The following is a 288358-nucleotide window of genomic DNA, read 5'->3' on the forward strand; positions in this document are numbered from 1 at the left end:
AGTATATTGAGATAAGAAAAAAACGAAAAAATGCTCTACTCACAATCCTTGAACATCATGGATGGCACATATGTGAAGGGGTGCAAGGAAATCTCTGACTGTATGGATGAATTGCATGTACGAAAAAACGTAAAAACATCCAGCACACCCGAGTAGTAGAAAATAAAATATAACTTTTACTTCATGTCAATTAAAAATCTACAACATGGATATTTTTATGTTTTTTAGTATATTGACAGTGGCGTAACTACCGCTGTGGCAGCAGAGGCAGCTGCCACAGGGCCCGACATGTTAGGGGGCCCGGGCCCCCGACGTGTCAATTTGAAATTTTTTTTTTTAACTTCTGCAAGAATGGGACTAACTTGAAACTTTTTTTTTTTTTTTTTTTTGGGGGGGGGGGGGGGGGGCAGGACATCTCCTGAGGCCAGGGCATCTCCGCTGTTAACTCTTACAGCGGAGATGCCGAAGCTCGCTGTTACATACCCGGCATCCGGATGAGTTTAAAAAAAAAGTAAAATAAATAAAGGTACTTTTCAGTTATCGGGCCACTAAGGGACATAATACTGAGTGCAGGGGACACTAAGGGACATAATACTGAGTGCAGGGGCCACTAAGGCACATAATACTGTGTGCAGGGGCCACTAAGGGACATAATACTGAGTGCAGCGGCCACAAATGGACATAATACTGAGTTCAGGGGCCACAAATGGACATACAGTCCTATGAAAAAGTTTGGGCACCCCTATTAATCTTAATCATTTTTAGTTCTAAATATTTTGGTATTTGCAGCAGCCATTTCAGTTTGATATATCTAATAACTGATGGACACAGTAATATTTCAGGATTGAAATGAGGTTTATTGTACTAACAGAAAATGTGCAATATGCATTAAACCAAAATTTGACCAGTGCAAAAGTATGGGCACCTCAACAGAAAAGTGACATTAATATTTAGTAGATCCTCCTTTTGCAAAGATAACAGCCTCTAGTCGCTTCCTGTAGCTTTTAATCAGTTCCTGGATCCTGGATGAAGGTATTTTGGACTATTGCTCTTTACAAAACAATTCAAGTTCAGTTAAGTTTGATGGTCGCCAAGCATGGACAACCCGCTCTCAAATGATCTGAAAACAAAGATTGTTCAACATAGTTGTTCAGGGGAAGGATACAAAAAGTTGTCTCAGAGATTTAACCTGTCAGTTTCCACTGTGAGGAACATAGTAAGGAAATGGAAGACCACAGGGACAGTTCTTGTTAAGCCCAGAAGTGGCAGGCCAAGAAAAATATCAGAAAGGCAGAGAAGAAGAATGGTGAGAACAGTCAAGGACAATCCACAGACCACCTCCAAAGAGCTGCAGCATCATCTTGCTGCAGATGGTGTCACTGTGCATCGGTCAACAATACAGCGCACTTTGCACAAGGAGAAGCTGTATGGGAGAGTGATGAGAAAGAAGCCGTTTCTGCAAGCATGCCACAAACAGAGTCGCCTGAGGTATGCAAAAGCACATTTGGATAAGCCAGCTTCATTTTGGAAGAAGGTCCTGTGGACTGATGAAACAAAGATTGAGTTGTTTGGTCATACAAAAATGTATTATGCATGGTGTCCAAAAAAAAGCATTCCAAGAAAAACCCTTGCTACCCACTGTAAAATTTGGTGGAGGTTCCATCATGCTTTGGGGCTGTGTGGCCAATGCCGGCACCGGGAATCTTGTTAAAGTTGAGGGTCGCATGGATTCCACTCAGTATCAGCAGATTCTTGAGAATAATGTTCAAGAATCAGTGACAAAGTTGAAGTTACGCCGGGGATGGATATTTCAGCAAGGCAATGATCCAAAACACCGCTCCAAAACGACTCAGGCATTCATGCAGAGGAACAATTACAATGTTCTGGAATGGCCATCTCAGTCCCCAGACCTGAATATCATTGAACATCTGTGGGATGATTTGAAGCGGGCTGTCCATGCTCGGCGACCATCAAACTTAACTGAACTTGGATTGTTTTGTAAAGAGGAATGATCCAAAATACCTTCATCCAGGATCTAGGAACTGATTTAAAGCTACAGGAAGCGACTAGAGGCTGTTATCTTTGCAAAAGGAAGATCTACTAAATATTAAGGTCACTTTTCTGTTGAGGTGCCCATACTTTTGCACCAGTCAAATTTTGGTTTAATGCATATTGCACATTTTCTGTTAGTACAATAAACCTCATTTCAATCCTGAAATATTACTGTGTCCATCAGTTATTAGATATATCAAACTGAAATGGCTGTTGCAAACACCAAAATATTTAGAACTAAAAATGATTAAGATTAATAGGGGTGCCCAAACTTTTTCATAGGACTGTAATACTGTGTGCAGGAGCCACTAATGGACATAATACTGTGTGCAGGGGCCACTAAGGGACAGCGCGCAGGAATGCGGAGGAGGGGGTCGGTCGAGGTCTTCGGTGTTGGTTGGGGTGGGACCATGTCAACAGTTCGCCACGGGGCCCCACCATTCCTAGTTACACCACTGTATATTGAGATGTTAAAGAGGACTTTTCACCTCCTGGGGCACATGCGGTTTAATACACAGCTAGAAAGCCGATAGTGTGCTGAATTCAGCACACTATCGGCTTTCATGTTCTGTGCCCCCGGTGAAGAGCTATCAGTGCTGGTACCGTAGCTCTTCACCGTCAGAAGGACGTTTCTTACTGTCAGTCAGGAACGCCCTTCCTCACAGTAACGCCTATTGAGCTGTACTGTGAGATCGGGGAGGAACGTCTCCTCCCCTCCTGATAGTGCTCATCCATAGACGACTACTGGGGGGGGTGTTCCTCACCATTCTGCGTCATCGCTGGACAGTATATATAAATGACGTTGTTGTTACATCAGTGTACCAGCATTTCATTCCACAAGGAGCGCGCAACCGGTTCCTCCATTTTGAGGGTATATCCCTCAGAATAAGTTGCATTTATATCGTTCGACCCAAAAGTCGTAAGCCGAAGACGCTGCCCTACAAATTCGGTGACTAATACCTGATTACATATCATAAAGGCGTAAGAAATCTACACGTGAAATCTACAAGGTCTCATATGCCTAATTAGGGCTGCCACGCTTGGATCGTTATATTTCTTTTGGTTCACATCTGTGATGATGCAACAGCCAGGACCTCTGCAGATCAGCCCTTCCAGGACAGCGTGGCTACAGGTAATAGTAACATTTCTAGGAGTCATGCTGATCACTTTCCATACAGTGTGTAGCAGTAGGTTTAGGTAGTGTGTTGTTGCACATCGTATGGCGGGTGAGCAGCATGGCTCCCGACATGTTATTATTACCTTTAGCCGCTCTGTCTCGGTATCGCTGGTCTTCAGGGGTCCTGATGGTGGGCCACTAGAAACAATTCCACTGGTGGGCCCTAGACATCCCAGTCCGACACTGTGTGTGTGTGTGTGTGTGTGTGTGTGTGTGTGTGTGTGTGTGTCTCTCAGTAACCTATGGGCAGAGATGGAAGGGGAACATGAAACTAGGGGCAGATGGAAGGGGGAAGAACATGAAACTGAGGGCAGATGGAGGGGGGAACATGAAACTGAGGGCAGATGGAGGGGGGAACATGAAACTGAGGGCAGATGGAGGGGGGAACATGAAACTGAAGGCAGATGGAGGGGGGGACATGAAATGGGGCAGATGAAGGAGGATATGAAACTGGGGGGGAAATGGAGGGGGGGACTTAAACTGGGGGGAGATTAAACTGGGGACAACTGGAGGGGGCATTAAAGGGATTCTACCACTAAAACACTTTTTTTTCTAGTTACCACGTCGGAATAGCCTTTAAAAAGGCTATTCGTCTCTTACCTTTGGATGGGCTCTCCGCCGCGCCGTTCGTTCAAAATACCGGTTTGTACCGGTATGCTAATTAGTTCTCTCGCAGCGATGGGGGCGTCCCCATCGCAGGAGCAGCGATGGGGGCGTCCCCATTGCAGCTTGAAAACCGACCGCAGCGCCGCCTCTCTGGTCTTCAGTGTCCTCCCCTTGCCTCTTCAGCATCTGTCGGACGCCTGCGCAGTATGCTCTCTGTTCGGCGAAGCTTGCCGAACGTACTGCGCATGCGCGAAAGTGCGGTGCCCGCACTATGGCTGGGACCGCAATTTCGCACATGCGCAGTACGTTCGGCAATCTTCGCCGAACAGAGCGTACTGCGCAGGCGTCCGACAGTACGCTGAAGAAGCAAGGGGAGGACACCGAAGACCAGAGAGGCGGCGCTACGGTCGGTTTTCGAGCTGCAATGGGGACGCCCCCATCGCTGCTCCTGCGATGGGGACGCCCCCATCGCTGCGAGAGAACTAATTAGCATACCGGTACAAACCGGTATTTTGAACGAACGGCGCGGCGGAGAGCACTTCCACAGGTAAGAGACGAATAGCCTTTCTAAAGGCTATTCCGACGTGGTAACTAGAAAAAAAAGTGTTTTAGTGGTAGAATCCCTTTAAACAGTGGAGGTAGTTGGAGGGGGACCTGTCTGCCTCTAGTTGCCCCCTGTTTAATGGCACCCTCCAGCTACCCCTACGGTTTAATGTCCCCCTCTAGTTGCCCCCAGTTTAATGTCCTGCTCTAGCTGCCATTAATTTATTGCCCCCTCCAACTACCCTCACTGTTAATGTCCCCCTCCAGCTGATCCAGTTTCATGTCCCCTCTAGTTTCCACCAGTTTAAACTGGGGCACCAGGAGAGGGATTTAATACTAAGGGGCAGTTGGAGGGGAACATTATAATGTGGGCCATATAATGTATGGGTGACTGTAGGAGGATTATACTGTGTGGGGGTATATGAAAAATGAATGAGAATGGGCGGGGTCAACATAAAAGTGGGCGGAGCTCAATTTGCCGCGGCGCGCTACGCCGTTCTTCAAAAGTTGGGCGGTATGCCATAGGACAAGGGCTGACGGACATGCGCAGTCGCCCATTTTCCTGTGGCCAAATAGGAAAGAAGAGGTGACCAACAAGAAGAAGGCGGCGCTGGATAGTTTTCTTGCAGCACAGGGGATGCCCCCAGTGTTGTTCGAGTGCATATGGATATTAGCATATGGATGAAAACAGGGATATCTAAGGAACGGAGGCGCGGAGAAGACACTCCATTGTAGTATCAACCTAGCTATTTCCCATCCATAGTAAGGACCTGATTCTAATGCAGTATAGTATTTCACCAAATCACTGTGAGCTGGCTACATACTACTTTTGGCCAGGCCGAACCACGAGGGGGCAAAAAGTTCTTTCCAATAAAGAGAAATACAATTGGCTATTTTCTATCACTGATAAGGCGTCTGAGCAGGTAACAAATCCACTAAATTCTGCTCTTCAACAAAATGGCCGCACATCTCACAAACAAGTTTGACAAGTACAGCTAAACCTCTAGTGTCCACACATAACGCATGCGCAGTAGATGCAACGTCTTCCGCATTAGGACTAATCCGCCCGTGACGTTTCCTGTAGTCAGTGGCAGGGCGGGTTTGTTGTGTCCGGCAGCTGGGTATAGCTCTCCTTGGTGCTGGTGACGGTTTGGGGGCAGAAGAGAGACCATCCAATGGCTATGAACTACAAGGAGGAAGATGGGAACCATCACTCCGGTGTGGGGCCCGGGCCGGCGGTGAAGAGTAAGAAGCCCGATAATACTGCCTTCAAGCAGCAGCGGCTTCCGGCTTGGCAGCCGATCCTCACTGCCGGGACCGTGCTGCCCGCATTCTTCGTTATCGGGATCATCTTCATTCCTATAGGGATCGGCATCTTCGTCACCTCTAATAATATCCGAGAGTATGAGGTGAGTGGTGGGTCATGGCTGTGCTCAGGTGAGGGGTGGGGGAGGTAGCTCCTAATAATAGAGCTGTGTGTTGCCCCCATCCCCACCAAGTGTCTTCCCCTGTCACAACCTGTACCATACCTCCCTCCCAGAGCTGTGTGTGTTGCCCCATCCCCACCAAGTATCTTCCTCTGTCCCAACCTGTTCCATACCTCCTTCCTCTCCCAGTAACAGGCAAGGCTCTGAGTGACATTGCAGTCAGGGGGCTCTTGTGAAAGTTGGGCCACTGCTTTTTCTAATTGTTGTGACCAGGAAATTGCTAAGATTTTACCTGATGTCATTCACATGCTGCAGAAAATGTCAGTGCATGGATTGATGTAACACGTGAATTTAGCTGCAGAGTCGCCATGGAGTCTGCAAGAGATTTATTAAAGGACTTTACATTAGATGACCCCACTTTCTGTGCAGGGACAAGTCACAGCTGTGCTAGTTTGTCCTCTATACATTACCGCATGTGACATCTGAGGGCAGTCGGTTGTCTCAGCAGTGGCCAGAAAGGACCCAGTGACATCACTGACATCATCGAGTACTTTCCCTGCAGATAATACATCTGTTTAACCCACAATGTTGTCAAACTACTAGTGGGTTCTTGGCCACATGTTGTTAGCTGCACCCCGACCACTGTATGTGCCCTAACCCTGGCACAACCCAATTATTGGGAATAAGTGGTTCTATTTACTCAAAATCTACTGTATGCAACCTTTTGGAAAGGCGAAACATTGTGCCCATCTGTGGAGGCCAGAGGCCGCACATTGCTAGTAATGCTTTGTTTTGCCACTGTTTGTGTAAGTGTAGTTGTAGCCGAGTGCCGTATTCTTTACCTGCAAGTATTCCTTACAGAGACACTATATCCTGAAGACTAAGACTAACAAAAATATGCATGATATAGTTCATCTCTATTCCTTAGGATTACCGTAAATATCAATGGCACAGTCTGTGCAGTGCCGTTACCTCACAGGAGGTTTGACCTTATAACTCATTCAATCTGAACTAGGTTGGTTGTGGAGCAGAGATCTTACAGGGAATCTCAGTCCTGCACTCATTTGTGGCAGGTCCATGCCCACTTCACTGCTCTTCACCCACAAATCAGGCTAAAGTGCCAAAGCCTCCAGGGACTCCCATCTCTAGGCCTGAATTGCTGCCCCTGGTCTGGCATTTCAAGGAGTGAATCCCGTCCTTCTGAATGGCGTACATCCTGACCAAGAGACTTAATATAGGATTGAAATGTGTCTTCCATTTTAACAATTTATTCCCTGTCCACAAGGGATCAAGAAAATGGAATAGTTTTGTCCCCCATTCTGAGTGGAGTGGTGGTCAGGCTGGCAATTCACTTTAATGGGAGTGCCAGGGATAGCTGTGGTAGTTAGAGGATAATTTAAGATGGGACTACTCCTTCTTTTATATACAAGTCCTCTTACAGCACAGTTGGAACTATTCTTTTCTTCCAATTGCTTTTTTCCATTTTCCCAGAATGCCATTTTAAATTGAGCAGGGTGTCTTATAATACTATGTCTTTTCGAGTTTTAGGCACTGAGCAGAAGCCAGCTAAGTGAAGAACTCCCCAATGGAGGTCTCCTGGTGTGCCAATTACTGCCAAAGCAAAGCATTCTTCACTCGTTTCTCTGACAGTATAAGTTTAAAGGGGTTTTCCGGCTTATAAATTGTTGTACAATCCTTTGGGTTGGTGAACAGTTGAAGATCAGTGGCGGTCCAACATCCAGGACACTTATAGAACACTGTTTTAAGTGATTCTGCTTGATGTCCAATTTATTGCAGCTCAGTCCTATTCAAGTGAATGGGGCTGAGCTGCAATACCAAGCACACTCGCTATACAGAGTACGCCTGTACGGGACTGTGTTTGGTCTTCAGTGAAGATGTGCTGCAGTCTCTTGAGACTTCTGACTGGCAGGGGTCAGATATGTCAGAACAGCGACGATCTTTGGTGACTTGCTCAAAGGATTGGTCCTCAGTTCCCTTTTATAGCTATACATAGCACACACTCCTTCCACCATCACGTTGTTCTATGGTCACCTGATACACGACCAAACGGGAATATCCAGCTATATCGTATAAGTAACCAGAGTGGCATTCAGCTAGTATAGTAATTATTGTGTTGTAGAGCTCATGTTCTGTCACATGGCTGTGCATGTGTTCTTTGTGGAGGATGTGTGCTTCTGGATTATCTATCTATCTATCTATCTATCTATCTATCTACACCAATTAGGTAAAAGGATCTGGTGTGGTGGATTTTAGCATGCTTGCCCTATGTTTCCATTGCAGATAAATAAACTAATACCATAAACCTAATTACAGAACCTTGTAGAAGCGATTCTGCGTTTTCCTAATATGCCTTTGTTATTCAACACCCATTTTTTTGAAATTTAATTCAGATTTTTTTTTCTCCTTGGAGATTATGGTTATGCCACAAGAAATAGAGGTTAAATTAGTGGGGGTCTGACTGGAGAGACCCCTCACTGATCCTGAGAATAGAGAGTGTCTTACCCATTGTGAGAATAGACACACTCCTCACTTTGATGGTAATACTGGAGAAGTGCTGTACTTAAGATATTTCCAGTGCTTCCATTGGCAGCAAAAAGCGGAGGGGGGGGGGGGACTGCCACAATATCTCTCCACTACATGGCAGTCATAGTATTTTTGCATTATGTAGCTGGCACTGGACCATTTGTTTTGTGTGCGTGTTCTTGGGTATTTATTTCTTCTTCAAAGAATAGATATGACCTTGTGTAGAGCCAGGAAATCATTGTTTGGGTAGCTAAAAGGAAGGTTAAAATCAAGTAAGCGAGAAAACTAAAAAAAAAAAAAAAAAAATCAGATAAATAGAAATAAACACCCCCCCCCCCCCATGCTGACCCTAGCCACAAATGGCATCTAGCAGACATCTTCCCTCTATCTATCTTTCCTGATGACAAATAATTAATAATCCATTTTATTTATATAGCTCCAACGCATTCTACAGCACTTGACAAATTGTAGGGTTCAAGTACAGACAAAAAGATACATAACAGAGTAATAAGTCAATTTACGTAATTGGACTGAAGGTGCTTTTTGCTAGAGCTTACAATCTATGAAGTATAGGAGGTGACACAGTATCAGGGATGACACAAGGTAGCATTGCTTATATAGTTGTCCTGCTGGTTTTTTGTGATAGAGGTTATTTTTTAGAGATGAGCGAGTACTATTCGAAATGGTAGTTTCGAATAGCACGCCCCTCATAGGAATGAATGGGAGTGGCCGGCGCACAGGGGGTTAAGTGGCAGGACGCCGGTCCCGGCTGCGTCCGTTCATTCCTATGGGAGCGTGTTATTCGAAACTACCGTTTCCAATAGTACTTGCTCGTCTCTAGTTATTTTCATTACACGTAAATAAAGCTGTATGAGCCGCCGCTAGCCAATGTCCTTTAATGTGCAAATGGTGCCTGGACATATAAAGTTATAGTCCAATACTGCATCATATCCTGTGGGATAATGCGGGAGCATGAAAAGTGGAGGGTTAGTTTTAGGGATTCTAACTGCAGAATGGTTTAGATTAGGAATTTTTATAGGCCTGTCTGAAAATATGTTTCTTTAGGATGCTCTTGAAGCTGTAGAAATTGGGAGTTAATCTAATGGTTCAGTGTAGAGCATTCCAGAGAAGTGGTGCAAATCGAGGGAGGTTCTGATAAAAAGAGGATGTTAGTCTTCCAAAATGCCATGTCATCTATATTCCATGGCTCGGTATGAGCTAAAACCTAATCTGCTTTAAAAAGCGGATATCCGCGGAAACTTGTGAACCCTATAGACCAGAGGTTCTCAAACTTATTTTGTCTACCGCCCACTTCGAGAATTAATTATTTTCTAGCGCCCACCCCCCCCAAATTTTTTTACTTTACTACATCTTAAGAATCACAATCACAGTCATTATGTTAATATTGGAGCTTACCGCCATCTATGGTACAGTTTGACAACTTTTGGACAGGAAATAGTTACTGTCTAGTCCCCTAGATGGCGTTACACGAGGAAACGCGCGTTAAGCGTAAAGGAGCGGTAAAGTTTGTGTTAAAAGCAAAAAAACTATTTTAAAGGGGTAGCCTCATGAAGCTTGATCTGCCTTCTAAGCTGCCTAAAAATCTTCTTTCTTCCTGTTTGCTCGCTTCAATTAGCCCCACCCCCAAATTAGCGTGTAGCTCCGCCCACCACATAGCGTGATCCTATGGGATGGCTGAAGGGCCTGTGATGTCATCAAAAGGTCCTGTAGACTTGGATTTACCTTGTACAGAGTTTCCTAAAGGACCTGGCTCCTCTGCCCACTAGCAGCCTGCTCTATATAATAAAGCTTTATCTTAGTGAACAGAGAGACCAGGTCCTTTAGCCCAGTAGGATTTAGACTGCTTTATATAAGAAAGCAGCACTTATTCCACACCCCCCTCTATCTCACAGCAGGGAGCTAGGTGATGTGTATGTGATGTGTGGTGCAGACACAGGCTGGCTCCGTACACTCAGCCCCCACACAGCAGGGAGCTATGTCATGTGGCCCCCTCAGCAATGAGCAGGGGGCCAGGTGCTAGTGTCCAGAATGAAGTGAATAAAGTAAGATAGTGGTCAAACAAAGCAGTTTTGCTGAAGCAGTGTATTTAGGAAAATATAGATAATAAAGTATAGTATAATATAAATATAAAGTAAAATAAAGTATAGATAGGATCATTGTTATGATACCACCCCTTTAAATTAGCCATCGCCCCCCTAAACCGCTTCAACGCCCCCCCAATCTTCTCTGTGCCCTTTACTGCCCCCCTATAGGCCTCCAGCGCCCACAAGGGGGCGTTATCGCCCACTTTGAGAAAGACTGCTATAGACTATAATGAGGTCCATTTTTTAAATTACGGTATGTATTTTATTAGGTACTTCTAGAACAAAGTTAGGCTGAGTGCACATGGGGTTTTTTAGTCCGGAAACTAGTCTGGAAGAGGGAGTGTCTTCAGGTGGATTCGCTAGGCGACGTGGCCTGAAGAATGAGCATTTGTTCTTTTTTCCGGGAGGCGGAACAAACGAAAACAAAATACCCCGTGTGCACTCAGCCTTAATGTCAGAGCTGTTCTCGTCTGCATGGTCATAGGAAGTATTGGTTTGATGGATGCATTTTCTTTCTTTTTCTTTTTTTTAGATTGACTACACTGGAATAGATTCCAATAGCCCTTGTTACAAGTGCTTGAATGTCTCTTGGAATAGCACTCCATGTCATTGCATCATAAACTTCACCTTGGATAATGCATTTGAGGTAAATTTATTACTGTCCTTTCAATGTCATATTTCTAAATATTTTCCACAATATGGGGCCTTAGCCTTAAACAGATTTTCCCAGTAACAACACTTATCCTTTAGGGTCCATTCACATGGAGTTTTCTGACACAAAATTTGCCTCAGAATCTGTGTAGAAAAAAATTTCGCGCCAGAAAACTTTGTGTGAAGGGACCCTATTCCACAAGATAATGTATAAGCGTCTACTGGAGATGTAAACTATTCAGACAGGGAACTCAGGAGTTCCGCTCTGTTTTAGAAAGGGAGTGTTCTTATTCACACTACACAGTAAAGCATACATATACAATGAAATAATCTGCTACGTGTCTTCAGTTTGTTAACCTGTGTGTATTTCCTTTTAGAGCAATGTGTTCATGTATTATGGGCTGTCTAACTTCTATCAGAACCATCGGCGTTATGTAAAGTCTAGAGATGACAGCCAGCTGAATGGAGACAAGAACTCTCTTACAGTAAGTCATGGCTAGGTTTACCAATACAACGGGGACATGTTATTCTGGGAGCATGTTGGATGCAGATTGTATTTTACTTCAGTATATTAGTCCTGCCCCCATAGCTTACCACCCGGTAAGATCTTATGTTGTTGTGTGGGTTTTTTATTTTATTTTATATTCATGCTTTTGAATTTGCTTTATCTCACAGGATCTTGCTTTGTACCTTTTGTCTGTTGCTGGTGTAAACTTAAATCAATACTATCTGTGGAAAAGCTAGTAAACTGTAAATTGCTATTATTTCCAGAAGAGCCCAGTGAAGGACTAAAGCACGGGTCAATGTGGGCATAATTGGCCCCTACATAATCATCCTGTTTTTGTGTCAGCGCTGAGTATACCTGGGTATATAAAGTAAAACCTGTATTATTCATATTTCATTAACGTTTCTGAAAAGAAGAAATTTCTGTATTTAAATAGCCTATATAAAACAGATGGTCAGACATCGAAATAATGTTAGATGTTCATTTTTTTTCACGGCCCTGGCAACTTGGCTTTTTTACCCATCCTTCGTATATTTGGTAACCAGGTGTTTTTCACCCATTGCATGGTATATTAGATTCCATCTCCTTTGATGTTGAACACAGAAACACAAGTTTTTTCCCCACAAAGCATCAGTCTGCTCAGTTCCTCCTGCTCTATAACACATTGTCTAGAGATTAGGGTGCATTTTCATGTGACAGTATCACTTTAAGGTTAAATGATATGTAGAATATACGATTGTTGTGGCTTGAAGGAATTGTTCAGTTTGTTTTTATCGATAACATATCCTCAGCATAAGTTGTCAGTTAGGGCTCGTTCACATCTGCGCCCGATCTCCGTTATGCAGGTGTTCGTTTTCTGCCCGAACCTGGGCAGGAGATGGAAACCTGTAGTCAGTTTTCAAACCCATTCATTCATTTTTTTTTTTTTAAAACCAGACAAAAAGTCGGACATGCACTGACCTCTTATTGATGAGCTATGCTTTGGATAGGTCACCAGTAAAAAATAAATAAATAAATAATAATAATCTGGACAACACCTTTTAATAGTAGGTTGGGGACATTTTAAGTGCAGCTAGGCAGGTCTAGATTTCGAGGAACTGGTTTGTACTGGTTTTGCTTCTGATGTACAAAACCATCTTGGGTAATGTGAATAATTGCACAGTCTCATCACAGCGACATGTATAGATGTTGGTTACATTTTGAGAATCGTTGAATTATTTAGGTGATTTTGAGATCAATACGCTTCTTCCTCTTTGCATGTACTTGCATACACACTGACCTTGCTGCTGTACACTTCCGTGCTGAGGTTATATGAGTTTCCACTCTACTTCATCAATGCAGAGTCTCTCAGATTTCATCTTTTGTATTTGAACAATAGCTCCCCCATCTGCTAGGGGAGGATGTTATCATATGACCTGCCACATACATGATGATATTTACTTGTGTGGGTTGACTGTTCAAGTATCATATAAATTAATTTCTTTTACTACCCTCAGAATCCCAGCAAAGAGTGTGACCCCTATCGTGTGAATCAGAATAAACCCATTGCTCCCTGTGGCGCCATTGCCAACAGCATGTTCAATGGTAAGCTCATATTTAACTTTCTTGATATTCAGTAAAACATAACAAAGTATGAATTTACATTAAAGGGGATTCAGGACTTGGATATTGAAGACCTATCCTATCGAATGGGAAGGTCTAATACCTGGCATCTGCATCAGCATTTACACAGTCTTATGCACTGTTTAGTGGCCACAGTTCCCACTCGCTTGAGCTGTAGTAACTCAGTTATAACTATGATTTATTAAAAAAAATTTTGAGAGAAGTCCTCAGTAGTTGATACCTTTATTGATGGCTAACTTAAAAAAAAAAAAAAAAAAAAAAAGACATATTGCGAGCTTTCGGGACACTAGAACTATCCCTTCATCAGGCTGGTATAACACAATATCTGAAGGCAGGCATATTTATACAGGAATAGAGTGTTACGCTGGGTTCACACCTGCGTTCAATGTGTCCGTACTATGGTTTCCGTCTTCTGCATGGCAGAAGATGGAAACCATAGATCGGGTCCGGCCGTGCGCGGTGGTGAGCGTTTTAGGCTCTCCGCCGCGAAACCGGATTTTTTTATCCGGACACAGAGTAGTGCATGTCCGACTCTGTGTCCGGATTATAAAACCCGGTTTCGCGGCGGAGAGCGCAAAACGCTCACTGCCGCGCACGGCCGGACAGCTTTCTCACCTATTCAAATGAATGGGTGAGAAAGTCTCCTGCAGGCTTCCGTCTCCTGCATCTGTTTTATGCAGGAAACGGAAACCTGCAATAAGGAAAGAAGAACGCAGATGTGAACGAGCCTTAAGATAGAAAGCAGTACATGTAAATAAACAGTTCAAAAAAACATACATATCAGTTCACAGGGAGATTCTCTGAGTTTATGGTTTGAACTGTCTATTTCCATGTACTGCTTTCCATCTATTTTGCATCTAACACTCTATTCCTGTATAAATATGCCTGCCTTCAGATATTGTGTTGTACCAGCCTGATGAAGGGATAGTTCTAGTATCCCGAAAGCTCGCAATTTGTCGTCTTTTTTTTTTTTTTTTTTCCTTTAGTTAGCCATTAATAAAGGTGTCAACTACTGAGGACTTCTCTCAAAATTTTCTTTTTCATATCCACTGGCTAACATGGTACAAAGACATTTTTCCTTACACAATATGATTTATTAGTATTCTTCCTGTATCTAGCACAGTAGTGGGCTACATGGTACACTTACGTACGCCTCACTTTAGAGTTTTAGGACTAGCCAGGTCTTGGGACTGAATTCCTTTCATCCATGTAACTAGGTGTCTAATGCTTTGTGGATTTTCACTTATCTACGTGTATATCTGTTTAAGTAGTAATAGCTGCTAAAGATATCCTCAGCGTTTGGAGATGTGTATTTCACTGCCTGGAATCCACTCCATTCTAACTGCTTGTGTGGTTTTGGTTTAAGATACTCTCCGCTTATATCAGATCAAAGAAGGAACTGAAGTACCAATATCCTTGACCAAAAAAGGCATTGCATGGTGGACTGATAAGAATGTGAAGTTTAGAAATCCAACTGGAAATACCACTGATCTGAAGGAAATATTCAAAGGTAACCTAACCCAAGAAAACTTTTTTTTTTTTTTTTTTTTAATAAAGTACTTTGGTAAAAAATGTTATTTTTTGATCAGACAGGCCTTGTGATAACAGATATAGATGTTTAGTTATCTTTTTTTGAATGCTCCTTTGTTCCTTTTTCATGTACCTGTATTTTAATGTACCTTCTGTATCGTCGTGGGGTCACCGTTAGCCTACATGACCCATCCATCTCTTGATGGCCACAAAGTTGCCTTGTCGCATGACTTTCTACATGGTTGCAATGATTTATAGAGCTAGTACATTACATGACTGTTTCCTTAAATGGAAAAAGCAGATGAAAACTATTTGTGTACCTGTTAGGCTCTGTTCACAGTAATGTCAGAGGCTCCATGCAACTCTCTATTTTTATAGTGAAAACATGAACCTGGCAGACTCCATTATACGTCATTGATGACTTCACTGTTTACTAAAAGAGCAGAAGTTGCTAAATCAACATGGGGCAACACGGTGGCTCAGTGGTTAGCACTGCAGCCTTGCAGTGCTGGGGTCCTGGGTTTGAATCCCGACAGGAACAACGTCTGCAAGGAGTTTATGTTCTCCCCGTGTTTGAGTGGATTTCCTCCCTTTCTTTAAAGACATACTGATAGGAGAACAATGTACATTGTGATCCCTATATGGGGCTTACAATCTACATTAAAAAATAAATAAATAAATAAAAAGTTGCTAAAACATTCCGCATGCTGTCCCTTGGAGCACCCCTTGATGCCGGTACCTATCTGACTTTTCTCTTTCTGTTTTGTAGATACAACAAAGCCAATTAATTGGCAGAAAGCTGTCTATGAACTGGATCCACAGGACCCTGACAACAATGGTTTCATCAATGAAGATTTTATTGTGTGGATGCGCACTGCGGCACTTCCTACTTTCAGAAAACTTTATGGATTGATAGAAAAGAGCGACTCCTCTTTTGCTGCCTTGGCACCTGGCAATTACTCTCTGCATGTAGAATACAGTATCCTTTTACAATCTCAGGGGAAACATCATGCTTCACTTAAATGATCTTAAAAGATGGGATCACTTTTAATCTGCTATAATCCAAGTTTATTGCTTACCCATATTTTCAGTTCGAGGACCCCTGGTGCACATAGGGAAAGCTTATAAACACTGGACTTGGCACACTCTTCCCTGGCTGTCCTCCGGCTCAGTCCACTTAGTAACATATCCTGTACATTTACCTAGCTATGCATAGGGCACAGTGTATGGTACAGATATGATACCGCAGACATTAGCAGCTGGTTTCAGGTGCAACAGCGAGGACTGGAGAACTTCATTACTGACTGTTGAGTCAATAGTGATCTCTGCATCTAAGTGGTTAGACAGAGGGATAAGGGCTCCCTGCATCGCCTCTTCAGTTTTCCCATGATGCAATTGCAAGCAGCTGAATGGTTGATGTTGCAAAGAGAGGCCAGAAGAAGGCCGCAAGTCCTGCTGTATTTGATAAAAAGATCACATGGTGAAGCGCAGCTTGACCATATAGTCTAAACAAAAAAATATATATATATATATATATTAGTTTCAGCATAGTTTTTTTAGGCAGTTTTGATAACATCTAGTTCAGCTTTCTGGCTAAAGAAGAAGGGAAGGGGAAACAACTTCTTGGAAAAAAAAAAACAAAAAAAAACAGTACATACTTTTCCAGCCTAAATTTGGTATTGATATTTTTGTAATGGTCCACAGATCAAAAAGACATGTCATTTATACTGCATGTTGCAGACATTTTATATGAAATTCTACCGCCCCAAAAAACGAAACGGCTGCGTTTTTTAAAATTTTTTTTACCCTATCCACTTTCCCTCAAAAAATGTGTGGTCTTCAGTTTAATACATGCACCCCAAAATTGTACCTTTACATAACATTTGTCTAACAAAATGTAAGCCCTCACAGCTCCACGTGGTGTAAACGCCGCAGTTTTGGAAATTGCAGCATGTCATTTATGCCTATGGAAATGCCATTAGTTTCCTAATAGGTACAATGGAAGCAGAAAGTCCACAGAGACCACCGTTGTGGACTTTATGTGAAAAGTGCTGCAGGAAAAACACTGATGCATCTCAATCGCAGTTTTTTTTTGCAATCCTTTTTGGCTATGGCCTGCTATGGTGGGGCCTTAGCCTGACTCAAATTAGCCTGGTCTTTGAGGGGTTAACACAAGACCTTTGCAGGATAGCAGAATACTGAAATGCATCATGGTGGGCCTTCATTTCAATACCTCATACAATAGTACTGATCAGTACTATACTCTGGTTACTCATTTTGCTTGTTTTTCTTAGCAATCTGCAATTGGATCAAATAGTGTGATATCTGTCTATCTCTACATGAAGCCATGTGCCTTCTGTTTTCATTTTTCGTCTAGTGGTTTTCCTATACATTTCTCAGATTACCCTGTCCTCAGCTTTGATGGAAGAAAAAGAATGATCCTCAGCACGATCTCCTGGATGGGGGGAAAGAATCCGTTCTTAGGAATTGCATACATTACTGTCGGCTCCATCTGTTTCTTCTTGGGTGTTGTTCTGCTTATTATCCACCATAAATATGGAAACCGCAACAACAGTGCCGATATTCCAAACTAATTGTTTGCATCATGTTTTGCATGTGCACTTACGAAAGTCTGCACGGCTTGTGTGCTAGCTTCCTCCTTTAGTATTCTTAATACTATTTATTTTATGAAGTGGGATTATTTTAGTCTTTGGTGAAATATTCAAGGAAACATTGTTGGGATGTGTTCACATAGTGGAATTTGAGGTGGCCTTTCTGCATGAAAATCCTATTCGGAAAGCAAAATTCAGGCAGTTTCCACAATCATTCAGCAGCGGAAACTGCAGCAATAGCAAGCAGTCCTAAAAACAATGGGAAGCAGATTCAGGCCATTGTCTCAAATTACTCTTCAAATTCTGTTGTGTGAACATGCTCTTACCCTTCAAACCCTTCTTATGAAAGTGAAAGCTAAGTCCTGTGCCCAGTCTTCATGCTTATTCCGGCCTGCACAGTTGTAGGTTACGTTTTCAGCGAGGAAAAAAATATATATATTTAAGTATTGATTATTTCTTCCCATTTTAGTGTGCCTGTCTTTCCAGTGAAAGGCTACAGAGATTAAATAAAATTGGTGAACAGGTTAAAACTATCAGATTTGTTTCCCCACCTTTTTATTTTGATATATTGAAGTGGTAAGGCTCTGTTAACATTAGCATTACGACTTGTGTTCATTAAACAGCAACTTATGAATGCGTAAGGATCCCATTGACTTGTACTGGGATCCGTCAGGGTGCTGTATTTTTTTTATTTTTATAGAAAGAATAGGGCTGAAGACTGTGCTTCTCGCTGCCAAAATTACCAGAACCCCAGGCAGAAAGTGTAAAATGCTCATTTGTATTGTGTAATACTAAAGACTATATTAGACTGGTCGATATTCAGGGCTATTCTCAGCAACAAGTGCTCGTAGAAACGTTTGTTGGCCATGCTAGCCCTGTCTAACAGAGCTGCTGATCAGTTGACACTCGCTGGATGGCTGGTTGCAGAGTTTTGCAGAATAAAAGATATAGATTCCCTGTGACATCAGGACAGCGCCGCTCATAATTCATGTAGCTAGATGGAGGAGAAAAAGATTGCAGTAGGGATTGTCGCTCCCACCATCCGGTCTGCATTGGCCTGTGTAATAAGGCTGATGTAAACGAGTGCCGATAAACGTTATCTTGTTGGTCAGTGCTCTGACTGCCCAATGAAGCCTTTAGTGTGGCCATAAATGACACATTTGCGTTTAGGAGAAGATGAACATCAAGTGATAATTATGCAATGTTCATGCAAACAATAATGTATTATCGCTGTACAAATAGGCCTCCATTAAATAAACTGCAGGTTACAGGTAGCTATTTCAAGTGCTTAAAGCGGATGTCCAACAAAGTAAAAAATTTTAGCAACAGAGCAAAATAAAGTAAATAAAAAATATATATTTGCCCAGCTTAGAGAGATCCCACTATTCCCATTTTAAGACTTGCTGGATACCCGCTGGTCTCTCTTTCCTGGTTTTGCTGTGATACAGCATGAAATCTGTGTCACTTTACTGCTATGTCAAGATTGTACCAGCAGGAATCCAGCAAGTGTTGGAATTGGTGAAGCGAGTACAGATCCTCAAAATAATTCAACTCATTCATCCTTTTTGCTCTAAAATAATATTCCACCTTTGACAAAAGTTTCATTCTAGAACTTTACATGTTAAAAAAAAAAAATCCTATTTACCAATCCTCCAGCTGAAGTTGTAATTTATTTTGCACATTGTTTTTATGATGGTTGTATGTAGAACTGTATATAAAATACTGTTTCCCCAATGTTGGTATACTACAGATGTAATATGATGTCTTTTCTAGTAATGCGCTGTTCTCTGTACATTAGAGGCACTATATACAGTCTTTAGAATGGATCTTTGTGGATCAATGCTGTAGCCTGGACGTTTAGGGGTTAGTGTTTAAGTTTCCACATTGCAGAAAGATAAAGGATGATAGTCACCACTTGTGCTGCAAATCAGATGTATAGATTTTCCATGGAAAAAGTACTTAAGTAAAATATATATATATATATATATATATATATATATATATATATATATATATATGCACTTAAGAGCACTCTCTTAAACCGAGGCTCCTTGTAGCAAAACACAGCTAAAAAAAAAAACACAGCAAAAACGCAGTGTTCTTGCTGTGTTTTTTTTCTGTGCTTTTTCTCCCCCTATTAAATAAATAGGGAAACTGTTTATGACTTCACAGCTAAAATTAACATGATGCAATTTTTAAAATGCAGCTTCCTCCTCCCACCAGGTGTCTCACTTGGATGGGTGGTGCCACCCTTTCACTTCTATGAGACTGTCGCAGATCACCTTGGATGTTCCTTGTGTGCTGCACAAGTCTGCATTGCATGTTACTCTGTTACATTCTCAGTGGCATCTGTCCAGAGATTGTTGAGAGTTCCCAAACAGATCAGAATTCAGCTCAAGATTGAAGCCTCATGTAGTATAAATGCAGCATTTCTTGGTCATTGCAGAAACAGCAGGAAAAAAGCTATTGTTTTACAATCCTAGCAAAGGAGATAAGATTATTTAATTTCCTCTCGCACAATTCAGGAAAAAAATGCTGCAGAAAATGCAGCATGGTTAATTTTACCTATGAAAACGCTACCTTTTCTTCATAGACTCAATTGGAGGAAAATTATAGAGGCGAATCTCAGCAGGAAAGCAGTGAGGCGCTTGTTGTTTTACAGCACTTTTTAGCTGTGTTTCATGACATGTAACCTTTAGCCTAAATGAGTATTCTTCGGCGCAGAGAGAGGCTTTGTTCAATCCATTTTTGTTGTCCAGTTTTAACTGCTGTGAAGATCGAGAATGTTGTAGCTCTACATCCCTCCTAGAGCCTGTACACTATAGGAGCTTTGTACTTCCACACGGCCATATTCCCCATACAGTTGTATTTGTGATTTGGGTATGTATAGGCAGTCACCAGTCATGGTCGCTTCTGGAAATGCTTCACCATCCAAAACATAGGAAAAAATGTACCAAATGATTTCAGATGTGTGTAAAGAGGAATGATTGTGTTCGCTTAAACTATGATGTGCTTGTTCAGGTTTCTGTTACATGTACATGGTAAAGGGTCTATTATAGTTAGATACATGATGTGAATATTCATGCTGAAACTTTGCTAAAATTAATTTAACATTCCTTTTATCTTTTAGTTTGATTTTTTTCCCACTTTTTTCTTTTTCTGTATCTTTATATAGTATCATTTTATTTGTTTGTGTTGTTACATATTTCATGTGTACAGTGTAATTTAAGATATCAATATTTGGTCTTGTATAGTTCTTCTCTATCCAGTCCTTTAAGGATTGCCAACAGCCCTTCAGAAATTCAAGTAGAAAGAACACTTACCCTTGTTCACATCAGCATTTGGATTCTGTCTGGGGGAGTCTGCATGGAGCCCCCCCCCCCCCCCCCATGAGAACGGAATAATAATAATAATACATTTTAAATACCAAACACAAGTGCAAAGCACTGTGCTGTAAAAGTCCATAGACTATAATGGGGTTTGTGTGCTTACTGGCAGATCAGTAAGCGCTTCCAATTGTGCTTGTATTTGGTTCGGGGAGGGGGGGGGATGTCTCCATGTGGACTCTTCCCGGACGGAATACGAAAGCAGATGTGAACCAACCCGTACTTTGATTTAGAGAAACCAATAAACAGGACCTTATGGCATTTCTTAAGGATTGGACTGAGAAGCCTGACATAATACAGGTGAAATCTCCTCCATAGGCTTTATAATTTTTTTAAGCTAATATTTGATTTTCCTAGGAATACATGTATGAGAGGTATCCAGGCATATCCACAATTTTCTATACACCATATTGCATTTGGTAGTTATCATCGGATTTTTTTTTTGTAAATGTCTGTCTGTCCATTGTAGCATGGCTTAATGTGCATGTTCATCTCAATGGGTACAGGAAGACAAGCTGCTGTCTGAATCCATTCACACATTGAAAACTGCATAAAGAAATGCACCATGTGAATAAACCTGACACGTATGGCAGCAAAGAATGGGGCATGTTAAATATCTTACATGCCCAGTACACCAGTCTGTCCTTGTCTGTATTATACAGACTGTGGTTATTAATGTATTTTGGCAGCTTTAGCTTAAGAATACCATTAGGCTGTCATATGACTTTGTTTCCTTTACAACAAAGAGATCTAAACCTCAAGGCTGACAAATAGAAAATCTAGCTGTATAATAGTGGAACTGGTAGGCCTCGATAGAAGAACTGTGAGCCAAAAAAGTAAATCCCAACCTTGGATAAAATATTGTGAGGTGGAGATATAGAGGATGATCTAAACTTTTCCTAGCCATGTCCTGGGCTTCATGGGCTTTAGTGCCCTGTTAGTAAATCCCCCGCAGATCTTCTCTCATTGCAGGCGGTGTCATCGATGGGCTGCCTGACTGCACTGACTCTTTTGTTTCCTTCAGTCTATAAATGTCTGTGTCCACTTTGTGTTGTCTTTAATGGAAAACTTTATGGACAGAAATAAAACTGCATATTTTTAGCTTGTGTTCTCTTTATATTCTTGTAACTGGTGTGCAGTGGCTAAGCAGGTTGGCCATGTTCTGTAGATTATTCTTACTTGCAATTGCAAGTGAGTCTCATTGTTACTAAAGCTCATTATGTGCGGTAAGTCATATTTACCATTTAGGATGTCTCTCCACCTTGTAGTGTTTGAAGCCACTTTGTCTATTGTTACAGAAACCTTGTTGGGAATATTTAGGAAGAAGATGGCATTACAGGAAATTACATTTACAAAATCCAAACTTTCATTCAAGATGTAAAAGGATCATTTGGAATTGTTTATGCTCGAGGATGTATGCAGTTGGACCTGCTGAAAATGGGTGTACAGCTAGGGCCCCACGTTGTGCCAAAATTTATTTTTGTACTTGCAGTAAAATCCTTTTCTATTTGTATTAGTTGGAGGACACAGCACTCTGGCTATAGACATGGCCACTAGGAAGCTAACCGTAAGAATAACAAAAGATGTCGGCGCCTACTCTGGGCTCTCCACAGACACTGTGCTAGCCAGTTTGTGAGCCTCACACATGGAAGTGGGGGTCACTGGCATTCAGGCCACCAATGGCTGCAGTGGGGGCTGGGTGATTGGTGAAGTGCTCTTTGACTTAGTGCTGTTCCTGCAGGGGTGTGTGACTAATGTGGTAGTACACGCGAAAGACAGCCCCTGCATCGGAAATGGGAAGAGAAAATAAAAACCGTGGAAAGAGTATAGCCAAGAGGCAGAGCCGACATCTTTTGTCACTCATAGTGTTGGCCTGCTAGTGGCCAGGTCTATACCCATGGTGCTGTGTCCCCTAATGAAATATATAAGAAAAGCTGTGTTGGGTTTTTTTTGAGTCGGGTGGATTAAACAGAAGGGAAATCTGTTTCTTTTATATTTCTCAATGCTTTCCAAGCCACTATTGGCTTTGCTCCAAAAAACACGTCAAAATCTGCAACATAAAAAACCCCAGGTTTTCTGCAACGTGGAGCCATAGCCTTAGGCCCCTTGCAGACGTGACCAGTGTGCTATCTGTATATGTCATGGATAGCCCACTGATCCATTCATTTCTATGGGCTCAGAAACATGACTGTGAATTACATGGTCACGTGTATGGGCTGCAAAATAAAGAACAGGTCCTGTGTCTGTATGATTTTGCTGCTCTAGTTTCCGCGGTTCCTATTTAATTAATCCGCATGTGCCACCTGTGACTTTAATTCACGGCCGGCCGGAAGCACATGGTAGCAAAAGGCCTTAAAGAGGACCTTTCACCTCCTGGGGCATATGCAGTGTAATACGCTGCTAGAAAGCTGATAGTGTGCTGAATTCACATTATCAGCTTTCATGATCTGTGCTCCTAGTGAAGAGTTATCGGTGCTGGTACCGTAGCTCTTCACTGTCAGAAGGGCGTTTCTGACAGTCATTCACGAACGCTCTTCCTCACAGTAGCGTATATAGTGCTGTACTGTGAGAGGGGGTGTTGCTTACCACCCAGTGATGCTGAGCGGTGAGGAGGGGGTGTTCCTCACAGTACTGTGCATTAGACGCTAATGTGAAGAAGGGCCTTCCTGACTGACTGTTAGAATCCCCCTTCTGACAACTCTTCACCAGGGGCACAGATTGTGAAAGCTGAGAAAACTCCCCTGTTTTCCTGATCATAGTGGGTCTAAGTGGTCAGACCTCCACTGATCTGCAAGTTATCCCCTATCCTATGCTTTGATTGGAAAACTCCTTTAACTATTAATGACCTATCCTTGGAATAGTGTATCATGATTGACTGTAGAAAATGCTAGTGCTAACTGCCCAATACCTGGCAGGCACTGCTCAACACCCCTAATGGGAAACAAACACGCTAAGGTAATAATACAGTATTTAAAAAAAAAAAAAAAATACATGCCAACATACAATCATTTGAACTCTGTTTTCTATTGTGGCGTAGGGGACCTGGAGATAACAAGTGATTATGAAGATAATCTTGTTTCCCTTAGTCCTAACAGCGGCACAATGTGGGGTATTTCTGCCCCTGTGTGCTGGTAGGACAGGCGGATATTTAATTAGCCAATCAAATGCGTGGCAGGCCCTATAAGAGGGCACAAGAACCTCCCCTCTGCGTGTAAATACAAAAGTACCTCCATAACATTTATATACAGTTTTATACATAAGATATGATTCCCAGGGTGGGAAATCTTGTGCCGCTGTTAGGACTAAGGGAAACAAGATTATCTTCATAATCACTTGTTCCCTGTCGTCCGTACCAGCGGCACAATGTGGGGATATAGCAAGCAGGTCCCCAAGATGGGTGGGACTAACCCATGACCGAACTTAAAACGGTCTGGGCAAAGGCAGTGGAATCTGCCACTTGGTCCTTCAGGCGGTAATGCCAAATGAAGGTGGATTCAGATGCCCAAGAGGCAGCTGCACATATTTGGTCCACAGACAAAGCACTTCTTTCTGCCCGTGAAGTGGACCCTGCCCTGGTTGAATGGGCATGAAGGAAAGATGGAGCCGACAGCCCTTGGGCGGTATAGGCGACTCTAATAGTCTCGGTAACCCACCGGGATATTGTAGCTTTGGCACCCTTGTTTTTCCCCGTGTAGCTGACCAACAGGTTTTCAGTCCGCCTAAAGGGGCGAGTGCGCTGCAAGTATATCTGCAGGCATCTGACCACATCCAGCTTGTGCCATCTTTCTTCTTCAGCAGAAGAAGGGAAAGGAAAAAATACTGGAAGGGAAATCAGTTGGTTCCTGTTTACAGCAGATGGCACCTTGGGACAAAACCCAGGGAGGAACCTAAGCTGTACATGGTCAGAGAAAAAGGTGGTATATGGCTCCTCAGCGGACAAAGCTTGTAGTTCACTAACGCGTTTTGCAGTTGTGACTGCCAATAGCAGCGCCATTTTGCCGGTTAGCGACTTGAGGGAGACCTCTTCCAGAGGTTCAAATGGCTGGCCACATAGGGCGTTCAGGACCGGAATAAGGTCCCATTGGTGGACAGGGGTGTTTACCACCGGTCTCAGCCTAGTTGCCCCTTTAATAAAGGTGCTCACTAAGGAATCCTGAGACAAACGCCTCCCCAGATAGGCGGACAGGGCCGCTACGTGTACCTTGAGTGTGGCCGCAGCAAGACCTCTGTCTAGTCCGTCTTGAAGGAAGTCCAGGATCGCCTCCGTAGGGGGATCGGTGGAGTCCACTTGATGCTGCAGACACCAGGCATTAAAGATGTTACCTATTCGACGGTAGTTCCTGTTAGTCGAATCTGCTCTGGCGCTGGATAGGGTCTTCAAGACGGCTTGTGACAGTCCTCTATTCCTCAATAGGGACTAGTCAACCTCCAGGCTGTCAGGTTGAGTCTCCTCAGATCCTGGCATCTCAACTCTCCTTGGGTTACCAGGTCTGTGAGAGGGGGAAGCCTCCATTATATGCCCTGACTCATTTGTATGAGCTGAACAAACCAAGCCCTTTTTGGCCAGAACGGGATTATGGCTATTCCCGAGGCTTGGTCCTGTCTTATTTTTATCAATACCTTCGGTATGATTGGAATTGGAGGGAATATGTAAAACAGCCTGAACCTCCATGGGATGGACAGGGCATCCACCACCAAGGGATTGTCCTCCTGGTACAGAGAGCAGAAGGTCCCCACCTTGGCGTTGAGTCGGGTAGCCATAAGATCGACCTCCGGGAGACCCCATCTCTGGACGATCTGTTGAAATACGTCTGGATTGAGAGACCATTCTCCTGATACGGTAATACCCCGACTCAGCTGATCCGCTACTATGTTCAGGGAGCCCTTTATGTGAACAGCGGATAACTGGACCAGATTCTTCTCCGCCCAGGCAAATATGAGATTAGTCTCTCTCAGCAAGGTTGGTGACCTGGTGCCCCCTTGTTTGTTTATATAGACTACCTCCGTCGTATTGTCTGACCGGATTTTGACAGACTTGCCTTTCAATTCTGGGGCAAAGTGTACTAGGGCCAGGTACACTGCTCTGAGTTCCTTGAGATTGGATGACCCCAGCTCCGGACATCTTCATCGTCCTTGTACAGTTTTGTCTTGACAATGGGCTCCCCATCCCCACTGGGATGCATCTGTTGTCAACAGGGTCCACACTGTCGGGACCGTGGACCTTCCGTCTTTCAGGTGTATCCACCATCTGAGGGAAAGACGGGTAGCGGGAGAAAGGCAGATCTTCTTGTGCAATCCCCGTGGAGACCTGTTCCAGGTTCTCAACACTTCCATCTGCAGGGGACGCAAATGCCCTAAAGCCCAAGGGACCGCCCTGGCCGAGGATGACATCAGGCCCAGGACTCTCATGGCGGTCCGGATGGTTACCTGCCAAGTGCGCAATAGGAATTGTGCACTGGCTTGGATTCTTTCCTTCCTTGGACTGGAGAGGAAGATCTGCATCGCTTCTGAATCCACTATAAATCCGAGGAATTTTCTTCGGGTGGATGGAACTTTTTCGGACTTCTCCCAATTGATAATCCTGACTCCTGTAGGAAGTTGATGGCAAGGTTGAGCTGCTGGAGGAGGGCAGCAGGAGACTGAGCTTTCAGTAGCCAGTCTTCTAGATAAGGGACGATGAAAAAGACCCTGATGTCTGAGGGCCGCGGCGACCGGAGCGATCACCTTGGTGAATACCAGTGGGGCGGATGTGATGCCGAATGGCAGAGCTGTGAATTGATAGTGCTCCCTGTGGCCGGCCATAGAGACGGCAATCCTGAGGAACTTCCTGTGGAAATGAGCAATGGGGACATGTAGATAGGCGTCCTTCAAATCAAGGGTAACCATCACCTCTCCTGGCTGAAGAAACACAGCCACGGAATCCACGGTTTCCATTCGAAATGACCTCTTCCTGATAAACCGATTGAGGTACCTCAGATCTATTATCATCCTCCAGCCCTCGGTGACCTTGGGGACCAGAAAGATGGGGAAGTAGACTCCCAGACCGTGGTCTGAGGCTGGTACATTCTCCAGGGCGCCCTTGGTAACATATTCGGCGACCGAGGCTTCTAGACTGGCCTGCTGAGAAGGTGGAAGAGTTCAGGTGGAAACGAACCGATCTGGAGGTGGAAGATGAAAGTCGATGTGATACCCGTGCTGTATGATCTTCAACACCCATGGGTCTTGGATATGGGTGAACCATGCTCTGGAAAAGGAGGAAAGACATCCTCCCACAGGAAGGGGGGCCACAGGGAGCTGCCCCACGTCAAAACTCAGGCTTCCTCTTGGTGTCCTCCTTGGAAGCGCCATGACCAGCTCCCCTAGGGCGATATCTAGAACGCCGTTGTTGGGAAGGGCATCTATAATTAGAGGAAGAACCTCTGCCTCTAGAGGGAGCACGTCTGCCCCTGGATGCTTGAGGTAGGGACCTTCCCCTACCTTCAGCTAATCCCTCCATAATGGCGTCTAAGCTTTGGCCAAACACCCTTCCCGGCTCAAAGGGGAGAGCACAGAGAGCTGCTTTAGATGCAAAATCTGCCCGCCAAGGCTTTAGCCAAAGGGGTCTACGGGCTGCAGTAGACAATGCCATAGATTTGGCGGAGATTTTTAATTGATGGCGGGAGGATTCCGCCAAGTAATCTGCAGCCCTATAAACTCTTTTCATAGAGGCCAGAATCTCATCTCTGTCTACGCCCGAGTCTATATCCCGCTCCAAGGCGGCTAAGCGGTTGCGCAAAAAGTCACCAAGCATAGAGGAGGCTATAGCCACAGAGGCTTGCGCGGAGGAAGCTGAGTAGACCTTCTTCAGAATGGAGTCCGCCCTATGATCCAGAGGGTCCTGAAGATTTGAACCATCTTCCAAGGGCACCAGGGTTCTGCGGGACAGCTTTGCTACGGCCAAATCCACCTTCGGGGGAGGCCCCCAGGAATCCCACTGGGTAGTGTCAACAGGAAACAAACTCTTGAAGATCCTGGAAAGCAAATGTCCTTTCTCTGGCTGTTTCCACTGCTGCGCCATAAGGTCGGTCAGCGTGGCGTCCGCATGGAAGGCAATATGTCCCCCAGAGGCAGACGTGGAGGCTTCCCCGTCAACATCTCGGCCCACTGTAGACCGGATGGACTTCAGCAGCTTGCCCATTTGTTCATAATGGAACGCAGGTCTGCTGGAAATGACTGAGTCGTCCTCGGAGGAATCATCCTCTGCCACCCGCAGGTGTTCCAAGGGGGAGAGAGACGAGGAACGGTGCTCAGAGCATGGTCTCTTGGTGAGCTGAGACAAGGTGGAATGGATCCCTTTGAGGGAATCATCCTGCAAAACAAAAGGAGAGTACAAGCAAGGGAAAAACTATTTACCCAAGCGATGCCCAAACTCACCATCTCCTTGACCCAGGCCATCATATCTCTGGGAGAGGGCTCCACAGGTGGAGGACCTCTGCACCCGCGACAACGGGCCCACTCATAGCCTGAAAATAGGCAAGTTATAGGACCAGTAGTACCCCACAGGGAACAACCTTTTAAGCCGCTACCTACCATCAGGGAGCGGTGTGTCGCAATCGAAGCAGGAAAGATGTTTCCTCTTGGAAGAGGTTTTCCTCCTACCATCCCCAGGAGGGGTAGTAGAGGATGACATATCCTACAGAGAGAGATAATAGACCATGCAACACTGTCACCATGACATCATACCAGCTTTAAAAAAAAAAGGTAGATCTTACCAGGTCCTGTAGACTGGACAACGAGGTGACGGATCCCAATAAAGTTTGCAAACTGGCAAAGAGTTCAAGATCAATGAACACCACAATCGCACGCCTTCAGCAGATACTGCAGGAAGGTCTCTGACACCAGGCCAGCCAGCCTCTTAATTCTGGCCGGCTGGAAGTGGGCGGAGCCACAATCAAAGCAGGTGAGGCAACCTGCCCAGACAACTACCCCTGTAATCAGGGGTCTGCAAAGATATACATTCCCCCCCCCCCACCAAGAGGCCCTTAACCCGGGCACTTACCCCCACATCTCCCCATCTTTTCCGGCCTTTAATAAGGCCTGAATCTCCCCTGAGCAAGCGGCCACCGGCGCCAGGCCGTTGCCATGGCGCCATGATACTTCCTGCGAAACCGGAAGTGCGCGCTTACAGCGGCCGGCGGGGAACAGGATACACATCAGTGTGGTTCCACCCACCGGCAGTCCGCGTGGCCACCCGAGGCGGCATGCGGAGTCCCCGGACTCTCACCAAAATGTCAGGTAAGTCACAAGGAGCGGGGAAGCGGAGGAGAGGGGGGTAGCCACACATGGCTAACAAGCACCTTCTCCTCGCAGGGCACAGAAGGTGACAAGAAAAAAACAACCGCTCAGGAGGTGAGTAATCCTGCTGAGCTTCTCTAAGAGGACACAAGTCCTCCCACCTGTCCTCTGTCCATACAGGACAGAAAAAAACACGCAGAGGGGAGGTTCTTGTGCCCTCTTATAGGGCCTGCCACGCATTTGATTGGCTAATTAAATATCCGCCTGTCCTACCAGCACACAGGGGCAGAAATACCCCACATTGTGCCGCTGGTACGGACGACAGGGAACAGAATTCTATCTCATCTCAAACGTCCATATGCCAGAATGAGCTAGTGGAGGAAGAATAACCTCTCCCCCCCCACACCCCAAAGCCGCATTTTGAAATACATAAGTGCTTGGCAAGCACTTGTACTACAAATATTTTACACACTGATGCTTGAATGGCTGTGCTACGCTATGGCACATGTGGAATTTGTTGCAGTTAACACCCCAGTACACTGAAGCAGTGAAATCTACTTTTTCACACAAGAATGACACTGCAGATTTCTAAATCTGTAGTCTGTGCTAATTCCATACATCGTTTCTGCACTTCTTTATGATGATGTTTAAATAACTTGCAGCCACCTATATTCTAGTGTAACCTGCTGGGATGCCACATCTTCATGTATCCTGATGTCACAGAGCCACAATAGCAGAGCCTGTGTGGTTTACCCTAATCATATACCAGTGGGAGGCGTGCGGTGACAAGCTGGGCGTGCTGCAATCATAACACTATGATATTAAAGAGGACTAGAGATGAGCGAACACTGTTCGGATCAGCCGATCCGAACAGCACGCACCCATAGAAATGAATGGAAGCACCTGTGACGCTGACTTTGCCGGCGGCTGGCCGGCGTCACAGGTGCTTCCATTCATTTCTATGGGTGCGTGCTATTCGGATCGGCTGATCCGAACAGTGTTCACGCATCTCTAAAGAGGACCTTTCATCACTTGGGGCACATGTGTTTTTTTACCGCCAGTAAGCCAACAGAGTGCTGAATTCAGCGCACTGTCGGCTTTCACGATATGTGCCCCAGATGAAGAGCTGTTGGTGCCGCTACCGTAGTTCTTCACTATCAGAAAGGCATTCCTGACAGTCTGTCAGTAACGCCCTTCCTCACAGTGCTCGCGGAAAAAGGAAATTACTGGCTCCCATTGATTTCAATGGGACATGTTTTTTTGATCCAGAATCTGAGGCGTCTTCCATGTGACATTCTGGACCAAAAAACCCTGTCTGAACCCGGCCTAAGGGGGTTTGTGTGGGTGATACTAAATTTCCTAGAGAGCATTTAGGGCTCTGTAGGAATCTAATTACTGAATAGAGAAGGCTCCTCTGGGACCCCAACCATTATCTGTACAGAGCATAGCCAGCTCTGCTGAGGCAGCAAGGAAGGCAGTGCAGTCTCCCCCCATTGTGCTCTGGAGATATGGAAGCGTCTTTTATACGTTAAGGCTCTATTCAGACAAACTGGATTCTGATCTGTGACAGCCACCTTCCATAGCTGTCACCTGGCTGCCCATCAGATCTTTCTACAAAGCTGCTCCATGAACATCTAGTATAAGTGTGAATTCACATGTCACGTTTGGCAGCGCTACTTATTTCATTAGGGCTTCCACAAATGTAAAGTCACTGTTCACACACAGTTTTCTGCAGGTGGATGTATAAGCGAAATCCGGCTCAAACGCCGCCTCCCATTCATTTCAATGAGAACCAGTAGCAGATTCCTATTGTAGCAGAATGTATAAACCTGCAGAAAACTCCGTGTGAACAATACAAGCCTCTCCTCAGCTCTCCTGTCCCTGCACACTTGTCACTACACTGCGGGGCGCGGACAGTCCCGGTGACATTGCCAATATCTATCCTATACCCTTGTCTCCCAGCCCCCGTAGCCCCGCCTCTCTAAGGGCACGTGCTGCAGTGTCGCACTTCCGGCTGATTCTACTTCCTTTTCCGGCTATCCGGTGTCCTTGTCCTTTTGCAGGAGTCGCATAGGAGCACAGAGTGATCAGGCGGCACCATGTTTCGTAACTTGCAGGTAACTGCGCCGATCTTTGTTATCTGGTCTGCATACAGGGCATGTGTATCTGCAGCGCCTGGAGAGGGCACATGTGGTGGTAGAGGAGGTGTTATAGAGGGCATGTGCTGGTAATGGTGGGAAAGCTTGTGCCTGTATACGTGCACTTTCTGCCCCTGCAGTGCAGAGCTCGGTAACCGTGTCCCCGCTGAGTGTATGGTACAGCCGGGCAGGTCCTGTGTACGTGCGCTCACTACTTCCTGCTCTCCAGGCAATGTCATGCAGTGTCCGTGATCTGTGCACTGTCCTCTGTACACCTTCACTATATATGGAGCAGCTGACTCTTATTCCTGCCACCTCTGCTTCTCATCCATCCTCCTACATTTCTCTACTTCTGTAACGGTTAGAGACTGCACACCCTATCAAGTGTGGAGGACTGCGGGGTAGACAGTGGGCTGAGCCCCCCCATATGCCTCACTGATGGCATATACACATCCTCAAGTGGGGATCCTTATTATAATGTGTTTTATATCCTGTGTGATCACTGAACTAGGTGCTTAGGTGAGATACCATCAAGTCTTCAGTGTGTGGTGTGCTCAGCTCTGCATGTCTTACAAGAAATGCTGGATATGAGCAATCGCACACAGGAGTTTATATAGAGAGTACTTGGAGGCGGATGAGCTCGCTCTTTATTTTACTCCGGTACTGCTTCAATATGATTAAGATGCATACGTTTTTTTTCTTCTTGTCCAATTCTATACAAACCCCACCAAATAAGATTGTGATGTCCTCTTCAGACGTCATATATACAGAGCTGTTCTCTCCTAGTTCTATGCAGGCATCGTGCTTGTATACGTGAGTACTAGGACCTGGTGAATCTGTCATAAGACACATCACACCCACAAGGACATTTAGACGTAATGGCATTCATGTTCCTCCCTATTCTACCTCAGCGCTCTCCTTCTAGCGTTCAGTCTGAGGTACACATTGGAGGGTTTGCCACAGAAGGCCTGATCTATCCCACTTTATGGGGACATAGTGGTATAGGGAGTGCCACTTAGTATGTATGTATTCATTGGCACTTAGTATGTATGTATTCATTGGATCCCTCTGTATAGAATGGTGTAGTTGACTAGTTGTTGTTCTGATGAAGGGCAAAAGGACACTTTTGGCTCCTGTCTATGGATTTGTTTGGAGTTATCTCCAATCATTTTCCAAGCATTTATCTCCAACATATATACATAATGTGATGTGAACTAAGTCTTATTCTTTAAAGAGGTTTTCCAAGACTTGCATATTGTTGACCTATCATGAGGGTAGATCAGCAATATGTAATCGGTGGGAGTCCAATACCTGAGCCCCCTAGTGATCAGCTCTGTTTGGAGAGTCCCGCTGTCTTATCTCTGTGCTTATGACATCACACTCACAAGTTGCCTGGTACAGGAGTAGCTCAGTCCTACTCAAGTGAATGGGGATGAGCTGCAATACCTACACTATGTATAGTCTTCTAATTGATATTTACACTCTGCAGCTGCCTCAACTGTCTGCTTTGTGGGGTCCTGGGTGTCAGCCCCTACCAGCCAGATGATATGGATAGCTCATCAATAGTTAACGCTCAGTAAACTCATTTAAAGTTGATTTTATATACACAGATTTATGACCAGTATATAAGCCCAAGAAAACCCCCTTTCAAGGCTTTTCAGCTAATTGCCATAGCAATAAAATTCTAACTTTCATGAAAATGGAGCTGCGATGCAGAATAAAAAAGGCATCTCTGGTGTGTGTAGAATCAGCCCTACAAGATACGGTCATTAGATTCTTACTGATTTTCATGCTGGCAGACTCCTTTGACAGTATTTGTGTGGAAATGACCTTATCATTTCTTTCATTTAATCGTTGACCCAGGTCCATATTATCCACCTGAGTTCTTGTTACAATAACTTCTTATGCCTGTTATTTCCTCTTTAGAGTATAGTAATATGTTCCAAACCTGCTCCTTCGGTTGTTTCTCTGACTGATCTCTAAAGTGTTTTTACACTTATTGGGAAAACAGTTGGAGTAAATTACATAGAGACTACTGCTCAGGAAAAGAGAGGTCAACTGTATAAGATACAATCCAAGTCTGTGGCAACCCATTGCAGAAAAATGCAGTGGTAGCGCCCTGTGTTTAAGCAGTGCATGTATTTTGAGATGGTGAGCTTATGAGGTGCTCTTACCATTTGGGAGAGAGTTTATATGAAGTGTTTGCTTATAGTGACATTGCTGACTTGCAGTCTCTCGTTTCAGGCCCTCCGTCAGGTATCGCAGAGGACGTTCAGTAGCTCCACCCGGAGGTCACTGGAAAACAAGGTTCCAGAAAAGCAGAAGTTATTTCAGGTAATGACTGCAGTTTAGATTAGTTTTTATATTGAATGTGGATTATTTTCTCACCTCTTTTAGATCAGATGGATACATAACATACTTTTGGCAATATAGTGTGAAATCTGAATAGTAACCTAGATGGACATCCAATTCCTAACCATATGAATTAAAGGAGTTGGCCAGAAATATATTATTTATGGCCTATCCTTAGGATACACCATACATAACTGTGTCTAATTGATACTTCCACTTCAATTTCAAGACAAAACGAGTCACTATCTTTGGGTGGCCATAAGATAATGGCGATTGCCTGATTTTACGGTTCTCCTTGCAAAGGTTGGGTGCGGTAAATATTCGATTCCCCTCCCACCTTCCCTGGCGCTTTTTTTTTACAACATTAACTATGCGGCAGAGGTATTCGATCGAATATACTTGCTCATCTCTATTCAGTATAGTTCTTTGCTAAGTTGTGTTCTAGTGATAAGGGCTGCTTGTGTGGGTTCCAGTGGCTAGAGTCAGCATGATAGTCGGTGGGATTTGCCAAAAGTGGAATTTCTGTAACAGTTCTAGTCTCTGTGAATGTTCTACACTTTAACGTTATTCTATGTTTAAACTGCAATGAGTTATTTGTGTTTTCATGAATAGCAGATAATAGTATGGACTCTGCTTTCTCTTGCAGGAGGATAATGGCATTCCAGTTCACCTAAAGGCAGGAACTGGGGATGTTTTGTTATACCGACTGACCATGGGGCTTACAGTTTTTGGTAAGTTACCGTATTTTTCGGACTATAAGATGCACTGGACTATAAGACGCACCTAGGTTTTAGAGGAGGAAAATAGGGGAAAAAAATTTTGAAGCACAAAATGGTACAATATTTAATATATGGGAGTTGTAGTTTTGCAACAGCTGCAAGGCCATATTGACAGGTGGCCCTGCAGCTGTACGGGGATGCATAGAGCGTTTTTTTGCGGGGTCAGATGTACTTTTTAGTTATACCATTTTAGGGAATGTCTATTACTTAGATCACCTTTTATTTAAATCAGAGGCAAAACCCGGCAGGTTTAGCACTTTTGATTTTGACGTTCACCGTACAGGAAAAATATTAGTAGACCTGGCATTTTTGGACACAGGGATTCCTAATGTGTATGTGTTTCACAGTAATTTCTACTTTAATAAGTATTCTAGGGAAGGGAGGTGAATTAGAAGTTGTTTTTATTTTATTTTTGTAAAGATTTTTTTTTTTTTTTTTAAATTATTTATTAGTTTCTCCTAGGGGACTTGAACCTGCAATGATTTGATTGCAAGTCCCATAGACGGCAATACAAGTGTATTGCCGTCTATTGGAGACTCTCTTCATTACTATTGCGGATGGTCATGGACCAGCCGCAATAGTAATATAGCAGTGACAGACCTGGGAGCCTTCAGTAGGCTCCCGGATGTCACCAGAACAGGTCGGCTCCTATGATATCGCCACGCAGAAGCCAGCCTGCAACTTTACAGGTACGGGGCTGGTGGGGACCGGCCCCGGGGGGGGTATTTTACACTTTGGGGGGAAGGGGGGGATTAAGTTTTTATGCCCGCATAAAATGCATTCTAATTGCGGGCATTAGCTGCGGGCCTCCGCGTATAGCGGAAACCCGGTTGGTATGGCAGCCGCTTTGCAGCAGCACGGCAGCCATTACAGACCCATCAACCGCTGTAATAGAACGACGGATGACGGGGAGAGTTTTAGACACAGGTGCCAGGGCCTGCGGCATCGCTACACTCCTGTCTTACAGGAAGCCAGCAGTGGCGGCAGCGTGGCGATGCTGCATTCCGCTCCTCCCTCCTCCATATTCGGACTATAAGACACACCCTCATTTTCCCCCCAAATTTGGGGGAAAAAAGTGCGTCTGATAGTTTGAAAAATACAGTACATATTTTTTAGCAGCAGTGATCATGGTTGAATTATTTGCCCCCTTACAGACTTTTTTTTTGTTTTTGCACATTTGTCACATTTAAATGTTTTAGATTATCAAGCAAATCTGTATGTCAGAGAAACCGGAGTGAATGCAAAAAGCACTTTTTAAATGATGACTTAATTTATTGAGGGGGAAGAAAGCTGTCCCAAATAACCGTATGTGAAACATAGGGATTATTTGAGGATTATTTTAGGCTAAGTTCACATCTATGTTGGAGTCTTCATAGGAGACTGTGCTACAGATTCTGCCGAAAATCGTCAGAGAAAAAAGTCCTCTCTGTCGTTTTCAGCATAAAAATGAAATTTATTAAAAGCATTCTATCAATAAAACACAGGTTTAAACTAAAAGCATGTAGGAATAGTCATTGTAAAGACTATTCATCTCTTATCTTTGTCTTGAAGGTCTATGCCACTGTTCTTGAATTTTTCTTCATTTTGCTCAGAAAGCACAGAGGGCAATCCCCTTGTGCTCTGAGCACAGCATTGTCATCCATTCCAGCACCACCTTTCTTCTGCTGTCGAGCATTTTTTTCCTTCTCACCGGAGACCACCACAAAATGGCCAACGGAACAGCCGACTGCGTGTGTCCATCGGCCATTTTGTTGTGGAGTGTAACTTCATTACACTATTACTATTACTACGTCCTTTTAGTTTAAAACGTGGTTTGAATGATAGAGTCCCTTTAATGAAAAGTTTATCAGGAATTACAAAGAAGCCTTTTCCTGACATGATATTTTAGTCTATGCTAGTGTTTCCCAACCTTTTCAGGTGCTCCTAAGGAAAAACTTGAAGAACAATTTTCTCAGGGTGACCCTACCAAATAATTTTAACCAAAGAACGTCGTAATGACGCAGACAAGGTTGCATGAAGGCATGCTTTCCTCCCAACCACAGTGTTACAGCCTCCTGGAAGGTTCCTCAGGCACTCCTGTTGGGAATCGCTGGTTATGCTAAACATAAACTTCATGAAAACTGCTCAAAAACAGCAAACATTATAAAGCACATCTCGCCCACAGGATATAGCCAATATGCAATGCCATTTATTATTGTGAGAAGGTTATCACAGTTTGGAATACTAATAAGTTTGGAATACTAATAGTTAATTTTGAAACGCTAAATTAAACTGCTTAAAAGGGAGTGAGCAACATAAATTGGGAGTCCAAAAACTCATCCCTTTCCTGAAACTGTGATCAAAAGCCTAAAATGAAATGTTCTACGTTTTGTAAACGGCCACTTATTGAGCCATCTTGGCCAGTCAGCATAGACAGTCTGCACTTTACACAAGAAGTCAGTCCTTTGGACAAAGAGCACTAGTATGTTCATCCTGTAGTCTCTTCACCACACTTTTACGAGTATATGTGGAAGGTGTATAGTTGGTTGTAGCTATAGATTACTGATTTGTACTTTGTTGTAATATACATATATAATATTAATCTTATTTTATTTTTTCTCTAGGAACTGGTTACTCCTTGTTTGAGATTTTCAAGGCTTCATTTCCTAAAAAGCAGAATTAATTCCATCTTCTTTCATTTCCAAATCTGTCCAATTGTATGTGATGCATCAGGGATTGTTCTGTCCTTGTCATAATGACCTCATTTAATGATGGGAACAATATTTATTAAAATGTACTGTAAAGGCTGCTAAAAATAAAGCGGTTTTGCAATACTATTCTCAGTGTGTCTGACTTTAGATTTCTGAAATCTATAAGCTGGGTCTATACAATGTCTCCTTAGGTATATCCCACCTACCTACCGCTGAAGCAGTTTAATAGCTCTACGAGATGGCTGTGTCAGAGAAGTGTTTCCATCTCTGGCTTGAAAATGATTTTAAATGATACAGTTATTGAAATTTTATAACTAGATACCAAATTGTTGCATATTTACTTTCATAGGAATACAATCACTTATTTCTTTTTTTGTGATTTAGTCCCAGTTCACATCTGCGTTCAGGTTTTTATTTGCGGAGTCCGCTTGGGGATCCCCCAAACGGAAATCTATATGCATTAAAAAGTGGTTACCTAAGGAAACCACACGGACCCCATAGAGAATAATGGAGTCTGTGTGTTTTTTTGCACTATTCATGCGGAGAGAGAAGTGATGGATGCATGACTTTTCTCTCTTAATGTTTCGTGTGGAATCCACATGGACCCCATTATAGTCTATGGGGTCAGTGGGTTTCTTAGGTAAAAGCTTTTCAATGCATTTAGGTTTCCGTTTGGGAAGGGGGGTCCCCAAGTGGACTCCCCGAACAGAAACCTGAATCTCGATGTGAATAGGGCCTTAGAGAAGTTTTGCTGTGTCTCTCTGACCTTGGTTGTCAGCCGTTTATGAAGGTGTCTGAGCAGGAGTTGGGCTGTGGAAAAGTAGAGGAGTCCTCTAGTCCATTGACCACAATATTCTCCCCAAATAAAACTTTCAAAACATGCAGCAAATAATTCCTCAATGTCATACCTCCCTAGATGAAGAAGGAATATCTACACTCAAAGATATCACATGTGAGTCACTGAACTTATAAAGGACTAGCCACTGCCCGCGAATTTGTCTGCGTGTTGTTGATGTCGATGATCCACCTGTATTCAGCAAATTGCTGCCATCAATGGTTCGCCTGCTGCTAAAATTGTTCCTTGTGCCATGCCTTTTTTTTTTTTTTTAATTGCTCGCACATTTTTCATTTCTCTCTGGACCCAATTCTGAAGTCGTGGGCAGAAGTTAGTATTAACGTAAATTAATAGGAGTTGTGAAGCCACGTCATTTACCGTTGCTAAAAAGTATTTTGTGTGTTAATCGAGGTTGCAAACTATGTGCCAAATTTCATCCAAATCCGTTCAGCCGTTTTTGCGTGAAGGAGTAACACACAAACATCCAAACACAAACTTTCACATTTATAATATTAGTAGGACTATTCCACTCTTTTGGTATGTTACACAGTGGCTCAGTGGTTAGCACTGCAGCCTTGCAGCGCTGGAGTCCTGGGCTCAAGTCCTGCCAAAGGCAAAAAACATCTGCAAGGAGATTGTATGTTCTCCCTGTGTTTGTGTGGATTTCCTCCCATACCCCAAAGATATACTGATAGGGGAAAAATGTACATTGGGAGCCCTATATGGGGATCACAATCTACAAAAAAAAAAAAAAAAGGTAGTGTTGGCTTTAGACACCATAGGGCATTGAAGGGGCCCAAGTTTTGAAAACTGCCAATGGTGGCAGACTAATACTGTGAGTTTTTTCCTCAATCATGACAGCTACCTCCGCAAACCACTGAGCAAAACGTCTGATCACGTACGTAAATGTGTTTCCTTTTCTAATTTTATAAATTTGTACAGACTTGTAGAAACCAGATTTTTGTGTTTCCCATTATGGAGTATGCTATGTAGATACAGGAGAAAGAATTTGAGCCCTTTGTACTTTACAATGCTATGACATAATGTGGAAATTGTGATGAGCCTGAAGAATGTTGTAGTCTTGTCCTCTGCACACGTCTATCAAGTTATTCTATCCTCAGTTCTGTGGCTAACTCGGGAAGATTAGCAGCGTTTTTGCGAAGCTCAACCACAAAAACATTTTATACCCACAAGAATGTTATAGACGGACAATTAATGACTGGAAATATTGACATTGCACAAAATGCTTCTTCAGCTTTTTCCAACTGGAGGAAACAGGAAAACTGAAACCATATTTGAAATTTGGTATTTACAAGGATTTTATTATAGACAATGGACTTCCAGGATCTATTAATCCTTCTGCATCTATAATGCATCCAGAATGGCTTCAGACCATTTTACTTCTAATACATTTTGTTATGTAAGAGCCTTGTGCTAATATAAAAAAAAAAAATAAAAAATCTCCAATCATTCTGCACTCAATACCCCATACGGACAAAGTGAAAACCAAATGTTAGAAATCTTTGCAAGTTTATTGAAAAGGAAAAACTAAAATATTTACTCAGTACTTAGCTGAAGTATCTCTGGCAGCGATTACTGGCTCCAGTCGTACATGTGATGCCACAAGGTTTGCAAACCTGGATTTGGACTATTTTTTTCTTTTTTTTTTGCCATTCCTCTTTGTAGAGCCTCTTAAGCTAGATTTCACAACAGTTAAATCTGTCAATGTTACCACACGGCAACATTAATTTCACTGTCAGCGAATAGCAGCTATACTCGTGACCGTTATGGAGGATTCATGAAAATGGCCACCGACGGCAGGGTTCATCTAGCCTTAAGTTTCTTGGCTTTTGTCGGTGAACAATCATTTTCAGGTCTCTTCATAAATGTTCAATTGGATTTAAGTCAAAGCTGTGGGTGGGCCACTCAAGAACATTCACAGAGTTATCCCCATGCCTCTTCTGAGTTGCCTTAGCGGTGTGCTTGTTGTAAGGTGTCTCTTGAGACTAGCGTGAGGTTCAAAGCACTCTGGATTTCAATAAAAAAATCTCTATACTTTACTCCATTCAGCTTTCTATCAACCCTGACTAGTTTCCATGTCCCAGCCAACTTTGAAGCTGTCCACCACCTCGCCTCACTGTTGGGTTGGTATTGGGCAGGTGAGGAGCAGTGCCTGCGTTCCTCCAGACATGACTCTTAGGGAGCCTTCACACGGAGTATACGCTCCGCTCATTCTGAACGGAAAACACGTTCAAAATGAGCGTGTGAAAAATGAGATAAAAAAAATGTAATCTTGGTGTCAACAGACCAATTTCTGTTTCCCACACAGTCCTTTGATTTTTTTTTTTTTTTTTGCTAATTTCAGACAGACGTTCTTGTTTCCCATGGCAGAGATTAAAGAGGAATTCCTCTACGTTTTCTGTAGCTATATCTAGCCACAGGCTACCTGCAAGGCATCGGCATTGTGTTGCGACCTTTTGCTGCTGATTATATCCAGATTAATGGTCCTAATCCGCAGGGAGTCTCGAGCCGCACAATCTATGGCGAGATCGATCAGGGTGCTTATTTTTTCAGCAATCTACTGAGATATTTTCAATTGGAGGCAGATTCTGTTGCAGAATCTGTCCCCAACTCGCAGCAAGTTCCTCTGTTCCTCTGGCATTTTTACTCTAGTCTTAATTCATTCTCTCACTGCCACACAATGTGCCTGAATTATTAAATGGTCTCTAACTTTTCATATAACTTAGTCTCATTGTGTGTGATTCTAGACCAAAATGTAATGTACTGTAATTGAAAATTTTGCTGCTTTCTGTCTGACAGATCTCTCTAAGATTACTGCCACTAGATGTCTCCCTTCTAGCCAATATGCTGTGCACTCTGTAACTAGAGAAGTCCCATACATAGATACATTAACCCCTTCCTGCTGGTGACATTTTTTTTATTTTAAGTTTTGACTCTAAGAAAGCAGCGGTGCTGTTAACACAATATTACTGACATGGTCTACCTATGTGATGTTACTAGATGGCTGTGTCCTACTGGTGCCCATTTGGCCATGTCCATAACAACCTCTTTAAAGACATCATCTACGTGTTTATTGTTGGCCCCCTGTCTATGTCTGCTATGTCACTACCCATTATGGAACCTTAAAATGGACACAGCGAGCCTTTATTTTGTGCTGCTTCTTCACCTTAGTGAATTTATAGGTCCCACTCCATTGGAGTATAACCCATATCCCTACCTGTGAAATACCTTATGATGTTACCACCCATTCCTATATAATAAATCATTGCGAAGCCTTAGGAAGAGAGATGAACCCATGTTACCTTACTGTATAATTTAATACCAGAGGAATGATTGCCTGCCATAAACTATATAGCCAACATTATGTGGACACCCTCCTAAGTATTAAGGTTTTGCAGCCGCACCCATTGTACACTGCCATGCACACTCCACACACAGACATTGGTAGTGGTATATAGCACTGTATAATGAAATTTATTGGAGGAAATGAAATACTATGGGGCTGTGTGTGGGGGTTAGGGCCTTATATTTAGTTAAAGCTAATATTAATGTTACAGTATTCAAAAACATTTTAGTCATCTTTTCCTGATCCAAAATGACTGTTCCAGTGCAGGAAGTGAGGTTCATAAAGACAAGCTTTGAAGGGTGTAAGGTGGAGGAACTTGAGTGTCCTACACAGAGCTCTGACTGCAACTCCAGCAAACAGCTTTGGGATAAGGTAAAAAACCCACCACAATATTCTTGTGTTCTCATGTTTGGTTGGGATTTTAGGTAGGATTCACACTACCGTTGGATTCCATTTAAAAAACAAACAAAAAACGGACAGTAACTGATGGGAGGCTTTTTTTTTTTTTTACCTATTGCTTTCAATTTGTTAACGCGTGTACGCTTAACGCGCGTAACACATTGAAAGCAATAGGTAAAAAAGCCTCCCATTGAGTTCAATGGGCAGCGCGTGTAAGACGGAGCCCATTGAACTCAATGGGATTCAGTTTTACAGCGCTTCTTTTTTACATGAGTTTTGTGGCCAATTCAGTGCTTAAATTGTAAGTTACTGGAAAACCCCTTTAGGTTAAAGAGGACCTTTCATGGTTCGGGGCACAGGCAGTTCTATATACTGCTGGAAAGCTGACAGTGCGCTGAATTCAGTGCACTGTCTGCTTTCCCGATCTGTGCCCCAGGTAAAGAGCTTTCGGCCCCGGTACGGTAGCTCTTTACAGCTCTTTACAGTCAGAAGGTCCTTCTGCCCAGCAGCGCCTATCGCGCTGCACAGTGTGAGCAGGGAGGAACGCCCCCTCTCCTCCTGATAATACTTGTCTATGGACGAGCACTGTGAGCAGAGGGAGGGGGCGTTCCTCCCGCTCACACTGTACAGAGCGATAGGCGCTGCTTTGAAGAAGGACTTTCCTGACTGACTGTCAGGAATGCCCTTCTAGTAAAGCGCTACGGTACCAGGACCGTAAGCTCTTTACCCAGGGCACAGATCGGGAAAGCCGACAGTGTGCTGAATTCAGTGCACTGTCAGCTTTCCAGCAGTATATAGAACTGCCTGTGCCCCGGACCATGAAAGGTCCTCTTTAAGGCCAAATATAACGAGCCACAGCCAAAAACCGCTGCGGAAAAGACTGCGTTAGAAACGCATCACATATTTTTCCACAGCATTTTTTTACAAAAACTTGACAGAGGAAAACTTTTCTTGCCATTTTCTGCCTGTATTATTTGTAATGGAGGTATAGTTGACATGCTGTAATTTACAAAAGCATAAGTGTTTTTGAAATCGCAGAATTTCCGTTGCAGTTTTTATTCTGCATTGTGTGGATGGGATTAACCAGAATCCCATCCACTTTGCAGGCACTATAAAATGCAGCACTTCTTGCGATTTCACGTGAGGCCTTGGCCTTAAAGTATCTTAATTGTAGATTTTCATACCTGTATTGGAATATGATTGGTTGCTATAAATTACTAGTAGAATTGCCTTTATGGGGGATACAATAAATATTTGAACCCACTTTGGGCCTTCATAGTAGCAGATGGGTCATGAAAACATTGTATCTATTAACAGCTTCCATTCTAGTAAAATCCAAGCACATACTTAGCAATCTGCAAATATGAGCTGAATGCTATATAAAAATTGTTTATAATTATTTTCCCAGTGCCTGCTGGTATGCTGTGATAAATGACTGTTAGTAAACTTGTGGCTTTTTAGTTTCTTATGTTGCTTACATAAGTGTGTTATTGGTATTGTCATTAACTCTGCTAATGTTTATGTGACTGTGGCCAGAGATGGAGCAGCCGTTCCAAGTCCTGTATTGAAATTATGATTACCAAAAAGTTTATAAACAGGATTCACATTCACAAGAAAGAAGTTAGATCTTTGTGTAAATAACTGATTGTATGTATGAAAAGGCCAAAAAGCCAGGATTAAAGGAAAATAATACGGAGCAGGAACACTGATTAGATTTTTTAACAAATGCAAATGAGTCCAAATCTCGTTATGGGAACAGTACATTCTTTGACTATTTTTAGAGGTTTTAGGAACATTTCACAATAAGTTAAACCATAGGGCTTATTCTGCGAAAAGAGGGTTATTAACATAATGTTTGTCCACAGTCACCAGGAAGCTTTTTAATAGTTGCCATACACTGATAACAAATAAAGGGGATCTGTCAGGTCCAAATGCCTCCCAAACTGGGGAAGGATCCCCAAACTAGAGTAATCATCATTTTAGAGATAAATCTGCAATGGCATCAAAGGTGGATCTGATATGCTCGGTATAGTAAGTGTTCTGACTTATCTCTGAGATTGCACCATTAGCTGTGATTGTTATTTTCTGCTTCTGTATGACTGTAGGCAAACATGGTCTACCTCCCTTGTATGCACTGCTCTTATTATACTGCTGGGAACGGTGATTGACTGCAGCGCTCGAGTCGATGTCACAACACTGCTGCAGATGCTCGGTTCACAAACAGAGGGCGGAGGTGACAGCCAGCCCATTACAAGAATGGAGGGGAGGAAACATGGAAACATCAGTGCATTTTTATGTTTTAACTCTCCCCTGCTAAATTGGCTATTAAAGGGATTCTACCATTAAAATCACATTTTTTCTCAATAACATGTAGGAATAGCCTTAAGAAAGGCTATTCCTCTCCTACCTTTAGATGTCTTCTCCGCGCCGCCGTTTGGTAGAAATCCTGATTTTTATCTGTATGTAAATGAGTTCTCTCACAGCACTGGTGGCGGGCCCCAGCGCTCAAACAGCACTGGGGGCGTCCCCAATGCTGCAAGAGAAATCTCCAGCGCTGCCTTCATCTTCTTCAGGAACGTCCTCTCTGCGCGTCTTCTTCCGGAGCTGGGCTTCTAGGCCTTACTAATTGAGAATGTGGCTCAGGTGTAAGGATTACTTGTGGCACAGTAACCCTTTCATGACATCTGCCTTACTATTATGGTGGATCACAGGTTTTTGAACATGGCAGCTTTTTAATAGCTGGGTGGCCGTCATATCCAACGGGTCTGTATGACATTGCAATGTCTGCCTGACATAGAGGACTATTTCCTCCACCAATTTCAGATTAAAAATGATAGCGAATGGGGTCTGCTGAGCTTTGTGTGTAACCACCAATATGGCGTTCCGACTCTCCATTGTTCTGCCCACTGTCAGCCCCGGGATTATATAATACCCAAGGAACGCTGAAGCAGGTATTCATTAAACTAAAGACACAGTACCAATTTAACAGCCTATGAAGTGGCAACCTCGGACTCATGGCAGAGGTTCTGCCAAAGGTGATCTACTGACGGGGTCTTACATAGGGCACAGCAATTGCCTTATCACAAGATTGCCAAAGCTTGCTTCAGTCCAGGTCGGGTAAGGAAGGGCTCAGGGTCATAGAGACGTATGATGCAGCTCATTCTGAAGTGATGGAAGTGCTTAGACAGTACTAGAACATTCTGCGGTCTGGCCCAAATGTGGGTCTCCATTTGACGAGATGGTTAATAATCATATACAGGAGGTGTCTTAGGGACAAATTAGTCCATAGCCATTTATAACCCGTGACAACACTTGGCTACAAAGAAGTGCAGATTCTCTGGTAGGGGCATATCGCTATGGGTCGTGTAAGGCCTGCAGCTTCATACAGCAGGGTAGATCCTTTATGAGTAACAATACAAACAGAAGATTTCACATTAAAAATGTCATTAATTGTAAGACCTTGGGTGTTGTGTCTTTGATGACATGCTCCTGCGGAATTCAATATGTGGGAAAGACCATTAAAGAATTCCGCAGGAGGATTAGAGATCACGTCAAGTTAAGCCTTTAGGGTTTAAATAAGGGGATATCATACACCTGGTTTATTGAATAATAGATATGGATCACAGGTTATAGAGGCTATTTACTAGAATTGCATGGATCTGGGCGGTTTATCCTCCAATAGATTATCCCCATGGTTGTGATGCCTTGGAAATGTATCCAATGCGAGTGGGTGTTTGGATTTATGGCCTATATATATGTAGTGAGTCTGCGGCATTTCTTCTCTATTTATCTTAGTCATTTTCCCCTTTGGCTTATGCTACATCTCCTGTGGTAATTTATCTGTTGCAATATGTTGGATGTCCTCAAACTATACGGTTCATGGGAGAATTTCTCAATATTTCTTTTGGTCAACATTATTTACTTTGTCCTTCAATGTAGTACCATTGGGTACTTTTGCGATTTGTGGGATGCCTTATTCAGATTGAACCATTATCCACTATTCGGCCATCCTTCTTTGCTATAGATGATTGGATTGTGATAAACTCCTGCTTATTTACTGTTGTGCAATTGCTGTGGCCGGACTCAAACGCATTCAGCCATGTCCTGCCACCTGATTGGTGAGTGGGAGTTGCAATAGGTATGGCTCCTTCTTTAAGAAGCCGGCTCCTCCAATCCCTCATACGGCCGCATATCAGTGCCAGAGAGGGGAGCAGGAGGTTATACTAGTTATCCTTACCAACCTCTTTAGTATTTGTTAGGCACCTCTGATGACAGAGGGGCTACATGCCTCCATTATTTATGCTATATCTAAGGTGTATTGGGGAGTATGCTTGAAATTTATAAGCAGACTGACATTAGCTGATATTGACTTGGCCAACTCAACCTTGAAAATGAAAAGTATTAAAATTATTAAACAAATAAATAAAATTATACCAATAGGTGTTGATAAAGTATTTTCATAAGAAAGGGCCAGCTTCTTGGATAAATTAGCTTAGTTCCTAATAAGATGTCCCTACCTAGGACAAAGTACTCGATATAGGGGTGAGCAGTGACTCAATTAAACTGATTTTACATACAGAAATGCCCAACCTTATGCATAATATCTAGCCTTTTAAAGATTGTAAATCCCCAAACCTCCCCATTCACATCAATGATTTGCTGCTGTACCATAAACCCCTCACGATTTTAACCGGGAAATAATATATACAGACAGCACATCTATGTGTATCAACATATGGTGAAAGAAATGGCTCACTATCCCTATAGTGGCAAACACATGGCCACTAAAGTCTGATTAACCAGAATAAGAAACCAAATTAGATTGCTCAGCTGTTGGTCTCCATAACTAGCATAGACAGGGAGAGGTATGTATACTAACTACTCAAGTGACACACACCGACCACTGAAAACTAAACTCCCTTCCGCAACCTATAAGGGGTGACTCACTCCTATATTTAAAGTTTTAAATGTCCCTATATTCCAGGAGTGACTATCCTAATTTGAATAAAAGTTACATGTATGGCATTATCTATAGTCCATTCCATGGGATGAATTACTATGGAATAATATGTGGGTATGTTAGAAAAATTACATGACTTCCTATTCTTTAAATAAATGTAAAAAATAATCTAGCAACAAAACCATAAGCAAAGCTGCATGAAGGAGTCTCACACTTGCTCATGCACAGAAACACCTTTATATGACCGAATCAGTATATAAAGTAGATAAGCACTTCTCTGAGTTCCAAGGGTAGGTCACCAATGGATGGGGGGGAACTTGGCACAACTCCCTCTGTAGATAATTAAAGATTTGAATTACGACCCATGCTGCTATAATCATAGGACTTTGTTAGTTTACAAGTTCTCTCAACCCTGTCTGAATAAGATATTTAAAATATAGGCAGTAACTTCTTTTCTACTATTTTAATTGACTGATTGTTAAGCATATTTTTGTGGATTCCCTAGAAATACTGTATATTGTGTTTTAACTTTCCTACTGTACATTTCTGTTTTAGGTAAGCCTTGTAGCATATCCCTACATTCTTTCAAGAATACACGTCATTCTAGGAAGTAAATGTAGGTTATATAACTGAGACATTCCCTTGCCACAAAGACTAAACATTGCTGACAAAATGGGAACATTAAGTGAAAATTATTACTGTTAGAAAAATGTTCTTTAGAATACAAACTGCTATTTATAGCTATTTCCATCTTGTAAAATTGTCTGTAATTCAATGATCGTTTCTCAGCATATCTAGTTTCAACATGTACTGCATTTAACAGAATCTAAAACCACCAAAATCGCTTCTAAACCACTTATATGCTGTTGTGGGGCTGGTTAGTGGCACAGTGAATACACCTTTCTTGTGTCAAATGGCAATCAAGTTTTATTTCATGTGCCACACCTGCTGGACTTTCTGCATTTTCTGTTGTAGTCACCACCCAGTGCCATCCTCGAAACAGGAAGACTGGCATGTCCCATGGACAGCAGTGATCACAAAAGAGAATGGTGCCCCAGCAGCAAAAAGCTCATTACATGAAATACTTGTTCAATATAAAACTATTCCAAGTTGTAGAAGAATTTACTGTTCATGGTGATGTCACACACACAGTGGCCAGTAGCTGTTCCTTTTTTAAATTGTATTCTGAATTATCAAAATGCTCCTAATAATTCAGACACACATCTGTGTGCGTCTGATGACCAGCCTCAATAGCTACAGTATATAGGAAACCTCTCATAGACTATACTTTAGTTGTATTGCAGTGCATGGGACATGCTACCAAAAGATTGCAGGTTCATATCCCCTAAGCTGTTTTTTCACTGATCACCTCCTATAAAAATGTGAATAATAAGAGATGAAAACATAAAACATTTGTCATTGGCTGCTGTTTTAATTTTAACATTACATTACATGACATGACAAAGTTTCCCAAATGATAGAACGCAGCCTCAAAATATTCCTCCCCCCTCTCAACAGCCATTCCTTCAGTTTCTCTACTGTCTTGTTTATAAACCATTCCCCTACTGATTGGTTTATGGAAAACTATTTTACAAAAATAAGCCATCTATCTATCTATCTATCTATCTATCTATCTATCTATCTATCTATCTATTTTCTTTAGTATTTTTTCCCTAGAAATACTGTATATTGTGTTTTAACTTTCCTACATTCTTTCAAGAATACACGTAATCCTAGGAAGTAAAAGTAGGTTATATAACTGAGACATTTCCTTGCCACAAAGAGTAAACTGCTGACAAAATTGGAAAATTAAGTTAAAATTATTACTGTTAGTGGCGAACTTTTGACATGGGCCTCCCCCGACCAATGCCAAAGACCCCAACCGACCGACTTCCCCATCCCCCCATTCCTGCACGAACTATTATGCCGTATAGTGGCTCCTGCACACAGTATTATGCCCCATAGTGGCCCCTGCCACAATATGATTCCCCACAGTGGACCCTGCACACACAGGATGATGTCCTATAGTGGCCCCTGCCACAATATGATTCCCCACAGTGGACCCTGCACACACAGGATGATGTCCCATAGTGGCCCCTGCACACAATATGATGCCCCACAGTGGACCCTGCACACACAGGATGATGTCCTATAGTGGCCCCTGCATACAATATGATTCCCCACAGTAGCCCCTGCACACACAGGATGTCCCATAGTGGCCCCTGCACACAATATGATGCCCCACAGTGGCCCCTACACACACAGTATGATGCCCCATAGTGGCCCCTGCACACAATATGATGTCCCACAGTGGCCCCTACGTACAGTATTATTCCCCTAGCAGCCCCTGAACACGGTATTATTTCCCCTAGTAGCCCTTGCACAGTATTATGCCCCATAGTGGCCCCAGCACACAGTATTATGCCCCATTGTGGACACCCATGAATAATTATTATACTCTGGGGTCTTTTCAGACCCCAGAATATAATAATCAGAGACCCAGGGGAGGGTACAAACATAAAGATCACTGTTACTTATCTCTCCCTGGCATCATTGCACTTCCTGCTGATGTTGGCCATCTTCAATGACGTACGGGACATGACATGATCCGGGGCCTGCGTCACGATGCATAAGGAGTTTCTCCAGTCTGTAATGGCCTATTAAAAGAACAAAACAAAAAAAACCCACTGAGGTAGCAGCTGTCGCCGGGCCCCCTCATGTCCCGGACCATGTGGCGGTCGCTATCGCTGCTACCCCGGTAGTTACGCCCCTGCTGGGAATATAATTACAATTTTTGTACACTTTGTTTATTATATGTATCCTAACAGATTTTTATATGATATACGTATGTATTGATGCACTCTGCACTTTATAGTATTTGCATTTTTTAGCTAATTATATTTGAATGCGATAATTACACTGGTTGTACACCCTATATAATGCTTGTGTCACTAAGTCACTGCTTAAGACAGGTTCCAGTTTGAGGGACCAAAACGTCGCCTATCCTGGAATATAAACACTAATTTGAATTCTTATTCTCTGGAGTGCTGCTGATATTGTCTTTTCTAATTATTATGGGAAGGTGGCTGTTTCCCTCTGGATCTGCACCCATTACTGGCATTAAGCTGTAAGTCTTTATATTCTATCTATCTATCTATCTATCTATCTATCTATCTATCTATCTATCTCTGTTTAAATATAAGGAGATTCTGTAAATCTGTTTTGGTGAACTCTTGAACATGGTATCTCTTTGAGACTGAAATCTATTCCATCTGTCATTAAAACCACCAGTTTCCTGTTTTTTATATTTTTGAAGTCATTCATCTTTTACAGTGTTTCAAGATATACGGTAATATATTGTAGAGTTGAAAAAATCTGCGATGGGATATTGGAAATATAACTTTACCTGGATATTAGCCAAGAATACAATTCCCCTACAGCCTTTTATAACTTGATTCATATTTCTGGTTGATTCTCCAATGTGGAAGGGTGTCCGGACCTGTCATTTGTATAAAAAAAAATATTCCAGATATTGCGGGAACTAGCTAGGGGAATATTTATTTATAATACAGTCCAGGTATTTCACAAGACCACTGTAACTGTGTATGATATAGGAATATAATGCACTAGAGAAAGCAGGAAGTGGTGTCAAAATCTACTCCTAATCAGTCAGATTTTAAAGGGGATATTTAAATAAAATATCTACCTTTTGATTAAATCAAACTTTTTATGTAAAACATATTTTATTTTTATAACTGCCCATGTTATTATGTATATTTAAAGGGATTATATCATTAGAATCCCATATTTTACTATTAACATGTAGGAATAGCCTTAAGAAAGGCTATTGTTCTCCTACCTTTAGAAGTCTTCTCCACGCTGCCATTTAGGTGATACTCCCGGTATTATGTGTATGCAAATTAGACTCCAGACAGCACAGGGAGTGGTCCCCCTGCACTCAAACAGCACAGAGGGCATCCTCTGTGCTGTCTGAAGGCTCTCTAGCGAAGCCCTTTTTCCTCTGCAGCCTGCGTTCTCCTGCGACTTGGAGAAGACTTCTAGTGATAGTGTTGCTAGTATGGACACTAGCGGAAAATATTGTTATTGTTACTCCTTAATTTTTATACTGCTGTGGCATCCACTCCCATAAAGGCATATGTTTCATTCATTCATTCATTCATTTACTTAAAGTCAATTCTTCCGATTTCAAATTGTACACAGTCCAGGCATACTAACAGTCCGTCAAATTTTTTGTTATTAAAATACTGCCATTGCCGCTTGCCACTGCCACACTTTAGACATAATAACAATAAATACTCCCTGCTCCCACATAGGAAACATTTTTGGGGACTTTCAACCAGGTACACTGTCACAAAACCTGTTGCACTTCAAAGTCCTCAAAATGGGCTATTTTTTGTAAAAACAATTTTTTATTTTTTTTAAATTACTGCCTTGTGTCTATGGAAAAACATGGCCAAGCATATTCTCCAAAACAGGCTAATTCTAGGAGTGTTTTTATTATTAAAAAATATAAAGAAAAGTGACAGTGCAGTGTACTGTAGGAATTCCTGAATCAGCTCAAGACAGTCCAGATTCACTTCTGGTTCCCAGGTGTTGTCTTCATCTGAGAATCATTTCCGTATCAGAAGATATTCCACCTTTCCTGTAACCAAGCAGTTTATATTCAGTGCGTACCATGCCTGTTTTCTCATACACTGCTATCTCATACATGTTACTGTCACTTTGACAAAATTATATTTGCATTTGTCTAAGCTAGATAGAGTCTCAGGAGCCCTGACATTGTCATACATTATATTTTAGCCAGTTCATACTGATTTATGATGAACTAAGGCTTTATTCACACATCTGCATTATTTGTAGTATGGCGTCGACATTTTTTTTTACAAAATCATTAATTTCAATACATTTATGTAAAAAACAGACCTACATCACACCAATAAAGGTCTATGGGTCCGTGTAACAAATTGATTTGCTTTTTACACAACTGAAAAGCAGATCAAGCACGGAAGCAGACCACATGCAAATGAGCAGGGTGGAATACTGTCTCTGGAAAGCGGAAAGGAATGCGGACATCTGAATGAGGCCTTATTTGACCCAAAACAATGTCTGGACCAAACTTGCCAAGTCTGAAATTGAACAAATCTTCAGAGGTTTAGTGCTGACCCTACTGATATCCAGGAAAGAGTTTACTTAGCATGCTCTGTGACCTGCAGAGAGGGGCGTAGACAAACTATGATCAGCAATATGCCAATAAGTGAAAAGACTGCTGAGAAACCAAATCACCTACAGAACACGAACTATAAGCACATACAGTAATGTGACTTAGTGGAAAAAAATAACTCACCTATCCATGGTACTCCATTGTTTATTTTTGTCTGTAGTCCTTGCCGTACGTGCCCGCTGAGGCCAATCAGTGGCCTCAGGGGCCTAAGGAAAGGAACACGGGATGTAATAGCTAATGTCCTTTCTAAAAACTGCTGATTGTTCTCAGCGGTCACGTGACTTATAAGACCAGTAAGTGGCCTAAGGAAAGGGACAACGGACATCACAATGTGGCGGGGACTTAAGCTAGAAGAAAACACTGAAGCATCAGGACCAGAACATGCTGGGAAACACTGGACCACTGGGGAAAGCGGAGTATGTTTTTTTAAAAAACATTATTTTACCTTCCTAGGCCATATATTAAAAATGTGGTTATCCTGGACCATATGAGGTTATGCTGGCCTAGAAGTATGGAAGAAATGTAGAGCACCATGAGACCACAAGCACCATATACTCAAGCTTGTTGCACACTGAGCGGGCATTCCAGAAAGACCAGTTGAAAGGGACAGGAGAAGGAGACGGAATACAGTGGATATTAATGAGGTTAGTGGGACTTCTATGTGTTTTGGCAGAGGTGAAACTACTGAAAGAAGATGGGCTAGGGTTGAGAGGGATGACCCCAGCGGCTGGAAGGAGCAGAACATTCAGGCACAGAAGGAGGTTTAGTGATTTATGTAGGTGCTTCTGTTTAGGGACAGGCTGATGTGGATAATGTGCACTGATGGTATAGATGGATTGTAGTTTTACTTATCAACAATAGCTATGATAACAAGTGAGAATGGTGACCTTGGATACCATTTGTAAGAGATGGTTGTTTCGAGTGCAGGTGTATTTGGCATTCTTACATAGCTTACCTATCTTGTGCCCAGTCATTTTAAGTGCAATTGTGATGATGACGCACTTAGTAGTTGCTGATATATTAAATTTTTTGTGTATTTTCTATATTCGTATTCTTTTCTCCAAACAGCAAGGAGGCAGAATAGACTGCTGCTTATCGGTCTTCATTGAAAACTGATCAGAGAACTGTTTACATGGGGCAATGATCAGGAACGTTCATGATTCTGTTTGTTTAACAGGTTAGTAAGCATTATTGCCTCTGCTTTCACCACTATTCTACTTTTGCAAGTTTATATACTACTACTGTGATATAAGGTATTTTTCTTTTTCTTTACTGGAAATCAATAACGAAGATATATGATATGATAGCCCCATCAATATTTGCAAAAAGGTAATACATATATCATTTTAAATATGAAATAAAAAAATTTAGTACCCATTCTCGCCTTAACTAAAACCATGTTTCCCTACATGAACCAAGATGATGTAAGCTTGGACCTTGTCCAATTCTTCCAAGACAATGTCTGTTTTGAAAACAAAAATGTCCTTTCAGAACCATGAAATATATGCTTACACTTATGAGAAAATAGGGATCATCTTGATTTTCTTAGCGTTTCTTAGGATAGAGATCATAAGTAAACATACATGATAAATGGCACAATAACTTTACATCATGGCAATAAACAAAAGATCAAAGAAACAGTACATTCAGACCAGTTAAATGGCTTTTGGTATGGTGGTCACCAGGGGCGTACCTAGAAATCTCAGGGCTTCATAGCAAAACTCTGAATTGGCCCCCAGCCCCCTGCTTGCTGCTGGTTATGATTTGAGCTGAGGTCATTTTCTTCCCTTTATACACAGCAGGGAATAACAGCACAGACTTCAGTTTAACTACCAGAGCACGGTATTGCTACATAGTAGTAGGTAGGTACATGCAGGGGGCCCTCCTATAACAAGGCACAACCATTCAGGTTTGATATAATCAACCAAGTAAATGAGAGGATGGCAGCACATGCACTATAATGCAAGTTATTGGGCAAGTTATCTGGTACTGTAGTGTTCCAGACCCAAAGGGAAGCCCTCTCAGCAATGGTGGGTTTGGTTATTTTTTTTGGATAGTTGGAGTGGGGACATCTGTGGCTAGCACTATAGGAGTTTTCTTATTTCAGTATTCATTTACATTATGTTTATTAAAGATTTTCGCTAAACAATAGAACAGCTGAAAAAGGGTTAAGAGAATTCAGATGCATGAACCTATACAATAAGAACACGAATTGAGAAAGAAATGGAAGAAAGAAAGAATGGAGAAGAGGGGAGTTTTCATGAGACTGTCTCCATAATTGCAATCTTACGATGTTATGATGCTAGTAATGCTGACAGAGTAATGACATTCTGTGACTTTATGCCAATGTCCATATACTTTCTATGAAAGGGTTTTTCCCACTACAATATATGGCTTATCCCCTATAAGCCATAGATTGTAGATTACTGGGTGACTGCCATTGAAACTACCACAAAATTGGGAGTATTTTGCTTCCATCTCCCTGGAACAAAAGAATTAGGGAATGCAGAAGTCAGACTCCATCAATGTCACACTTGTCCACTATCCTATGGAAAGGAGATAAGTGTCTGCAATGGGAACATCTCTTTAAATAATTCAAGTTTTTCTTCTGACATACAATCTGAAAGCATATAGCTTTCCTTTTTATTTTAACATTGCTGACTATGATGATGGATATGAATGGAAAATGTTCCAGTTGCGTCTGTCCTCAGATCAGAAAAGACACTACAATATAATGTTCTGCGGGTCCACTATACAGCTACATGCAAATATTATCTGAAACATTTGCAAATTCATAAAACTACACCGACACACATTTTTTTTTTACAATAGTACCCTGTTGCCTAGTCCTTGCCTGTTTCTGTCCTGGGGCTTCTGTCAGTAGCTTCCACACTTTGTACTATGTGACAGGTATAGGTGCTTACACAGACACAGGCTCAGGCAGTACCTACAGTAAATGCTTTGGTGGTTGGGACTACCCTTTGGGGCAATTTGAACTGGCTGCCACTGAAGTCTATGAGACAGCGCTGCACCTACATTTGTGATTACAGTTTGTAGTGAGCAGAGGGGCTTGTGGTGTGCAGTCTTACCCCTGAGCTGTGTGATCTTGGTACAGGTGATCTGCAGGGGTCACAGGTGTCAGATGCTAAGTATAGGCTATCAATACTAGAAACCAGATAACCCCCTTTAATTCTTCAATACTACGCATAGTAACTTCAATGGGATTCCGGTGGACCAGCAGGTGGCACTGTTCTCCTAACAATGCACTTTTTAATTAAAATTATCTTATCTACCACTTGTAGTTGTGTAAGGATTGAGGAGTGATGACTGTGGTTGTCTTTAAAGGGGCTCTATCAGCAAAATCATGCTGATAGAGCCCCACATATGCGTGAATAGCCTTTAAAAAGGCTATTCAGGCACTTTAAATGTTTATATTAAACTACCCCCCCGTTTTAAAAAATAAAACCCTAAAAAAGAATGTGATGTACTTACGCATCGTGCACGCTGGGCGGGCATTCAGGGTGTGTCTTCTTCTTCATCCACGCCTCTTCTTCCTCCGATGTCCTCCGGTCCCGTCCTCCTCCGGCGCTCGCGAACTGACACTGATATAAAAAAAATGGCCTGGGCACATGCGCAGTAGCATGCGGCTTCTACTACGGCTACTGCACAGGCGCCCAGGCCATTTTTTTTTTATCAGTGTCAGTTCGCGAGCGCCGGAGGAGGACGGGACTGGAGGACGTCGGAGGAAGAAGAGGCGTGGATGAAGAAGACGGCGCACCCTGAATGCCCCGTAAGTAGATCATATTCTTTTTTAGGATTTTATTTTAAAACGGGGGGGGGGGGGGGGGGGGGGGGTAGTTTAATATAACATTTACGGTGCCTGAATAGCCTTTTTAAAGGCTATTCACGCATATGTGGGGCTCTATCAGCATGATTTTAATAAAATTACTAACAGCAAATCCATACAAATGTTTGTTCATTGCTCACTGCTATGTCCACATACCTACAGTTGTGATCCTAGTATTAGTGATATATACCTACAGCCTGGAATACTCAACACATTAGTAATATTCATTCTGACCTGTAAAATGATGATTGTTACAATCACAAAAACATAGTCAAGCTCCTCCAGCTTCCAAAATATCATGGAAACCTTTCTATGTTTGACAGACTGTCTAGAAATGAACAGTTTATCACCCAGGCCAATAGGCTGTGCCTTAGGCTGCCTTCACACGGAGTAATGGCGGGCTCAATTTGAGCTTCTTTTTACAGGCGTAGAACTCCGAGGGTCGCGTTAACGTTGCATTCACGCGGCGTTTTTTCACTATGAGCGCATATGCGGCATTTTTTGCTCATGTACACGCTCCGTTAAAAAACGCGGAGCGTGTACGCGAGCAAAAACGCTGCGTATTCGCTCATCGTAAAAAAACGCTGCGTGAATGCAACATTAATGCGACTCTCGGAGTTCTACGCCTGTAAAAAGAAGCTCAAATTGAGCCCGCCGTTACTCCGTGTGAAGGCAGCCTAAGGTTGCAGTTCAGTATCATTCACTTGAATCAGAGAGCTGCAGTACAGCAATGTGGCTGACAGGTATGCTGTGGGATGATGATGCTATAGGGCCTGTTCACATGTGGCCTTAGCCTTACTTAATTGGGAGTCTTCTGTATAGCTTTGCCAGGGGCAGGGCCCAGTAACAGCCTAGACAATGGTATAACTAATCTAATGATTGCTAGTTGAAGCTCCTACTAGGAGTAAAAAAAGTAAAAAAAAATGTATAAAAATTCAAATACCTACATATAAAATAAACATGATAAATACCACCGCGTCTGAAAATGCCTGATCTGTTATAAGCCCATTTATCCCATATAGAGAGCACTGTAAGGGTGCATTCACACTGAGTAAACGCTAGCTTATTCTGAACGTAAAACACGTTCAGAATAAGCGGCGTCTAAAGCAGCTCCATTCATTTCTATGGGAGCGGGGATACGAGCACTCCCCATAGAAATGAATGGGCTGCTTCTTTCACTCCGTGCAGTCCCATTGAAGTGAATGGGGAGTGCCGGCGTATACGGCAAGCTCTGCTCATGCCGGAGCGTACACGCCGGCACTCCCCATTCACTTCAATGGGACTGCACGGAGTGAAAGAAGCAGCCCATTCATTTCTATGGGGAGCGCTCGTATCCCGGCTCCCATAGAAATGAATGGAGCTGCTTTAGACTCCGCTTATTCTGAACGTGTTTTACGTTCAGAATAAGCTAGCGTTTACTCAGTGTGAATGCACCCTAAGGGTGCATTCACACTGAGTAAACGCTAGCTTATTTTGTAGAGTAAAATTACACTTGTAAATTTTGCTATTCCATTGACTTCAATGACATTTTACAGGCGTATTTTTTACAGGCGTATTTTTTACAGGCGTATTTTTACACTTGTAAAAAAATATCATTGAAGTCAATGGGATAGCAAAATTTACAAGTGTAATTTTACTCTACAAAATAAGCTAGCGTTTACTCAGTGTGAATGCACCCTTATAGGAAAAAGAATCACAATAACCAAATCACTGTATTTTTGCAGTTTTCCCTATGTGAAAAATTGCAATAAAATGTGATCAGAAAATTAGAAATTCCCCAGAATGGTATAAATAAAAACAACAATCTCCCTAATGGAACATGGCTGCCAGAAGTTGGCAAGGCAGAGACATCCTGGTTTTCATCTTCTAAGTTTTAATTTTTTTTTAAAGATATTAAAACTAAAAAACAACTATATAAATTTGAATAATTATAATACATGGCGCCATTGTGATAGATAATTTGTCCTGCAAAAATCAAGCCCTCATATGGCTATGTCAGCAAAAAATAAAAAGTTATGGGCTTCAAAAGGATAAAAACGAATATTGGCTTTGTACTGAAAGGATTAAGATTATTGATCCCAGTGCTTGTCAAGTTCATACCAACATCACTACACAGGGCATATGAACCATGGATCATAAAGATGTATCTGTTACATTAGTTATAAGAGGACCTTTCACCTCCTGGGGTACATGCGGTTTTATATACTGCTAGAAAGCCGACAGTGCACTGAGAATTCAGCGCACTATCGGCTTTATCGTTCTGTGCCCCAGGTGACGAGCTATCGGTGCCAGTACCGTAGCTCTTCACCATCAGAAGGGAGTTTCTGAAAGTCAGTCAGGAATGCCCTTCCTCACAGTAGGCCTATAGCGCTATACTGTGAGAGAAGGGAGGAACGCCCCTTCCTCTCCCGATAGTGCTTGTCCATAGACGAGTACTGGGGGGAAGGGGCGTTCCTCCCCAATCTCACGGTACAGTGCTATAGGCGCTACTGTGAGGAAGGGCGTTCCTGACTGACTGTCAAAAATGCCCTTCTGACAGTGAAGAGCTATGGTACCGGCACCGATAGCTCTTCACCCGAGGCACAGAACATGAAAGCCGATAGTGCGCTGAATTCAGCGCACTGTCGGCTTTCTAGCAGTATATAAAACCGCATGTGCCCCAAGTGGTGAAAGGTCCTCTTTAAAGGGGTTTTCCCATCTCAGGGTTTCAGCAGGCTGCCTGCAGTCTCTTCTTCTCACTTTCAGTTTTTCTCTCCCACTCCTCCCTTTTACTGAACAGCCTGAGAAAGATCACAATACTTATGTAGATCAGATAATATGCAGATGTTTATACACAATGGACTGTGTGTTATTTGTGTGTTTACATAGAGAGATAACAGACTTGGCTTTATCAGCAAAACTGCAATTAGCTGAACTGATTGTCCTGACTACAGACAAGTTACGTCACTTGTCATATCTCACAGGTCCGTGGTTATAGCAACACTGTATAAACAATGGGAGGGATAAGTTCACATAGCAGGCAAACAAAGCAGCATTTCTAAAGAAATATAATTAGGAAAAGTCTTCAATTTACATAAGCTACCAGTATAGATAGGATCCTTGATATGGGACAACTCCTTTAAATAAGAAAATAGTTTTCACATATGAGGAAAATTGATCAAGCCCTGTACTCCAGAATTCTTATGTAAAAAAAAGCTGCAAAGTAAGGATTTGTGACTTCTTGAGTACATTGGCACAAATAATTTCCAATGTCTTGCATTTTCACATCACTCACTCCTCTTCTGAAAAGTGGATGGGAAAATGTGTGTAGTTAGCCTGTCTGGCTTTCTGTACACTAAATTTATCAACGGCAACCTTTTAAAAGGTCATACAAATTGTAGCAATCTCACTACAGTGAGTGGGTGGCATCTTGGGACAGAAGTGACTTATAGATACACTAATATATCAAACATTGTACGACATTTCATAAATCTGCAGCAAATTACACCAATGTTGACTCCAGCAAAGCTGACTTTAAAAATCTCCTTCAAGATAAATCTCCCCGATAAAGTGGATGTATTTGTGCTTCAGACATTACACAGTTACACAAAGGAACATAAATAAAACATTATTCAGAATCCATTAGCTTTTCTCAAACCAGATCTAAGCAAACCTTTAAGAAAGGGAATCTTATGTATCATTAAAATCGTTGTCATCGTCATCATCATCATCATCACTAGCTTGTTACCTAGGCAATGGTATAACGCCTCCAAGATGTTCTAGAAAACGGTCTAATTGTCTATTTCCATGGATACCAAGGGAAATAACCCAGCAGTGAGGGAATTCCTCAGTCAGCATAAGGACATAGGTCACATAACTCTCATGAATAGCAGGTACATTGCAGATGAGTAATGTTTTCACAGTAAATAAGTTCACATCTATAAAGATATTATAAGTGGATGACGTCATCATGAGCTGGAGAAAGAGGAAAATAAAGAACATCAGGGGAAAATTACACATTTCTTTTATGTTTCTAATAAATGGAATTACTAAAGCAAACAGCTACAAATGCTTCTTTTTGTTTGTCTGGGGTACACAGATGGCAAATGTTTAACTATACAGATGCTTCAATAAAGTTGCTGTCTCAATATGATGTATCTTGTGGAGATCTTTATCTCTAGAACTGACCCCCCCATACCCTGTCCTGCTCATACCGTCCTACTGACTGCTAAATCCAGGCTGCTATAGATGGTCGGGCTTATGGAAACAGCCAAGCTCACTCTGCTATGCTGTTTCCATCATTCCCATAGAAGTGGGCGAGAGTTACAGGGACATCATAAAAGTAGTTTCGGTTCTCGTAAGTCCAATTCACTTCTAAGGAGTTCTAGAAACAGCATGTCTCAGTGAGCTTGACTTATTCCATAAACCTGATTACCTCTTTGTTTAGCAGTCAGTAAGTTGAGGCAGCTTTCCAAATCACATACATTTCAAGGATGTTGGTTGAAAAAGGTCCTTTCTGGGTCATAATATTCGTTTGACATGAAAATGACACGACTAACGCTGGATTCACACTCGCACTTGTTGGCCATTCAGAGATTACGTCCATCATTCTGCTTAAAAAATGCAGAGAAAAAAAGGCCTGCAAGCAGGATTTTTCACTCTGAATTTTTTCATATTTTTCAGGCACAAACTGAGCGGAAATGCGGCAGGCCCTATTTTAGTCCATGGAATCCGTGGGTTTCCGCAGGTAACTGCTTTTTTAAGCAGATTACATTTCCCTTTGTGGGGTCCCCAGGATGGAAACCCAAATGCAGTTATGAACTTAGCATCACCTACTAACCCATTAATACATCCACTATACAAAATTTTATATTAAATTTGATATTTTCATACAAAGATTACGAGTGCTGTGGACTCCTCTATTTTTCTGAAATGTTATTTTTCCACACGCACTGATCTAAGAAGTGCAGAACATAATACAGTTTGGATTTTGGTTTTGAATGGGTTGGATGAGGCAGAATGGGGTCTGGGAGAGTCACCAGAAATAGGGACAATATATTTGGTAAATCCTATGGATATACAATAAATGTCTATAATAAGGCAACTCCTTTAAGGCATATTATATGCATTATTAAGACACATGTATCTGGATAGTATTGCCCCTTTAAAAGCCTTTGAAAATGCCAACTCCAGTTCCACTGATACCAGTGACAGAGTATCACACCCACAGCGTACCTCATTATAATGCCAGCTAAAGTATCACCTATAAAAGAGCAAGATGTACCCCCTTATCAACTAGTCATGATAAACCATAAGTATCCCATAACAGTGCCTCTGCTCAACTATAAAAGTTATGTCCAAAATATCACATAATACTGTTAGCCACGCTGCCTCCCTTAAAGACATCTATACTGCACCCTTAACAGCCATCCAGTTATCCACTTTATGAGTCATCCAAAATGTCACCTGATACCCCCATTTGATGTGCGTCTTTAAAGAACTCTGTCATCACAAGACCCCTTTAAAAAGTTATTATATGCGTTATATAATAATTACTCAGCTTGATTGATCAAGTGACATATGAGGTTACAGCATTTTTTCCTTTCAGCACAGGGTTTCCTGATCCCGATCTCTTTACATCGGTGGAGAGCTGGCTGTACATGCAGCATTCTCTCCATTCACCATTCTAGGAGTTCCGAGAATAGCTAAGCCTACTGAGCCACCGCCATTTCCAGCGGTTCGACCTACATCTGACATTTATAGCATTTATGCCATAAATACTTGGGATGGGAATACCCACTAATTCTAATGATCTCAATGGGTCCCCTCTATTAGTCATATGCTGGTGCCATATCTATGATGGGACAATCCCTTTATCTCTGATACATTTACAATAATGTGAGTGTTCCCTAGTCATTGCTTTTTGTTTGTGTAGCTATTCTGTATGCTACAATTGTGCATAAGCTGTTTTTGTGACTGGAATCATTCCTACGTAACTTCTTGCCAATTGCACGCACTGTAAGATCACACACAGGCTTTTTTCATCACTGGATTCCTTCCTGACACCCTCCCACACAGGTTTGAGGAAATGTTGAAATTTTCCATATTCTCAGGTTTATTCAAAATTCCTAATATTCCAAAGTGACCTTGCTCTGCATTTCCTAAACTCCTAGCTTATGTCTATCCACTTTCCTCACGTTGATCCAGACACTAAAATCTAGTATTTCAGTTGTTTGCTTTCTTTTTTGTGAATACTACACTATTATTAATACTATAGTATTACAGTAGCTGTATGGGGAATAATATTTTGGGCCAGTGCACTCACTGCACCGTAGCAGGAAAAAAATAGTATCCCCCCTAGTCCCCTATGGCACTGAGACTTACGCTGGGTTCACACCTGCGTTCATGTCTCCGTTCTATGGTTTCCGTCTTCTGCATGGCAGAAGACGGAAACCATAGACCGGGTCGGCCGTGAGCGGTGGTGAGCGTTTTAGGCTCTCCGCCGCGAAATCAGATTTTTTTATCCGGACACAGAGTGCTGCATGTCCGACTCTGTGTCCGGATTAAAAAACCCGTTTTCGCGGCGGAGAGCGCAAAACGCTCACTGCCGCTCACAGCCGGACAGCTTTCTCACCCATTCAAATGAATGGGTGAGAAAGTCTCCTGCAGGCTTCTGTCTCCTGCATCTGTTTTATGCAGGAAACGGAAACCTGCAATAAGGACAGTGAACGCAGATGTGAACGAGCCCTTACATTTTCACAGCATTGCAAAGGGTCAGAAGTCTTGCCTCTCCAGTTTCATAGAGGCGATAGATAGATAGATAGATAGATAGATAGATAGATAGATAGATAGATAGATACATAGATAGGTAGATAGATAGATGCGAGAAAGATCAATAGATTAAATATATGAATATATGTTCAGTATGTATGTGTATATAACCAGTGTCGGACTGTGGTATCTAGGGCCCACCAGTGGAATTGTTTCTAGGGGCCCACCATCAGGACCCCTGCAGACCAGTGTTACCGAGCCAGGGCAACTAAAGGTAAAATCATGTCGAGAACCATGCTGGGGAGGGGGGGGGGGGCAAAGCCATGATCGAGACAGTCGTGGCAGACGGGCTTTGACCCGAGAGTCGAGAGTTTTGACCCGAGGGTTTTGGCACCGAGAGTGACCCGTGTCACTCTCGGTGCCAAAACCCGCTATACCGCTCCCCCGTGTGAACTAGTGCTTATGTAATGTCCCGGTACTGCTAGTCCAATTCCCTCTAATGCAGACCGAGATAGCATGGACATTTTCATATAAGGTAAATATTTTCCTCCCCCTTCATTCCTTCTATATATTTCTATTCTTCCAGAGCCAGCACACAGGGGGTCTATTAATGCGCCATCTTGTGGATGTTTTTGTGAACTGCACCTGCCTATACTTTGCCATTGTAATTTGAGTTGTAACTGTAAAGGGAGTGTCCATTATGATTAGCTGACCTCCAGGACCAATGAGGCTCCCTTGACTGGCCTGGAGGGAGAGTTGAGTGACCACCCTCTCTAGAGGGGGTTGGGGACGTTTTTGGCTGATGTCTTTTGTGTGGGGCTACAAGTGTAGACACAGCTGTGAGACAGAGCACATGGAGCATGGATAATGGCTTCCGACTTATCAGGGTGCACCAAGCAGAGATGTCTTCTTCCCTATCTTCAAGGCCCTTCTCAGAGAGCGTTTTCCTCTGAAGCTCTAATCTTACAAGTGCTGAAGTTGATGGACCTGGTTATCCATACATCTGGGACCCCCCACGTATATCTCTATCCAAGTAAGTCTTTGGGACAAATCTATATTTAAAGAAGCCCATAGCTAGTCTGGCAGAAATTGAGAATCTCCCGCTGCTAAGAAAAATTGTATTTGTTCTTCTACATACGTGTACCCAGTTTGTTGAGGACTAACCCCCTGGATACAGGCCATCTTTACAAGTATATACAAGTTAACTGCCAAGCAACCACTATCCAAAGCATTCTGCCCCATCCTCCGCTAATTGGACACTACCTGCAAAGATCGCTGTATTGTATGTGAAGAAGTCCTCCATATGTACATGTGTATTACTTTGTCCTGCTAGTAAAAAGAAAAGCAACGATTACCCCCGAAGCCTGGTTGTCTGTTGTCATTGTCAGATATCACGCAGGGGAGGGTAGTCGGGGACATCAAAAAGGGAAATTTTGTGCACATTCGGGACCCAGGGACTCCCTGCAAGCCGGCCACATCTGATATATTACCGTGATACCAGCCCTGGCCCTCCTGAGTGTTGCACTTACCATTGCCTGTAGCCACGCTGTCCTGGAAGAGCTGATCTGCAGAGGTCCTGGCTGTTGTATCATCACAGATGTAATATTGATGGCCTATCCTAAGGACAGGCCATCAATATTAGAAAGATGGATAAATCCTTGAGCGTAAGTTCACACGGGGTTTTTTGGATTGGAACCTGAGGCGGAGGCCGCCTCAGGCTCCGAACCAAAATCCAGGGAGTCGCGACTGAAAGCCGGTGCACTTCACCAGTATCCAGCCCCACACTCTGCTCTGGATTAGGCCCAAATGAATGGGCCTAGTCCGGAGGAGGGTGTGTCTTCAGGCCGAATCGCGAGGCACAAGCCAACTCCCGGAAAGAACTCCTGAGTGGCTTCCATTGATTTCAAAGGGAACCGTCTTTTTGGTCAGGATTTTGAGGCAAATACGGCCTCAAAATCCTGACCAAAAAACTCAGTGCGAACTTACTCTTAGGGTAAGTTCACATGGGGTTTTTTTGGACCGGAACGAAAATATGGGTAGCTGTGACTGCATGCTGGTGCAGTACTCTGGCATCCAGTCGCACACTCCGCTCCAGATTAGGCCCAAATGAATGGGCCTAGTCGGGAGGCAGTGTCTTCAGGCGGATGTCGCGAGGCAAATCTGCTTGAAAGAATGAGCATTTCGCTTCTTTTTCCGGCTCCCGGAAAAAAGAACTGACCGGCTCCCATTGATTTTCATGGGAGCCGTCTATTTGGTCAGCATTTTGAGGAGGATACGGGCTCAAAATCCTGACCAAAAAACCCAGTGTGAACTTACCCTTAAAGATTTGTCCAGGAGCAACCCATGTGCTGTGCGGGAGGTGAAAAATAAAAATAAATAAATAAAAAGGACATTCACCTGTCCCCATTGCTCCGTTGTCTGCCGCCAGTGTCATTCAGTCTCGTGCTGGTGCCTCCTTGCTGGGAGTCCTGCATCTCATGTGATTGCTGAGACCAATTAGATACAGGATTTCCAGAAATAAGGCCATGAGAATGAACAGACACAGGTGGGGACAATGGGGTGCTGGGGACAAAAGCTCAGTGAAAAACACTGTGGAAAAAATACATTGTAATTCAACACATTTTTTTTCCACAGTGTTTTTTAGCTGCATCTCGCTGTTGGATAAGGCCTAACACAGCGTACCACAGCAAAAAAGCGCTGTAGGAAAATCTCCGGCGGCAACGCATCAGTTTTTCCCCCAGTGCTTTTTGCAGAAATTCTGCAGAGGTCTCCTCTGAGGACTTTCTGCTTCCTTTATACCTATAGGGACACTATAGGTGATTCTGTAGATATAAGTGACATTATGCGCTTTCCAAAACCGCAACAGTTTTGGAAATTGCAGTGTGTCTGCTGCGTGTATTTTTCTGCAATGTGTGGATGGGATTGCATACACTATATGCCTACACACTGATAGATATACATTCATACTGTATATACTCACACATATATATAATAACATATATACATTTATATAAATTCATATACCATATATAAGTCAATATATACTTATATGAATGTATGAATACTATATATACTCACATATATACATACACTCACACATACACATTATTATAGCATACTGTATATACTGACACATACCTGTATACAAACATAAAGTACTCACATAGTATACAAGTCACATACTTTAACCCTTAAGTACTATTATGGTGTCTATCATAATGATATGTGTATGGTAGTGGTGTATGATAGACACCATGATAGTACTTAAGGGTTAAACAAATATACACATATATATAATAATTATTACATTTACCAAAAAAAGAAAAGAATATACTCACATTTGTGAAGAAGGAAGTGCAGCATGGCTGTAGACTGCTCCTGTCCCCACACTGTATGATGTAAGGGATAAGCAATGACTCGCTGCTGGGAGGGGGGGGAAGTCCAGGCTGCAGAGAGTTGGATGGTAGCGATAAGGGAAGCTACAGCTTGCTGCACAAGGTGTACTCAGTCCTCCCGATGTATACTTTCCCTATATTAATAGGGAAAGTATACCACTGCCAGGAGGCCCCTGTGTGTGAATCAGGCCCCTGGGCAACTGCCGGCAGCCAGCCATCTTTAATCATTCAAGTGCTGCTGGCAGCCTGGGGCCCCGAGGTTACAGATCCGGCCCCAGACCACTATCAGTCCTCAGTTTTTCAATGCAAATGCATTGGCCAGGGGCCCAATGCATTGGGTAAACGAGGACTGATAGTCAAGGCTTAGGGCCCACCGGGGGATTCACTGGTTCTCCGGTGGGCCAGTCCGACCTTGTATATAACACCTACAGATGTGTCCTTCCTTACCTTTCCTCATGGCTCACCACTATGTGAGTGGTGCAAGATGACGAGCTGTAAAGAAAACACATGATTTCATGATACTCTGCTGGGAGTTGTTTATGCTATCTGTGATTATAAAGGTATGTTCACACGGCGGAAACCTTTTCCGCTGTGTAACTTTTCCACGTGACTAGCCACAGTGCATCAGCATCCCGTCACGGCATCCTGCTCCTGATTAGGCTCGAATGAATGGGTCTAAGTAGGAGTGAATGTTGAGTCGCGGACATCGTGGCTGACTCAGCCTCGGAATCTGCTAGAAGATAGGTCATGTTGCTCCTTTTTCCCGCTAGCTGAAAAAAATTGCTGGTGGGGAAAAAAAAGTGAGGGACTCCCATTAAAATGAATGGGAGACATTTTTTCAGGCAGATTTTGAGGCGGATTCTGTGTCAAAATCCGCCTACAAAAAACTATGTGCGAACATACCCTAAGTAAACCCAGTGGTTGTGATGTGTCATTGCAGCCTAAGGGTCTATTCACACGGAGGAATTTGGCACTGAATTTGGCATGGTATTTTCCGACACTTTAAAAAACTGCCATTTTTTGGCGCGGACCGTTTTTTGGCACATCGTGGTTTTTCCGCCTCCCATTGACTGCATTGGTTTTTACAGGCGGAATCCGCCTGAAGGAAGCTTTTTTTTTTCCGCTAGAGGAAAAATTCCACGAGTGGATAAACAGCTAGCAGAACCCATTGAAGTCAATGAGAGTCTTTTTTTTAAACGCTGATACTGACGTGGATTCTGCACCAAATTCAGCACCAAATTCCTCCATGTGAATGGACTCTTACAAGGGTTTTTCTAGCAAGTCAAAATGATGTATTGAATTTGTATTGCCTGACATTGTAGACTATAACAAAGTTCATCTCGAGCACTACAGAGCACTATCCACTTTCAGGACATACCAGGAGTTATAGTGACTACATCTAAGGGTAAGTCCACATGGGGGTTTTTGGTCAGGATTTTGAGGCCGTCAGTTCTTTTTTTTGTTGTTGTTTGTTCCGGCTCCCGGAAAAAATAAGAGACATGTTCATTCTTTCAGGCGGAGTTGCCTCGCGACATTTGGGCCTCACACCCATTCATTTGGGCTTAATGCGGAGCGGAATGCAGTGCACCGGCATCCAGTCGCAGTTACCCGTATTTTGGACCGGAACTTGAGGCAGCCTCCGCCTGAGGTTCCAAAACAAAAAACCCCGTGTGAACTTACCCTAGAGGTCCAGATCACAGCTTTAGTTGGCCAGGTAATTTGGTATTACTTATGCATTTAGTTCCATCCCCTATTTTATTTTATTTTAATTTAATTAATAAAACAATCTCGCTGGCTGGCAGAAAACCTCCGGAGAAAGCAAAAATATGTCAGGCAGGATATTATTACATAAAGCTCTTGATGTGTGAGGAGCAGGTGCCAACTCTTGGAAATATGTCCAGAACACATTCTTTCCAGTCCACTACTGTCTACAAATTTAATTGTGAGTGTTTATGAAATTGTTCCTTTCCTTAGGGAAATTAAAGTGAATAATGCTGTGGCCTGCCCCAAAATGGTTTGTATAAATAAGGTTGCCCCTATATTACCAGTGTCGCCCTCTAGGCAAATACTTTGAGAACAGCTTTAAAACGTGTCTATGGGGAATTACAACATTAGCACATAGTTCTAAGTTCATTGATAAACTGAACTTCCAACTCAATGGAATCTATTGTATGTATTACACCATGTTCCAAATTATTATGCAATGATTTAATTTTTTTTTTTTTTTTTTTTTTTTATTAATTAAAGCCATGGATAGTATAGTGGCTCAAGGCTCCTTGGATCAATGAAATCAATCACACACAACTGTGATATTTATTTTTCTAGGTGAGTCCAATTAAAGGAAACCTACTTAAGGGTCCATTCACGCGGAGGAATTTGGTGCTGATTCTGGCGCAGAATCCTTGTCAGAATCAGTGCTGAAAAAAAAAAAAGACTCCCATTGATTTCAATGGGTTCCGCGCGAAAAACGGAACCCATTAAAGTCAATGGGAATCTTTTCTTCAGCGCTGATTCTGACGCGGATTCCGCACCAGAATCAGTGCCAAATTCCTCTGTGTGAATGGATCCTAAGGCTAAGGCCCCACATTGCGGAAACGCAGCTTTTTTTGCTGCAGATGTTTTTGGTTTTTTTTGAGTCAAAGCCGAGAATGGCTACAAAAGTAATGGGAAATATATAGAAAGTTCTTATACGTCTACCTTCTGCTCAATCCACTCAAAAAAAAAATGCGTTTTTTCAACGTGGGGCCTTAGCCTAAGACGGACGTTCCACATTATTAATCTGGCCACAGGTTTCAAGCAATATGGGGAAGAAAAAGGATCTCTCTATGGCAGCGGTGAACCTATCCTCTACTGCCTGAGGCGGACTATAGAAAGAACCCCCGCTCCACCAAAAGTTACTAGCTTCACACGCTGCTATTGTCGCAAAATAAACATAAGCAATACACAAACTTATAAAAGAGCTTCTAAGAATTCTTCTTGTTGTATTAATTCAGTATTAGATCACTAACACAACATTAACAATGAAATAACTTCACGCATCTTCTTCTTGGTGGACAGATGAGCCCACATGGCCCCCGTTCTCTATACTAGGAGCGCTGCATATAGCTGAGTACTGGACTGCCTCCATTTTTTGCAACATGCCTATATTCAGGCTGGTTGTGGTCCGACTGAATTCCCAGAGGGGAGAAAAAAAACTATTTTCAGGCCCAGTGGGCATCTCAGCAGACAAACCCCCATCAATCAGGTATTTATCCTTTGTCATTTAGGTAAATACAGAACACTAACAATTTGTGACTTACAGGTGATGTCTCTGACTAATCCTTCACATTTCTTTTCCCTTTGAACCACCATGACCACTTCTTCCAGCTGTGATTTGTCTTTGTAAAGTTTGCAGCACAGACATCTTTGGCTCCTCACTTTTCTAGGCACCCAACCCACATTGTCCTTACCTACACAAAGCCCCCATCATGCTGTTACCCCAATTATAAAATATATAATATGACCTCCATAATGAATACTACCAAGGGCATATTTATACCCTGGTGTTTCCTAATTAAATTTTTTTTTCAGGTTATCAGTAAAATAATCAGTGGGTCTCAAAAACCCTGGACCCCCATTGATGAGTTGTTTGAATGAACCGTAGTACCCGTGTAAGCACTGTGATCGCTTCTCTGTTTACATAGTGTCATTCATCTCATAGCGGCCATGTAATGTAACTACAGCCTCGTCTTCTACACATCTGTGTGACAAGACTGTAAATACATAACGCGGTCACTATAAACAGACAGCATGTGATATACACAGGCACCATGGCCCCTTCATACATTTAGTCAGGGGGGTCCTCTAATCTCTTATTGATAATCTGTCCTAAGTATAAATCATTAATAAAAATAAGTTAGAAAACCACTTTAAAAAAGCCCAATTGTCCAGGATAACCACAAGTTGCTCCGGTGTCTCCTAGTGCGTTCCAATCCTGCAGCTCTGGTGTTTTCTTCCAGTGGAAGTTCCCACAACTTTGTGACGTCCTGCGTCAGCAATCTCATGTGCGGTTGGGACTTCTGAAAGAAGAAAACATTGAAGCAGCAGAACCAGACCATGGGGGAGACGTTGGCATACAAGGGGCAGGGGAGTAGATACTTTACTTTTTCTTTCACCTTTCCCAGTCTCATATTTAAAAAACTGATTATCCTGGACAAGCCGCTTAATTATTTGCCCCCTTATATTATGCCCCTGATTCCTCCTGTCATAAATACTTCTACCCTACTGACCATTTATATATATTAAAGATGCTCCTCCTAATTATAATGTCTCCTAATGAACCCTTATATAAATAACCCCTCTTGTATTTATAATGCCCCTAATGGCTCTTATATAAATAACACCTCTTTATATAAAGTGCTCCTTCATAACGAACCCTTAAAATACCCACAACTCTGCTAAAAAAATTAAAATAAATGAGTTATACTTACCTACCAGTGATCCATTGATGTAGCAGCCATCTCCTCTTCTTCATCCAGGATAACAGCGCACAGGATTCTGAGTCTCAGTTGCGATGACATCATAGCATCGCGCCTCCTATGTCGAGAAGCAGATGTCTTGTGTCTGTCTTCTCGGTGTCTTGTAAACCACAGTGAAGTGGCTTGAAGTGGCTTTCGGTTTACAAGACAGAATCACAGATTTAGTTTTAACTAGATCGGTGTCTTGCAGACACTGATTTAGTTACCAGTGAAGCATTTATTAGTGGCCTGGGGTAGCCTAGGAGTAGAAGACAAATTTTTGCCAGTTAAATTCATTGGACTAAAAGAGTAGCTGCTAAAATATGATTACAAAACAGAAAACTGGTATTTGAAGCTGCTAGTGTATGTGGAGCCCCTCAAACCCAGGGTTGGTTTTAGACAAACGAAGTACATGAAGATTAATTTTGTAACAGTCATGTTTACTGATGGATGTCATACATTCCTGGATGGTCCAGATGGATGGTGTAGTGGATGGCTGGTCAGCAAGGAGTTGGCGGAGCCATGTTTTGGACTGGAATCATGGAGAAAAAAGCTGGTAGGCCCCTTTAGGATCCCTTAAAGTGTGAAAATGACCTCTTCAAAGTATATAGAGTTTCTGACTGACCACTTTCTTCCATGGTGAAAAAAGAAAAAACATTCACATAAAAACAGCAGCTATGAGAGGATATTCTGACACCCTGCAAAGAAACTCAAGCAGAAACTATCCAAAAACTCACAAGTTCAATGGATGCAAGAATTGTGAAGGTGATATCAAAGAAGGAGTCCTACGATAACATGTAACTTGGGTAAGATGTTTTTATTGAAATAGCTTTTGATTTCAGTAAATGTGACCTTTTAATGCTGCAAATTGACAAATGACAATTTTCAGTTCTTTACAACCTATAAAATGTCTAGAAACTGTGTTGTGCATAATAATTTGGAATGGTATTTGTTCATTTTTATTTATTTATTATGCTTACTCATATATCACCATCATATTCCGCAGAGCTTCACAGACATTGTCAGTCATTGTCCCATATAAGGCTCACAATCTACATTCCCTATAAGTATGTCTTTGGAGTACATGAGGAAACCGGAGTACCCAGTGGAAACCCTTACAAACACGGGGAGAACAGTGGATTTTAATTTTTCAAAATGGCATTTTGTGACTTTTTACAACAGGTAAGGGTCTTAAAATAAGTAATACATATACCCCATATATACACAGGCAGGCATTTGTTGTATGTCAAGGCTTATTTTTAGATCTATTGGTTAATGCTCATTGCAGTAGCTTGGGGATACACAGCATTTGGGAAAAGCAATAATAGCAGTGAGTCACATAGTGTGCATGACAAAGACTCATTTATTGCCTGCCATAAAGATTATGTCTAGCCACATAACTGTGGGTCACAAATACACAATGTTCTAGAATGATATCGATCACTAAGTGAACTAAAACATTCCAATTCTTGTAGATCCAAAAGTATTACACACATGCAAACAATCTGCATGCCCTTAATTTGTATAATAGATGTTTGTTATAACATGTATACAGCCAAGGTAGTAGACTACTACTCAATGTCTGGTTCTCCTTCACGCTCAGTCTTCTACATCTTTGTTTTGGAATACCTCCTGAATTTAATATATTAAGTCCACATATATACAGATATTATAATTATTTCTGATAACAGTCTAATCAGATTATTGGACTGCTAAAATTTTAGGATTTCAATTAATGGGATTACCTTACCAATTTACTAATTTTTGTTAGGGCATAGGGACATCATAGACAGTGGCGTAACTAGGAATGGCGGGGCCCCAAGGCCAACATTTGACATGGGCCCCCTCCCCCCCCCCCCTTTCCTGGTATTTTCAGTCCCCAGAGTACAATAATTGGAGAACCAGGGGAGGATTCAAACATAAGAAACACTGTTACTTACCTCTCCTGAGCTCCGGCGCACTCTCTGCTGATGTCAGCCATCTTCAATGAAGGATCTTGAGCTGGCCCTGCGTTGTGACGCATAAGGACACAAGTCTGGTCCCATGTGATGTCACTTGAGCTGGCTCTGCGTCACGATGCATAAGGACACAAGCCTAGCCCCATGTGACGTCTGAGACGTCACCAAGTAGGTCCGAAGCCATCTGTAGTCAAAGAGAGGTAATTCACTGTGTTTTTTATGTTTCCTCACCTCTCCTAGACCTCCGATCATTATACTTGGGGGGTCTGAAAAGACTTACTGATCCTGGGTCTTGTTCATAGCCACCTACGCAGAAGGGGAAGTGCTGCCGGCCGTGAGCACGAGCCGAGCTCATTAAGTAAATAGGGCCTGTTACCTGCTGGAGTTACTCCAGACAGTATTGGTCTATTAAAAAAAAAAAAAAATCTGCAGCAGTAGCAGCTGCTACTGGGCCCCCTAATGTCCCGGGCCCTGTGGCAGCTGCTACCACAGTAGTTACGCCCCTGATCATAGATGTGGGTGAACATGTTATGTGAACATTAAATATCTGAATTCTGAACTGCCTTACTCCTATATTTAAACAAATGTGAGGTTTTTAACCCACTACTTGATCAAATTGTTAGAGCCTGTCCATCGATGACCAGGCAACCTCATTCAGAAAGAAAAAGAAACTGTTTAAAGACATTTTCTGAGCGAAAATTGAGTTTTCATACTGATGAACTATCAGCTATCCTAGCATTTGGGTGATGGAAGCTGTTAGTGGATGGGTGGCACGTGCAGCACCGCTCCTACACAAGTAATCGGAGCAGCCCTTTTCCTGCATAGCAGTGGTTCTGGTAACCTGCAGTGTGAATACATCGCCTGTCCACTAGGCGCTTCCGACTCCCGGAGGCTGCTAGAACAGGTCATATGTCCGGGGTCTGGGTGTGTGACCCACATAGATCACATACTAATGACCTAGCCTGTAGGGTATGAAAATTCGATTTGGGGTTGGACAGAACTGGAAGATGATGGAACAGAAGTAGAATTTTGAGGTTAACTGGAGCTAAACTGAAAGTATTGAAGTAATGCTATTTCATGGTACAGGTAATTAAAAGTATATCAGTCGAATTCTTGCTCAGAGAACATTCTTGCTACATTCTGGTATAGGGATCACGTATCTCAGTGCTTCTGAAAAATGTCAAACATGAGTAGATTATAATACGTGCATCACAGTCATATGGAAAATTCACTAAAAAGATTACATCAGATTTTCCCATTTAAGCAGACATATTTGTGTTGCTCACTAGGAGCAGCTTGAACTTCGCCGAGTGTTTTTCTGTTATTTAAAATATGTTCAAAAGTTTCAGATCATAAACTTGACAGCTGAATGGAATGGAGCCAGACAGCAATGGCCTGAGCTTCCAGGGAACCGAATGTTTAAAGACAAGTCCTTATGATATAAACGGCTTGTTGTAACATTTGCTTATATTGGAAACACTTATGTAATAACAACTTTAAGGATTTCTCCTGTATCTGTAAATTAGGCTAACCCTGACCCGAGATCACAGATGTGTGCACATAGTTGTATTACTTTACGTACTGCAACCGAATACCCAAAAGGATAGGTGCTCACAGTATGTTTGCCAAAAAGGTATAGTAGTATTCTTTGGGAATTATTTGAAAGTCATTTGAAGACAATATACTGTAGTATCTAAAATCTGTGCGGTGATAGTATATTGGCGATAGTTTTTAGGTACATTATATGGTTTACCGTTCACTTTATTCATAGAGGTATGGTGTTTTTATTTGGACATTGTATTGTACTATGGTTTGACATTATGTCACAATTCAGTTTGGGTATTCTGTAGTAGAATTAAGTAGTCTTAAGTAGTCACTATGCCCAGGGATAGTCACTTTGTAGCCACATAGCCATACATATTGTTATTGTTACAAGAACTTAAGAGTTTCAAGTAGTCACTGTGCCCACGGGGTGGAGTAGTATTACGGGTATAATGGATCCTCCCCCTTCCCTGTTCATGCCAAAGATGACAGTACTAAACATACCCACAGGGACCACAGCATTATCCATACTCATTACATCCAGTGATATTTCCTTGGATTGTACACATCCTCTTTCCTTATCTTATTAAATTAGTGCAAACTGCCATAGCGTTGTTACCAGATACAAGTTGTAGAGTTTGCCATACAAGCGTTTTAGGTTCTTTATATTTCCATCATCCCCTGCATATTGCTGCTAACCCTAATACAAGGACTGTGGAGTCAGTGAAGGAAACATTATCAACTCCGACTCCGGCTTAAAAAAAACATGAATTATTTCTAATTATATTATAGAATTTTTGGTATTATGAATTACATGCATAGTTTATTGCATATTTATTCTTATAGGAATTCAATCACTATTTTTTTTGTTATTGAAGTAGAGGTGTTTTGCAGTTTCTGTAATCACTGTCAGTCATTTATGCCCGATTTGCAGATGGGCTGTTAGGAGTTGCGGTCATTTCTTTGGCCTACCGACTCCACAGCACTTCGTAGTACATTGCTTCATATATTGTAGGCTACATGCACATGAATGTGTGCATCTGTAGGGTCCATGGGACAACAACATGGACAGTAACGGATAATATCCGTGTGCCAACTGTGCCACCACAGAACTACTGATTTCTTGCAGTGAGCCTGGGACTCAAAACGGACAGGAATAGAACCTGTCCTAAGTTTTACCCCAGGGCTCATGGCCCTATACATGGACCTGTGATAATATGGTGTTTATGTGGCCATTAGAATATAATGGGTCAGTGTACTACTAATAAAAGAATTTCTGGCAGAATAGAAGCTTCCAATGTGTGAGATTTATTACATCCAATATATACAAATGTTTTGGTCATGTATAGCCCTTCCTCAGTGTATCGGTGTAAGAGGAGAAACAGGTGAAAAGGAAGCCAAAGGGTCAAGTTGATGGTGTCCAGGTACATAGCATGCATACTACTATGTCCAGCCATGTGCGCTTCCTTTTGGTATCACCTGCACGTTATCCTATAGATCTGACAAAGGGGTGCTCTCTCTGTCGCGCGAAACCCCGAAACACGTTATCTCATTGAATAAAGCTTCTTCCTGTTCCACGTCCAAGTTTGTTTCTTGATGTGTGCGCCACCAGGCTTTTTGCCCACTGTCATCAGTGTATACATACCAATATACATATATATATGTATATACTGTATAGACACATATCATAAACACAATATTTATAGTGATTGCTGAATGGCCTAAATAAAAATGACACAATACTTTTCTTTATTTAACCAGTAGCAGCCTGGATTCTGATATTCTAATATGGGGTCTAAATATATTTCGCTGTGTCTTTAGTGAATTAAACTCTGAAGGCCTCTCCCAGTGTCCGCCAGTTATCGTCTGTATCAGCAGATGCCAATGCAGGTTATTATGTGGTCAGATTATAATGGGGGAAATTACTCTTTGCTGTTGGGCCCCCTGGCAGCCTTGGGTCCTGGGCTATAGACCAAACTGCCCATGTCATAATACACCATAGAATGTACCCATGCCTTGGGGGCACACGGTGGCTCAGTGGTTAGCACTGCAGCCTTGCAGCACTGGGCTCTGGTGTTCAAATCCCACCAAGGGCAAAAAAACATCTGCAAGGAGTTTGTATGTTCTCCCCGTGTTTGCATGGATTTCCATCCCATATTCCAAAAAGACATACTGATAGGGAAAAAAAATGTACATTGTGAGCTCTATGTGGGGCTCACAATCTACATAAAAAAAAAAAAAAAAAAAAAGAATGTACCCGTGCCTTTTCAGCAGACTGGAGACTGGCCTTTGATTTTCCCAGTTTCAGAAAATACAAAGAGACACTTTCAGTGGTAATCGATACATACAGTATGAAGACATACAGTATATAATTTATTGTATTTGTATCAAAATGCACATCTGAATTGATAAGGTTGTCATACACAAGCAACATACAGTCTGCAGATGTGTTTGTATCACAGAAAATCACATTTTTATTTTAGTCCTGCAAGTTATATTCAGAAATTCGTGAGAGTATAAGGTCTATTTTCTTACACAAGTTATACTACTGTGCACCTCTGGGTAATGTGGACAAATGGACCACCACTGTTATATGGAGTAAAGGCCCCAAATATATTGGGAGAGATCTGATGTAAATGTCACATTGTCACTAGATGGCACTGTTGCATTGCATATCTGTGATTCACATTGTAGCTTTCTGTATAGCAGGCCAGCCACGACTAGGACGGTGATCACTAGCACTATGCTGCTAGGGCTCTGAATGCAGTCATTTTCAGCAGTGTTTTCTTTCCTCTTTGTAAAGAAAAATGAAATATTCATGCAGAAATAATGTCACCATATTAAAATTAAAATCAGTATTACATAACACTTTAAACAGAAGATACAAAAAGAAAAAACAAATCTGTTTCTGCAGACGTCTCAAAGACAGATCAGTGATATATCTCCGTATAGGCAGATTTCCAGATCAGCAGTCTAGAAAAGCTGGAAGACAGTTCCTGTAGGTTTTGTAAAGGTGTGTTCACACAAAGTAGATTTTTTGCAAAAATTTGGGCCTCTGAAAATCTTTTCTCTATCTCTGCAATTAATTTCTGTCACAGTTTGTCCTCGCATTGATTTTTGGGTGCGGCCTACTACGTGGCTCCATAGCCTAAGCCTGAGGCACCACGTTGTGGAAATGCAGTCTTTTTGTTTCAGATTTCGCTGCGTGTTTTTCAGCCAAACCCAGTAGTGGTTACAAAAGGAATAGCAAATATATAGGAAGGACTTATAGGCCTACTTTCTGCTTAATCCACTCTTGGCTTTGGATCAAAAGCCACAAAAACCACTACATTTTTCTTCCCCTATTAAATATACAAAGAAAATGATGCTCACAATTCTTCAGCTAAAACTAATATGTTACGTTTTTCAAAAACAGATTTTAGAGAATGTAGTTTTCTGCAACTGTATGGATGGGATTTACCAAAATTTCAGTCACTTTGCTGGTACTTTCCTACACAACGTCACCGCGTTTCTCAAGCAGCCAAAAACACTGCGCTTCCCGAATGGGGGGGTCTAAGGGACTTTCATGGGAGGCTACACACATTCCGTTTCTAGATAGCTGTAACTCATCTCATTACACTTTATTCTTCAAGATTTACTGCCACTTTCTAGTGAGTCGCACAAATTGCTGAAGGTAACACAACTCACTGTGTCTTCTTTCCACCATCTGTGACTTATTTAGCTGAAAAGACAAAGTAGTCTGGGGTGAGAAAGCAGCAAGAAACTGATGTCATTACCTGTCTGTAGTCTGCTATCATATTTCCCCACAAACTAATGCAACATGTCATCTCATTTCATTAACTCCTTAAGTCTTTTTTAATAGGTGTGAAGTAAGGAATTGCAGATTGTTCTCCGGCATCTTCTACTACAAACGTTGTAACAAAGAAGGTTAATTGTGGCGTATTGCTTACCAATGGAGCTTTGAGGAGTGGTGCTTTGTGTGCCTGTCCTATATACTGACATTTACAGTGTATTACTGAAGCTAAAGTACTAGTTGTGACTGGTAAACCAAGAGATATGTCCTAGAGGCAGAGCTTTTGAGCACTGGATGAAGCCACATCACCTCCTGTGTGCCATTTATATTAGTCTTCATATGAGTACAAGGGTCCAGACATGGCTTCTACTTCTGCAGATCCTTATAGCTATGCCTAGAGGCGTAACTTGAGGTTCTTGGACCCCAATGCAGAATCTGTTATAGGGCCTATATCTACCTTGTGCCATTTAGAATAGTGGTATATTTTGTATAGCAAAGGATCCTTTAGAGCCACACTTATTTCAGGCTTTGATGCATTAAATGGGGCAAGTTTAAGGTAAAATATAAGCAAAACTCTCAAGAATTCTGTCAAAAACTATAAAAGGAGCTTGGACTGTAAGGAACATTTACTAAGGATGTGTGTTGGTTCTTCATTGTGAAGCTTAGCTTGCATAGGAAGTCTTACAAGAGTAAGTATGCAGAGTAGCTTTCCTCTAAGGCCAGCTTTACATGGTTCACAGCTTCAGTTCATGCAATATGGATCGTACATTGGCTGTATTTCCTGGAACAAACACTGAGCAGGGGCTTGGACGCCAAACATCTTAATGTCCTGTACTGAAAACATGTGGGACCGTTGACCTGTAGGGAGGCAGGGATTCCTAGCTTCACAGCATCATCATACCTTACAGATATCTGGGTCATAATATTGGTATTAATGTATGACCGCTGTGAGATGCCAATGGGGCAGAGTAGAGTCTAAATGCTTAGATACTTACCATGTCGTGTATCCGATTTCAGTACATTTCAAACAATTTTTTGCTGGTTTTGTTAGTTTCAAAATGCACTCACTCCACAATATTACTAATAAATCTCCCCCTGACAAACAAGCAACAAGCTTTCTCCCTAAATCTAATGCAATATCTGACATGCATCATATAATAGAAATATCGAAATTGTATTTAATTTGGTATGAATGATATTCAGGATGAATCTAATGGCAAACATGTATTAACATTAATCCCATACACAAATAAAGATGCTATTCAGCAGTAAGATAGGCAGTTCACGTGTAACATACTGGCATATGACCCGCAGGCACTCTACATAGGAGGTATAGAAGATGTGGCATTTCCTTTAATAATTTGGATGTACTATGTGTCATTATGTGGATGTACAGTCTTTAACCTCTCACCCCCAGCTGTTCTTCTATTGCCCGTGCAAGGTCTCACATTAACACATGGCTGACAAGCTGAAACTAATGGTTTGATTTATGTTAAACCTACCAATCATTCAGGTTGTATATACTAAACTATGTCTAACGTCAATTACAAATATTTAGCAGTAAACGTGTCGGTGACTTTAAGTGTTTAATCCATCATATTTGCCCATTTGTTGTACACTGCCGCCTGAATCACTTTGCCTTATTTAGGATATGCCTTTAGGTTAGACGTATGAAAGTGAGTTGTGTCTGCACCCAGAGGGTGTGATTTATTTACATGCAGAGACAACACACGAGCCTGAGGGTGTCTGCTAACATGTGTTCTTTTCTGGTTGTCACCTGTATTTGGCCGTGTGCTTATATTATACATTGGGTGTGTGTGTCCTCCAGACATGGGCTTGTCTGCATTTCATGATTGATGAATACATTGGATTATAAAATAATGACAAAAAAAAATTACAAAAAAAGTTGATATGGCAACAGCATGTAGAAGGGATTCTTTATCAGTCCCCCAGCATACAGATGCTACATTTTGACACTTGAATTCTTTCTCTTTTTCTAAGATGTATGGCATTGTGTATATGGGGCCATTTGAGTTAATGTTGTGCTGTCTTCTTTTGTTTCTGAACTACAAAACAATACTTCACTGATATATCGTCAAATCTGATCGTATACTTAACGTCAGATTATCTGTTACAAGCAGCAAGTTTTACCTTCTGATTTCAGAGATTTTTCATCACATGGTTTTCCAGGTTTTTACATAATTCCAATCTCAGAAGACATTTTTTCGCCTTTTGTTATAACTAGACACCAGAGATCATTTGGGTGACCAATAGACAGACAACAAGGACTGTCTGGAGCAACAAAATATTAAGAATGACTTTGATGAGCCACCAAACCAATGGACGCTGCATACTATATGTGTGAAGTAAGCTAGTAAGCAGCTGGAGAGCTCAATCACTAGACACAAGGTGGACACCACAAAACATATTTGGATGGTGGAAATACTAAATTGTTAGATACAACGGACGTGACATTTAAGTTGATTGCACATGACCATGTGCTAATCGGTGGATGTGAATGAATGGCACTGGAAGCACGCCTACGACACACGGATGTCATCCATGTGCCACCCTTGCACTGGCCATCCTTCAGCGGCCACCTTGCAATTAAATGAATAGGAGCCGCAGAAGCAGGGCCGTATAATTGGACAGGAATAGGACCTGTTCCATATTTTGTGGCACGGACTGTTGACCCACACACAGTATTGTGTAATTCACAGTCATGTGTGCAGGCTTATAGAAACGAACGGGTCAGTGTGCTATCTGGGTTTTTCCAAGAGCATTCATACAGTCATCAGCAAGGGCACTTAGGCAAATCCAGCAAATCCCATCCACACCTTGCGAAAAAATATTTCTAAAACTGTTGTGGTTTTGGACATCGCAGCCTGTTAGTTATACTTATGGAAACACCAGCGGTTTCCCTATAGTATAATTAAAGTAGAAAGTCCACAGAGGTTTCCTTTCTATGAAAAGCACTGCAGGAGATGACTCAATGCATTACCACCGCAGTCTTTTCTGCAGCGCTTTTTTGCTGTGATCTGCTACATTGGACCTTAGCCTACAACAACTTAAATTTTGTAACTGGGGTATAAAATACTGAACATTAGGGTGTATCTAGAGGTGTAAGACCTTATTCACTTTTAAAACAATGAATGTGTCTATTCATTTGTTGGCTTTTTTGATAGGCCGTTTGTCATGGCCGCCAAAAAAACTAAAATGTTAAATGTTTGTTATGTGTCATGTGAATAAGCTCAGTCAATGAGCTTCAATGGTCATTTTTCACAGATGTGAAAAACGGCACTGTGGTATGCATAAGGCTTAAGGCTTTATTCATTCAGACATGAAACATGGCCGTACGGCGGCCTTTTATGGAAATACTAATCACATTAGTGTTTTTAGAACACATCAATTTCACTGTGTCTATTCACATGTCAATCTTTTGACTGTCCATTTTAACGGACTGTCATAAAATAGAACATGGCCTGTTTTTGTCAGTTTTCACACTTTCCTCAAAAGACTTAAGTCTATGAGGTACGTATGAAAACAGATGCCTGTCCCAGGGATCTCAAATAGTGTTTTTTTCCTTGGTCATGTGAATATAGCCTAAGCGACTGGAAAGTCGGAAGTTATTATTCTTACCACTGGTCATAGAATCCTGTTTGTATCATCATTGACAATAGGTAAAACCTCGTAATGAATCCTGGTAACAATACATACAGAAAGTTTAGTTCAAATCCATATTTTTCTGACTATTAGTATTAAAGCCAATCCTAGAATGAACATGTGAGAAGTGATATGACCTTTCTTTATTATACTTAGATAACTACATCCCATTACATATACTGTTTTGGGTGGAGGCAACCTTCATGTCTGAGGCAAAGGTAAAGTAAGGATAAGTGTATGAGCAGACTAATGTATTGTCAGGGAGTGGCATTCATGATGGTCTGTAGAGAAAACTCTGCTCACTGTCACTTCAGAGCTGAAATAAAACTACTAGGTGTGAAGACAATACGAGTGCTGGAGTCGCAGGTTTCAGCTGGAGATACTTCTTAAGCGCCTTAATAAATCATAAGTGAGCAAAGTAAAATATCATTTATCTTTTAGGCTATTTTGCTGGATGTGTTATACTAAAAGGTCTACCTTATTTTTGTAAATGCTCTTCAGGAAAAGTTTAAGATTTGCATTCCATGACTACCAAGTAGCATGACGTACAAGAATGCTGCTCTAGGAGAGTCCCTAAGGGTTTGTGACCATGATGTTAAAGGGGATGACCTTTAGCACTTGAAAGGATATCTGTCATCAGGTGCCTAACTTTTATTTTCTGTGCCATAAAGTGTAGAGGATCCCCTGGAACTATTGCTTTATCTATGGTCTAACATGCTCTGTATATAAAGGCAAATATAGGGGATAGTGTAACATAGTGACTATGATGAACATGGCAGTCACGGAGAAGACATCTTTAGAAGAAAGGGTTAAAGATTGGGAAGACTCACATATGGTCGGACATCACCTAATCATACAGGCATTTACAATGTCTTAGTATAGACAAGCTTTATGGAGAAAGCTATTTGTGGCTTTGTGTAGGTATTTCCTCAGATATTATGGGAAAGCCATTTCCCATAACTCCTATGACTTGACAACACATATGACTACTGCTGCTTCTCCACTTAATATATATAATATTTAACCATTGACTGATGCATAAGATTTACTGTAGAACCTCAGGTAAGCCCTGATGCATATGAAAGTTTGGTCTTTGAAAAACGGATGTGTTGGTCCATTTATGGTTTTATTAACATGATAGCGAAAACAGTTTTTTTAATGGTAATTGTAAAACCTTTGAAAGTCCCTGTGTGTATTCACATGTCTATTTTTGTATCTGTCAAAACAATAAACATGTGAATGCACCAATTCACTCTCGTTCAGTCGTGTCCTTATTTACACTGTCATGTGAATAAGCCATAAGGGGACCAGCTCTGTCGTCAAGTTCTGCAACCCCTTAGTGATACCATGATGGTGATCTGAGAGCACTTACACAGGATTATAAAGAATTAGAAAAGCTTGGCTCCTTTCTTTCAGAAACAACCTCATAACTGATTATGGGATATATCTGATATTTCATCTTAGCTAAATAGGGATGAACTGCAATACCACAAACAACCTGTGGAGAAGGTGTGGTGCTGTTTTTGGAGATAAGCATCCATGTTTTTCTAATACTGAACAGCCCCTTCTAATAGCTCCGCAGTGTTTATCAGTGTGCATCTCTGTTCCTTATTCTAAGAAATCATTTTATTCTGATCCATACTGATATCAGTCAGCAGCCTGGCATTAAAGCAGTTAAAATTGACCTCCTTAATAGTTATCCAAACACCATACGCAAGAAAAACGTTTTGTGTGGTCAGTCCTTGACTAGAGATGCACATTCCTGTGGGGTATACGTTATCATGGTTTTATCAACAGGCGGTGAAGTCATTTCCTTCTTAACAGTGTCCACCAAAACCAAACTTTTGTGGTCACAGATTTCCCTCCCTTTGTAATCATCATGAAGGACGGGGATATAATGTACCCTGTATAAATGATAAATGTACAGCACAGTGCCTGTCATTTTCAAGTATTTGGCCTATAAGCTGAGCTCACACTTTTCCTTTGTGCTAACATTAAACTACATGTGTAAACTTCTATCAGTTTCAGTAATATTCTCCTTGATTTAACCCATTATGCGTTTCTCATAGAACTACAAGACCAAGCATGAAAAATGCATTTAATAGCTATTAAATATCTGTGTCCAATGTATCTATCAGTTTGCCTGCCTGTGTCTGTCTGTCCTATCTATCTATCTATCTATCTATCTATCTATCTATCTATCTATCTATCTATCTATCTATCTATCACTATCTATCTATCTTTTGCTCTATATAATCCTTCTATATAAATTTGTCAGGCAGCATCTGCCTTTGGAAGAGCCTGCAGATTTCACTACATGGCAATGGACACCTCTTGCACCCATTCCAATAGGAGACCTAACCACATACTAGGGGACTTCTCAAGGTAATATATATATATATATATATATATATATATATATATATATATATATATGGATAATCTAACAGTGTAAGTAAAGTTTTATGGTTATGATCAGAACTGGATTATAGTAGTGATGTCCAAGTACCAGTAACCATGGGAGTCGTTTCCAGTACGTCCTGACTATTAACCCTATGTAATGGCTGATCACAGAGAACATTACATTTCCTTCATGCACACATTTAAGAAGACTTTAGGATTAGTGCCCCTGTGTATTACATGCAGTGACATGAATGCACAGATGAAGTAATGCAGTTGGGATGAAATTCCTGGAAGCATGCTGGGAGTTGTAGTTCCTGTGACCAGGATGGTGTTGCACCAGGGCACTAATCTGGACTGGCTTCTTACTTTACAGCAGAGCTTCCCAATTCCCCGACTTGCCAGAAAACTAGGGGAAGTGAATGTTAGGTTTCTGGGTCGGTGAAAACTCATTGAGAGAACTAGGCTGCGAAAATCATTGCATCTCCAAACAATTTAGGTTTTATTGGTTCTACAAATGTTTTCAGTTCCTGCCAAAGAAACCTACAAGGCACAGAAAATACGCAGAATAGACAGACAGTTACTTCATGGAAACCTGCTGGATGTCTCCAGAGCACCCAGTACTACTGCTCTGCAAACCTCAGAGCTCTCTATTCTCTGCCTGAAACAAACAGCATTTGGAGATTAAAGCTGCTCATTTTCTTCCCTCATTGTTCTTCCAGTTTGAGAAATCCCTTTGTAAATTTGCCAGGGAAACCTAAGAGAGCTTCCAGCTTCCTTCCAAGAGTGGCTGCTCATTTTGGCTCTGAGAAGACACAGAGGACCCCCTGGCACTAGCTCCTGAACAGTAATCATGGAGAAAGAATTCGGAAAAGTATGTGGAACTTTCCAAAAAAGTTAGTCTCCCCCTTTTTTTCCAGCCCTCCCTGCCTCCCTCCTTCCACCTACCTTCCCCCATACAGAAGCATTGCATCTATCACCCGGTGGCAGTGGTCCACCTTCTCCCTGCTGTTTCGTAAGAGCTTTAGAGGAGTTTTGGGAACAGCCCTCTCATAAGGAGCAGATTGGGGAGAGGCGCTTCCCATTTGGAGGAAGACAGTCCTTAAGGAAGGAGCATCTTTGTCAGCCACCAGGAGGAGATCCTGTGCATCACATCCACTGCTGGACCAAGAGAGCAGGAGAGCTGAGTCCTCAGAGCCTCACATAGAGCAGGTTGGACACTGGACAGCTGTATGCTACTGTCTATAACGCTGTGTGTAGACTGTGCTTAGCAATCCTTCTGTCCTCACATAGAGCAGGATGAACACTGGATAGCTGTATGCTACTGTCTATGATACTGTGTGTAAACTTTGCTTAGCAATCCTTCTGCAGCTAGCAGTTCCTTAGTCTTTGTTTAATGCCTGTCTAGCTGCTAGCTGTAATACATCAGGCTGCTAGCTCCCGACCACTCCAGGTTTCTTACTGTAATACATCAGTAGTTTCATAGAAAAGCTGCCATCTCCTTTTTATCTTGCCTTTCTGCCCTATAACATATATTTAACACTTTCACTGCTAGAGGGCTGATTCGTTTGCTAGATAAAGAGTTAAATCTTTTGGGTTAATTTCTAGTATATAATAATGTTTCCTAATAAAGTAACTATATACAGTGAGTAGTTACAATGTATCACAATGAAGAGCAATGATCTCTTATGACAATGGATTGTAGGATGCTGAGATGTGAGTTGCCTCCAGGCACCCATGGCAACAGAGGTGTTAAAGTGCAGGGACATATGTTAGAAGGAAGAAGTTGCCTTGATTTATTGCAGGATCAGCAGTAGTCAGTAGTCTGGAATTCCTGCTGCATAGACTCATAGACATCACTCTGCAGCCAGGGTGCAGCACCTGATTGGATATTAATGTGAATAGCTGCCATGTGTTTTATCTCTCCTCTCGGTTTATAGCAGCTCTTTTATGCTCACTTTTGTTGCTTTTTCTATTGCCACTCCAGGTTTGCAATGTTATGTATGAGTGTATGCTGAGACCTGTAGTGCTGCTGCCTTAGAGGAAGAATAGATTGTGTGTCTAAGGTACCAGGGGTGTAATATGCATTTAGCTTTAGTGAAACAAATGTACTCCATATCAAGAATGTCTGTTCACTGTTACTTTCTATATGCACTTTGTATATTGGTTAAAGGGGATTTGTAGCCAGTGAGAAGCAGATTGTGAATGACTACGTCTCAGAATAGACTTCCTTCTATAAAAAGTGTTAAAACAGGTATAAACCTAAAGGAAAGTGTTAGGCAGAAGGCAAACTCATCATGAGTGAGTTTTTATTTGCTGTAATATTTTTTCCAACCACTAGGTGATGCAGTGGGTAGCAATGTCCTGTGATATCTGATACCTGTTCCAGTTCACGTCCAGACTTTAGAAAGGAACATTAAGCAGTTGAACGTGAAGTAGAGAATGTGGATGTGTCATTGATGCCAAATCTAAGGAAATACTAATTGCTAAGTCTTTGCTGGAAATGCAGACTTTTGTGAGTCAGTTCCTTAAGGGATTCTTCTAGCTATGGGGCTTCTGGTGACTGTTTCCTTGGTGCTCTTGTTTTGACTGTGTTTGACTTCTGCTATTCCAATTACTGTATTAGCTGATATATATGGTTCTGTTTTATTAGGTCAGCTCCTTTCATTCCCTGTTATTTTTGAATGTGTTTCTTATTTTCCTAGATTTAGAGTAAATGGGGATTTCTATTAAGAGACTAGAAGGTGTACTTTACTTTAATTCCTGGAAACACTGGCAGAATTTAGTGAATGGTCAGCAGAAGAGAATTTAACCACAGCTCCCTTCTATCATGTGCCAAGCGGTATAAATGTAGTGTAAAGGAACCTCTGGGACACATGTCTATACTACCCTGTTAATGGGTTTTACACTCACCGCCTTATTGTGTCTGCCTGAATGATTAGAAAAGGAAACCTAAACTGTGACCCTTAATCCCGCTAGCTCTGCTTTTGTGCTGCTTCTAAGGCTACATCTGTCTCAGCAATCATGGTGTTTTACAATCCTTGGATGACTCTCTTGTGGGCATTACATCATGGTTGCACTTTTCTTAGGGTCCAAAGGGTCCTTAACCACATTGCTGGTAGTGGGCTCATATTTCTAAGCCATGCTTAGCTAGTTAGTAGTAGAATGGAATTCATCATAACCACTGGCATACTTTCCATTGTCTCAGAGTCTTTCTTGAGTCTACTTAGTGCTTTGTAACTGTTTCACAAATGTTATTCTGAAATGTTGCTATCTGCATTTCTTGTTTTAAACTGTTGAGTTCATTGCTTGAGCACATCTATCATCTCAAGTATAATTCAGATCTGTCCAAGGATTGTCTGGTTTTGTATTATAAACATATCATAGATTGTGAGATTCCATACATAATGGAATAAAATAAATACATATTCTTCCAGGTCCAACTGGATTGGCTTCTAAACTCATTATTTACAAATGTTATGTTAGTCACTCATAAAGTGGTAACAGATTCCTACTTTGCTATATATACACAGTCTGTCTCTATCCTAAGGGACAACATAGAGGTGAAGGGTCCCATCGAAAACATTCCAATAAGGGCCCCTTCTGATGCTGGTTAACCTTATAACCCCAAGCCAACCACTTGGACGTTATAGGAGGATGTTGTCCTTGTTTGCTACCATATCCTTTCACCAATTCAGATACAGTATCTGTTGGCTGACAACTATCCCACCCAACTTGGCCATATTTATGCAGGTTCCTGCAGAACAAAAGGATCAGACATGTTAAAATTCTACAGTCTTATTTTTATCAGTCGTCTGTAGAGTTGGTAGAGCGCCATAAACATGAGATGGAAGACTAGTCCTGTAGAAATCAGCAGCTTGTGTCAATTTTAGTCTAATGTGTATGACCAGCTTGAGGGATATTGCAAACCTGACCTGTTTCTCCTTTTTCCAATGGCCAATATAAAAACCGCATTTGGCTCTACCATATGTTTAGCACTTCCAGTTCCCAGTGGGGGACGTTATGGCATTTTTGTATTTGAGATGTACACCATCTAGTCTAGAGATAAAGTTATACTAAATGTATTAATCTAATCCTGATGATAAATTGAACTGGTTACTATTATAAAACAATGTAGATAAGACAAGGCATTCAGACAAAGGAGACCCTTGGAGCCTTCTTGAAGAACATTTGAGGTAATGTCTTCCTGCAGTGATAAGTGGTCTATGTGAAGGCTGTAAGGCATAGAGATGGGATGTGCTTAGTCACCACAACTAAAGCGGTTAGCAGTTCTGTACAACTGTATAAGGGCACTGGGTCTCCCTCCTGCAGCCCATCACCTGTATATCATTACTTAGACAGCACACTCAGGAGCTGTAAAATACAAGCTGCCACAGGTCTGCTCCTCCGGAGGGTTGTGCTAGTCTGCTCTTGGCTTCAGCTTAAGCATGTTTTACATTAGCGTTAACACAGTGGGGTTCATGTATCATTCAGTGCAGACAAAGGAATGTAACTCTGAAAATATGGATGCATCATATTTAGTAATTTATTGAAACATTTTTACCAAACGCAGACATCTCTAACATTTTTTCATTTCTATTAAAGAAATTGATCAGGCTACCCTGTCACACTGGGTAACATATATATTATTGAAATGTACATTTGTTTAAAAAAAAATACAGATCTAAAATAGTCTTAAGTGCCAATAGGCTTTCAAATAAAATCGCTGGTAGAAGGCTTCTTATTCCTCCTCATCCTCCAATGCTTTCTGTTACCAGACAACTCTGGTGGTGGCTTTTCCCCCTGAAAACAACTACTTGATCCATCTTTATCCTAAAATGTGCTGTCAGGGAAATGTCCAAACACCCACCATACCCTTAAATGGAATTTAACAGGTTTATCTGACATTCATCTTATGTGTGTAGCCATCAGAAGGCATCATGCACATGCCACCATATGATGGCTTCATACTGGCACCATATTATGGAGTTACTACTATTCTACTGTGAAGCCTGCCATAAGCTTCTTTAAAAAAAAAATCTAAGCACACAGAGGTACATTAGAGCTTTATATACTTGTGCCATATTCCATTTTCATATAAAGCTCATACAAATCTGAATTTGAGCCAAAAATATGGTCACATGCATGAGTCTCATGGATTGATATAGACTTGTCTAGGCAGTTTAAGCAGGATTCCCCCCTTTATCTACACTTATTCCTATCCATTACAGGATCAGAAAAATGGAAAATATGGCACACTGAAATTAATACAAGATGGAAACAAGATATTTGGTTACTATCTGTCTTGTCTTAACTTAAGTGTAAAAAATTGAAAACGCCATTCTTTAAGCAGGCTGTTTTTTGGCTTGTGCTATTTTTCTCACGGATATCTGAAGAGATGAAAACAAGAGGCGATCTAATGGCTAAAAAAGATCCATTAATCAACAGGCTTTGTAATAGACCCTTTCTTTCATTTTAATGGACTCTTCATCACACTAGGTAGCTCCTTAATTATAAAAGCGGTTCCAAGATCGCTAGAGACCCCAAATGAGATCTCATGATTAGTGACCATCTACTTCACAAGTGTTAGATGGGAGAGATAGAAGGACAAAATTTGCATTACGTGCATTGTGGCATATCTACATGTATTACGCCACGCATCTAATCCCACCTATGACTCTTTTGATTAGTACAGTCCCATAGATTTCCTGCAAGTCCTCATACAGTATACTGCTCCTTTGGTGCCCCTAACACACTATATTTTGTCCTCTCACACAGTATGATGGCCAAATAATTTCTTTACACAATATAAAATCCACTTGGTTCCCCCATACAGAGTAATGCCCCCTTAGAGTCCCCACACAGTATAATGCCCTTTAGTGCTCCTATGCATGAAGTACATATGTCGCCTGGGATATGTGGCTTCTGTGTAGAGGATCTTACGTTTTGTGAAAATAAAAAAATAGATATCTATTTTTGGGTGCAGCAAACCCATTTGTTAGCATAGCAGCTGTAGATCTGACCAATAGTGAGAACCAGCACTAGATATACTGATCAAAATGGTTAATATAGCGCTGGGACTGGTTAATATACCTCTGGGACTGCACAACCCCACAATGGTGTTCATCAGAGCCCCAGATAGTGGGGATGGACTTGGTGGCACTGCTGAGTAGAGCAATACAGGTCAGGAAACGCCAAACACAGCGCAGCGCAACTCACAGTAGAATCTGACACTGAGAACTCTTACCAGCAGGTGTCTTGGGTAGTGGTGCAGGTCCAAAGATTCAGAAAGTTGTGGCGGGTGATCAGCAGGTGGCAGCAGAGAGTAAAAACGTAGACGTAAGGTCCGGGTTGTCAACAAGAGAGCAATGTAGTACAGTGGGATATCCAAATGGTATGTCAGGCAGGCTGAGTTGGTAACAGGAGCGGTAGAGCAGTACAAAATGGTGTTAAGGAAGCAGAGGTCAAAAAGCAAGCTTGGGTCATAAACAGGAGCTGGCACAGTACAAAATCAGGAGGCAAAGGCAGGGTTAGAGGTCCAGGCAAGAGGGTCAGAACACAGGCAATCAGGACAGGAGGAACGCTTACTACCAGGACACGAGGTACAACTGAATAGCCAGTGGCAGTCCAGAGCCAGAGCCCTCCTTAAATAAGCTCCGGCCCGCCGCTAGGCCAAAAATTGGAAGTCCTCCATCCGGCTCAGGAGGCCTGCCTCCTGAGACCCGGAAGCTGGCGGCTCGGGAGCACTGGAGAGAGAGACTCAGCAACCTCCATACAACGCTGTGGAGGCTCCGGCCCTGCCTCTAGCACCATTATTTTTTACTGTTGGCCTTTATGTTAGTACCTAACTACTCTATATGGAGTACAGGTCAATATAATACATATATTACTGCATTGTGAGAAGTAATATAACCAGATTTATTCACAAATGATACAGGTGTATGAAATGGCAGCATGAATGTGAATGGCCATGAAATCCAAGATGCATGAGGCACCATGGTATGTTACTCTATTAAGGCAGTGCTCTGGCGGACACGTTGGCATTTCATATATCTGTATTTTGTTTAGTCAATCCAGAGAGATACAGGCAGCAATGCTTTATGAGATAGTTTGTAACAGTTCTTATGTTAGGGAAAAACCTTTTTCCTACTCTAAATATGCTGTAAGAATAAATCCTTTCTTGATGCACATCCTGACATTTCTAGAAGAAACTTGCTGACATCATTATGTCTGTACATATCAGATTGCCAACAAATTCTAACAAAATGGTCCAGACATTTCTATAAATATCTGGTCTGTGGCCACCTTTAGTATTATTTAACATTCTCACAGATATATTGCAATACTAAACCTTTTACAAACAAGTGTTATTATTATTATTATTATTATTATTATTATATCTAATTGAATGAAACAATGTTTCAGCCTCCATGTTATTGCATTATCTTGACTGTATAACCTGGGATCTGGCAATTGATTGTTTGTTGTTATAAGTATATAGTAATAAGCCTCTTCCCCCCTCCCTCCTGTAACTCTACCCCTATGTCCAGTTATAAATATGCAGCCTCTAGAAAGTGTTTTTAGATATATCTGAAGAAGGAGCTCAGAGGAAGCTTCGAAACGTCATATTCTGTCATCATTATGAGTTAGCCATTAAAAAAGGTATCACCTACTGAAGACTTGAAAAGTTTTTTTGTTTTTTTTCATGTTATAGTTGTGAGATATTTCTGGTATAACGTCAAGCTGCTGCATTGCAGTCCAACTTATCAAGCGTTATCTATAGTATTGGTAACTTTTTATGTTGTAGAGAGGTCTTTGGGCTCCTGGAGCTCCAGGGCGCGCCCCTATAGCTAGCCCCCTGTATCTGGTAGTGTTATTTGATGTTTTAATACATATGTTGGATTACTTAAATTTCTGTCTAAAATCCTGGGAACCTCCAAATCATCTTGTTGCTCTGAGTTTACTTCTCTCTATATTTATCTATATATATTTATATAAACACATCACTTGATGCCCTTCCTTATAATTCAGAGGTCCCCTTAATGCGACCCTCAGAATTATGTACTTGCTGGGCATAAAAGAAGTCATACAGAGACTGGGAACACTAATAAAAGTGACCATGACAACTTTTTCAACTGTTATTCATTTTTATTTCAGATCCATTCATGTTGGTGTGAGTCAGAACAGTCAAAGGAATGAAAATTCGGCTTTACTTTGCAGTGACGGCACTATGTGCTGTCCTGCTTTTATCTTCTATAGAGGCAGAAGGTAATACATTCATTTCTCATGTAGTGATTTAGTCATTAAGGTAATATGCTGTCATTTTCATATACTTCTTTTCTTCTACTTATTCCTTTTTCTTCTGTTTGTCTTTCTGTTTGTCCTTTCTTTGTCTTGTGTAAAATAATCCACTTTTCTTCCCAAAACCAAAATCAAGGACCTACTCATTTTAGAGCAATAGAAAAGGACTTGGCATTTGCTATCCCCCCAAATCAAGGCATATGGATTTTGAAGAAAGAGCTTGTGTAAGCATGAAGTTACTATATTACAGCCCTCCGGCACTGGCACACCTCTCCTGCTTGGCACTTGTGCAGTGTGAAACATTCACATATAATAAAATTTTTATACAATGTTTGTACATGTTGTAAATAATTATTATGTATGTATTTATATTTTATTCTAAAGTGTTAATGAACCTTGCCTTCTTACTTCTGTACATTAGACCACCTACAAATGTACTAGGGCTCATCACCCATTGGGCACTATGGGCAGTGTGGCTTAGTACATTACAATAGTGAGCAGTAAACTTAAGCTGGCTTCCCTATCAGTTACGGTAATATTTATTTAGAAATGAATATGATAACATGAACATATTAAATAATACAAAGACACTAAAGTATTACACAGTGAAGATTTATAATGAAGATACAGCAATTCCTACATTTACCTGGTCAATAGCCCAAGTTTGTATTCCTCCTTCAGCTATTTAAAGGGGAGCTGTCATATTGAAAGTGCAGACCGATCTTTATGTAGCAGGAGGAGCTGAGCACATTAATATGGAGCTTTGTGGCAAACAATTCACTACAACTTGTCATTTATTTGTTTAAATCTCTACTCATTCTTGTCTTAGGAGTCCAGTGGGCGGTCCTTGTCAGGGATTTATAGCTCTTTGTGTAAGCACAAAACCACAGAAGGAACAGAGGTTTAAATGAATAACTTACAAGTTGTATTGAAGTGCCTTCTGCCCTGTTACGGATTTCACTGTACTTTCAATGCGATAGGTTTCCTTTATCCCTTTAACTCTAAATTATTTACAGTAATAAGTTGTCCCTACATGGCCACATTTGACAAAAAAAATGTCATCTTGGTTTGCTTCTCTAGATCTGGATCTGAATACCATGGCTATAAAAGCTGGGTAGCATCCCAAGTCAAACCCCCCCCCCCCCTTCCCCACATACATACCCATCACCTAGGTAGAGGTGTAACATGAAACTTTTTGTCCCAGTGCAGTCTGTAACAGCACTCCTATGTATCATGTCCCATTTCTATACTGATTTCTTCTTATATGTCACCAGGCCTTTAGGGCGAGGGCCCAGATAGTATTTGGCACTCCTATAATGACACCTATAGCCCAGGTCACGCACCCCCAGCTATTCCAGATTGTTGGCATTTCAATAATGACTAGAATAACCTTATCTTTTTTTTGTAGTTTATTAGAACGGACTACATATCACGATATATCACAATTTCATTAGAATCCTAATTTACTGTCATACAAGCAGTAGTAATATTTTATCGCCACATTTTCGGTTGCTGACTTTAAACTTTTTATCAAACCTTACAGCCAAAGCCAAACAACTGTCTTCCACAAACTAGCCAAATGCAGCACATTACATTGCTTGCCCTTTATCTATTTCTAAAGTGAAAGAATGAGCTACAACCATTTTTGGCAGTGACTTTCAGGATACTGCTGATCTGTGTGGTTTCTTGGATGTGGTATGCGAATGATAATACATTAACACGACATAGAGCATATGTTTATAGGAAGAATATTCCTGGTATGCTGCATCAGACTGTATTAACAAATGTAGGATATGTGCAATGCATGCCTCCTTGTCTGGATCTGCACGGATTAGCATGCTGGATTTATATCTTATTATTTGTCAGTCAAGGCCATCTATTTACTAAGACTTTTCCTAAGGCCTCCTTCACACACACCATAATCTGTTTCATTATTTTGAACTTAATTTTTCCTTCATTACAAGTGTTTTTAGTGTTTTTTTTTATATTGTAATATATTTTTCTGGCCCTTTTCTAACCCTATAGCGGTATTTGGAAACAGAAGCCAGAAAAAAGTGAGAAAAACATGGCTAAAACACCTAACAAAACAAAATGTGGTATATGTAGACATGGCTTTACTATAGTAGCTAGCTGCGGGATGTTTGACCTAAATAAAATGCATGTATACCCTGTCTTGAAGCTATACGTAAGCGGGTGTGTCAGTTTATTTCCCCCTAAGGCATGTAATATTACTCCATAATAAGTACAGGATTAATCTCCTTTAGGATTAATTAGAGGCTACTACTAATTTTCTTAAGAAAGTGATTGCCAAAGATATAATTGAAAAGACTCTAGGCAAATTTAACTACTTTCTACTTCTAATTTACTTAGAGATCAGCCTATTAATTAATGAAGACTGTAATTACACGATTCTGTTGCTGCATGTATCTCATGTAATGTGATAGACAGTTGTGTCTTCTCAATATTATATAAGGCTATACTCATATATGGGATAGTATGGTAACATTATGCACCGCTTTAATATCACTGTACTCTAATATCCCGGTATCACCTGCTCACATATGTCATATATTCTCTTTTTGTCCTATGTCTTATATAATTCACTGTTTATACATGGCTAGAACCGAATTACATAGTACTACACCATGTTCAGTTCATTTAGAAAAATGGACAACCCAAGTGATTCGCCAGAAAATGTTCTTTTGGTCCTTTTTCCATCACTCACACCACTTTTTAAAGAAATGGCAGGGTGAGGAGAGGCATGGTCTTCACAACCCAACACATTTAACCAGAAAACTGGTAAAAGTTGCACCTAAAATTTCCTACAGCCCCTTGCTGGAGGAGATTTCAGTTTGTGTCACATGGGCATTAATACTTGCGGCACATTTGATGCCAATTTATGACTGGTATATACAACACCAGTCTTAATGAATGTGCCCCATTGTGTTTAATTTGTGTTGGCGATATAGTGACTACCATTGGCCTATTGTTTGCTTTCTTTCTTAGGCCCTGTTCTTATTTTCAGGTCAAGAGATTCTGCCCTATTCGTTTACTAAATGTTGTATTTATTATATGTGTGTATTAGACCTCTTGTTGTCATATATCAATCTTCATATCTCAAGTCTTATATACTGTTGGGTATCATTGTGAGCATTACAATGTGCCAAACGGTAATAACATTAAGGATTTCTATCTTCAAGTTATCTTAGTTGCTTAAGCTTTAAAGAAGCAAATATGAAAGTAAGTATTTACAGGTATTGAATAAAGTGTGTATACATACTTCATTTTCATTTCTTTTTTATAAATTCTGTATGCCATAACTGAGAACTCATGCAATATTGAATACTGTATGACTGTAACCAGTTTTTTTCTCCTTGTAATTCTGTATTTATGACTGCTGAAAATCTTGGGAGTCCTAAGTCTGGAAATGTCACCTAAAAAGGTCAAAACAATGCAGAGTAGTCACAGTTCATAATAATTTTTTACATTTTTTTGCTATGAAATGGACACTTACACATGCAAAGAATTGGGAATTACTGCCAAGTATATGCTATGTGATGGAGTTTTGTTATGACTGTATGAGGAATTGTATGCACAAACAATTCTATATGGGGAGAACTTAAAGCAAATCTTTGATCACAAGATTCAAATGCTGCTGTAAAGGCTGACAGTTTTTCAGATGCTAAGGATTTTTCCCCACAGTCAGCTTTTTCTTGGAATCCGGTCTTTTGGAGTTAACCAAGTTGGGCTGCTACTGTTCTCGGGCAGTTAAAGCCTAAGACATCTGCACAACAGGTCACATTGCTGTCCAGGTTGGTGCCACCTCTTTACCATGTACTGATACGTTTTTGAAGCATGCTCAGGTCAGTTCTGCCTGCCATTGCATTAAATTTGTCCTGAGCCGTTGCTACCGAAATAGTATTTTATAATGATATTCCTTAAATTAGTTTGCAAGCTTGAAATGCATATATATATATATATATATATATATATATATATATATATATATATATATTTAGGACTGATAGAAGCTTTTGCATGACTCCAACATAACAAACGTACAGCACCCCTAGAATTCCATAATACGATACTGCATGTAACTCTAATGAATAACTTCCTATGTTTAGAATGTTCTTAAAATGTAATTTATTAGATAGCAAAGATAAAATTATATGTATAAATATTCCATAGTATAACTGAAACAATTTTATACTTTTATAGTTTAAATGGTCCTCTGAGATTCTAATCCTTAGGATAGGTGATCAGTATCAAATTGGGGAGTCTGACCCCTGACACCCCACAGATCAACTGTTTGAAGAGACTGTATTATTTGGACACAGGCTATCTGTGACGGTCCTGGGTGTTGGACTTTCACTGATCAGATATTAGATAAATGAATTAGCTCCATAATTCATATATATTAATATTGCACAATGTCTTTTTCCATGTTCAAAGGGGTTTTCACTTTATGTAAAGTTAAAAAAACTGTAAAATTTCCAGATCTCTGCTTATTGTTATCAAATGAAAACTTCCTTGCTGAAGGGGTTGTCAATAAGATGATAAGCATCACTGGAAGTCCCATGACCACAACCCTAAGCAATCGCATAAATAGAGGTCCCTTGTTTCCATTTGAGGTCTATAGTCTGAGTTCTGTACTTGGCTATCCCCATAAGTCCCATAGGATTTGAAAGAAGTGACAGGGTACATGTTTGTCATTCCATTCAAATAGGAATTATCTGACTCCAAATATAAAAACTAGGGTCTCTAGTCACCGATAACAAACAGAAATACTGAAAACAGTGAGGAATAGCAATTCCATCCAAGTAGTAGCAGAGGTTTTAATTCTGCAATAAATAGGCTTTTGTACATAGACAACCATTTTAAAACATTCTTCAGCTAGGTGACTAGGGTATAACATTATGATACTACAGTCTCCTCAAATATAATTATGATCCTATACTAAGTAAAAAAAATCTTTTAAAATGTGGACACAAATAGTTCTTAATATGTATGTAAGAAATATATGATAGCTTTTCAAATAGTTATAATCCGTATATAGTAACATGACGTGTCTTTGGTCCAGCATGCAATCCCTATATCCCAATAATCTGTATTTCAGACTTATAAGTGGAAACCCAGAAATCAATTCCATAACAAGATAAAATGAAACACAGCAAAATACAAACAGTTCTCTAGTTATAGACTTCCAGACCTATAATAGACCTATCATAGATGCAACCAGTCACACGACTGTTATAAAGTAACGTAACGCTTCATACTGCAGACCCATTGCTTCTCTGCCTTCTCATTCATTCTCACATTGCACTGACTGTAGCCTTGGTTTATTATATGAGTGAATATCATTATAAAATAGGCACAAAAAGTCTGTATGTAATGCAATCTGTACATGGAGGCTTTTGTTCATTTTGGTGAGCTCAAGCAAATCATGATTTCATGTATATCGCATGATGCCATGAAATGTTCTAAATGCAGAGAACTCCTGTCATTTTTTAATGTCCGATCATACCTGTTATCAGCCATCTGATTTTTTTCCGTGTGCAGTTATGTGTGGGTTACCATGCCCTATCCACTGTGTGCTAAACAATGCTCATTCACATGCTGTGATTCCGTCTTGCCATCATTAACCAGTCTTTTGTGAAAATCCATACTTGCATTTTGATGTCAAAATGCTGTTTCTAGTATGGACCACCTGTCTACCTGTTATAGAAGAACAACACTCATTGCTTTAAATGGATCCTATGTCAGATAAACTCAGATAATTTGGCAAATTTTTTATGAGCAACTTCCCAACTGTTGTCCATAGGGTAGATATTCTTCCTGGAGTTTTTTATTGTCTTCAACTTCCAGGGAAATCACTAGCCGCAATGGAAATTCTGTAACCGGGTTCCCAAATATCAGACTCTATCTATAGCATTGGTCTCCTAGTATGGGGCAGAATTACCTTTTGGCACCCTTATGCATAGGGTCTTGGTACAAGTGCAACCACTGCATCCCCTATAGTTATACCACTGACCTCTTCCTGATAATCATTTAATGGAAGACTATACATTAAATGAATATTATTTGACACCATTTATTGAAATTATTATACAATATCTATGCAATGCATTTCATATACTATCATATAAAACCTTGACTTTAGGTCCATATATTGGATATCCCAATGATATTTGGTAAAGAAATGATGTATCAATATGGAAAAAGACTACAGACGTGTTCATTAAATCTTCCTTATATTGATAAACAAGAAAACTGAACATAGCAGAGATAGAAATTAGAGACATAGCATGGATGTATTAACAGTGCATTGCATCTATATTATGTTAGAGCATTTATGAGGTCATATCATTTATATATATTGTGGCATGATCTACACCAAGCATGTATTAAACAATCCTTGATAATCTTGGATAATGTGCGTTCACTTCTCATTATATTTCCTGCGAGTTTCCATGTTCCTTGGTGTGTTTTCTAATAATCTTGATCATACTTAATCATTCCAGAATGATTAAGCAACTCAAGATGTAAATGTCTGTGTTGTGCCTTGTAAGTTTTATTATCGTTGATGTCAGCTTGAATTGTTTCCGACTAAAGTCTGTTCTGGTGCTTTGTCAGCTTTCCATGTATATTGTAGCCTATCTCCGCCTTGTAATCTTTGGAGTGGCAGATGTTATTGCACCCATTGAGGTTGGCTTTAGTTGAGCAGGAATACTCTGTCTCTTCAAAGCATCAAACAATAAGATGGAAGGAAATTTAGGATTCTTCTTCCTATAATAAGATGGGTGCAATAACATGTGCTTAATGGACTGTTCACTAATATTATCCTATCTACCTTTTCTTACAGTCGGGCCTCCTACTGATCTAAATTTTGAAATAGTAAATGAGAATACTGTCCGAATGTCATGGCAAAGGCCAGAGGAGAGGATAAGAGGGTACAAGATCACCATTGTCCCAACAATCGGTAAGCTACGCGCACCTTACTACTCTGTAGAGTCTTTGATATTCATACAGTGAAGCCTTGGAATGAGTAACCATGGGTTTTAGCAGTTGTATATCATTTATGCAGCTAAGCTTCCCTAAGCTCTTGTTCTGTTAAACATACAGCTCTCCATGCTTTTCTTGCCTTATATGAGCCTGACAACGACTTGCCAAATATTATGTTGCTAGATTACAGAAGAGTGATATAATTCAGTGTCTCTAATATTATGCTGATAAGGAATGGCATGTTTATTTCAAGTGGCAAAGTGGAAGTGTTTATAGGAAACTGTCAGTAGGGCTAATTTTATTAGTGGTCATATATTAAGATCCTGTCCTAGGAGATAATACTTCTGTAAACTGACATTTATAAGTGTAAAAGGTCAATAATGGACATTATATCCCCAAATACTATTACTAGCTAGTAGACAGCAACTAAGTTGCTATAGAGGACATTGACAAGGGAAAGCAATGGATGATACCTAAAACAGATAAATCGGCATATAATTAATGGGACTTTAGTCATGGCTACAGTAATTTTCATAATCCAGTGTATATGTTCAACACAGAGACCCACAGTAGTGCGGGTGATATTGGCCTTTATCTTCTTTCCTAGCTATACTCCTTCTTTTTAGTACACATATCACATAGTAGCATAGTATCATGAAGCTCTAGGGCCACAATGCAACATCTGTAATAGGGATATCTAACCACCTTGTGCAGTTTGTAAGAGAAGATGCAGACAATTTTGAAGTGAGTAGAAAAAAATATCAATAAGTGCTCCTCAAATTCAGTTTATTTGCTACATTTTGCTATAATGGTTGACAAGGTACCACTAACCTGTAATATGTGGGGACCTCTCCATCTGCCCCTCTTCGAACTTTGCTGTGCTTTTATACTTTTGACATTTTTTGATCAGCGACCATTCACATACCAAACACAAAAATATTTCAGAAATGAGCAGCTTATGATAATGAAGTAACATAGTCTCTAATGTTAAACAGAGTTCTGAGTAAGAGGCTCTGGTTTTTTTAAATAAATGTCTTAAATATACTTTCTTTAATGCTTACCAGATGGACCTGCAAAAGAATTGGATCTTCCAGCTTCCGCAACCCAAACTGTACTAACAGAACTTATACCAGATGTTGAGTATGTTGTCACAATACTTTCATATGATGAATCGGAGGAAAGTTTACCTGTGTTTGGCCAACTTACAAGTAAGTACTCAGCTGAGATTCATCATCCAAGTGATTACAAATGTACAACGCGAGCACATTCACAGATGGCACTACACAATCGATATGGAATGTATTGTTTTATGCCATTATTGGAACCACCTTAATAAGCTTTAAATACAGCTTTCTTGCTTTCTGCTGTAATGGAGAAAAGTTGCTGGATCCTACCAGCACAGCGAGGCTTACAGTCATGTGTTTCTGGATGTTAGATCACATGGATTTAAACAGGTTCTTTGAAAGTGTACACCATATATTTCTTGTTAAATAGGGATTTTATAAAAATATATAACTTAAAAATGTGACCTTTTTGCCACCCTGCCTTCATAAAAGTAGCTATTTTTTCCTTAATTTCCTTATTATGAAGTTCAACTGATGTCATTGATACCAAAGTGTTTAAGCCAAAAACTATGTGTAGTTCATAAAGGGAGAGAAAGTATAAGGGTCAATTCACACGGAGGAAAATGGTGAGGAATTTGGTGTGGAATTTCAACACTGAAAAACAAAGCCTCCCATTGATTTCAATGGGTTCCTTTTTCTTTTCTTTATTCTTATGTAGATTGTGAGCCCCACATAGAGCTCACAATGTACATTTTTCCCTATCAGTATGTCTTTTTGGAATATGGGATGGAAATCCATGCAAACACGGGGAGAACATACAAACTCCTTGCAGATGGTTTTTTGCCCTTGGCAGGATTTGAACACCAGGACTCCAGCACTGCAAGGCTGCAGTGCTAACCACTGAGCCACCGTGTGGCCCCCTGGGTTCCTTTTTCTGTTAGCGGAAAAAAAAAGCTAGCAGAATCCATTGAAGTCAATGGGAGGCTTTTTCTTCAGTGCTGAAATTCCACACCAAATTCCTCACCATTTTCCTCCATGTGAAAGAATCCTAAGGTTAAGACCCCAGGTTGACAGAAAGTCCAAAGAGTTTTTTTCTGCAGACTTTTTTGCTTCAATTATAATTAGCAAACCGCCATTGTTCCTATAAGTATGATCGACTTGCTGCGATTCCCAAAAACATGACGGTTTAGGAAATGACAGAATTTCTGCTGTGCATATTTTTCTCTAATGAGTGGATGAGATTTGCTAGAATCCCATCCATTTTGCATGGACTGTAAAACACTGCGTTTTTTGATGCAGCATTTCCACCATGGTCAAACCACAGCATTTATGACTTGTGGAGCCCTGGCCTAAGGCTAAGGGTCAATGCACACAGAGTTTTTGGACACTGATTTTGACGCTGAACCCTCCTTAAAATCAGCCTCCAAAAAAAGCCTCCCAATAGAACTTTAGCGGAAAAAGGAACCCAATGAAGTCAATGGGAGGCTTTTTTTCCACATGGATTCTTATGCAGATTCAGCGTCAAAATCAGCACCAAAAAGTTCTATGTGAATGGACCCTAAGTCCCCATGTAGTGGAAAGGCTGCTTTTTTTGTTTAATTGTTTTGAGCCAAAATCAAGTGGAAAGGAATGGGAAATATACAGGAAACACTTTCATTTCCCTACTGCTCAATTCACTCCTGGCTTTGGCTAAAAAGAAAAAAAAACAACACAGAAAAATCTGCAATAAAAAAGTTGTGTTTCCGCAACATGGGCCTTTTCCTAAGACTGGATCCAGCATATTTCCTTAAAAGCTGTTGTCCCAAAAAACACATGCATTGAGTTGGTTTTTGCTGTGGCATACCTGCAGGAATTGCTGCAGCTTTCGGCCTTTGCATTGAAAATTTTTAAAACCTTCAGTCCAGATAACTTTGTGCTATAAATATTAGCTGCCGCATGTGGAAATCTCATCCTCAGTGCTGCTATTATACATTGCAGTGGGTTTAACACAAGTGATTTTGTGGTAGCAAACCCATTGCGAATATAGCCCATGTACCCATATTAGGGATAAATTCATACATAGCATAATTGTTGAAGAATTGTCTCCAACTGTTCAATATCACTATATGGAAGGAAATTATTATAGCAGGGTACCCATATAGATGTATTTAGCATATACAGATCCATGGGGAAACTCACAATCCAACTATTTGTATGACTGCTAGCAGAAAAAGAAACCCATTGAAGTCAATGGGAGGCTTTTTTTCAGTGCTGAAAATCCACACCAAATTCCTCACCATTTTCCTCTGTGTGAATGGACCCTAAAGGTTTCCTATTCCTTAGTGTATAGATAAAACTTTACTTGCTACTTTCTCTTTAATCATTTTTTTCTTCTGTCTTTAAGTTCAAACAGGAGGCCGTGTATCGACAGATGAAAAGAAAGTTTTAACCACTGATTCACCACGTATGTACTCCATTGAAATGCTATGGAAACATGTGTGTTTAAAAATGGGATAAGGTCAAGGGGCATGTGTATATATCATAGTAATTGCTTCCCTTGTTCCAGTTATTGAAAAGGAGCCAAGCGTTATGTGTTAGTCCTGCATTTATCTTGTGTCTGCGGAAACATTCAAGTAAATGCAATGTACAAGGAAAAGAATAGCCTGTCAGCCTGTGATAACCCTGCTAGTGAATAGGAAATAAATACATTTCTATATACTAATAACTTAATGTGAACATGTACTAAGTGTGCACACCCTTATTCCACATTGTTAAGTTTGCAGTGTGACCAGCTACTGTAACTATGCTTGCCTGTTTCCTATGTGATATCTTTGGCAAAGCTTTTAAACAAGCAAATTTGTTTATTTGTGCTGAGTAAACTGTGAAACCCAATTACATTTTATGAATTACTGAGAGACTATGAAGCCACAAGAGCGAATCCCTATAAAAAACAATTGCCATTTATTCACGTTTAACATGTGAATACAGGAATCAGAAGAAGCGCCCATTCAACTTTAGTGCTTTAACTTTGTGATATGCTATATCCTGAGACATAATCTGCATCATCTTACAGTACCATTAAGTATTATCCAAACACACACACACACACACACACACACACACACACACACACACACTGTATATGATGACTAAAGATTTAGCTAGAATAGGGTTTTTTCTACATGAAAGTCAATTTTGGGTGAAACTGAAACAATCTTATATATATATGGCCATAATTGTTGGCACCCCATTACAAAGCACCATAGAAAATAATACAACTATTGCTCCTGTATACAGCACAAGCCTTGACTTGATCCTTGATGATGCATTTGCTTAAAGTGTCCTGATGTGTTTTTATAATGATTCCTTTATCTTCCTTTAAGGGTGTTCTATCAGTGCAGTTGCTGATGTAGTTTTTCTCGTGGATGGCTCTTGGAGTGTGGGCAGAGCCAACTTTAAATACATCCTTGACTTCATGTCTTCTTTGGTTTCGGCATTTGACATTGGAGAAGATAAGACAAGGGTCGGCGTTGTTCAGTACAGCTCTGATACCAGGACTGAGTTTAATCTGAACAGATATTACAAGAAGAATGATTTATTGGCTGCTATTAAGAGAATACCTTACAAAGGAGGGAACACAATGACAGGTATTGGCTTTACAGTTTCCATCTTTAAATCTATAGTTATATATTGTCTGTATCTGATGTACTGACATTGCAGTCTAAGTAATACACACTGAATACAGTTAGATACAGATATACATAGCATGTGTATTATTAATACAACCTTTTCATTTCAGGTGACGCCATAGATTACTTGATAAGAAATAGCTTTACCTCATCCGCTGGATCCAGAAAAGGATTTCCTAGAATTGCAATTATTATCACCGATGGAAAATCCCAAGATGAGGTAGAAGTTCCTGCAAAGGAGCTTCAGAATTTAGGAGTTGAAGTGTTTACATTGGGTAAGAAAACAAGTATTCATCATAAGGAATTATATATGACCTGCATCTGTTCGATCTGTTTACTGCAACATAATGTTATTAGAGAAATAGTGGAAAGTAACAGTCCATGATGGTTGATGTTACTGGAGACACTGATATGCAGCCAATATTGGAAATAAGCAATGAATCATGTGCTGTTTTCTTTCATGTAGGAATTAAGGCAGCAGACGCAAAAGAACTGAAACAAATGGCCTCCTTACCTTCTTTGAAGCATGTCTACAGTGTTGCCAATTTTGATAATATAGTTGATATTCAGAATGAAATTATTTCTCAAGTTTGCTCTGGAGTCGATGAACAACTAAGTGAACTCATTAGTGGGGAGGAAGGTAAGTTATGGCTCGGTATACATATTACTCTTTGACTTTTATACAGATTTAAAGGAGCTGTCCAGTTGTTAATCTCTAATATTGAATCCATATGGTCTGAAATTCCTTAAAATCACTAGCATCACAGGAGATGTATGAAGAGGCAGATGAACACAACCAGTCATACAACTCTACTGATGGCAGGGAAACAGCACGCCCACTATATTTCTTATATGCTTCTAAAGTTGTGCTGTGACTGACAGAGAATTATGGTAACCTGTTCTAATGATATGTGGAGTTCTAATAGTTAAAGGGGTTGTCTGGGTTTATTTATTTTGTATGGCCTATCTTCAGGATATATGATTGATAGAGGGTCAGCACCTAGAGCTGCTTACGGTGCCCGTCCTGTAAACAATACAAGGTTGAAAGTAGAAAGATCCATCCACTGTATAGCAGCCTGGTCCCTTTACAGTAGCTCAGTTCCCATTAACTTCACTGGGGGCTGAGCTGTAGTGAAGGCGCTGGGCTGCTAGGCAACGTATGGAGCTGTCTACTTCTGGCATGTATTGTGTACTGGATGGGTACCTGAAGTGACTCCATCAAGTTCATTGGACAGGGAAACAGGGTGTCGACCCCCTATCAATCATATACCGGTATTTATGACCTATCCTGAGGACTTAGAAAAATAAGCCTGGATAACTTCTTTAATGGCCGAAATATTCTTTAAAACTTTATACTACCATTTTTACTGTACATATTAAGGTTATTTGCAGCTACACATAAACATGTATGTTACTGTAATAGTTTTGATTTGCAATCATTAGTTATTGGAACTAATGTAATAGCAACAATGTGGTTGCGATTTATCTTTCCTAATAAAGTTCAAAGCCTAGTATATGGAGTCAGTCCATTACATCTGAGAAGTCCTTTTACTCACAGAGAACATGCTTGTAGCAAGCGCAGAACAAATCAGTCCAAAACACGGTCATCTTAACTGGTCGTCATTTATAAATAGTACATAGTTTCATTTTAAATATCCGCAGGCACGAGAACATCTGTGTGGATATTTCCATTAAATCCAAATATTCTTTCATTTTTTTTATTTTTAATTTTAGCTGTAGATCCTCCTTCAGACTTGACGGTCACAGAAATTTCTTCCAAATCCATGAGGATCACCTGGAGGCCTTCACCGAGCCAAATCACAGGCTACAGAGTTCAGCTTATTCCAATGCTGGCAGGAAGCAAACAACAAGCCTTGAATGTTGGCCCTCAAACTACAAGCCTTACTCTGAAGGATCTTTCCCCAGATACCGAGTACCAAATTAATGTATTTGCAATGAAAGAACTCACAGCGAGTGAGCCAATCTCAACACTGGAAAAAACCCAGGCAGTGAAAATAAGAGTTGGTAAGATATTGACTCAAATTGTTTACCTTCCTGTGTAGAAAAGTTTCCCTAAACATAAAATGTAAAAACAATATTTTTCCCTTAAATCCTCTTCTCAATAATGTCCAAAAGCTATAACATATGATGGTATTGTATTTCACAGAATGTTCTGGTGGAGTGGATATAAAAGCTGATGTTGTCCTCCTTGTTGATGGCTCCTATAGTATTGGAGTGGCAAATTTTGCAAAAGTCAGAGCCTTTTTGGAAGTTCTTGTGAAAAGTTTTGACATCTCACCCAACAAAGTCCAGATCAGTCTTGTACAGTACAGCCGAGATCCAGTTACAGAATTTTCTTTGAACAAGTATGACAAGATCGAAGATATTCTTCATGCAGTGAATACATTTCCATACAGAGGGGGCTCGACTAACACTGGTAGGGCCATGACTTTTGTCAGGGAAAAGGTGTTTGTTGAGAACAAAGGAGCAAGAGCAAATGTTCCAAGAGTAATGATACTCATTACCGATGGAAAGTCTTCTGATGCCTTTAAAGACCCGGCTATAAAGTTGAGAAACTCAGATGTGGAGATTTTCGCTGTTGGTGTTAAAGATGCTGTAAGAACTGAGCTGGAAGCAATAGCTTCCCCACCTGCTGATACCCATGTCTACACAGTAGAAGACTTTGATGCCTTCCAAAGAATTTCTTTTGAGCTAACTCAATCGATCTGTCTTCGAATTGAACAAGAACTTGCAACAATAAAGAGGAAATGTAAGTTTTCAGCGTACATATAAGTATGTTGTCCGTTCAGTTTCACTGCAATGCATGCCTCATCATGAAAATACTATGCTCTTTGTAGGCATGGAAATGTAATATACACTGATGTATAAATAGCATATGCAGGATTTTACTGGCTAATGGGGGGAGGGGGAGTGGATTTACCCACATATAAAACAATTTACAATTCTATATTATTGATCCCACACAATATAATGCTTTCCTTAGAGCCAACACACAATTGTCCCCTAAGTGTCCCAACGCATCTCTGTGGGATCCCTCCTCAGTGAACCCCGTATAGTATTATGGTCCCAGTTCTCACACAGTATATTAGCCTCAGCCCGACACATTGTAATGCCCCAGACCCCACACAGTATAATGCTCCCATCACTTATACATTACATGACCTGGGAAGTAAACAGTAAGTATGCTTCTCATTTCCAAACTCTCTTGAGACTCCCCCTTTCTTCTCTGCCTTTGGTGTTGGTACACAGTACACAAGAGCAAAGCCAGCACAGAAAAGGAGTGGGGAATCCTAAGTTTATGAGTACTGACAGTATACTCACTCCCCGGAGTCTGCCGGTAAGCAATGAACACTTCCATCAGTACAGTGGGGCACAGTAACCGATAAGCTTTGGTGGCAGGCCAAGGTCAGAAAGGGGTGGTTTTAACTGAAACTATCCCTTTTGTAAGCCCCTGAAACCAACACCAAATACTCATCTTGTCTGTACTGCTTTAATGGTTATAGATCATAGTTAAAAACAAAATGTTACTAGTAAAAAATAAATGTTTGTGTCATTACAGCTCTGACTCCTGCTCAGAATCTAGCATTTTCTGAAGTTACAGCTAGAAGTTTCAGAGTAAACTGGTCACCAGCTGGTGAAGACGTTGTAAACTACCTTGTCAAGTACAGAGTGGCCGTTGGTGGAGACGAAATCATAGTGTCTGTGCCCGGCACAACTACCACCACTGTTCTTTCCAATCTCCTGCCAGAGACCACTTATGCTGTATCAGTTTCTGCAGATTATGAAGAAGGAGAGAGTCCTCCATTGGAAGGGGAAGAAACAACTTTAGAAGGTAAGAGTAATTAGATATAAAAATAAGAATAAAAAGGGTTTGAGTCAAATATAGTTTTAGAACCTGATCTCAAGGAGAGTCCTTTGGTCTTCAGATGGAGACCCCGAGACCCTGAATACCATCTACTATGCAGTTTGGTGTAGACTGTGAGATAAAAATTAGATTTCTTTTTTAATGTAGATTGTGAGCCCCATATAGGGCTCAGAATGTACATTTTTTTCACCATTAGTATGACTTTAGAGCAGTGGTTCTTAATCAGGGTTCGATCGAACCCTAGGCCATATGCACGGTTTATTTTGTGTACCAGTAAAAAAACATATACCTATGTCTTGAATTTGGAAGTAAATCATATTTGATTTATCACTAAAGAAGGGTTTGGTGAATATGCATATGAAACTGGTGGGTTCGGTACCTCAAACAAGGTTAAGAACCACTGTTTTAGAGTATGGGTGGAAATCCACGCAGACACAGGGAGAACATCAAAACTCTGTGTAGATGTTGTCCTTGCAGGATTCGAATCCAGGACTACCAGTGCTCTAAGGCTGTAGTGGTAACCACTGAGCCACCGTGTTACCGCCATAAAGATTAGGTTTCTTGCGAGTAATTTTATACCCAACACTGAAAAATAAGTTACCATGTACGGAATCTGCTCAAAATAGTTCTTACTTTATATGACCTCTATAACCCCTGTAATGTCTGGACCCAAACTGTCTAGATGTTTTAAGGCACTGTCGCAAATTCTGTATATTTTACAAAATAAAGTAGATAGCTGAGAAACATAACAAAGTAATGATATAATAAGTGTCTCATAAAGTGTTTAATACACCCATGTTTACAAAATGACAGCTGAAAAAAAGTCTAGTGAGTCAGCCAGTGAAAATATTTTATGAAATTCTTGCTGGGAGGTATCTTTGTCTCTGTTATACCAATAACCATCTTCCTTGAAAAAAAAAAACTCATTTTGGCAGTGATCAACATTGTTAACATAAAGTTATTTTGATAGACCTAATAAAGCGAGGGACTCTATTAACTCACATAACTCCTAGTATACCAGGAATAAATCTAGTTTAAGATACAACTATGTATAACAAAGGGTTTTCGCATAGTCACCTTAAGAGATATTTACAGGGATTTCCGGACCACACCCTATGGCATAGTTTAATACTAAGACTGTGGATCTTTTCCATCTCTAACTTGATCATTAGGTTTGCTAGTAAGTTTTTTTTTCTTTTACCTTACCTTTTTTAGTGAAAGGAGCACCACGAAATCTTATAGTAAGTGATGAAACCACCGACAGCTTTAAGGTGGGCTGGACACCAGCCCTTGGGAATGTCTTGCGGTATCGGATTGGATATCGTCCAGTTTCTGGCGGAGAACGAAAAGAAGTAACAGTCCCGGGCAATGAAAGAGCTGTGACACTGTATAATCTTTTGTCTGACACAAAGTACCATGTATCTGTGACACCCGAATATCGCTCCGGTCAAGGAAAGCCTCTTACAGGCCATGGAGCAACTGAGGAAGGTGAAGAATCTGATTTGTCCCATTGTTTTAAACTCTTCAAATTATATATGATTAAAACTGAACCATTCATAAGCTCTTAGAGTTGAGATACATTTTGTGTTTTTTTTGCACATACAGTATTGGGAGAACCAAGAAACCTGAGAGTCTATGATGCTACCACATCTAGCTTGAGGGTATCCTGGGATGCAGCCCCTGGTAAAGTTCAGCAGTACCTTGTAACTTACACCCCAGCCACAGGAGGGGAACCCAAAGAGGTTACACTGAGAGGCACTGTAACTGACACAGTATTAAGAGAACTGGATGCTGGCACCACCTATTCCCTCTCTGTAAATGCTTTATATGGATCAGGAGCTGGATCTGCTCTCTCGGGTGAAGGAACTACTCTTGATGGTAAGAACATTGTTATTTGATAAGTCACTTTTTTCAATATGTCACAGCATTTCATTGCTTAGAAAAGTATTACTGGATTGAAAAGATTACTTATTTGATGCGTCATCTATAGGAATTTTGTTATGAATAAGCTTCTTCCTAGGGAATACTATGAGGATTTTGCCAAATTGTAATTCTCCAAGCATTTGCAGTATTAATGTTTTCACAAACAACTGAAAAAGTCACAAAAAACACAGATCGGTGACCAGTAATATTTATTTCCTCCTCATTCATTTCACTTGGACTCTTATATCTAATAGCACTCATATCCATGTCCAAACAGAAGTCTATAGAGAAGGAAGGTGGATGCCATTGCTAGCTTTAGAATTGCCTCATTCTGTATAGTGGCAGAGCATGCTCTTAGAAGATTACAACCTGCAGCAGAGCTTAGCAGGCGCTTTATGTGTGTAATTTCTAGCAGTATCCCTCCCCTCTCCATAGACTTTTAGACTGTAAAATGGAGAAATAAGTGTTTCTCTTAAGATTTGTTCAAAATATCAATATATCTTATACTATTCAAGTAAGAAACGTTTTTAATTAGAGGCACAACTTAAACAATCAGAGCTGTCACCTAATAGACTAACATTACATATCTGGTGCACTATTATTCTTCTAACTACCTCCGCTGTATATTGTATACTTAATTTTTATCTCCAAACAAATTCCAAAATCTGTCTAAAAACATATCTCCTACACAATAATGGTACCATAAATATGTTAGGCTCTATAAAACTGCTTATCAATACAGTTTGTATAATTTCATAGTGTGATAAAGGTAGGAATATAAACATATTAAAACCATAAAGAAATATTAAAGAGAGTAACATGAAAGGACATGTGGGTGCCTTTTTAAGTAGGATAACCTTCATTGTGTCTATAAAGTTTTACTATGACTATATGTATAAATCTTTGCGGGCAGCCACATGCCTGTTTATGTGCATTGCAGTTTCTACTTTAAACTGAACTTCCTAAGGGAAACTAAAATGGGATGTAGCGTTAAAGCAAACACTTACACTTTGCAGCACCCTAGAGTGCTATATAACCGTCAAACAAGTTTACAGAATATTGACGTTTAATAACTTTTTTTGCAGAATTAGTCTGTTGTGTTTTAGTTATCATAATATAGAATTCTGTTTAAATAGATGTACATTGTATGTCATTTACATATTCCAGAACAAAGAGGAGAATCCTGTAACAAGACAAAACATGACAAAATGCTGCACTTAGCATAATACACTTGACTCATTTCACAGCGTGCTAGAAATATTTGAGGTGTATCTCCAATTATAATCACATTTTCAGAAATAAATAGAAGAGGTGAATATAAGAAATGTTGTAATGTATTTATATGAAGATGAATGTTTACTTCTTTTTTTTAATGAGGCCGAGTTAAGGTATTGTTCACATGGCGAAATTTGCAGTTGATTTTGGGGTGGATTCCCAAATTCAGCGGCAGATTCCACCATGGCTGGATGTTAAAAAAAATAAGTGTCATGTTCTTTCTTGCCACAGGAGTCTGAGGCAGACATTCTACCATGTGAACACACCCTTACCTTTTACATAGAAGTCTATGGAGAGGGAAGGAGGAGGAGGTTGTAGATAAATCTGCTACACTATTAGGAAGCTCTGTTGTATCTTCAAGTCTACTAGTCTACTAGTGCACAGAATGAGGCAATAAATCAATTAACAGACTCCTCCACCCCTCCCCTCTTCATAGACATCTATTTGAGAGGTGAGTACAAAAACGATTCCATGTAAATAAACAGTTTTAGTGATGATAAGGAGAACAGCCTAAGTGAAGAATGAAACAGATTTATTTAATAAATCTTTTATATTCATTTATGAAAAATTATTTTATAAGCGGAGTTATACTTTACAGAGGTTGTCCAGCCAAAAAGTTATAACCCTGCTTATAATGATATACAAAAATAAAAATAGTCACAAACTAATCCACTACCACTCTTATTGTAATGTTTCCCAGTCACTTGCTGTCTACTATCTGCTGTAGCCAGGATAACCTATAGGATTGGCTGCAGTGCACACAATGCAGTATCCGATATTAGCACACCCAGCAATACAAGTCTGGCTCTCATTACCATATGAACAGTTCCATATTAACATTATATTGAGGACTGGCTGGTAACAGTTCTTTAATAAAACCTTTAATACTGTATGTCTCCTACCTAGAGATCCCCTTTCATCCCTTTGAATTAGTGACAAAGTCTGAAATATCTGCTTTACCTCTCTGCAAAGAGAATTCTTAGGCAATTACCCTATGGCACGTCTGGTCTATGCATGAAAGCCATGCACTGAAGGAAATGAAAGAAGACTCTTTGTACAGCAAACACTTACAATGTATACGATGATGATTTAAACAGAGGACTCAGATTTAGCTGACCATGCTTTATTTCCAGGCACTGTGAACTGAGGAAAGGAACCTGATATGTTGGGGGTGGACAATCATTTTCATTTTAATCTTTTGGGCAGAAAGCTTCATATTTTCTATTTTTTGTGGTAGCTGGCATACAATTATCTTTTCAGTGCACAGTGCTAATGAAAATTGCAGGCAGCTTTCCCTGTTTGTCCAACACTTTAATGGCCCTACAATACAAGTTATTACCAAACCTCGTCATAGCCCAAATAGAAACGTAATGGAAAATACAGGCAGAAGAACTGGGAATTCAATAGTCTGTGGCTGATCTAAATGCTACTGTTTTAGCAATCGAGTTTCCCAGGAGTGAGGAGGTGGTTAGAAGATTCTTGGCACCATTTCATTTCTTACAACCTAGGGGCATAAATTTATAAAGCAAACACAGACTACACTTTACTTGTTAGCATATTAAATCAGTCTTGATGTTGATTGTGGAGATGAATTTGGAGGTGAAATGCTTTCTCTTTTTCCATTGCTGTCGGCAGAGTAACCCAGCCCATGCCTCTGTAAAATGTGCCATCTGATTACAAAACCAATGATAATTATCCTCATATTGCAGAAGAGTAGATGAGAGCCAAGACTTGATATAGAAGGAACAATCTCCTTACATAGCCTGGTGGAAACACTGGTGAAAATGAGTCTATGCCAAAAGGCTTTACATTGAAAACTTATGTACTCAACTGTATAATAAAAACAAACTTTACAATGTTCTCCCAGTTGTAAGTTATAAAAAATTAGAAGTCACGCATATGCGAGGTGATTCTACAAATCCTTTTTTGAAACTTATCTACATGTATACCTTTTTCACACCAGCGCCCGATCTCCCTTTTCAGGTTTCCGTCTTCTGCTGACAGAAGACGGAAACCTGGCAGACAGTGTCCGGCCGTGAGTGCCTGTGAGCATTTTGTGCTCTCCGCGGTGAAACAGTTTTTTTTTTCAACTGGACACAAAGTCCTGCATGTCTGATTTTGTGTCCGATTAAAAAAAACTGGTTTATCCCTGGAGAGCACAAAATGCTCACAGGCGCTCACGGCCGGACACTTTCCAAACCCATTCAAATGAATGGGTTTGAAAAGTGACTGCAGGTTTCCGTCTCCTGTCCAGTTTCTCGGGCAGAAAACGGAAACCTGCAAAACAGAGACGGGGCGCTGGTGTGAATCCATCCTAAGAATTACATATTTTTCATTGATCTTCCAGTGTTGTTGAATGACAGAGTCATGTTTTTTCCTGGCTTATGTGTTCAGAGTCTAAATAGTATTAGACTGTAGTAGTTTCTGGTGGATTTAAATGGTTACTTGTAATGGAATTAAAGGGATGGTTTCATGTCACCGGCTTCTCTACTGCCATGGTGATAAGCTGTTCTTATCATTAGAGGCCACTGGTAACCACACAAATGAATGGCTGTCCATAAACTGCAACGATATGCCGTGGTCCCCCATTTGGACGATCATATAATTTGGTATAATGAGGGGAAAGCTTTAGTATATGTGAATGGATTTTTTCCCTTGTATTAAATGTGCGCAGGAATCATGCAAAAACATTGCAAGGGCAGCTAATATCTATCAGAGGTTACTTCAGCAGTGATACTTTTCCTCTATATTCCGACTAACATTTATTAATACAAAGTCAGAAAACTGACTTCTAAAGGCTTTGCATGTGTTGCATTACAGTATTGCCATACAAGGGGAATGATAACTGATACAGTGGTTGGTTTACAGAAGTAATGGGAGACTTGTTGGGATAGACCACTGCAAACCCTTTCGCACATACATATAAAAGTCTAGGTCTGGAACCAAATGAACTTATTCTGTTGAGACAGACATCATTATATTCTGCATAGACTCATGTAATAAATCAGTAGCACTTGAGTAATGTGTTTCTTGTTAGTATCCAATAAAACCTGTTGTAGCATGAGGTTGTGTGCATAGCGTGCATATTGACATTATTGTCACTACAGCTACGCTCGCTGTGTTAAGTGATCTAACAGATGCTGTTTTCCATCCTTATCCAACTACACAGTTCATAATGTATAGCAGTAAAAGAAAGATATATTATCCAGTTAGTGCTATAGTGTCATTCTGTATATTGTCTATCTACCTGTCATCTATTGCAATATATTTTTTAAATAATTTTCTTAAGTCCGCATCTAGTGAAACGCAGCTAAAAATCGCATTGCACTTTTTTTCAGAAGATTTTTTTTTAGCAGCGTTTTATTCTTCCCCTATTAAATCTATAGGGAAAATGCTTATGATTCTATAGCTAAAATTAACATGCAGCATATTTGAGAAAACAGCTTTTACGCAACTTTTTCTTTCCACAACGTGTGGTTGAGATTACCCAAAATCTCATTCCCTACTGTAACATGGGGACTTAGCCTAAAGGGTAGGATATATGATCAATTAAAGATCAGCAGGGGTCTGACACCCGGCACCCGGTAAACCAGCTGTTTTAAGAGGCTGCAGCATTCGTGTGAGTGTTGCAGCCTCTTTACTACTTACCAAGCACAGTTCTGTAAAGTAAAGCAGCTGTGCAAGGTATCTCATCTCAGCTCATTCGCTTGAATAGACCTGCAAAGCAGAAGCAGCATTCAAAGAGAGCCATTGCTGCTTCAAGTAGCTGATTCACAGGGGTCCTAGATCAGACCACCAAGAATTTTTCATTGATGACTTATTCTAAGGATAATTTCCCTGTATGATGGCACCGCGCGCGCACGCACGCACGCACACACACACACACACACACACACACTCCACTGACCTCTTGCATTTCCAGTTCCAGGGGTTGTCCTATGACATAAGGCAATATTATTAATCTTTGAGTGCACACAGGAGGATTATTCATCTCTAGGATATTATATCATGGGGATTAGCAGAAGGATGGGGAGTTTGTGTAGGTGATATAAAGGTTGGATGAAAGCCTGGCAAGGAGCAGCCAATTATGTTTGTATTGTAAACTTTATAGAAACAAGGTCACAACTGAAAGTTATCCTGGTAGTCTAGGCTGAATGGAAAAAAATGAGAAATACGAATGATTAAAATGAGAAATATCACTTGTGAATTGTTTCATTTATATAGTACTGAATAAATATAATTTAGTGGCCCTGTGAGTTGGTTGACCAATGCATTCACTGTATTGTTATAATATTAGTATACCTGAATTTGGGGCCCACTGGATGTATTTGCCCCCCCTGTGCTGAAACCCTAGTTATGCCACTGTTCCCAGCAATTCTGAATACTCTATTTGTAGACAGGTTGCTTTGTCCTTCTGGCTTGTTGCCATCCCTCCTGCTCTTTGAGCCATCATTGTGTGAGTTAGTTGTGGTTTTCACACATCAAATTCAATTAATTGCTAGACTATAACCACACAGTGTGGAAGGCCCTGGGCGGGTTGCAGTGAAGCTTCTCTTATTGCAGTAAGGGCAGAGTAAAGGATTTGAAGTGGAAGTTATGTCACAGTGAAAAGTGACATTATTATACTCTTCTCTGCGCAAGGGTGCCGTGAGAGTGCCCAAAAGACTTAAAGGAAGATGGGTATGAAAGTTTTTTATTTTTTTCACATCCCCTAGGGCCTCAACATGCTATACTATGGGGACTGAAGAGACCCCAGAGTATAATGTAATGGCTATTTTAGTTCATCTGAGAAGAATCTCCATTTGTTCGATTTTGTAAAAAGATTAGCAATTTGGAATATTGAGGTTGAACTCTATTCAGTACAATCCGATTCGCCTATCTCTAATTACAGGGGGTTGAGCGTGCTCCCTTAATTCACTGGGATGTATATTGCTACCCTTACTCTTACCACCTATTACTAGCAACAGATTGAGTTGTTTCTAATGGTCAAACAGCATAGTTGGTAAAAGGCTAAAGCATTACCTTATAGTATGAAAGGTCCTATAAGGATTGTAATAAAGCTTTTCCTGTTACACTTGTTGCAGAAACAGATGATTTAAAGGTTTTTGGCAGTCAATGAAAAAAAAGTTAGAATTTTTACCAATCCTACACTTTTATCACTGCAAGTACCCTATGGCACATACACTAGTGTTTTCCTGTTAATGTCCCAATACTAAATTATGAAAAAGTCATCTAGCATCCATTTTAAGAAAAAAGTACCATAGGCCGGGGCTCCACGGGCCGGATACGCTGCGATTTGCCCGTGGTAGAAACACCGCTGGAAAAATCACGGCATTCTACAGTAAATGCAAAGTGGATGGGATTCATGTGAATCCCATGCCCACTTTGCATTTAAAACCGCAGCGCAGACACGCTGCGATTTCCAAAACCAGTGCAGTTTTGGAAATCGCAGCATGTCAATTATATCTACGGAAACGCTGGCGGGTTTCCCATAGCGATAAATGTAACAGAAAGTCCACGGAGGAAAACTCTGCAAACTTTCTGTTCAAAGTGCTGCGGGAAGAAGCGTGATCCGTTCCCGAAATCTTCCCGCCAAAACTGAGCAGACCAATCAGCTGACAGAAGCTGCTGCTGGGCAGAATATCAGAAGGACCTGCTGATGGATTACCACAGCATGGCCTGTGACTGACCTTCAATCAACTAAATACAGTAAGGGAAGTAATCAAAGTAACCAGAACCATTTTATTAATGAGAGAAAATATCAATTAAGATATAAAATAAAACATAATTTGGTGCTGGTACGGTATCCCCATAGGCCCCCATACGTAATACTCCTGAGGGCTCTTTCATTCTTCAGGTTATATTCACATCCAATGGCGACGGATCCATCATATGTGGCACATAAATGGAACCAGATAGAACCCATTGACTATAATGGGTTCTATGGGGTATCTGTTATGATGTCTATGATGTCTGTCATTTTATCAGGTGAACAAGTCCTGCATTCGGTCATCTTTCCTCTGTGATTTTTGCCAGTATCTGCAAATGAGTCTTCTAATGGAAGCTCCAATGCAGATGTGATAAAGCCTTAACCGTACTGTAACCCGCCTTGTATTTATCAAACAGATGAATGACGTTAGATTTTGTCTTAGTATCACAAGGTACATACTTGTAACATATACGTAGTCCATGTTCCTTGTGTGCACGACAAACAATATGTTACAACATCTGCGCTTCCATGTAATCCTCTACAACTGGAAGCTGCTTTATACTGTACATATGTATGTAATAATCATATAGATTTATAGCAATGTCATTTACCCAAGAGCTATGACATAATACATCAGGAGTAATATAATGTAAGCTTTACTGAAACCATATCTTCAATTATTAAATGATGTCATCATTGTTTTTATGAAAGACATTTGATGAGATGAAATGAACGGCGTTTCATATCCCCCTTAATTTATGCCGTATTATTAATGCTGTTGCTTTGGAAACCCCAAAATGTTTGAGATATCAACTTCCTCCAACAGGAGAATTAAAATGAATTGACATTTCTTGACAATGAAGCTCTTGGCCTCTCGCAGGAAGCATATGTCATGTTTACAGTGCGTTTTACTTTGGCTGAAACGTTTCTTTGTGTATATCTTTATTCCATTCCATTGCTGAGTCATTCTCTTGTGTTAAACTATGTCGCCAAAGCCCATGACATTTCACAGGCACTTCATGGTTAATAGCATTTATTCAGATGTGGTTTTTATCTTTGGTACAACCCACTGATTTGGAGAATAATTGCAAAAGCACAAATCTGTATTTTTTCCCTCTAAATATTATTGACATAATTCAGTTCATTGCTATGGGATTGCCATAGACGCCCATACAATACTTGGTTTATCTTTCATAGGGATGCATTTGTAATGGATTATAATAGACAGTGTTGTCTGTGCAACCTTTCCTCAATTCGAATCAAGTTCATTGGACTTGTGTTCCCATAATAGGTGCAACCCTATAAGACATTCACTCTCTGAGATAAGTTGTGTTAAGGGGAAAACCTATTTTAGGCTTTTTGGCAGTTAAAATGACACATCGAGTTCATACAGTGCAGTATGGTGCTCTTTTCATAGAATCTTTTTCTAGTCAACTGGGATTAGATCCTAGAAACCTTTCCATAAAACATCCTAATTTTAGCTTCTCCCTGCTTTCTGATGTATTGTGGTCATGTAATCTAACAAGTCTTTCAGTTTGCAAGTTTCCAAGATTTTTTGTACAATATACTGTAGGTCCTTAACAATGCAGGAAATAAGAAATACTATTGCTTCTTAATGGGTTCTATATGAGGAGTTTCCAAAATGATTCCCCTTTCTCTGACATCATACAATGCTCTGCAGATGTTGGATGAGACTACACTTCCCAGACTTCCGGCTCTGCCTGTCCATGCACATAATGCTTTTAATATGAAAGTTCTCTTCTCTTTTTTCTCTCTTACCATTAAAATGTGCACAGTATTAGATTATGGGGCTGGATTTGTCTGGGCCATTACATAGCAACAAACCAAAAATACACAGGATGACACATGACACATGCTGTTGTCACCGAATCTTCTCTAGACTGTTTCTGTTTAATGTGGACTGTGTTGGACTCCATCACAGTGTCCGCTGAAAACTGGTGGAGGAAAATGTCCTGCAAAGAGGACTTTTTGCTCCGCTGGTTTCAGTTTAAAAATGACAAACACCTGAAGGACCCCATTAAGGTTAATGGGATATGTCGAATGCTGCATGTTACTGCTGTTTTAGTGGTCCCGATCTCCGTGGCTAGGGTCTCCTGAAGTGTGTACATACTGTAAGGCTAAGGCCCCGTGGAACGGGCAATAGCAAAAAAAATGGTTGTGGGAAAAACCACGGTGGCAACGCATCATGTTTTTTTCCGCAGACGTTTCCTCTGCAGACTTTCTGCTTCCATTATACCTATAGGGAAACTGCCAGCATTTCTGCAGGTATAATTGACATGCTGCGATTTCCAAAACCGCAACAGTTTTAGAAATTGCAGTGTGTCTGATGCGCAATTTGTTTTTACATTTTATGGATGGGATTTGCAATGGTTGTAAAGCGTTGCATTTTTTTTGTTTACGCCACGTTGGCCCCTGCCTAAAGCTCTTTCCAATCAAGCCGTGTCCCTTCCCCTCAGTAGAAATTTGTTAACTGCTTGTAACAAGAATGCTGATGTGTTATAGATGTGACATGGCCACAGCTACGTACTTTATGAAGCCTGGACTACTCATCATATGAAATACTCACTCAACATTGAAATTGTGACACCAAGGAAAACAAGCCTTAAGGTTATACAAATCAGGGAAGCAGCAGATATCATTAAGATCTGCAAATGATCACATTTTCAGGCACTTAGCTCCAATATGTGGCATGTGGGAGGGGCTTAGAAGCCAGATTGAAAGCAAAGTATTTAAATCACTGGAAACCTCAAAAATTTGATCAAGTGGGATGTTTGTGTGATGTTTCCAATTACCACCATTTGTTACATAGTTAGTAAAGATATAAAGAGACATATGTCTATCAAGTTCAACCAGGGGTTTTCTATACATTTCCATAACCAACAATGCTATTTTACTGTAAAAAGCATCTAAGCCTCTTTTGAAGCTGTCAGCTGTGACTGCTATGACCAGCTCCTGGGGTAGGCTTCCAGATTCACAATCCATAGGGTGAAGGAGCTTTGTCGCCCGTGGAGATTATATTTCTCCAGACAGGGGAACTACCACCTTGTCGTTTGAGGGGATTTACATGGAACAACTTTTGTCCATTTTTCTTATAAGGGCCATTTATATATTTATATAGGCTTATCCTATTTCCCCTTGAACACCTTTTCTCAAGACTAAACAAGTTTCACTGTCTCCATATAACTCTCCTCATCACTGAGGTCCTCCATGCCCCTTATCAGTTTTGTGGCTCTTGGACATCCCTTCTATGAATGGATGCCCAGAAATGAACTGCATATTCCAGATGGGACCACATCAATGACTTATAAAGTGGTAATATTACATCCCTGTCCTGTGAGTCCATGCCCCTTTTAATACATGACACAGCGCTGCACCTCCCATGAGGCGACCTGAAGCGACCGCTTGAGGCGGCACTATGCCAGGGCCCCAGGGAGTGCGGCATTTTTGCTTACCTAAGCCAGCCCAGGACAAGCTGTCTTGGACTGGCTTAGCACCAAGCGGTGGATTGGGGAGGCCGCTGGAGCAGCGCTGCTCCAGCGGCCTCCCCTCATGCTCAGGCAGAGAGCAGGTCCTCTCCCTGCCTGCTCTCTGCCTGCGAACGCCGCTAAGCCCCGCCCCCTTCGATTCACCCATCCCTTCGCTCCACCACGCCCCCTCAGCTCCGCCCCCTCCTCCCGGGGGAGGGGGCGGCTTTTTGTCGTCCGCCTCGGGTGGCGAAAAGGGCAGGTTCACCCCAGACATGACAGTATCCTGTTTTCTTGGGAAGCACATGCTGAGAGGAACAGAATTCTTGAGAGACCTTGATATAACACTGTGGCAGATCACTAAATGCCTAGGCTTAGATGTCAGCACTGTTCATCGATGTATATCCTGGTGGTTGAGAGAGCAGTGATGAACTGGAATGACAGCAAGAAGTGCCTGGAGGTGAATCTCTGCATGGATGGATTATCCGATTTAAGAATGGCACATAGTGATCCATTCTGTACTGGACATCACATCCCAAGCCTAGGGCAGCAAATAATGTTGACACAGCTATGAACCAGATGTCCAGCTACAGGTGTTCCATTGACCGCACACTACAGCTCTCAAAAGCTACCATGATACAAAACCAGACAGCAATGGAGGCTTCACTCTAGGTCTATTATGTCCAGTGATGAGTCCCGGTTACATTGATTTGGTTGTGAAACCAGTGGTACAGCCATTTCTTCAAAATGTCTCAGGAGCTGTTTGTCAATAGGACAATCCCTGACTGTATGTTTCCCATACTACTGCGAGCAGCCTGTGTGGCTTAAATGAGTTACCATAGTCTGCCATACTTTCTCCTATCAATGTCATTGGTCCGTGACATCATTTGTGTGCCCAAGTGCATTCAGCATGGCACTACATTCCTCAGATGACCACTAATAACCCCATTGATAGCATACCAAGGTATGTAAGTAAGTGTGTGTATTCTGCAGGTGGCGGTCATACTTGTACTGAATAAATCCAGGTGTTATGAATATTTTGATTTCATTTTTTAATAATTTGCTTATCATCAGCTATCGATCCCCTAAATTCTATAATTCCAAGACTTTTCATTCTTGGTCTTGCAACATTTAAGGAGTGCAGATATGTACATAGTAAATATTTGACTTTAAAACAAAAAATCCTTTTAAATACTTTGCGATAAAAACTTTGTGCCACTTGGAAAGCTTGTGTGGCCTCATCTTAGTATATACAGAATGGCAGTATTACCACTTGTGTCTTTGCTGACATTACACTAGAGACTACGTTGTATGAGGTCAGAGGTATAGTATACATCTGTATTTCAATGACAATAGGTGATTGTTAAGAAGATTGTCAGTTTTATGAGCTAGTGTGCTATTTCTAGAAAAGCAGCATCTGGATTATTTTCTGGTAAAATGATCGTGTGTGAGAGAAGGAAAGATTACGTTTCACTGAGGAAAGACAATGGATCTATTAAGGACTGCCTATGGTGGTTTACAACATACATTTTCAATTACGCTGACTCAGAGTAAAGCAGACATGTAGTTCACTATACAGGGAATGCTGAACCTATTTGTCATCCCCTATGAGAGAAAACTCCTATGCTATTGAAGCAGTACTCATAAACTTCTATGTTATTGAAAACTTCTCAGAAACTTTTTTGGCTCTAGATCTTCCTGTTTTATTATCTTCAAAATCTGTCTAAAGTAATATCCAAAGTAGAGAAAATACTAATAGCATATAAGACATTTGTTATTAAAGGAGTTGTTCAGTTTAAAGGCCTTTTGATATCGATGACTTATCTTTAGGATAGGCTATCAATATCAGATTGCTGTTGGTCCAATACTCAGCACCTCTACAGAACAGCTATTGACAGCAGCCATCACAGATATGAACACAGTTTATATGTTTTTCTTTTTGGTAGTACAAATATATTGGATTGGTGTCAAATCTTGACTTTGTTTAGGTAGTGTGTAATCCAATACTTCTCACTAATGAACATGATTCAATGCTTATGTATATCAATGTTACATACTATTAATAAGTGATGGCATCTTACTAATATATGTACCATCATGAACTGATCTATAAACGATATCTCCACTGGTAAACCAAGGAAATGTTCTTATTATTCATAATACATGTATTTATAGTTGCTTACTAGAGATGAGCGAGTAGTATTCGATCAAGTAGGTACTCGATCGAATACTACGGTATTCGAAATACTCGTACTCGATCGAGTACCACTCGCTATTCGAATGGAAAAGTTCAATGCAGAACCAGCATTGATTGGCCGAATGCTATACAGTCGGCCAATCAACACTGGTTCTTCTCCTACCTTTAGAAGTCTTCTCCGTGCAGCTTCCCCGTGGCGTCTTCTGGCTATGAATTCACTCTGCCAGGCATCGGGCCTGGGCAGAGCTGACTGCGCATGTCCACTTGTAGTGCGGGCATGCGCAGTTGGCTCTGCCCAGGCCCAATGCCTGGCAGAGTGAATTCAGAGCCGGAAGACACCGCGGGGACACTGCAAGGAGAAGACTTCTCAGAGGATCCAGCCCGACCCTCACTCGTGGACTTGGTAAGTGTAATTTGATCGAACGATGTCTACCCCTGAAACGAGCATTTTCCCCCCATAGAGTATAATAGGATTCGAAATTCGATTCGAGTAGTCGAATATTGAGGGGCTATTCGAAACGAATATCGAATCTCGAACATTTTACTGTTCGCCCATCTCTATTGCTTACCATAATTTCCCTGGTACCAGAGTGTTATAATGTAGAGTGATCTAGGGCAGAGACCTTACAAATGCCCAGAAGGTCCTTGCACTTGACTAACAGTTGGACTCTGTACTTCTATGGTTGTAAATATTTGCACGTGTAATCCATTCATTTCAGTGGGTTGTATCTACACTCAACACTTATGTAAAGAGATGTGAGTCATAGAAACCAATGAGTCAATATAGAACAGATCTGACCATTCATTGCCATCATCCATTTATTTGAGTTGAAAATCCATTTGAGGCTAAGACCCAAAACTGCAGAAATTCAGCTTTTTTGTTGTTGTTGCAGATTTTACTTAGTTTTTTGGAGCCAAAGCCAAGAGTGGATTGAGCAGTAGGGAAATGTATTAGAGCTTCCCTTTATATTTCCCATTCCCTTTGTAGCCATTATTGGGTTCAGCTTAAAAAACGCAGCAAAATGTGCAACAAATAAGGAGCTTTTCTGCAACATGGGGCCTTAGCCTGAAACAGATATAAGGCAGTATATTCTTGAATTCAGAATCTTCATAATCAAAGTTAATAAATTGTGATGTCTGAAAGTTTCTACTGAAAAAAAACTTGTCATTTGAGGGGATTTACATGGAACAACAAGGCCACATTAATGTCACCAGTCTAATGTGTATTGAGGCCTGCCTTTCTCCCTTGCCAGCAGATACCAAAGAAAATAAGGCTAGATTATGCTGAATTTGCTGAATTGTATGTTGTACTAGAAGTTAAGCGGGGTCTGTCATAGTATGTACATGTTCCCACAGCTATTTCCTTCATAGTGTCCCATTACTCATTATAAATATCTAAACAACATTGCAAAATCAATTCAGTTTAGAGACGGGAAAAACTGAGTATAATGTAGCACAATACATGTAGCCAAACCTTAACTTATTACGTATGTGTTTCCTGGGACTATATAAATCACTTGCACATTGTTCTATCAACGCAAAAAGGATTGTATCGCTATTACAAGAGACGTTGCTTCATTGCAAAATCCTTTCGAGGTCAGATATCCATGTTCTGCTCAAGTCCAATAATTGAAAGCAATTATCATTATCTATTGTGTTCTTGGTTGTATTGGTGGATTAAGTGCAATGCTCATGTCAAGGAGCTTACATGCACTTAGATGATTACAATACATTTGTTGAAGACTTTCCAAGGAAGATGATGCAAGAGCATGTCAAGTTCAAGAGACTTGTAGATTTCAACACAGGAGTCATACAATTTTAAGGCAACCATCAGATATATTTTAAAGGCTTGCATAGAATGGAGATGGATATATTTATTTTCCTTAAGCTGAGGACACAAATGGTTCTTTCTGCTGAAAAAGTATGTTAAAAGATTTGGGTAAGGAATTACCTTGATAAAAGATAGAGTTTTATGTACTTATGAAGGCAAGATGTGTGACTGGATGAGCAACAGCCACAGTAGGATTATAATACAATGACCCAACCGGTGTTTCTAATACAGTCCTATGAAAAAGTTTGGGCACCCCTATTAATCTTAATCATTTTTAGTTCTAAATATTTTGGTGTTTGCAGCAGCCATTTCAGTTTGATATATCTAATAACTGATGGACACAGTACTATTTCAGGATTGAAATGAGGTTTATTGTACTAACAGAAAATGTGCACTATGCAATAAACCAAAATTTGACCGGTGCAAAAGTATGGGCACCTCAACAGAAAAGTGACATTAATATTTAGTAGATCCTCCTTTTGCAAAGATAACAGCCTCTAGTCGCTTCCTGTAGCTTTTAATCAGTTCCTGGATCCTGGATGAAGGGATTTTGGACCATTCTTCTTTACAAAACAATTCAAGTTTAGTTAAGTTTGATGGTGGCCGAGCATGGACAGCCCGCTTCAAATCATCCGACAGATGTTCAATGATATTCAGGTCTGGGGACTGGGATGGCCATTCCAGAACATTGTAATTGTTCCTCTGCATGAATGCCTGAGTCGATTTGGAGCGTTGTTTTGGATTATTGTCTTGCTGACATATCCATCTCCGGCGTAACTTCAACTTCGTCACTGATTCTTGAACATTATTCTCAAGAATCTGCTGATACTGAGTGGAATCCATGTGACCCTCAACTTTAACAAGATTCCCGGTGCCGGCATTGGCCACACAGCCCCAAAGCATGATGGAAACTCCACCAAATTTTACAGTGGGTAGCAAGTGTTTTTCTTGGAATGCTGTTTCTTTTTGGACGCCATGCATAACGCCTTTTTTATAACCAAACAACTCAATCTTTGTTTCCAAAATGAAGCTGCCTTGTCCAAATGTGCTTTTGCATACCTCAGGCAACTCTATTTGTGGCGTACGTGCAGAAACGGCTTCTTTCTCATCACTCTCCCATACAGCTTATCCTTGTGCAAAGTGCGCTGTATTGCTGACTGATGCACAGTGACACCATCTGCAGCAAGATGATGCTGCAGCTCTTTGGAGGTGGTCTGTGGATTGTCCTTGACTGTTCTCACCATTCTTCTTCTCTGCCTTTCTGATATTTTTCTTGGCCTGCCACTTCTGGGCTTAACAAGAACTGTCCCTGTGGTCTTCCATTTCCTTACTATGTTCCTCACAGTGGAAACTGACAGGTTCAATCTCTGAGACAACTTTTTGTATCCTTCCCCTGAACAACTATGTTGAACAATCTTTGTTTTCAGATCATTTGAGAGTTGTTTTAAGTAGCCCATGATGCCACTCTTCAGAGGAGATTCAAATAGGAGAACAACTTGCAATTGGCCACCTTAAATACCTTTTCTCATGATTGGATACACCTGGCTATGAAGTTCAAAGCTCAGTGAGGTTACAAAAACAATTTTGTGCTTCAGTAAGTCAGTAAAAAGTAGTTAGGAGTATTCAAATCAATAAAATGATAAGGGTGCCCATACTTTTGCACCGGTCAAATTTTGGTTTAATGCATATTGCACATTTTCTGTTAGTACAATAAACCTCATTTCAATCCTGAAATATTACTGTGTCCATCAGTTATTAGATATATCAAACTGAAATGGCTGCTGCAAACACCAAAATATTTAGAACTAAAAATGATTAAGATTAATAGGGGTGCCCAAACTTTTTCATAGGACTGTAAATAGATTTTTGTAAAGTTCTTATTAAAATATGATATTAATATTTCCAATGTATACATCCTTTTTTTAGAGCGTGGATCACCTCGTGATCTAGTGACTAAAGACATTACAGACACTACCATAGGAACCTCATGGACGGCGGCTCCTGGAATGGTTCGAGGTTACAGAATTGCATGGAAATCACTGTTTGATGATGAGTCAGGAGAGAAGAACGTGCCTGGTGATGTAACCAATGCAGTATTGGATAACCTTACGCCAGAAACAAAGTATCACATCTCAGTTTTTGCTAATTATAAAAGTGGTGAAGGAGCTCCCCTTGAAGGAGAAGCTACTACTGAAGGTAATACTTCATACTTTATACAGTTCAAAATTTTTTATATATATTGTCCCACTTGTAGTGCACACCTAGCATACTTCTATTACAATGTAAAGTAGTTGATCAAGTGGCTCTCAGGTCCTCTGTATGTTGCTATTCCAGATTCTCATGTGCACCATAGAAATCAAAGATTTACAAGGTACTAGGATGAAACCACAACACTGGCAATAGGTCATGTTCCTTATAGTTTATTTGGTTTTCATTATAGTTTTATTAGGTTTTCTGAGACTTCGTAGGGGTCCGACATCCGGTACTTCCAGTAACCAGCTGATAGTAGATACACAGTATATGGCGCCATAAACTGTGTAGTGGTTATACCTAGAGATGAGCGAACAGTGTTCTATCGAACACATGTTCGATCGGATATCAGGGTGTTCGCCATGTTCGAATCGAATCGAACACCACGTGGTAAAGTGCGCCAAAATTCGATTCCCCTCCCACCTTCCCTGGCGCCTTTTTTGCACCAATAACAGCGCAGGGGAGGTGGGACAGGAACTACGACACTGGGGGCATTGAAAAAAATTGGAAAAAGTCATTGGCTGCCGAAATCAGGTGACCTCCATTTTAGACGAATAGTGGATTTCAAATCCGGGTCATATGAGAATGTGAACTTTGTGACTATGAGACAGGGATAGCTGTACAGGCAGGGATAGCTAGGGATAACCTTTATTTAGGGGGGAATGTTATTAAAAATAACTTTTTGGGGCTCTATCGGGTGTGTAATTGTGATTTTTGTGAGATAAACTTTTTCCCATAGGGATGCATTGGCCAGCGCTGATTGGCCGAATTCCGTACTCTGGCCAATCAGTGCTGGCCAATGCATTCTATTAGCTTGATGAAGCAGAGTGTGCACAAGGGTTCAAGCGCACCCTCGGCTCTGATGTAGCAGAGCCGAGGCTGCACAAGGGTTCAAGCGCACCCTCGGCTCTGATGTAGGAGAGCCGAGGGTGCACTTGAACCCTTGTGCACCCTCAGCTCTGCTACATCAGAGCCGAGGGTGCGCTTGAACCCTTGTGCACACTCTGCTTCATCAAGCTAATAGAATGCATTGGCCAGCGCTGATTGGCCAATGTATTCTATTAGCCTGATGAAGTAGAGCTGAATGTGTGTGCTAAGCACACACATTCAGCTCTACTTCATCGGGCTAATAGAATGCATTGGCCAGCGCTGATTGGCCAGAGTACGGAACTCGACCAATCAGCGCTGGCTCTGCTGGAGGAGGCGGAGTCTAAGATCGCTCCACACCAGTCTCCATTCAGGTCCGACCTTAGACTCCGCCTCCTCCGGCAGAGCCAGCGCTGATTGGCTGAAGGCTGGCCAATGCATTCCTATGCGAATGCAGAGACTTAGCAGTGCTGAGTCAGTTTTGCTCAACTACACATCTGATGCACACTCGGCACTGCTACATCAGATGTAGCAATCTGATGTAGCAGAGCCGAGGGTGCACTAGAACCCCTGTGCAAACTCAGTTCACGCTAATAGAATGCATTGGCCAGCGCTGATTGGCCAATGCATTCTATTAGCCCGATGAAGTAGAGCTGAATGTGTGTGCTAAGCACACACATTCAGCACTGCTTCATCAAGCCAATACAATGCATTAGCCAGTGCTGATTGGCCAGAGTACGGAATTCGGCCAATCAGCGCTGGCTCTGCTGGAGGAGGCGGAGTCTAAGGTCGCTCCACACCAGTCTCCATTCAGGTCCGACCTTAGACTCCGCCTCCTCCGGCAGAGCCAGCGCTGATTGGCCGAAGGCTGGCCAATGCATTCCTATGCGAATGCATACTTAGCAGTGCTGAGTCAGTTTTGCTCAACTACACATCTGATGCACACTCGGCACTGCTACATCAGATGTAGCAATCTGATGTAGCAGAGCCGAGGGTGCACTAGAACCCCTGTGCAAACTCAGTTCACGCTAATAGAATGCATTGGCCAGCGCTGATTGGCCAATGCATTCTATTAGCCCGATGAAGTAGAGCTGAATGTGTGTGCTAAGCACACACATTCAGCACTGCTTCATCAAGCCAATACAATGCATTAGCCAGTGCTGATTGGCCAGAGTACGGAATTCGGCCAATCAGCGCTGGCTCTGCTGGAGGAGGCGGAGTCTAAGGTCGGACCTGAATGGAGACTGGTGTGGAGCGATCTTAGACTCCGCCTCCTCCAGCAGAGCCAGCGCTGATTGGTCGAGTTCCGTACTCTGGCCAATCAGCGCTGGCCAATGCATTCTATTAGCCCGATGAAGTAGAGCTGAATGTGTGTGCTTAGCACACACATTCAGCTCTACTTCATCAGGCTAATAGAATACATTGGCCAATCAGCGCTGGCCAATGCATTCTATTAGCTTGATGAAGCAGAGTGTGCACAAGGGTTCAAGCGCACCCTCGGCTCTGATGTAGCAGAGCTGAGGGTGCACAAGGGTTCAAGTGCACCCTCGGCTCTCCTACATCAGAGCCGAGGGTGCGCTTGAACCCTTGTGCACACTCTGCTTCATCAAGCTAATAGAATGCATTGGCCAGCACTGATTGGCCAGAGTACGGAATTCGGCCAATCAGCGCTGGCCAATGCATTCTATTAGCCCGATGAAGTAGAGCTGAATGTGTGTGCTAAGCACACACATTCAGCACTGCTTCATCACGCCAATACAATGCATTAGCCAGTGCTGATTGGCCAGAGTACGGAATTCGGCCAATCAGCGCTGGCTCTGCTGGAGGAGGCGGAGTCTAAGATCGCTCCACACCAGTCTCCATTCAGGTCCGACCTTAGACTCCGCCTCCTCCAGCAGAGCCAGCGCTGATTGGTCGAGTTCCGTACTCTGGCCAATCAGCGCTGGCCAATGCATTCTATTAGCCCGATGAAGTAGAGCTGAATGTGTGTGCTTAGCACACACATTCAGCTCTACTTCATCGGGCTAATAGAATGCATTGGCCAGCGCTGATTGGCCGAATTCCGTACTCTGGCCAATCAGCACTGGCTAATGCATTGTATTGGCTTGATGAAGCAGTGCTGAATGTGTGTGCTTAGCACACACATTCAGCTCTACTTCATCGGGCTAATAGAATGCATTGGCCAATCAGCGCTGGCCAATGCATTCTATTAGCGTGAACTGAGTTTGCACAGGGGTTCTAGTGCACCCTCGGCTCTGCTACATCAGATTGCTACATCTGATGTAGCAGTGCCGAGTGTGCATCAGATGTGTAGTTGAGCAAAACTGACTCAGCACTGCTAAGTCTGCATTCGCATAGGAATGCATTGGCCAGCCTTCGGCCAATCAGCGCTGGCTCTGCCGGAGGAGGCGGAGTCTAAGGTCGGACCTGAATGGAGACTGGTGTGGAGCGACCTTAGACTCCGCCTCCTCCAGCAGAGCCAGCGCTGATTGGCCGAATTCCGTACTCTGGCCAATCAGCACTGGCTAATGCATTGTATTGGCTTGATGAAGCAGTGCTGAATGTGTGTGCTTAGCACACACATTCAGCTCTACTTCATCGGGCTAATAGAATGCATTGGCCAGCGCTGATTGGCCGAATTCCGTACTCTGGCCAATCAGCACTGGCTAATGCATTGTATTGGCTTGATGAAGCAGTGCTGAATGTGTGTGCTTAGCACACACATTCAGCTCTACTTCATCGGGCTAATAGAATGCATTGGCCAATCAGCGCTGGCCAATGCATTCTAATAGCGTGAACTGAGTTTGCACAGGGGTTCTAGTGCACCCTCGGCTCTGCTACATCAGATTGCTACATCTGATGTAGCAGTGCCGAGTGTGCATCAGATGTGTAGTTGAGCAAAACTGACTCAGCACTGCTAAGTCTGCATTCGCATAGGAATGCATTGGCCAGCCTTCGGCCAATCAGCGCTGGCTCTGCCGGAGGAGGCGGAGTCTAAGGTCGGACCTGAATGGAGACTGGTGTGGAGCGACCTTAGACTCCGCCTCCTCCAGCAGAGCCAGCGCTGATTGGCCGAATTCCGTACTCTGGCCAATCAGCACTGGCTAATGCATTGTATTGGCTTGATGAAGCAGTGCTGAATGTGTGTGCTTAGCACACACATTCAGCTCTACTTCATCGGGCTAATAGAATGCATTGGCCAGCGCTGATTGGCCGAATTCCGTACTCTGGCCAATCAGCACTGGCTAATGCATTGTATTGGCTTGATGAAGCAGTGCTGAATGTGTGTGCTTAGCACACACATTCAGCTCTACTTCATCGGGCTAATAGAATGCATTGGCCAGCGCTGATTGGCCGAATTCCGTACTCTGGCCAATCAGCACTGGCTAATGCATTGTATTGGCTTGATGAAGCAGTGCTGAATGTGTGTGCTTAGCACACACATTCAGCTCTACTTCATCGGGCTAATAGAATGCATTGGCCAATCAGCGCTGGCCAATGCATTCTATTAGCGTGAACTGAGTTTGCACAGGGGTTCTAGTGCACCCTCGGCTCTGCTACATCAGATTGCTACATCTGATGTAGCAGTGCCGAGTGTGCATCAGATGTGTAGTTGAGCAAAACTGACTCAGCACTGCTAAGTCTGCATTCGCATAGGAATGCATTGGCCAGCCTTCGGCCAATCAGCGCTGGCTCTGCCGGAGGAGGCGGAGTCTAAGGTCGGACCTGAATGGAGACTGGTGTGGAGCGACCTTAGACTCCGCCTCCTCCAGCAGAGCCAGCGCTGATTGGCCGAATTCCGTACTCTGGCCAATCAGCACTGGCTAATGCATTGTATTGGCTTGATGAAGCAGTGCTGAATGTGTGTGCTTAGCACACACATTCAGCTCTACTTCATCGGGCTAATAGAATGCATTGGCCAGCGCTGATTGGCCGAATTCCGTACTCTGGCCAATCAGCACTGGCTAATGCATTGTATTGGCTTGATGAAGCAGTGCTGAATGTGTGTGCTTAGCACACACATTCAGCTCTACTTCATCGGGCTAATAGAATGCATTGGCCAATCAGCGCTGGCCAATGCATTCTATTAGCGTGAACTGAGTTTGCACAGGGGTTCTAGTGCACCCTCGGCTCTGCTACATCAGATTGCTACATCTGATGTAGCAGTGCCGAGTGTGCATCAGATGTGTAGTTGAGCAAAACTGACTCAGCACTGCTAAGTCTGCATTCGCATAGGAATGCATTGGCCAGCCTTCGGCCAATCAGCGCTGGCTCTGCCGGAGGAGGCGGAGTCTAAGGTCGGACCTGAATGGAGACTGGTGTGGAGTGACCTTAGACTCCGCCTCCTCCAGCAGAGCCAGCGCTGATTGGCCGAATTCCGTACTCTGGCCAATCAGCACTGGCTAATGCATTGTATTGGCTTGATGAAGCAGTGCTGAATGTGTGTGCTTAGCACACACATTCAGCTCTACTTCATCGGGCTAATAGAATGCATTGGCCAGCGCTGATTGGCCGAATTCCGTACTCTGGCCAATCAGCACTGGCTAATGCATTGTATTGGCTTGATGAAGCAGTGCTGAATGTGTGTGCTTAGCACACACATTCAGCTCTACTTCATCGGGCTAATAGAATGCATTGGCCAATCAGCGCTGGCCAATGCATTCTATTAGCGTGAACTGAGTTTGCACAGGGGTTCTAGTGCACCCTCGGCTCTGCTACATCAGATTGCTACATCTGATGTAGCAGTGCCGAGTGTGCATCAGATGTGTAGTTGAGCAAAACTGACTCAGCACTGCTAAGTCTGCATTCGCATAGGAATGCATTGGCCAGCCTTCGGCCAATCAGCGCTGGCTCTGCCGGAGGAGGCGGAGTCTAAGGTCGGACCTGAATGGAGACTGGTGTGGAGCGACCTTAGACTCCGCCTCCTCCAGCAGAGCCAGCGCTGATTGGCCGAATTCCGTACTCTGGCCAATCAGCACTGGCTAATGCATTGTATTGGCTTGATGAAGCAGTGCTGAATGTGTGTGCTTAGCACACACATTCAGCTCTACTTCATCGGGCTAATAGAATGCATTGGCCAGCGCTGATTGGCCGAATTCCGTACTCTGGCCAATCAGCACTGGCTAATGCATTGTATTGGCTTGATGAAGCAGTGCTGAATGTGTGTGCTTAGCACACACATTCAGCTCTACTTCATCGGGCTAATAGAATGCATTGGCCAATCAGCGCTGGCCAATGCATTCTATTAGCGTGAACTGAGTTTGCACAGGGGTTCTAGTGCACCCTCGGCTCTGCTACATCAGATTGCTACATCTGATGTAGCAGTGCCGAGTGTGCATCAGATGTGTAGTTGAGCAAAACTGACTCAGCACTGCTAAGTCTGCATTCGCATAGGAATGCATTGGCCAGCCTTCGGCCAATCAGCGCTGGCTCTGCCGGAGGAGGCGGAGTCTAAGGTCGGACCTGAATGGAGACTGGTGTGGAGCTATCTTAGACTCCGCCTCCTCCAGCAGAGCCAGCGCTGATTGGTCGAGTTCCGTACTCTGGCCAATCAGCACTGGCCAATGCATTTCTATGGGGAAAAGTTAGCTTGCGAAAATCGCAAACTGACAGGGATTTCCATGAAATAAAGTGACTTTTATGCCCCCAGACATGCTTCCCCTGCTGTCCCAGTGTCATTCCAGGGTGTTGGTATCATTTCCTGGGGTGTCATAGTGGACTTGGTGACCCTCCAGACACGAATTTGGGTTTCCCCCTTAACGAGTTTATGTTCCCCATAGACTATAATGGGGTTCGAAACCCATTCGAACACTCGAACAGTGAGCGGCTGTTCGAATCGAATTTCGAACCTCGAACATTTTAGTGTTCGCTCATCTCTAGTTATACCAGGTTACTGCGGCTCAGTTATTATTCTGCTCAGCTACACTGTATTATACCATCTGTAGTATTTGAGAAAGGCTTGCAGACTACAAAAGGTTGTGAACGTCTCATGTAATGTATAATCACCAAAACTGTCTCTTTATAAGTGCAAGTACAACATTTATAAAACACAGATATTTGACAGATATCTGACCCCTACAGTAGAAGGACATTCATCGTATGATGACATACTCAAACAGAAGAGACATTATTTCATGGTTACATGTAGCTTATTAATAAAAAAAAAATCTTAGAATTTGTATATCAATTATTAGAGATGAGCGAACAGTATTCTATCGAACACATGTTCGATCGGATATCAGGGTGTTCGCCATGTTCGAATCGAATCGAACACCGCGTGGTAAAGTGCGCCAAAATTCGATTCCCCTTCCACCTTCCCTGGCGCCTTTTTTGCACCAATAACAGCACAGGGGAGGTGGGACAGGAACTACGACACCGGGGGCATTGAAAAAAATTGGAAAAAGTCATTGGCTGCCGAAATCAGGTGACCTCCATTTTAGACGAATAGTGGATTTCAAATCCGGGTCATATGAGAATGTGAACTTTGTGACTATGAGACAGGGATAGCTGTACAGACAGGGATAGCTAGGGATAACCTTTATTTAGGGGGGAATGTTATTAAAAATAACTTTTTGGGGCTCTATCAGGTGTGTAATTGTGATTTTTGTGAGATAAACTTTTTCCCATAGGGATGCATTGGCCAGCGCTGATTGGCCGAATTCCGTACTCTGGCCAATCAGTGCTGGCCAATGCATTCTAATAGCTTGATGAAGCAGAGTGTGCACAAGGGTTCAAGCGCACCCTCGGCTCTGATGTAGCAGAGCCGAGGCTGCACAAGGGTTCAAGCGCACCCTCGGCTCTGATGTAGGAGAGCCGAGGGTGCACTTGAACCCTTGTGCACCCTCGGCTCTGCTACATCAGAGCCGAGGGTGCGCTTGAACCCTTGTGCACACTCTGCTTCATCAAGCTAATAGAATGCATTGGCCAGCGCTGATTGGCCAATGCATTCTATTAGCCTGATGAAGTAGAGCTGAATGTGTGTGCTAAGCACACACATTCAGCTCTACTTCATCGGGCTAATAGAATGCATTGGCCAGCGCTGATTGGCCAGAGTACGGAATTCGGCCAATCAGCGCTGGCTCTGCTGGAGGAGGCGGAGTCTAAGATCGCTCCACACCAGTCTCCATTCAGGTCCGACCTTAGACTCCGCCTCCTCCAGCAGAGCCAGCGCTGATTGGCCGAATTCCGTACTCTGGCCAATCAGCACTGGCTAATGCATTGTATTGGCGTGATGAAGCAGTGCTGAATGTGTGTGCTTAGCACACACATTCAGCTCTACTTCATCGGGCTAATAGAATGCATTGGCCAATCAGCGCTGGCCAATGCATTCTATTAGCGTGAACTGAGTTTGCACAGGGGTTCTAGTGCACCCTCGGCTCTGCTACATCAGATTGCTACATCTGATGTAGCAGTGCTGAGTGTGCATCAGATGTGTAGTTGAGCAAAACTGACTCAGCACTGCTAAGTCTCTGCATTCGCATAGGAATGCATTGGCCAGCCTTCGGCCAATCAGCGCTGGCTCTGCCGGAGGAGGCGGAGTCTAAGGTCGGACCTGAATGGAGACTGGTGTGGAGCGATCTTAGACTCCGCCTCCTCCAGCAGAGCCAGCGCTGATTGGTCGAGTTCCGTACTCTGGCCAATCAGCACTGGCCAATGCATTTCTATGGGGAAAAGTTAGCTTGCGAAAATCGCAAACTGACAGGGATTTCCATGAAATAAAGTGACTTTTATGCCCCCAGACATGCTTCCCCTGCTGTCCCAGTGTCATTCCAGGGTGTTGGTATCATTTCCTGGGGTGTCATAGTGGACTTGGTGACCCTCCAGACACGAATTTGGGTTTCCCCCTTAACGAGTTTATGTTCCCCATAGACTATAATGGGGTTCGAAACCCATTCGAACACTCGAACAGTGAGCGGCTGTTCGAATCGAATTTCGAACCTCGAACATTTTAGTGTTCACTCATCTCTATCAATTATTTATAATAATCTATAAAAAGGTCTGATGTTTTTGGTTTTATGTTTGATGTGGGACACAATTCCAAAATCTAATGAAACAGATCATGATTAAAATGCAGTCCAATGTATAGGCAGTCTGTTTTAGAGCTGAAGCTAAGCAGATTAATATATATACTTCTAGAAATATTTTAGTATAACTAGTAGAGATGAGCAAACACTGTTTGGATCAGCCGATCCGAACAGCACGCACCCATAGAAATGAATGGAAGCACCTGTGACGCTGACTTTGCCGGCGTCCGGCCGGCGTCACAGGTGCTTCCATTCATTTCTATGGGTGCGTGCTGTTCGGATCGGCTGATCCGAACAGTGTTCGCTCATCTCTAATAACTAGTTGTTTACTTATGTAAACTACTGCTGCACTTAGGAGTCCAGTAGGCAGTCCTCATTGATATGTATGTACACTTATACAGGAAATTCTGTAAGTCACTCTGTAGGATCACCCACTGGATTTCTAAGCACAGAATAAGCAGACATATAAATGAATGAAGCTCTACTGATTCTTTTTCTATAAAACTATATATCAATGGATCAACTCCTCTTGCTCTATCACGTACTGCATGTAGTGACAGGTTCACTATTAGTAATGTTATTTTGTCTACCTTATACATGAAAGTTTGATGGTTTACAATACTGTGTCACAGCGGTAATAAAGGATTGTGGGAAAGACAGACTGAATACTGTATTAGTCACTGAAGAACCTTTATTCATTTAATAGGTCTTCCATACTTACTGCATACCATGACCATGTTTAAGCTGTAACACATTTTCCATATCATCTGGACTTTATGACAGGACCAGTGCAGCTGTTCTCATTGCATCACCTTAGACATCACGTTTAAACTTGAGCATGTTCCGCTTATATATTTACTGTACATGTAGATATGCCTATTTTTTATACATAAAATTGCCAAGTAAAATCTTAAGAATTTCAGGAAATTCTCTCATAGACATCTGTTGATAGATTTCTCAAGTGATTTTCCTTCCAGTTTCAAAGGCATATGGAAAACATGTGGATGGTTTATTAAATCCCAAGTATTTATCATATTTAGTTATTGGAGAAAAACGTATTTGGGACTGCTATATAATGGTTACCATTATAATACCATAATCCACTATTAGAGTGAGAACAACAGTATACATTTATTCATCATAGTTTACCATGCTATAAAGCATACCTCCAATTATAAAACTACTCGTCGTAAATGAAGAGTACATCTAAATATAAGAAAATTTGTAACATATCTTATTAAAAAATGTATTTCCCTCTCCACTTATTAGACTGCTGTCCTCCTCCTCCTTATCTCCAAGAAAGTTTGTACTAGTATAGTGGGATTCTATTTCCTGGATAATTGATTTATTTCCTTATTCTGTGCACTAATAGCCTCTTATCTACAAGCCTAGCAGTATTAAAAGTGTACATAGAGGCCCTTTTCATTGACTAATATGTAGAAGGTAGCTCTTTCTGAAAAGTGGAGAAGAAAACATATTTTTTTTAATAAGACATATTACAAAGTTTCATATATTGAGCTGTATTATTTATTTATAAAAAGTTGCTTATAACTGGAAATATGCTCTAAATACAACTGTTTCAATAATAAATGTATATCCACTATATTTGCTAAACTTAATTTTGTATACTAGAAATGAATATAATAAAAATCTTTATCTTGCATTGGATGTTTATACATATGTGGTAGCTAATGTGTCATTGTAATGTCATAGGTTAGTTTAGTTTTTTCAGATATTGGCATGGATTTATTTGTAACATCCCCCAATTATTACAGGTACACAATAGTTATCAATAAATGATCATACTCTTCAAAGTACTCAGACAATTTTACATTGTTTATGTAAAATCATTGGCTATTGTAACAAATTCTTTTTTTGTCATAAACAGTATCACCGGAGGCCAAGAAACTTAGAGTTACTGATGAGACAGAAAATACAATGAAAGTCATATGGCAACCTGCTCCAGGGAATGTGGTGAATTACCGTGTTGTCTATCGCCCACGAGCTGGTGGAAGACAACTGGTTGCCAAATTACCACCTACGGCCACTTCTACTGTATTGAAGAGACTTCAGCCAAAGACCACCTATGATATCACAGTAGTCCCAGTATACAAATCAGGGGATGGAAAAGCAAGGCAAGGAGATGGGACGACAGGTATGATGAAATAAAGCATTTCTTTTCAATCATATATTTTACAATACCTTCTAGCCATCTTACATGGGATAGGAAAGGCCCACCAGAGTATCAGAGGATCCTTTGGTTGCCTCTAAAGGTCCAACAGATGACAAACCCATTCAGAAATGATTGATGATATGTCTTCTATGTGCAATGATAAGAAAGATATCAGTGCATGCATAAGTGGATGTGCACGTCTTCTGCATAGTTTTAAGGTGCTCCGCAGAACCATTGTCTCTGGTGAGCCCTAGGAGTCTCAGTCCAACACTGGTTCATAATGTATATACAGTACACACACACATATATACATATTCTATCCAAATTCAAAGAAAGAGTTAGCTTACCATCTTACCATAATTTAACTAAGTGTTGGCAAAACCAAGAGAGCTTGGTAAAAACAGTTTGAGACACTTTTTAATATTTAACTCCATTGGGTAATAAAATGTGCTATTTACAATCCATGGAAACAGCTCTGGAAATTTTGTTACATTTCAGAATGGAAATGGTGTCTGTAGAAAGTAACTATATACAATGATATATAAAATTAGCTTTTTTAAACATAGACATTTTCATTGCCAATGAGGTGATTGCCAGGAAAGATTATTTTTCCCTATGTAACATAAGTGGCCAATTCTGCAATGGAATATTTTGTTAAGCTTCCTACACACGAATATATACCATACTTTCACAGCCAACGTACATTAGATAGTCTTCAGTCTGACATGAGATCAGCTTAGTCCACTGCTGACCTTTCTCATAATGGTTACCTGCTGCCGAGAATAGGTAATGGACCATCGACTTTCTTGCACCAAGTCCAACATTCAGCCGGTTATGTGTATTAAGAATATAATAAAATACCTGCAGGAAAAGTTATAAAATAATAAACAATAGTCATGACTTAATCATCAAATACACCTCCACTCCAGTGCCAATAAGTTAGTGGTCCCCATATTTGTTTGCCTTTCCTGCCAGCAGGCACATGCCACAGGGACATGCCACACATTCACAAGAACACTGTAACCCATCACAGGCCTCAGTGAAAGCATCACCTCTATCTAGTGGTCAAAGTATTATTAAATGATATGTTTGGATTCAATTTGGTAATATTTGCTCTTCTTACTTTAATTTAGTTTCCCCGTTCAAACCACCAAGAAACTTGAAAACATCAGATCCAACTATGTCAACATTCAGAGTGACATGGGAACCTGCGCCTGGAGAAGTTAGAGGATATAAGATCACCTTTCATCCATTAGGAGATGAAGAGCAAGTGGGGGAAATGGTAGTCGGTCCATATGATAATACAATTGTTTTGGAAGAACTCAGGTAGGGAAGCATAGCCTAATGACTAAAATTATGATGATCCTTTAAAGGCCTTGTCTGGTCAGTACATTTTTTTACAGGATGGTCAGAATGAAGTCCTACTCACTTCGCTGCTTCCCCAACACAGTCTCTACTTTCTGGTCTTTCTTGACACAGAAATGTGATTGATCAGCCAATCACTGACTGAGGTGGGTGACTGTTGCAGCCAGTGATTGGCCAAAAGAAGACATTTTTACGGAGAGAGGGACCAGGAAGTGCAAACCAACATGTGACCCAAAGAGCAACGGAATGGGAGCCACATGATAGTGATGAAACTTATTTTGTAAACCATTTTTATCTGTTTTAACAAAATGTCCTTCTAATATAATTGAATATATGCTGTTTTACCTCTTACTTGATGTCAGGAAAGGGTAGTTTACCTAAATTCCACGAATACCCTCTCCTACCACATTCATATCCATTGTCCTTTATTAATAATGATAAAGAATGACAAACTTACCACGGAAGGGTCTTATACTGGTCTAGCTTGTTAGTAGATGCTCTTTGAATGTGGTGACAATTATTGTAAATGATACGTATTTTGCAGGATGGAGGATTTATGGCAGGGGTGTAACTAAAGTCTCGTGAGCCTCAGTGCAGACTTTGATCAGATTCTCCTCCACCCTCCCTACAGCGCTTTCTTGATAGCTGTGTGTTATGGGCACTGCAATGGTATCTCACATACTTGGAAAGGATACAACTATAGTACCCACAACTGCCGTTATCGAGAATACAGTGAGTGAGCAGTGTAGCGCCCACTGAGTAAACAATGCTGGGAGTTGCATGCTTTTGGAAACAGCTGGTCTGTGGGGTCCTAACAGTATAAGAGATGAGTAAGGGTCCATCACCCATGGCCCCTGGTGATCAGATGTTTGAAGCACCAGTGGTATTTTACACGCGCGCTGACCCCTTTCACTATTTACATCACACGGTATCTGTTTTATAACAACCATGCAATGTAATTACAGCCTGTAATAATAGTCTATTAGACTATCTATACATAAGATGGTGCTCAGCATAATGGCCCTACAATTTGCTGTGACTGGTTTGATATTGAATTTCCCAGTGAGGCTTCTGTTTTTGCACTAGATTGTATTATTTCTCCTCCATGGTATTCTCACAAGTCTCCACTTACAACAAAGTTTGACCAGAATGATACAAATAGTTAAAAGCTGTACTTTTTCAGCTATGAAGTAGAATTTTCCTTTCTTTTAGCCCAATGGGACAAAGTCCTATGTTTGTATCATGTTTGAGTGAGTTTAGTAATGGCTTGCTAGTGGATATGCTTTTAGCACCTTCTTTGGTCTCACTTATGTTTTTTGATAAAATAATTTGGCAAATATGAAACACATTACCTCAGATAAAGCAATTGTATTCCTGTGTAAATGGTAAATAACACAGGCAGACATTTCTAAGAAAATCCTAATAGTTCTTTGTAATTTGAGCTTGTACGTCCAATGGTCCACTTGAAGCTTTCAAGCTCTTTAAAATGTAATTATATTTAGCCCTAAACAAGTATATTCATTCATAAATTCCCGTCCGTCATCACCAATATTGACATTTATTCTAAACACTTCATTACTGGCCTACATTTTCATTTGGAGAATAAGTTACCTCATAAATTAGCAGATTATTAATCAGCATCTATTTCACTTAGTAAACGTACTTAAAGGGGTATTCCTATCTGGGAAATATATTTTATATACCATATGTGTCTATTTCTGGGACATCTATCCCAAGAACAGGAGGCTCTGAACCTGTGTAAAGTGAGTGGAGATTGCAGTGCTTATGTGTGGCCCTTGCTTACCAACTGCAATAGGAGCTGATTCCTCATATTCATGAGAGTCACGTTTTCCCTGCTGTTGCCGATTGACAGCTTTTTCCCTATAGTGTCCATAGGAAGGAAGCTGTCAATCAGCCAAAACAATTAAATCTGAAGGACCTCAGAATGTAACACAATATTGAAAGGACTCCATCTTTTGAAGCTCTCTGCCTCTGATAAACAGTAACATTTAGAAATGTGCTGAAATAAAACCTGTAAGGGGCACAGCACTGGAGCCAGGGTCTCTATCACTACTTGGTGCTGTCCTCAGATAGGACAGCAGAAACTTGTTGACAGACTTTCTTTAAGATCTTTCAGAAAATAAATTATTTAAGAAAGTCATATAAATCTTAAATATTTCTTTGTGCAGGGCTGCAACATCCTACAAAGTAAATGTTTTTGGAATGTTTGACAAAGGAGAGAGTGCCCCTTTGGTTGGAGAAGAAATGACCACTCAGTCAGATGCACCCGAAGCTCCGGTTGATTCTGGTAATTTCCTCTAAGATGAGAGAACTTAGAGATGGGGTGAATGACTTATGTCTTATCATTTGTTTCATACTCGTTATATGAAATATTTTTGGGAGCTTGTTCCTTATACCTCAATTTCATGAGCTTTCTCCAAATTATTACAAAATGGAAAGATTTATTGCTCAGCGAAACGTTAGCAAAAATTCAGCTGATAGATAAGTTATATATAGTAATTCACATACTTTCAGACAGCATATTGTGCGCCATTATAAAATATGTAGTGATCTGGGCTTTTCTTTTCAAGTAAACAAGACAATAAGACAAGTGTAACTCCTGGCAGTCAGCCTTTACTAAAAAATTCTATAAAACTATACATTGTATCCACAGATTACAATGGAGAGCCCTGATGTGGATAGAGGAGTTACTGGAAGCTCTTAGGCCCAGTGCAGAATATGTAATGGAGTCCTTGTCTACCTAGTGCCATATAGAATAGGGGTATATTTTATATGGCACAGGGAGCTTTGGGAAGCTTAGCATGGTTTTTTTTAGCTTCACTGTCATGATTATCTCCTTGTAGGGGGTCCTTGTTTGTAGTAAAGTCCTTTGAACCAGACAGATCCTTTGAATGGGTTTTCCTTGATCAGGATATTGTTCAATGTAGTGAACCATCTCATTCACTATATTGGGACAGACCAAGGCAAGCAATGAAGGCCCCACTGTACTTCGATTTGAGATGTCGTCCTTTTAAACAGCTGCTCAGCATGGGTGCTGATTGTCATACAACCACCGTTTGAAATATAGGTTATTAATATCCTGAATACGGAAAAACTCTTTTTTACAGTGACTAAGCCAAAACTATGGAAGTGACTTTGACTGTTGTGAACACAATTCCAAATAATTCACAAAGATTAAAGTTCAACTACTAAAATGTAAAGTCCTCTTTTCACATCTGTAGTGGAAATTACATAGTAATGTTGAACCTCCTAGGGATAAACAAATCACTTTTAGGTTGAGGCACCACATAGCATAAGCGCTGTGATTATGATATGGTGTAAATACTGCGCCAAAAACTGCTGCGTTTTACAGTAACTGCAAAGTGGATGGGATTCTGGCTAATCCCATCCACTTACTGCAGAAATTTAAAAAAACGTTGTGTTTTCCGCAGGTATAATGGAAGCAGAAAGTACGCAGAGAAAAACTCTGCAGACAGTCTGTGAAAAGCGCTGCGGGAAAAGCTGTGATGTGTTTCCAACATCGCTTTTTGGCTGCGACCCACTATGTGGGGCCTTAGCCTTAGGCAATGGCAACAAAGGAAGGTCATGCTGCTGAATTGCCTTTTGTAGTGAATAGTGTAGAAATAGTGTACTCTGCAGCATCTTGTTTGCAGTTGTTTTCAGAACTTTGATGGATACTTGTTAAAATCCATTCTAAAATAGTTCTGCCATAACTGTTATAACGGTGTTATGAATGGAACCCATAAGGTTAATGTGAACAGAGCCTTAACTGGGGGACCATTAACTGTTACAGCACAATAACGCCAAATGTTAAGTGTTTTTATACATTTAGAAAAAAAAGCTAAATGAATACAATAATATATATATATTTCAAAAGAAAAGTTATAGGATTTGCTTGCTTGTAAATTTTCTAGAATGTTCTTTTTTGTTTAGCTTGTTTCAGCTTGACAGGAGGAATCATTTCCTTGTTAGTTTGTGCCCTTCTGAAACGCATTATTGATTTTGGGACACCTTTCATGTTTAGAAGGCCTCACATTCAGGAAACATAGTCTTACAATGATCTGAACAGAATGTGCACTATGTGGAGTTTTGGCCTCATTGATGTCAACAACCAGTGCTGTTTGTTAATATTATACTGTATCTTCTTAGCTTTATAACATTCCTTATCATTTATTTCTACAACCGGTACCTGAAACTTAATCATAGTGCAGCTCCACCATATATATAGTATATACCATGAATGGAGAACTGTTTACATTATTCTGTGCATCTTTTTAACTCTTGTAACTTTTTTGTTCTGTTGATGAAGTTTAGGTTTTTATATCATGCTGAAGGAAACTTATATTTTTATCCTTTTTTATACTATTTGGACTGGAGCGTGTATGAAATCATACTGTGTCTCGAGCTGTCAGTGTATCAGGAATGTCTTAAATGAATGAATCCTCCACACCCTGCACAAGCTGCCACAGGAACACCAAACACTGTATTCATGATGGACAAAGCATTCTTATTATATTGTTCTATACTTATACCCAGATCTTGTATAGTTCAATATAAGATACCAATGTGCTGTACGACATTGGTATCCTGTGTGTTTAATGTATATGTTATTACTGTGACACTTCCTATCCTTTTTGATGTTTCATTTCCTTCTTTCCTTGAAATGTTTGTATACTTTTATTCTTTCCCTTAATGTGTTGCTTTTTTATCCATATCCCATATTTGGTTGTATGTAGGAATATCTGCTTAATAATGAATATATTAATGTGCTATATGTGTCAATGACCAATGAACGTTATGTTATTTATTTTCTATCTTTCTATGTAATTACTGTAACAGGCCTGGAATGTAAAACGAATGCTGCTGCAGATGTAGTTCTGCTAGTAGATGGCTCTTGGAGTATTGGCCGCCCCAATTTTAGAACTGTCAGGGCCTTCATCTCCCGTTTGGTTGAAGTGTTTGAGATTGGCCCAGACAGAGTACAGATTGGTAAGTAGCATATGTAATAGTTATTTGGGTTGTAATGTTCAAGTATATTTTTCGTTTTGGGGAGATTAAACATATCTCTTAACTTTCCCCTGTGAGAACAAATGATCAAGCATGTTGAAATTGATAATATCTGATCCTTCTTCTCTCCAACATCATTGGTAAGGAAGAGTCAGTATGCTCCGATATATATGATAGTCACTCAGTCATTCTGAAATTCGGCATGTTTGACTGACTTTTTATGTGTATGGATGCCTTTAGAATACCAATAGCATAATAAGGGCAAGGAGACTTATTACTACTCGAAACAAGATTAGTGGATAAGTACATATTACAGTGATCTTCATGCTTTTATCAATATTCTCTACTAATCTAATATAGTCCCATTTATCTTTTTATTTCAGCTCTTGCTCAGTACAGTGGAGATCCCAGAACTGAATGGCAACTAAATGCTCATGCAACTAAGAAGTCTCTAATGGACGCTGTAGCAAATCTCCCTTACAAAGGGGGCAACACTCTGACAGGTGAATAATGTTATTGCTTCATTCCATCTAACACAATAAGTTATTACGTGCATCTATATATTAAGTATGTACAAGTTATAGCATATGGACAAGATAATTATTTTCCTCGACATGTTTCAATTCATTCAGGTTTGGCATTGACTTTCATCTTACAAAACAACTTCAAAGCATCGGCTGGCATGAGACCCACGTCACGTAAAATAGGTGTGCTCATCACTGACGGAAAGTCACAGGATGACATTGCTGCGCCATCCAAGAAGCTGAGAGATGAAGGAATAGAACTGTATGCCATTGGTAAGTTTAAGTTCTAAAGACAAAATGGATAAAACGGGTCCTCATTGAAATAAGTTCTAATACTGCAAACCCAGTCACTGAACTCATTGGTTACATATTTAATACAGTACATTAGAATTTACACTTGGCACAGGAAGATTAAACACCACCTGCAGATTTTGTAGAAATATGGCTTCAACACTCCAATATGAACCTCAGATGCTTTCCTCTGGTATATCAGTATGCGTTCCAGCTAAGTTGTACCACCTTAGTGAGTCACAAAGTTGTGGAGGAAAGCAACGAAGGCGGTCTTATGAGAATCATAGTCTACAGGTGGGAGGTATCAGGGATGTATGGAGTGGACAGCCTTGTAAAGTCATTGTTAATATATTAAAGTATATGAAATGTTGGGGAAATATATTACCAAACATATTGTATTGGATGTGACCTTGCATGAATCACATTTTTAAAGCATTTCTGGTTCTGGAAATAAAACATCTTTTAAATTTGCAGTTAGTAAAAATTCTAAATGGAAAAGAAAGGAATATTTCTATCATAAAAGCTATCCTTTGATAAAAGTCATGTTTGGCCAGATTTCTTTCTGGTACACAACATGTGCTATTAATCATTGAATCTTAACTCCTGTGAAAATGGCAATAATTTTCATACTATAAGTAAAATACTACAAAGGCAATAATGTATGGAGGACAGCATCATATATTATTCTTTTGGCTACAGATTTATATTACTGGCAGAGCATGAATCCTAGGGAATATTTTTATTGCGTGATGTTTTGAATGGCCAGATTTCCTCCAGCCACAAATTATGATTGTAAGACTGGCTTATGGACTTCCCCATCTAGGTAGCATGCCAGTGTCCTGCCATCCAGATGATACTGAACTATGCACATTGGTTTTTAATGAAATTTTTTATCCACATCATGATCATGGTCAGATATTTATTTTAGTTTCGTGGAGCCCATGTACACTGTAGAATTGCATAATTTTATGCTGCATTAAATTTATTCTTGGCACATCCAAGTCATTTTTAATACTTTGAGCCACAATTCTGGAAGTGAATAACATTGACAATAAATAGGCCAGCGTAAGAATGATGGCAATCGCCAAAATGTATTGAATAACAGAGATATTTTAACATATTTTGACCATACTCTGAGCTGAAATATAGTAGGAAATGAGAGGATATAAAAAATATAGGAAAAGCAGGGTTGAATATCTGACAGTAGCTTGGATTCACTGCACTGTGATATGTTGATATATCATGACATTTCATGTGAGATATAGAAGGATATGAGAGGAAGACAGTCATGTTGAGCGCTTGTCTGTACAATATATGAATTGTACGTCATTCGATATTCTAGATCACAATGGAATCGTGAAGCATTTTTCAGCATGGGATCTACAGTTTCTGATCTTGATATAGTAATATGATAGGAAATAGGTACATGAAGCAAATGGAAAATGTTGGAATTGTTTTTCATGCATCATTGCCCCTGTAGTAGGTTGTTGGTCTTATTGAACAATGCAACCTGGCATACCGATATTGAGATCTCCGGATCTCCGCCATGAGACTTACTGAAAGGTTGTGATATAGTATTTAGTTACCTTGATATGTCTTTGATATGTTCACATATGGTATTTATAAAGGTATAGGTAAGACAGGGGTATGATTGGATGGTCACAGAGATAGATAGATAAATAGATAGGATGCGTGTATTATTTTATTGGATTAATCACAATATTATTAACGTTCTAAATTCATTTTTTCAGGTATTAAAAATGCAGATGAGAATGAACTGAAAGAAATAGCAACCGATCCTGATGAGGTGTACGTCTTCAATGTCAATGATTTCAGCCAGCTAACCAACATTGTTGATCCTGTCACAACAAATTTGTGTAATAGTGTTAAGGGTGGAGGTGAGTTACGTTTTCTGTTATATTGGGTACATTATGCCGAATTTTTGTTATTTAGATTTTGCACAGGAAATATATTGAAATATGGCTTCAACACTCCAGTATGAACCTAAGATGCTTTCCTCTGGTATATCAGTAAGCGTTCATAAGAGAATAAGGATTAATTGCTTTTGATCTCACACACCCAATCTTATCCCTGCCAGCAGTATCTTTCTTCTTCTTACAGTTTCTCACACTCATTTGTTATCCCAATTTCTGACCCTGAGGCCATGTATGTTGCTAGACACTCCCTGTTTCCACAACGCTTAAAATACATCTCTTATGTATAGAAACATTTTTCTGAAGATAGGTACATTGTTTCAATGGAATGTATAAATACATATTTATCAGATAAACTTTGCTTTGTTGCAGATTTAGTGGAGCCACCATCAAACCTGGTGACCTCAGAGCCCACCACTCGTTCATTCAGAGTATCATGGGTTCCACCATCTCACAGTGTGGATAGATTTCGAGTGGAGTACTATCCTGTAGCTGGAGGCAGACCCCAAGAGGTGAGGTGCCTTATTAAATTATGCTGCTGTTCCTCCTGCACTAGGTTGTTTTCTATGCGCTGTTTTGCATACAGGAGAAACATATAACATTAATTCTAGTACTATAAAGCCTAGACAAGTTATTATTAGTATGCAGCTTTTATTACATATAGCCATCCAATGAGTGGGTGCCACCATTGTCAGATGCAGATTTCAAAGTATTTGCTATGAGTAAAAGAAGACAATATATGATACATCAAAATTTTCTTGAGATGCAAAAGGGTGAATTGAATAAATTGCTGCACAGTATCTTGCTGTTTAAATACAGTATTTACTTGATATTAATACATAGACCAGTATCTGCTTTATAGTGTTCTTACTTTAGAATATTTACTCCATCATTTTGTCAGTATTTAGCTCTGCTTTTGTCTTTTTGTAGGTTATTGTTAGCAGAAATGAAAGGTCTACAGTATTGGTTGATCTCAAGCCTGAAACTGAATATGAAGTCAAAGTATATTCAGTGGTGGAAGGACAAAGCAGTGAACCATTGGTTGGCCAGGAGACCACCTGTAAGTTTTCACATTTTTCTTAAGACAATGGGAAAAATTATCAAGATTGTCATTTCATATGCCAATCTTCATCCCCTCTATGCAGAATGGAGAGGCACCTCATTTATTTAGCGGTGCATGTCTCCTAATAAATTATGCACATTACTGATGTTGCATTCACTGGAAACTAGGAGCTTGCATAAGTTTGAACTATAATGTACCGCAATTTTTGGCATAAATTATAAATCTGCCAGGCTGTGGGAGACCATGATCCATCCCTCTGAAACAATAAATTCTTCCCAACATGAATACTGAAACTAAATCCCGATTCAGAGAATTGCTTTGTACTCATGATTAGTTTCTGCATTCCTGATTTAATGTACAGTTTTCCCCATGATTCTACTGAAGGGAAATTACTGTGGTACCATATGTACAGTTCAGCAGAACTGCTTGGTACACTGAAAAGCAAAAGGGTTTTCAACTTTTGACTTTCAGGCTCCATATCTCACCATCCACTACAGCTTCAAATATGAGACTACCATAATTTTATAGACAATCATCTCGGCTATGTTATACATAAATTTGACTTGCAACTATTTACCATATGATTAGTTATGCAAAATCTTGTCGTGTAACTGCATTGTTTCTGTGTTGCTCCTAAACCCTAAATTGGTGCCTGATAAAAGGTGAGGAGGCCTGACTTCAATATCATCATAAAAAACCGTCAGCCCAAGTTTGCAGAAAACTATGACAAGCAATGGATATAGATGATTTGTAGTAATTAGACAAAAGGCAATAGACTGAGCTCTGATTGGTGAAAATGGGTTTGGAAGATACAATGGAAAAGGGGGGTAATGGATAGTGAAATTGAAGGAACTATTAAATTTGGTGGAGTAAGCCTGGTGATATGGGGTTGTTTCACAGCCAAAGGCATTGGATACTTGATGAGGATTAATGGTGGTCTCAATGCTGAGCTATATGTGAGTACCCTACAAGACAAGTTATTTTGTACACTTGAGTACTATGGGTAAGAAAAGAACGACATAGTGTTCCAGCAGGACAATGACCCAAATCATACGTTGACATTAGTGAAGAAATGGTTCAATGACAATGAAGAAGAGGTGCTGGATTGTCCTTCTCCCTCCAGACCTCAACCCACTTTTGGGTAGAGATGAAGAAAAAGTTGTATTCATACCCAAGTGAGTCATGTAGTACGCACCAACATTGGGAACGTGTAGAAGAAACCTGAGATCAGACATTCTTGAATTTGATCAAGAGCATGCACAGACGGATTCAGACAGTGTTAAAAGCCAAAGATGGATTTACAATATAATACAAATTAAAATTTAGATTTTTATAAGCAAAACTGTAACAATGCAGTTACATGACAGGAATCTGCATAACTAATCATATACTAAATAGTTGCAAGTAAAATTTATGTATGAGATGATTGTCTATAAAATGATGGTAGTCTCACATTCGAAGCTGGAGTGGTTGGAGAGATATGGAGCCTGAAAGTCAAAAGTTGAAAACATTGTTACCCTTTTGCTCGTGTGTATGAGAGTTTCTAGGTATTCTGAATTGCAACGGTGAAACACTAGGACAATGTATCCATTATAATGAGGGCTAAGTTAACTATACAAACATTTTCTGTAAAATAGTAAGTTATTTTTATAACGGGATATATAAAATTATGAATAAAAATGTAACTATTTTAATTTTGTTCTCTATATCAAAACTCATATGGAAGTATGCCTCAGAATTATTTAGAGTTCTAGCCTCAGGAGCACCTTAGAAAGCTCCATGATCCAGAAATGAAATCTAGGCTAGACTGGTGTAAATTTCTGTTATAACTCTCCACTTTTCTTAAAAATTTGTCTGCCTACTCCCGTAAAACATGTCAAGTGGGGTGTAAAAAGTGGAAAGTGGTACTTGTTTGGTCCCATCATGTGTCATGTACACCCATCTATACTAGTTTTCTGGTGTACACAAAATAGTATATTCACTCCACCGAGTTTAGAATAGTCACTGATAGTGTTCATTGGTAACTCTTGTATAATATGATTTACTACCATCCAGGTCCCAATAATGTTTTATCAATTTAAGGCTATAAACAGAGGAGCACAGAGGAGCTACAATTACACTTTGGCTAATGTTATGGCCCATATAAAAATCTTTTACTTTTATTGTGACTTTCCTGAGTTACCTAATACCTACTAATCACTTGTCTTGTTGGTTCATGACACTTTATGACATATGGTCTTAATTTACCAATGTTTAAAGTGATTAAAAATTTGTACATCAAAAAATGTCAAAACATCTGTTCCCTATAAATGATAGCACATTCATCGCACAGGAATGACCCGTACCATTGACCTGACAACTACAACAAGTCAAAATGTATTACAGTGATCGGAGCAGAGGAAGTAACAGATATTGTGACATTGTTGCCAGCTCTAAGGTTTATAACATTGCTTTCGTAGTAGCAGGGACGCTATTATTCCCTATTAATTAAAATTATTGTTTGTATATCCAAATAATTTTTTACTAAAATAACAGACTTCTTTTGTTGGGAATGAGATTGGGATATCATATGTCCTGTACAACACAAATACAGTGAAATTTATAAAGTGCTAAAATTTTCATGTGGATGATATATTTTATATAGATTATTATGAAATTGTAAGTGTTTTTGCTGTAAACATACCACTATAGTGTACATTGTTGTACAACTTTTACATTCATTTCTTTATAACCTGTTGCCTTATAACTAAATGAATCAAAGATCAATACATCAAAACAAAAAGACTTTTAACAATTTCATATATTCTCCCAAAAGAGAGGGCTATAAACTAAACATGTACAATAATGAATAACACAAATCTACTCATTTCCAAAGTGCCCATCCCTACTATTAGAAATCTGAATGTTTATGACATTGGAACAACGACAATGCGAGTCAGATGGGAAGCAGCTCAAGGGGCTACTGGATATCAGCTGTTATATGAGCCTGTCAATGCTACTGTTCCCTCTACAGAAAAAGAGGTGAGGAATGCGTCTCCGCCAGCCAACCCAAATAAAATATCAGCATTTGTGGCATACGATAATGTGCTTAAGGAAATCTTCTTTCATGAGGCTTCTGTACATCAGCCAGTATTTTTCCACCATGAGTAAAATGTAGATCTGAAGAATAATTTATTGGTTGGACTGAAGTTCATGGCAGAGTTTGATCATCTACATACATGCTTATATGTACTCTTGTAACCAAACACCTTCTATAAGTACACACAGCCATTCTATTCCCTTTATTTACCCTCTGGCCTCTTCCGTAATGTCCACATCACTTATGAACTGAACGTGGACTGAAGGGCTTGATGAATAGTGAAAATATTCCTAGAGTTTGTCACCAGAGGGGTTGGTATTAATTAAGGCTAAGGCTGTATATATATATCTTCAACCAACACATGATACGATTGTTCCAATAACTATTCCTCCTGACTCCTGCATTAGCACACATGCTTGGTTTAGCTATACATGCATGTGTTGTCATTGGGGAGATGGGAGGAAGCCATTGGTAGGTCCTCTGGCTGGTTCAGATGTGTTTGCGGGCCATTAATTGTTTAACCACATTATTAATAGGTATTTTACTTTTTTTTATGTTTTACATTTAATGACTGGAATTGTACTTAGAATGTATTATCTTAACATTGACAGATCCGTGTTGATGCATCAGTCACTGATGTACGGTTGGAGGAATTATTCCCAAATACTGAGTATACATTGACCCTATATGCTCTAGTTGATGAACTCACCAGTGACCCACTCACGGCTCAGGAAGTGACATGTAAGACTTGTTTACTAAACTTTATAATGGCCTCCTATATGGCCACTCAGGAGTTAAGTGTCTACCAAATGCACAGCAATGTAATAAATGAGTCTGGTAAAATTGGAATCATAATTTTTGATGGCATTGGTAATTAAAAAGAAATATTCAAAATATCAAATCAACTTCTTGTTTTCTATCTTGAAATGCATGTTCCTGAATAGGACTTATGTTTGGCATATAGTATGTCTCAGAGAAAATAAAGAGTAGCACTGTAATACTCATCGCAAAAGACAGATGGTTTCTTAGGAGACATCACTGGTTTACTGGTCTGATAATATAATGCTTATTTTGCATGAAATAATAGTAAGGAGGATCCTTGACCATTTGTAATGGAGCATGGGCCTAGAGAACTAGCCTCAAATTTAAGGCTGACCACAGTACTGTTGTAGTCTAGTCCAGTTGGCTCTTTGCTATTCTGTGTCCATCTACTCAACATAACATTGATTTTTCACAGTGCCAATTCAAGGTCCTGGAAATATCAGACTTAGAGACATCACTCATAGCTCAATGGTTGCATTTTGGGATCCTGCCCCTGGAAATGTCAGAAAATATATTGTGAAGTACAAAACTGAGGAAGAGGAAGATTATAAGCAGGTAATGTATTTATGCGTAGATACATATTTGTTATTTTCAAAACATTAGAATATTCCTCCTACTAATGATGAAGATCCACAATAATCCCAGACTGAAGAGATAGCTTTTTGCTTTATGTTTCCAGTTTGTATGACTAATACAAGATCTGATTGGCTCTGTACTGTCAGGTGGGTGGGACTGGGCTGGGAAAGACAAGTAGGGGCCGCCCTCCTGACATAGGACTCTTAATTAACATATTGACTAATGAAACTAACCAAAATGATTGCTCGGGAATGCTAGAGAAAAAATTCCAACTATGCCACAATCAGTGGAGCAGTGGCTATTAAAGAATGCAAAGAGTTAGAGTTGATTGAATGTCTCCTTTAATGTTATGCCCTCCATATTTAAATGAAAGTAAGACATTATATAGAGAAAAACTAGCTAGATATATACTGTATCTTATCACCAATGGCTATGTATTTATAGCGTTACCTTTTTTTTATTCTTTAGGTGGAAGTGGATGGATCAAGAACTACTACCCCTTTAACTGATCTTTTCTCACAAACTGAATATGAAGTCAGTGTGACAGCAATAATGCAGGATGGATTATCATCCCCGCCACGCTTTACCAAAGGGACCACAGGTGTGTGGAACTCAGAGCCGTCTGGAGAAATGCAATACTATACAAACACTTTAACCCTATACAACTTGACTTCACTCTCTATAGCCTAGCTAGATTTCCTATGTCGTGTTTCTTGTAGATACATGCTGTAGAGTATATTACTAAATAATTCATATACAATATTTAATGTACTCTTTACTTAGTAACACATAAGAGACTATGCATTTTCACATTCATGTCTGACAATTCCTGGTAGATTGTTAGACAAATGAGGACATTTTTGGAGAACCATGAAAAACGTGGTCTATGGCTAGCCCCCATTAGCTGAAATCATCAAATTAGCAGGAAGACATGAAACTTAAATACGATTCTTGCCCATATTTTAAACTGCAGTTTTCTTCTCTGAAAAAAACTCCCACAAGCCAGCAGTAGTTAGAACATTAACCATTGCCTTCTACAAAATATCTTCAGCTAGTATAGCTTTTGTATTATAATGCTAGCATGGATAGGACCTTATATGATATATGTCTTATACAACTTTTATAAATTACAATTTGTATCAGAAATCATTTTTTTGCCAAGAATTTGATACTATAAGAACTGTATAATGAATCATATATTTTGATATGAACAGCTCCAGTACCCGCACCGGTCAACCTCAGATTTTCAGAAATAACTCCGAATAGTTTTAGAGGTACCTGGGACCATGGTGCACCTGATGTGGTGTTGTACAGGGTAAAGTGGGCACCAGTTGGACAGCCAGCAAGAAAGAAAGAGGTAAGACTCAATTTCATAGGGACATTAATAGGAGCTTTAACCTGTCTGTCAGTCTGAAACATCTAATTATGTGATTTCAGACTATACTTGACGGAGATAAGAACACTTTGGTATTTGAGGATCTTGATCCCGATACACCCTATGATGTCTCAGTGACAGCTATTTACCCTGACGAATCTGAAAGTGAAGATCTTATGGGAGTTGAGAGAACATGTAATACCTTGTCTTATTTACTTTACTCTTTTACCTCTGTGCTGTATTAGACTATTATATACTAATCGTGGTTTCATTTTTATTGTTTTGCTAGTGCCATTGATTCCTGCCACAACTCCAAGTGAGTATCTGTGTTAAAACTAGAATTACATCTACTACATGAAACCATTAAATCTTTAGGGATTGTAGATTTGGGTGTAAAGAGCAATATAATGTGAATTTATGCAACTTTCTAATATACTTATTGTGTCAGTTTCTCTGCCATTTTGAAGATCTCGCTTTCTCTCAGTAAACATATGGGGAAGTTGTGTAATTGTATATTTTCTTATAACAATGACTGAGCTTTTAGTTGCATAAAACCAAGAAAGCCTTTGGAAGTAGAAAGTACAGGCTCAAATAGCAATTCAGCTTTTTACATTTCACTATGCGGATCTTCGTAAAATGTTATATATCTTTGCAAATATTTAGCTTTACTATTGAGGTTTATGATACATAGTTACATAGTTACATAGTAGATGAGGTTGGATAAAGACACGAGTCCATCAAGTCCAACCTATAACCCTTCAATCCCCTACAGTGTTGATCCAGGGGAAGGCAAAAAAACCCCATGAGGCTCATGCCAATTGCCCTATTTCAGGGGAAAAAATTCCTTCCCGACTCCAAATATGGCAGTCAGTATAAAACCCTGGATCAACGTGTCCTTAAAATCTAGAGACCATAACCCATTATATTTTTCTCTTCAAGAAAGGCATCGAGGCCCACTTTGAACTTGTTCAGTGAATCCGCCATCACCACTTCCTGGGGCAGAGAGTTCCAGAGCCTCGTTGTTCTTACTGTGAAGAATCCCCTTCTATGTTTCTGGTGAAACCTTCTCTCCTCCAGATAGAGACTTCTAGTATCTGGAGGGTTCGGCATCTAATTTCTGGACAGACAGAACACCCATACACAATAGATTGTTAGTGATGTAAATGTAAATGTATTGCCAACATTTACTTAATGTGTTTTCATAGCTTTACTTAGGAAATATGTTAGATATAGTCAGCTAAACATTGGCGCATAGTATATTTACATAGTAGTGTATATTGTATTACTACATAGTAGTAATATTGTATTCCATATTTCACTCTTATTATAATAGGTCCAAGAGATGGTCCCCGCAACTTGCAAGTGTATAATGCAACCTCCAATAGCTTGACCGTGAGATGGGATCCAGCCAGTGGCAAAGTGCAACGATACAAGATCTTTTACCAACCTACTGTTGGAGACGGTGCTGAACTATCGGTTAGTAGATACATAACTGTCACATAGAATAATAGAAAGTTTTGCACCCCCTTTTAAATTGTGAGGATCTCAGTTCTCAAATGGAATCACTCTCTTCTGAAATGTCCATATAACATGCTGTGAATTTATATGATCAGAAAACCCTTTAAGTTGGTCCTGGAGCTTGCAAACTGTAAAATGCTGCTGGACATTAGAAACATTCAGTATATAGGACTGCATAAGAGAAGAAAGGCTTTTAACCGGTATATAAGACTGCTCAGTGGGTTTTTCCCCATATTGTATATGCCACTTAAACCGCTTTGTTAAATAAAAACTCAAAAAAATAAAGGGAACACTCAAATAACACATCCTAGATCTGAATGAATGAAATATTCTCATTGAATACTTTGTTCTGTACAAAGTTGAATATGATGACAACAAAATCACACAAAAATCATCAATGGAAATCAAATTTATTCACCAATGGAGGCCTGGATTTGGAGTTACCCCAAAAATTAAAGTGGAAAATCACACTACAGGCTTATACAACTTTGATGTGATGTCCTTAAAACATGTAAAAATGAGGCTTAGTGGTGTGTGTGGCCTCCACATGCCTGTATGACCTCCCTGCAAAGCCTGGGCATGCTCCTGATAAGGTTGCGGATGGTCTCCTGAGGGATCTCCTCCCAGACCTGGACTAAAGCTTCGGCCAACTCCTGGACAGTCTGTGGTGCAATGTGACGTGGGTGGATGGAGCAAGACATGATGTCCCAGATGTGCTCAATCGGATTCAGGTCTAGGGAATTGTCGGGCCTGCTTCAATGGCTTCATCTTGCAGGAACTGCTGACACACTCCAGCCACATGAGGTCTGGCATCGTCCTGTATTAGGAGGAACCCAGGGCCAACCGCACCAGCATATGGTCTCATATGGGGTCTGAGGATCTCATCTTGGTACCTAATGGCAGCCAGACTACCTCTAGTGAGCACATGGAGGGCTGTATGGCTCTCCAAAGAAATGCCACCCCACACCATTAGTGATCCAATGCCAAACCGGTCATACTAAAGGATGTTGCAGGCAGCAGATTGCTCTCCACGGCCTCTCTAGACTCTGTCACTTCTGTCACGTCTGTCACATGTGCTCAGTGTGAACCTGCTTTCATCTGTGAAGAGCTCAGGGCGCCAGTGGTGAAGTTGCCAATCCTGGTGTTCTGTGGCAAATGCCAAGCGTCCTGCATGATGTTGGGCTGTGAGCACAACCCCCATCTGTGGATGTCAGGCCCTCATACCATCTTCATGGAGTTGGTTTCTGGCCATTTGTGTAGACACATGCACATTTGTGGTTTGCTGTGCTCTGGCAATGCTCCTCCTATTCCTTCTTGCACAAAGGCGGAGGTAGCAGTCCTGTTGCTGGGTTGTTGCCCTCCTACGGCCCCCTCCACGTCTCCTGGTGTACTGGCCTGTCTCCTGGTAGCACCTCCAGCCTCTGGACAGTACGCTGACAGACACAGCAAACGTTTTTGCCACTGCTCGCATTGATGTGCCATCCTGGATGAGCTGCACTACCTGAGCCACTTGTGTGGGTTGTAGAGTCCGTCTCATGCTACCACAAGTGTGAAAACACAACCAACATTCAAAAGTGACCAAAAACATCAGCCAGAAAGCATTGGTACTGAGATGTGATCTGTGGTCCCCACCTGCAGAACCACTCCGTTATTGAGTGTGTCTCGATAATTGCCAATAATTTCCATCTGATATCTATTCCATTTGCACAACAGCATGTGACATTGATTGTCAATCAGTGTTGCTTGGAGTTACATTGCGTTGCTTAAGTGTTCCCTTTATTTATAGTAAGCAGTGTAGCTTGCTTATTTTTCTGGTAGTCTTCCTGCTCTTCAATCCTCTATTTAGAGAAACAAGACTGGTTTATATTTATTTGTTTTGGATACAATACTGTATTTTTATAAGGTCAGCAAATGTCATATCCAAGGAAAAAGAGAGCAGTCAGTCACAGAATGGCATGGAATCATTTGTTAGTGCCATTCATACAGGAACTTACTCTTGATATACAATTTTACTAACTATAGTCGATTAATGCTACAATCCATTTTTATGTTCTGCAGCATCGAAGATGGAATATCTATGGTTAATACTAAGGTATTTTTTTAACCCCAACCTCTGACTAAGCAAGCTATTTAGGAAACTGCAGAAAAACAAAATAAATTAGGAAAAAACAGTACTTTTTTATCAGTTAATAGCATAAATGCGCACTTCAAAGTACTTCCAGCTGTTTTATAAAACGCATCTGCTGGAAGGATGACGATAAAATGTATTTTTTCAAAAATAAATCAAAGGCACGTTACTGAAATCCTGTGAGCTCAGCAGGCAACACTGGCTTTTTCCCATATTAGCAGTTATGTTTATTCAGGGAGCAGAAAGCTACATTTTTATGCCATATAATAATAGCTCTCAGAAGCACCACCATATTTTAGTAAAAATAAAAAAGCCTCTAAATAGATGTATTTTACTATGCAGAAGAGAAACTAGCATAGATTGATAAAAGGCCCAGTGTCTTATATCTATCTGGCCATGTTCTGAGTGCGACCTGGCTAATAGCCTTGTTTCATTGAGACACCCCAGCAGGTATTACTGACAGCTTATAAGAGTCGTGAAAATATCACACAATACAAATGGTTCATATTGCCAAGACTACATTGGTCCACAATTATGGACTTAATAGTAATGGCAATGCCTTAGGGATCAGTACCTTTCTGCACTATGCAAGTCCAGATATTTTAAGTATTGCATGACTTTCTGGAGCAAGGTTCTTTGATGCCATTTGATGTACAATAACAATTACAAGAAATAATTGAAAGAAAAATCTTAGGTTCAGTATTAAGCAGTCAGTTATCTCTGAATGTGCACTCATAAAGAGAAGCTTATCAGTCACAGAGTAGGACCACCCACTTGACTCCTTAGCCCAGAATGTACTGAGGTTCACATGAGAGTTTAAGAATTATATTAAATATTTTCCCACAAAAGGAAAGATTACATTGCTCAGCATGTCCTGCTCTACACAATGTGCTGTCTAGATTGTTATGAAGTAAAAGAAGTTTGGGCAGTGGCTAACTAATGTCTTGTGGAACCCGATGCCCACTTGGATCGGTGCTCCGTAACTTATCTCTCTGCATAATAGATAGTGGCGGTTATGGGTAGCATAGCAGAGTCCATTAGAATTAAAAGGGATACAGCTAATAATGGCAATAATCAAGAATATGGTGAGTGAGCAAAGCATATAAATGCTTGGAGCTCTCTGTCTCAGGAAACTGCTGATCAGTGGTGGTCATGATATTCGCACCCTGCTGATTTAAAATAGATCGCCTTTCTTAATGTTAGGCCATTCATTTTTAAAAGGTGACTTAAAGAGTAAATAGTGAAAGAGTCATGATACTTTCACAAGCACCATTGTCCATTCAAATAGATGATCAGCAGGGGCCCCGGATGTTGTACACTCACTGATCTCTTATTGATGTCATATAGCTCATAGATGAGGATAGCTCATTAATAGCACGTAAATGGAATAATTTAAGGTATATTCCCTGAAGGATCCCCACTCCAGCCGACGACATTCTTCCCTATAAATATAATACATCACAGCTACCACAAACTGCGTGCCAATCTCTGCTTTAGGCAGAGGACAGTGGTCAGGAAATCAGACATTCACTGACTGCTGTTATCTTGCAGGGCCCTGGCTATCTCAAGCTGGCCGTGGGCCCACTACCCCTCCAGACACAGGGTGTGATTGCGACCATTATGTTCCTGGGTTTTAGGATATTATGCATAACTATAGTGAAACTTGGACTGAACTATTCAGAATTTAGCTTGTATTTGAAGTAGTTGAACTGAAGTCTATTACCTTCTGATAATATGCAGGTTGCAGTGATACACGAGAGCTAAAATAACACATTGCCATAAATTGTGGAATGCAGGTATCATAAAATATTTCACATTTACTGACAGCCCACAGCAATTTTATGTGTTTTTCCTCATAAAGCTAATGAAAACAGCATAGTATATGTCAATATAAACAATTTACAATAGTTTGCCTAGAGGTAACGTTAAAAGCGGCCAGATGTTTTCACATAAGTTTATTAAAATGTCCTTAACAGCAAGATACAAAAATGTCTATGGTCAAAGTTAAGTTAATTGATAGAGATGAGCAAACAGTAAAATGTTCGAGATTCGATATTCGTTTCGAGTAGCCCCTCAATATTCGACTACTCGAATCGAATATCAAACCCTATTATAGTCTATGGGGGGAAAATGCTCGTTTCAGGGGTAGGCAACGTTCGATCAAATTATACTTACCAAGTCCACGAGTGAGGGTTGGGCTGGATCCTCTGTGCAGTCTTCTCCTTGCAGCGTCCCCGCGGCATCTTCTGGCTCTTCATTCACTCTGCCAGGCATCGGGCCTGGGCAGAGCCGACTGTGTATGCCCGCACTACAAGCGGACATGCGCAGTCGGCTCTGCCCAGGCCCAATGCCTGGCAGAGTGATTGAAGAGCCGGAAGACGCCGCGGGGAAGCTGCACGGAGAAGACTTCTAAAGGTAGGAGAAGAACCAGCATTGATTGGCCGACTGTATAGCATTCGGCCAATCAATGTTGGTTCTGCATCGAACTTTTACATTCGAACAGCGAGTGGTACTCGATCGAGTACGAGTATTTTGAATACCATAGTATTCGATCGAATACCTACTCAATCGAGTACTACTCGCTTATCTCTATTAATTGAATATTCTCACATTGGGCTTCTGAGACCTGGTGACAGGTCCTCTTAGAGGACAACTGCATCTGTATCATATTGATACCTGATTTCCATCTACTGAACAGAATTACACAACCAACATACTGTATATACCTTTTTTCTAGGAAGCCAACTAACCTAATAAGGTAGCACATGATCATATAACAATTTCAGCATAAAACAGAAACATTTGGGTCATGCTCAAATGGACATAAGGACAAGCAATGTACAATGCAAAAGCTGAAAACCAAGCAATAAAAAGATTCTAGAGAAGGAGTCAAAGTAAAATACATTTCTCTGTTACTCTTCTCCCATATTACACAGTAAAGATTTTTCTTTTAACCAAAATTGCCTGAGTATTTGGAATGCTCAGACAAAATGAACTGAGAAACGGAAAAATGGACAGAGATAAACAACTTGCTGACTAAGCTAAAAAAATAAATAAGTAACGGAAGTTTCATTTTGGAATTATGGGGAATTTTTGTTTTTACATTTTAGGCTTCCCATTAGCTTATATAACCCCTAAAACATTTGAATTCTAGTTTTTCTAGGTCTGAGAAATGTTAGGGTAAGTTCACACAAGTTTTTTTGGATCAGAACCTGAGGCGGCCTCCGATCCAAAAAAACGGGTAGCCACGGCTGAAAGTCGGTGCACTACAGTGGCATCCAGCCGCGCACTCTGCTCCGGATTAGGCCCAATAAATGGGCCTAGTCCAGAGGAGGGAGTGTCTTCAGGCCTGAAGAATGAGTATCTTGCTTCTTTTTTCCGGGAGCAGGAAGAAATGGCTCCCGGAAAAAACTCCTGAGCGGCTCCCATTGATTTAAATGGGAGCCATCTTTTTGGTCAGGATTTTGAGGTGGATACGGCTTCAAAATCCTGACCAAAAATCTCTGTGTGAACTTACTCTTAGGGGTAGTTCACATGGAGTAAATTGACATGTATTTTGATGTGTATTTTGACGTGTATTTTTTACACGTATAAAAAAATGTCATTGAAGTCAATGGGAGTCTTATTTTACCAAAATACACGCCAGTTTACTACGTGTGAACTACCCCTATGTTGTTCATATAAATGCATACTTTGTATGTGAGGTTTGCAAACATCAATATATATAAATTAGAGATGATATAATTATATTATTATTATGAGTCCTCAATGGAGTTATCCCACTATAGATACTTATCCCATATCCACAAGTACATTGATAAGTGATTGCTGCGTGTCCACATACCCTTCAGATTCAGCGCTGAAAAAAAAGCCTCCCATTGACTTCAATGGGTTCTTTTTTCAGCGCTGAATCTGAAGCGGATTCCACACCAAATTCAGCATCATTTTCCTCCGTGTGAATGCACCCTAAGTGGTTATGAGAATGGGGACCTACAACTTCCATTTGAATAGTGAAGTGGTATGCACAGCTATTAATCCATTCACTCCTAACAGATTGTTGGGACGGTGATTTCCAGTAACATAATAGAAGTGAGTGGAACAGTTGCTATTGGAACAATAAGGGGAAGTTGTGGGCACCCATTCTCCTGACCGCTGGACTCCCAAATTTCATACAACACCAATCACTTATTATCTATCTTATGAATTGAGGCATAAGGAAATCTTAGTTTAATTCTAACGCAAGAATTTTTGTCATCCATGTACCTGTGAAATGTAACTTCAGGTCATGAATTTGGGCCAATATGTTTGCTATTAGTTCAATGTCAAGTATGAAAACCACACCAGCATGATTTTCTGTTGCTGTGCATATTTGCTATTTCCCAGTTTTTACCTCCACATGGATTTTTGTAAGATGGCAGAATGTTATCTCTTTTATCTGTGTTTTTTATAGCCCATAATTAGCTTTCTCTGAAGTTGTTTCCAGCTGCTAGTAAAACACATTCTTACTGCTGAATTTGTATCTATAAATGCTTGAAACTATCCAGCACGAGAGAGTGAACATTGGCAAGTCTTCAACACCGTTACTGTGCTTCTGTCTCATAGAGACGTCTCTGCAAAAGTTAAAAGTTTTATTTGTGAAGATTTTACAGCTGCACAGCTGAGAACAGGACAAGACACCTTAGTTGGAAGACTGTTTTTATAGTTAGTTTTATTTGATAAATCTGGAATTCTCCAGCCATGATTATGTTATTGAAGTACAGCTGTTTTTTTTTCTTTTGGGAAGGAGAGATCAAAAACTGGACCATTTTCAAATAACTAGAAATACCAGTATATACATTTAGCATCCATTTCCCAAGAGACAAGGTGGCACAGTGGTTAGCACTGTTGTGTTCCGGACCATCATCCAAGAGATGATGGTCCAGAACCATCATCTCTTGGCCAGAATAGAGAGTGGCTCTGAAGAACCTGTCCCACCCTACATTACACAGACAAACCATTGATTTATATGCACACTGTGTAATTTGCTTCATTTCTCCTTGTGATAGCAATGCCGAGAAATTGCATGCTAGGTTTCCCCACACATAAGAGCTTATCACTGGCGGTCCAGGCAGAAGGATATTTTGTGATCAGGTTTTTGTTAAGGGTCTCTCCTAACAAGTAGGTATTGTTAGACATTGTGAACCTTGGTTGTATATAGTGGCAAGCCTTTGAATACTTTTAGTTTTTACTGTACAGATTTTACTGTAAATTGCTGACACAGGCACATCTGGCTGACACTGTGCCATACCCTTAAAGGCTTTGTACGTGTAATTCATAAAATACATTTTTATATGAATTTTGAGTATTAAACAGTCAGCCGGCGGCATGCATTCTGAAAGTGATGTTGTCTTTGGAAGAGAGAGTGAGAACAGCTATGGAAAAACCTCTGTTAACTGTTGGATTATGTTTATTGACTCCCCAGACAAGTGTTGGTGGAAGGCAGAACAGTGTTGTGCTGCAGAGACTCCAGCCAGATACTCCATACACTATAACTGTAGCATCACAGTATGCCGAAGGGGAAGGAGGAAGAATTACAGGCAGAGGAAAGACAAGTAAGTTTACTGCTTGCAATTGAGCTGACATAGTATTTTCAAGTCTTTATTTTCATGTTGTTTAAGACCCTGTTCCTTTTTTATGTTCTTATGTTGAGAATGAAAGATCGTGAAAACATTTGTCTTATATCAGTTTGTCTTTGGAGTCTTTAAAGAGAAGCACAATCAAGTTCAAGGCCATGTGACTAGTTACTACTGAGTTTTTAGAGCCCCCTAGTGGCTTCTTATATAGGAAATATAGAAATTAAAAAGATAAAAGTATATTTTATGAAAACTAAAGCTAGACATGTGACAAATAGAATAATGCATTATTACTGCACATTTATATTATCTGGAATATAGGTTGCACTTCTTTATTTAAAACCCCCCAAAAACATTGTGTTTCAGAGCCTTTGAGCACAGTAAAAAATCTGAGAGTATATGACCCAACTACAAGCACTCTAAATGTACGATGGGAAGCAGCTGAAGGAAACGTGCGTCAGTACAAGGTGTATTATGTACCCACTGCAGGAGGATCTGAAGAAGTGGTAATTTTTTTTCCGTTTACACATGCCTTTAATATAGTGTTTTTCTTTAATTTTTAAGTCAACAAGCATTGCTTGCAAATCATTCTATAAGAGACACAGAGAATGAACTTCTTAGTCTATGCTTTATGATATGACAATATATCAGTAGTTTATACAATATATAAAGTTGAGTATTATTTAAAAATGTTGAGATTCTTTTTTTTTGGATTTATAGACAACTGTCCCTGGAAACACCATCTATACAGTACTCAGAGGACTTCAGCCAGATACACCCTATACAGTAACTGTGGTCCCTGTTTATGCTGAAGGGGATGGCGGACGCATGTCTGACACTGGAAGGACTTGTATGTAAATGTATTATTTTACAGAACCCTTTTCATGCTACTTTTCATAGATCAAAGTATATAGGCACATTTGGGATCATACACAAAGTGTTTAATTTATTTCTTCAAATACATACATATATGCACGATGACCCATATTTACTAATAGTGTAAACCTAAACAGACAGTCCGATAATGCACCAAATGTTGGATGTTGAGTTAGTTGCAACAAATTTGTACATCTTGTCCCACAAAGCCATGCCAAGTTATTGAGTGAGGTGGAAAAATTTGATCTCCTTTTAAGGCTAAGGCACCACGTAGTGGGTCACAGAAAAAAAGTGCCTTGGGAAAGAATACAATGGAACGCATTGCAGTTTTTCCAATAATGCCTTTCACAGAAAGTCTGCAGAGTTTTCCTCTGCGGACTCTCTGCTTCGCTTATATCTTGTAAAGAAAATGCCGGTGTTTCCATAGGTATAGTTGACATGCTACTATTTCCAAAAACGCGATGGTTCTTGAAATCACAGCATTTCCGCTTTGTGTATTTTTCTGCAATGTGTGGATGGGATTCACTAGACTAAAGACTAATGTAAATGAGTGCTTTCTCTGCAAATTCTAAATTATTTAAACTGTGGAGACAGCATACAATATTGCATTCTTTTATTATAGTGGCACGAGGAACTGCTAAAAATCTTCAAGTATACAACCCAACAACTAACACACTAAACGTGCGATGGGATCCTGCACCTGGACAGGTTCAGCAATATAAAGTTAACTATGCTCCACTCCTTGGAACCTCACCTTCAGAATTTGTAAGTACCAGATCTCAAATGTTTTATTATTCCCCACGAAAACACTCTATGAGTGTCTGTAACGCTCAACACCTCACTAGCAAAAAACTCTATATAGAAATCGACTTGTCCAAAGTTGGAGTTGTAACCATATTGGGCAGAACAAGCACAAAAAAATTTCTGTTCTTAGTAATAAGCAATAAATCTTCATATTTACCTGTAGGTTGTGGTTCCTGGCAATACTCACAATGTGTTACTGGAGCGTCTGATCCCTGATACTGCTTACTCTGTGAATGTGGTGGCCATGTATGCTGATGGAGAAGCAGATCCGAGTAATGGACAGGGAAAAACATGTATGTACAATAATTAAACTATATCCTAATTGCAGTAGATGGGAATACATTTTATGGCAGAACAATGACAGTAATTATTTAATGTTGTTTAAGACATAGTTCATATACATAGCCATGTGTTCAATGCAAAAACGATCATATCAGTAATTCTAATTTGTAATTTACTTGTTATATTTATTCGATTCCAAAATTGTTCACATACAGAATATCCAAAATGAATCCTACCACACCATTGTCGCTGCTACAATTCTAATCTAACTTGCCTTTACTATATCCCTGACCTATCCGATTACCCAAATTGGCTGTGATACAACTGATCATGGAAACAGATTGAACTCTCTGTCCAATGGTTATTCTAACACCATTCTTCTCCAGTCTATATCAACTATTTTGTGATGCAACTGTCTCTGTATTTTTATGTATTAATCTGCAAATGCTCTCAGCTCAATGAGCCATAGCTCTCCATCTTCTTTGCTCATCATTTATTCTTCTCATTTCTAAAACTGTTCAGTATTGTACTGTTTGCTCACCTGCGATGTAGACTTGAAAGCCCCAAGGTAGAACCTAGATACAAGCTATACAGTCTAAGTCTAAAGCATACCTTGGTATTCCCCATGTGCAAGGGAATTCCCAGGTTGTGGGCCCCGGATTAGTTGATGACTGGCAGAAGTGACACTGGTTGAGCAGGTAGTTGGGTAGAGGAATGGCATCAATACTAGGAGAAGCACTTCAAGTAAAATTTGTAGTATCCTAGGGTTAAGGCAAAAGCAGAATCAAGAACAGAAGGGAATATAAAGAGATACTATGGCACACTGAAATTCAATGATGTGTACTAATCAATGAAAGGCATAAACTATTGGATGCTGTTAATAAGCATTCACTTAACTATGATACAACTAGGACCACAGCCCATCATTCTCCCATAAATTCTATTTTTTACTCACAGTGCACCAGCTCACTCAAAGTTTAACTTTCGGTCACAGGGCACTTTACTGTCTATTGGCTTCTATAGGGGAGATTAGAAGTACATATAGTGCAGATGACATTCAAAATACAGTTGCATTAGGTCAAACGTACAACACATGGAGCATAATATTGCAGACTGACTTGTACCAATCTGGTGGCAGTTGCTCAAGTTACTAAACTGAATAATTTCCTGATGTATTTACCAAACTATTGTCGTGCTTTGTTCTTGTCTGTGTTTTTGATTTAGCACATAAAATAAAACAGGCACAATGAGGAGATCCTATATACAAATCCTAAACTTTAACAGAACACATCAAACTCAAGATTAAATGAAGATTTTATTTTGTCTGTTTTAGAATAGCAAAAAAATACATTTCTAAAATAATAATGTTCTTGTTTAGGACTCGGTGTATATCTAGTAGAATAGGTACAACTATTAGTGCACATATAGATTCAATCTATACAGTAGGTTGTCATTACATTACATTATTTATTATTCATGATTCCAAACTGAGTGTACCTCTGTATAATACAGTATTGCACATTAAAATGAAAAAATCTTAACGTAACGGATTGCCTACAAGCATTCTGTGGCAACTTTATTTCCCCGGAACCACATTTTTTTCATCACTGATGCGTGACATCAATGGAAGTCTATGGGTCCACCAAAAAATGCTTGTCTATACAAAGTGTGTCAGTTACACAAGGTATAGAAGATGAAACAAAAAAACAGTTGATCTGCTTTTCACAGCCATGAAAAGCCGATCAAACACAGACAGCACACCACCACAAGTGAATAGCACGTCCATGTTCGTGGATGTGTGAATGAGGCCTTAATCCGATATATAATATTTAAGGAAAAAGTAAATATTGTGATCCAGGCATGAAATTTGCTTCTTGGTGATATGAATCACTTATGGAGCCTTTAATAGATGGGCTAATAAGCTTTTAATAAAACTTGTCCTAATATGTGTAAGTATGGGAGCTGTAATACAGCACTGATGAACATGTTGGTCCTACACGAACAATCGGAAATACAATAAAATAATGTATCCGAAGAACATGTACAAATTTTCCATGGGGTAGGTCTGTTACTTTCATACTAACAATACTCTATTTATATGTGGTACAAAGACTCCTCGAGAGACTTGCTTAGCTCTTCTATCTGGCACCTTCATGTACATTGGTAACACCCAATTAAATTATGTGATTATTAAAACCAATATTTCACTATACTTAAGGAGAATGTGGCTATTCTGCGACGTTCTAAAGAATTCAGTATGGAAAGTTTGCTCCTGTGTTATATTAGAATTTTCCCCTCTTTTGCTGACTGCTTTGCAAATCCCTCCAGCTACTGAAAGCCTTCCAAATACTTGTGGTATCCCTCTTTCCACATTTCGTTCATACTGCGGTAGGTTTATTTCTTAATAATCTGCTAGTATGTCCTAGCTGGCAGCATTGCACTGCAAAAATTGTGTAAAGCAACTAGACACCAGGAGTGTGGTTGGAAACTTCTGAATTTCCTGTATTCACATGTTCATAATAAATATTTGACATTGCTGTTAAGAAAAATCAAGGTTAATATCCAGACTGATAATTGTTTTGTAATTATGCTTTTTCCTGTAGTACCTCGCAGTGGGCCAAAGAACATTAGAGTTTTTGGAGAGACAACCAACAGTCTTTCCGTAAACTGGGATCATGCTGATGGTCCAGTCCAACAATACAGAATTATTTATTCGCCAACTGTTGGTGATCCTATTGATGAATATGTAAGTTTTTATGTTTATTTTTTATAAAAACTAATAAAACATACTTTCTATTCTCTCCTCCTTTAATGCCAAATTCTATTCAGTCAATGGTCACAAATGTGAAACCCATTATCCCATGTCGCAATCTCACATATTTTTTGGTAGAGGACAATTCATCAATTCCAGACTATCCAACTGTTGAGAACCACAGTGATCAACTTTAGGGGATTCCAGTACCAAGTGTATGTAGAAACGTGGCAAGTGTGACAGAAAGTGGGACCTTTTTTGAGCAAAATGGCTGTACACCAAAGAATGTGCCACTTATATGCCAAGAAACTGACAAGTTCAGTTTAATAAATTTCTCCCATAGTGCCATAGAGCTAGAAATATAGGCAGAAACATTAACATTGATTCATTTTAAGCTTTTCTGAATGTTCACAAAATGCTTCATTGCTCTTGTATTTAAGCACCATTTAGTCTCTGAGGTCCTAAGAATGCAGCACGTTTCATAACTGACATACTACATTGTTTTCTGTCATACTTCCAAACCAGTCTCCATATCACACTTCCAAAACAGTCCCCATGTCCCCATGTCACACCACTTTCATCCACATGTTATCTATTTTGCCGACAGTCTGCTTTGAATTGAAAGGACTTTATAGCCAATGTTACTGCCTACAATATTTCGTCTCTGTCGACATCTCTTCAACATGTTTCCTGTGCTGTAAAATATTTTTGCATGAGGCGTATTGCTATACCTAAGTCTTGTTTATTGTACTTCTTTTAGACAACTGTTCCCGGTAGAAGAAACAATGTGGTTTTACAACCCTTGTTACCAGACACGCCATATAAAATCACTGTGGTGGCTGTATATGCAGATGGTGATGGTGGACAACTGACTGGAAATGGCAGAACAGGTAAGAGAATAAAAATAGATTTATTTATGGCATGTTCTAGAATGTTTTATTAGAAATTATTACCAATAGCTTGTCTTGTATTAACCATATAGATTATATAACATGTTTGGTTACAATATATGTTACTATTATGTTACAGTTGGCTTACTTGCACCAAAAAATCTGCAGATTTCTGATGAATGGTACACCAGATTCCGGGTATCTTGGGATAGAGCAACCTCTCCTGTCCTTGGCTACAAACTTGTGTACCAGCCACATGGTAATTATATCTATCTCATTAATGTACATTATCATTTTCTAATGAATCTACCTGGATCTTAAAGGGGTATTACCACAGTATGAAGCTGATGTAGAAGCTGATGTAGCAGAGCTGGATTTGAGTCAGTTTGCATTACATACAGAGGTAAAGGACTCCCTAGCTCAGTCCCTTATCAGCCAAATTCAATTAAACCGACTGATAAGAGTTCAGAAATCCCGGAGCTCTCACCTCCCCTAGATGAGAAGCTCCGCTACTTATCAGACACAAACAGCTCAGAGCTGCTCCCAGCCCCTCCCTTCCCCCTGAGAGCAGGCAGCTACATCATTTGACAAATGAGCAGATAATCCTAAGGGCCATAGAAACGGAGTTTCAAAACAAAGCAGTTTTGATAAAGCAATGTATTTAGGAAAAGTCTTAAATCCACATAAACTAGCAGTGTAGATAGGATCCTTGTGATGGAACAACCCCTTTAAATTTAGATTATTTATCTTATTTAGAAACAATAGTCTTTGCTGGATGTCAAGTGAGTGACCGGATTCCAGCAAATTATATTTCTGATCCCTCTTCATCTCTTCATAGACAGAAAACCTTAAACATTATGCATTTTTTTCTATTTTAAACCCCTTTATAAAACTTAAATATTTACCTAGTTACACTTATGGACATTATGGATGTTTTCTGCTTCTTATAAAGGTGCTGATGAATCTATGGAGGTATTTGTTGGTGATGTGAGCTCATACACTCTTACAAATCTAAATCCTGGAACTACCTATGACGTTCAGGTGTATGCTCAGTATGACACTGGCCTCAGTGGACCCCTCAGAGGACCTGGAACAACCTGTAAGTCCTATTTATGTGCAAATGTTAACATTACTGATTACATTACGGGCTTTTTTTTAGAGTAGATTGGGTTCTCATAAGGGATCTTTGCCTTTTATTTTGGTACCTATTCCACAAAACACAAGTCTATTTGTTCTAGTTAGAATTTGGCATATATTCAGCTCCAAGTACAGACTTGCATCGTTCAGTTCTCCCTAAACTATGTTTGGCATAGCTTACTAAAATAAATCATTATCTTTGCAAATAGTGTGGTAAATATAATCATGTAAGCCTATTGTATTTCTATGTTCTTTAATCCGACTGTATGATTTAGAGACTAGAACTGTGGGCGCAGATATTCAGTGGTTGGTCGTGTAGATTTCATTTCAATCTCTTCTTCTGAAGGGAGTCATGTTACCTGGTATCTTACTTTTATTTATTTTCTCTAAATCATGGCATGTAGTTCATTGCCAGATGATAAGTGATGGATATAACCATTGCTTTCCGAGTTTGGAAACATTTAGATTGCAGCTGTTTATTATAAGACTGTGTTCAAAGTTAACTCTAAAGTGGATCTGTCAACTTAAAATACTGGCCTAGTACATGGTTGTAGGTCTACTAGTCAAAATGGTACAAAAACGTTTGATGTGATGTTTAGCTGCAAGTAGCACTAAAAGAATATAACAAGCACATATCATAGTTTATGAGTCCACCATATTCAAGAATCCAGTGTTCTCCTGCCATTTACTGCTTTTTCTCATCCCTTTCTACAGTTACTAACAGGCTGCTGTGTATACACAGAAGTTTATCTGTTACCAAGTTGAGGGATGTAGAGATTAAGGAAAGGTGTAAAGATGCTCGGCAAGAATACAGCGAATTCATAGACTAGATGTCCAGTGTATTATTTCAGTATTTATAGTCTTCTAATGGTACTACTATTTAGTACCATTTTGGCTAATAGGAGTGTGGACCTGAATAATCTATAATATTCTGCCCTTACATAGAGCAATAACCAAATCTAACACCAAACGAGAGGGTTCATATAACATGAAAGTTCAAAATGTTACCACATATGTATTGAAAAATTCAACAAAATACTTATGTGAAGTATCCAACATATACAAAACCTACACATAAACAGACTTCATCCCACAAAGGTGTACATGTTAAAGAAAATGTACTTTATTGAAAAACAAGTTAAAAAGATATAAAAAGCTACCATGATGTGGTTGACATGCAAAGGACAAACAGTATTAGTAGGGCCAATGATAAGAACAGTGCAATGGGAAATGTTATGAAGTCAAAGAATGGGGAAACAATACACAGTAACAGCTATATGAATATGTTATAAATCCACAGATAAAGTATATGCACATCTCCCTATTAAACATAAAGTAACTTATCTTCACTTCTGCTATTTTATTTGCAGTGTACCTTAATGTTACTGATCTGACAACCTACCAAGTATCATGGGATTCATTGTGTGCTAGGTGGACACCTCACAGAGCTGCAACTTCTTATAGAGTCAAGCTCAATCCAGTTGATGGTGAGAACAGATTTCCTGCAGAATAAACAGTTTATCTACTACTATGTAACAAAATACAAATATTAATATCAATCCTTTTGTATGTATGTTGGTCCTGGTGATCAGTACAGCAATGGTAATAAGATTCTCTTACCACAGGATCGCGTGGACAGGAAATCACTGTGCCTTCATCTGAGTCAAAGAACTGTTTTACTGGTCTGAATCCCGACACTGAATATACTGTCACTGTATATGTACAGACACCAAACCTTGAGGGCGGAGGAGTTTCAACCAAGGATCGCACTTGTAAGAAAAAGATTTTATATATATAATGGTTGTGAATGGCCAGTTGAATTAACATTGTGTGCTTCACAAAGGGCAGAGGCTGAAGTGATACTTATTCTGTGCTACAACATAGAAAGAATGTTGAGACTATATATGTAATGGATAATAAGTAATATTTTCTCTTCTCTCACTTCAGTGATAAAGCCAACGGAAGCCCCAACTGAACCTCCTGCTCCTCCTCCACCTCCTACAATACCGCCAGCCCGTGAAGGTAAGCTACATATATATTGGGTTTATGTAATGGTAATATGTGCATATAGACCATGCATAATAAAAAGGTTAGGTGATTCTGGTACTAGATGGTGGCTGAGTAAAGAAATATACTGTACTATTTTCTATAATCAAATCTATTGATTTCCTATCAACTGTTTAAAAAAATGACAAGTGATTTACACTTGGTTAAAAAAAAAATTGCACATTTTAGCCCACCCCTTTTGTGCTAAAATTCAGATTTTTTTAAATCTCAAGTCATAGTTAATATTTTTATAAAAAGTGGTCAGGGTCACTCATGACCTGAAAGATATTTTCTAGTTTATTCCCGAAATTGGCCCATACCTGATGAAGATTTCAGTTTGTGGGGAACAGATATATATATAGATATATCCCATTAAATCAAAACTTATCAACATTTCCTATAGAAAGTAATCCAGTTGCTGAATTTCTCAATCCTTTTTTCAGTGTGCAAAGGGGCAAAAGCAGATATTGTCTTCCTCATCGATAGTTCATGGAGTATTGGTGATGATAACTTCAACAAAGTCCGGCAATTTATTTTTAACACTATTGGAGCATTTGATGTAATCAATCCTGCAGGCATCCAGGTGAGAGTAACAACAATACACGATCACTATATCACTATCCCTATATAGCAAATGTACTTGTAGTGAAGCCAAAAAATACTTTTATTCTGTGTTGATCAATACATTCTTTGTATTAGGAAGTGCAGGATAGTCATAGAAATGAATAACTTTAACTGGAGCATCCATATTGTCCTCTGGACATGGTATATTGTATACCAGTCTACAATCTGAAGATCTACTAGCCTTCACAGCCTGCAGCTTGGAGTTGTAGTTTGTCAGAAGTGGGGAGCCATGGAAGGAGTACATACAGCTTATACAACAGTGACAGTCTACATTGACTTTGACTTGGTGACTTAGTAGTTCATATAGTGCTAAAGTGTCTTCAACATGGTCCACTGCTAGATACTAAAACCAGAGAAAGGCCCAGTAGAGGGCAGAATGGCGTCACTATTTAATAAGCTTGATTCTTAGAACAGTAATACACAAATATAAACTTTACAGTGAGTTTCCTGAAATTATACACAATGTTGTAAAGTTATATTTTGCCTAAGTGCATGATTCATATTCATCTACACATACTGCATTAGAAAATAAAAGATAGGCATAATTTACAATATTTCTGCTTATCTATGAATTCTTGCAGGTTTCATTTGTGCAGTTCAGTGATGAAGCCCAAACTGAATTTAAGCTGAATACTTACGCCGATAAAGCACAAGCTCTGGGCGCTCTTGCTAATGTCCGATACAAGGGAGGAAACACAAAGACAGGTATGTTACCCAAAGCATATGGTGCATACAATCTAAAGACAGGCACAGCTCAGGGCTTTAGATATGGTTGTTAGCTTAATCTATAAAAATGCATAAAAACCATAAGTTCAGAGACAGAGACATGAGATCTACTTTAATCTACACATAGCAAGAGGTCTTAAGTACTGTGAATGATTTCTTACAGGAAAAGCCTTGAAGTTTGTACGTGATAAGGTTTTAACTTACGACAACGGAATGAGAAGATCTGTTCCAAAGGTACTAGTAGTAGTGACTGATGGAAGATCCCAGGATGATGTGAAAAAGTCTGCCATGGATATTCAGCACTCTGGTAAGCTTATATTTATACCAAAAGAGTAATTTATAACACAGAAACTTAATATAAAGAATATTGCAAATAATGTATAATCCCAAAATGAAAGGTATTATAAAGACTAGGGATGAGCGAACACTAAAATGTCCGAGGTTCGAAATCCGATTCGAACAGCCGCACACTGTGCGGATTTCAAACCCCATTATAGTCTATGGGGGGAAATGCTCATTTCAGGGGTACGCAAAATTCGATAAAATTATACTTACCAAGTCCACGAGTGACGGTCGGGCTGGATTCTCCTTGAAGTCTTCTCCCGGCGCAGTGCCCCCGAGGCGTCTTCCGGCTGGAATTCACACTGCCTAGGCATCGGGGCCTAGGCAGAGCCGACAGCGCATGCGCGGTCGGCTCTGCCCAGCCCGACGCCTGAGCAGAGCTGACTGGGCATGCGAGGGCATGCCCGCGCATGCGTAGTCGGCTCTGCCTAGGCCGGATGCCTAGGCAGTGTGAATTCCAGCCGGAAGACGCCTCGGGGGCGCTGCGCCAGGAGAAGACTTCAAGGAGAATCCAGCCCGACCGTCACTCGTGGACTTGGTAAGTATAATTTTATCGAATTCCAGCTGGTAGATGCCGCGGGGAAGCTGCACGGAGAAGACTTCTAAAGGTAAGAGAAGAACCAGCGTTGATTGGCAGAATGTATAGCTTTCTGCCAATCTACGCTGGTTCTGCATCGAACCTTAAACTTCGAACAGCTAGTAGTGTTCAATCGAGTACAAGTATTTCGAATACCGTAGTTTTCGATCGAACACCTACTCGATCGAACACTACTCGCTCATCTCTAATAAAGACGTTCAGTGAACATATAAATGCACACATTTCAGTGTGTTGTAGGAATGAGATTAATAAAAGTGTTTCTAAGTAAATAGAGCTTTCTAGCTATAAATATACATAACCTTATAACTGCTAACATGCATGTTTCTAAGACTAGGTTCACATTTACACACGCTATACAGTGGCCACATGCCCACAGTGGCCCCTCCATACAGTATAAGGTCCCACAGTGGCCTCCATAATATACGATGTCCCACAGTGGCCCCTTCACATCGTATAATGTTCAGTAGTGGCCTCCGCACAGTATAATGTCCCACAGTGGTTGCTTGGTTTTGTCAGGCCCCGATATTTTTGGGGGTTTACCACCCCAGAGTATAATGATCAGAGGCTAAGGGACAGTGGTCAAACCTAAAAAAGAATTGTGTTACGCACCTCACCTGGGCTCTGTCAGAGGCCCAAGGGCCTCTTTAATGATGTCATAGACCACTGAGGCCTGTAATTGGGCCTCAGCGGTCACATGGGTTAAGCCGTCGTCATTATGCGTTGTGTCACTGGCGCGAATCACGTAACCACTGAGACCCAGTTACAGACCTCAGCTGTATGTGACATCATTGAATAAGCTCAAAGACTGACTCCAGAGCCCAGGGGAGGTGAGTAACAGTGTTAGAGACCCCAAAGTATACTAATAGCAATTTAATTTTAGATGTTTTCAGTCCAAACAAATTTAGAGAGTTTTGCCCAACAAATACTTTAAGTGCCGTGGCCTTACTTACTGTTCCTGCCTACCATCCCATCTGGTTCTCCTTTAGCCTTCCAGGGGGCTCCATGTGCCCCATATTACATCACTGTCAGCAACTTCTGATATTGGACAACCCCTTAAAAGAGATTTTCAGGTTTCATAATTTTGCTGGCCACCCCTTAGGTTTAAAGAGGATATAACCCTTCATTGATTACATGGGTCTGTCTACTTGGCAAAATAGTGCAGCTTTGTCCCATTCAAGTGAAAGTGACAGAACTGTTATTCCTGTTACTTCTGGATTTGACAGAATGCAGATAGATGAAACTGAGAGCTTAAATTTACAAAAAAAAAAAAAAATAGAAACAAAGAATGAATCCATTTATTTAATGTTGTATATGCAGCTCCAAATGTAGTGGTAACCATAATGAAGGTAAAATCTTATGACATTTTCAGGCTTCAGTGTTTTCGTGATTGGAGTGGCTGATGTGGATTATACAGAACTTGCAAATATTGGTAGTAAACCAAGTGAACGCCACGTCTTCATTGTTGATGATTTTGATGCTTTTGAGAAGATTGAAGACAATCTGATCACCTTTGTATGTGAAACTGCAACTTCAAGTAAGTCTCCTTTTCATCTAGTTGTTGCAAAGTTAATATTTAGTTTATGATTTTTTACCATTTAAGCTTTGTAATTGTTCCTAAAGATGTTATTCATTCACTGTATATTAGACTGTATACACAGTATAGATATAATACATTCAGAACACATTGATTCGCAGCGTTATCGTTCCAATTGTTTGCTGAGTACTGACTGCTTCCAAAGTAAATAATGAAATCATTTTGTGCTGCCAGTTTGGATGTTTATTTGTATGGCATTACAAATAGTGCATTCGCTTTAAGTCAGTCTGAAGACTAAAAGATCAGAGAGAAGCCGTCAACATGTATTGACTCAATAATTGACTTACAAATGAATTGGGTCATGCTGACCTTCATTCTAAGTACCCGCCAAAGAAAATTCAGGAAACAGGCACCCAGTAGAAAGTTGAGCTTCTCTTATTTCTAGGAATGTCAAGCAGGCCAAAAAAACGTTTATCAGAGCATATTCCAAATTTATAATGAATGACACATCAGGAAATTAATGTCAATAACAAGAACATGCTGTGTTCTTTCCTGAGCTTTGCTTTCACTTACAATGATGTGAACCTTATTTACACTAGAGTGTGAGGAGTAAGTATGGCGCCAAGAAACACATCATGTAATACATAACATGTTTCAGGTGCGGAAGGGGTAGTAAAGTGATCTAAGATGCTAGAGCTGTACAAAACCTGCAGTCATTGGTGTGTGAAGTGCTGAAGTCATACATATACTGTAGATAGTCATCTCGCTATTGCTTTTTCTTTCAGCTTGCCCACTTATATACCTTGATGGCTACACATCCCCTGGTAAGAGATATTCTTTATGCTCTTTTGTTGCATAATGAGATTTTCATTACTGTGCTATGGACATTGTTTTCACATTTCTGCTTCTCTCTAAGGCTTCAGGATGCTAGAGGCGTATAACCTTACGGAAAAGACATTTGCATCTGTCCAAGGTGTTTCCATGCAACCTGGTTCTTTCAACAGCTTCCCTGCATACAATCTTCATAAAGATGCCTTCCTCTCTATACCTACCTCGTAAGTAAACTTCACTGTTAACAGGTACTACAATGACTAAGAGTTACCTGATATGCACTGGGACCCTCACCGATCATAAAGACTGGTGGGTTTTGAATGGAGAGGCAGGTTGTAAATGCAAGTTGTGAATATACCACTATTATGAAAGGTGGGTTGGAGCCCCATTACAAATTTTACAGTAGGGCCCAGGACATTTAAGTTACATCTCTGTTGCTTACATTTCCAACATTTGTTGTGCTCTTCCAGTGGTGACCATAATACCTCTTTTAAGTGCTATGAGGAAGCCCTAACATAATCCTACAGAGAGGCAGATCAAACTAACACGATATCTCAGGAAACATTTTTCAGCTTTGCAAAAAATTATTTACAATCCAAAATAACCAGCTAGTATCTAATTGTAAAATTATTATCACCACTTTAACTACCTTCATACTTATATAATACTCAGCAAATATCATTTGGATCCTACCATATTAAATTGTGCATAGAGATGATGTAAAGAAATTGACCTTTTTAAAAAAGTACAGACTTTTCATGTCTGCATACTGTGGAGGCGTGGATACAGTGTGAACCAGTCCATTTCTCTGTAATTGCTAATTTGAAGATAGATAAGGGTGCGGGCTTAGCTAAAGAGTTGAGCCGGCTTGCCAACCCCTTCATACACATCTCTGAAACATAGGGAGGGGAAGGGAGTACCCTGCCATCGGTGCCTGGGCTAGAACATCGCAGTCTACAGTAGATGCTCAGGTCTTGACATGGGCTGAAAATGGTCAATCTGTTTTCTAAATTAAAGTATATTAGTAAATGTATTTATGAGAACAATGAAAGATTTTTTTTTTCTGGCATCAGCCAACCCCACTGACTTTCTTTCATTGTCTAAAAGTAGGTTTAACGTCTTCAACATTACTTTTATAAGTCGATAACTAGGTAGCCCCTATTTATCAGCACCCAGTCTTCTTGTTCATTTGACTTTTTAAAGAAAACTTACTGTAATCACTGAATCCAAAATTGTATCATAGTGTTACCCTTTTACATTAGTTTGTCATTGGTAATGTATCTATATTATTGGACACTAGTATATCAGTCTTCTGGAAGGTATTCGTTATACTTCATTGTTATTAAATGATTAATCTGAACACACATAATATAATATATAGAGCTTTTCTCTATATAAACGAAAATAACCTACCCATGCTGAAGTACTAAATGCATTCAATCTTGTACATAGAGAACTACATCCTGATGGACTACCACATTCTTACACTATCATCCTATTGTTCCGTGTGCTCCCGGAAACCCCCAATGAGCCATTTTCAATATGGCAGGTTACAGACAAAGGTTATAAACCTATGACGGGAGTAACTCTGGATGGTGAGTATCTTTCTTTGTTTCATATGTTCATAAGGTCATATATTTAAATGGAAATAGTGTAAAGCAGCAAATGTTAATAAAACAATAACACTTATTCATTTTGAGGTTTAAAATATGAGGACAGGGAAGATTTAAAAAAAATGTCTAGAAACCAATCATAGTACAGATTTCATTTTATATACTGACTGTAAAAAATGAAAGCTGGCTATATTGTGCTGGCTGTGACTTTTCCTGCATTTATCTAAAAAAATGAAAGCTTTGCTGTGATTGGTCGCTAAGAATTCTGGCTCAAACGGCTTCAAAACTTACCCTTCACTTTATAACATTTCTCTTTTCTCTTCTGGACTTGGAAAAATTGATATTGTTCAATAACATGCAATATCACAAATTTCTTTGAAAGGTAAAGTATGTGTGGGATTAAGCACATTTGCTTTGCAAACTTTGAAAAATTGACAGAGATTTCTCTAAGGATGTGTTCACACAGCTGATTTGCAAAATGGAAATGGATTTCCAAAAATCCCACTTTAAGGCATGATAATTCACATACAATGCTCAAAAGCTCTGACTGTCACATGACCAGTAGCCTCTATATACCTTGCTGTCATGAATTGACATTGGTGAAACATAGTTAGTCTGAAGTATGACTTAATATTATTTCAATGTATTTCTAGGATCCAAAAAGACACTGTCTTTCTTCAACAAGGGAGCCACAGGAGAGACACAGACAGTAACATTTGATGGTGAAGAAATAAAGAAACTCTTTTATGGAAGTTTTCACAAGGTATTTATATAATTTACTTATTTATCACAGATTGTAAACCTTTACTGCCAATTACAATAGTTTCATAAGGAATAAGTCTCATATTAACTTTAGTTTTTTTTTTTTTTTTAATCCTTGAAGGGGGGAGGTGTTAGATGGTTGCTGTTGCTATCAAAATATACCCTATATAAAGGGTGGTAGGCAATAAAAGGGGCATTTTTTAATAGATTGGAGTTTTTGATTGACTGTTTTTTGGTCACACTTGATCTGCCCCAGACCCTTTTATGTCTTCTCCTAAGGTTGCATTTAGTCTTATTGTGTCATTTTGTAACCACAAGACCTTGCCCTTCTACAGTACTGTATTGAACTTAAAGCGATTCTGTAGGCATAGTATTCTGAGCACCATCATACCTTTAGGTGGCCCAACAGAGGCAGCATTGCCTTGGAAAAGCAGTTTTAAGGAATATGCAAATGTAATGCATGTCCAATAGGGTGGTCCACAAACCTGTATAGAGAGCCCTTGGAGGCTCTGGCACATTCCATTGCACCTAATTTGTATATTTCTTAAAGGAAAGGAAATGGTGCGTCTATCTGCTCTGTCTGCTGGAAACAAACCTCCTTTTAGACCTGATAGTCCCTCTAATGATCTATATTTAGTTCAGTACCACTCTATGGGTTCTGATACTATGGTGGAGACACAGTACATATACCTGTATAGTACACATAGCTGTCTTGGTGTCACCAAAGAGACCAATTTGTTAGGTGCACAATAATCTGCCAGTAAAGTATACATAATTCCTACACAAAAACAACATTTTATAGGGTTAAATAGGATTTAATATGGTAAAGTTGTAAATATAAAGGGTACATAGGTTCCAGTACTTTGAACAGCTCCACAAAGCCATAAGGAGACATTAATTCTATATTAGCATATGCTACATTGGGGTGGGGGGGCTCTATTACATTAGTACTATCACATGCTACATTGACCCTAGCATTTCACCTCTTCTTAAATATTTGCAGTTCAACTTATTAAAGGGGTTTTCGGGGATAGGGTATTAATGCTTGATTTTTAGGGATCACCTCCCACTGATTAGCACAAAAAAGAGGCCACATTCACATCAGCCTCGCATCACCTTAGTGGCTTTGCCTGGGGCTCTTGTTTGTTCAGTCCATCACACCCAAGTGCTGGGTCTAGATAAACAATTAAATAAACCAAGTGCTTTCAGCCTATGGATAGGATTATGGCCTATCCCAAGAACAAAAGTGCCAAAGAACCCCTTTAAATTTAGATATAATGAGCTAAGCGTAATTATTTGCATGGTATAACTGAGCCTTTTATCCCCAGTAGCAACAAGTAGGAAGTCTAAACATTATAATTCCCATCCCCAAGGATCTAAAGTTTCTAGGCTTTCATGAAATGATTAACACTTAATTCCATGTTTAACACATAGTATTTATATAATGCTGTCAAGTATCATGTGTTCATGGGAACTGAGCATGAGAATGGGGGGGGGGGGGGTGTTACATACTTCTTTGTGTAGATGCCAGAGCTCTGGGGCTGATTGTTACCAAAGCAGTATAAGCCTTATTGTCACAGTAGTGGATGGGGTCACTGATCGTAGAATGTGCTCAGTAATAAATTCAGCATGAAACATGATCTTAAGAAGCAGCAGTTAGCATCATGTCCAATATATGACACGCTAGAAAAGAAAGCCCATGGCAAAGATTGCTGGAACACAAAAGAAATTTAATTCCAAATGTAAAAGCTGAAATTTTTAGTCAATTTAGAAGCTGTCTAGTACATCCAAGCAACAGCCTTCTCACACATGTTCACACAGTCCACATTAATAATGGATCACATAATTCAGAATGTCTGCTGTAGACATCTTAATTATATTTCTAGATATAGAATATTTGGATTTTCAGCATATTTGACGATAACAAACATTTGCAATTTCTCACCAAGTGATTCAAAACCCAGGGAGTGTTGTGGAGTAGAGGCTACCATATGGATGCTAATCCCCAACACCCACATGGGGTGATTGTTTTACAATAAGTCAAATTACCTATCATTATGTACCCACACAAACATGGGGATAACATTCAAACACCATGCAGTTTGCCCTTGGTAGTATTTGAACCCAGGATCCCAGGGCTTCTACAATGCTAACCAATATGCCACCAACCTCTGGATGAAATAGACTCTAATAATTCCTAATGCTTCATTCTCACTTACCAGTACATAAGATGTCCAGTAACTAGTGATCAACCATTGCTGTTTCTCCTTACTTACCTGGAGACTGGTATGATCTGTAGAAGTGGTGGTGCACATCGATAAAGTCCAACACTACATCCATCCTGGAATAAGATTGGTACTGGTCTCTGTTATATTGGATACCATTCCATAAACCTTTATGCAGTTACTTTTAAGATAAAGATTTTTACCCTATTTTTTATTCAGTGGCAAGAGTATTGTGGAAACTGTATACTTGATTTTTTTGAACTTTCAAGTGATCGTTTTACATATTTCGATATTTTCTCTCTTATTCATACTTTTAATGAGTCTGCAGGGGCTCAATGAAAATAACCAGCAAGTAGAATAACATCTGTAGGAGTGATAAGTCTGCGGTGGTCTGGGCTTCATCTTTGACATGCAGTAGCTTGGCTGTAAATTTCACAAAGGTCTTAATCTTTTGTGAAGTTTAATCTGTCTGTAACTATATTGAGTTAAAGCAGCTTAATAACTAGGCTGTCAAATTTGTGAAATCTCATTTTACTGTATTACCAGTACAATTACTTTTTGAGAAGTCTACAAGATTCAGTTCATGTACGGTACAACTCCTGAACTGGAAGGAGCTAACACAACTTTAGTTTCCTGTATTGAAATATGAAAGACCAATAAGTTGCACTAGTTTGATTGAATAGTTTTTGCCATTTATGTAACAGACAAAGTGGCAAGATTGCAGCTACACAGATTTGGAATGAAGTGATTTGTAATATATGCCAGTACAGAATGTACGCTCTGTGAAATATGCAGGACACCTTACAGTTTTATAGTGTGTCTTTCCTCCAGACAGTAAATCACAGTTGCCTAAAGATGCCTTAAAAGTCAGGGAAAATAATTGTGAAATAAAATATATGCTTCTCACTTTTTATGACCATTTTATTATATGTCACTCAATGATTGCTTTTGTCTGTCAGGGCCCAGAAGGATCCCCTAGTGAAAATTATATCTCAAAATACTTTGAGTAACTTTAAGGTTTTAACATTTATCTATCTTCTAAGCATATCTATCTATATAATAATAATAATAATAATAATAATAATAATAATAATAATAACAACAACAATCTAATAATAATAACATTAACTTCTATTTATATAACACCAATATTCTTCCACAGTACTTTACAAATAAGAGGGTACTTATACAGACAAAATTGGACACATTAACCATCAATGCAAACATTAGGGATGAGGGCCATGCTCACAAGTGGTTCTTAACCTTGTTTGAGGTACCAAACCCACCAGTTTCATCTGCACATTCACTGAACATTCCTTTTTTTAGTGATAAATTAAATATAATTTTTTTCCAAATTCAAGACATGGGTATATGTTTTTTTACTGGTAAAATGAACCGTGCATAGGGCCTAGGGTTTGATCAAAATCCGGTTAAGAACCACTGGCTTAAGTCTTCACATACGCATCAAAATAGTATTTTTACCTGTTTCATTTACGGTGCTAACTTTTTCTGCAGTGCTGTAAAGGGATTTCAATAACTTTAACCTCTGCCCTCAATGGTGCTTCCAATGTTATTTCCCTATTACTCAGGCATACAGTCACTAGGACCAGTGTCCATAGGATGCCACAAAAACCATGCTCTACAGAGAATAAATTCTTAGATCCTTTTGAGTTTGGCTTTCCATAACACCAATGGAAAAAAAATTCTATGAACCCTTTGGAAATTAAAATTGCGATGGAATGACGGCATCTGCTTCTGTTTGACCTTCCCTACTTTTGTACTGTAAAACTTCACTGGTTGATTTTGTAAATTAAGAATGATGACATTATGATATAGTAAGTCTCCCTCTAATTGTTTTCATATCGATTGTTAGTCTTCCAGAGAAAGATAATGAGCTTAGACTTGGCCTGGAAGGAGCACTCTGGCGTAGACCAGTGGATTTTTATGGCTTGCCGCTTTTTAGCTGCTGAACTTGGGATGTCACTGACTGCTGGGAAATGTTTGGCTTTATCCTTGAGACTGAAATGTGAGTCTCTTTGAAAAGCAAACAGACTTCAGTGCTCATGTTCTCAGGAAACCAAGAATCTCACTTAAATTTACCTTCTGGTAGCTGTAGTCAAGCAGAAGATTGAGTCATTCAAATTTTCCTTTCTTCCTTTTTTGTGGTATAGCATTTTCTCAGTAGTTTTTATGTGGGATTTGGTCTATGTATTTAATGTGAGTGAACAGTGGCAAGAATCTCCAGATTTTGGAATGTGTGCCTCATATTGTATAGTCTGGCGTTGTAAATTCAGCTGGCATATTCTGTCTAAACTGTCATTATTCATGAATTGTACTGCCAGAAATGTTCCACTACTTTACACTCTTCCACTTTTTTGAGACTCAGTAAAAAGTTACATTTTTAATCATTCACATATTCTTATTTAAGTAATGCAGTAGCCGACCATGCATTGCCAAGATAAACAGTCTGCATGGTCAGACGCTGCCTCTTCTGACACTGCAAATTTCGCAAGCATATGTAGCCTTTTTGCCCTGTAAGGATCTCATGGTTTCACTCATTGCAAAACATAACAGTGATTGCCATGAGTGAGCTTTTTGGGAGAATTTATTTTCTTCATCACATCTACATACACACTGGTGCCAATGTCAAAGAATGTCATTTAATCAAATGCCATTTAATTCAATCAATCTATACACTGTAAGAGTGAGCAGAAGCCAAACTACCCAGAGGAAGCCACAGACACCCTACACCATAGTGCTGACCACTAAGCCACCATGATTATTTTTCTTTTTTAAGGCAGTGGTTGAGTAGAAGGGGAAATGGGAGATAGAATCAGCTTGCAGTGATGTCACGGTTTTGACTTAAAAAATGGGTTTACACATAAGGTTTTACTTGTTGAATATTAATGTGGTTGGCTGGACTTAGAGAAGAAAAAGTCAACATTTGAGAAGTTTTTAAATGCCTTTGTGTTTCTATTTTGATGGCTATTTTCATAGCAACGGAAAACCCTTCAATAATCTGTGATCCTGAATTATAAAAAGTGAGTGACAAAATCCTAAATAAACGAAAGTCGGTCTCTTAGAGGATTTGTCTGTGGTTTATTAGAAGGAAACCATCTGTACTCTCAAGCAGTAATATACATTTATCAAAGCTTGGTGACTTTGTGCGGTAGTGCGGTTATCTGCAAAAGCCAATTTTACATCACATTTTTCGTATTGTCGTTAAATTTGAGCTTACACAAATATGAACTACTGTGGACATCTTCTGTAGAATATTTAAGGGCTCACAAATATATATATATATATATATATATATATATACATAGACATATGTAGTGTAATTCTCTGCATCTTTCCTTTTAATACACACTATGCACATAACAGGAAATGGCTAAGGCTGTTTTTAACAAAGTACATGTAAGGAAATGTATTTTTTTTTTTATTTTAACTTGAAGCCAAGTATTTCAAAATAGTCTTGGAAACGGTTTAAGGAATTTGATTTTGGCATTTTGTCATAACCAACAGAAAATTTTATCAAAAACAGCATTTAAAAATCTCATTGTGTGCGCAGAGAAGCAAAATGAACTGATCATTTTTAATAGATTATAAAAAATGATTTTGATTTAATTCCTAACTCAGTAGTACATTCCATTTAAGAAAATGCATTTGCACTGAAAAAGTCCACAAAAAGGACTAATTTTCAAATATAACTGGACAGAATCTTGTAGCAGTATTTAACCAATTTCCATTCACAAAATAGAGATACAATATAAAGAAACATAAATTATGAGGATTTTCCCTTTTTGATACTGCTTTAATGTGATCTTACTGTTTAAACTTCTAATCGGACTTTGTCCAAAAGATGGTACCAAATATAAATGTATGAAATATCCTATCTGTAGGAAATACAAATAGTGGTTCTTTAATATACATACCAGAGTTTAGAGGCTGCTTTGACAGTACTTTCATAGTGTTATTTTAATGTGCCTTTTATTTGCCATAATTTCCACAAAAATTTCCATCTTCAAAATTAAGTCAAATTCCATTACATTCTTTAAATTCGTTATGTACCCAAAAGCCAAAATTAATCCTGATCCAAGACTAGGCCCCAAAGTAAATCTTGATTTTAGACCAGACTCTAAAACTAATTCAAACCCTGACCCCAATATTCATACTTCAGTCTAGAACCTTAAATTAATCCAGACCCTTATATTAATCTTGACTTTGGACCAGATTCTAAAATTAAATAATTTGAGAGCCCTGTCTAGATCCCAAAATTAATTGAAACCCTAGAGAAGAACCCTATATTAACCTAGACTCTAGACCAGACTCATAACTTAGTTCAGATCCTAGAGCAGACCCATAAGTAAATTCAGATTGCAAAGAAATTCACTAAATAAATTTTGACCCCAGACTAGACGTTAGTCAATTCAGGCTCTTTGGACCCCAGAAAGTCTCCAAATTTATTTCAGTCCCCAAACCAGCCATCTAAATTAATCTAGACTCCAAACTTGATCCCTAATTCAGTTCAGTTCAGATTATATCTCTAAATAAATTCTGACACCAGACCACTTTATTACTCAGACTGGACCTCAAAATCCATTTAAGCCAGTCTCTATAATTTAAATACAATATAATATAATGCCACACAACAATTTCAGTTGAAATATCTTCAATCTACATTGTTTAAAACCAATGTGGCACTTGTATCCATCTTGGTGTTTCTGATGCAATTCCCCCTAGACAGTCCAGCATTGTGTTCCAGTCTTGGACTTCAGGCATATTTGAGTACTGGATAGAGCAGCCCTGGTCAGTGGCACACTCTGAAAATGAAATGGGGTTGTAGCTTCACCTAATGGAAACTACATAGGCCCCTGTTACCACTAACTCTCTTCATAGGTGTGGTACAGCCGATAGAGACAAATAGATGTAGGTTCTTCCATAGACATAAATGATCATTAAATGTAAAAGCTCATGAGAGATCTCACCTCAGGCGGCCAGCTTTTTCCTTACAAAAATATCATTTTGAGGAATGTCTTGCTATTATGTATAAATGAGACTACAATACATCGAGATGGAATATTTAGTCTCCTTTCCAAAAGAACGACCAGTGTGCTGGAAATAATTAGGATTTGTATGGAACAGTTACTCGGAGGCCATCCATTGGCAAACAGTTTTTGCTAATTAGATTTTAATACATTTGTGGTTTATTATGTATTGAAGTTGAGCGTATCAAGTGTAATGAAATAAATGTCTGTATATACCAGAACGTTTGGACAGAATAGCAAAGTAGGAAAACTTATTAATGAGTTTATTTAAACAGAAAGATGAATAGCTAATATATATTCATTTGTAACAGATGATGTAACAGATATATATATATATATATATATATACACAGTATATATATATATATATATATATATAGAGAGAGAGAGAGAGAGAGAGAGAGAGAGAGAGAGAGAGAGAGAGAGAGAGACTTAGCTATTTTATTAGTTTACAGTAACATGCAGATCTGTTTCTTAGGATACAAACTTTTCAATGCTAACTTTCAAAGTACTTAAATTCCTACATCCATGTAGGATTGAGCTCTTCTTGTGTTCTAATCCTAATACCACAAAAAGATGGGAGTGACTATGAGGTAAGATACAGGATATTGACATGGAGAAAGAAGAAGGAAGGAAATAACAAGGAAGAATAGGTGACTGGGTGACAAATATTACTAAAGTATATATTTCGTTTGTAACTCTATGATGTTTATTTAACTTCAGAATTTTTTTTTTAGATATTTCACGAAATACTTTCTGAATACCCATTTCCTTATCCTTAGGTGCACATTGTGGTGTCTTCCACAAATGTGAGAATTTATGTTGACTGTAATGAAGTAGCAGAGAAACCAATTAAGGAAGCTGGAAACATTACAACAGACGGCTATGAAGTACTTGGGAAGCAGAAGGGTGACAAGAAATCTGCTCCAGTAAGTTGCCTCTTTTTTAAGAAAAAGAATGTCTGACTTATTTCCAAATTTTCAAGTATATTTCATTATATGTATATTTTTGTCATTCCTCCTTTTCTAGGCACTTTTTTAAAATAATCTAATAGGGTACAAAAGTGTTAAAAACTTAATAAATTTGGTCCACGGCATGTATAACATTTTTTGGTGCAAAGTGAGCCTCAATTCTGTCCTTTTTAGCTTAAAAAATTCCGCCAATTTTTACAGTTCACCAGTCAAGATGGTCATATAGATGAGATAGTTCTCTAAAGATTACAGGAAACACAAACATACATTATATCTCCTTTTGAGAAAGCAAGGGTCAGTCACATAAGGTTACTTAATCTCGTGGACTATCAACCAAGTCAAATGTATATACATATAATAAATATATATATATAATATATGGGAATGGATGAAGATAGCTGTCAGCTAAATTATCATATAATACTAAGGATCAACTTTTGATTAGTCTTTTATTCTCTTGCCTTCAATTACTCTTCTACTAAAGTGTAGAGCATAGACATAAAAATAGCTGAAAAAAACTAATTCATTTCAAATCCTCTTTTATCACATACATTGCCTCTATTACGGTCAATTTCTTACAAAAAGACATCAGGCTTTGACATTAACAAAACTATATATCACTGGACTCTTTTTATTTTATAAAATACACATACTGTACATAACCCGTAATAAGGCGGATGTACGCTCACTCATATGTAACAGTATATAAAGAGTAATAGCTGGGGTAGTGCTTGGCAATCTCCCAATGTGTAATACTTACACAGATTTTATGTGCCACATCAAATATAGCCAGAACAATGAATTTTACAATGGGGAAACTTGCCAAACAAGTAGAACTTAAATTCACTTACAAGATGACATCATACTATGTAACTAAGTGCAGATGTTCATTTGTCATCTGTTCAGATGTGGATGCTAAGCAAATGTCTTGAAATGTCTGATAAAGAAATACACAAATGACATGACAAGTAAACAAGTCTTTGCCTTGTTCCCAGTTCCTTCTCCAGATGTTTGACATTGTGTGTACTGTAACCTGGACAAGCCGGGATAGATGCTGTGATATTCCTTCAATGGTAAGTCTTACATAAATATTTTTACATGAGGTTTTCCTATGGCTACAGTAGCAAAGTATACTTTGTAGTGGAGTCTAGTCATATAGGAAGTTACTTTTTGCCAAATGTTCAAAATCTACAATAGGGCTCCTTACCTACCAGGGGTTACTTATAATGTTGGTGTCCGATCATATTGAACTACATCCCTGCTGTTTCCTATAGTCTCTTAAATCTGTCATATACAGAATGCAGCATCTCCTATCTAATACTGAACCTCACATGTAATGTCTGGCCTTATATTAAGCATTTAGGATTATTTTGAGTAAAGAGAGGCAGAAGCTTTAAAGAGACTGTACTTGTACTAGAATAAACCAAGTGACATCTTTCCAATGAAAAATGTTTTGTGATAGATTTATCTTTCTTTAGGTTTGATGTTACGTGGGAATATAAGCAGTTTTAGGCTAGTTGCACACGTGCGTCAGAGGCTCTGTTAGCGTACGCTGCTATTTATTTCTAATAAGATGACAAAAACCACTGTGCTATATCTTCATGATGAATTGCGGTGTACTGTCTGACGAAGGATTTAGTATCGTTTAAAGAGATAATACTGGTCCTAGTTATTTTGGTAAGAATCGCTCTTCGGGATTGTGTAATATCCTCATAAATCTCCCACAAAATTTCGCAAGGCTTGAGTATCACATAGTGGCAGTCAAAGCACAACTTTAATCTGCCAAAGTATCAAGGCTTTCTGGTAAAGGTATTAACGTTGCATATTCCAATAAATCATTTGGCGCATTTTCTACGATTTTATCATACGACTGATTACACAATGGTGCCCATACTTCGCGCAGGGAAAGATGTAAACTAGTAGCCAATCTCAATGTCATTCATTTACGAACCTTGCACAAACACAAAGGCTTTTCGGATATCAGATAACTCCAGCAATCTTCTAAGATATACAAATTGGAACTACAAAAGCAAATACAGTTTTGGCAGTTTGCAAATAGGAAAATAATATGTTTCAGTAAAGTCATTCTTTAAACCATCTGTGGCATCTCTTACCTCATGTATTAGCCTGCTATCGGCCAGATATAAACAAAGTAGTGTATTGTGTCAGCAGGGATAATTCCCGGCACTGTATACATTTCACTTAGTATCATAAGCTCACTTGTGGCTTGATGGGTTTCACACATGATGGCGTCAGCATCCCCAGTCTTTAATATAAACTCAAGTCAGTGCTGCAGGACATGGCGCTGACACCCATACAGACTGCATTTGTTCAAAGGTATTTTAGTGAAACATGTGGGACTCCGAAAACCGTAATTTAAAGTTCACACTTACTATTTCATGAGGATAGACAGATAGATAGATAAGACATTTTTAAAGCAGCACAGTATTATGAAACTGAGTGCTAAGCCAACAAAGTCCTCAAACCATACAAGGAGGTAGAAAAAATGGCAGCACTCCAAAATAATCAAAAAATAAGTGGTTTAATCCACGACAAGCAACGTTTCGGTCCTCTCAGGAACCTTTCTCAAGCCAAGTCAAGCATGAGAAAGGTTCCTGAGAGGACCGAAACGTTGCCTGTCTTGGATTAAACCACTTATTTTTCTATTATTTTAGAGTGCTGCTATTTGTCTAGCTCCATAGATAGATATAGATAGACAGACAGACAGACAGACAGACAGACAGATAGATAGATAGATAGATAGATAGATAGATAGGAGATAGATAGATAGATAGATAGATAGATAGATAGATAGATAGATAAATAGAGAAGAGCTTGCCTGATATGTTTTACATAGAGTATACAAAAATGTTCCCCAGGTGAGGGCTACTTGTATTTGCCTTCTTTAGAAGATTACATAACTCTATATTCTGAATACATTTATCATCTTGTGCTTTCAAGTGTCCTAATTAAACCAGAGCTTTTAAAGAAGCAGCAATATGATAGACCTCTAGAAGTGCTAAGATATAAAGATAAATGTATATTAATGACTATACAGAGCTTCAATAAGTGTATTAGGTTACTGCAAACCATGCGTCACCAAAAATGATGGATTGCAGTACATGGTTCTGGACAAGGAGGGCCTTAACTGGACTGATAAGGGTCTGTGAAATCCTACCGCTGGTTTAAAAAGGCTCAGATAAGAGTTTTGGCATTGAATGAAAATGTTATACCAACGCACGCTTTATTTTTTTCTTTACTACTTTTAACTAAAGTACAGTATATGTAGTTTGATTGTCTTTTCATCAAAGTAATACTCAATCCTATTTTTTAGAGAGATGAGGCTAAGTGCCCAGCTTTGCCACATGCCTGTACTTGTGCACAAGACAGCGTGGGAGCTCCAGGACCAGCCGGCCCATCTGTAAGTATGTGGTTTATGATTCAACAATAGAAAAAAATTGTTTTGTCTTCATTTATTTTCAGATTATTTTGTGTTTCTCCAATTATTTTAAGTATTTTTTGCATCTTATTACCATCCTTTTTGTTATATATACACGAGTATGTTCTGTTCTCAAGTCATTGGACTGGTTTACTAATATTGGCAGAAATAATGAAATGTGACTGTGCTTATGGGAAGAATTTACTGGTGGCTTTATGCCAAATATGTTAAAGTAAAAGGAAAAATACATATTTGAAACCTCTAAGAGCTGCAGCTTTTTTTTTATTAGGTATTAAAAGATTTTCGCCTGATATAATTGAATTACAAGCCTTCCTTCCCATTTTTAGGGGATGCCTGGTAGCAAAGGTCCCAGAGGTGACAGGGGTGCAGATGGGCCCGCTGTAAGTATAAATTACAATGTATACATTATAAATGGCAAGATGTATCATTTTTTTTCAAAGTGAAGCTCATTTTCTTATATTAACATTAAGCTATTGAATATGTTTAGTGAATTGTTTTATGGAATAATATCTGCAAACTGTTTTTGGGATACTTGAGGACCCTGTGATAGTTCATTAACGCTTATAATAGGGTTCTTTCCACTATCCTACTGTTAGTTCTCAGCTTTGTACTTACCTCCATAATGCAGGTGTATAAAATTTAGGGGATCACTTACTAAATACAGGAACAGACCACCCCTTATGTTCTAAGCAGTCCTGCAGTAATGCCAGAAAAAGCATAACTTCTTGTACAACACTCAAGGGACAGGTAGTGGTATTATATAGGAGATATGCTGGATGGAGAATCTGCATTGTTGTAGTTGATAGCAGAAAACTACTGTATTACCAGGTTTTCCTCACCAGGAGGAACGATGTTGCTACATGCGTATCAGGCCCCTCAGACCCTGAGGCAGCCGCACTTTAGCCACCTACTTAAAAGCTGGGAACACACAGGCTTAGAATAGTAGAATGATAAACCATAGAGGATGTGTTCATTATAAATGTAGGAAAGAAGTAAACTATTGTGCGATAAGAGTACCAGACCAGTTATATTATAACAGATCAGCCTTGAGTCAGGCACCTGTGAACTTTATGTAATCCTCTATAGAGTAAATCCCTGTGCTCATTATATCCTTACACTCGAGTCATCATCATGTCAAACAGTGAAATTCAATGGTCACACTCAAATTTGGGTGAGGTTCCTAGGACCTGGAAAATTGAATAGAGCAGGAGAAAACAGTGACTTATTCTTTGAATTTATAGTATTTTTTTTTCTTTTTAAGTGTAGATTGTGAGCCCCACATAAAGCTCACAATGTACATTTTTCCCTATCAGTATGTCTTTGGAATATGGGATGCAAATCCATACAAACTCCTTGCAGATGTTTTTTTGTCCTTGGCGGGATTTCAACTCCAGGACTCCAGCTAACCACTGAGCCACCATGTGGCCCCCTGAATTTATAGTATATTGGAAGATGTTAACACACTTGTATGTAGGGATGTACCAAAGTTTAACTTAACGTGCTGACGGAAGGCAGCAAAAAAACCGTTAAGAAGCAATTGAAATAGTCAAGCTAAGATTCTGTGCCATAGTGCTCTTGACGCATTATAAGTGTCAAGTTATACTGTGTTACATCTGTAAATCTGAGGACAGTAAATACAAGAAGACAAAAATCAAAAAGACACAAGGACAGTAAATAACACTGATCTAGATGACACAATTATCTATGGTCACTTTTCATAAAGAGTCATGGACTTTCAATAGTTGTATTTTTGGTACAGAAGATATGATAACATTTGTCTCCATGACTTCAGTCTACCACTTCTTTACATGGGACATATAGGGATGGCTATGATGGAAAAAAAGAGAATATGATGGGAATGGCAGTTATCAATAAAGTAACTGGTGATCTATATAGAATTTGCAGCCTCAGGGAGCACAATTTAAAATCTGTACACTATCTATATCTTCCAAGATCTTCCAAGACTTAACCATAAACATGTGGGACTTTAAGACATCTTTGCTGAAAGTTATGAGGGCAAAAGTGTCTTTGTACTGAAAATGAAAACTATAGGGGACTTATTAGTGTGAGGTTTAGTTATAAGTTATGAATAAATGTACTAGTATAGAGTGAAGCAAGTTATCAGATATAGATCGGCAATCCAGATACATTTCCAAAATTTCAGAATTGTATATAAAAATTACATAGAGTTGTCAAATCCAGTATTAGCAGTACAAAGTTAATATTGGGACTATGTATAAAGGGTTATTAAATGACTGGCCAGAAACAAGAACAAAAAGAAAAGTGAATAACTTTTATGTTGATTTTGTACAAAATCGTATTACTCTTTTGTTACTCTGTGTTACTCCTTTATACCTATACTCTTTTATACCTGAATTATAGGGTCCCCAAGGGCAGCGAGGTGATATAGGTCTTCCTGGTCCACAAGGGCCTCCTGGACCTCAAGGACCTCCAGGACTTTCTATTCCTGGAGAACCTGTAAGTTGATAAGCATGGAATTTGGTAAAAATGTAGAACATTCCTTAATGTGTTTATGTAAAATATTTAGTGGTGATTCATAGCGATGTATAAAATGATAGAGATCTATGAACAGTAGACTTAAATGATATACATCATGTCTAAATATTACATAACCAATCCCTTGTAAGTATCTTCAATTTTAAAGTGTTTGGAATATTTTGAGATTAGCTAGTATGTACTGTGACATTGCAGATCTTACATACTAAAGATTGCAATCAATCATTTATACTTCACTTGTATTTCTTTAGGGTCGTCAAGGAATGAAAGGTGATCAAGGTGACCCTGGATTGCCAGGAAGGATGGTAAATTTGGGGCTATACTTTATATTATTTGTTTGAGAAATGAAAACAATATTTACATTTGATGTTTCAATCTTACTTTAATAAATGTGTGTACACCACTGACATTGTTATCTATTTTAAGGGATCCCCTGGTGTAACTGGACCTCCTGGACCTATGGGAGCAACAGGGCAAAGGGTATGTTTCTTAAGTTTAACTTAATTCTTCTTATAATATGTTACATAATCTAAAATTAAGTGTAAAAAAATCATACTTGACAATATAGTGGAAGAGAAATCTTTTTGTTGGTAGTTCAGATAACTTGACTGTTCTTTTCTCCCGCCATATTGGTAAATTTAGAGGTTATTTAAAATGAGGGTCAAGTCTATCATAAAAGAAGGGAAAGTGTGATACAAACTCCTCCTAGTGCAGCAGAGTAAGTGCGCTAAACACCAAATTCTTACGTAGTGAGAAGTCATTGCATACTTTATATATGCAGCTCTAAAACACTTGCGCATAAAATCTTAAGACATCTTCTTCCATCTTCCAATGAGGTCAGATCCTAATTACTTGTCGAGTTAATCTTTACACATTAAACATATGACCTACAAGCAGCTTGAGGTTCTGTTTGGATACCATTCTGTTCAGCCAAACTGGCTTTTTCTATAATCTTTCTTATAATAAATGATCCAAATAGAGACTTTCCAGAATTTTCTATTACTTTTCCATGTTTCAATTGTTTAGTTCATTTTAATAACTAAGATTCTAATTTGCAAAGCAAGCAGAACACAAAATCCTGCAAATCTATATTTTTAGACTTGTGCTCCTCAGGCATCAAAGAAGAGTACAGGAGGGAAAATATGGGATTGTGTCACTGCCAAACAAAACAAAGGATTATTTGGGTTAGCTGATATATTTAACACATTTGTTTCCTTTACATCTGTGCTTCTGGATTCCTGCAGAGTGACAAAGACTAATCATGTCATGTGAACAGTAACATATTAATGAATCGTATGTTATATGCATATTTAAGTATGACATAATATATTCTCATTTATTCATATTGGGGTTTATGAATCCAACATGTGGAGGAGATTTAACAAAACTAATGCAACTAAAGAAAGGAACATTTGCCCATAGCAACCAGATTCCAGCCAGTTATCACCACTTATCATGAAATAAGAGGGACAGAACTGAGAAAACTTGGTTTACTCATTTGTTGCCTTGGATGAGATGTCAGCCCTGCTCAATATTGTGTGTCCAAGTAGTTGAGAGAACAACAACGGACTTGAATGATAGCAAGAGGTGTCCAGACATGAACTCCTAAATAGACAGAATGGCGTGTAGTGATCCATTCTGTAGTGCAAGTGAAATTGAACATCACATCCCAAGCCTAGGGTGGCCAACAGTGTTCACACAAACTATCAGAAGACATTTGCACAACATGATGGTGATCTACAGATCTACATTGACTTTTTGCCACTGCTTTAAAAAGCTATGATGGTTCACAGCAAGATGGCAATAAAGGCTGGAATAGAAGTTTATCCTCTTCAGTGATGAGTTCCACTTTTCTCTCAGATACAGGGATAGTTTGTGATTGAGCAATGCCATGATGAGACCTTCACAAGGACCTAATTTTACTCCTGGGATGATGGTGTGGGGTGGCATAATGTACAGTATCTGGACCAATCTAGTCTCCTCCTCCAGTCTTCCTTTTAGATACACTAACAGCTTAACATTACATTGGTTTTGTCAGGTAACCAGTGGAACAGCCATTTCACCAAAGTGCGAACCATTTTTCAACAAGACAACGCTAAGCCTCATGTTGTTCATGTTACTGTGAGCAGCCTGCGTAGTCTAAATGTGCATCCATGGCATGAAGTGTCTCCAGACTTGTCGCTTAAACATATCTGGGATATCATTGATTGGCAATTGCAAAGAGACCTTCCAATAGCCAATCTGGATGATATATATATAAGTGCATTCAGATTGCTATAACATTACAACCATTAATAACCTCATTGATAGCTTGGCAAGGCATGTAAACATGTATTTTTATATGTGCCTTTCGTACTAGATGATTTGAGAAGTTTAGATTATTTTGTTTCCAATTTTTTTTCTTTTGCATATCATCAACATTTTTATCGATCCTGTGATTTCCATAACTCTAAGATTTTTCCTTCTTGGTGTTGAAATTCAATATTGATGATCTAATGAATTCACACAGTCATGTAAAGTACAATGTAGATTTATGATATTGTAGTCATAGCAGGCTATTGGCTCATATGTTATCTCCATCATAAGGAGACACAATGAGGATTCTTTACATGAATTCTATAAAAAAAATTATGATGAAAAAAGAGGTTTAATGGATTTAAAGAGGTTGTGGAGGATTAAAAAACATGGCTGATTTCTTCTCAAAAAGTGACACCATGTTTATTGGTTGCGTGGCCATGCCATAGCTCAGTCCTATTCATTTTAACATTGACCTGTAGCATTGTTATGTGACCAATCAATGTGAAGTCATTTCCCAAGAAGAAGAAAACAGTTTTTAATTCTGGCAAGTCCCTTACATGAAGGCATCATATGGCGACACAAAGAATACCTATGTGTCTATAATAGGGATTGTTGTAGAGACCCACAGGGACCAATACAGGGTCACATTTTGTACTAAGGTCTACATGTCAGTTATGTGATCATAATAATGGCTATGAAGGTGTTATAGCTTGAAGAATTTCTGGTTTTATAGCCGCATGCAGAATCCTCTGGAGTGATGGACCATTTATTGTTTTATTTGAGGAGGGGATAGGGAATTATACAAAGCAAGTTTTGTTTGGATTGACACCAAAGGGAAAAGCTGGAATCCGCTATGATAAAACAGAGGAGAGGTAAACACATGATCTGGGTTTATTACACAAATCACACTAAAATCCTTCTTCTTCAATCCATATAAGATTGTAACATCAGCTTTTCATTTTAAAGTTCATCTGGAAAAAGGAGATAAAAGACTGATCAAAATAATGTGTCAGGGATTGTTGCATGCAGCATTTTCCTGACTGGTATCTATTTGCAAAGTGTAAATACCATGTCAGTTTAATCAGTTTTACATGCTAGAGATTTATATTATTTGCATTATTCTTATCATATTCTACTCATGAGAGAACAGTCTTTTATAAGTTTATTAGATCATAATTTCTTCAGTCTACTAGAGATCTAAATTTGAATATAACCTTTGTTTTTCCTAGAGATAAGCATTACCAGTACTGACAGCTGCTTATTTACCTGTGATGATGTATTATGCATCTTTATGACCCAAAAACTTATGTAAATAGTGAAATTATAGTGCCTACAGCTATTCGCGGTATACACACTAGATTAATGTTAATCAAACCTGAAGATTATAGTGGAATTAACTGGCCATTGTATGTATACAGGGGCTTCCCAACTCTGCCTTGAAATCAGCAGATTTCAGGGGAAGAGAATTCAATCTATGATCCTTAGAAGAATGTTCAACTCTGAGCTAATTACTTAGAACCTACTAAGTCCAGATCTTATGTGAATATTTGTTTGTGGAGATATAAGTTAAAATAATTAGATACAATTAAATAAAGTTATTACATATTGATATAAACTATATTAACATAGCACCATGATATTTTATCTGTACATAATTTTTAGGGAACAATAGGGTACATATTCTTTATTTGCTTCCGTAATGGACTAAGCTTTTGCATATCTTGAAAGTTACAGATGTAGCAAATTTTAACTTAGTGATGAGTCCTATGATTGGCATATAGTTACTGTGTTTTTTTTTTTTATCTAGGAAGTGTAATATGACTATAAGGATTGTGAGTTACATACAACAGGTTATGATGCTTCCTTGATACTAAACTAGTTAAAGTTGGATGGGCCAGAACTCATAGTCATAGTTGAATGGCTAATCTCACGGGCATAGCTGTATGGGGTGGAGCAGAAGCAATTGGGACTGTGTACTGGACCCTACAGGGGCCGCAATGATCCCTCTGCCACATAAAATATACCAGTATTTTAAATGGCACATGGTGGGCAGGGGTCCCATTACAGATTTTGCACTGGAGCCCAGAAGTTTCAAGTTATGAGTTTGGCTACACCATTCAATATTATGTTTTTGGCATAACAGATAGTTTTGTAACTACTATGAGTTAAACATTATGTCAGCAAGTAAGGAAGAATTATGTATTATGTGAAAAGCTCATTCATAGCAAAAATGCAGACTGTGGTGCAGCATGATGTAATAGTTGGCCTTCTCGCAGTATTATTTTCTCTCCTTTGATTACAATGTATATTTTGGACAACAGCCGCCCATTCTTTTTTACTGTGCATAAAATGGCTCACTTGTGATATACAATTAGATTTTCCTTTACATTCTTTTTATGTATATTTAATATATACTTATTCCAAATAATACATATATTTAATGCTTGCATTTTAGGGTTTCACAGGAAAAGATGGACCTGCTGGACCCAGAGGTCCACCTGGACCAATGGTAAGTGATAGAACATCAAGTAAACTTTCTAGAATGTGTAATACTGTATGTATTAGTAACTCCTCCTGACAGGCTTCAAATATTATTGTGGCAGCTACGTTACGCTACAGACTGAAAGCATCTGCTAGTGCAAGAAATTTGATCAAGTAGGCTGTTTGTGTGAAAGAAGTGTGACAATCCAGTTTACAAAGATCAACCTGTATTAAATGTTCCATTTTACATTGCAGGGAGCTCCAGGGGCACAAGGAGCACCAGGTCCAAGTGGGAAACCAGGAAAGCAAGGAGACAATGGTTTACCCGTAAGAAAAATAATACTTTCTGCTGACTAAGATCAAAAATCAGTACTTAGCTTTTAGCTTAATAAATAGCTTCATGGAAAATCAAAGTTATCCTCTTGTAACTTTTAGTTGACAGGGTAGCAAAACTTTTTGGATGTAAACGTTTGCATCACTTTAACAGTTGTAGTAGTCGATTGTTGGAATTTGAGGTAATCATTTTCCATTTGAATCAGCACCAATATTATCTGCCAAAATATATATTTCTACTCTGTGTAATTGCTAAGAGCTAGATCAGCACATTTAGAAAAATGTTCCTGACTTTCTTTCCTACCTCCATTCTTAAATGAAAGGAGGCAATGGTTAATTTTGTAGTTGGAGCCTATTCTTCCTACAAACTTACAATATGTTCTATGTGTTCTTAGATTAATTGATTAGATTTTTCTGTAAAATACTCAGAAGAGAACTTTGATGACAGCAACAGAGTAAGATGAAGGAGTTGATTTTGTGGCATGCAGTGACCTGTTCTTGTTTGTGATGTAGGATGTGTCCAAAAGTGAAAGGTTTAAGTTAGGCTTAAAAAAAACCCTTAAAATCCAGTGGCTTGTACAAGGAGTTGGGTATCCAAGAAGAAAGGGTAGTTGTGTTGTCACATTAAAACTGAAATAGAGAGATGTTCAAAGTATTTATACATAAAAGCTCATCCTGCTTTAAGGATAAAAGATCAGAGAGGTTTTTTTTGTATTAAATATTTTATTTGGGATATTGGAATGAACCATGAGCAGAAGATGCGCCGTGAAGACAAAATAATAATTCTTTACTAGACTTCAAATGGATAATATTTTAGCCAAATACTATGTAGGGAGATGGCATTGTTGCTCAGAAGTTCTCAGACTTTGATGTTCACTACTGGTTTTAATTATTGTAGTATATTAAATGACTTGTGAACACTGGCATGCCAGGATAAAAGGGTAACATCAAATTAATAAGGGTGGCTCACAGATGTTTCTATTTTTTGGGTTAGAAGTTATATATTCCAAATTTTTCAAATAGGGGAAAGAAGACATGATGAAATAATTGAGGGATTAATGTTGACCAACAAAAATTTTTATAGCACACACTCAACAAGATAACAGCTGTAATGACCAGAAGGCATGTCCTATAATCACATAGCGCCAGTCTGCTGATTCACCATTACATTTCACAACACTTGTGGTTTGCGGTGAAAAAACACTCTAGGACATTATTCTTCAGTTTGAATTGTGGCTTGTTTTAGTGGCTATTGCGACTTTTTTCATACATTGGGCCAAACCGTATTATGGCCTATTATGATCTGCCCCAATACCCCTGAGGATACCATGCAAATGGCAGTACATGACGGGTGTTTAGAGATTGGTATATGTTTTTAGTTATCAGTTTAGTTTTAAGTAGATCTCAGATACAATAGGATTTTAGAAGTGCTTTTTTAGGGAAAAGAATAAAGTTATATATTAAATATACATAATAGGTATAATTGAATACCTGTAGATATGTAATACCTGATGGTAAATAATAGGTGGGATTTTTTGCCTTTGGCATATAATATTTTAAATGTATTATGGTCTGGCACAATTTTTATAGTACTTTGCATCATTTACACCTTTTTTCAAGACTGTCTTGATGTGTGGCTTTGGTTTATGTGATGCACAGGTTTAAGACTAATTCACTATTGGCAACTTTTTAAAAGGTCACAAAATTTTTGTACAACCAAATTCCACTTCTCAAAAATCTGACATCCTCCTTGCTAGAGAATTGCAATAAATTTAGGAACCAGCTAGAGACATTTTGATAAATGGATTGTAAAAAAACGCTCTAGTGAAAAATAAGCCAACTTTGAAAAATGGCATAAAGAATTCCCCAATAAATTGTCACCACTACTTTCTATGCTCTTTCCACTTTTTACTAATTGTGAGTATACTATATTCTGGATAAAAACACCAATGCAATTGTAACACACCTATAATTGCTATAATGAATATAGATGCTATAGGTTGGCACTACATAAACAGTTAAACACTATAAAATAATACTAATGTATAGCTTATTTGGTCAGCAGTAATACGGTCATATATGGATCCATCCATATTATATGCCATCCTGATCCTGGGTCTAATAACCTGACTAGTTGCATCATAGATCCCTATTATGTGGGGTATTCAGTTTATATAGAATGTGACTACAGTCCGCATGATATGGTTGCAATACAACCTTTTCAATAAGCACTTTGTAGCAGATTTACCAAGAATGATATTTTATATGCCAATCTAAATTCAGAACCTGTTGGAGTGAAATGTGTCCACTTGTAAAAAGCACACACCTCTTGGGCTGCCAGAAATATATGCCTCCTATGGTCAAAGATAGATTTATCCTACAATCTGCACACATTTTATTAAAGCGGTGAGAGGGGAGACAAGACTCCAACTACTGGGAAAATAATGTGTGTGACATTATTTTCAACTTTTTACTGCCAAAATTGTGGCACAGAAAATGTAATAAATTCTTCCCTTTGTGTGATGAAAAAATACAATTCTGAATGTATTTTTTCTAACTAGCCACAGTTATGTAAAACTTTTGTCATTTCTTTATAGGGTCCTCCAGGACAGAAAGGAGACAAGGGTGACAGGGTAAGTAGATGGATTGAAGATATGCATTAGTCTTGTACTACTTCTTAAAGTCATAGGTGCTTGTTACTAAAGACATTGGAACTTTGGAAATAGGCTGTGTTGTACTTATGAGACTTGGGGACCTTTCTGAAGGTCTTAAGGTGATAGAAGTTTGGTAATTAAGGATTCCGTTATAAAATATTTACATCCAACCTAATCCAGCTTCTGCTTTGTAGTTTCTACTTATTGAACATTATTGCTAAGCTTAACATATATATGTTATACCCATGATGCTTTTCTTTTTACTTTAAGGGAGATATGGCTTCACAGAATATGATGAGAGCAGTTGCACGACAAGTTTGTGAGCAGATGATAAATAGTAAGCTCAACAATTGTCTTGAATTATATTACAGTACACAATTAATATATTTACAAAATGGAATTTTTGGTTTACATGGTATAAATATAGTAGCCTCAAGAATACCCAATGACATCAGTACCAGGAGACATCGGTCTCCTGTGTACCGGTGTTGTGTGATTGTGTGTTGTGTGACTGTTTAAACAGCAATGACAATAAAACATTGAATAGCCAACTAGTATTCTACTATTCTGACTACTATCAGAGTAGTCCTCGATCTTCAGCAGTGAGCTTACTGTACAACAAATTAATCCATCACGTACAGATTAGGAGTGGTAAAGAAATAAGTGGTAATGTCCTCCTTACTCCAAAGAGTTCAAGTGCATATTGACAAAAATGGCGGAAGTGATTCACAAGGAGAAAACAACATTTCATCCACGTGACCCTAACCTATCTACCTTTGGTGGGTCTGACTTGGTAACTGTGCAAATGTTTGACTTATAGAAAGGGGCACATTTCAGGGGACCTTTGTCTGGTACCTGAATTTATATAGAGAACACAAATTAAATTTAACTGTAAGAAATGTTATAATAAGTACCAAAGCCTGTTGATGTTGAATACCATTCATATGATGATAAATTTATATTTATATTTATTATATATTTATTACATATTTATTATACTTTGCTGAATTCATTAAATAACTGGAGCAGGGAAGTTTAAATACGAAAAATTCTTATATATCTACAATCTCCAAATTGCTACTTTTTCTATGGAGTAGGCAAGACTTTATTGTACTGATCTCTGTGCTATATAATTACCTCCTACCAATTTTTGCATTACTCAACAGGTACATACTACATCATGCAATCTGATCCTTAGAAAGCAAATAAGATTTCTTTTTTTGTTAACAGTAGACTGTCAAGATTATTGACTAATGATTACTTTCCTGCAACACTGCAATTCTTTCAGTGCCAGAAAGACTGAATGAAAGCTTAAGACAGATAAGCACTTGGCCCACAGAGCCTGCCAAATATCCTTCTGAGTAAAATCCCAGACGTTGCTTTATACCATGCCTACTGAAAATGCTTTCTTTAGCTTTCCTTCAGAGATTTATCTGTTCACTTGCTCTTAGAACACCTACATTATGCATTTTTAAATATAAATAATATGCCGATGTCTGACCATCAACTTCAAAAGAACATAACCAAGAGATCCCCATTGCTTCATGCTAAGTTATGTTTCACTAGAATTGTAAGATATAAGTCAAACCCACTGATGTTACTTTTTTTCTTTAGGTCAAATGAGCAGATTCAATCAAATGCTGAACCAGATTCCAAATGATTATTATTCCAATCGTAATCAACCAGGACCTCCAGGTCCACCAGGTCCTCCTGGCAATGCTGGACCGAGAGGTGAACCGGGAGCTTCAGGCAGTTCTGGATTCCCAGGAACACCTGGTCCTCAAGGTCCACCTGGAGAAAGAGGTGAGTGTTTATGCAACCGCATATACTGCAAAACCGCTAATACATGTCTATAGAATGGAAACTGCACTTTATACTGAAAATAAGTTACTCTGAAATTACCTTATAACACTGGCTAATGGACAATATTGTAGCAGAAAACTCAGTGATTCTTCATGTCTTTATACCCTTTTAAGGTTTACCAGGAGAAAAGGGAGAGAGAGGCAACCCTGGAATTGGATCTCAAGGTCCCAGAGGGCTTTCTGGACCTCCAGGTTAGTATAAATAGAAGGCAATGCTTTCAGCTGCTTGCTATGATAATATTACGATACTAAATCCATGGTTAATTTTTGCACAGAGGCTGGGCATGATATGTAATATCATTGGACATGTAGATATTTTTCCTCAATCAGAGGTATTATAATTACGTCAGTAGAGAGAATACCAAGTAACCCTGGAGCCTAACAGAAAAACCCAGAATAGGGCAATACTCCACCATGAACACCTTTAATGGCAACAATGGTAACTTTTACAATCACAAAAATTGGGGTGTTTTGTACCACAGTTTGAATGGAAGGGCAGATAGGAAATGTACAGGAGTGTTACATTTATTACAGTGGGAGCCATCAGATAAAAAAGCCGCACACAAAAAAAATGATGTACACTACAAGGATATTGGTGACTAAGTGACTAATTACATATAATGATTGGAAAAATTATTACAATTTTCTCCTATTATAATAAATTGAAGCCCCACCATCTCTTATTGCAGGATTTTCATATTAATTACAATGTAACAAAGAAACAAATAACAGTGACTGGGAAAAACAGTATACTACTCAATGTATACTACATGTACAAATATATATATATATATATATATATATATATATATATATATATATATCTTGTGGGGAGGGTAGCTTGGTAGCATCTATGGTGGGGACCAAATCAGGGACACAAAATCTGGTGCAAACAGGTTTATTTATAGTAAAAACAGCAAATTAAATAAACCTTCAGGTAAAGTACAAAAATAAGCAAATAAAATACAGCCTTAAGTTCAGGCAAAGAGAAAAACAAAACTCCTGCTCGTCCGAGCTCTAAATAATACAGCATAAGGCTAACTGTATGTGTGGCTTACTTCTTTCCACATGATCAAACAAAACATAAGTCCCAGTTTGCTCTAACCAAAACTCACCTCTGCCCTGAATTGTAGGCTCTGCAGTCTTTTATAGGCCTGTAATGAACCTAGGACCCCAGGAATCTGGGATATATATCTGGGATATATATATATATATATATATATATATATATATATATATATATATATACTGTATACTACATCACAGCTTTAAGACTCAAGTTTGAAGTCTGTTGCGACTAATATCATGTGTATTAGGGGTGGGATAAATTCTAATTACTCTAAGAAGATACCTGACTAAATATTGTAGAAGTTTTCTATCATACTGCTCTGTAACATTTCCCAAAATGCCCAATATTGCAAATAACTATTCAGTAGTATGTGATGTTACAATTTAAAGCAGTCCTTAAAGAACCCAGTCCAAACTTTTACTGAAAAGAGATCTTCTACGGGATGGCCTTCTCAATAATATTACCAGTATGCATAATAATTTGGTCTGAGACTCTTCCCTGGAGGGGGAGTCTGATGCTTTCTTCCATTCTGATGACTATAGAGCAGGTCTTATTTCTGCTCCTTGACATCTTGAAGTCAAAGGGGGATGGAAGCCACTTGGATGACACAGATGTTATCCAAGTGCATTCCACTATGAAATTGGCTCCCTCTTGGCTTGCACACTCGGTTGTGTGCATGTAGCCTAAGCAATTTTAATATGGAAATGGATATCTATTGTTACTCCAAAATCCACATTACTGAGTGTGCTTCTAAGTTGTTATAAGATGGAATCCTAGGTCACATATTGTCCTGCAATCCAAACATACAGTGCTCTAAGCTGTTCCTCACTATATGAACTGATTATTTACTGGAGACTTGGCTGTAGAGAACTTTTCTGGTTGTTACATTTTATTCTCTAGGTAAAACATGATTTTTTCACTACCACATGTACAAGCTTGCAGTATTTTATCCTCATTTGCTTTTACATTTACATTTTAGCTTACCATAATAGTTTTTGTTCCAAAAACAACATTACTTCATCTGCCCCTGGGCCACGGAGTAGCATAGATGATGCACTTCTACATTTTAACTAAAATCCAATGCGCTTTAAAATGGAGTAGTTTCCCCGAGGATATTTTTATATCTCAGCAGAAGAAACAAACCAAATGATTTATTCTTATTGTTCAATACAATTCACTTTTTAGTTACAATAGACATTGTATATGTACCATGCACTATGAAGTCTAGGGAATTATAACCAGCAATGTTTGGTTCATTTTTGGTTTCCTCATTGAAAACATATGTCACATTTAACATTTTTGTCTTTACATTGTACACATAAGTCTAGACGGTTTGCCTGCCAGATTTATTATTAGACTTGCGTTAAAACAATAGAAAACAAACCTCAAAGAGTATTTCCTTTTTCAAAACCAGGACCACCAGGTGACTCCAGGACAGGACCACCAGGATCTCCAGGCTCCACAGGGCCACCAGGACCTCCTGGTCGCCCAGGTAGCCACGGCGTTAGGGGTCCTACAGGTCCACCTGGATACTGTGACGCATCATTATGTGCAAGCATTCCTTACAACGGTCAAGGATATCCAGGTACGCTCATTTTACCAAATGTGTAATTTCTGCAGCTTATAGTAGTATAGTAGCTAATATAGTTTTACTAACATAGTTTAAACAGATGCATACATGTCTAAATGTCTTCCATAATTACACGCCTAGAAGCATACTAGAACATTCATGGGATTATTAAGAATGTGTAAAGCATTCCTTGAGCTCTTAATAACAAAATATGGTATGAATTACGTTCTAATCCCATCTTTAAATACCACCAAGGCTGTAGAGTAACCAAACCCCGGATAACTTTGCAGACTGCTTAGCATGTGTATTAAGCACTAAAGGCATAATGCTGTATTAGATTAATCAATTAGCATATGTCTTAAAGGGGCTTTTAGGTTTTTATGATTGGTGGCTATCTAACACTTGAGACCCCCCCCCCCTCCCCAGTGATCAGCTGTTTGAACTTCACATTCATTTGTCACATGATGGGATAAATAATAATAATAATAATAATAATAATAATACATTTACACATTTATACATCAGAAGTAGCATTGCTTATACATTGGTCCAGTACAATGTGCTGTACTTTGGTTTTCAGCGAAGAGACCTCAGCGCTCACAACTGAATCCCTTCAGACCTGGGACCTCCTTTGATCTTTAATTTATGATCTGTCCAAAGGATAGCTTCCCAATCTGTAAGGTCTGGTTCACATCTGCATTCAGGTTTACATTCGAGTGATTCGCTTGGGGACCCCCCAAAGGGAAGCCTATACTCAGTAAAAAGCAGTTACCCAAAGGAAACCTGTGAAACCCATAGACTATAGATTATAGTCTATGGCGTCCGCAGGTTTCTCAGGTAACCACTTTTTAATATATATGGGTTTCCATTTGGGGGGTCCTCAAGCAGACTTCACGAACGGAAACCCGAACACAGATGTGATCCAGGCCCAAGTCTGGAAAAACCCCTTTCAGCAAGATATTATTTTAGAAATGTAAATCCCATAAAGAGGTGGAGAAAAGTCTAAGCAGTTAAATGAATCATAAAACATAAAGTAGAAGTAAACTGATAAACCTAAATTCTAACCCTATCAGCTAAAATAATGACATCTTGATTAATTTCCCTAAAAATATTGATTACACAAATCTCTCCATTTACTAGTTGAACAGATACATATATTAATAGAAGTCAGCATTGTGGCAATCATAGCTTCTATATTAAAAACTAGTTAATGTAAGCCTGTATGCTGCGAGGGGAAGGTGTAGAAGGCCATTTTTTATTACTTCACATAATACTCCTCATTGTAAGAGGAACAGTTTTGGTGACATATAGAGTTCAGGTGATATAGTACCAGCCACAGCCATACCTAGGTAGATGGGGCAAATAGCCATTTAGGCAAATCTATTCTATGCTTATCAGTATAAGTAGTGTATGTAGGGAACAGAATGTACCTCTTTTATCTAAGGCCCAAGTATACCTGGAGCCCATTATCATCTAACACCTATTTCCTGTATTAAAGACCAAGATGAATGTGATTCTGTGTATGTGGATTACTTGTGTACTTTTTTTCCAGGATTTTTTTTTTTCATTTTATTTAAATTGTACAAATTGTAAATTGAACAGCGCCAAGGAATTAGTGTTTCTGTAAAATAAATAATAATAGCTGTAACTACTGATGTGCCTGAACAAAGAGAACTAAACTACTGTACAATGTATAGTAATGTATAAGAGGAAGACAATGTATTTTCATACCATACTTTTAAATACTAACATCATCTTTGACCTGTTACAGGTTCCGGCTAACACATTTTATAAGCCTCCAGTGCTGCTTACAGTTTGAATTCATGAAAATCCTGTTTCTGAGATGTTTGCGCACGTACTTACTCTGAAATGATTCTTTTGGGAAATTTCACCATGGATATAGCTAATGACCTATATTGTCATCATAAAAAGGGGAAACTGTTCTTTATACTAACAGCATTCGTATGGGATCAAGACTGCGATGTAAACTTACAAAGTCTGTTTGCATTCTGTAGTGAAAAAAATCATGTCAAATATATGAAAAATATAAGGCCTCAGTTACGCAAGAGGTCAATATAACTACTAACTACTGTATCTGAGGTAACCCTTTTTATATAGAGATTTAACATAAGGAAATAGAAATAATGTATGTAAATAATAAACTAATTGTGGCTTGTAAATGATTTTATCGGATCATATCCACTAAAATCAGTTAACATTTTTTACCATAAGCTAATACATTAAAGCCTGCTGCTTGCTGACTGCTAGAATAACCATTGACCCCTTCATCCTATGTATAATCTACAATGCTATGGCTTGTTGGACAAGATCTAGTCATGCATTACATGCTTTTCATTATTTATTATGACATATTAGGGCAATTCACAATCCAATTATCATTAAATTATTACAGCTAAAAAAATCTGAAAGATATAACATGGCACAGTGTATACTTTCAGTATAATCTATCTATAACAACCCTGAACTGGTTTACAGTACACTGATATTAACTGGTGCATAATTGTAAGTAACCTGGTTAACAAACGGTTAATTGTCTGTGCTAAGTATTTCTACTTGAAGTGGAAAATATTACATACATATATATATATATATATATATATATATATATATATATATATATATATATGTATATATATATATATATATATATATAATACTCAGACAATTACCTGCTATAATCTACCAAAATTGAATTGTATTTCATGTTCCCTTGAATTAATGTGAAAGGATAATTGTCTTGTTCAATCGGACAAATATTTTCAACCAGAACCTTATCAGCCTGAAAGCGGACCCATTGAGCCTGACAATCAAGCTTACGTAGTCCCAATGCCACCAGAAAGTCCAGATGATGACTATGAACACCATGAATATGCTGAACATATGCGCTGGAGAAGATCCTTGAGAAAGAATGTAGAGAAATCATAAATGGTTGTGTATTTTGTTTACTATGTGTGTTATTTCCTTGTGACCTTGATCAACAGATACATGCAAAGTAAGCAGATCGTAAGTTTCCGCAAGTCCCTTCAGGATACTGCCATCTTGAAATGCACTTACATATATGTACACAATTCATTTTCTGTAAGTGCTGCATCGAGTAGATCTTACCATATGAACCACATGCATTTTTTTGTCTGTTGCTCTCTATATTTGCGTGTAAAATAAGTTGTGCTTGCAGTGTCAATTGCCTTGTCCTAATGTGTGAATACAGATGCTAATTTTATTGTAATTTTACATAGTACAAACCTAAACCAGGAACAAACTTCCAAGCAGCTTTGTGTCTGAACAATGTTGCCTGTACCCTACATCGAAAATTATATTGGCACCTTAAGTAGCCATACCATCTGTTCCGAAATTACCTCTCCCATCCAAAGCCTCGATTATACATTGTGGGGGATATAATGCTTTTATACTCTGCCTACCTTTAAGCATCCAGAAACCTTTTACATAGCTAAATATACTGTGCCCTTTGGGTTCAGGATTATATTGTAGACACATTTACAGTTACATTTATGTCAACTTGCAGTCGATCCTGCAGAAAATGGAATTGCATGTTTGTGCTGTATATTTAGTATGGACAATTTTCAGAATATAATGTTTTCAAAGTTTCTTAGTTTCTTAGTTCTCAAAGCAGTTCGAAGACTATGACAATAGATTTGCTATTTCAGGATTTTTAACTGCAAATTGTGAATTTCACTGCCTTATATTTTTATTTATTTCTGAAAAAAGAGGTGTTTTTCAATAAAACTACTGAAAAGAAATACATTTGTTTCCATTGTATTATTCTATAGAACAAACAAACATGCAATTTATACATACTGTTATTATTTATGTTTCATAAACAATGTTAAGTCTAAATGTACAATACAATATGCATTCAGGATTCGTAACTATAAGGGCCCCAGAGTCAACACTTATTTTCCCCTTACTTCCCCGTTTATGAAGGAGATAGTGTTAAACTATCATCTATTGTCACGAGGGACACAGCTCATCATATCGGTATAGGTTAGGCCTGGTTCACATCAGCATTCGTATTCCGTCCGGGGGAGTCCGCATGAGGACCCCTGAATGGAATACCGAACGCAACTGCAAGCGGTGTATATAGACTATAATGGGGTCCATGTGCTTGCCACCAGATCTCTGCAGGGACCATGCAGACAGGAAAGTAGTTCACAATCTACTTTCCTGCCCACATGATTCATGCGGACAGCGCACTGCAGGCACACAGATCCATTATAGTCTATGTGGTCCATGTGCTTTCACTGCACACCACTTGTCAATGCGTTCAGTATTCCATTCGGGGAGTCCCCATGCGGACTCCCCGAACGAAATACCGAACGCAGATGTGAAAAAAGGGTAAGGAAGACTAAAAACGGTAAAGTTGGGCATGCACATGGATAGGTATTAGCTAAACTGGAACTAGCTGAAAATAAAAAAAAAATATATATGTGGTCTTAAAGAATGTCCTACAATTGTAGATATGTCAGATCATATAAGGATTAGCCAATTGGATTTCACCTACCACATCCTTTTTTTCTCAAGGAGACAAGCTGCAGCTTTCTCCTTTTACCATTTAGCGCTCATGCACTTATTGAGCCAAGCATGTATATGTATAGGAGATTGAAAACTAAAGAGGAAAATGCCATTATTGTACTATCCTTCATAGGCTGCCACTGGCTGAAGATTATACTAATCTGCTGGTTTATAAAATTACTGATAGGGAGATATTGTAATTAAGAATGACTGCTACAAGCTTGATGCTAATTACAATACTCCTGGTCACTCACATGGAAGAGCAATAAGATTGTGGATCTTGTAACTGAGGTCAAATTAAGGGATTTGGGTTCCACTACACACCGATATTTGTGGTTTGGGATAAAAACAGACTATGACTGATGCTATACTACAACCAAAGCATTCCATTTTATAGAGACTTGGAATAACACAGTAGGAGAGGGTGCCCAGTGGGCATTATTAAATGGCATCTAAACTATAAGTCAAATATAGTTGGTATGGTATGATAACGTGGTAATAAAATGAAAAAAATAAATAAATCAGTTTACAGAATTTATAAAACAGAAGTGTAGATGACAGATAGATGTATAAAATTAGACAGAAAACATATTAATTCTGATAAAGCATCAAATTTGTTAATTACGGGGATAATGGCTTATAGAAAACAAAAAGACAGTGTCTTGGAGCAAATTATGTGGACCTGTAATGGGAAATAGAATGTAATGGGAAATTCATACAAAATATATGACTCAGATATACCAAATGGGTTATTGTGATCAGTTACAAACAACAATGAAGCATGTAAGGCTAGGTTCATATCTGCCTTCAGGTTTCCATTCGGGGACCCTTGAAAAGAAACCTAATCCGCATTAAAAAAGCAGTTACCATTAGAGATGAGCGAACAGTGTTCTATCGAACACATGTTCGATCGGATATCAGGGTGTTCGCCATGTTCGAATCGAATCGAACACCACGTGGTAAAGTGCGCCAAAATTCGATTCCCCTCCCACCTTCCCTGGCGCCTTTTTTGCACCAATAACAGCGCAGGAGAGGTGGGACAGGAACTACGACACTGGGGGCATTGAAAAAAATTGGAAAAAGTCATTGGCTGCCGAAATCAGGTGACCTCCATTTTAGACGAATAGTGGATTTCAAATCCGGGTCATATGAGAATGTGAACTTTGTGACTATGAGACAGGGATAGCTGTACAGGCAGGGATAGCTAGGGATAACCTTTATTTAGGGGGGAATGTTATTAAAAATAACTTTTTGGGGCTCTATCGGGTGTGTAATTGTGATTTTTGTGAGATAAACTTTTTCCCATAGGGATGCATTGGCCAGCGCTGATTGGCCGAATTCCGTACTCTGGCCAATCAGTGCTGGCCAATGCATTCTATTAGCTTGATGAAGCAGAGTGTGCACAAGGGTTCAAGCGCACCCTCGGCTCTGATGTAGCAGAGCCGAGGCTGCACAAGGGTTCAAGCGCACCCTCGGCTCTGATGTAGGAGAGCCGAGGGTGCACTTGAACCCTTGTGCACCCTCAGCTCTGCTACATCAGAGCCGAGGGTGCGCTTGAACCCTTGTGCACACTCTGCTTCATCAAGCTAATAGAATGCATTGGCCAGCGCTGATTAGCCAATGTATTCTATTAGCCTGATGAAGTAGAGCTGAATGTGTGTGCTAAGCACACACATTCAGCTCTACTTCATCGGGCTAATAGAATGCATTGGCCAGCGCTGATTGGCCAGAGTACGGAACTCGACCAATCAGCGCTGGCTCTGCTGGAGGAGGCGGAGTCTAAGATCGCTCCACACCAGTCTCCATTCAGGTCCGACCTTAGACTCCGCCTCCTCCGGCAGAGCCAGCGCTGATTGGCCGAAGGCTGGCCAATGCATTCCTATGCGAATGCAGACTTAGCAGTGCTGAGTCAGTTTTGCTCAACTACACATCTGATGCACACTCGGCACTGCTACATCAGATGTAGCAATCTGATGTAGCAGAGCCGAGGGTGCACTAGAACCCCTGTGCAAACTCAGTTCACGCTAATAGAATGCATTGGCCAGCGCTGATTGGCCAATGCATTCTATTAGCCCGATGAAGTAGAGCTGAATGTGTGTGCTAAGCACACACATTCAGCACTGCTTCATCAAGCCAATACAATGCATTAGCCAGTGCTGATTGGCCAGAGTACGGAATTCGGCCAATCAGCGCTGGCCAATGCATTCTATTAGCCCGATGAAGTAGAGCTGAATGTGTGTGCTAAGCACACACATTCAGCACTGCTTCATCAAGCCAATACAATGCATTAGCCAGTGCTGATTGGCCAGAGTACGGAATTCGGCCAATCAGCGCTGGCTCTGCTGGAGGAGGCGGAGTCTAAGATCGCTCCACACCAGTCTCCATTCAGGTCCGACCTTAGACTCCGCCTCCTCCAGCAGAGCCAGCGCTGATTGGCCGAATTCCGTACTCTGGCCAATCAGCACTGGCTAATGCATTGTATTGGCTTGATGAAGCAGTGCTGAATGTGTGTGCTTAGCACACACATTCAGCTCTACTTCATCGGGCTAATAGAATGCATTGGCCAATCAGCGCTGGCCAATGCATTCTATTAGCGTGAACTGAGTTTGCACAGGGGTTCTAGTGCACCCTCGGCTCTGCTACATCAGATTGCTACATCTGATGTAGCAGTGCCGAGTGTGCATCAGATGTGTAGTTGAGCAAAACTGACTCAGCACTGCTAAGTCTGCATTCGCATAGGAATGCATTGGCCAGCCTTCGGCCAATCAGCGCTGGCTCTGCCGGAGGAGGCGGAGTCTAAGGTCGGACCTGAATGGAGACTGGTGTGGAGCGATCTTAGACTCCGCCTCCTCCAGCAGAGCCAGCGCTGATTGGTCGAGTTCCGTACTCTGGCCAATCAGCACTGGCCAATGCATTTCTATGGGGAAAAGTTAGCTTGCGAAAATCGCAAACTGACAGGGATTTCCATGAAATAAAGTGACTTTTATGCCCCCAGACATGCTTCCCCTGCTGTCCCAGTGTCATTCCAGGGTGTTGGTATCATTTCCTGGGGTGTCATAGTGGACTTGGTGACCCTCCAGACACGAATTTGGGTTTCCCCCTTAACGAGTTTATGTTCCCCATAGACTATAATGGGGTTCGAAACCCATTCGAACACTCGAACAGTGAGCGGCTGTTCGAATCGAATTTCGAACCTCGAACATTTTAGTGTTCGCTCATCTCTAGTTACCATAGGAAACCCACGGACCTAATAGACTATAATGGGCTTCATGTGGTTTCTGTTCATTATCCGCATGAAAAGGGCAAAAAATGTGTAAAGAAAAGTGCTGCTTGAATTTTCCATGCGGAGAGGGGAATGGAATCCCCAAACGTAGTGCAAGCGCTGGTGTAAACCTAGCATAACATGTATAGCCTTAGTGTTATTGCAAGACATCCACCACTGTTTGGAAAAGACGAAGGCATTGTGTATAATCACCAAGCAATGACTACAAAATTGGAATGAAGTTTACGCTCACCCTTTTGTCTAATAACGGTTCTTTACACTTTATGTCTAATTATACAATGCATTTCAAGGAATAACACCCATTAATAAAGTTTACAAATGGATCATAAGAAGATCAGTGAAGAAGCCGTGCTGTATTGGTAGGAAGCTGTTGGGTGGGTCTCCAGAAAAATTTTCTCTGGTGGGTCCTGGACCCTTCAGTCTGACACTGCCCATCAATATATATTTATATAAATTGTACATATATACAAATGCAAATATATATAAATACAATCAGCATAAAAATAAAACATGTATATATAGTGAAAAAGAAATATTAAAGTAAGACTGTGTACAAGTTTTTCTTAAAGTCAATAAGGATAAAATTGAGGAATCAAACTAAGCAACTTTAAATGTGAATATATACACGTACGCATAACCCTGTGTGTGGATAGAGGAAAAATGTGATATATATAGATAATAAGTCCTCTACTACTGTTGATCATAAAATGCTTTCCATTGCTTCATTAAGAAAAGAAGGAATTAGGGTATTCATCTTATAAATCCAAGAAATGTCTCTTTTCTCTAATGTTTCATAAATGGTTGTTAAAGGATTGGGGAATATCATCTTTTGGAGTAATAGTGAACCCATCAAATTTACAATCATGATGTATGGATGCATCACGGAAAACACTATGATTGGGATACCTACTTGTAACACTAGAGCAGTGTTTATTACAATGTTCCCTAAGGCACCTGGCAGCCTGTCCTACATATTGAAGGCCACAAGAACACTCCAAGGAGTAAACGACAAATGATGAGGAGCAGTTCAGAAAGCCTTTTATGGGAAATGTTTCACCCATAGTTTGGCTCGTAATGTCTTCGAGGACTATTCACTGTATGACATTTGGATTTTAAGTGGTTACAGTGGAAGTCATTCCATCTATGTGGATCGCCAATAAGCTCTTAAGAGACTTGACTCTTCTAAATGTAATCCCAGGTCTTTTGGGGATGGCTGTCTATAAATGGAGATCATTTAATAGGACTGGTCAATATCTGGACAGGATACATTTAATTAAGTAGTGTGAAAAATGGTAGTGATGAAGTTAAGTTTATAAATATTTTCCTTAAATATTTTCCACACTTAGAATATTGTGCACAATTTTGGGCCCTGATGTACAAGAAAGACATAAGTGAACTTGAAAAAGTGCAAATACGGGCAACCAAAATTATTAGGGGAATGGGTGGATTAGAGTACAATGATAGATTAACAATCTTGGGGTTATTCAGTTTAGAGAAAAGATGTCTACGGGGAGAACTAATAACAATGTACAAATACATGAAGGGACACTACAAAGAACTTTCTAAGGATCTTTTTACTCCTAGGCAGTGAATGTGACAAGGGGACACCCTCTACGTCTGGAGGAGAGAAGGTTTCACCAGAAACATAGAAGGGGATTCTTCACCAAAATGAAATATATTATGCTCCAAAATGAATTCTCTATTAGAAAGTTTCTTTGACTTGTTGACATCTGGTTGTCAGCCTGTAGGACTGCAGAAATGGTTTCTAGCTCCATGTCATATAGATTATAACTGTACAAGGATGTGACATCTAGGATCATTCATTTGTTGGCAGATTCCCATACTACTGGGAGGAGTCCATCAATCAGATTTGCTTAATCTTTCAGGTAACTACAAATCTCTAGAGATGACAATCAATATACTGAAAAAAGTTACTAGTCAAAGAATTGATACCTGATATCATGGGCTCTTTTTAGGCAAATTCTAAACATGGCAACCATAGAGTAAAATGTCTTTGTTGTTTCCCTTGTGTTGTATGGAATAAAAGGTGGACTTCGGTTTCAACATAGTGGTGATGTGTTTAGAAAATGGTCCCATAATTAGTGACACATAACAGTTCCTAGCTATGAGGGTACGTGCATGTGTGGTGGGCAAGGAAGGAAGCCACACGTTCCCTCATGATGATGGTTTCATCAAGGTTTTAAAAGTTTTGATTAAACTTTTTTTTAGTATTTTTGCTCTTGTTTGGTAATTAGGGTGATAAAAGTATTTTTCAGTTCTGCTAGTGACAGCAAAAAAACTCCGGAAATACAAAAATTAGACTACTAATAAAGTAGAACAACTTGCATTTTAGGATGACCTTAAAGCAGTAAATGGCTAAGGCATCACAAGGCATCACAAGGCTAAGGCATCTAACTAACAAAAGGTGATAATGTTGTCCTAACTGTATGTCAAAAGAACTCTAATCGAGAGAAGTGTGTATAAAGCTTTAGCAGCCAAAGCTGACCAAACCATCAAAACCTAATATTATTATATCCTGAAAGGCTGCAAACCATCTTCCTGAATGTCTAATTCAGTTACAGAGCCATTATTTAGTTATCTGTATTGGTTTCTGAATCCACTTTTGTTGTACCATCTTAGCCCATTGACACCAATGATATTATGGATCTGGTAACTAACGTTTCAAGCCAAGATTGATGTGAGGAGTCTATATATTAGAATTTTTCACAGGATTAAAAGGATTGTCCTGTTCCAGTAAATAATGTGGTTTTCTAGATCCTTGCTTGCTATCATTCTTTCTTTACTTCCAATGGATCATCCAAGGTCATGTGATATACAGTCTATGGTCATGTGATGGACACCCATGACCTTGACTCATTACAAGACAGAGCTCTAATTGCTGTGACTATAAGTAGCGGTGTGTGTCCATCACATGGCCATGGACTGATCTTTACTTTATGGAAGTAAACAATGAATTACAGCAAGCAGAGTCCTAGAAAGCGTTGAGGAATTGATGGAAGGTATGTTGGAAAATTGTATAACTTTTCATTATAAAACTAGAATATCTATTTCCTGAAACTGGATAATCCTTTAATGTCATGCAAGTAACTCATTTCTTTGATAGTACAATATTGAAATTGGGGCCGGGCACCACAGAGAGATGTTTTAGGTGGTATCAATTGTCAGTGACACAAAGCTAAGAGATACCAAGCAAACATATGCCAAAAAATATATATAAATGTAAACAACTCAATTATATTATATACAAAGAAACACAGGCACTAAATATATTAAAATGCTTAATAACATCAAGATATACATGGTAGTGAGTCTATTTATGTCCCTGTCCCTTTTAATATAGGATTGACAAGGCACTATTTCAAAAAATATAGCAGTGGAAATATCACAAATAAGGGAACACCTTAACATACAGTGGTGTTCCTGTGAACACAAACAGATTTTAATTTGTAGACAACTAATCCTTTTTTGCAAATATAAAAATAAAGTAAAAATTTACAGTTTTACACATTTTTTCTAATCATGTTAGTGGTGACAAACTGTTGTCCTGATCCATTGCCAATTGATACAACCAAGAACGCAAAAACAGATTTTGCTGGAATTGGTTTCAGGTACCATGTTGCATTTGCCAAGTCCTTGTGGTACAAGCACAATGATTCCCCCTGTGCTTCGAACACACCCGTGTCACAACCTCTTGCCGCCTCTTAATTAATTCTGTTCATGCCCCTCTTCATCTGTTGATCATGTAGTATGCTCATGTTACGGATCACCGCAAAATGGTGGACCAGGCATGGGCAGTCGGCTCTGCCTGAACCTAAAGTGGCAGAGCAAACTGTGCATGCATGAGGTTTCATCCCCATATAGCACAGTATCAGATGCCTATGCAAGGTAGAAGATCAGAAGATGAAGAAGGGCATGAACAGAATTATCTAAGAGGCTGCGAGAATTTATGACGTGAGTGCTCTCAGAGCGCAGGGAGAATGCCGACTTTGCTCCCTGAGTGTAATTTGCATATCACAATACACAGTATTTTAAAGAAGAAAAAGCACCCCACTGTTTGTTACACAATTTCTCCTCAACATGGCAATACCCCATAAACTGCTGTATGTATACCTGGAAAGAAAGCTATTAGGCTTTTAGTAGGATCATTTTGCTAAAATAGTTTTTTGTGCCATGTCTCATTTGCAGAAACCTAAAACACCAGTACAAGAAAACCCTAAACATGACCCAAATTTGGAAACTATACTAGAGATGAGTGAACAGTGAAATATTCAATATTCGATATTTGATTCAAATAGCCTCTCAATATTCGACTATTCAAACGAATCTCAAATCCTATTATAGTCTATGGGAAAAAAGCTTTGTTTAAGGGGAAACCACTATTCGACTCAGGAGGGTCACCAAGTCCACTATGACACCTCAACAAATGATGACAACACCTCTGGAATGCAAATGGGACAGCAGAGAAAGCATGTCTGGGGGCATCTAACATGCCCAAGTCCCTGTATTATGCCACTAATAATGCAGGAGCTGACTTTTTCCCATAGGAATGCATTGACCAGTGTTGATTGGCTGAATGCTATACAGTGTACAGCATTCGGCCAATCAATGCTGGTTCTGCCGGAGGCTCGTCTGTGAGAAGGCGGAGTCTAAGATCGGTCCACAGCAGTCTCCATTGTGGTCTGATCTCAGGTGTAGCAGAGTTGTGTGCACAGCTCTGCTACATCTCAGGTGTAGTAGAGTTGAGCACAGAGCTCTGCTGTATCTCAGGTGTAGCAGAGTTGAGATGTAGCAGAGCTGTGTGCCCAACTCTGCTACACCTGAGATGTAGCAGAGCTGTGCACTCAACTCTGCTACACCTGAGATTTAACCACAATGAAGACTGCTGTGAACCGATCTTAGACTCCGCCTCCTCACAGACGAGCCTCTGGCAGAGCCAGCGTTGATTGGCCGAAAGCTGTACATTCGGTCAATCAACGCTGGTCAATGCATTCCTATAAGAAAAAGTTAGCTCCTGCATAACGCAAGCTGCTAGGGATCCCGACTAGCATATAATGGTTTGCCACGAGATGTGCTTGCAGGTGAAGTTTGAAAGTGATGAGACTTTGCCAGCTCGAGCTAAATTCGAGAGTATGTTCAATGCAAACACATTGTGACAGCACACCATATGCTAGTCGGGATCTCTGGCAGCTTGCGTTATGTGGGAGCTGACTTTTTCCCATAGGAATGCATTAACCGTACTCTTGCATGTATCTCAGGCTTTCGAGGTTGCAACACTTGGAAGTCAAGGTATATAGAGTCCTAAAGAGCTGTTTGAGTAAGATTCCTACCTAAATAAAGCTAATTCCTAGTAACCCTGCCAGTACATCTATTCCTGTCTAGTTCACAGTCGCATATGAACCGAATCTGAAATCCACCATTCGTATAAAGTGGAGGTCACCTGATTTAGCCAGCCAATTACTTTTTCCGATTTTTTTTCGATGCCTACGTTTTCCTACTTCCTATCCCACCTCGACTGCACAGTTATTGGTGTAATAAAAGCACCGGGAAGGTGGGAGGGGAAACAAATTTTTACTGCGTTTGCAGCGTGGTGTTCGATTGGAATCGAATATCTCGAACAGCCTGATATTCGATCGAATAGCTATTTGATCGAACGCTGTTCGCTCATCTCTAAACTATACACCTCAATAAATTTAAAGCATTTTGAGCTGTTTCATAGATTTTATTAACATTGGGCAGAGAAAATGAAAATTTACATTTGCAATAAAATTTTGCTTTAACCACAAATTTTTTGTTTTGACAAAGAGTTAAAGAAGGAAATACACCTCACAATTTGTTATATAATTTCTCCTGAGTGTGTAAATACCCCATATGTGAATGACAACAGTTCTGGCATACGGCAGAGCACAGTATGCCATAAGCAGAATCATTTTCAGGTGTCATGATACGTTTGTCCCTAAGGTCCTAATGCAGTAGAAAGTACCAAGAAATGACTTCATTTTGAAAAAGATACTTTCCAAAAGGAAATAGGCGGCAAAAGGAACAGTGAAATTTCAGCGCGTTTCAATTCCCAATATATCATACCCAGCTTGCGTCAGCAGAGTCACACTTCAAAAATTGTCAAGCAGGCTATCCTGGGCACAAAAGCTTTTGGAACATTCATCTCTGACACAAGCTGGGCACAACATATTACACTTTGAAATGATGTTTTTTAGGAATAATTGCCATTTTCATTTTGTGCAGCTGAAGGTGCATTCACTTCAGGAAAATAAACGAATACACCACATAGGGGATACAAATGTTCACTACAATCCTGGATGAATTCCTTGAGGGGTGTAGTTTCCAAAATGAGTTCACATATCTCTGCAAAAGTGGCATGGCATTCAAAAACCAAACCGTCTAACTTTGTGCTTCAAAAACCAAATAGCACTGCTTTTCTTCTATGCCAGTCTTGTGCCCAAACAGCAGTTTATACCCACATATAGCATTGTTATAATCAGGATACTCCACTTAATGTCATATATGTGGGCATAAATTGTTGTTTGGGCACAAAGCAGGGCGCAGAAGAGTAGAAACACTGTTTGACTTTCAGAGTGTAGATTTAGATTGTCTGGTTTTTAGATGCCATGTCATATTTGATGAGCTCCTAAGGTGTCTATAAGGTGGGCTCCCACAAAAAAAATGAAAGAATTCTATGAAGGGGTGTGGTGAGCATTAGTTTCCCAGAAGTGAATATGTAAGCTGTGTGAAGTATATTGGGTACACCAAATCCCATTATATTTTACCACTTGTTCTTATGACTGCGGGGGGTGGAATTGGGGTGTCATTCTGGGGGTCATTTCTGGTATCTTTTCTCATGAGAACTCTAACCATAGGGTTACTTTTGTCTATGTTTGCACAGCTTACACATTTCCCTTCCTGACAAAGCCAGTTTTTGTTTGTTCTGTCGTAACATTGTATGAGATATATATTTTTTTATTTTCTACTATATAGCCATGTGAGGGCTTGTTTTTTTATGTATTGTTTTCTTTTTTTCTTTTTCTTCATTTTTCACATTATATATAGGGAAAAGCCATTTCTGGGATTTATTTATTAATTTATTTTTTAACAAATTTTTTAAACTTCTTTTACTTTTTTTTCCCGCCGTGGCTGACTCAGTCGCAGAATCCACCTGAAAATAGGTCATCTTGCTTTTTTTTCCCGCTAGCTAAAAAAAATCATTAGCAGAAAAAAACTGCAAGTGACTCCTATTGAAATAAATGGGAGGTGTTTTTAGGGTACATTCACACGGAGTAAACACATGCTCATTTTGGCGAAATACACAAGTAAAGAATGCACGTGTAAAAATAAGACTCCCATTGACTTCAATGACATTTCACACGTGTATTTTGACGTGTATTTGATGTGTATTTTGACGTGTTTTTTGCCATTTTTTTTTTTTACATGTGTAAAAAAATGTCATTGAAGTCAATGGGAGTTTTATTTTTACATGCGTATTTTTTACATGTGTATTTTGCCAAAATGAGCACGTGTTTACTCCGTGTGAATGAACCCTCACAGTAGATTTTAAGGCAGATTCTGCCTCAAAAACTGCCTGCAGAAAACTCCATGTGAACTGACTCTTAGAGAACACTGTCAGCCGTAATACACAGCTGACACTCAGTTTCTATGGGAAACCTCTAGTTATGGATATTAGGGAGCACTATGATAATATTAGACATGTGTAATACAACAAGAATACATGGCTCCAGAATTATTATGCCTTGCATGCCATTTCCGGGAGTACTAGGCAAAAAAAAGTTGTAATGTTTTGTACAAAACATGTTTATACATAATGTAACTTTTTAATTCTGCACTGCCTTTGGCTCTTTCCTGAAAATGAGACATAGTAAATGTCTGTAGTGGATGGGGCCATTAGCCCACCAAATTTATCATCATTTACTTGTCTTATATAAGGCCAAAGCTAACAAACTTTCATGCGGCATAGATATTCCTAACTATTGTGGGCTGCACAATATGCAAGCACCAGCAATTGTTGTGATACATGGGCAATAGACTACTGTTTTGTGTGGCCAGAGATTATATTTCCAGTCTTACTCAAGGTGGAATTTTCCATTCAGAGTAACATGACTGCTGTTCTTCCGTCTTCCAGTTAGACGTTCTTGTCACCTCTGGTTCCTTGTTGGATGAAAGTTCCATAAGAACTTACATAGTATTCTTATTTGTTTCTCCTCATTATCCTGGATATATTATATAGCCATTCTCTAAAGGTTTTTAGGATAGAGAGAGGACAGAACTCATTTTTTAAAATATTCTGGTACAGTCAGGGGTGAACCCGAGGTGAACTACAGAAAGCCACCCCCCCCCGAGGAGGGGGTGGAGCGAAGGGGCGTGGCTGAGGGAAGGGGCGTGGTGGAGTGAGGGGGCTTAGCACCGTTCGCAGGCAGAGAGCGGGCACGGAGATGACCTGCTCTCTGCCTGAGCGTGAGGGGAGGCTGCTGGAGCAGCGCTGCTCCAGTGGCCTCCCCAAACCACCGCTCGGTGCTAAGCTTAGGTAATCAAAAATGCCACCCTCCCTGGGGTCCTGACATAGCGCCGCCTGAAGCGCTCACTTCAGGTCGCCTCATGGGAGGTGCAGCACTGGGTACAGTGCATTTGATTTAGGAGTATCTTCACATTGTACATTGTTCCCCATATAGGGATCACAATGTAAATTTTTTTCCCTATCAGTATGTCTTTGTAGAAAGGGAGCAAATCCACGCAAACACAAGAACAGCCGTGGCTGACTCAGTCGCAGAATCCACCTGAAAATAGGTCATCAGATGTGGTTTCTAGCGGGATTCGAACCCAGAACTCCAGCACTGCAAGGCTGCAGTGCTAACCACTGAGCCACCATGTTTCCCCCATTCATTAAATAAATTTGTCATATTTACAAACAATAAACGACATAAATAAAATCCATAAGTAATAAGTAATAGTATAATTGCACTTTTTACCCAGGTTATGCTTACACCAGTGGCTGACGTTCTGTTAACAGCCTCAGTTGCAGGTTCTGCCAAAAATCTCTACTAAAAAAAAGTCCTGCATTCTCTTTTATCTGGCGAAATGACAGGCACCTTAACAGATATCTTATGAACCCCATTATGGTCATTGGGGTGCATTTGTATGGTTAGCCTAAGACATGTAAGTTTACCTATTACTCCGACTACTCAGCCACTAGTACTGCAATCCCATCCACTCACGTTTAAGTATATTCTGGAATTTCCTGCAGTTCCCTTTGATGTTGCCAGAACATGAGGAATGTTTCTTCCTGTTATCACGTTATCAAACAAGTTACATTGATGCAAGATACAATTTTAGAACATCTGGTATTAAATTGTTTAAAATATTTTATTTAATTAGTTTCTCAAACACTAAAAATAACAGTTACATCATTGCCACTAATGTCATTGTTTAGATTTGTGGTCAATATCTCATTCCTGAGACAAATTGAAATTCCACATTACTCAGGTTCTTATTGTGTATTACACAGAAACCTCGCTAATATTTGTTCATAATAGCTCGTGTGTTGTCACAATAGTATTTCCTGCAATATTTGTCGAAACTATTATTTTATTTGTCTTTTTCAAGCATTCTAATTATTACTTTTTTTTCTTTTAGGTCATATAATAGTAGAAATATCATATATTACAGTCGTCACATCAAAAACACATGAACAGTCACATTGGTAATAAAAATTGTACCACGTCTCATGAAAAACCTAGCATTTATATAACGGGTTTGTATGCAATTAATTCATTACTTTGAGACAGAGACATGCAACTGTTGAGATGTGACCACTACCTTAGGTGCGGTTCAGACGGGGTTTATTGGTCAGAATTTTGACGCAGAATCCATGTTAAAATCCTGGACAAAAAACCGCCTCCCTTTGAAATCAAAGGGAGCCGGTCATTTCCTCGTGGAAAAAAGAAGCAGCATGCCCTTTCTTCAGATGGAATCCACGGCTGATTCAGCCATGGACATGCGCATCGTGACACCTCCCTCCCGACTAGTCCAATTCATATGGGCCTAATCCAGAGCGGAATGCCGCGACTGGATGCCAGTGCACTGTATCAGCATCCAGGCGCAGCTAACCGTTTCTTGGTCCGGAATCAGAGGCGGCCTCCGTGTCAAATTCTGGACCAAAAAACCCCATCTGAACCTGGCCAGTGGCATAACTACCGCCATAGCAGCAGAGGCAGCTGCCACAGGGCCCGGGACATTAGGGGCCCAGTGACAGCCGCTACTGCTACTATCATTATACTCGGGGGTCTTTTCACATAATAGAACGCGCAGGAAGGGGGCCGGTCGAGGTCTTCGGCGTCGGTCGGGGGGCCCATGTCAAAAGTTCGCCACAGAGCCCCGCCATTCCTAGTTACGCCACTGAACCTGGCCTTATACTTATCTCTCCTAACTAGGCTACTATATCTTCTAGTCTGTTGTATTCTGACTGCTCTCCTACTAACAACTATTGGCTGTGTTTCTGACTACTATTTTATTTTATCAATGTTATTGCTACCAATCAGTCACAATTCTAGGGACTACAACCTGGAATCTCACTAAGAAAGCCCATACGCCCTTGAGAGTATTAAAAAAAGGCCTTGTTCACATGGAAGACGTCAAAACAATAAGAGTCTATTTCCTATTGCCACTTTTTACATTGGACATGTGAATAATCTGCTACAAAAAGCTACTTTTCTGCAACATGAGGCCTTGGCCTTACACAGTTTTCAAAAATAAGGTGAGAGATGATACACGGTAAAAAATAGAATATACAGCACATATAGAGGAAATAATTTGTCGATATGTTTCATAAGTTTTTCCCACTAATTACATTGATGTATATAGAAAGTAAATAGTGTTTTCTGGTGCTTTTACAATATCTTTAAACCTTCCTTGGACAAGACCATATTGGATGCACATACTTTCTTACTGTATTTTCTGTATAGACATTGCAGCAGTGTGTTCCTTATGACTGCTGGAATAAATGGGAGTAGAAGGGAATCTGTCAACACAACCATCAGTTATACACTAAACACATAATTCTGTAGTAGAATGAAAAGTTAGGTGGCACTACTCATACAAAAACCGAAGTTTACATGGGGATGAGCAAAAAGCGCATTAAGAGGTGGTGCTCTAAGCATGAAAAAATTGTAGACAATAGATCAAAAAACAGAAAAATGTTTGGCACTCACCTAAATGCGTAAAAATTCAAACTTTATTTTTCATAGTCCAAGTTAAAAGTACATTGACATGGGAGGAGGCACACTCTGAGTTGAGCGACAGCCGTTTCATGCTAGGTTGCACTTTTTCAAGCTCTCGGTTTTGTTTTTTCATTTGAAAACATTATACAATGTAACTCACGGCAAACTACTTTTTAGATACAGAACTCTAGAATACAAGTACAATGAAAAGCTATGGTAATAACATTTTGCTAATATCACTGGGACACTCAGTAGGTATTCAGCACTAACTCTATAAATCTCTGCATGCTGCTTACTACATCCTTATCACCACGTCATTTCCTTGGTGGATGAACAATTGGGTAAATTTTGACAATATATCAAATTATTTAAATAATTATTAAATATGGTTAGTAAATGTTCCAAAGCCTTCTGAAGCAATATTTATTCCTCTCATTGGATACTGGTGCATTTTATCCAATACGGTCTACCTTGTCTTCAGTTTGCGCCTTTCGTCTTTGGATTTTTACTATCCTTTGTTTCATTCTCTTCTTTGATTTGTGTTTTGACTATAAGTTTCCTTTTTATCTTTACAATAAACTTTTGATTCTAAAAATCAAGTCTGTTTTCCATCCTAATGTCCATGTTTATACCTTATTAATGACATCAAAAGCACTAAACTCCATTTATGACCTTGATGCTAAATAAGGGGTTAACATTTAGATTTTATAGTATGCATGGTTCATTTTTATTCCAGATGATTTAGGCTTGCATGCACATATTTGTTTCATCGTGCTTTCTTTCTTACCATTAAAGTTGATTCTGCTGGCCTGCACATGCCCGCATAATTAAAAGAAATTATAGAGATTAAAGTAAGTATTCATGGCTGATCCGTCATCAGAGCTTTAGGATTGTCTTTTTACAGAAAGCCAAGTATTTTTTATTTTGGATATATGCCAAAACTTACATGTCTGTTTCTTGTTTAACATTGTAGGAAATAAAATCTAAGTGTTCGAAATGCTCATCACCATCAATGCAATCTTAATCTGTAATATTAGTCTTAACCTCTTCAGGACTGGGGTATTTTAGTCCTTACATTGCTCCCACCACTGTCTTCTAGAAGCCATATCTTTTTTTTAATTTTTCTGTTCACTAAGCTATATGAGGTCTTACTTGTGGATCAATACCATTTAGAATTCTTTACAATGCACTGAGAAACTGGCAAAAAATCAGACTGGGTCAAATTTTTTTAAAAAAAGCATTTTCTCTATTTTCTTATGGGCTTAGTTTTTATTGCTACAGTACACATAACATGGTCCTTATAATCTTCAGTGATGCTGAACTCATATATTCTTTCTAATGTTTTAAAACCTTCACAAAAATAAGAATGTAAGTTACTGTAGTCACCATATTCTGACACAAAAGCCACCGGAAGACAAATTCTATCTCCCACCTAGGAAAATGGCTCACCTAATGAAAAAGATGGGAGGACAAAGTATAAAACTTAACTTTAATGACCAAATATACTAAAAGTAAAATATTATATAAAATGTGATGCAACCCGCCCAGCAGCAGTTATCATTGTGTTATCATTGTGTCGATAACACATATATACACACCAACAAAGGGTATAACATCCGATAGTAGGTCGATATGTATAGTGGATATACAACATACCAATCTTTAGACCTAAGGTCTGGTTCACACGGGCAAGAGGGGGCAGAGTTTGCCACCGAATCCACCTCAGAATCCGGCCCCTCACAATAGAGGTTTATGTAGACCACTAGCTTCCTTTTTTCCGTGAGTGGTATGTTCCGGCTCACAGAAAAAAGAAGCAAGCTGCCATTTCTTTAGGTGGATTCTGCGGCTGATTCAGCACCAGCACCTGCCTTGCGACAGCACCCTCCGGACTAGGCCCTTTCATTTGGGCCTACTCCGGAGCAGGAAGCCGCTAATGTCGAAAGCCACTCCTTCTCCAGCTTACTGCTAGCTATTCAGTCTGTACTGGATGTTAGCTTTCCTCTCCTGTATTCTGTGTGTGTCCTGTTGGACTTCTTAGTTCTTTTCCCCGACTTTACTTTGGTCTCTTGACTCTGTTCTCTGCTGTTCTGCTACGACCTTGGCTTGCTGACAGACTCCTGCTGCTTATCATGATTTGGTACTGCTCTGCTCTCCTTTTACCGATGAGACTTGCCTGACCACTCTCCTGGATTACCCCTCTGTACTGCACTCAGCTCACGGTGATGACTTGGATTGGATGACTACTCTATTGGTGTTCTGCTGCCACCTTCTGGTCACTGCCATCTGCTGCTTTCTGCTTCTTCAGACCTTCATTCCATCTCTGTAAGTCTTCCGGTAAGTGATTTCAGTTTCTGGGTCTGCTGAGACTAGTGGCGCACTGTTTGTCCAGCACTCTCTGACCTGTATCCTCCATGCCCGATGGTAGCTTTTAAGTCCTCCCCATCATCAGGGGCTCTGATGAACATCTCTGGAGGGTTGGATTTGGTGTGGCTTGGAGTGCATTAGACACTCAGTGCAGTTTTGTGCCATTTTGTGTCTGGTACTGGGAATCATTACATAGCTCGGTGCTGCGTTTGATTCCTAACACCTAGCTAGATGTAAAATTGAAATGCAAGTATACTTATATGGCTGCAATTGTCAACATGACTTGATAATAGATACCACCAAAAACACATCATGTAACTGAAGGGCCAGGATCTTACGACCTAAAGCAGGTCAAATAAAGCAAATACTACATGTGTATTAACAGAATGATATAAAAATTTCCATGCCAATGCTAAATAAATGTACCATGCACATATAGATGCATTTTATCCTGATGGCTTGGACAGTCGCATACAATGCACTTATTACAGGCTATAACAAGCCTGCAATCCACAATACAGTGTGTACTACCTGTCACTCAACACGACCCGGTCTAAATAGTAGTACAATTTCAGTCAAAACCTTATAGAATATAGCTAACTACCCAAGTGAAGGTGGTTAAATCTTAAAACTTGAGGTATACCCATGGTATAGAAGATGATGTCAAGTTAATAAAATGATGATAAATAGTTATATGTTGATTTTCTTACCACTACAGTGTTTAATGTATGGGATAAATCTTTTTATATTTTTATAGGTCAAGAATTTTATGATACAGGGATACCTAATAAGAACCTGTGATCATTACATTGTTTGTATCATATGTAAGCCGAAGGCTGGTCAGGTAATGGAGGGGGTGTACATCTCACCCAGACTACTGAGGTGGGTGAGATGAGAAAACTCCAGGAATGTTTGTTCCCAACAGACAACTTTCGTCTGCTGAGCAGTTTGCTAAATGCTCAGTATTGGGCTGGATTTTTAGGAATGACAGGTAGTTTGGTGTTACGGTTCTGTATATATATATAAGTGTGAACAGGGAGCAACACATGTTCATCGGTTAACTTCACCGGGTGAATGTTTTTGGGCAGCTCCTAATGTGAACAGGCTGCAATGAGGCCTACACCAGTTGACTTCACTGGGTAAATGGGTTTGTGCAGCTTTAATGTGAACAGGCTGCAACAACCATTCACCAGTAAACTTACTGGGGAACTGCACCAGAGCATAGACTGCAGTAAAGGCTGCCAAGGGTTAACGTAGCCCCTGGTCAGCAACACGAAGGGCTCCACAACAGCTTTGGAGCTAAAATATTACTGGACAGTACAACAGGCTATTAAGGTCCCTACCGGCAGAACCCAGGAATCCTACACTAGAACCCCTGAACTGATAACCTGCCTTTCATAGGAACCTAGCCCTGACCTCCTGTCTCCAAGTAATAGTCAAAGTGTAAGCACCTGGCGGGTGTCGGCTCACACCATATAAAGGCAAGTCCCCGCCCACAGGGGCAGTGGCCATAACTTTACCGGACATGCTCAGTATGGGCCAAATGGGACTTAGCCTCTGAGTGCCTCCAAAAGGTCTGAGCATGCTAAGTAGGGGGAGAATGGGACTTAGCCTCTGAACATCTCCAAAAAGTCCAAGCATGCTCAGTAGGCCGAACGCTGGACTTAGTCTCCACACACCTCACCGTCCGCCGCCGAGGGCGAGGGCTGGATTGACCCGATGGTGGCGCTGTGCGCCGGAATGAAAACCTGCGGGACCCCATCCTAACAATTGGTAGTGGGACCTGTCATTCCACCCCCCTCCCCTCCAGTCCACACTTTGGGGATGTTCTGGCAGCAACTCAGCTGCAGAGAGTCTGCTCATTAAGGGAGCTTAAGAAGCCAGATCCAGCAGCAGACTTTGGGGCAGAGTTTGGCTGGAGAGCTAAAGAAAGAGGTCATATTTTTTGGAGCTGTGTCCTGAATGATTCTACTGGCTTTTGATTTGTTATTCTAGCTGAGGTTATCTATTCTATGTTCAGTTAGAGCCTAGCCGGGCAGGTATTTATTTTTGTATTGTTTCCTTTTGTTGCTTCACTACCCTTTTGAGTGAAAATAAACTCTACCTTTGTTTTGGACTAAAGAAACTGGACTTGTGTGTCTATGCCACCCCACCTAGCAACCCCAGACCCTGACACATAGAATGCAATACTACTCTATTACAGTCTATGGTAAAATCGTTATATAACTATTGAAACCTGACACACAGAGACCTCAATATTATACTGCTATGGTAGGATTGGGAACTTTCAGAAGTCTCCTAACTATTACATTAATCAGACAATCAAGAGTTGTGATCTCACTATGTGATCTGTACTGGCAACAAAAAGTAAACTGAGGACTGGGAGCTGGCATTGGGTGGGAATGAGGGGGAAACAGGCCACGAATAAAGGATTAAAGTCTATTATCAGAGATATCGGAAATGCTTCAGTAGGTGATGATGTGGATTTGATTTTGAACGTCTGAACAATTTCCCTTTTGGGGCAAATATGGAAATCTGAAGTAGGTGAAAGAGCAGGGCAAGTGGAGGCTAAGGATTATCATTATTACTGTACCTTCTACATTTCTGGATTACTGACCTACTGAGATATTTAATAAGAGTTCATAGTTGTTATACATATTCAACATTATTTGTATTATGCAATATGGCATGGTTTATCTAGCATTGTCAGGCTATTATTTGGATAGTCTATAGTTATTCATTGGGGCTTTTTTAATGTGTATTTAAAAAAAGGTATATTTCATCAGGATTTTTTGCTGTATATTGCATATTAACCTTATATTAATATTTGCATATTAACCTTATTATGTCATTACTAATGCTGTGGTATCATATTTGTACTGTAAATATATTTTACCATGTTGGAACTAAATCAGGATATTAAGAAGAAAAATTTATGTCGATATATATATATATATATATATATATATATATATATATATATATATATATCGTTCAATAATTTTACTTTTTTTAATTTTAGTCTTGACTGTGCAGTTTTTTAATTGCTGTAATACACGGCATTCCTCCTGTATTGTAATGTAAATTGCTTATGTTGGGGTGCAGGAAGGGGTTAAGTTAGTACCTTATTCATCTCTGTTCTTCACTCAAGTCTGTTCTTCATTACCTTGAAAATATATTCCAAAAATATACTTTGTGTGAGGAACTACAAAAATAGGATCCTGTCCTTAAAGCAGAATTAAATCTGACAATCTGAATATTTTATGTTCAATTTTGCACTTTATAGAACCAAAAACTTCATGTTACTTGTTTTACAAATTAATAAGATTTAATAGTTGGAGGAGAAATTTATTAGAATATGAAAGAATCATTGTTTTAAAGTCTACCTCTGTTTTTTTTTTTAGCAGTGTGAACAGAGAAAAGACATGATGTAATGGGCTATATAATGTAGTACAGTACAGGAAGACCAGAAAATCCTATGCAGTGCTTACCGGAAATGCTTGTTTTTAAGTTGGCAAAAAAATGATGATGACAACAATTTAAGGAAATGCCCCAAGACACTTCAGATTTGGATTAGTTTAGTTATCTGACAAATTTATCATATATATATATATATATATATATATATATATATATATATATATATATATATATATAGTCCTATGAAAAAGTTTGGGCACCCCTATTAATCTTAATCATTTTTAGTTCTAAATATTATGGTGTTTGCAACAGCCATTTCAGTTTGATATATCTAATAACTGATGGACACAGTAATATTTCAGGATTGAAATGAGGTTTATTGTACTAACAGAAAATGTGAAATATGCATTACACCAAAATTTGACCGGTGCAAAAGTATGGGCACCTCAACAGAAAAGTGACATTAATATTTAGTAGATGCTCCTTTTGCAAAGATAACAGCCTCTCGTCGCTTCCTGTAGCTTTTAATCAGTTCCTGGATCCTGGATGAAGGTATTTTGGACCATTCCCCGTTTGATGGTCGCCGAGCATGGACAGCCCGCTTCAAATCATCCCACAGATGTTCAATGATATTCAGGTCTGGGGACTGGGATGGCCATTACAGAACATTGTCATTGTTCCTCTGCATGAATGCCTGAGTCGATTTGGAGCAGTGTTTTGGATCATTGTCTTGCTGAAATATCCATCCCCGGCGGAACTTCAACTTCGTCACTGATTCTTGAACATTATTCTCAAGAATCTGCTGATACTGAGTGGAATCCATGCGACCCTCAACTTTAACAAGATTCCTGATGCCGGCATTGTCCACACAGCCCCAAAGCATGATGGAACCTCCACCAAATTTTACAGTGGGTAGCAAGTGTTTTTCTTGGAATGCTGTTTCTTTTTTACGCCATGCATAACGCCTTTTTGTATGACCAAACAACTCAATCTTTGTTTCATCAGTTCACAGGACCTTCTTCCAAAATCAAGCTGGCTTGTCCAAATGTGCTTTTGCATACCTCAGGCGACTCTGTTTGTGGCATGCTTGCAGAAATTGCTTCTTTCTCATCACTCTCCCATACAGCTTCTCCTTGTGCAAAGTGCGCTGTATAGTTGACCGATGCACAGTGACACCATCTAGAGGAAGATGATGCTGCAATTCTTTGGAGGTGGTCTGTGGATTGTCCTTGACTGGCCTCACCATTCTTCTTCTCTGCCTTTCTGGTATTTTTCTTGGCCTGCACTTCTGGGCTTAACAAGAACTGTCCCTGTGGTCTTCCATTTCCTTACTATGTTCCTCATAGTGGAAACTGACAGGTTAAATCTCTGAGACAACTTTTTGTATCCCTCCTCTTAACAACTTTGTTGAACAATATTTGTTTTCAGATGATTTGAGAGTTGTTTTGAGTAGCCCATGATGCCACTCTTCAGAGGAGATTCAAATAGGAGAACAACTTGCAATTGGCCACCTTAAATACATTTTCTCATGATTGGATACACCTGGCTATGAAGTTCAAAGCTCACTGAGGTTACAAAACCAATTTTGTGCTTCAGTAAGTCAGTAAAAAGTAGTTAGGAGTCAATAAAATGATAAGGGTACCAAAATTTTTGCACCAGTCAAATTTTGGTTTAATGCATATTGCACATTTTCAATCCTGAAATATTACTGTGTCCATCCGTTATTAGATATATCAAACTGAAATGGCTGTTGCAAACACCAAAATATTTAGAACTAAAAATGATTAAGATTAATAGGGGTGCCCAAACTTTTTCATAGGACTGTATATATATATATATATATATATATATATATATATATATATATATATAATCTTTTGGTTTAATTAAATGCATAGCATGTGAGACATATAAGAAATGTATATTGGTGGGTGTCTTTGACAGTGCATCCTTTCCTTCTAGGGTCACTGTGCAAATTCTTCATAGTTATGGAAATTGCAGATGCATCTTCAATACACTCTTGGAGTAATTTTTGTTCTCCAGCCACTCCTGGAAAATTTACCTTTGTTCCATGTTTTCTGCATTTATGGATTACTGTCACTGTCGTTTGCAAGAGACCCAAAGCCTTAGAAATGGCTTTGTAACCTTTTCCAGACTGATATATGTCAATGGCTTTCTCTCTCATCTGCTCTTGAATAATGTGGTGTTTTTGAGATCTTATAGCCTACTTCATGTACTTCTATTTAAGTATCTTCCTGATTCTACAGGTCGAGCAGTGATCAGGACTTGGTGTGGCTAATGAACTTGAACTCAATATTTTTTTTTTGTTTTAGAAAGTGGAGTCTTTCAATGGTGTAAATCAAGACTCAGCCTCTACCACCAATAAAACCGTTTTATAGAGTTAAGAAGAATGTGAATTTTTAACCTTCTCCCCTTGCTCTTAGTGGACTTGGTTTTAAATTCCAGATGAGTGGAGGGTGGAGATATATATATTAATATTTTGTGCAATAGAGAAAATATAGAAACTACAGAGTTGTGAGTGACCAAAAGAGGGTAAGTGGGACATGGGCATATTTCCTCACTTCTGTAGTACCACAAAGCTGCCATCTACTCCTCAACCATCGGCACATCAATACTTTTGTTACATTAAAATACAAATTATATTTTTGAAGTTTGTAAAATTTTGCCATTGGTATTCCTTTGATTTAATCTCCAGGAAAAAAAGCCAAGATGCATGAGACCATAGCAACCTGAAGATTAGGACTAAGAATTGCACTAGTGGCGTTACTGGCGTAGTGTCTAAGGATCTAGTAAGAAACATAGCTGTAGCCAGGAATGGAATCAGGACCAAGAGTAGAACTACAAATAACTAGAGATGAGCGAACAGCGTTCGACCGACTACATGTTCGATCGGATATCAGGCTGTTCGAGATGTTCGATTCCAGCCGAACACCACATGGCACACTCGCTAAAAATTTGATTCCCCTCCCACCTTCCCTGGCACTTTTTTTCACCAATAACACCGCAGGGGAGGTGGGACAGGAACTACGACAACGGAGGCATTGAAAAAAAATCGGAAAAAGTAATTGGCTGACTAAATCAGGTGACCTCCAATTTATACGAATAGTGGATTTAATATCCGGTACATATGAGACTGTGAACTATGTGACTGTGAGACAGGGATAGATGTATCGGCAGGGTTAGCTAGGGATTACCTTTATTTAGGTGGGAATGTCACTCACACAACTCTTTGGGGCTCTATCTGGTCGGGATTCCTGTCAGCTTGTGATATGCGGGAGCTGACTTTTTCCCATAGGAATGCATTGACCAGCGTTGATTGGCCGAATGCCATACAGAGTATAGCATTCGGCCAATCAACGCTGGTTCTGCCAGAGGAGGCGGAGTCTAAGATCGGTCCACAGCAGTCTCCATTCTGGTCCGATCTTAGACTCCACCTCCTCACAGATGAGCCTCCGGCAGAACCAGCATTGATTGGCCGAATGCTGTACTCTGTATGGCATTCAGCCAATCAACACTGGTCAATGCATTCCTATGGGAAAAAGGCAGCTCCCGCATATCGCAAGCTGACAGGGATCCCGATGTAATACAGGTACTTGGGCATGTTAGATGCCCCCAGACATGCTTCCCCTGCTGTCCCAGTTGCATTCCAGGGTGTTGGCATCATTTCCTGGGGTGTCATAGTGGACTTAACGACCCTCCTGAGTTGAATAGTGGTTTCCTCCTTAACAAGTATTTTTTTTTCCCATAGACTATAATGGGGCTCGATATTCAATCGAACAGTAGAGTATTGAGCGGCTACTCAAATCGAATTCTGAACTTCAAACATTTCACTGTTCGCTCATCTCTACAAATAACAGGAAAACCAGTGACTAGCAACAATGAACCAGGAACAACCAGGAACAGCATATAACAAAATATCCCAAATGTGTCTGGTCATGAACCAGAGAAGATGGCCCAGTTATGAAATGGTTAAATAGCCAAGAGCTAAAACCCTGTTGCCTGTCATGTTTCCCCCTAAAAGGAAGTTATACATATGTAATAAAATAAAATAAATGAATCTATTATAGAACTGGCAAGTACATTTGAGAGAAATAACTCTATAAATATCAGGGGACAGATTCCAAATTCTAACTCTGCTGTTTCTTGTACATACATCTATTTTGATAAAGAAACTCTAGGAATAGGGCATGCTGCCAGTTTTTATATATAATATGTAATTTTTACTTGTCTTTTCTATGCTGATGACACATATCAAATCCGTTTTTAATAATTGAAAACATTTTAGATAAGATCATGACAAGCTAGAGATCTGTTATATCGCCGTATAAATGAAAGATGTGAAAGTGAAGAGGTCTTTGAAATAAGCAAGATCAGTAAGTTATTTGTAAGTCTGTACAGTTATCTCCAGCTTTGTACTTACTTCCTGGAATCACATCAGTATAACAAATCCTACCCTAAACAAGAATTTTAAACAATTTTAACTGAACATTATAACTATTTTATGAATTGGTACATGTTAAAGGGGTTGTCTAGGCAAAACTTTAAAGGGGCTCTATCATTGGCAAAAGTCATTTTTAACTAATCACATCCTTGCAGAGCCTTTAAAAAGGCTATTCCACACCTACTTTTTGTATGTAAATTGCCTCAGTAGTGTATTAATAAGTCTGTTTTTATGCATATGCTAATTAGGCTCCATCGTGCACAGGAAGTTGTCAGCCAACTCTCCACTCTATGCTATGTTCTGTGTATGAGAGCAGGGAGGAGGAGTCAGCAGCAGCAGCAGCCTGTGCTGTATATAGAGAAGACTTCCGGGGTGCACTGAGAAGCTAATTAGCATATGAATAAAAACGGACTTATTCAAAATCTACTGAGGCAATTTACATACAAAAGGTACGTGTGGAATAGCCTTTCTAAAGGCTATGCAAGGATGTGATTAGTTAAAAATGACTTTTGCCAATGATAGAGCCCCTTTAAAATTTCATTCTGCTGGGGGCAGTGAAAAAAAAATGCATACTCACCTGTCCCTTTGCTTCGGTGTTGTCCCGCTCCTCTTGGTTTGTCTTCTTTCCTGGGTCTCTTCCAGTGTTGTGCTGAAGCCGCTGATAGGCCTCAGCAGTCACATGACCACTGAGGCCAATCAGCAGCCTCGGTAGGCCTCAGGAAGAGGCCTGCGCGTGCATAATAGTCCCGGCATTGCGATGTATCTACTACTCCATCTGTACTGTACAGGTTTCAGAGGCTCCTCCAACCTCCCACACTTGCACAGAGAAGAGGAGGAGCTGTCCTAGCAGAAGGAAGTCTGGACAGGAAGACAGGTAAGTATGATAAGGTGGAGGGGTGGTTCCATGGTTACAGAGTATAAGCAAACTCTGTGCAGTATGTTATTAGAGTTTTGCCTGTATGTTATTCCATTTCTCCCATAGTTCATACTTACGTACAGTGCTAAGCAAACACTTTAGGCAGGTAGAAAAAAATGCTACAAAGTAAAAATGCTTTAAAAATAAAATTGTTAATTGCTTATATTTATTAATCATTAAAATTAAGAGAATGAACAAAAGATAATTCTAAATCAATTTAAAATTTGGTGTGATCACTAGAGATGAGCAAACACTAAAGTGTCCGAGGTTCGAAATCCGATTCGAACAGCCGCACACTGTTCGACTGTTCGAACGGATTTCGAACCCCATTATAGTCTATGGGGGAAATGCTCGTTTCAGGGGTAGGCAACATTCGATAAAATCATACTTACCAAGTCCACGAGTGACGGTCGGGCAGGATTCTGCTTGAAGTCTTCTCCCAGCGCAGGGTCCCTGCGTCCTCTTCCGGGTGGAATTCACTCTGCCGACTGCGCATGCGCATGCGGCTCTGCCGAGGCCCGACGCCTGAGCAGAGCCGACTGTGCATGCGCGTGTATGCGCGTGCATGTCTGCGCATGCGCAGTCGGCTCTGCCTAGGCCGGATGCCTAGGCAGAGTGAATTCCACCCGGAAGAAGACGCAGGGATTCAGCGCGGAGAAGACTTCGGAAAGGTAAGAGAAGAACCAGCATTGATTGGCAGAATGTATAGCATTCTGCCAATCAACGCTGGTTCTGCATCGAACATTACACTTTGAACAGCTAGTAGTGTTCGATCAAGTACGAGTATTTCGAATACCGTATTATTCGATCGAACACCTACTCGATCGAACACTACTCGCTCATCTCTAGTGATCACCATTTGCCTTCAAAATAGTATCAATTCTTCTGGGTACACCTGAACACAGTTTTTGAAGCAACTTGGCAGGGAGATTGTTCCAAATATTGTGGATAACCAACCATTGATCGTCCGTGGATGTAGGCTTGCTCTAATCCTTCTGTCTCTTTATGTAATTCCAGACAGACTTCATCATGTTGAGATGAAGGCTTTATGGGAGTCATATCATCACTTCCATGACACATCTTCTAAATGGTGGTCACGCCAGATATTGATTTGATTTAGATTTCTCTTCTGTTTATTCACTTAAATGTATTCATTGACAAAAAATAAACTATTCACACTTTTGTATTTTTGAAAGCATTGTTACTTTCACAGCATTTTTCCCCACATGTCTAAAATTTTTGAGAATATTAAACATTTAGTATGGAAGACTATATAAATATTGTCTTTTTTATTTAAGATTCATTAAAAGAATTAAAGTTGATTGCAAAGGATAATTAAAGCTTTTTTTTTTTTTTACTAATCTATTCACAGAAATGCAGTTCAGAAAACAGACATTTTTTGCTCAGTACACATATATGGACAAACATGTCCATTGCCAGAGTATTAGAAGAACGCACTTGCCATCAGGACAGTTAAAAAAGGAAAATCAGTGAACAATGGAACATTTCTCCAATAATGCACATTTCCTTTATGCTTTGTGATTTTGTGTTCTTTGGAGTCTAACAATCTCCCCTTTGTCTCTAAATTACTGACATAAACAAGTCACTTGAAACCATTATGTCTGTAGAATGTTTCCTTAAGCATTTTGGCAGAGTAAGAGCTTTCTTTAAAATCGATGGCAAAATTGTGTAGCATAAAATTCAAATATGTACATCCAGCTGAAATGCTTAATTCAATCTTAAACATGAGACAAACCCTTGAATAAGCAGTAAACAATAGATTTCTTTGAAACTATGTTAACGGATGAAAAATAAATGATGCCATATCCATAGGGTATCATCACATATCCATAAGGTATCCATATCATGACATATCCATAGGATATTATTTATCAATTTTTATTTTTACTCCGTTTTCCAAAAGCCATAACTTTTTTAAAAATTTTTCCCTTCACAGATCTGCATGATCACATAATTTTTGTCAGAAAAATTGTACTTCTTAAAGAGGACCTTTCACCTATTTGGGCACAGGCAGTTCTATATACTGCTGGAAAGCCGACAGTGTGCTGAATTCAGCGCACTGTCGGCTTTCTCGATCTGTGCCCTGGGTGAAGAGCTATCGGTTCCGGTACTGTAGTTCTTTACAGTCAGAAGGGCGTTCCTCACAGTCAGTCAGGTACACTCTTCTGCCCAGCAGCGCCTATCGCGCTGTACAGTGTGAGTGGGGAGGAATGCCCCCTCCCTCTACTCACAGTGCTCATCCATAGACGAGTATTATCAGGAGGGGAGGAGGGAGTTCCTCACCGCTCACACTATACAGTGCGATAGGCGCTGCTGTGAAGAAGGACGTACCTGACTGACTGTCAGGAACGCCCTTCTGACTGTAAAGAGCTACGTACTGGGACCGATAGCTCTTTACCCGGGGCACAGATCGGGAATGCCGACAGTGCGCTGAATTCAGAGCACTGTCAGCTTTCCAGTAGTATATAGAATTGGCTGTACCCAAATCGGTGAAAGGTCCTCTTTAATATTAACCCCTTCCCGACATGCGCCGTAATAGTACGGCGCGTGTCGGGTCTGTAACTATGGCGACCGCCCGGGAGCCGGGCGGCCGTCATAGCCGCCGGGTGTCTACTGCTTTAAGCAGTAGACAACCGGCTCTGATGCCTCCGATCGGTCCCCGGACCGATCGGAGGCATTAACCCCTCCGGCGCTGCTGTCAAAGGCGCCGGAGGCGCCATTTTCCCGGCGGCGCATGGGCGCCGCCATTTTGGCAGGGATCGCCGGCTCCTGGAGCATGCTCCAGGGCCGACCCCCCGTTGCCATGACAGCCGGGAGCCTTGTTAAGGGCTCCCAGCCGGTCTGCAAATTCTCTCTTTTGCAGGCTGGTGTATACAGCCTGCAAAAGAGATGATGATTTTTTGCAATGCATTGCAATGCATTAGCATTGTAATGCATTGCATTAGTGATCAGACCCCCTGGGGTTCAACACCCCTAGGGGGTCTAATAAATGCAAAAAAAAAATTAAAAAAAAAGTAAAAAAAAATATAAAAAAATATAAAAAGTATTAAAAGTTCAAATCACCCTCCTTTCCCTAGAACAAATATAAAAGTAGTTAAAAACTGTGAAACATATACATGTTAGGTATCCCCGCGTCCGAAATCGCCCGCTCTACAAATCAATAAAAATATTTTTCCTGTTCGGTAAACGCCGTAGCAGGAAAAATAGTCAAAAGTGCCAAACCGCCGTTTTTTCACTGTTTTAATTCTGATAAAAATTTGAATAAAAAGTGATCAAAGCAATAATATTTCCCAAAAATGGTAGAACTAAAAAGTACACCCGGCCCCGCAAAAAAAGACACCCTATACATCCCCGTACACGCACGTATAAAAAAGTTACGGCCGTCGGAATATGGCGACTTTTAGAAAAAATATTTTTTAACACCGTTTTGGAATTTTTTTTAGGGGTCAAAATGTAAATAAAACCATATAAATTTGGTATCCCTGGAACCGTACCGAAACACAGAATATAGGGGACATGTCATTTTGGCTGCACAGTGAACGCCGTAAAACCAAAGCCCGTAAGAAAGTCGCAGAAATGCATTTTTTCTTCAAATCCACCCCATTCTGAATTTTTTTCCTGCTTCCCAGTACATTATATAGAATAATTAATGGTGGCATCATGAAGAAAAAATTGTCCCGCAAAAATTAAGACCTCATATGACTCTGGGAGCGGAGAAATAAAAAAGTTATGGGGTTTAGAAGGAGGGGAGTCAAAAACGAAAAACGAAAATCAAAAAATGCCATCGGCGGGAAGGGGTTAACATCTAATATTCCATTGGATGTACTGTAAGCTTTAAAAAAAATTCAGAATGGAGCGGAATTGTGCAGTCAATAGGAAATGTTACCTGTATTCTGCTAGTCTGTACAAACCTTTAAAAAAATCCTAAACTTTAAAAAAGTACCATATCCTGAAACACTGCAATTTGGCTGTTTCTCCAGTATATGTAGTTATGGACAATACAGAGAGTAGCATGATGACTTCTTATTTCTGTTACCAATATTGAAAGCTATCAGGGTTTAAGAGAAGTCAGGAAAGGAATGTTTCTCTTCGCCTGTGTTAGTGTTGATTCTTTGTAAGGGAATTTCACTATGTAGGACAAATCAAAGCATTATACTTATGGGGACACTAATGGGGAATTATATTGTGTGTGCGGGGTACTAAGGAGCAAACATGTAGAGGCCATATGGGCCCCATACACAGTATAAAGCTCTTTAGTGCCCCCCCCACACATAGTATAGGCTCACATTATTGCTACCCTCAAACAAAATATAATGTCACCTACAATACAGAAAAATGCCATGTTAAGGCACCCACACAGTATAATGAAACATTAGAGCTCCTCACACAGTGTATTGCTCCCTGGTGACCCCAGACAATATAACGCTCCTTTGTGCTTCCCACCAGTGGGTTGTAGCCCAGGACCCCAGGCTGTAAGTGGGCCCAACAGGGAGCAATTGCCCATTTTCTCCCATAATAATCTGACCTTGTAATCTACTCAATCAACAGTTAACTACTATTGCAGAACATGAGAGTTTACTATTTGTTGGGTAAACCTCACAAGATTAGTCTCACGAATATATGAAAGATTCATCTGGTGGTTGCATTTGGACCGCATGCATCCAAACTTGAACTGTTTTTATACTCTGAAGTCACGTATGTCTGGGCCAACAGAAATGAATGAGGCCATACTTTTTTATGCAATGGCCGATAAGTACTACTGTCGTGTGTATGAGACCCTAAAAGATATCATAAGAAAATTAACATTCACTGGAGGATTTCTTCATAAAAATATAAAAAGTCCTGCAAATACACAAATGTGGATACGTTTATTCCCTGTTTGCTTTTATTATTTAAATAATATCCCCGGGCTTTCTTCAATACACATTGTTACCTATCTGACCTTAAGTTAAGACCTTAAGTTTTCTGTAATACATTTTATGCGCTTCTTATTACCGGTTTATCCCTTGGTAACCCCTGTCTGATCTTAGCCTATTCACAAGTACTTTTATTATTAGTCTCTGTTCACTCTGTGGTTTTATGCATTTTATCCGAATTCCATGGAAGTGGTGTGAGTGTTGCCTTGTGTGAGAGTCTGGTTTTTCCCTCTACACTTCTACTCAACCCCTGTCCTACATTTTCTGGTTGACTGACACTGTCTTGGGATTAGTGAGGTTTTGTTGTGGGTTCCAGGTTTATTTTGCCCCTGTCCTGTGTTTTCCCTTTTCCTCACTATTCCACTGTTCCTCTCCTCATACTCCTGTCGTGTGTTTATGTTGTGCTGCATGTTTGTTTTCCAGCACATCCCGCCCTAGTTGTTTTGGTTTGCAGCTGCACCTGTTCTTCGCTAGGGGTGACCACCTTAGTATCCCCAGTCCCTAGCTTCTTTTGGCTCTCTCCCTACCTATCGGTTAGGTCTTCGTGTTTAGAGAGCCAGAAGTTGTCAGGGCCAAGCTTAGCTTGGGAACAGCCGACCAACACCCTTAGGCAGGGCCTAGTCAGCTGTAGTAGTGCCAGGGAGAGTTTCCTTCCCCATTTCCTTAGAGGTGCACGCTGCAGTCTATATTCTGTTCCTTGGACATAAACACAATTGTAACATAAACACACAGATAGCATCCATTCTGTACAAGAATCTGCAGATTATCTGAACCTGCAGAAGTGTTTTGTTCCGTTCAGCAGGAGGGGGGGGGGGGATAAATACAGGACATAAGAAGCAGACTGCATGCAGCCTGGCTGAAAGGCTGAGATGGGAGAACCCCTTTAAGTTCTACTGGAAGTGGCTGGAAGAAAGTTCTAAAGATGTTGCTTGATCCTGTAGAATCAGAAACAGGCAGAACTTTGACAGCTCTCTTAGATATCCACAGTCCCAGGAGTGAAGTCACTTCACAGCTTATCTGCTATTGTATGACAATACATCATTTCCTTCAGTCTCTTTGCAATCCATTACATGCAATCTAATAGACAGTAGAAGACTATGAAAAGTGACAGGTAGTCCCATTATCTATTGGAATTCTGGGCATTTACATTGGTTGCTAATATGAGATCTCACCATGTCTCATCAGATATCTTGAAACTTATAAATTATCATATAATTGAGGTGTAAAATATGACCCATGACTATTCTCGATGGGAGGTCTTGGACTTATCTGAAGGTACCTGACTAAAGTCTACTTTCAGTCGATTTTTGTTGGATTCCAGTGTAATTGCTATATAGCTTGATGAAAGATTAACGCAAGAAATTCTTAGGTGCATATTTTCTTACCTATTCCTTTCATGAAAAGTTTCAGTAAATCAAAATTCTTTCTTTTAAATCCATTTCAGAAGATCTCCACCATTGACGTATTTTACTTTCCATTGCTTTGACAATGCACTGAAGGATTAGGAAGTGTGGTTACTGGCTTGGGAATTAAAATAAACTTACCATCTACTGTCTAGAAGTCTAATGTTTTATGTCTACACGGCAACTCAAGTATGCATATTTCATGGACATGAAATTTCGATTTTAGATCTAGGCTATAGTAAACCAAATAAATTTAGTAAAGAGAAGTGAACTGCAGGGATTCTTTTGCCTTTTCATAAATAATTATCTATATTTTTTAGACTATAAAACATAAAAATAAACCATAAAAAAGATTGTCTTATAATCCAAAATCCCCCTGCCCATTCCCATAATCATTGTTAGAAGCGCTGACAAAACATTTTACCTAATCACAGAAAGGCTGTGTTCTTTTCCGCTCTTCCTAATACTTACCTAATAGATCAGTGCAGGGTCGGAGAGGATGAATCGTGTAGGTGACTGATTATATATTCATTACACCCCAGTTTATGGTTGCATATAGAAGAGGCATAATTAGTCTACTTGGGGCTTGCAGCATCTGAAAATGCTGAGATGGAGGGAGTGTTAGCGGTAATGGGGTGGTGGATGGAGCCTGCCAGGCTCTAGAGCTACCTCTGCGGAGCCAAGGCATTGTCACCTACTGGATCCACACCACACCTTATTTTAACCATTCCATTCCAGACTCAACCCTGCACAGTGGAGATGATTATTGGAAGAGTCTGAATTGTCAGGAATTGTCAGGTGATTCAACCCCAATGAAGTAACAGGAAACCCACAAGTAAAAAACAAACAAACATAATACATTTATAGTAAACATCAATTATGTTAAAACAAACAAATATCTGGAGGAAAAAAGGGGAACACAGAAAAACTAAATACGTTACGTGGTTATCTCAGAGGACTGCCTATGAATATAATACTGAGGCTTCTAGTCATCAGAACATGTTAGCATTAGAGATGAGCGAACAGTAAAATATTCGATATTCGATATTCGTTTTGACTAGCCCTTCAATATTCGACTATTCAAACGAATATCGAACCCCATTATAGTCTATGGGGAAAAAATGCTCGATTCAGGGGATCCCACTCTTCGACTCAGGAGAGTCACCAAGTCCACTATGACACCCCAGGAAATGATGCCAACACCCTGGAATGCAACTGGGACAGCAGGCGAAGCATGTCTGAGGGAATCTAACATGCCCAAGTCACTGTGTTACGTCGGGATCCCTGTCAGCTTGCAATATGCGCGAGCTGACTTTTTCCCATAGGAATGCATTGACCAGCGTTGATTGGCCGAATGCCATACAGAATACAGCATTCGGCCAATCAAAGCTGGTTCTGCCGGAGGCTCGTCTGTGAAGAGGCGGAGTCTAAGATTGGACCAGAATGGAGACTGCTGTGGACCGATCTTAGAATCAGCCTCCTCTGGTAGAACCAGCGTTGATTGGCCGAATGCTGTTCTCTTTATGGCATTCGACCAATCAAAGCTTTTCAATGCATTCCTATGCCGAGATGTAGCGGAGCTGGCTGTGCGCTCAGCTCAGCTACTCTGGAGATGCAGCCGAGATCAAGCCAGCTCTGCTACACCGGAAATGCAGCAGAGCTGAGTGTGTGCTGATTCCTGCTGCACCCTGAACCCTGCTGCACACTCAGCTCTGCTGCATCAGAGATGTAGCAGAGCTGAGTGTCCGCTGAGCCCTGCTGCACACTCAGCTCTGCTGCATCTCAGATGTAGCAGAGCTGAGTGTGCGCTGAGCCCTGCTTCACACTCAGCTCTGCTGCATCAGCTCTGCTGAATCAGCTCTGCTTAATCTCTGGTGTAGCAGTGCTGGCCGTGCGCTCAGCTCGGCTGCATCTCTGGTATAGCTGAGCTGAGCGCATGGTCAGCTCCGCTACATCTTGGCATAGGAATGCATTGACCAGCGTTGATTGGACGAATGCCATACAGAGTACAGCATTTGGCCAATCAATGCTGGTTCTGCCAGAGGAGGCAGAGTCTAAAATCGTCCAATCTTAGACTCCGCCTCCTCACAGACAAGCCTCCGGCAGAACCAGCGTTGATTGGCCAAACGCTGTACTCTGTATGGCATTCGGCCAATCAACGCTGGTCAATGCATTCTTATGGGAAAAAGTCAGCTCGCGCATATCGCAAGCTAACACGGATCCTGACCAGATAGAGCCCCAAAGTGCTGGGTGAGTAACATTCCCACCTAAATAAAGGTAATCCCTAGCTAACCCTGCCTGTACATCTATCCCTGTCTCACAGTCACATAGTTCACAGTCTCATATGAACCGAATATTAAATCCACCATTCGTATAAAGTGGAGGTCACCTGATTAAGCCAGCCGATTACTTTTTCCGATTTTTTTTTCGATGCCTCCGTTGTCCTAGTTCCTGTCCCACCTCCCCTGCACAGTTGTTGGTGCATAAACAGCGCCAAGGAAGGTGGGAGGGGATACGAATTTTTAGTGCGTTTGCCTCATGGTATTCGATTGGAATCGAATACCTCGAACATCCTGAGAGTTCGCTCATCTCTAGTTAGCATCTATAGTACAAGTACAAATAGCAGCAGTCAAACTAGTCCATAACTACAGTACATATTTAACCAATGCTTCATCTGGGAGGAAAAAAAAAACAAACTGGAGAAAGGAGGTGCTCTAGTAATATCCAATCCTACACCCTATATCAAATGTTTGCCTTTAGGCCCAACCATTCCCAGTTACGCCACTGATTGGGGTTGATTCTATAGGTTATATATAGGATTCTTATACAGTATTTATATTATGCCTGGAATTTTGTAGGAGAGCTATAATCAGGTCATATAGGCCAAATAAAATACAATATTTCACTGAGACTTTGCTATACTCGATAAATCTGTCATGAAAATGTTTCAGGTTTCAGCACGTTAATAATATATTGAGAGATAAAGAAGGGTAGAAGGCTAAGGCGTATGTGGCATCCCGCAGCAAAGAAACCGCGACAACACATTGTGGTTCTTCCCGCAATGCTTTGCACAGAAATTTCACAGAGGTTTCTTCTGCAGACTTTCTGCTTCAATTTATATATCTAGGTAAATCACCAGCGTTTCCATAGATATAATTGACATGCTGTGATCTCACGGTTTGGGAAATCACTGCATGTTGTTCGCACCATGTATTTTACCGCAAAGTGGGCATGGGATTCACTAAAATCCCATCCACTTTGCTGTGACTGTAATTGTGATTGTGTTTGAGGAAAACTGAAGTTTAAATAATTCACCTTTTTAAATCACCTAATTCAGGAAAACCTGATTGGAATCAGTGCTGCTAAGTTTAGCCCATAATATTATAATAAGTCTCTCTATTGTCAAGTGGGTGGTCTCAAGGAGGAGACAACAAGGGACTACTTATCTGACAGTAGAGAGCTTATTTAGCATACTTCTTATTCCGTCTGATAATTATTACTCACTTCATCTTGCTCCTGTAGCCCATCCTCTCCAAAATTCAAGGGTCTCCTGGCAGCCGCTGGCTTCATCATTAGCTATTGAACCTGATCAGATTACCATAGAGATTTACATTGCTGATGGTATCAGGTATGTTGGAATGTTTAAAGGAGAGTAAAAGTGACATTCTTATGTATTTCTATTTCTGATTTGGTTATGTTTCTGACTTCTAAATATGCTATTGCTGCCAGTCAGACTATTGTGGAGACAATGACCTTGGAATCTGTCTGGAAAATATCATATGATTAATTGGTGAAAATGGGGAGATTCTTCAGATTCCCCATCCTAGTTTAAGCAGAACCAATCTGACTGCTACTTAAAAAGAATCCATGTCTCAAGTAAGAGATCAAACAACATTGATATAAAAAAGAAGAGATCAAACAACATTGATATATATAAAAAAAGAGATCTGACAATGAGCATAATACATTTTGCCCCCACAGTAACTTAATTCTTGGTCTATAGCTAAGACTAAAAGAAATGCCATACTTGGAGTCTGATAGAGTCTCAGTTATAAGACGTTTAATATTACATTTTTGTTTTAGCTTTGATATTAGTAGAAAATCATTGTCATGCTTGATTTTGAAATAGAATGAGAAAATCCATGTTGTTTGCTAATGGTTCCACTAAGCAACATTACAAATTTCTGTATATGAATAGAATTAAGTAGCAGTGTATAAATCTGGTAATGGAATGATGTAACACTGATGAGAAAGTCAGAGATACCTGCTAATAAAAGTAACATGAAGTGGAAAATGCTTAACTTGTACCCCAGTGAGACATTAGTTTTGGACAGAGAAAATCTGTAATCCCATGAGGTCATAGAGAGAGAAAGAGAGGGAGAAGTGAGAGACAAAGAGAGAGAGAGGAACAATGTATTTTATGTGATTAATGATATGGATTAATTCTATGACACTGTGCTAAGTAATGGAAAATATAACTTATGTGTGGCTATTGCATGAGAAGGACTCAGTTAACCATTCCAATGCAAAATGCATTGAAAAGAAAACCATAAATATGACGATTCCCTCATTGATACATTATGTCTTCTTGACAAATGAGATTCCCAGATGTTTGAATTATTTGTAATGGGAGAAATCAAAACAGCCCTTGTTGATCGCAGATGATATTTGTGTTATAATAACACAGGAGCCAAATGTTTCACGCCCACAAGTCGTCAAGAAGGATGTCACAATATTTATAAGCAATAGCTACATAGTGTTGTAATATAGTAATTATTTGTGTAGTCCTGTAAAATATAACCCAGACACATTTGTGGTATTAAATTTGGATGAAACACAATGGGGGGCAGTTTATCAATGTCTGCACACCAGAATTCTGGTGTAAAAAACTTTGTGCAACTTTCATTTGTAGAAATAATTGCTACATTTTGGATTTTTTCACCACTCACTCCTCTTTTTAAAAGTGGTGGAAATGTAGACATGGTTAGCTCTGAGTCTCTTCATCCCACCACAGCCATTTTCAATTTTAACTTGCAAAAGCCATAATGCTTTTCCTTATCTGCTGACATGGCCATAGGAGGGCTTAATTTTTGCAGGACAAATTGCCATACAATGTACTGGGAAGCTGGAAAAAGAATTCAGAATAAGTTGAAATTAAGATACATACAATATGCCTTCACATCTGTGTCCTGTGTGTGTCCAAATTGCTGTTTATACCTACATATGACATTGTTAAGTATGTCATCCTGGGTGGAACAGAGTCATAAATGTGGTCATAAACTGCTGTCTATGTGGCTTATGTCTATAGGTTGTTTGGTTTTTGGATACCATGTCATATTTGCAGAGACCCTGAACATGAGGTCTCTTCTTGGGGAATTTCAATTTCCTGAAACAACCGAGGCTCAGCAAAAACAATATGGCATCCAAAAACCAGTCCCTCTAAATCTAAATTCCAAAAGCTCAAAAGTGCAGTAATCCTTCCCATCAGAGCCCTGCTGTTTGCCCAAACAGCAACGTACATCCACATATACAACTTTTATGGGTGAGAGAGACTCCTGCAGGTTTCCGTCTCCTGCCTCTGTTTTATGCAGGAAACGGAAACCTGCATAACGGAGTTCACAACGCTGATGTGAACGAGCCCTTACCTGTTTCACAATTGTGTCTTTCAGGATTTCTGGAAATCTTGTACCTAATTAGTCTTAGCAGTCACATGAGGTGCAGGAATCTCAGCAAGAGGGCATCAGCACAAAACTGAATGGATTTGATGGCAGGGGCAGATGAGTATGCTTTTTTATTTATTTATTTTTATTTTATTTTACACCTCCCACCCACCACATGGGTTGCTCCAATTCCCAGACAACCTCCTTAAAGGGTTTATCCATCTTTCTAATATTGATGGCCTGTCCAATATTGGCAATCAATATTACATCCGCACAAAGTCCGACAGCTAGGACCTCTAAAGATCAGATTTTCCAGGACAGTGCAGCTACAGGTAATGGTAACAATTCCAGGAACCACGCTGCACACTTGCCATACAGAGTATAGCAGTGGATTTAGGAAGTGCAGTGGTGCACATCTTATGATGGGTGAGCAGCATGATATGTTATTACCTGTAGCCATGCTGTCTCAGTACAGCTGATCTGCAGGAGTCCTGTCTGTGGGCAGTGTACAGCACTGGCAATGTCCAGGCTAGGATCAGTTGAACTACTCACTGCTTTATTGGAACAAACATCTGCTGATTCACTTGGCCTGTAGCGGTGAGCTTGTAGCTGGCTGAAACCTCCCCGTGCCTTAGCAGAGAGTCTTAGATACCTGCAGGTCCAGCTTCAGGTCAACTGCAGGAGTTCAGTTAACTTGTTGAGGTAGGTGCAGGCTGCCAGGGTTGTAGTTCTGCTCGGCCTGATGTAATCATGTCCTCTTACTGATAGTAATGCAGGGAGCTGATATACTCCTAATCAATCTAAAAGCAGAGGAGTAGCTGTCTTTATATAAAAATCGACACCCATAGAGGTAGACACTACACTAGTGGATCCTCAGGGCCAATATATCATAATCACGTCAACTATATGACCAACCCCTCTACCTAGTTTACTCTTATGCTCCTAATGACTCTATATGTATCATTCTGCAACAGATGCCAGACTCTAGGTTGATCTGTTGCAGAGACTTAATCTGTCCCATAATGTGATATTAGATTATTCTTCCCTCACTGAGGCTAAACTTAACTCTAAAGCAAAGGGTGAGGTTTGATGGGCCCTCCAGTCTGTTGCAATAGTGGATTGTTAGTGAAAACTTAATGGGAACAAGAGATGCTATAGTTACTTCTCTCTCGTACCCACGATCGCTACACTAGGACTGACTAGAGGCATACACTCACCGGCCACTTTATTAGGTACACCTGTCCAACTGCTCGTTAACACTTAAAGGGATTATACCACTAAAACACATTTTTTTCTAGTTACCACGTCGGAATAGCCTTTAAAAAGGCTATTCGTCTCCTACCTGTGGAAGTGCTCTCCGCCGCGCCGTTCGTTCAAAATACCGGTTTGTACCGGTATGCTAATTAGTTCTCTCACAGCGATGGGGGCGTCCCCATCACAGGAGCAGCGATGAGGGCGTCCCCATTGCAGCTCGAAAACCGACTGCAGCGCCGCCTCTCTGGTCTTCTGTATCCTCCCCTTGCTTCTTCAGCGTACTGTCGGACGCCTGCGCAGTACGCTCTGTTCGGCGAAGATTGCCGAACGTACTGCGCATGCGCGAAATTGCGGTGCCCGCACTATGGCTGGGACCGCAATTTCGCGCATGCGCAGTACGTTCGGCAATCTTCGCTGAACAGAGCGTACTGCGCAAGCGTCCGACAGTACGCTGAAGAAGCAAGGGGAGGACACCGAAGACCAGAGAGGCGGCGCTGCGGTCGGTTTTCGAGCTGCAATGGGGATGCCCCCATCGCTGCTCCTGCTCCGAGAGAACTAATTAGCATACCGGTACAAACCGGTATTTTGAACGAACGGTGCGGCGGAGAGCACTTCCACAGGTAGGAGACGAATAGCCTTTTTAAAGGCTATTCCGACGTGGTAACTAGAAAAAAATGTGTTTTAGTGGTAGAATCCCTTTAATTTCTAATCAGCCAATCACATGGCGGCAACTCAGTGCATTTAGGCATGTAGACATGGTCAAGACAATCTCCTGCAGTTCAAACCGAGCATCAGTATGGGGAAGAAAGGTGATTTGAGTGCCTTTGAACGTGGCATGGTTGTTGGTGCCAGAAGGGCTGGTCTGAGTATTTCAGAAACTGCTGATCTACTGGGATTTTCACGCACAACCATCTCTAGGGTTTACAGAGAATGGTCCGAAAAAGAAAAAACATCCAGTGAGCGGCAGTTCTGTGGGCGGAAATGCGTTGTTGATGCCAGAGGTCAGAGGAGAATGGTCAGACTGGTTCGAGCTGATAGAAAGGCAACAGCGACTCAAATAGCCACCCGTTACAACCAAGGTAGCCAGAAGAGCATCTCTGAATGCACAGTACGTCGAACTTTGAGGCAGATGGGCTACAGCAGCAGAAGACCACACCGGGTGCCACTCCTTTCAGCTAAGAACAGGAAACTGAGGCTACAATTTGCACAAGCTCATCGAAATTGGACAATTGAAGATTGGAAAAACGTTGCCTGGTCTGATGAGTCTCGATTTCTGCTGCGACATTCGGATGGTAGGGTCAGAATTTGGCGTCAACAACATGAAAGCATGGATCCATCCTGCCTTGTATCAACGGTTCAGGCTGGTGGTGGTGGTGTCATGGTGTGGGGAATATTTTCTTGGCACAATTTGGGCCCCTTGGTACCAATTGAGCATCGTTGCAACGCCAAAGCCTACCTGAGTATTGTTGCTGACCATGTCCATCCCTTTATGACCACAATGTACCCAACATCTGATGGCTACTTTCAGCAGGATAATGCGCCATGTCATAAAGCTGGAATCATCTCAGACTGGTTTCTTGAACATGACAATGAGTTCACTGTACTCCAATGGCCTCCACAGTCACCAGATCTCAATCCAATAGAGCATCTTTGGGATGTGGTGGAACGGGAGATTCGCATCATGGATGTGCAGCCGACAAATCTGCGGCAACTGTGTGATGCCATCATGTCAATATGGACCAAAATCTCTGAGTAATGCTTCCAGCACCTTGTTGAATCTATGCCACGAAGAATTGAGGCAGTTCTGAAGGCAAAAGGGGGTCCAACCCGTTACTAGCATGGTGTACCTAATAAAGTGGCCGGTGAGTGTATGTCTACTGCATTGCTCTCTTTGCTTATTTAAGCCTGCCATGTTCCTTGCATCTTGTCAGACCATGACTTGGTGTTAGCTGATCTTAATTTACAAAAAAACCCTATTCATGGCACCTAAACGGGTCCTTGTTGACGGATACGGGAATCCATTTACGGATATCAGAGGCTTTGATATAATACTTGCAGCACAGCATATCAACCCTGCAGTCCTTTCCTACAGAATGGAAAAAGCAGTTAGTTGGACCCAAGTAAAATTTTATGAGTATGCTAATAAGCCTGATAAGATATGTCAATGCTTGAATAACGTATATATAAAATATGAGAGCCAAGTGGCGAGGTGACCTTCAATGCTAACTCTGCTTACAAACACCATTTCTATCAGATATTATTTTCAGCCCCTAACACCACCCAACCATCAGAAATTACTTTTTTCTTCCAATCCCTATAAATACATCTATAACAAACACCAAAGATGTAGTTTTGAATTAGGCGATCACGCCCTCAAAAATGGCCAGGCCCCTGGGTTTTGGCAGCTTTTCGTCCCTTTATTAGAAGAAGTACAAAACTATTCACTCACCACAACTCCTACAGATGTACAATTATGTCTTACAGGTTGGCAGATATCTTCAAGAACTAATACCGCATATATCACTGTTAATCCCAAACCAAAGATAGCATCACACTGGTCAACTGAAGACTTATATAACTGCTTGGCTTAAACATCAAAATTTTCTCCTTTACCCTTGCTGCCATATAAAATATCTGCGTCCATCGCTAGTGCATTCAGAGCAGGTGGTTTACATCCCTGGCAGACAGATCTCAGACAATGTTATCCACTGGGCTAATTCCCAACACACCCTATCTCTCTTACCTCTTGATATTGAGAAGGCCTTCGATAGCCTGTCTTGTAGCTATCTTGCTCAAGTCCTCAGGTCCATGTGCATCACAGGTCACTTCCAAAGAGCCTTGCGTGTCCTTTACAGCAATCAATGTCCATTGGAGCACTCACCAAGGATAACCATTATCTCCCGCTTTATTTACCCTGGCAACAGCATTTGCTCTAATCTTGACATCTCAGAAGTACATATTTGGAAGCAAGAATATGAGGTTAATCTTTTTCCAGACGACATGCTCCTCATGATTACTAAACCGTTGCTTACTTTCCCGTATCTTATTGCCATCTTCACATGTTTCACGATTATCAGGCCTCAAGCTTAACAAATCCAAATGTGAAAACCTGCATTGTAATTCTCCCCATGCAACTAGAAAGCTCATTATTTTAGATTTTGACTTCCAAGTACAAATATATACCTTACCTAATGTGTGTGATTCCCTCGACTTCTATTTTAAATCGAATTGTGCCACTTTGATCCTAAAGCTTATGAAACACCTTTCCACAACTATCCCACCCTCAATTGGATTGGCAAACTTAATACCATTAAAATGGTTAAACTACCGGGGATTTTATACTATTTTTGCACACTACTGACCCCAGTGACTTCAGCTTCTCTCGCAGCTTCTCTCTGTACAGTGAGAAATTTTCCATTACATGTGGGCCTACAAGAGATTGCAGAGTCAGAGATGCATTATCAGTGGTGAATCTAACCTTTCTGCTGCCTGAGGCGGATGACAGAAAGGCACCCCAGCTGGACTGAATAGCGGGGGGAGGGGGGGTTGCTTGTGGTAACATTACAGTGAATATAGTGCGTAACATTTTTTGGTGACTTACCGACTAATTGGTGACGTCTCTGACTAATTGCTCATATTTCCCTTCTCTTCCCTCTGGACCGCCATGACCACTTCTTCTAGCTGTGATTTATATCTGTAAAGTTTACAACTAGAGATGAGCGAACACTAAAATGTTCGAGGTTCGAAATTCGATTCGAACAGCCGCTCACTGTTCGAGTGTTCGAATGGGTTTCGAACCCCATTATAGTCTATGGGGAACATAAACTCGTTAAGGGGGAAACCCAAATTCGTGTCTGGAGGGTCACCAAGTCCACTATGACACCCCAGGAAATGATACCAACACCCTGGAATGACACTGGGACAGCAGGGGAAGCATGTCTGGGGGCATAAAAGTCACTTTATTTCATGGAAATCCCTGTCAGTTTGCGATTTTCGCAAGCTAACTTTTCCCCATAGAAATGCATTGGCCAGTGCTGATTGGCCAGAGTACGGAACTCGACCAATCAGCGCTGGCTCTGCTGGAGGAGGCGGAGTCTAAGATAGCTCCACACCAGTCTCCATTCAGGTCCGACCTTAGACTCCGCCTCCTCCGGCAGAGCCAGCGCTGATTGGCCGAAGGCTGGCCAATGCATTCCTATGCGAATGCAGACTTAGCAGTGCTGAGTCAGTTTTGCTCAACTACACATCTGATGCACACTCGGCACTGCTACATCAGATGTAGCAATCTGATGTAGCAGAGCCGAGGGTGCACTAGAACCCCTGTGCAAACTCAGTTCACGCTATTAGAATGCATTGGCCAGCGCTGATTGGCCAATGCATTCTATTAGCCCGATGAAGTAGAGCTGAATGTGTGTGCTAAGCACACACATTCAGCACTGCTTCATCAAGCCAATACAATGCATTAGCCAGTGCTGATTGGCCAGAGTACGGAATTCGGCCAATCAGCGCTGGCCAATGCATTCTATTAGCCCGATGAAGTAGAGCTGAATGTGTGTGCTAAGCACACACATTCAGCACTGCTTCATCAAGCCAATACAATGCATTAGCCAGTGCTGATTGGCCAGAGTACGGAATTCGGCCAATCAGCGCTGGCTCTGCTGGAGGAGGCGGAGTCTAAGGTCGCTCCACACCAGTCTCCATTCAGGTCCGACCTTAGACTCCGCCTCCTCCGGCAGAGCCAGCGCTGATTGGCCGAAGGCTGGCCAATGCATTCCTATGCGAATGCAGACTTAGCAGTGCTGAGTCAGTTTTGCTCAACTACACATCTGATGCACACTCGGCACTGCTACATCAGATGTAGCAATCTGATGTAGCAGAGCCGAGGGTGCACTAGAACCCCTGTGCAAACTCAGTTCACGCTAATAGAATGCATTGGCCAGCGCTGATTGGCCAATGCATTCTATTAGCCCGATGAAGTAGAGCTGAATGTGTGTGCTAAGCACACACATTCAGCACTGCTTCATCAAGCCAATACAATGCATTAGCCAGTGCTGATTGGCCAGAGTACGGAATTCGGCCAATCAGCGCTGGCTCTGCTGGAGGAGGCGGAGTCTAAGGTCGGACCTGAATGGAGACTGGTGTGGAGCGATCTTAGACTCCGCCTCCTCCAGCAGAGCCAGCGCTGATTGGCCGAATTCCGTACTCTGGCCAATCAGCACTGGCTAATGCATTGTATTGGCGTGATGAAGCAGTGCTGAATGTGTGTGCTTAGCACACACATTCAGCTCTACTTCATCGGGCTAATAGAATGCATTGGCCAGCGCTGATTGGCCGAATTCCGTACTCTGGCCAATCAGTGCTGGCCAATGCATTCTATTAGCTTGATGAAGCAGAGTGTGCACAAGGGTTCAAGCGCACCCTCGGCTCTGATGTAGGAGAGCCGAGGGTGCACTTGAACCCTTGTGCACCCTCAGCTCTGCTACATCAGAGCCGAGGGTGCGCTTGAACCCTTGTGCACACTCTGCTTCATCAAGCTAATAGAATGCATTGGCCAGCGCTGATTGGCCAATGTATTCTATTAGCCTGATGAAGTAGAGCTGAATGTGTGTGCTAAGCACACACATTCAGCTCTACTTCATCGGGCTAATAGAATGCATTGGCCAGCGCTGATTGGCCAGAGTACGGAACTCGACCAATCAGCGCTGGCTCTGCTGGAGGAGGCGGAGTCTAAGATCGCTCCACACCAGTCTCCATTCAGGTCCGACCTTAGACTCCGCCTCCTCCAGCAGAGCCAGCGCTGATTGGCCGAATTCCGTACTCTGGCCAATCAGCACTGGCTAATGCATTGTATTGGCTTGATGAAGCAGTGCTGAATGTGTGTGCTTAGCACACACATTCAGCTCTACTTCATCGGGCTAATAGAATGCATTGGCCAATCAGCGCTGGCCAATGCATTCTATTAGCGTGAACTGAGTTTGCACAGGGGTTCTAGTGCACCCTCGGCTCTGCTACATCAGATTGCTACATCTGATGTAGCAGTGCCGAGTGTGCATCAGATGTGTAGTTGAGCAAAACTGACTCAGCACTGCTAAGTCTCTGCATTCGCATAGGAATGCATTGGCCAGCCTTCGGCCAATCAGCGCTGGCTCTGCCGGAGGAGGCGGAGTCTAAGGTCGGACCTGAATGGAGACTGGTGTGGAGCGATCTTAGACTCCGCCTCCTCCAGCAGAGCCAGCGCTGATTGGTCGAGTTCCGTACTCTGGCCAATCAGCGCTGGCCAATGCATTCTATTAGCCCGATGAAGTAGAGCTGAATGTGTGTGCTTAGCACACACATTCAGCTCTACTTCATCAGGCTAATAGAATACATTGGCCAATCAGCGCTGGCCAATGCATTCTATTAGCTTGATGAAGCAGAGTGTGCACAAGGGTTCAAGCGCACCCTCGGCTCTGATGTAGCAGAGCTGAGGGTGCACAAGGGTTCAAGTGCACCCTCGGCTCTCCTACATCAGAGCCGAGGGTGCGCTTGAACCCTTGTGCAGCCTCGGCTCTGCTACATCAGAGCCGAGGGTGCGCTTGAACCCTTGTGCACACTCTGCTTCATCAAGCTAATAGAATGCATTGGCCAGCACTGATTGGCCAGAGTACGGAATTCGGCCAATCAGCGCTGGCCAATGCATCCCTATGGGAAAAAGTTTATCTCACAAAAATCACAATTACACACCCGATAGAGCCCCAAAAAGTTATTTTTAATAACATTCCCCCCTAAATAAAGGTTATCCCTAGCTATCCCTGCCTGTACAGCTATCCCTGTCTCATAGTCACAAAGTTCACATTCTCATATGACCCGGATTTGAAATCCACTATTCGTCTAAAATGGAGGTCACCTGATTTCGGCAGCCAATGACTTTTTCCAATTTTTTTCAATGCCCCCAGTGTCGTAGTTCCTGTCCCACCTCCCCTGCGCTGTTATTGGTGCAAAAAAGGCGCCAGGGAAGGTGGGAGGGGAATCGAATTTTGGCGCACTTTACCACGTGGTGTTCGATTCGATTCGAACATGGCGAACACCCTGATATCCGATCGAACATGTGTTCGATAGAACACTGTTCGCTCATCTCTATTTACAACACAAACATCTTTGACTCCTCACTTCTCCAGGCACCCGACCCATATTGTCCTCACCTACACATAGCCCCTTATTAATAAACCTCCCCTTGTATTAATAATGCCCTAATAGACCTTATATAAATACCCCCCTTGTATTAACAATTCCCCTAATAGCCCTTATATAAATATACCCCCCTTGTATTAATAATGCCCTTAATAGCTCTTACATAAATCTCCCCTTGTTTTAATGAATCCCCTAATAGCCCTTATATAAATAACCCCCCTTGTATTAATGATATGCGGTATTTATATAAGGGCTATTAGGGATATTATTAATACAAGGGCAGGGGATATTCATATAAGGGCTATTAGGGGCATTATTAATACAAGGGGGTATTTAAAATACCCCCCTTGTATTAATAATGCCCCTAATAGCCCTTATATAAATAACACCTGTTAATAAATAAAGTGCCCCCTCCTAATGACCACTTAAAATACCCACAACTCGCCAAAAAAAAAGTTATACTCACCTACTTTGGAGCTCTTGATGTAGCCGGCATCTCCTCTTCCTTACCTGGGATCACAGTGCGCAGGACGTCTGTGTCTCGGCGTAGGAGGTGCGTAACATCATCACATCAAGCCCCCTACACAGAGAAGCAGACATATTGTCTGTATTCTCTGTGCTACAGTCATAGACTTAGTTTTAACTAGATCAGTGTATTGCAGATGTTGATCTATTTAACAGCGCAGCCTGGGGCATTACTATCAGGAGGGCGGCATATAATAATGGTCTGGGGCATGACGGAAAACATGCAGACCAGTGCCCCTCCATGCCACCCCCCCTTCCCCGATAGTGCAGCCTGAGGCCGCCATGCACATTTTGCACATATCATAAACACATAGGAGGCCTCTCTGTCCCGAATCTATATAAGTACTTCATAGCAGCCAGATTATAGCAGGTATGCTCCATTTATAATACCAGGGAATGTCTACAGTGGGTAGGGTTGGAGTGAAGTTTGGTGGCATTAGCCTCACTTCATGAGCTTCTCTGGTACCTACAATCATCCTCATACACTCTTCCACAATCTGAAAAGATCACTAGCTTTATGCTACAGTTATGGAAAAAGGCAAGGTTTCAATGCAACTTACAAAGTCACATATCACCTTACTTCTTTGAAAACCTTATTCCTTTGAAAATCCTCAGTTTACCCCAGGGCTCTCCCCATAAGATTTTATCTGGTGGAGGCATGCTAGGTTCCTGGGAAGGAATTCTTCACTAATACCAATGCACCATCACCAGAAGAAGCCCTAAGAACCCATCAGATCTTCTTAAAGATTTCTTAAAGGTATCTTTTAAGTTGCTACAATACCTTTTTACATTTTGATGTCTGTTAAGATTCATATCACATCTAAATGGAGCTCACCGAGCCTCAGAAATTGTTAAACATGTTGAACCTATAATGCTGTCTGAAAAAATTAAAGCTGTTATAAGCAATATCTGACCACACATTGGTCAGTCTGTCTGGATTAGTAGATTGAATATCCCTGGTCTACCATACTGTCTTCAATTATAATTCTTACTTGTTTTTTTTTTTTTTTGTTTTTTTCTTTAAATGTAGATTGTGAGCCAGACATAGAGCTCACAATGTACATTTTTCCCTATCAGTATGTCTTTGGAATATGGGATGGAAATCCATGCAAACACGAGAAGAACATACAAACTCCTTGCAGATGGTTTTATGCCCTTGGCGGGATTTGAACACCAGGACTCCAGCACTGCAAGGCTGCAGTGCTAAACACTGAGCCACCGTGTGGCCCCTTATAATTCTTACTTGTGAGAATTCACTGACACCCTCCACAATCCAAAATTATACCTTAGGCAACAGTGCTAATACCCTCATACTGTTAGGATTCCCATGCAGGGACAAAATGACCTGCGCTAACATACAGAAGAGTAGTAGCGGAAATGGACTATAACTGTGAGCGGTAAAAATGCTACTTAAAAGCAATACACCTATGTGAGCCAAGACCAGCCCCAGATGCCTTCACCAGAGCTCTTTGCAAGAAGAGATGGCCTTTGCTGAATCTAAAGACCGGAATTGACAACCAGAGCAGAAAGTGTATCACTAAATAAAAACATGGGAAGAATATGCAAATCTGCCTTCCATGATGTAATTAGGAAGACAGTTGCTGCCTCAGTATTGCAAACCAATAGAGGGCGCTCACTGGAATGTGCAAGCCTGTCTTATGACAGGATTCCAGTGAAATAACCCAATAATGGCTGCTCCCTTTAGCATCATGCCCGACCTTCCAAGAGGCCTTTGTTTTGCAATGACGCTGGGATTATTACCAGGTATAGTCTCTCAATCGAGGACAGCTGTTTTGATCTACTTGGATCTCTTCAGCCCGATGTAGAGAGGACTATAACCTGGTAGAGGTGAGAGGCTTAGACAGGGTTACGGGGATATTGTCACTCCTTAGGGAGAGACCACTCTCCAGCAAAAGCATATGCCAGAACCACAGACAACTCACAGGAGCAAAGATCAAAGAATGGTTGTCAATCACAGGTCAGCAGGTGAAGAGGGCAACAAGGAACCACATCACAAGATGAAGACTAATCCAGAAAACAAAGCCAATAGTTGAAACCGATTGGGTACGCCAGAACAAAATCATAGGACAGAAGAGTCATCAAGTAACTGAGCCGGAGGTCCCTATAGATGTGAATAATGTAAGGACAGCAATACACTGGAGTACTACAAATACTACTAATATCACAGCAACCTTAAAGAAGCAACAACAATCCCTAACAGGAAGCTTCCCCATGTTGACACAGCAACCTTAAAGCAGTTTTGGTCATTAATTGTCTGTTTGCTTCTTTCCTGTTAGTCGTTGGCTCTTGCAAAAGTTAGTCCTCCTATATTTATCTTTGAACTCATGGTGGTGCATGTACCTGAAGTAGAAAATTGCATTGCGGACACGCTGTCTCATTCACATTTTGACTGTTTTCATCTGTCGGATTCAGGTACAGAGGAATAGAGGAAACATGTCCAGTGGATCTCTATGAACTGTACTTTGAGCAACAGGGGCATTGATCAAAACATTGTTGGCCTTGTTGGAAGGCTTACATGTTGGTTATGGAACCAAGGGGGAACCAGTGCAACAGCTTGGGCGGCCAGGTTGAAATCAATTGTAGTGCCAGTGGGTCATTGCAAGGAGAAGGGGTGGTCGGTGCCTATGTCAATCGACTTATGGCAAGCTTAGCTTTTGGTTTCTGGTCTCTGGGGCTATCCAATGCTACAAAATGTTTCAGAGTGATATAGGCGTGCAAATGGTGGAGACGGGGTTAGGCTGTGGCTGACCGCAGAAGGCTGGTGTCATTTTCACTTCTGGAAGCCATAGGGGATAAGGCTGGAGTGGTGTGTAGTTTCATTTGGGAAGTCAGGTTGTTCCAGCTGGCTTTTTCTACAGCATTTTTTTGGACATTCATTTGGTGGAATTGGCTAGCTGAAGCACCTCCAGGCCTGGTGTGCTTAGGTGTGATGATGTGAACTTATAGTCTGATAGGATTGAGTTTCATCTCAAGTGTTCCAAGACAGATCGGGTTGGCAGGGGTTTCATTTTTGCACTCCTCTTAGTTCTAGATTCCATTATGTGTCTGATTAGGTGTTTAAGGGAGTTTAGTACAGGCCCAACTGGCCAAGATCACCCGTTACTTGTTCATAACAGTTATTTCTTGTTGCATTATAAGTTTTTGGTGGTTTTGGTTTAGCATGGTCTGGGGTGCAGCCTTTAAGATTTTGGAGGTGATTGTTTGTGTGTAGTAGTGACGACCAAGGCAGCTCACCATGGTCTGGGTAAAGAGGTGGTTCAATGCATCAGGCTATTGGAATCCCTGTGGTTTTGTTCATATGTGTGCCTTGATAGGTGGTAGTACGTTGGTTAGGTTTCACATGTCTTGGGGGAGGGAGTTGACGGAGTTGCATCATTTTGCTTGTTTAGACAGGCCCCTGACATTTTGGTTCTTTATGCAGGGATTATGATTTGGGGGCCTAACCCTTTAGGGAACTGGTGAAAGATATAAAATTAGAATTTTTGCATTTATTGGCATTGTTTTTGGGTGGTCAGCTGTTGCTTACAGAAAGGTATGGAGGCATGACAGGCATATGGAAGGAGTTGACAATACCCTATCATGCAGTATATTTAGAAATTGCTTAAACCGCTATGACATTACTGTGGAATTGCTAAGACCCCATTCACACATCTCCATTCAAGATGCGTCACAGCTTGCAGTGGAATGCCATTGGATGATACTTTGGTGACATCTGAGGGCCTGTAATGGACTTACAGTACCTTTGTGGGGGCTTCTGATCCATTCTTTTCCAGCAAAATGAAGCAGAAAAGGATCTGCTTTAGTTTCATTGCAATAGAAAGGACCATCAGATACCCCCTCGGACGTGAGCATTTCCCTACACATACATCATAATATTGATATTAGAGAATGTATATTATATAGTATATCATACTAATTTCCATTAGGAGTAACATGGCCTTATTTATAATATATTCATTTTATTTAATTCCAGTTTAGAACTGTATTACTGTATTGGTATTCATTAGCGCAGCAATTGCAATTTTGAGTCAATCTCTTTACTTTTGTGCTGTTCACATTGCAGTTAACAATTTTAATAATTTAATTTGAAAAATGTTTTACACTTGCTTTGTAAAAATCTCTTGATTCTTGTAAAGTACAAACCTTCTGTTTTGTTCTGCAAAATTTCACTATATTATCAGCCCCCCTACCATAAGCCGTCTGGTTATTTTAGAAATAGAGAAGACGCCATTCATCCAATAACCATCTTAAAACATGAAACAAAGCATTGGTTGAAAGCTGTCAGCTTAACAGAATTGTTATATAAAAATAATATTGCAAAACAAAACAGATGTGCATAAAACCCATAAAATTTTTATTTTAAAAAATTTGTCATGTGCAGTACTAGCTTTATTATTTCCTATGCCTTCAGGCACGAATTGTATGACATCACAGACTTCTTTTTTTAACTGGTCTACAAATTTTAACTTTAATCCCAAAGTACATTTTTAGACTTGAACATATGATTCTTTGGCCAACAGTTATTCTTACCACCTTCCCACACATATTGACAATTTAGCAGACAGGAAATAGCTAATAACAGGAGTTAGAAGCAATATCCTCTGATAAGATATATTGCAAAGTTTATTATATTCACCTCAACTTTTCATGTAGAAAAGAATGTGAACCAACAGTTACTCTTTAAGAAAATTATTCTTCTTGCTAACACATACCTAAGTATGGATAAAAAGCAAATGTCAGTAATTCTGATGGTGTAAGGCAATTAAGGGCTATTATCAAAACCTCCTATGGTCTTGGGCACTGAAAGGGTTGATACTAGTATTCTTGGTCATCTAGGGCAGTAAAGGTGTTTGTGTCAGTATACAATATACTTGTTAGTAAGGGCAGTAAGTGTATTAATTCCAGTATAAGAAAGATAAGGGGGGTAATGGTTTAATTCCCAGTGGCCCAGAATAGTAAGGGATTCTAGTATCCCTGATCTCGGGTATTTAAATATGGCGGCTGCTCAGGAGCTAAGTGGCCATCATCACCACCAGGTTTCTGCTGTATAATACAGCAGACATGCAGCGCTAATGCCTACGATCATAGACTATATTTATTGTGGTCAATACCCCCCCCCCAACACTTCGTTCAAAACTACCCGAGGTGCCATTTCGCCAGTGGCGCCTGAGCGCCACCTTTTGCCGAGATCATACCCAGGTAGATCATTGGTAGAGGGTAGTGGATGGCTAATCTTTCATATATGCAGTCCAATGGGTTACTCACTTCTCCAGGCTGCAGAGTCTTGGCTATAACAAGAAGTTGAACACTTCTTTAGCTTCCCGATTCCTTGCTGCACTAATAATGGAGATCAGTATGTGGAGAAGATATAGAGAACTGTGCTTTGTTTGTATGGCTACATGATTCTCTCTATGATCAGGCAAAATAATTTATGAGCAATTTTATACTGCACTATATTCATATATAATTGTATAGGACAGGTTTTTTGGTAGCATTGTGTAAATGTGTACAACAATGTATAACTAAAAAGTTATTTTTTGCTATGATTTGTCATGCTAACAGGAATGTAAGAAGTTACAATAAAGAGGCAGTTCTGATATACTTTTTAATTTACACAATTTATACAGTACTCATTGAACTTTGAATCATTGAAAAAATTTAATTTTGACATAAAAAGATGATGATTGCTCTGATCTATAGGATGTTTACAAAATGTATAGTATACAGTTAGAAAGTAAATGGGAAAATCCTTCTCAGAAAGTTTTAACATTAGGAAACAAATGCTGCCAAGTTTTCATATTTTTATTTCCTTTCTCCATCATGGTATATAATAAATAATAGTGTTACCATAGAAATAAATGAGTTGTAGCTATGTATACTCATTTATGAGATGAAAACAACATTTTATGGTTTATTTATTGTTACAAAAACACTGACAGAATTTTAATGAAAAACAGAGACATAATTACATTGTCACTTTTTTTATGGGAGCAAGTCACCCATTTAATTGAGGTCATGTTGTCATTTATTTACGTAAGAGATGTATGGAATGAAATATGTAACATAAACTTTATTATGTAAGAGATTTTATTTTAAAGGGGATGTTAAACTATAAAATGGTCAAAGGTGCGTGTTACAGCACTTAAATGTAAACCCAACTAATAAACAGGCTCACAAATCGCAAATTCTATTTTCTGAATCCACATTAATAAAAGCAAAATGAAAATTATTTTAGTACAGCATAATTCGAATTTATACTCTTGGTATAGTAGACGGCAAATGAAAAATAAAAGTCTCTTTATCTCAAAATTATGTACTTAAGAGTATAATATTGATCATAATGGAAGTAGAAGTTTCTAAAATTGTGGTTATGCAAAAGGTATATAGGCATTGGGCTAAATGTCCAGAACCTTTAGTAAATCTTTGGAACCCTCAATGCTTCAGCTGATACTTAGCATACAATAGAGGGAGGAAATATAAGGTATTTCAGAATTCACTGCACTTTACTGACAAAAGACAGACATGAAAGCAGTGGCATAACTAGGAATGGCGGAGCTCCGTGGCGAACTTTTGACATGGGGCCCCCTTTCCTGACCGACACCGAAGACCTTGACCGACCGACCCCCTCCCTTCCCCCCGCCGCATTCCTGCGCGCTTTATTATGTCCCTCAGTGGCCCCTGCACACAGTATTATGTCCCTTAGTGGCCCCGGCACACAGTATTATGTCCCTCAGTGGCCCCTGCACAAAGTATTATACCCCATAGTGGTCCCAGCACACAGTATTATCCCCCATAGTGGCCCCTGCACACAGTATTATGCCCCATAGTGGCCCCTGCACACAATATTATCCCCCATAGTGGCCCCTGCACACAGTATTATACTTCATTGTGGCCCTTGCACACAGTATTATACCCCATTGTGGCCCCTGCACATGGGATTATGCCCCATAATGAACACCCATGAACAATTATTATATTCTCGGGTATTTTCAGACCCCAGAATATAATAATCAGAGACCAAGGGGAGATACAGACATAAAAAAAAGTTACTTACCTGTCTCCGGCTCCGCTGCAGTTTTTGGTGGTGTTGGCCATCTTTAATAGCGCACGGATGTCACATGACATTTCATGCCATCCCTCCATCTGCCCCCAGTTTCATGTCCTCCCTCCATCTGCCCCCAGTTTCATGTACCCCTCACCTCTACCCCCATTTTCATGTCCTCCCCTCCATCTATGCCCCTAGGTTACTGTTGCTCCTCGATTGCTCCACACCACACATACATACACACACACAGACACACACTCTCCATCCTGCATCTCACATCCCCCTCCCCTTCAGTACAATACAATACAATACACTGAGCGCCCCCTGACTACTACTAGACAGTTATTAGTAACAGCAATTGCAGGCAAGACTGAATACAAACAATGTGTAGAGTACTGATCCATCTACTGACACTGACCTCCCCCTCCTCCTAATACACAGATATTAGGACACTGACCTCCCCCTCCTCCTAATACACAGATATCAGGACACTGTCCCCTCCTCCTAATACACAGATATCAGGACGCTGTCCTCTCCCCTCCTCCTAATACACAGATATCAGACCACTGTCCTCTCCCCTCCTCCACACCACACATATATACACACTCACACACATACACACACTCTCCATCCTGCATCTCACATTCCCCCTCCCCTTCAGTACCTAGCACCACATCTCTCCTTCTCTTCATCTTTTACAGGACTGCACGGGTTATAAAGACACGCCCACCTAGTCATGTGACGGCTGACGTCACACAAGGTCCTTCAGCACAAGCTTTCCCCGCTCTTATCGCAGTTACAACAGTTTGTCTGTTATAAGAGCGGGGGTAGCAGGGGTAGCAGCTGTTGCCGGGCCCCCTAATGTCCCGGGCCTGTGGCAGCCGCTACCACTGCTACCACGGTAGTTACGCCCCCGCCTGGCGTTTTTGAGCAAATGCACTTTGGAATATCATATCTAATGAGGATGCTGCTATGGTCGTTCCATTATTTTTCACATATGTGGCATCTGCCTCTTCTGAGACTTCACTTTTTCTTTATTATGTTGTCATATTTTATCACAATATTGCTACCTTCATCTGACTGTTGTATTATGCGCATTATATGTTTTACTACTCTCTTGGAGGTTGTATTAATTTCTCTTAATTTTTTGTAACCTTTTGTGGTGTTATAAAATTTGAAGCATTTCATTGACACCAATACTGCATATTTTATTTCATTTTCCTTATGTGATATTCTTTTTTTTTTTTTTTTTCTCGTTTTCTCTTTTTCTTCATTATTATTTTCCACCATCTTGCATTTAATCATCGTTTTATTTATGTTTGAGGCTTTTTCTAGGCTTCATCTTTTCTCATTATGTGGTGATATTTTATCACAATACTGTCATCCCCATCTGGCTATTATATAATGCACATTATATGTCTTACTTATTTTTTTAGGAGGTTGCATCTATTTATTGTAATTTTTGCAATTTTTGTGACTTTTACCTATTTATATTATGCACTTTATGGTCACCAGCATTATATACATATCTTTATTGCACTTATGCGACACTCCATTTTCTTCCCTTTCACTTTATTATAATTTTTTTTTCTTTTTTTTCTTTTTCTTCTCTTTTCCCATTTAGTTGGTCACATTCACTTCTAATTACTAACGTTTTCTTCACTTCTGTTATTCTCCTTTCTTTGGTTGCGCTGAATGCTATCCACATGCCTTCACTTTAGCTATATTGCTCCTCCTGGCTTGCGGTGGCGCGGTCACGTGACTTCTGTCACATGATGCCGCAGTCCGCGTCACCGTAGCCATGGCGACGTCGGGTTTCATCGGAGCTATATCTCTCCGACTAGCGTGTGGAGCGTGAGCCCCTTTCTATATTTCTATTTTTCTCCTACACATTAACTATAGTCTGTATACAAATTACATGTGGTAACATAAGCACGCTTCCTTCTCTTTCCCTGGTTTTGCCATATATGTTTTATATCATTGCTGGCATTTGCAATATGTGCAATGAAACCACTTCCCCCCCACGTGACTTTTATCCTGTTAGCTGATTGGTGAATCTATAGTATATCCTCTATCACTATACCCATTGACACCACCGTTGGAAGATAGCACTTAGCGCCGAAACGCGCGTAGGGGACGTGGAGGGTCTACTCCGGTGACTGACTTAGGTCAATCTTACTAATATGGGTATGTCTATACTTTGACTTTCTACACTCTATTTGGTTTCAGCTCGTTGTATGTACACACTCTGGATATATTGTCAAACCATGTTATACGTCCTGGATACATTGTCCAATTAATGTTTATTTTGGGTGATTCATGAGCCCACTGTTGGCTATGTGTACATGCATCTTATAGCTGCTGGCATATATAACTGGTATTTGTTTTTGTTCCCCTGCTATATGTTTTACCTTATTGACTTTATATATATTTTATGGCTGCCATCATACAATATGTGGTTTGTACTTTTGTAGCCATACCAACATCTCTTTTTTAGTAGGGTTACCCCATATATTTGGGATTATTTACTGAAATACCAACTACTTAGTTCAGTGTTTTCCATATGTGGATATTTATCCTATGTGGGTATATATATACTTTTTTTCTTGACTGATTCTACTGTACTTATTGCATTCCACTTATATGCCAGTTCATCAGTTGTTATTTATTTTATACTTACCCATTTTGTACTATCTTTGACTCATTGGAATCTAGTCCCTCTTGTCTGATGGTATACCATCATGTTTTGTTTTGTGTAATTTTTATGTATTTGCTAATAAAGTTTTGTAGTTTTATTTTTTCGTCTTTATTTGAATAAACAATCCACAATTTTTTGGGTTTTTGGTTGATTCTGTCAGTGGATCTAGGTATACACTACTATCTGATTTCTAAAGAGGGAAAATAATATTTAGTATAAGATGCTTTTTATACCCTGGATGCCATGTTTGTTGTGTGAGACCTGATAAAGTATGAGGCCACACAAATGGAGGTTGCTTTTTTCGCTTGTCTAAATACACTGCCAATATCTGGCTTTTGCAGATAAACAGTGGGAACATTTTCACATAAAAGAAGAGACATTCAAGTTATACCTCCTATATGGATGGACAAGACAAATGACTAAGCCAGTAATTCATATATAAAATCATGTGAGGATACAACAATAAATAAATGCTATATGATATCATTGAAACTAAACATGTGAAGGTGCACAGTTTAATGAAATCACATGAATTTAATGATTTTATAGTGCAAATATGCAAAAAAAAACATAAAATGCAACCTACCAGCTGACTAAGAGAAATCTAGCAATAATATAAGTACGAATTTCATGCTTCCACCATTATCTTCAGGATCTCTTCTGTGCTGCACTCATTCTAAGGAACTCATTCTTCAAGAGGGCATCTGTCGCATAACTGCATTGGTTTAGACACTGACCAGGTGACTGCTTCATGGAGCTTGTACAGTATATAACAGGCTGGTCCTCTGTGCAATCTAACAATTGTGTTCATCTTCCTATTCTATACTATATTGCATAACTCTTACAGGCAAACTACTCTCACATTCTGTTACATTGTTTCTTAATGGTCCCTTTTGATCATTACTGGATAATTTACATGTTTTTTTATTCATTATATTTGCTTAATAAAAATATGTTTCTTTTTGTACTGGACAGTCTGTAATTTATATTAATCTTTTTAGAGCTCAATGTACTTTTTATGATCCCAGTGTAAGTGTTTCAAAACACTATATATATATAAAAAGATAAAAATGAAAAGCAACGCATGCTTTCCACTGTGGCTTTATGGAGAAACATTAGCACACCGTGCTGTACCGAGATATCCAATTAATCTGTAATAAACCGCAGTATCACATTAGGAAGTCTGATTCAGTATCCTGCACAGGAAAGCATGCCAAAAATATCACATTTACTAAAGAACATATCACATAGACACAACCATATTGCTAGGTTCAGGATAACTTGGCAGAGTAATACCCTGTTTCTCCAGAAGTAAGCCCTATCCCTGAAAATAAGCCCTAGATTGATTTTATAATGTTTTTGGATTATGCTTGAAATATAAGCTCTACTCCAAAAATAAGCCTCGGTTACTGTCAGCGCCTCCAATGCTGAGTTATGTGAAGTTACTGACATCATGGAAATGGAGATAGGCATACCGTAGCTCCCAATCATCTAAGACAAGTGCCCCCTACCTCCAGCCACAACAGGGTAAAATCTTCTCACCCACTTCCAAGTCCCGATTCAGAGTCCCACTTTTTGCCTCCCGAGCCGCCTCTTGGCTGCTATTATGCTGTAGGCTTGACTACCTACGTGACCAGATGTCAGGTGCCACCCCTTGCTCGCTTCCACAGACGCAACCACTTCACTACAGCACCTCCCCCTAAGCGTAAAGAAGAGGAGATAGAGAGGGCGACACTGCCACACATGGTGTTTAGTGATAAAGAGTGCCAATAAATTTGTTTAAGACCTACTGACAATCCATCAAGTGTAAATGTAAGTTAGGGTTACTAACCCCAACCACTTTACAACATTTCTTAAGAGCAAATCAGAAGAGATTCTGAATTGCTCCGGCACCTGAAAATTAAGACCTACCCCAAAAATATTCCTTAGCCCATTTTTTGTAGAAAAAAGTAATATAAAACCCTGTCTTATTTTTGGAGAAACACAGAAAATGTATAAATAGGCAATGCTCCAGTGCCAGGGAAAAAGTCTATTAGCAATTTTTCCCAGTTTCACAAAAGCTTTAATGTGCTGAAGATACACAACAATGTCACCTTTGTCTTCCTCTTTCCGCTGGTAATGCCACATTCTAACTTTGAGTGTGTAGGCTGGGACACCTGGTGAGGGGCATCCATTTCTTACACATGAATCATGAAGAGGCCTAAGACAGCAGGGGAAAGGACAGGTAAGTATTTCTTCTTATTCTATTTTAACCCAGTATTTACCAACTGATGAGTTTTGTTTTGCGGCTGGAAAACACCTTTAGTAAAGTACATTATTAATAGAGATGAGCGAACACTAAAATGTTCGAGGTTCGAAATTCGATTCGAACAGCCGCTCACTGTTCGAGTGTTCGAATGGGTTTCGAACCCCATTATAGTCTATGGGGAACATAAACTCGTTAAGGGGGAAACCCAAATTCGTGTCTGGAGGGTCACCAAGTCCACTATGACACCCCAGGAAATGATACCAACACCCTGGAATGACACTGGGACAGCAGCGGAAGCATGTCTGGGGGCATAAAAGTCACTTTATTTCATGGAAATCCCTGTCAGTTTGCGATTTTCGCAAGCTAACTTTTCCCCATAGAAATGCATTGGCCAGTGCTGATTGGCCAGAGTACGGAACTCGACCAATCAGCGCTGGCTCTGCTGGAGGAGGCGGAGTCTAAGATAGCTCCACACCAGTCTCCATTCAGGTCCGACCTTAGACTCCGCCTCCTCCAGCAGAGCCAGCGCTGATTGGCCGAAGGCTGGCCAATGCATTCCTATGCGAATGCAGACTTAGCAGTGCTGAGTCAGTTTTGCTCAACTACACATCTGATGCACACTCGGCACTGCTACATCAGATGTAGCAATCTGATGTAGCAGAGCCGAGGGTGCACTAGAACCCCTGTGCAAACTCAGTTCACGCTAATAGAATGCATTGGCCAGCGCTGATTGGCCAATGCATTCTATTAGCCCGATGAAGTAGAGCTGAATGTGTGTGCTAAGCACACACATTCAGCACTGCTTCATCAAGCCAATACAATGCATTAGCCAGTGCTGATTGGCCAGAGTACGGAATTCGGCCAATCAGCGCTGGCCAATGCATTCTATTAGCCCGATGAAGTAGAGCTGAATGTGTGTGCTAAGCACACACATTCAGCACTGCTTCATCAAGCCAATACAATGCATTAGCCAGTGCTGATTGGCCAGAGTACGGAATTCGGCCAATCAGCGCTGGCTCTGCCGGAGGAGGCGGAGTCTAAGGTCGGACCTGAATGGAGACTGGTGTGGAGCGATCTTAGACTCCGCCTCCTCCAGCAGAGCCAGCGCTGATTGGTCGAGTTCCGTACTCTGGCCAATCAGCGCTGGCCAATGCATTCTATTAGCCCGATGAAGTAGAGCTGAATGTGTGTGCTTAGCACACACATTCAGCTCTACTTCATCAGGCTAATAGAATACATTGGCCAATCAGCGCTGGCCAATGCATTCTATTAGCTTGATGAAGCAGAGTGTGCACAAGGGTTCAAGCGCACCCTCGGCTCTGATGTAGCAGAGCTGAGGGTGCACAAGGGTTCAAGTGCACCCTCGGCTCTCCTACATCAGAGCCGAGGGTGCGCTTGAACCCTTGTGCAGCCTCGGCTCTGCTACATCAGAGCCGAGGGTGCGCTTGAACCCTTGTGCACACTCTGCTTCATCAAGCTAATAGAATGCATTGGCCAGCACTGATTGGCCAGAGTACGGAATTCGGCCAATCAGCGCTGGCCAATGCATCCCTATGGGAAAAAGTTTATCTCACAAAAATCACAATTACACACCCGATAGAGCCCCAAAAAGTTATTTTTAATAACATTCCCCCCTAAATAAAGGTTATCCCTAGCTATCCCTGCCTGTACAGCTATCCCTGTCTCATAGTCACAAAGTTCACATTCTCATATGACCCGGATTTGAAATCCACTATTCGTCTAAAATGGAGGTCACCTGATTTCGGCAGCCAATGACTTTTTCCAATTTTTTTCAATGCCCCCAGTGTCGTAGTTCCTGTCCCACCTCCCCTGCGCTGTTATTGGTGCAAAAAAGGCGCCAGGGAAGGTGGGAGGGGAATCGAATTTTGGCGCACTTTACCACGTGGTGTTCGATTCGATTCGAACATGGCGAACACCCTGATATCCGATCGAACATGTGTTCGATAGAACACTGTTCGCTCATCTCTAATTATTAACCTACAAATACTTTCAGGAAGACATCAACAATTTATTGCTTATGAGAAGCCCTCCACTACTAGAATACCTTTATCCATAACAAAACAAGCCCTGCACTTCCTGACAAGTAATCTATATTGCAAGGACCAAGAATGTTCTGTTGGGAAGGAACTCTATCCCAAAGTAGTCACAGAGGAAATAATTAGCAGACTAGACAGAGGGACAGAGATTGAGGAGCAGATGCTAGCCTTTGATTCAAGCCATGTAAGATGATTTTGTACCTAAAGAGACTGAACTTCCATTTTGTTTTTTGCTGGATGTCTAACTTTTTACTGATGAAGTACTAAGTGCCACATGGTACGCCTGTCAAACTGTCACAGGTCTGTTGCCGATTATTAGCACCTAACATTGAGGACACTCTCCATCCATTTGCCGGTAGATAGCCTAGCTCTGCCCTGAGGGAACCATAACTACCATCATTCACTCCAATATTTTACCCTCATCAATGCACATATGGCAAGGACAAGCTATAAAAATGTAACCCCAAAATGGAGGTGAACCCCAAACTCAAGTGCTGCAGCACAACAATAGTGAATACAAGCAGATAGCACAGAGATGGGTAAGAAAGTTAGATGATGTCATAATGACCCTGAATATAGGGCAAAAGCAGTGGTGCTTAGCAGTATACAGAGCAAGAAATATGGTACGTGACAGTATACATGACAAAAAAAACTGTTTAGGGCAATATAAAGGTCAGGAAAACTGGTCCTGGTCAGTACACAGAGAAGGAGAAGTTGTCCTGGGAAATGGTACTGTGCAGTATACAGGGCAACAAAAGTGCTAATTCTCAGTATACTGAGCGAGGCAAATGGTAATGGACGGTATACAGAGAATCAATTTTCGACAGTGTATAGGTCATGACAAGTGGTATTGGGTAGTACACAGGGTATGAGAAATATTCCTGGGAGGTATACAGGGCAAGAGAAGTGGTATTGGGCAGTATACAGATGAAGGAATGAGGGTATTGGACAGTATACAGAGAAAGACAATTTGCCCAGGGAGGTATACAGGGCAAGAGAAGTGGAGCTGAGGCAGTCTATAGGAAGAGAAATGGTACTAGACAGTATAAGAGGAAAGACAAATGTGATTTGACAGTATATAGGGGAAAATAAATGATAGTTGCCAGTATAGAGGGAGGGTATAAAGGTAAAAGTATAGGTTTCATGGGAGGTATATAAATCAGAAGTGGTCCTGGCAGCATACAAAATGAGAGAACTGTTACTGTGCAGTATATAGGGCAAAATAATTAGTACCGGACAGTAGGCAGGGAAATAGAAATGGTACTGGATAGTACAAAAGGGGAAGACAAAGGCTACTGCTCAGTACACAGGGCAAAACAAGAAGTGACGGGCAGTAAGCAGGGTAAGAAAATTTAAATGGTGTAGTATACAGGGCAAGAGAGGCAATCCTTGTCTGTATAGAGGGCAAGACAATTGGTACTGTGCAATGTACAGGGCAAGAGAAGTGGGACTTACCAGTATAAAAGGTAAGAGAAGTAATATTTCATACACCACACACTTAAGCACTAATGCTTAGAGACTTAGCACTTAATACAGACCCTTCATCAAGTTCCATATTCTTCTCTCCAGGCTTCTTCTAGTCCAGAGTCTGGTCCATGATCTTTGTCCTGGAACCACTGGAAAATTAAGGTTGCACATAGGAAGTTCCTGCATAGATCTGAATATGTGGGACTCATTATGCGTTGCAGTTTTGTAGAGTTTTTTTTTTTATGGTAAAACTGCAATGTACCATAGTCCCCACATTCACAGTTATATGCAGGTCAGGGCTATGGTGGAGCTGTGCAGACTGACTGTAACCCCTCATCCTTGGCAGAATGTGGCTCCCTATCTTTACCTTCTGCTTCTTCCAACTCTGAATGTACAACCCTGAGCCCACAGGGGATTTGGTGGGAAAGTCAAGTTTCCACTGTGAACAGACCATAATAGAGCCAGAAGCGAACCACCATTTTGGGGCCTAACTCCTGCCAGTACATGCTGCTTTCGCCATGAGAATTGCATGTAGAACTTCAACTCCAGTATATGACTTTAAAATGATGTTTTTTCTGTGAAATACTTCCTTTTTACACTGACAGGAAAGGAAAGTCTGCCTAATTCACAGATCATGTGATCCTTTGGCTCTCTTCCTTCTCCTCATGTTTTACTGGTTGGCTGTAAACGGAATTTTTTGTAAATTTCAAACCATATCTTTCAAACAGCATGAGCCTCAGTGATATATTTTGCTATGAGGTTAAGGCTACCATGGACCCTAGGATTTATGATGACATGGGGCCCCCACCAATGATCTGACACTTACTGCATAGATACAGAACCAAAGGTAATGTTACAATACTAAGACCAAGTTTATGGAACAACAAGCAGACTTACAGTAACAGTATCCAAACTCATACAGTAGTAACAGGGTACCAAGTCCAAGCTTGCTATATAGAAACAGTACCATATACAAGCTTATAGCACAGGTATCATAGGAGAAGTAGTTTATTGTATGGATAAGGTACTAGAACCAACAGACTCCAGCATAATGGATATACAGAAGAACAGTGTGGTGCCCATATATAATGGATTACAGAGGTGGTACTGTATTGTGCCCATAAATACAGGACAAAAGTGGCACTGTACACTGTGAAATGCCCATACATGCTGATAATGTATATATATGCAGGATAAAAGTAGGGGTACTGTGCAGAGCTCATATATGCAGAAAAAGTGTAGTGGCATTGTACAATGTTCAAAATACAGGATCAGAGAAGTGGTACTGTATGGTGCCCATATATAAAAGATAAAGTTAGTGGTACTGTGCATTGTGCAAATAAGCTCATAATGCCCATACGCAGAATAAGGAAAGTGCTACTCCAGCAGTCTTCCCTATGGTGAAGTTTTGCAAAGACCTTTGAAGTCCCTTAAATAGCTCCTAAATATATTTGGGGAACTAACAGAGATGTATGCTAGAAGCCCTTCTCCTAACTAATTGTATAAGATTGCATAGGTGGTTTAGGCCTTGGGCCAAGGCAGTGGCCTAAACAATAATATAATCTACCATTATTTGGTAAATTTAGGATTTTATTCATTTAAGCCATTATTAATAAATCTATCAAGTGTATTTATTGCTCCTTTAAGTAAAAGATAATTTATACATTGAAAATATGGGTGTACAGTTACTATGAATTTACGTCAATTTCCTTGTTTTTGTTTCTGTTAGTGCTAAAAATAAAAGATTTAAATATGAGCTGAATAAAGATATTAAACAAGGCACAAACATCATAATCCTAGGTATATATTTGTAAGAAAAGATAAAGGACAAACTGTTCTTGGACTTTTTTGAGAAATTGGATTATATAATCTAAAAGTTTAGTTCTTACTTTTATTAAAGGCATCTGTTGATGCATTTGAAGACACAAAAATATTCTTAATATTCAGAAAATAACATAAGAATTCAATAAAAATCCAGCAGATATGGCTTACTGGAAGGAGCTCTGCATGAGGTCTATCTGTTAATCCTTAATATGGATTTTTGAAATTATGTTTTTAATAATATATTTGTCCCATGCTACTGGACAGGAATTCATTGGCACCATTTACTTTACTGTATGCTCACTGTTGTTTCTGGATTAGAGTCTATGTAATATTAGATGCAGATGTTTCAACAGAACAAAATTACTACAAACTACAAACGTTACTTACAATTTTTACAAATCTTATTATATTTTTGTTTATTAAATTGTGGGAGACAATTGGGATTTAGGATGCAGTTCAGGACAATTTTTCAAATAGATATCTCAATAAAACACCATTGTTCAGTATGCTTCACTTGAAGCTCACAAAATAAGAGACAGTGAAAGCACTTTCAGCCGACCAACCATATGTGGTAAAAATGGTCTTTTAGAGGTTTTAATTTCAAGGAAAAAAGTATAAGAATGCAGATTAAGGTGTCCAACAAGCATGTACATGTTCCCTCAAACCCCCAAATAATGAGGAAATGTATTTTACTCTTCAGCATATTATACAGAGCCAGGTATCACATCAGTATATTACACAGAACCAGACCTAGACTGGGACCAATAAAACAGCCATGGTACTTCACACAGGTCTCTCCAATCCACACATATAATCATAAGGAGGACATTACTACTCCCATAGTGACCTGCACGTTTCCTAGTTCAAGATGACCCCATGATTCTTGTGCATGAGCATGGCATCTTTGTAAATCTAGATACCCATCATGACTTTCCTCCTGCTACTAGTTGCCAGAATGCCACCGCTCCTCACTCCTGGTCCTCAGCACAGTATCCCTTTATATCATAGTATTCACCATCATTCACCTCTCATTCCTTGTACCCAGCATGGTATCCCTATAAATCTTGGACCCTTGTTTGCAATTACAGCTAATAATCGTCTTTTATAAGACCTGATCAGGCCCTGCACAGGTCTCTGGAGTTATCTTGGCCCACTCCTACATGCAGATCTTCTCCAAGTTATCTAGGTTCTTTGGGTATCTCATGTGGACTTTAATCTTGAGCTCCTTCCACAAGTTTTCAATTGGGTTAAGGTCAGGAGACTGAATAGGCCACTGCAACACCTTGATTTTTTCCCTCTTGAACCAGACCTTGGTTTTCTTGGCTGTGTGCTTTGGGTCGTTGTCTTGTTGGAAGATGAAATGACGACCCATCTTAAGATCCTTGATGGAGGAGCGGAGGTTCTTGGCCAAAATCTCCAGGTAGGCCGTGCTATCCATCTTCCCATGGATGCGGACCAGATGGCCAGGCCCCTTGGCTGAGAAGCAGCCCCACAGCATGATGCTGCCACCACCATGCTTGACTGTAGGGATAGTATTCTTGGGGTCATATGCAGTGCCATCCAGTCTCCAAACGTCACGTGTGTGGTTGGCACCAAAGATCTCGATCTTGGTCTCATCAGACCAGAGAACCTTGAACCAGTCTGTCTCAGAGTCCTCCAAGTGATCATGAGCAAACTGTAGACGAGCCTTGACATGACGCTTTGAAAGTAAAGGTACCTTACGGGCTCGTCTGGAATGGAGACCATTGCGGTGGAGTACGTTACTTATGGTATTGACTGAAACCAATGTCCCCACTGCCATGAGATCTTCCCGGAGCTCCTTCCTTGTTATCCTTGGGTTAGCCTTGACTCTTCGGACAAGCCTGGCCTCGGCACGGGAGGAAACTTTTAAAGGCTGTCCAGGCCGTGGAAGATTAACAGTAGTTCCATAAGCCTTCCACTTCCGGATGATGCTCCCAACAGTGGAGACAGGTAGGCCCAACTCCTTGGAAAGGGTTTTGTACCCCTTGCCAGCCTTGTGACCCTCCATGATCTTGTCTCTGATGGCCTTGGAATGCTCCTTTGTCTTTCCCATGTTGACCATGTATGAGTGCTGTTCACAAGTTTGGGGAGGGTCTTAAATAGTCAGAAAAGGCTGGAAAAAGAGATAATTAATCCAAACATGTGAAGCTCATTGTTCTTTGTGCCTGAACTACTTCTTAATACTTTAGGGGAACCAAACAGAATTCTGGTGGTTTGAGGGGTTGAATAATAAATGACCCTCTGAATAAACTTTTCACAATTTTAAAAAAAATTAAACAGAAATAACATTCTTTTTTGCTGCAGTGCATTTCACACTTCCAGGCTGATCTACAGTCCAAATGTCACAATGCCAAGTTAATTCAGAATGTGTAAACCTGCTAAATCTGCAGGGGGTTGAATACTACTTGTAGGCACTGTAAATGCAATGTGTGGTCTTTTTAACAGGGTTCCCACTGTTTCTTGATCCTTCTTACTACAATCCAGTGACCCAGCACAGTACAAAACTGTGTCCATATCAGTCTTAAAATGTATGTAAATCCAATGCGGGGTTGAAGATCTGCTTCCATAGAGTATAATTGCAGAAAAAAAAAAAAAATCAGTGTAACTCCTCCCATTTTTTCCCTATTGTGTCAGTGGGTGTTTGGTGACCATTTTTGTAATATATTATATAGATTAGAATTGGTTAGGGCCCATTTGACTTTCCAGTATCAGAAAAATTGGGGTGTAGGGAGTATGCTGCATATAGACTATAAATGCATAAAATAGAGATATCTCTTTAAAATATACCTATACTAAAAATTATAAATTTATTCTTGTGAGACCATAACACACAGAGAGTCCATGTTGTTACCTAAATTTGCCATCTCCCAATCTGTTTTCTGCTGTGACTTGTAATGAAAATCCATGCCAGTTCCTTGTATAGATTTTCATTCTGGCACTGGGGCATGCAGCTGATTCTTACATAGGCTAGAGACTCTTCCTCATAATTTTTTAGGATCCAACAGAAGATTGGGGAAAACTTATCAATCCCTCTTTGCTAGTTTTCTGGTGTAGATGGATGATATTTTGTCACACATTTGGCTCAAGGTCTTTTCTTATGCCAAACGTGTGCCACAACCCCCATTCTCTGCCTCACTCACTATAATGTGCAAATACAGATGGTGCATGGAGAGCTAGGATGGGGATGCCTCAGCCCAACATCCATTATAACTCCTGACAGTTCTCTGGTATAAGTTATAAAGAAAATTTATGCCAGTTCCTAACTGGCATCGATTTCCATTCTGGTGCTTGAACATTCGGCTGATTTATGAAGAGCCTCTTCATAAATTAGCAATCCCCTTCACCATTTGGGAACTAATAAATCTGCCATGATGTGTTTATTTAGCATTAATAAAGGTTAGAACAAAATATTAAAGCCAAAGATTAGTATATGAAAAGTTATAAGTTAAAGAGTTATTATTCAAAAGGTATGAAAAAGTCACAAAATTTTGTGATAGACTTTGTAGTTTTTTCTGGTTTTAGGTTGCGGTTTCCCATGTTGCGGAAAAGGAGTGGTTTTTTTGTTGTGGATTTTGCTGCATTTTTTTTAGCCAAATTCAGGAGTAGATTTAACAGAAGGGAAATGTCTAAGAGTTTCCTTTATGTATTCCCTTTGCAGCCATTCTTGGCTTTGGCTCACAATAAACACAGCAAAATCTGCAACAATTTCTGTAATGTGGGACCTCAGCCTTACCCTGCCCTCCCCACTTTCCTGGAAATTAGTGTGGTGTGATTTATGATTATTTGTGCTAGTTTACTGACATTACTAGCCTACTCAACTACAACATATGACTATCACTGGAATAAGGAAAAAGTTTGTATTTGTACCGTGTTAGCCAGTGGGTATGAAATATAATAAACAAAAACTTGGAAGTCTTCAGTAGTTTATACCTTTTTTAATGGCTAACTAATATTGATGACAGATTACAAGCTTTCGAAGCTCTCGGCTTCTTCCTCAAGTATTTTTAAAAAATTTTTTTCTGAAGGATGCATATTTATGTACAAAGAGAATAGAGAGACACCAAGCACACTTATAGTGTAAATGGTCTATTATAAATATATAGATGAATTATCTGGTGTTTATTAGAGATGAGCAAACAGTGTTCTATCGAACACATGTTCGATCGGATATCAGGGTGTTCGCCATGTTCGAATCGAACACCGCGTGGTAAAGTGCGCCAAAATTCGATTCCCCTCCCACCTTCCCTGGCGCCTTTTTTGCACCAATAACAGCGCAGGGGAGGTGGGACAGGAACTACGACACTGGGGGCATTGAAAAAAATTGGAAAAAGTCATTGGCTGCCGAAATCAGGTGACCTCCATTTTAGACGAATAGTGGATTTCAAATCCGGGTCATATGAGAATGTGAACTTTGTGACTATGAGACAGGGATAGCTGTACAGGCAGGGATAGCTAGGGATAACCTTTATTTAGGGGGGAATGTTATTAAAAATAACTTTTTGGGGCTCTATCGGGTGTGTAATTGTGATTTTTGTGAGATAAACTTTTTCCCATAGGGATGCATTGGCCAGCGCTGATTGGCCGAATTCCGTACTCTGGCCAATCAGTGCTGGCCAATGCATTCTATTAGCTTGATGAAGCAGAGTGTGCACAAGGGTTCAAGCGCACCCTCGGCTCTGATGTAGCAGAGCTGAGGCTGCACAAGGGTTCAAGCGCACCCTCGGCTCTGATGTAGGAGAGCCGAGGGTGCACTTGAACCCTTGTGCACCCTCGGCTCTGCTACATCAGAGCCGAGGGTGCGCTTGAACCCTTGTGCACACTCTGCTTCATCAAGCTAATAGAATGCATTGGCCAGCGCTGATTGGCCAATGCATTCTATTAGCCCGATGAAGTAGAGCTGAATGTGTGTGCTAAGCACACACATTCAGCTCTACTTCATCGGGCTAATAGAATGCATTGGCCAGCGCTGATTGGCCAGAGTACGGAATTCGGCCAATCAGCGCTGGCTCTGCTGGAGGAGGCGGAGTCTAAGATCGCTCCACACCAGTCTCCATTCAGGTCCGACCTTAGACTCCGCCTCCTCCAGCAGAGCCAGCGCTGATTGGCCGAATTCCGTACTCTGGCCAATCAGCACTGGCTAATGCATTGTATTGGCGTGATGAAGCAGTGCTGAATGTGTGTGCTTAGCACACACATTCAGCTCTACTTCATCGGGCTAATAGAATGCATTGGCCAGCGCTGATTGGCCAGAGTACGGAATTCGGCCAATCAGCGCTGGCTCTGCTGGAGGAGGCGGAGTCTAAGATCGCTCCACACCAGTCTCCATTCAGGTCCGACCTTAGACTCCGCCTCCTCCAGCAGAGCCAGCGCTGATTGGCCGAATTCCGTACTCTGGCCAATCAGCACTGGCTAATGCATTGTATTGGCGTGATGAAGCAGTGCTGAATGTGTGTGCTTAACACACACATTCAGCTCTACTTCATCGGGCTAATAGAATGCATTGGCCAATCAGCGCTGGCCAATGCATTCTATTAGCGTGAACTGAGTTTGCACAGGGGTTCTAGTGCACCCTCGGCTCTGCTACATCAGATTGCTACATCTGATGTAGCAGTGCCGAGTGTGCATCAGATGTGTAGTTGAGCAAAACTGACTCAGCACTGCTAAGTCTCTACATTCGCATAGGAATGCATAGGCCAGCCTTCGGCCAATCAGCGCTGGCTCTGCCGGAGGAGGCGGAGTCTAAGGTCGGACCTGAATGGAGACTGGTGTGGAGCGATCTTAGACTCCGCCTCCTCCAGCAGAGCCAGCGCTGATTGGTCGAGTTCCGTACTCTGGCCAATCAGCACTGGCCAATGCATTTCTATGGGGAAAAGTTAGCTTGCGAAAATCGCAAACTGACAGGGATTTCCATGAAATAAAGTGACTTTTATGCCCCCAGACATGCTTCCCCTGCTGTCCCAGTGTCATTCCAAGGTGTTGGTATCATTTCCTGGGGTGTCATAGTGGACTTGGTGACCCTCCAGACACGAATTTGGGTTTCCCCCTTAACGAGTTTATGTTCCCCATAGACTATAATGGGGTTCGAAACCCATTCGAACACTCGAACAGTGAGCGGCTGTTCGAATCGAATTTCGAACCTCGAACATTTTAGTGTTCGCTCATCTCTAGTGTTTATGAAAAGAACTCAGGACCTGGTGGCCTCTCACCTGATCGGGTTGTGACTCCGTTCACAACTCCGTTTTCAGCAATATTAGGCTTCGTCAGAGTGAGAGTGGCAGCACGTCTCTATAACACTGGTCAAAAACCAGGAGGATGCACCAATGGAAGAACAAAAGGACGGCGCTCTCAGGTCCAAAGGAATTTATTCAAAAAGAAGATTGCACAAGAGTGCAATCTTCTTTTTGAATAAATTCCTTTGGACCTGAGAGCGCCATCCTTTTGTTCTTCCATTATTTATGTACAAAAGGACACATAGGAATACAATGTTATTGGTACATTTTATGACTGCTTAAGATCAATGATTTCTGTATGGGGCCATAAACCCATGTGACAGATTTAACCCCTCCTGGAGTGTATGAAACAGAGTCATGAGCTTGACATGTTTTGACATGGGAAGGTCCATTCTTTGTTCTCAAATTGTATGGCGATGTGAGCTCATCCGCATTCTAAGCTTCTGACTCGTCTCTCCAACATACAGATTTTCAGTGGAACATTTGGTTCATATTATTAAATACACTACATTAGGTGTGCTGCAGGTGAAGGTACCTGGTATCTTATATTCCCTGTTAGAATTTGGTATCTTTATCTTGTTCGCAGTCAGTATATAAGGGCAGGTTGTGCACCTTTTCTGTCTGCATGGAAATGTTCCTGTGTTAGTTGGATGTGACAGTGAGCTGCTAATCACCATATTTCTGAGATTTGGTGGCTGTCTATAACACAGGAGAGGGAGGTCTGGAAATATGGATTTTAAATGGTCGTCTTTCTGCAGTAGTTGATGTAATTTGCGCGTCATTCCTCTCAGCATCTCTAGGTGTGGGTTGTACATGACGACCAAAGGTGCCCGATTGTTTTCCTGTTTGGTATTGTATTTTAATAACTCCAATTTTGGTGTTCTGGTGGCCATGGTGATTTGGTTTTCAACTGTTCTTGGATGGTAACCCTGCCTGAAGAATGTGTTTTTGAGGCCCCCGAGGTGTTTGACTCTGCAGGGTCTGAGCAAATGAGATGGTATCTGATAGCCTGGCTGTAGACAATGGAGTTCTTTATGTGTTTAGGATGAAAACTATCCCATCTTAGGTACGTAGGGCGGTCAATTGGTTTCTGATACAGCGATGTCTCAATTTTGTTGTTCTGTATCTTGATGGCTGTGTCTAGGAAATTTATTTCAGAGAAGAAGTAATTGAGTGTTAGGTTGATGGTGGGATGGAACAGGTTGAAATGCTCATGGAAGGTTTTCAGCTGTTGTTCAGACCCAGTCCAAATATACAAAAAGAGAAAAACATGGCCCGCACATCCCAATCTTATACATTGATCTATTAGTGCTTCTCAGCAAATTCTACAATACTGAACATGAGGTTCTTAGTATACATATTGATCAAGGTGTATAAGCCCACTAGCCACTTCACGGCGACCTCTTTATAGTGGGTCCCTACTCTACTGGGTGTGGTGCCGCACAGCGACCGCCACAACCGTAACACGGCGCCCACAGGGCGAGCGACCCAGCGGTCCGGCAACACCCCTGCCACCAGACCAAGCCCCCAGGGCTCCGGGCCGCGCCGCCCCATGGGCACTGCACCACAGAAGCAGCAGACACCACGCAACACCACACCATGTGAACAGATCTCAAAAATTCACCTTACCATATTGCCCCAGTCAGAGGACTGAGAGCTAGTAGGTGGATCCCTTTTTGCAGTCTACTGCTAATTAAAAACACCTGGGCAAAATGGGGGGAGTGCTGGTACCAAGGCAAAACAAAAAAAATGGTGAAGGAAGAAACTTACCGGAAATATACAAAAAGAGAAAAACATGGCCCGCACATCCCAATCTTATACATTGATCTAGTAGTGCTTCTCAGCAAATTCTACAATACTGAACATGAGGTTCTTAGTATACATATTGATCAAGGTCTATAAGCCCACTAGCCACTTCACGGCGACCTCTTTATAGTGGGTCCCTACTCTACTGGGTGTGGTGCCGCACAGCGACCGCCACAACCGTAACACGGCGCCCACAGGGCGAGCGACCCAGCGGTCCGGCAACACCCCTGCCACCAGACCAAGCCCCCAGGGCTCCGGGCCGCGCCGCCCCATGGGCACCGCACCACAGAAGCAGCAGACACCACGCAACACCACACCATGTGAACAGATCTCAAAAATTCACCTTACCATATTGCCCCAGTCAGAGGACTGAGAGCTAGTAGGTGGGTCCCTTTTTGCAGTCTCCTGCTAATTAAAAACACCTGGGCAAAATGGGGGGAGTGCTGGTACCAAGGCAAAACAAAAAAAATGGTGAAGGAAGAAACTTACCGGAAATATACAAAAAGAGAAAAACATGGCCCGCACATCCCAATCTTATACATTGATCTAGTAGTGCTTCTCAGCAAATTCTACAATACTGAACATGAGGTTCTTAGTATACATATTGATCAAGGTGTATAAGCCCACTAGCCACTTCACGGCGACCTCTTTATAGTGGGTCCCTACTCTACTGGGTGTGGTGCTGCACAGCGACCGCCACAACCGTAACACGGCGCCCACAGGGCGAGCGACCCAGCGGTCCGGCAACACCCCTGCCACCAGACCAAGCCCCCAGGGCTCCGGGCCGCGCCGCCCCATGGGCACCGCACCACAGAAGCAGCAGACACCACGCAACACCACACCATGTGAACAGATCTCAAAAATTCACCTTACCATATTGCCCCAGTCAGAGGACTGAGAGCTAGTAGGTGGGTCCCTTTTTGCAGTCTCCTGCTAATTAAAAACACCTGGGCAAAATGGGGGGAGTGCTGGTACCAAGGCAAAACAAAAAAAATGGTGAAGGAAGAAACTTACCGGAAATATACAAAAAGAGAAAAACATGGCCCGCACATCCCAATCTTATACATTGATCTAGTAGTGCTTCTCAGCAAATTCTACAATACTGAACATGAGGTTCTTAGTATACATATTGATCAAGGTGTATAAGCCCACTAGCCACTTCACGGCGACCTCTTTATAGTGGGTCCCTACTCTACTGGGTGTGGTGCTGCACAGCGACCGCCACAACCGTAACACGGCGCCCACAGGGCGAGCGACCCAGCGGTCCGGCAACACCCCTGCCACCAGACCAAGCCCCCAGGGCTCCGGGCCGCGCCGCCCCATGGGCACCGCACCACAGAAGCAGCAGACACCACGCAACACCACACCATGTGAACAGATCTCAAAAATTCACCTTACCATATTGCCCCAGTCAGAGGACTGAGAGCTAGTAGGTGGGTCCCTTGTTGCAGTCTCCTGCTAATTAAAAACACCTGGGCAAAATGGGGGGAGTGCTGGTACCAAGGCAAAACAAAAAAAATGGTGAAGGAAGAAACTTACCGGAAATATACAAAAAGCACTCCCCCCATTTTGCCCAGGTGTTTTTAATTAGCAGGAGACTGCAAAAAGGGACCCACCTACTAGCTCTCAGTCCTCTGACTGGGGCAACATGGTAAGGTGAATTTTTGAGATCTGTTCACATGGTGTGGTGTTGCGTGGTGTCTGCTGCTTCTGTGGTGCGGTGCCCATGGGGCGGCGCGGCCCGGAGCCCTGGGGGCTTGGTCTGGTGGCAGGGGTGTTGCCGGACCGCTGGGTCGCTCGCCCTGTGGGCGCCGTGTTGCGGTTGTGGCGGTCGCTGTGCGGCACCACACCCAGTAGAGTAGGGACCCACTATAAAGAGGTCGCCGTGAAGTGGCTAGTGGGCTTATACACCTTGATCAATATGTATACTAAGAACCTCATGTTCAGTATTGTAGAATTTGCTGAGAAGCACTACTAGATCAATGTATAAGATTGGGATGTGCGGGCCATGTTTTTCTCTTTTTGTATAGACCCAGTCCAAATTATTAGGATTTTGTTTTATATCACTGGATTGTCCATCATACTCTACACTTCTTCTATGTACTACAGTAATATTGCACTTGTAATCTTGCGTATCTCCATCCTCTCTTCTAGTGATCTAACAGCATATTGGTTTTTATATTTCTCTTTCTCTGTGTGCTATCAATCCTATGATGCCTAAGCACAACATTACATAGGCAGTTAGAAATAATACTATCTCTGCCTGCTGTGGGTCAGCATAATTATCCTTCTGCATAGGCTCAGACCATACATATAAAGTCAGGGATGCTTTACTGTCATTTCCTACATTATAGGAAAGGACATGAAGCAAGACATTGCCCATTAGTGGGTCTCTGTGGAACAGGACGTTCTGTTGGGGGTTACGGATATCAAAGACACTGGCTGCCTCTGATTGGTGAATCACACCCCCTGCCTGACACTTCTTTTCTGACATTAAACAGCTAAAACAGCATATCAGGCACCAAAACTAACAGCATTGATTGTTCGGGAATGGTGGAATCTAGAGAGAAAAGTCCAACGACACTGGAGTCAGTGGAGAAGAATCTATTAACAAATACTAAGAACTTGAATTGGTGTAGGTGGTGAAAGGTCCTCTTTAAGATACCTGCTGCCACACCTATACACCATGCTTTACTATGTATTAGATGTTTAGTCCCCAACATCAAAAGTTTAGTCACCGACATCAATAGTTAACCATCTCTTTCTATTGTTAGTATTACATTGACATTGGCATGTCTTGTTCTATTGTTTGATATTGAAATATGATTTAAAATAATAAAATAATCTATTGTTTACTACCAGTGGATACAAATCTTTCCTACTCATAAAATGGACACACAGGTCCTAGAGCATTACAGTCCATTGGCATATGTTGTTCTATAGTTTGATCTTATACGTAACGCTTGAAATGTGATATAAAATAAACAGTCCTCTGAAAATAATTTTTAAAAGAATCTATTGTTTACTACCAGTGGATACAAATCCTTCCTACTTATATAATGGACACGCAAGCGCACTTTTATCAAAGTTATGTCTTAGAATAAGTAACTGGTGTCCATTAGTGTTCATCCATTGGAGTCATCAATGATGGTTCCTATTATGTGACAACAAGCAAAAATCTTGAAAACTGTGAGTATTTTAAACAGGATGTACAATGAAATATTATATTCTTATAGTGATATAATGTAAGTGTCAATTATCTATGGTCCCTGCAGGTTATTTGAATATACAAGTCCTAAAAGGGTTAGGATCAAACAGTGAATGGTGAGTTTTCAAGTATTATTTCATTTGTTCATTGTAAATAAGGGGTCATGTGCTTTCACTTATTTTATTGTACTTTACTTCACAATTAAGTCTGGAGAACAACTAACAGACAGCAGATGTATATATAAGAACACATTAATGTTATAACACATTTACTCAGTGTTACTGGCTTGCCAGTAGAAATTATATGAAACCCACGCCTGGCATACACAGAAAATCTTTATTATAGGAAAAAAGCAAATTGTAGTACTCAAGGAAAACAACAGTGTTCAATTGCACAAACTACAAAGTAAGAGATTATGAGATACATGTCAGCCAAGAAATATCACTATACCGTTCTTAAAATCTTATCATTTTAATCCTATGACTTTGCCTATAACTGATCAAGATAAATTAATAAATTATTGCATAGACTCAGGGGCGTAACTACCGTGGTAGCAGCAGTAGCAGCTGCCACAGGGCCCGGACCATTAGGGAGCCCGGTGACAGCCGCTACCGCTGCGGTTTTTTTTTTTTTTTTTTAAAAAAGTCCGTTACGGGCCCCATTCACTTGCCGATCCTGGCTGGGCCGGGATCGGCAAGTGACACCGCGGGGCCCACAGAGGCTATCATTATACTCAGGGGTCTTTGCAGACCCCCGAGTATAATGATCGGCGCACCGGGAGGGGTAAGGTAACATAAAAAACAGTGTTACTTACCTCTCCGCGATCCTGCCAGGCCTCCGTCATTTGTGTCTGACGTCTCTGACGTCACATGACCCAGGCCAGCTTCCCGGGTCATGTGACGTCTGACGTCATTAAAGCTGGACAAGAGCGGACAGGACAGCCGACAGGAACAGGTAAGCAACTGTCTCTGTTCTTTTAATGGTTTTAATCCCCCGGGTCTCCGATTATTATACTCTGGGGTCTTTTCAGACCCCAGAGTATAATAAATGTTTATAGGTGTCCACAGTGGGACATATGGGGACACTATGGGGGATAATACTGTGTGTGCAGGGGCACTATAGGGGTTAATAATACTGTGTGTGCATTGGACACTATAGGGGTTAATACTGTGTGTAGGGGACACTATAGGGGTTAATACTGTGTGTGCATTGGAAACTATAGGGGTTAATAATACTGTGTGTGCAGGGGACACTATAGGGGTAAATACTGTGTGTGCAGGGGACACTATAGGGGTAAATACTGTGTGTGCAGGGGACACTATGGGGGATAATACTGTGTGCATTGGACACTATAGGGGTTAATACTGTGTGTGCATTGGACACTATAGGGGTTAATACTGTGTGTGCATTGGACACTATAGGGGTTAATACTGTGTGTGCATTGGACACTATAGGGGTTAATACTGTGTGTGCAGGGGACACTATAGGGGTTAATACTGTGTGTGCAGGGGACACTATAGGGGTTAATACTGTGTGTGCAGGGGACACTATAGGGGTTAATACTGTGTGTGCAGGGGACACTATAGGGGTTAATACTGTGTGTGCAGGGGACACTATTGGGGATAATACTGTGTGCAGGGCTTACTAAGGGACATAATAGAGTGCGGAGGAGGGGGTCAGTCGAGGTCTTCGGCATCGGTTTGGGGAGGGGGGGCCCCATGTCAAAAGTTCGCCACGGGGCCCCGCCATTCCTAGTTACGCCACTGCATAGACTCACAGTAGAAGTGGATATTTTGAAAATTTTGGCAGAAAAATGAATTATCTTGGTTTTCAGGCATATTATATTAACCAATTAAAGCACTCTTTTTTCATGGCATGTAATGCTAAAGTTGACTATGACACAGTACATATACTGTATCTGTTGTGATCCCCTTGAAATGTTGTATTACATCACCCTTGTTTAAGCATAATTGCCAGGTGGTTGTCCACCAGTATGTCAGTCTGTGCCTCTTCCCAGTTTTATACAGCTCACGCCACTTTTGTAAAAGATTTCAGTTTGTGGTACAAAGCAGGCAACTCTTAATACAGTTGACATATCCTATTTTAATTGATGAGTTTCTGACAACCAATTTTCCTTTCAAAAACTGCATGACTGTCTCTCTGCTGTTTCAAATATCACGTCTTCACTCTATCTGAAACTGAATCTCTCAAAGATGGAACTTTTGCTGTTTCCACCATCTAATAGATCTGTCCCTGATATAGCCATTGCATTGTAGTCTCAGGCATTACTATAACTCCTAGGCAGTATGTGCCCACTGCCTTGGGGTTGTGTTTGACTCAGACATTTCCTTCACCCCCCCCCCCATATCCAATCACTTGCATGCTCATGTCACCTCCACCTCACTCTTGTCTACTGTAACATCCTCCTCTCACACCAATAAAAGTCCAATTTTTTGAATAACAAAAAATGATGATTTCTACAAGTATAAAATAAAAAAAGTTGATCTGCTTTTCACAGACATGAAAAGCAGATGAACTGTGGACAGCAGACCTCCCACAAATTAGCTAATCAAAACATGATATGTACCCCAAAATGGTGCCAAATAAAAGTACAACTCAACATAAATAAGCCCTTATACAGCTAAATCGACAGAAAAATATATATATATATATATATATATATATATATATATATATATATATATATATGAATTTTGAGAAAGGAAAATATGAAAAAAGTAGCCAAGCATTAACATCCACTCTACGTTGCCTCTTTATGGGGTTAAACCAACATTAGGTCTAAAAAGTAACTAAGTGTAAGGGAATTGCAATAGAAGCAATTCCCCAGTAGCTACTGGAAACCCTGGGAAGGGGCACGAGACGGTGAGCCCTAAGCTGAAGCCCCCCACTGTCCCTTCCTGCTTGCCTAGTCCTATCCTATGTAATAGATGGCAACTTGGAGACGATCCCTTCCTATGTACGTGAAACACAAAACACAGACAAGACAAACAACAACAAAGGGAGGTCAGCTAGCCAGGGTTCGATAACAGTCGAGCAATGCAGTGTCAAAATCGATATCCAAAAGAGTAGTCAATAGGAAAAGCTGGGGTCAAGAATCAGAATACACGAATATACAGCAAGAGAAAAAGCCAGCACGCACAAAGCAATAACAAGCAACAATGTGAATGTGAGCCAAGAATAAATATGTAGGAAGAACCCGCCTGTATCTGATAGGAAGGCAGGCTGTCAATCACAGCACAAAACAAAACTTAACTCTTAGAGGAGCAGAGGGAAATGAAGGTAAAGGAGATGGGTGTGGTGGAAAATAAATTAACAAGGTGAAGGAATAGGACAGTGTTCAGGCAATGCAACCAAAAACTCTAAGCAAGTTTTCAAACTGCACACGCCTTCTGCACCACAGAATGCGTGCAGAGGGTGGCGCAGAGACCAGAACAGGAAAAGATGTTACACTAAGCCTGTAAAAATTGTGAAAATACTAATAAATACTACACATGAATCCAAACCCCTAAAAAAAAAAAGAGATTAATTTGCATTATGCTGTCTAATTGTATCTGAAATGAAAATGAAGACCAGGACTCCCCAAAAT

General features: G+C 40.3%; 3 protein-coding genes across 3 annotated transcripts; all 3 read left to right on the plus strand.

Annotated features, from left to right (window-relative positions):
• Positions 1–5412: 5412 nt before the first annotated feature.
• Positions 5413–21861, plus strand: TMEM30A (transmembrane protein 30A). Its single transcript, XM_075268360.1, has 7 exons — positions 5413–5787; positions 10987–11100; positions 11483–11590; positions 13107–13194; positions 14600–14743; positions 15533–15742; positions 17164–21861. Exons 1-7 carry the CDS (start codon positions 5554–5556, stop codon positions 17355–17357), a joined length of 1092 nt encoding a protein of 363 aa, XP_075124461.1. The 5' UTR covers positions 5413–5553; the 3' UTR covers positions 17358–21861.
• A 9181-nt stretch (positions 21862–31042) lies between these two features.
• On the plus strand, positions 31043–37120 carry COX7A2 (cytochrome c oxidase subunit 7A2). Its single transcript, XM_075266666.1, has 4 exons — positions 31043–31152; positions 33418–33507; positions 34172–34256; positions 36908–37120. Exons 1-4 carry the CDS (start codon positions 31135–31137, stop codon positions 36964–36966), a joined length of 252 nt encoding a protein of 83 aa, XP_075122767.1. The 5' UTR covers positions 31043–31134; the 3' UTR covers positions 36967–37120.
• A 47549-nt stretch (positions 37121–84669) lies between these two features.
• On the plus strand, positions 84670–208695 carry COL12A1 (collagen type XII alpha 1 chain). Its single transcript, XM_075268312.1, has 66 exons — positions 84670–84853; positions 91799–91909; positions 98808–98924; positions 100012–100155; positions 102395–102454; positions 103374–103637; positions 103790–103954; positions 104146–104319; positions 105414–105704; positions 105847–106449; positions 107260–107532; positions 108781–109053; positions 109171–109443; positions 125913–126182; positions 137016–137282; positions 138434–138626; positions 140855–140973; positions 143526–143675; positions 144077–144196; positions 144326–144490; positions 146260–146406; positions 146815–146954; positions 147373–147502; positions 150381–150526; positions 151196–151325; positions 151822–151961; positions 152451–152583; positions 153197–153339; positions 153420–153552; positions 153647–153673; positions 154691–154833; positions 162465–162594; positions 162982–163121; positions 163336–163465; positions 164114–164256; positions 164459–164588; positions 167181–167323; positions 168090–168219; positions 168359–168478; positions 169172–169318; positions 170727–170843; positions 170982–171128; positions 171304–171378; positions 171846–171985; positions 172608–172731; positions 172916–173059; positions 175062–175226; positions 176012–176050; positions 176143–176281; positions 177510–177652; positions 178324–178433; positions 186488–186634; positions 187672–187749; positions 190011–190097; positions 190463–190516; positions 192519–192614; positions 192905–192958; positions 193080–193133; positions 197407–197460; positions 197688–197759; positions 200363–200398; positions 200690–200756; positions 202034–202222; positions 202396–202473; positions 204765–204935; positions 207709–208695. The coding sequence occupies exons 2-66, from the start codon at positions 91837–91839 to the stop codon at positions 207864–207866; spliced, it is 9357 nt and encodes a 3118-aa protein (XP_075124413.1). The 5' UTR covers positions 84670–84853; positions 91799–91836; the 3' UTR covers positions 207867–208695.
• Positions 208696–288358: the final 79663 nt, after the last annotated feature.

This window comes from Leptodactylus fuscus, chromosome 3, assembly GCF_031893055.1.
Source record: "Leptodactylus fuscus isolate aLepFus1 chromosome 3, aLepFus1.hap2, whole genome shotgun sequence".
Classification (NCBI taxonomy): Eukaryota; Metazoa; Chordata; class Amphibia; order Anura; family Leptodactylidae; genus Leptodactylus; species Leptodactylus fuscus.

Excerpts from the sequence above, each read along its gene's own strand:
- COL12A1 (XM_075268312.1), top strand. The coding sequence starts at position 91,837 with ATGAAAATTCGGCTTTACTTTGCAGTGACGGCACTATGTGCTGTCCTG. Across the intron at positions 107,533-108,780 it reads GGAAGAAACAACTTTAGAAG|TGAAAGGAGCACCACGAAAT; the intron begins GTAAGAGTAATT and ends TACCTTTTTTAG. Across the intron at positions 144,491-146,259 it reads AATAGAACTGTATGCCATTG|GTATTAAAAATGCAGATGAG; the intron begins GTAAGTTTAAGT and ends TCATTTTTTCAG.
- TMEM30A (XM_075268360.1), top strand. The coding sequence starts at position 5,554 with ATGGCTATGAACTACAAGGAGGAAGATGGGAACCATCACTCCGGTGTG. Across the intron at positions 5,788-10,986 it reads ATAATATCCGAGAGTATGAG|ATTGACTACACTGGAATAGA; the intron begins GTGAGTGGTGGG and ends TCTTTTTTTTAG. Across the intron at positions 15,743-17,163 it reads CTCTCTGCATGTAGAATACA|ATTACCCTGTCCTCAGCTTT; the intron begins GTATCCTTTTAC and ends TACATTTCTCAG.
- COX7A2 (XM_075266666.1), top strand. Across the intron at positions 33,508-34,171 it reads AAAAGCAGAAGTTATTTCAG|GAGGATAATGGCATTCCAGT; the intron begins GTAATGACTGCA and ends TTTCTCTTGCAG. Across the intron at positions 34,257-36,907 it reads CATGGGGCTTACAGTTTTTG|GAACTGGTTACTCCTTGTTT; the intron begins GTAAGTTACCGT and ends TTTTTTCTCTAG.